Source organism: Chaetodon trifascialis, chromosome 20 (assembly GCF_039877785.1).
Source record: "Chaetodon trifascialis isolate fChaTrf1 chromosome 20, fChaTrf1.hap1, whole genome shotgun sequence".
Lineage (NCBI taxonomy): Eukaryota > Metazoa > Chordata > Actinopteri > Chaetodontiformes > Chaetodontidae > Chaetodon > Chaetodon trifascialis.
In genome coordinates, this window is record NC_092075.1 from 4,755,958 (window position 1) to 5,044,315 (window position 288,358).

At 43.7% G+C, this 288,358-nt stretch overlaps 7 protein-coding genes and 1 non-coding gene across 17 annotated transcripts in view; 4 read left to right on the plus strand and 4 right to left on the minus strand.

Annotated features, from left to right (window-relative positions):
- The first annotated feature begins 1,752 nt into the window (after positions 1-1,752).
- ppp1r26 (protein phosphatase 1, regulatory subunit 26) lies at positions 1,753-12,169 on the plus strand. Its single transcript, XM_070989353.1, has 5 exons — positions 1,753-2,153; positions 5,818-9,154; positions 11,114-11,228; positions 11,406-11,476; positions 11,571-12,169. The coding sequence occupies exons 2-5, from the start codon at positions 5,889-5,891 to the stop codon at positions 11,611-11,613; spliced, it is 3,495 nt and encodes a 1,164-aa protein (XP_070845454.1). The 5' UTR covers positions 1,753-2,153; positions 5,818-5,888; the 3' UTR covers positions 11,614-12,169.
- Positions 12,170-12,242: 73 nt separating this feature from the next.
- mrps2 (mitochondrial ribosomal protein S2) lies at positions 12,243-15,330 on the plus strand. The gene is made up of 4 exons (XM_070989022.1): positions 12,243-12,301; positions 12,558-12,674; positions 12,781-12,901; positions 13,262-15,330. Exons 1-4 carry the CDS (start codon positions 12,250-12,252, stop codon positions 13,812-13,814), a joined length of 843 nt encoding a protein of 280 aa, XP_070845123.1. The 5' UTR covers positions 12,243-12,249; the 3' UTR covers positions 13,815-15,330.
- A 5,160-nt stretch (positions 15,331-20,490) lies between these two features.
- dipk1b (divergent protein kinase domain 1B) lies at positions 20,491-27,724 on the minus strand. The gene is made up of 5 exons (XM_070989641.1): positions 27,156-27,724; positions 26,089-26,223; positions 24,491-24,598; positions 23,697-23,873; positions 20,491-23,579 (listed from the first exon to the last, which is right to left on the minus strand). Exons 1-5 carry the CDS (start codon positions 27,222-27,224, stop codon positions 22,767-22,769), a joined length of 1,302 nt encoding a protein of 433 aa, XP_070845742.1. The 5' UTR covers positions 27,225-27,724; the 3' UTR covers positions 20,491-22,766.
- On the plus strand, positions 21,664-21,806 carry LOC139349233 (small nucleolar RNA SNORA17). Its single transcript, XR_011603440.1, has one exon. It is a non-coding gene; the product is annotated as a small nucleolar RNA SNORA17 (small nucleolar RNA).
- Positions 27,725-29,725: 2,001 nt separating the features above from the next.
- ttll11 (tubulin tyrosine ligase-like family, member 11) lies at positions 29,726-51,286 on the plus strand. 2 transcript variants are annotated; one of them, XM_070989599.1, is made up of 10 exons: positions 29,726-30,904; positions 34,755-34,854; positions 35,344-35,477; positions 36,973-37,263; positions 37,370-37,654; positions 37,783-37,878; positions 37,964-38,076; positions 45,516-45,755; positions 46,935-47,041; positions 48,788-51,286. In XM_070989599.1, exons 1-10 carry the CDS (start codon positions 30,356-30,358, stop codon positions 49,099-49,101), a joined length of 2,229 nt encoding a protein of 742 aa, XP_070845700.1. In that variant the 5' UTR covers positions 29,726-30,355; the 3' UTR covers positions 49,102-51,286. The 2 variants fall into 2 exon arrangements, with proteins under 2 accessions (XP_070845700.1, XP_070845699.1); XM_070989598.1 differs by having other exon boundaries at positions 29,783-30,904; positions 45,522-45,755; positions 48,788-50,380.
- A 2,314-nt stretch (positions 51,287-53,600) lies between these two features.
- On the minus strand, positions 53,601-199,478 carry LOC139348509 (disabled homolog 2-interacting protein-like). Of its 8 annotated transcripts, XM_070988689.1 has the most exons (18): positions 199,367-199,478; positions 184,873-184,997; positions 180,139-180,244; positions 127,875-127,987; positions 120,778-120,896; positions 91,707-91,860; positions 89,927-90,025; positions 86,544-87,098; positions 74,013-74,157; positions 72,659-72,803; positions 71,805-72,041; positions 71,475-71,676; positions 70,436-70,623; positions 67,303-68,191; positions 63,598-63,735; positions 58,347-58,549; positions 58,171-58,258; positions 53,601-57,088 (listed from the first exon to the last, which is right to left on the minus strand). In XM_070988689.1, exons 1-18 carry the CDS (start codon positions 199,404-199,406, stop codon positions 56,921-56,923), a joined length of 3,714 nt encoding a protein of 1,237 aa, XP_070844790.1. In that variant the 5' UTR covers positions 199,407-199,478; the 3' UTR covers positions 53,601-56,920. The 8 variants fall into 8 exon arrangements, with proteins under 8 accessions (XP_070844790.1, XP_070844793.1, XP_070844792.1 ...); XM_070988692.1 differs by lacking the exons at positions 180,139-180,244; positions 184,873-184,997; positions 199,367-199,478 and adding an exon at positions 174,406-174,679; XM_070988691.1 differs by lacking the exons at positions 180,139-180,244; positions 184,873-184,997; positions 199,367-199,478 and adding an exon at positions 174,406-174,679 and having other exon boundaries at positions 127,866-127,987.
- Positions 199,479-202,662: 3,184 nt separating this feature from the next.
- Positions 202,663-210,794, minus strand: LOC139348773 (protein CutA homolog). Its single transcript, XM_070989106.1, has 7 exons — positions 210,723-210,794; positions 210,446-210,569; positions 209,790-209,938; positions 208,865-208,924; positions 208,011-208,056; positions 207,861-207,910; positions 202,663-204,882 (listed from the first exon to the last, which is right to left on the minus strand). Exons 2-7 carry the CDS (start codon positions 210,548-210,550, stop codon positions 204,780-204,782), a joined length of 513 nt encoding a protein of 170 aa, XP_070845207.1. The 5' UTR covers positions 210,551-210,569; positions 210,723-210,794; the 3' UTR covers positions 202,663-204,779.
- A 49,348-nt stretch (positions 210,795-260,142) lies between these two features.
- Positions 260,143-288,358, minus strand: part of fibcd1b (fibrinogen C domain containing 1b) — a 95,768-nt gene continuing 67,552 nt past the window's right edge. For both annotated transcript variants that reach the window (XM_070988529.1, XM_070988530.1), the window contains 2 exons: positions 266,081-266,260; positions 260,143-263,876 (listed from right to left, as the gene is read on the minus strand). In XM_070988529.1, the coding sequence (XP_070844630.1) occupies positions 263,611-263,876; positions 266,081-266,260 (446 nt within the window). In that variant the 3' untranslated portion in view covers positions 260,143-263,610. The remainder of the gene's footprint in view (positions 263,877-266,080; positions 266,261-288,358) is intronic.

Here is a 288,358-nt window from a genome sequence, read left to right on the forward strand (position 1 = left end):
GACTGACCAACCAGGGCCAAACAGATCAGGGTGCTTACATGCAGAAGGTAAATGGTCTGACACTTTGATGGATTAATTGCCTCTCGATAAGCGGTGCTGCTTTTTGGGATGAGAAGAACAACGCTGGAAAGAAACCCATCAAACTGCGACACACACTGCCTGAGACAACAGAGCGTGGCTCGGTGCTGCTGGTGTGTTCTGTGAACGTTGTGGGCTCGTTTCAGGTGTGACACTTGAAGTAGTCCAAGATTGTGACGACAGTCGTATGTCACGGATACGTCATGACAGTATAAAGTGAAGCCAGAGTTTGCATATCTGCTCTGTATACCTCCAGATCTATTGAAAAATGTAAGAATACTTAAGAGTGCCAAATTATAAAACTTATAAGGACTTTCATGTTGACATTTTGCTTTATACAAGTTTACAAACTATGTACAAGAAATGATTTAATCAGAAATGCATCCCAGACTGTATTTCCATATCCCAATGTAACATATTTCATCAGGACAAGGTAACTTCCAATTTAAAATAATCTGTTATGGGATGAAAATAAAAAATAAAAGAGCTATAACATCTTTGTGCTTGTTGCCGCCTGTTTTAGAAGTCCAAAAATGGCCATTCAGGCATATTTTTACACTAGATATTGCACCCAAAGCAAGACTTTAACCTGTAGAGGACTCAGCCCTCAGCCGTGCACGACATATGCTTCCATTAGCCACATTCAGGGTTAATGAGACAGAGAGAGTGAGAGTCTCAGTCAATGATCCATTAGGATGCACAGTGAGTCAGTTCAGGTCGGCTGGTGTCTGGAGACAAACTAAGACCCCTAAACTTGTGACAGTTTGGGAAATACCTCTTTGCAATAAGGTGCCTGACCCCCAAAATGTAGAGCCTCCTTTCCTCAAGAGTTGCCTTGATTTAATGTGACAGTCCTGCATCCTATCAGAGACCTTTCTTGTGGATTAATATTTTAGAAAGTGAAAGTGGTGAATCTCCCATCCTGCAGACTACAAAGACTTTTAAATTCTGCTTCTTAATCAAACGGATTTACTGGAGAGACAGTCTGTCACTTCTATCAGTTACTGTAAACCTCACAGAGAGTCGCAATATCCTTTTAGATATTCATTTAGATTAAGATAAAACTTTATTGATTGAAATTTACCTGTGACAGACAGCAAGAATAAAAAGGAGAGGTAGCAAAAGAACAAACAGACAATGAAAGGGATGCAAAATAAAATCAACCATATATATGTACAAAAGAGTATAAAATAATATTTCCCTGTATAAGAAACATAAAAATATGTAATATTGCACAAGATAGTTGCACAAACGCAATGGATATTAGTACATGTTATCATAACCAATGGAGTAAGTCACAGGGGGGTGAAGTCTCAGTGAGAATATGAACTGAATGTTACTGAATGTTTACACAACAAGTAAAGAGCAATTATACTCAGTTTCTGTGTAAATAAATAAATAAATAAATAAAGTGTATTTTTAACATAACCAATAATTTCTCTTCATTCAAAGCAGACATGATTGATATAAAAATGAGCTAAATATCACTGGGATTTGTATAATGGTGCAATAATGTCTAACATGTCATTCTAGTTGCTAAAAAGCCTTGTTGATATCAGTGTGAAACACACAGGGAGTTGTCTAATTAATCAAACTGGTCTGACATACGGGAGATAAAACTTTCTCACAACAAGGCGTGTGATAGTTAACTTACACTGGCGCTAAGTCCTCTGGGATACTATTATAAAAAGTGCTTTTAAGGGGTCATTGTACGGTTAATTGTTACCGGAAAACCCTGTTTTTATTTGTTAATACGGCATTTAAGATCTACATTGGACATATCACTGTGTTTTGGGTTGTAATAATGTAAACTATAGTTATTTAAAAGCAGCCGTTGATCTTTAACTGCCGATGCCGTGTGTATTTGAAAGGGATCCATGCTTGGCTGGACTCTGGCTTTGAGGAAGCTTGTCCGCCCGGCAGTCGGAGCGGAGGGGGACTCGACGGCGAGAGCTTCAGGCGGCGTGTGAGCTGCTGACGGACACCGAAATATCTCCACGACGGCTTTTCCCGATATCTACCAACCGGGCCATGAACACAGTTTTGTCGTAGCGGTCGTTTTGGGTCATATCCAGGTGAGTTAAACTTGTGCACTGTGTCTTGTGGGCTGTAGCTGTGTGAAAATAGCCGAGGCTAGGAGGGTAAGCTGTGGCTCAATACAAAGGCTTTCTTTGCCGGAGAAAATGCCGGGGCTGCAGCAGCCGGGAGGCCCGCCTGTGTCTTTCAAGTCGCCGACCAGCCGCGGTTATATCCCTCCAATGTTTCACCCCATCTCGTCCATTTCTCCCCCAAAAAACAACTATTCTGCTTCACATGTAAGCGTTAACTGATATTACACACGTTTACCGGTGTTCTTGACCGAATACGGCGGGTTTTGACAACCACGGCCGTTACCAGTAAACATGGTTGCTCTGCGGAGTCTCCTAACGCTGCACGCCGGGCATCAGTGCTGCCCGTGCCGCTAGACGCTTACGGGGACAGCCGTGGTTGCTGTGCTGCATCCACGAAAGCTTATGGGAGGGAATATGCACGCAACAACACATTTGGTTATGTAATACGGAAAATGCTAGCCACTAATGTTGGCGTGAGTGGTGAAACTTTCTTTGTACACATGATATGTCAAACAAAGTTGGCGTACGACTACGTTATGCTACGTTTTTTTTTTTCTAGCTCGGTTTATGTGCTTCTCGGCTGTTTTTCAGCGGGGCGTCTTTGGTGACCCATCCTGGTTTCCTGGAGTTTATTGGCGCTTTTCTGTCAGGTTCTGCGGGTTGTAATCACAGAGGATGATGGGTAAGAGTTGGGTATATTGTCTTCTGGTGTTAGGCTGTAGCCGGGTAGCTCATTCCCCCCTGCAGGCTGCGTACTGAGCCGGAGGATTCACATTTGGCGGACGTCCTGTAGGCTAACTGGCTTCTGCACAGCGACTCCTCGGCTGGGTTCATGTCCGAAAACATGCTTGTTCATGGAGACACAACACTGGCTGTTGCAGGGTTCGACTCTGACCATCAGTTTACTCAGGACAGTCGCATAGTCGTACATAGTTCAGGTGCCACATTACCATCCGGTATCTACGGAGTCCGGCAGGTACCAGGATGCGATGCGCGTGCAAGAAACAAACGAGCTGCAGTCTTGTAAAAATATTTTTTGAATATTTTGAGTTTAAAAGGCAAAACTCGAAACTTAGTCACTTATCAGTCCCAGATATATTAAACCCAATGGTGGAAAGTAGCAAATAACATTTAATGAAGTACCAGAAGTACAGTTTAAGTTACTTGTACATATATATTTCCAATGCAAAGATTTAAAAAAAAAAAAATCTATAAGCACATGAGAAATTATGCTCTGTTTTCCAGCCACAAATGTGTAGTTTAAATTAGCTCCACCCTCAGCAGCTACAACATTACAACTGGGTGTACACATTGATGCATTAGTAATAATACTCCAATAATATAATAATAGGGTGCCAGTCTTTCTGCACAAGGTGTACTTGTAAGTATTTTTAGCTAATAATACTTCTGTACTGTTACTGTAGTAAGAACTTGAACACAGGTCTTTTACTTAGAATAGAATATATTTAAATTCTGATAATGCAGCTCCACTTAAATAAAAGGTACTAATACTGATACTAGTTCAAATACTTTTTCCTGGCTGGACCCCAGCGGCCCAGCCTGCTCATGCCATGACAACTTTAAGTATGTAGTCTGTATTGCATTACTCAGCGGGACGCGTGCACAGTCAAAGCTGTCCGTCAAAGAGACCTTAAACGACATCCAGTGGAGCAGTGAAACTGAATGACACAAAGATTGTTGAGGGGACAAGGCCCAATTGGATAAACACGATGATTTAACACTATTAATTTGAGGTAATTGATACAGTAATTAGAGGGCACTTTTGTATTAAAACACAGCTGCCGGCCTCCCACTGATGCTCTGGGTGCAGCTTTATAAATGGATGGACTAGAAACAAATACCTGGAACCACAGTTCCTGCCCCGACAATATCTTAATAATTTGGAGGTCTAAGTGAAGTAACCAAAGGGTGTGATTTACTTATTTGCACACACTGATAATGCAATATGAGAGGTTTCTCTTGATACCTGCCACGCTCGGTAAATTCATATCTGCTGTTCTCCAGTTAATACAATGAGGTCTTGGGACCTATGGGGAAAAACTGTATTGTATTGCCTATATGTATATATTGTGATAAGAGTGTGTGTGTCATCACATGTCAGGGTGGAGTGGAATATTGTTTTATTTTCTATTATTTGTGCTGCAATACATGTAAAACTCAATCAGAGCTTCAGGGCAGCCTCAAGGCTGGATTACTACCTGGGCAAATTGGACAACTCCCAAGGCGCCCCAGAACCTCAGGGGCCCTGAAGGCCCCAGGTTCACTGTGTGGCACTTTCTTTAAGGTAATTTGGTTAATTGCACATTTGTTCTGGACTATGTTAAATAGTAAATTGACCTCTTCCCTTTTCCCTAATCTAAAGCCTTGTTTGTAGAGGGGTGCCAAAATCAACTTTTAATACTTTTAAATATTTTATTTGCCATTTTGCCTACTTACTGTATCATTAAAAGTAATAGATTTTCTTTCAATCAACTTGAAGGGACTGTAGAATAGGATCCCACAGATTATTTTAACCAGCGGGCTAATCTGGCCATGAGCAGCCCACCTTGCTTCAAAGGTTTGTCCCCAGCTGAAAGACCTGAAGTTATTTGCCATAATTTGGCAGAGCTGTAATGACGTCCATTCTTCTCCACAGAATGTACCTGAACGCTTCCTTCCTGAACACTTTCACAGTAAAAGCCTTCCAGCATCACCACCTCCTTTCACTTTCGTCAGATTCCCTGCAGTGTTGTGGTCCTTTTCGGTTTCTTTGTACAACTTTTATGCACTTGACTCACAATGACTGACGATTAAGTGGGTTATTTTTATTTTTATTGTTTTTTGTAAATGGGACCAAAGCATGGCTAGGTGACTGACTAAAGCTGGTCGATAGAAGGCTTTTACTGTGAAGAAGCTGTAGGCATTTGACATACTGTACAAACGGTCATCTAAAGTCCCCCAGAAGTTCACAAATTCTCCCATAAATAAGCTCTAACTTCTGCAGTCCTGAGGGGGCAAAGAAAATCTCCCAGAACCATGCAGCCCTATTTCATTTTACATGATAACATACAGCCTACAATCAGTACTGCAGAGTGGTCACATGGAGTTCCTCCACAGGATGGTAGCAGAGCACCGATGAAGCTTAATCTGCAGCATATTCAGGATGTGTTGGTGTGTGCAAGGATACGTTCTGCATTCGGACCGGAAAGTCTCTGTCAGTATTGGCCGTTCTGAATAGAGTTTAGGGTAAGACGTACATTAAGGGGAAATATTATTTCTTCATCTATATGGTTAAATTATAGGCAACTGGCAAAATTAAATGTTCAATAACAACAGAGGTACTTTTGTTATACATACTTACTTTTACTCTGTACACAGTTAAACACATTGTAAATGTTCAGACGAATCTTTTTGGATGGATCAGTTTGCAATGATCCAGTGACACAATGGATTACATTGACGGCTCTTACAAAAGGATCCAGTATGTGGAAATGGAATGAATAATAATGAATGCAGTCGGGATAATTTGAGAGATGAGTCCCATAGAAGTTCTACACCGTAGGAGCTTCAATTGTCAGTGCAGTTTGACTTGTCTGTCACTGTTTCTCTGTTTCTGTTTCCTCCTCAGATTGAACAATGTGATTGTCATCGGAGGCAGCTGCACTCCAATGGTCGAGGACCTCCCCTTACTTCACTAGAATGTACTTGATGAATGTACCTCCTGTCGCAGCGACGCAAACAGAATGGAGAACGTGTGGCCCACCTGGAGGCTATAGCCTTCCTATCTGCTTCAATGACTCGGACACTGAGTTGTCCACCAGAGGTGCACCTATCTCAGACAAGGTCCAGATGATCATAGAGAGCCTTAGGAGCACCCAGTCCTCACTCGAGATGGGCGACGAGATCGAGGGAAATGTGCTGTCAGGACAGGAAGGCCATCCCCAAGTCTGCAAGGTGGCGATGGGTTCTTACGTGGGAGCCAAGTCCAAAGCTAAAGGTCCCACTGAAAACCAGCAGGTGGATGTTTCCTCCCCAGTCAACCACAAGAGCAGTGACTCTGACAGCGATGATTCAGTGGACAGAGGAATTGAGGAGGCAATACTGGAATACCTGAAGGAAAAGGATGATCACAAACGCAAAGCAGAGCCGTGCTTCACTTTTCTCCCGTCAACCAAAATTCCTAGGAAAAACCCGCCTATTCCAGAGGTGTCCAAGCAGAACGCTGACAGCGGTACATTCTTGATTGCCAGTAACCAGTTTCAGAAAAGTGTGAAAGCTGAGACTCTCACAGGACCAGCTGTCGTACCCATAAAAAAGTATATCAAAAACAAGGCGTCCCTAAATGACAACACATTTAAAAAATTGGATTCAAGTACGACAACCAAGAGTTTAGTCTTGCCTAAAGAGCAGACAAAGAGCCCCTCTAAGACAATCAGCCTCGTCAACAGAGTTAAGTGCCCGGTCACGGTAAAGGTGGAGGAAGACTCTAATGATTCCAGTAGTGATGACGGCATAGAGGAGGCCATTCAGAGATACCAGTTAGAGAAAAAGGAGCAGCAGAACAAAAGGGAAGCTTCCAATCCCCATGCATTCAAAGAGGAGTCTGACTCCACGAGCGATGACGGGATCGAAGAAGCTATACGCTGCTACCAGCTCGAGCAGCTCAAGGAGAAGAGCGTCCTGAAGCCGTTGCTGCATAAACAAAAAGCCTTTAGTAAGTCATTAATACAAGCTGCTGGGAGTACAAGCACGGAAACCATGAAGAAACACAAACTGAGAAAGAAAAAGGCCAGAAGAGAGAAGGAAGCGAAGTCTGTTCAACCTCCTTCATCTGTTTTCATACCCAAGAATACGCTTCCAGAGAGCTCCAAGTGTAAAGGAAATGGACTGCTTTTGTTTAAAGTCGAGAGTTTGAAGGAGCAACCTGTCCCGACCCCTGCCCCGCCAAAGGTGAACACAACAGCAGAGCTCATGTGTGCTGAGGCGATACTGGACATCTCAAAAACTGTTATGCCCGGGGCCTTCCATCACAGCGTTGGCCTGAGCAGTTGTGCCCCCACCGAATCTTCCTTGCAACCTTCGCTTCCCGACAACTGTCCGGGTGAAGAGAGTGACGGCAGCTCCATCGATAGTGAAGATGGAATAGAGCAAGAAATCAGGAAATTCCTCGAGCAGAAGGCCCAAATGCACAAGCAGCCGCCCGGCTCTGCTGCGACTCAAGAGCCTCGTTGTGCAAATGAACCAGAGGAAGTGAAAGCAAAACAAGTTGCAATCCAGAAGAAGCCTCCGAGATTGTCTTTGACACACAGAAGAAAACACAGAGCGGAAAATTGTAGCATTTCCAACATGTCGGGGGCAGATAACAATGCTAAAGAAGCAGCCCCTAAACCTTTAGCCGAGCATGGAAAAGATTCAGACCCACTGGTGCTTTCCCAGAAAAGTCAAACACAACCGCTACACAAGACAGAGCAAAGTGGAGATAAAAGCAGCTCACTCGACAGTGACGAGGACCTAGACACGGCGATAAAAGACCTGCTCAAGACAAAGAAGAGGTCGAAGAAAAAAACAAGAGACTTAAAGCGAAAATCAAGGAAGTGCCTCAAAGATGAAGAACCAGTGCTGGGAAACGCTTTACAGACCAAAAAGTTCAAACCCGATCCTGTGAAAAAGCAGAGCGCTTTGAAGAAGGTACACAAGAGTAAGAATGACGTGAAAGACAAGTCTGGGTTGAGCAAAATGGGCGTTTCACAGCATAAACAAGCCAATAACAGAGAAGAGCATGATATGCATGAAGGGGAAGCAGAGGAATTGAAAGCAGCTGAGGGCCAAGACGCCCCGCTGCTGCACAATACTGCGAGTGCTCTGCAGGTAAAGGAAGATAGCAGTTCAGTTGACAGCGACGATAGCATCGAGCAAGAGATCCGAAGGTTTCTGGCTGAAAAGGCCAAAGTTTCAACAGCAGAAAAAAGTAAAGATGGAGATCTATCAAGGAACGGGACTGCTGCGGTTTGTACCCCACCTCAAAATCAAGACATTAAGCAGGAAAATCAGCTGGCTGATATTCAAAGAAAAAGTATCAGTCATCTCTCTGGACGATCTCCTCTGAGTAGTCAGCCTCGTCAAACGCCACAGGGCTCGCTTGCAGACATCTCTACTGTCGGTGCACAATCACATCTGACCTCAGTCCAGTCCTGCAGCCCCGGCCTTTTAGAGCCAGCAGATGGCGCGGGGGCCGCCAGAACCGAGCAGCAGAGGCCCAGTGCTGGGAAAGGCGACGTCCAGGACGTCACCCCACAGGTGGAGCGAGTTCGGTCAGTTTTGAGTCCTAACATTGCTCATTCCCGCTCTGAGTCACTCAAGTGGCGCCAGAGCCTTGGACTCCTCACTACTGACACCAGGACTCTCAGTCGAACTCCATTCCATATCACCTCATCGAAAATCAACGAGACTGCATCAGCAGCTCCAGCATATCAAAGTGGGTTTATCACCTCCAAATCACAGACTCCAGCCGCTGTTTGGTCCTCTGCAAGGACCAGCAGAACACATTTCCCCTGCTCTGGAGAGACAGCTGTACATACCCCATTCAGATCCCCCGGTTTAAACCTTTTATCTACTGCCACACAGCATCCCAGGATGTCCTTCACACGGAGCCTTGTGCCTGCCCACAGGTCACAGTGCCCCGTGGACGGAGAGACAAAGAGTATGGTGCATATGCCTAAGGACAAGAGTCTATTTGTTGAGCTGGAATCTAATAGGACCAACCATGTCCAGGTTCGAAGCAGAGAGAGGAGTGAGGGAAAGGAGAGACAAGACCTGCTAAGCGAGAGAAAAAGAGAAGGCGAGAGCGGGAAGATAGATGATAAAGAAATACACCTAGATAAAACAGAGGAGGAATTTATAGATGAGGCAGATTGTGAATCAGGCAACAGGAGAAATCCAGAGAAGAAGCAGGGCTTTTCCACATTGTAAGTATTTTCTTTGGTCACTATGTTCCATAGTAACATAATCCAATTTTACGTGAGCTCATTTCTTGATTGTGCCCTGCTGATATAATGTAGGTTATGATCAAGCTCATTCATTTATAGGCTCTGAGGGAATGTTTGTTGAAACAATAAAACAAAACAGGCATTTTTTAAAAATGTGTTTGTACATTTATATGGCGATGTAACCCAATGGCACCATCATGAAAACTTTTTTTGTGCGCTGAGGTTAATTCATATCATGAAACCTTTTGAAAAGCAATACAGTGACATATTCGTACACCAGGCAGAGTGCACGAGTAGAGTAATTTTCTTGCAAAAAATGACATTTCCTAATTATCTTTCATATTTGATGTAAAAAGAAGTGACCAAGAAAAATCACCAGTCAATACAATAAAATAAAGATTTCCGGTTAAGTCCAGATGCTTAAAATTTGGGTTGTATCTTCTTAATGTACCTGTGGGACAACACAAACCTTCATCAGAAAACTACTTGCTGTTCTTATGTAATCTTACACAATTTACATGTGAGATGTCGGTTTACTTTAAGAAGTCAAAGACCTTTTATGTGCAAAAGTTAAAAAGTTATTGTCGTAGGTTTCCATCACTGTCAAGCAGGAAGATTAACACATATTGTGTGCAGTCAGTCAAAGTGACACGTACACAGCTTGGAATCATTACTGGTGTGGATGTGCATGAAAACACCATAAGACCTGAACTGATTGATTAGCCTGAGATCAATTAACTGTTTCAGTCAAACTTCACTGGCTCCAGCTTCGAATGGGAGGCTTTTCTTTGTCATATCTTGTCATAAATATCTGGGATGTGAGCTGGAGGTCAAACAAAAGAAGACGCATGAAGACGTTCGCCTTGGGCTCGGAGAATAAACGCTGTTATTGGGGAAATCTCATGCCAAGTGCATCGATGCGACTTAAATTTATTTTCTGTGACGTGATGGAGCATGATACAGTTTACTATGACTTTATCTGCCCAAATTCTACCATATCAATCATTGCTTGTATGTTCACTGTGGCTGCTCGTTTCAACACGCGACTCCTTCACATCATTCACCTTCTCGCCCCGTCTCTCTCTACCTTCCCTCTGTATGTCTCTAACATCACGCTGCTGAGGCTCTCCACCTGGACGCTTCTCATGATTGTAATTCCAGAAAACTGCCTTCTCACCTCAGCCACAGATTGAGCGTAGCCTTTCTAACTTTTGCACATAAAGAGAATCAGCCAGGGTCAGTGTAAAATGGATTATACTCTTGACCCTGAGTAGGCACCTGATTTAGAGCAGTCTTAGAAGGTTGGTGGCTACTGGAACAATCTTGTATCCTTTCTCAACTACCATGGAGATATTTCATCCTCTCAACATTGTTTTTTCCAACACAGTGCGCTTAAGGTTTCAATCTAAAGGTCATTTGTTGATGAAAGCCACTATAACAGTCTTGGACTTATTACCTCTACGACTCAAGTGTTGTTCCAGATTCCACAGGCGCCACATAGTTGCTCCTCTCTGTCTTGCTAAACTTGATATTTAGTGTCTTCATTTCTTCGTCATGTTGAAGTTTTCTTGAATTTCATATGTGGAAAAAAAGGCTATTTATTTTTGTTTATCAAAAAAAAAAAAGTTACTGAACATGCTGTGCATTGCCAGGTTTTGTAAATATTTTGTAAGAAGTGTTTCTTTTTTTCTTTCACTCTTTCAGAAAAAAACACAAATTTTTGCTGTCTCTTTTAACTGCATCTGTGTAATAAAGAGTGGAATCCGAGTAACAGTGGGTCTTCACTAATTCACTAATGTACAATGCTTTACATTGTGGTTACATTTGTCATGGATGATGGATTAATTCACAGGTTCACTGGCTTGAGGATAGACTCTCAGATGAAATATTAGTATTAAGTAATTAATGGCGATGTGTGTCCTGTTCTGCCTTGTCCAGGTCGTTGTCCAGTGCCATTGACCCTGGCATCACCTTCAGACCTTGCATAGCACTTAACACAGAGGAGAGAAGCAGGATGTTCAACAGGGGGTACCTTGCTAGAAAATACAAGAAGGTACAATTATGTAGAAACGTGACAGTTTTTGGTGCATTGTGTTTTGCTTCAGTATATGTATTGCATGTTAGCTAAACCCACTAGCTCCATCAATGGCTTTTTTCCTCAACTTTGGCTGTGTGTAAAAAGTTGTCCAGATCCAGAGAGTGTGAAACATGTATGAAACGGTGCTTGCAGGGGGTGCCTTCCCTCAGTAGCGTTCCTGTGCAACGCGTCAAAAGAAAGCTGCAGTTCATCCCAGTCAACAGGTACGTGGTTGGATGCAAATGTTGTTTTTTCAGCTGTGAGTGAACACAGTCAAATAAAAAACGCTTCATCTCGGATGATTTTGCTGTTTTTCAGGAAAAATGAGGCAGCCAGGCACCACCACAACATAACAGAATAAAACTTCTTTCTGCATGTGAAACATGTACGTAGATGATGTTTGATGTTCCAGTATATGGGTTGTCAAATCATTATTTTGCACTCAATTGTTTATGCTAGGTGTGCCGTTAGCTAGCACAAATTTTATATTTTTGGCTTTTTTTATATGAAGTTTTCTTCGTTGGCCTTTGAAAAAAAGTTTTGTAATGTAAATTATATATCAAGGAGATTCTACCAAATATATAACAATACGCAGAACAGAGTTTATGTTTGCTAGTTTATGTAGCCAATTCTGGGCATTTCTTCTTTTTGCAGCTTTTGAATAAAAAGTTAGTCCTTTCGGGCATTTGCCCGAAGTACTTTTTCCTAATTGATTGAAGTCTACTGGGCAAGGTTTTTGCTAGCTGCAATTCTTTCAAATTCATATTGGGCTTTCCCGTTTGTTCTATAGCAGTATTTAGTCCCTAACTTTAATACTGGCTTGAATTCTGCCATAGTTTTTTCCAGATAAATAACATGAGGGTGGAAATGTCATTAGTGTTCTATATGTTTTTTCAATAAAGATATGAAAAATGGCGCCATGGGTATTGTAGTCTATTACAGAACAATGTTACGACAGCACTTTACGGCATTCTCACAAACACGCAGCCGCTGTTTGATGACCTTCCATGGTGCTCAAGCAAGCATGGCGGCCCGGGCACTGACGAAAGGTACTTGTACTAAAGTATTTTTTACATGTGAGGCAGAATAATGTTGTCTGAAAATTTTAAGTGTGTGACATAAGTTTTCAGGCCCGTAGAACAGTTGTGACATTGCTTGTTTTATGCTTGTAATCCTAAACGACAAATTAGCAATTTAGCCAACAGCTAACGTCAGTAGCTAGCTAGGTAGCTAGCAAGCAAGCAGCACTCGCTTGTAAGGAGTCAATGTCTGATGTTTTTACCGACGTGTGTGCCCTGTATTTAGGCCTTTTGTGGCTACGACAGTCACGAGCTGTTACAGTCGGATACTCCAGTGTCGGACATCAATACACCACTGCAGCGTCCATCGAATCACCTCAACAACAAACTAGCGATGTTACAGGTGAGCAAACTGGCGAACGCGAAGCTAGCGGTGGTATGTATAAGCTAACGTTAGCCAGTGCTGTTTTTCTTCAGACTTTCAGTGTTATGATTTCTCTTTCATACAGAACAAATAATAAACCGGCCACTTGAGAACCCGGATTTTTTCCGTGTGTCAGAGTTGTTCTCGTTAAAAGACCTGTTCAACGCCAGAGTGCATCTTGGCCATAAAAAAGGTTGCAGACACAGGTTGGTATTAATTCCCACATCTCACCAACTGTTTAATGTCGTGCGTAACACAATCCAAAATGTTGCTGCTATAATTCATAACCCCAGGTACTCTGGTTGCCATAAAAGTGACCCACTGTTTATGATTTAAGATTAGTTGTCTTTTTCTGAGCGCCTCTGTATAATTATGCTTTGCAAGTTTGAAATACCTAATTACCCCTAACAAACATTTAAACCATTTAAACCAACTACCTTTGCATGAAAACACCTGCAGGAAATGTTGAGGTAGCAACACAAGCTTTATGCATTGAGATTAGCTTATCCCATCCCACTCACAATGATGTACCATCAATTTTAATTAATGCCTTTTTTTAAACCTAGGCTTATGGAACCTTACCTCTATGGTTGCCGTTTGGACCATGACATAATTGATCTCGACCAGACTGTGGAGCACCTTCAGCTAGCCCTGAACTTCACTGCCCATGTGGCGTATCGTGGTGGCATCATACTGTTTGTCAGCCGCCGCCGTCAGTTTTGCCACCTGGTGGAGAGCACTGCTAAGGATTGTGGGGAGTACGCCCACACGCGGTACTGGCGGGGCGGCCTCCTTACCAACGGTCCCATCCAATACGGACCAGGAGTCCGCTTACCAGACCTCATCATTTTCCTTTCCACTCTCAACAATGTGTTTCAGCAGCATGTAGGTATCAGAGACGCAGCAAAGATGAACATTCCCACAGTGGGTGTGGTGGACTCAAACTGCAACCCCAGCCTGGTGACATACCCTGTGCCTGGGAATGATGACACTCCAGTTGCCATGGAGCTGTACTGTCGCTTATTCAAGATGACTATCAAACGTGCCAAGGACAGAAGGAAACAAATGGAGCTACTGTACAGCCTGTCAGCACCCTCCACACATGTAATAGATTCTTAAACAAGAGACATTAGAAATGCGTTTATATAAAGTCCATCCAGTCTGCTGCTCCTCACCATCACGCATCTGCATTTGGAAAAGATCTGATGCTAGTGAAATATGCCGCAGTGTTGTTAAGGCTGAACTTGTGTGTATGTCTATACTCCTCAATGAATCTTGTTTCTGTGAATCGTGTTGCAGAATGTTTGTCCAGATTCAACCATTGTGCACCACTGATGTAACAATGATGTGTGTTTACATGGACCTCCATAATCTTGACAAATATAACCCAAATAACTGAACCTCTTCAAATGATACCACAGATTTATTCATTTATTTAGATCATCTATGTACCCTTAAGGCCATGTAGATTGTATTGTAGTGTCTGGTGTAACTTAATTTGAAGCCATCTCTTGGTGAGAAACTAAAATATTATCTGAGCCCACTCACTAAATTGTTTTTGTGTCACCATTACTTTATTAGCGAATATTTAAGGTATTCACTAGATGACGAAAGCAGCAAAGAGAAAAAAAAAAACACAAAAAACCCTGTCATATTTAGTGCGGTAAGTAAAGCTTTCCCTTCGCGACGGTAGATGAATCTTGGCCACTCCCAGGTTCCGTAGTGGTTCTGCAGTTTTTCCCATAGACTGTGGGTGCCTTTCATTCCATAAACTGGTCTCCTCGTCTCCTCCAGTCGCTTCCTCTCCTCGCGTCTTAGCTCCGCCCAGCGAGGACATGAAAGAGGGATGCGAGGAAGGGACGTGAGGACGGAGGAGACGAAACTCCGAAATGAAAAATCCTCGCTCCACAGCGTCAGTCCAAAGCGACGTCAATTACTGATGACGTTTGCACAGCTGTAAAAGCTGTAAAACGTGATATTATGGTCAGATCTGCAGTCAGACTGTTCTACTCCTGATTGCTATTGATGAGGTTTCAATTATATGCCGTTAGAGGCATAACAGAGGACGGGTGTGTGGTAGATTAAACCAACAGCCTTGTAGCTTTGCTTTAAAAAAACGTAATATACCAAGAATTTTCATTCATTTCTTGGTGACAGATACAATTGTTAAAAGGACACAGTTGAAACAAGAATCAAGATTACATTTGTGAAGACCTGCTCCCGCCATGATTCAAACGTGTGCCACATACGACACGCCCCTTAAATAATAAAAGACTTCCGCGTAGGATACGTCAAAAAAATCAGTGTATATCACAAACATCAGCAGTTTCAGTCCAGGCTGTGTGTGTGTGTGTGTGTGTGTGTGTGTGTGTGTGTGTGTGTGTGTGTGTGTGTGTGTGTGTGTGTGTGTGTGTGTGTGTGTGTGTGTGTGTGTGTGTGTGTGTGTGTGTGTGTGTGTGTTTGTTTGAAAGCAGCAGTGGACTGTGGGCCGACACACATGATGAGTTGGCCAAAAAGAAAAAACCCTCCTCGTTTCGACAGTTTGTTTAATACGCATGTCAACAGGTTATGCGAGATGTCTGGTTTTTGTGCGTGTGTTGTGTGCTTAACTTTACATTAAATAAACTCAGCGCACAAAAACAGAAATGAAGAAATTCTTGTATTATTGGTGTGTACAGAAGGGTCATGATTTTGTGTGTGTGTGTGTGTGTGTGTGTGTGTGTGTGTGTGTGAGAGAGAGAGAGAGAGAGAGAGAGAGAGAGAGAGAGAGAGAGAGAGAGAGAGAGAGAGAGAGAGAGAGAGAGAGAAATCAAATGAACAATCAAACTTTCCCTCACGACAGTTTTGCTGGCCCTAGTATTTCCTGTGTTTTAGTTTGTTTATTATTGTTAGATTTAGTGTTGATGTGTGTGTGAGACAAACATGTGTATTGGACATTTGTGAAAATACGGAACAAATCGCGTCCCAACATTTAATTGTCAATTAAAGGACGATTCCGTATTTTACGGGACGGGTGGCAACCCTACCTATAATTGACCTTGAACAGCCAATTATGTGGAGAGATTGCTGCCCCATACAAACTAAAACAAATATAGAACAGAAATATGTCAGCTAAGACGCGACATTAATGATCCGTTAATGTCAGGAAGCACCCAACAAGTATAGCTTCGATGAGCCACAGACGAACGCAGTTCAATTCGCCTGATCTAATAAGCAATTGATGAAGCACTGAAAAAACACTTTAAAAACCTTTTCATGGTCAATTTTTTAAGCCGAATTACTCAGCAGAGCCTACTGATTACTTTCCTAGATAAAAAACACGCGGACCGACGCAGATTTTGGAGAAAAGCGAGATAACTTTAAATTTGTGGATTTTTGACTGGGGTTCGGCGAGCCCCGCAGCGTCCCGTTAGAGTCCTCACTTCGGGACGAAAGCGACTGCCACACTGTCAAAAACAGTTATATTTCTCCGTAGATTTTCCAAATAGATCATAAACTATCGCTGAGTTTTAGGCGTGTTATTCAAATGTGTACTTTTTGCATAGTGAGTCTTACCTGGCCACAGTTTCATGCAAACGATGTCCTCGTGCGCCTGAAGTGAACGGCAGAGTCCCGTGATCTTGCTGGGCAGGTGGAGGTCTGCTATCCTGCACGTTCACATACAACCAGATTGACTGTTCGTGTGCATGTGTGAAAGAAGATTCACCGACCGGTATCGAGGAACACTTTTAGGTCAAATTTCAGGTTTCTGCGTGAGCTCAGAGCGGGACACAGTGGAACTACACTGTTAAAAGGGATTTGGGCTTTTAGTCAGAAGGACTATTGCTGTCAAGCTGAGAGAACTCTACCCATTACAACAAAGCAAGAAGAGTTCAAACAACTTCAACTTGAAAAAAGCGCGGAAATTCATTAAAAACCCATGATAATCCATTCAGTTAACTTCAGAAAAAACCAACACGCATGCGCCCGCAATGTGACGTCACGCGCAGTGTTGAACTTTAAATCCGAGCCGACCGCCATCTTTTTTACCTCGGAGCCGAGCCGTCCAGTAAGTACATTTAAAATCATTTTAGCTTAGTTAGTTCATCTGTTGGTAATGTGCATTGGTCGTCTAATGTCTCTCCATCTCAAATGATCCGTCAAGATATTAAACCTGTGATGAATATTTCATGTTCGTTCTTTTTCGGAAATACTTTAGCATGTAGCGCTAGCTAGCTAGCTAGCGCCGCCAGAGTGAAACAGCAAGTTAATGTAGGGTTGAGCCTCATATTCGACTGTAACAAGTATTCGGCACCGATAGTGTACTCTTACAGGAGTGAAACAGTGCGAGACTTGTCTTTATTATTACGGAAAAATGTGTCAACTGTGGGAATATTATACCTGGATCAACCCGCTAATATACGTGACGTTGCGACTTGTACAAGAGGCTTTGCTCGCACTCAAACAACCTGGCACAGGATTGACAAGGCAGCGAAATAACAGAGCAACTTATGTTGCACCAGGAAGAAGAGTGGAAAAACACTGACCACCGCCGTAGTGTGTGGATATTTTTTTATGTAGATGTTAGATGCTGTATAAACATGTAGTGATTGTTTTCAGGTGTGCCGTTACACTCTGTATCCATGGCAACGCGTAGCAGTGGGGGTGAACGGCCACGGGTTTTTTGGCCAGTGGGAAAGGAGCCCTATGCCGTTTGAAAGCTGGTCGACCGCGTTTAAATAAAAAAAAAACCGTATCAGCCCGGTAACCATGAGCCGCTTCCCCAATGAAATAAGCGGGTCGATGCGGGTTTTTTAATGCTAGTCGACCCGCTAACGATCGGCATATAGCTCCATTCCTATTGACCAAAAAAACCCGGGTCTGATCTCTAGCTGGCAGCTGGCACCATAGACATAATATACGTAGACACCTCATTGACTGACGCTTCCTATTGGAACTGACGATAAGCGCGGCCGCCATCTTGGATGGGTCTCCCATGCGCCCCCAGTGCATTTATTTCTGCGGAGGAAGGTGTATGTCCAACTACAATAATCATAACTTTTTACCCGATTTTCACACGGTTTGGTTTGTTACAAACGTCAGAGATGTAGTTATGACACAGGACGCTGTCACACATTAAAAACACGTGCTTGATGCTGAAATACTTTGTTAAAGAGCAGAATACAGACATATGGTATGTCATATTAATAAATGTATAAATTAATTAATTTTATATTTTAATAAAGAAACATTTTGATTGTTCATTTGAATTTATTTCACTCTCTCTCTCTCTCTCTCTCTCTCTCTCTCTCTCTCTCTCTCTCTCTCTCTCTCTCTCTCACTCACACACACACACACACACACACACACACACACACACACACACACACACACACACACACACACACACAAAATCATGACCCTTCAGTACACACCAATAACACAAGAATTTCTTCATTTTTGTTTTTGCACGCTGAGTATATTTAATGTAAAGTTAGGCACAGGCACATGCACGCGTGCACGCACACACAACACACACACAAAAACCAGACATCTCACATAACCTGTTGACATGAGTATAGTGAATAAAACCTCACCAAAAGAAACTGTCGAAACGAGGAAGGTTTTTTCTTTTTGGCCAACTCATCATGTGTGTCGGCCCACAGTCCACTGCTGCTTTCAAACACACACACGTACACAAACACACACCTTCTGGCCTGACATGTCTAAATTTAAACAACTGTTCACAGCTTTAGGATGACAAAGATTCCACAATAGCCTGAACTGAAACTGCTGATGTTTGTGATATACTCTGATTTTAACATACATACATACAAAGCTCCCATATATACCTGCTCAGTTTTTTTTTTTTTTTTTAAGGCCTGGAAAAGTAAGCTTTAAAATTCCAGGTCAATCCAGCGTCTTACACTACCCTTTTAAGCTTGCAACTGGGGCTGGGAAGCTAAATAAAATAAAATAAATAAATAAAATATGTTAGGATACATTAAAATCTGGAAGCTTTAAAATGTGAACTGTGCACTTTTTCAGAGACTTGTGGTGATGCACAGTATTTTGCACATCTAAAAATACACATACACAATAAGGAAACTGAACTTAGTGTGTTTTGTGCTGATAATGGTTGTATATCTTTCTTTCTTTCTTTCTTTCTTTCTTTCTTTCTTTCTTTCTTTCTTTCTTTCTTCTGTACAGGGTTACTTTACTTAAGTGTAGGCTGTGCTGTTTGGGGCAACTGCCCCTCAATGAGGTGGTCCTGCAAGTGTTTCTCCTCGCAGAACCAACGCACACTAATTGTCCATTGTATGTCCACCTTGTTTTCATTTTCTTACTTATTTCTATTGCTCTGTTTGGAGGAACACTAATCCATGTGGTGTTATAGAGAAATTGTCAAGAGAGTGGACATTTCAGTAATGTTTGAATGTTTTCATTTTCAACATTTTGAGCAAGTTTCTCAGATACATTTTTTTGTTTGTTTTTATGAATCTTTGCAATTTACTGCAGCAACTCTGAACATTCACTCAGAAAGGACTCTGTTGAACTCAGAGAGTTATTGTTTTTTCCCTAAAGGAAGGCTCTTCTTTTTATGTATTATATTATTATTATTATTATTATTTATGTGTGGGACAGTGTAATTTCAGTCTGTGAGCAGTCCCAAGCAAAAGTGTGTTAGAGGGTGTAAGGGCTATTTTTTAACATGTCCCAAGGAAGGTCTTTTTTGATGTCTCGACATCCATTGACACTTATTTTGAAGCAAGGCTGGTTGAAGTTGGATTTGTTGGGGGTTAAATAAAGGTCCTTATTGAATTGTCTGTTCAGCTATTTTTTCTTGTGTTAATATTTAGTTTGTCTAATTCTCATGGAGATTCTTTGTAGATATTATTTTGCTTAAAATTTTGAAATCTAGCAATTTCTGTAAACTCAAGTAACTTGGCAATAAAGCATGAGAAAAAATAATAATGTTGCCCTAACTTGATAAAATAAGTTAAACCAACATCTTTTTTAGTTCTCTTAAGTAATGGTTTCCAGTCCACATTACTTGATACAGAAAGTTGAGTCAACAAATCGCAAGTTGTATCAATTACGTATTCCATGTTGAGCCAACTTGATCCACAGTTGTTGGAACTTGATAAAATAAATTCAACCAACATCTCTTAAAGTTATCTTGACATAGTTAAGTCGGGTCACCTAGTCTTTTTTTTTTTTTTTTTTTTTTTTAACAGTGCATGCTTCCCGTGAAATTATTTTCTCCGCATTTATCCCATCCTCGGTCTGTCGATCCTCCGCGGCAGACCAGGAGTGATGGGCTGCCAGCCGCCAGCCGACGCCGGCGCCCGGGGACCAGTTCTCCTTCGGTGCTTCGGTTCTCTTTCCTTTGGTGATCTTCTTGCATGTTTTTAGTGGGAGTTATTTAAGGAGGAAACCTTAGGTTCATGCAAACTCCACACAGAAAGCCCCCCTTTTTTCCTCGAGCAGCAGGCACCGAAGGCGTGGTGGAGGACACGCCACCAGCGCCCACAGCGGGATTCCGGGGGCCTTCTAGCTGTGAGGCGACAAGTGTGACCACTTGTGCAACCGTGCTACCCTACAAATAAGTGTCTGACATTATTATGGAAAGAATCCATACAGAGATACTTCTTTGTTGATGAGTAAGATCTGTTTTGCTTAAGCAGAAACAGCTGTTGTAGCGCTGTTGCCAAAGCCACCAGACTCCATTCAAAAAAACAGTCATTTTAGCATTTTTTTAAAAAACTTCTTCAAATGCATCAAAAACAAAATAAAACTCGACAAAAACCTTCTTGGGTCACATTTTTAATGTTTCGGCAACAATTACTAACTCTGGATTGGTTGAAATAAACTTTCAATTCACGGAATGGGGAGAGGAGCGAGAGAGCTGGTGACGTCAGAGAAGCAGCGGGGAAACAGCACATTGAGTCGGAATGTTTAATATTTTTACACTTAGACTGACACTACTACGTAGACATAAACATGTCGGACTTGGTTCTTGGTAAAAATAAATAAATAATAGTAACGTACAGCACAACGGAAACTCTGATTGTGTGGCTCCTGTCCATCATGAAGTTCGCGGCCAAACGGCTGCGAGAAGAAAATGGTGAGTGGGAGTGAGTCCAAGTTAGAGTTCATGACGCTTGTATTGCATAACGTGATGTTCCATATTATTGAGATAAACAATTTTACGTATCTCATAATTTCAGTGTTCGCATAAACTTAAAACTCGAACACCGCTTCCTCTTAAACGACCACTAACGTCTGTAACATTAGCAATCACAGGCAAGCTGTTTTCAGATAAACGCTGCTAACACCGAGTCTTGTGTCTCCAGTTTAGTTAACAACTTTCTGCATTGTTTAGGGTATCCCAAGTTCACGTTCAGGGTGGCATCACAATTTTCACTTTATTTTAATGTTGTAGTTAAAACAATTTAAATTTGCCCACTTTCCGACATTTTTAAATAGCAAATGTGAGCCGCATGTACGTTAACGGGCGTCAGTCTTTACTTCGAAGTGACTATGCATTTGATTTTTTTATTATTATTAATTTACTGCTGCATTTCTTGTATGAAAGGTGCTATACAAATAACGTTTTATTAACAATATTATTATAGTTTATTAGTAGCACAAACGTCAACCCTATCAGTTGCAGCGGATTGCCGGTGTCCCGCCCACTGTTTGAGTGACGCTTGCATGAAGCAATCGGTCTATCTCAAATCAAATGATTCTTGAATGCAGTACATCCACATTCAAAGCTAACGAGAGACTTTAACTTAAACTTTACATTTTGCCTTAATTGTTTCGTACTAGTGAAGATCTTCATCATATAGACACCCAGAGGTTCACCTTTGATGGACCACATGAACCTGAGGAGCAGCAGCAGAGTTTTCTGGGAAGGTGAGAATCTGTGCTGACTTGACACTTAAACATTATTTCCTCCTGCATTTTCTCTGCACTCGCCCAACATGCCCCATGAGGCGTTGCACTCTGTCATTGTGTCGAGCAGTGCCACAAGGCGGCAGAGAATAGAAAGTCTACATCATTCGCATTCGGCTCCACCAGCATCACTCCACATCCCCTCCATTTGGAGCAATGTAGTTTACCAACAGATCAGTGAATTGAAAGATGATGAAAGATTAAATGATTGAATTTGAGGACTTATAACCAAATGTCATAATTCTGATGTGTCTCCACAGTGTAGAGCCCCAGGCTCGGGACAAGCCATTTGAAGCCATCTGTAGATCCTCTGTGAGCCTTGAAGACATGGTGGAAAGTGAGTATTTTACACTCAAAAGAAAAGCTTCAAGATGCTTAAAAGAGACTGTAGATGAAAATTAGCTCCAAGCCAACGATTGAAAATCAAATGCTTAACATTGTTCATGGTCCCTTTACAGATAAAATGAAATGCATAAAGCTGATCAGGTTATGGGAACATCTGGCTGACTTCTCCATTTCTTGACATCTTCGGATCTGGCACCTGGTACCCAGTTCAGATGAACGCAATTTTAGTCACACTGTGTTGAAAATCAGTTGTCTGAACAAACTTGTATGGATTCATTCAAGTTTAATTATGTCTGATTGTCCTTTACAACTCTGGTCTGTTCAGGTCAATTTGAATACATTAATATCTGATCAATACCAGGAAGGACATTTAATATCTACTAACAATCAAACCATGTCATAATTAAACTTTGTCTCTACTAGGGACAAACAAAAGAATATTCTAAGAAACCATTTTGAAAATGATTTACTTACATGTTATTTTACAAATAAAGTCATAGGCATTGACCTGAGAATAGTATGTCTAAACTGATGAATGTACTTCTCAGAATAATGCATTGGAAAACAAATGCATGTTGGGGCTTCAGTGAGTCTCCATCGTGTGCTGTTTCATATTGTATATTCATTATTTGACAGTTTCCTGTTATCCACAGTCAATGCAGAGTGAGAATACATTGATCACCACCACCCTCTAAAATATTTGGCAATGCTTCATGAGCAAAACCTACTCATGTTCATGTAATAATTCACTTGTAGAGGTACAGGTTGGATAATCTCAACCTGTTTTCAAGAGTACTGAGTGTTAGAAATTTTCTTCCACAGTAAAGTCTTCAGGTTGTTAAGGACTAGTGAGTGATGCACCTCCATCTGGCTTGCCAGACCGCTGAGTGTCACACAGGTGCGTAGCTGCTTTTCCAGATCCCCCCGGAGGTCTGAAGGTGCTCCAAACAGCAGGAAATCCTGCAAAAGCACACACACCTTTGCAAGATTGGGCTGCACAACCTCAGTATTACACTGCTTCACTAGTCGGTCACAGGTGGCCGTGCAGTCCCGGCCATAGGTACAGTCTGCGTTAGTCTCACAGCGCCGGCCCCTCAAGAATCCCCGCACAACGGCCTCAGATGCCACACTGCGCAGGTTGGCCATCTTGCAGTCATATTTTGCATTATAGCCCACATGGCGAGGACTGGCGTCACATATTAGGAAACTCCCATAGGACCCGTGGAAGACCTCCTCCACAAACTCCAGCAGGCCAATGGTGATGCGAGCCCTGCGGGGCCAGGCTGGTGCGAGCCAGTGGTTCAGGCTGGAGCTCAAAGCCTCTGGGACCAGAGCCTGCAGGTAATGAGGCACTTCTAGCCTGTAGAGGGAGCTGTGGCCCACGCGTTCTGTCACATACAAGTCTCCACAGAAGCCCAGCAGCTTGGGGGTGTGCTCCTTCTCCTGCAGCGCCACCATCAGGAGGAACTCATTGATCTGGAGAAGAGCCCAGATAGACTTGGCTTCTGCAAGAGACACTTTGCCATCCTGATTGACATCGGCCAGAGTTATGACCCGGTCCACCAAGGTACTCAAAGATGACTGCTCACCAAGGTTAGCCTGCAAGAAAGAGGTTAGCAGAGTAAAAAAAGGTTGCACAAGGGAGACTCATATCATGTTCCAATACAGATTCGATAGATTGGTACATATATGGTGTAACTGCTGAGAAAAAAAGACCTTGAGGAAACTATGCAGCATCTCTTTAAATTCATCCATAGAGGTTCCACGAGTGGGTTTGTCAAACAGGCTCATCTCTTGTCTCAGCATCGAGTCTGGAGCCCCGTCAGTCTTCACTGGATCCTCAATACCACACTTGATCACAACAGGTCTCTCCTTCCACAATCCACTGTACACCTGCAAGTATAGAAATGCGATGACGGTAAGAGATGAGAATGAATGCTTGTGTTACACATCAGGCCAGTGGGTTTATGTTATTTTTTTTAATACAGGCATCAATTTAATACAAGCTGAAAAGAAGCTCAGAACTGTATAAAGGTCAAACCCTCGCCGGCTGATTTAGCATTAGCTGGCATACAAATGATCTCTGCTTGAAACTACCCTTTTCAGATAGAAGACAATAGTTTCCAATGCCGTCCCGACATTTTCCCAGCACACTCCCACATTTGATCTCATGTTTCCTAATATTTTTGTTCTGTTTAGTTTTGTTTTCCTCCAAAACAAGAAGGAAAATCTGTGTTTCAGACTCAAAATTGTTTTTAGAATTAAATGAGAATATTACACAGATAACATTATGTTTTTTATCATATTATATATTTGTCATTTTTTAAATGTGTGTGTGGGGATGATGTCACATTGGCTATTCGAAGGATTAAAGTATAGTGTATATTTTAAAAACATAATAAAACCTGCGCCGCGTCATTCAGTATTTCAAATGTAAGAAATGCTTGCATTTCTGGTCACATTCAAACCTTTCACTGTGTGAAGAAAAGGTTTGGATGTATTTATTTCACCTGGTGTATGGAGGAGGTGGACATGCAGCGCTGCAGGGTTAGAGTCCTTTGATCACACAACGCCTTGCAGGACGAGCCTGATATTATGCCCCTTCTATAGTGATCACACTGCAAAAGAAACAGGAAATTCCCTTTATTAACCATGGGGAACAGATTCTTTAAGTGCCTCATCTTCTAGCAAATCCAATATTTATACATTAAGCATTTCAGCATTTCAGCTTTTTACACCTCCAGGCTCTGTAAATATTCACTCAAACCTTTCAGTGTGCTCCATCCAACACATTTTTCTTCTATGGTGTATTTTACATGGTCAAAAACAAGAACAAGACCACGCTGTGCCCGCTGTAATCAAACTAATTCTAACCAAAATACAAAGCAGCAACAGGCAGATCAATAACCTGTGTATCCAACAAACATCCCACCTCTTCAGCACTTATTCTATTGGCGTGAAATGTGTCCATGTAATGGTGTTGACCTTTTATTTAACACAGTGTCAAAAACTGAGGCACACTCAAACTTTTGCAATCTGTACATCCGTCTGCATGCAGGAACACACACAGTGGTGTGCAGATCAGAGCTAACGTCATTGATCTTCCATTACAAATCAATTACTCTGAGTGACTATGTCCTTCATTAAATGTCAGTGCCTGTTCTGTTGTCAACAACTGAAAGCTCTGGAAACAGCTGGGCGTAGCAGGAGCGTAGTTAAGTTATAGGCTGTATCTTTATCCGGTCAAAGGCCCAGCACGAAGGAGGAGGCCAGCTGTCCCTCCTCTTCCTTCTCCTGCCACATTTCCCTTTGTCTTGCACATTATTTAGGTTTCTGTCTGAGTCTATGTTGACCACAAACATGGTTAAAAACATTGTGGTTTTTTTTTACTATTTTGCAATTTGGCAATTTGGAGCTATCTTTCACCCATTAACTCATGAAACACATGATACTGCACCCTGTTTTTGTTGGTTAAACAAAATCCATTCCGTGTTGATTTGTATGTGTACTTTTCTGCCTATGCTGGCATGTAATGCACTTGTTATGTGGGTCTTGAAGCTGGAGCTCTGGACTTACAAACAAATGAACGTCTGTTACATCCGGGCCCTTGCCAGATGAGTTCATGCAAAGCTGATTGACCCAATCACTTCCATGCAAATTTCTCTGTATTTCCCCATATACCAGAGGTTTAAAAACGGGTGTCTGTGGTGACATTCCCAGGCTGGTGCACCAGTTGTGATGCATCTAATGTCAGCCGGCAGTGATTGATTTTTCCAGAGCTGAAGGCTAGAGCAACTGTAGGGACAGAGTAGGATACAGTAAGTATGAGCACGGGGGAGCCGATGCTGTTATAAGCAAGTGAGCAGTGTTTTTGTAACTACTCTGGATGCCAGGAGGTCCGACGGGAACACAAATCTGATCATAATATGAATTTAGTTCACACAAATGAAATATTATGTCACTGAGCTAAATGGTTAATCAATAAGGAGGCATGCCAGAGATGGTTGTACAGCAGAATGTGAAGACAATGATTGAGTTGACTCCTGAACACCATCACACTGATGAAGTTATGAAACTGGCTGTCATAGTATTCAGAGATGATACTTACAATGACCATATGGCACACATGCCCGCGGCACAGCTCTGAGTAAGAGGCATACTGCATATAGATGACCCAGCTGGCAATGAGGATGCCCAGCCATGCCAGGAGAAGGTACTTCACCTTAATGGCTGGGAGACGACTCTTTAAGAGGGTGGGAGAAAAAGGTTGGATGGGATGGAGAAGAGAAGTCACAGTAAGCCAAGAAGACATAGCAACTGATCATAAAAATAGATCTAAATCACAGTGAAAGAACAGCTGGTCACTCCAGATCAGGGTAAAACCGAACGAGCTGATATTCCAAGCCCTTTCAAAATCCTGCTGTAGTAAAGCTACCTGAGAACTGACAGTGAAATGTGCTTAGAAGTATCAAAATTGTGGTACTCCTACAAAAATCCAATGGCACCTGTGTCTGATATAAAGTTGCTACAAATAACATCAATAGATGGCTGTTACCAGCATGAAGTCAGGCCCCTATAAGGACTAACCACAGCACTGAAGCACATCTCATGAAAATAATCTCCACCAAAGTAACCACTTGTTTCCAGCACACAATATCTTGCCATTTATATGCTGATGATACACAACTGTGTATTTCAGTTTCACACGATAACCTCAGCCCTATAAATGACAGTGACATTAGACACCGGATGACCTAAAGCTGCAGTTAAACAATGACAAGACTGACTGACGCTGGCTTCTGATAAAATATGGAATTGATTCAGAAAAATATTGCTCTGAATGGGAACTAATAACATATCCCTCTGAAAATGAACGAGTGGAATTATTATATATGGAAACAGGCTGTTCAAATAACGTCAAAGCAGCTTTAAATTATACCAAAGTACAGTATGTCAGTAAATGCACTGAGTTTCTTTCCATCAGGCCTGTACCCAACAATAAATCAATGCCGGCACCCTGCCTCATTTTTAAGATTCACGATATTTTGTGATGTACGCACTGCGCTCCACGCAGACATCGGCCTGGTTTGACGCGCATGCAGGTAATTCACCGTGTGGACCCTGTCATTGCAACAAAGGGCAGCAGGCTGACATCATCATGCTGTCCGCGCATACCTGCAGCCCTTTGGACAGCGGGCAGAAGAGCACCAGATGAACCAGTCTCCGCAAAGCTCTGGGCATCATGAGCGACTCTGTTGGGATGCAGCGGAGCGAGAAAGCAGGGAATCCTGACTGATCACATCCTTCCAGCAAACCTACGCCATGCGTCGCAAATAACCAAAACCCGCGGAGTTATTCGGCGCAGCGTGTGCATCATATTTCCCTCGGCTTCTTCTTTTACTGCATCACGGGGCCGACACAACGCGGGGTCTTTACAGTGCGGTTTCGTAATCCAATTGTTCAACTCAAATCATTGGCCTGGAGGAAAAAAACAAACAAGAGCGCGTCCTTGAAATTAAGCGATTTCAGATTTACGCTCCATATGGGCCAGAAAATCTCCGCAACAGCCCAGAATTAAAGACCTGCTCCGGCCGCGATCACCAGCAAATCCGATTAACGTAAACGCAGGTTCTTCGTTATCTCATCAGATGAAGCTGGACCAAAGTGTGACACAGAAATAGCCAGCGGATCACCCGATGAGCATCCAACCTCTGTTACCCAGCGACTCATCACTGCGCTCCTTTAAAGGGGAAGGTGCGTGCGGCGTCTCAGCTGTGATGTTTTCGTGCCGCCGACATAAATCGGATGTCCTTATTTCCCAATGAGGAAAAAAACGCCAAGAGCACTTCCATATATCATTAACCTCCCGAACAGAAGTCAAAAACGAGTTACTGGAATATTTTGCGTCCGCTAAACATTTAAGTAGCAGAACTATTTATGCTTACTTTCACAATATTTTCATATTGTCGTTAAATTTGTTAATGGATTTGCAGAACTGAGTAAAAATCTACCAAAAGGTCATCAGACAATTCAAAATATTAGTGAATATAATATATATAATGTATAATATTCAAGCTGATAAACTTCCTGGTTTCTTGCACACATGCACTCATTGTGAGTTTGATGTCTGCAGCACGGTCCCAAAGAGTTGGACAGGGACATGTTTAACCCTGTGCTTTTTCTTTTAATGCATTTTCACTCTGCATTGACTGTGGATGACAGGAAAGTGTCAAATAATGAATATACAATATGAAACAGCAGATGATACAGACTCATTTAAAACTCATAGAAGCCCCATCATGCATAGTTTTCCACTACATTATTTTCAGAAGTACATTCATCAGTTTAGACACTGAATTTTATATCACTGAAAACTTGTCTACTTTTCAGTTTTTCCCTGGTTGAACTCCAAAACACATAAAAAGGGAGACAGACGAGGAGATTATCCATCTCTTCTTTAATTTCAGACTCATGAAGCCAAAAAGGAGGCGTCTCATTTGAAGTCGGCCTTTTTGTGTCCAGAATGACAACTGTCGCTGGATATTTCATGCTAGAGTTTCCTAATATGTGATGCCAGTCCTCTCCATGTGGGCTGCAATGTAAAGTATGACTGCAAGACAGCCAACGCGCACCAGATGGAGGTGCATCACTCATTCATATTCTATATGTTTGCAGAGGAACCCTATCATAACACGTCTATATCAAATTTTGAACTACAGTTGTATTTAGAATGTATAAATAGCCTATCTGACATGAAAAAAAATAAATTCATCTTTTTGTAGCCTAAAATTACAATTTGTATAACTGTATGGAACTCATTGGGGTTATTTTTTGTGATGTTATTTTATGGCAGAGCTATAAAGTAGTCTGGGCTGCTGTGGATGGATGACAGTAACTGACAGTGGACACACTGTCAGGTGCACCCCCTAGTGGACAGTTCTGTGCACTTTCTCAGGTTCTTGTAAGCCTGTATGAACAGAAGCAGCTCTGACCCAGACCTGCATTGCATCGCACACATATACAAGAATACAGCCATGTTAAAGAAGTCTGAGGCACTCAAGCAGGAAGAGAATTTAAAAAACCTTAAATAACACACTGCCATTGATTGAATACAGGTACGCACATGCCAGATGTAGGGCAGTTGAAACACTGCTATTTCAAGTTGGTTGAATAAATGTTCCCAAACACATCAAACACAGGTTTACCTAAGTAACGAAAAATCCTCATTTTCATCATATGCACAGAACAGTACTAACTATAGCTGTCACGGAGGTGAATGATAATATTTGCCGGAGCATGTTGAATCATTCTTTGCTCTAATAGGGGGACACTTAAACATGGCATCCCCGTATTGCCTTCAGGTACTGTCGGAAATTGTACACTTGTAGGCAATTGAAAAGGTAAATAGTACGGATTCACAAGTTTTCAGTGCCGACCATCCACTTCTAAAACTAACAGAAGACTAAACCAAAGTACACGCTGCTGGATTCGGTTGTATGTGGCATCTGCGTGGTTATTTCAATTTCTAACGAGGCTACTGCCGTTTTTGCTTTCTGTAATGAAAGCATGCGGTTGAAAAACACAGATTGGTCTACAAAAATCAAACACGGATTTAAATTTGCATCCGTAAATGATACTAGAAACCTGTTTCTACCCAAGGTAAATGGGCGATAAGTCGTAGAGCCACGGTGCCTTCTGAGAGCCGGCCGTTACGAGTAGCTCAGAATGCAGCATCAGATGGGATCAAACCAGATGGAGGCTGGGCGACGGGCTGCTCTGCCTTCTGCTGTTGCCGAGCTACCGCTCCCTCACAACACAGGCGGTGACACACAGAGTAGATGACCGTGGACATCTTTGCAGAGCTGGTCACTGCTGGAAAAGTACATAACGGTACCCGGAAGGTAAAGCCTGTCATGAGTTAAAGGGCAGTGTAGCTAACGGCACAGGAGCATATGTTAGCTAAATGAAGTTTGACAGGCTAACGTCAGGTTTAGCTTATCTGGAGTTAGCTAGCTCTGGTGTTGCCTACAAGTGCTGCCACCTTTAGCAGCTAGCATAGGTTAAGTCAGCGCCTTTTGAAGTTGCTCATGGATTTATCGTGGCTAGCTGGCAGACGGCGTTAGCTAGCGTTATCTGCTTAGCCGGCAACCAGCAAGATAGCGCTGAAGGCTGTGAGCATATTTCCATGGTGTGCTCACTCTGTTTGGAAAATAACCGGACAGAAGCATAATGGCTTTTACTGTTTAATTAGCCATTTAAGCTAGCAATGCGTACTACAGTATTTCAGAATAACGTCAGTTTGCCGGCGTCGGATTATTGCACTCCGTGGTACAACTGTGCCCTGCCAAGCAGCGTCGCTCGTAGCATTTCGCATAATGAGTGATCATTATGTAAAAGTTAAGGTTCAACTCGAGCAAATGAAATCTCTTGGCGAGGATGCAGAAAAGGAGCATGTGGACGCCGAGGAGCAGGTTCCAGTGTCCTCTCTCCGCGCTTCCGTCTCACCAGACCCTTCCAGCATCACCATAGCTAGCAGAGATGCATCCAACACCTCCATCACCTGTAAACAAAGGGGTAAAAGTCGTAGTAAGTTGGGAAAAGATGACAACAGCTCTAGTGGCAAACACATCTCAGATCTGTCATCGCATGGGTCTGTAGTGTCTGCTCATGTTGGAAAAAACTTGAATAGACCAGGGCATGATAGTACACTACACATCAAAGGAACTGGAGAGATACTGCAGAGCAAGTCAGAGACCAATGGGAACTATGCAACCATCCATCCATCCAAAAACATTCAAGAAGCACGCCACGAGGACGGATTCAAACTTGCAAGGAAGAGACGACCCGTGACGGTGGACACCGCAAAAGCCAAAACCTCGCTGGAGGCACTGAAGTTAAGCATCAAGCAGCTGAAGTGGAAAGAGGTGTGCAACATGATGCTTTGTTTCTTGCTCTTGTGCTGTTCACCCATTTGCTTTGCAGGTTTCATTCCCACGAAACACCAGGGAGCTGGTTTACCTGAGCAGCTTGATCCAGTGAGGATCCCTGACATCAGCTGCTCGGAGCATCAGGGTTTCATTCAAATGACAACAAGCTTAGCATCTGTCACGAATGTGCATAGATGACAACCTCTGTTTTGCTGTTCTTCTTGTGCTATTATGAATCATATCTTTACCGTTTTTACTTTTAGCTAAAGACAGCATCAAGCCCCTTCAGTGATATAGTTTGTCCTCGCAGGTTCAAGGTGTTTAAATGGCAGCTTTATTCATCCACTGGTCAAACTGGAATGAAAACCCATGTATGTATGGCTCCTGATGGCATGGCTCTGCTTACGATATGACCATAAGCTTCATGTATGGGGGATATGGGATAGTGTTACATTATTGCCCTTTACATACGTGTCTTCTTTTCAGCTGGATTTGCAGTTGTGGAGGTCACACATACAGTAAGCAAAGGCTGTCTGGAGTGTATCTGTGCTCAGAACTAGGAGAAAAGGCGAACAATGCACAGTTTTCAGAGATATCAATCTGCACTGCGTTACTATAATCTGAGATGACTTTTCTGGTGTTTAACAGCCAGTGAAAGACAAGTGTTGCATCCTAGAAACCTCTCTGTAGTGGAGCATTAAGACAGGGCTAAAATCAACCTGGCAGTGATCACATTAACCAGCCTCTCCCTGGAAACCCATTCTTTCTGCATTCGGCTTTAGACAGGATGATGTAATAGTTTGCCTGTGTGTTTCTTCTCTCAGTTATCCAAAGCTGAAACTTTACGAGAGGCAGTATCTCTGCACAATGTGAATCACAAAGCTAGCTTTTCAGAAGAGTCTGAGTCTGAGTGGGTGTCTTAAGAAATGTTTCCATACTTCAGCTTCAATTTTGTCTTTATTTAATGCAAAGTTTGCACTTGTGAATATGACTGTGCTTGAGTTCTGACTTTTATTAATCTAATCTATGGAAACAGGTTCTAAACACAAAATGCTTTATATGTTTGAAGCAGCAGCACATTTCTGGCAGTTAGACAACCATTTCAGTTGATTTATTTGTAGTACAGCGCATGGCGAAAATGAGCTTTCAGAAAATGGACAGGAGGCTTGATAGTGAAGTGTGGGGTTGTCTCTTAAACGTAATATGTTGATGAATCTGTCCGCCCATAACGTTAACTTCTAATCTATATGAAAAATGGATCAGTGTGGTCACCTTTCTGTTCGTACTACTGTGTATTTTAGGCAGATTCTGACAAGGACAAGTCTTTGTTGTCACAATATTGCTTTGTAATTTCTGTGAAGGCCCTGGGTCAAGGGAGGTTGTAGCTAAAAGTTGAGCTAATCATTAGCACATTAAGGCTTCAGCTTTATAAAGTGTTTTAAGTTCATGTGCAATCAGTGTTCTCCTTAATATGGACTTAACTCATTAATCATTGTTTCAGGCAAGAATAAAATGTTAAACATTTGATGGTTACAGCTTCACATATGGGAGAAATGGCTGCTTTCCTTTCTGACATGCTAGTACATTTTTGGGTTTGTACTGTTACTTGGACAAACATTTAATGATGTCGCCTGTTCAGCTTTAGAAAAATCTCCAATGGTGGTTTCACTCAAGTTTCATAGACCAAACCCATTTCTTTCCAGTACCCCTATCAAAGTTTGAAGACGTCATTGATTGAACACTTGGCGCATTGCTAACAGGATTCCCTTTAACCCAGCCACAACCTGCCAATGTCAGTTTCTTTGCCTCTAATGTATAAAATTACAGAGGAAGGACGTGGGTGAAAGTTTTTCTAAACGAGAGGCAACAACTTTAAAAGATTCATGAGAGAGCTAATTGATCCAGTCTTCTTCCCCCGAGCCACAAACACCAGCTGGTCAATTTTGAATGCAATGTAATTAATACCTGCTATCAGCCATTATTAACATGGTCTCCATTATGCATGAGGAGTAAAGAAGGGCAGTGCTGTGAGCCAGGCATATCACCAGCGACCATGCAGTGACACTTAAACCTTTCCAGGTCTGGTGTCAGTAGACAGAAGGCCTATACATTACAACGCTTTGTCCTCACGGTCAACCCCCAACAAAGTCGAGGGCGCCACAGATACTGTAAAAAAATCCCCATCAACACCTTGAAGGAGCTGAAGCTCCAGTAGCTTTGCTCTGTTGGTTTGTCAGTTACAAAATGGACATTGATTGGTGAAAATGCCTTCATTAGTGCCTTTGGAGGTTTTAATTTTAGTGACCGATGAGTTGTACATTTGGCCTCAGGGTCTATTTACATCCAAACTGCTGCATCTCTACATCTGCAGTACTTCCTGGCCTGAAAGACAGCTGTCAGCTGACTTTCAGCACATGGCATTCTCCTAAACAGTGGGAAATGATTAGCCTTAAGCTCCTCTAATCCAATAGACTGTTAGTCCTCTCTGAGGCAGAGCGAGAGGATGACAAGCCTGAGGGTTTGAGTGACAGTTTCAGAAAATGAGCTGAATAACCGTGCGTTTAATCACAGGCTCGGTAGTTTGATCAGGATCCCATAGACCAAGCCGGCATTTTAAAACGAAGCATTTTAACAGTCCTGCCACATGATCGCAGCCTTGTTGCATGATTAGAAAAATCATAGTCTGGATAAATGAAAATATAAATGCTGTTTATTGAATTTGAAATTGAAATACTGTGGAATACGTCGTCCTTTGACTGGGCTTCAGTGAGCACTGTCGTTCACAAAGTGGCTCTGAACATGAACTTGGCCTTCTCCCGATTAGGTCTCAAGACTTACAGCATACACAAGATGGCTATTTTTGGTCTTGATCCCTAGAAGCTACTCAAATTAATTTGACGTCCTTCCCTCATGCGATTACACAGTTATACGCTGGTATTTCTGTGGCAGTATTTATAGCAGGTCTTGGCTGTCAGGCAGGGTTTCCCTGTTTCACACGCTCACATGCTAACTCATTAATGAGATGCGGCTCTGTCACAGATCTTATCCGATAGCCGGGCAGCGAGGTGGCTCATATGAGGGTAGAATTTAAGAGGGGTGACGATATGCTGCTGACCTTTCAATGCAGGTCGATGCAGAGTCCTGTAATGAAGTTAAAGACAGACTCAAGTCTGCGTTACCGCAAACACAACCCCGTTCAAAAGCTGAAACTTCTCGAATTGAGATTGGACATGGCACAGGGAGAAAGCGTCCAATAATAGACCTCAGCTGTCGGTTAAGCTTGTGCACTGTTTTTCCATTAATGAAAAGTGGACCAAGCATTGATGCAGAGAGGTGAGATGCAGCAGTGTGTGGGAGAAGTGGAAGCAGAAGCCGTCTCAATAGATTTGACGCAGTCGTCAGGGGTCCAAATAGTTCCAATAGAAAGAAAAACAGCTAAAGTTGGGATACAGCTGCACGAGATGGAAAGTAAAATGGAAATGCTGTCCTGTGAATCCCGTCCTTTCGACATCATTGCAGCAGCTCAGTATGTGAGTGTGGGCAGCAGTAGAGGTGTAGAGGACAAAAGCTGTGCTTTGTGCCAGTAGGATTTCCTACCTCTGTAAATCCTTTTCTAGTGTCACTTCCTCTCCTGTTTCCCAGCTCATCACAACCAAACACGCCACCTACCATCTTTAGGGAAGCTTATCCCTGCATGCCGGGGTCACCATAAGGTGACCAAAGTCCTGAGTCATGCTAACAGATTAAGCCTTCCTTTGCATTTCCAGATGTTTTTTGTGTTTTGTTACAGATGTTTTTGTTGATCATCTTTTATTTCCCACTTTCACCGCTCTGTCCCTTTCTTCAGTTTCCTCTGGGAAGACGAGCAGCGTGCGATATCTACTGGCACGGCGTGTCCTTCCATGACAATGAAAATATCGTCTCAGGGCAGGTGAACAAATTCCCAGGTATTTCACCGCTTCTGCTTCTCTCCCCTTTCTGTCTGCTCATGTAAAGCGCTCTACACTAAAAGTACTGCACTAACTGCAAATGGAGTGCTAGCTTTATATCAATTCGCAGTACTTTGTGTATTACTCAGTATTCTGTAACCACAACAGGAGGACAGATTTAGTTAAAGCCTTACTGATCCTCATAGCTCCAACGCTGACCTTTTCACGTCATGGCAATGATCATAACTTTAGAGACTCTAGAGATTATTGCATTGGTAAGACATGCACACCAAATCTACGTCACTGGAGTGGTCTTGCTTGCATTTATCTCACATTATATGACACTTGTGTCATATTGATCTTCATCTCCTCAGAATGCCATGACTGTTTATTGGGAAATCCTCATAGATGCTCCAAAGACTTGCTTTCCCAGAGCAATATAATTTTCTTTGAAATCTGCTTTCATTTCGTCTTCTTCTTGCATTTATTGTATTTTGTGAATTGCAGGGATGATTGAAATGCTGAGGAAGATTAACATGAGCCGGGCAGTGCGGACTATGCAGGAGTTGTTCCCAGAAGAGTACGACTTCTATCCCCGCTCCTGGATCCTGCCTGAAGAGTACCAGCAGTTTTCCACTCAGGTATCGCTGCATGACTTCAGAATAAAAGCATCATGATGCTGGACATCTTTGCACTGACTGACTGACTGATGTACGTCTCTAACCCAGAAAAAAATTCAAAAATCATGCAACACATAAAACAATAGTTAACAATAAATAAATACTAAGATAGCTGGAAGCAGCTCGTGCATTTCCGATAATGTTGAATTCAGCTGGCCTTCGTTTTAATAAACCTTTTTGGCAGCAGACATTTTGACACGACCCCTTCAGCATAAGTGCTGCTAATGAAATTAACGATGGCCACATTACATTTACGCTTCTGCAATCGATGATTGCCTGTAAGTCAACAAGCATACCAGCATGGCCTTGGACCTGGAGGCACTGAAATGGAATGTGGCCATCGTTAATGTGATTAATCACAGGTGTGCTTTCCCTGCTATCACCGGTCAAAACATCTTTTGCTTTGCAGACTGCTCTAAGTGGCTGCAGCTGAAAGCATGAAGTTGAAGCTGAAGTTGAGGAGTCTGCTGGTGTCTTTACACAAGGCACTCCACCGCTGCGCTTTTCTGTCTGTGCACCGTTAAAACCAAGCTACTTCACAGCAGCAGCGCTCTGAATAATGTGACCTGTTTAATTCTCGTCATGCACTCGCTTCATAGCTCACTTTCCTTCAGGTGGAAATACAGACTGTAACACATTTATGAAAATGACCCTTTATGGTCATCTGGAACTCCTTAACACATGGTTGAATCGAGCAGGATTATGTTGTAAAGGAAATTCAGAGCCGAGTGAGTGTACTCACTTATGACAGGGAGAACGAGGGTTCCTTGCCTGGCTGACTGCAGTGTTTATGCACATCACAATCACGTGAGCCATTCACCAACCAGCTGTGAATGAAGTGACACTGAAGGCGCTTATCCAGATATGCATATTTATGTGCGTCAATTTAAAAGGAAAGGCGACGAGACAAGGAAGGAACCATTTCAAATAGCAGCTTTTTCTCCACGCCTGCAAGTAGATTAGGAGTTTTTATGCCCTTATTTTACAACGTTATGATTTGTGATTGTATATAAATACAGAAATTCAGTGTTTCCACCACAGCAAGCAGTTTAATTGATTTTGTCTATGGCTGGTTAGATCTCACTTCCTGTTGTCAGGGAGGGAGTTTCAGTTTTGATCTGAATTGGTGATGTACTTGCATGGGCGGATCAATAATTCTGATTTAAGGATTTCAAGTACAGTAACAGTAATGCATTATATCCAGCAGGGGGCAGCAGAACATCACTATTTTCATTGCATTGTGGATTACAGCAGACAAAACTTCAAAAGCTTCCCCTGCAAAGACTTTTTTTTTTTTTTTTTTTTTACAAGTCTTTTTTTTCCCAAATGCTTTGTATCACTCAAAGTCAGGGACTGTGGTTTTGGAGGTTGCACAGCGTATGAAACCCGTGTGAATCAAGTGTTATGAGTAACTTTGGGGCATTTGAGAACCTTACCTTCTCTCACTCTGCTGCAGATTCGCATGGTGAAGGAGAATGATGCCACGGTGAATCCCACCTTCATTGTCAAGCCAGACGGGGGCTCTCAGGGGGACGGCATCTACCTCATCCGTGACCCCAGTGACCTGAAGCTCATGGCGGGTTCACAGGCCAAACAGGCTGTTGTCCAGGAGTACATCCATAAGCCGTTGCTCATTGACAAGCTCAAGTTCGACATCCGCCTCTATGTGTTGGTAAAGTCCATGGAGCCGTTGGAGATTTACATCGCCAAGGAAGGCCTGACACGCTTTTGCACCGAGCCCTACCAGGTAGCCATGACGGTGCTAATGATGCTAACTGTGAAGCTGTTCATTTGGTTGATTCTATGAAACATGCATATAAAGCTAATCCCTCACTCATTCTCTGACTGTGCAGGAACCAAGCCAGAAGAATCTCAGCCATGTCTTCATGCATCTGACAAACTACTCCCTCAACGTCCACAGCGGCAACTTTGTCCACTCAGACAGCCATAGCACGGGCAGCAAGCGCACCCTCTCCAGCGTGTTGTACAGGCTGGCAGCTAAAGGCGTAGACATCAAGAAGGTGTGGTCGGACATCATCGCACTTGTCATCAAGACCGTCATCGCCGTGGTGCCTGAACTTAAAGTGTACTATCAGGCTGATATACCGCCTGGCAAACCAGGACCCACGTGCTTCCAGGTTGGTAGTGTGCAATGTTGATTTAGGAGTTTCCTCATGGAGTCATGATTCGCTATGATTAATTTTTTGCCAGGAGCTTTCTAATTCTTCATAGTAGACGCTTCAAACCAGATATGTTTGTGTCTCAGATATTAGGTTTCGACATCCTGATGATGAAGAACCTGAAGCCAGTATTGCTCGAGGTCAACTCCAACCCTAGTATGAGAATAGAACATGAGCAGGAGGTGCGGCTGAATATCAAGATCACTCATCTAGTATCATTATCACTGTTATTCACTTTGCTGTAACAGATATTTGGATGTGTTTCAGGTGGCACCAGGAGTTTTTGAATATGTTCCCAGTCCAGTTGACAAAGAGGTCAAAGTGGGCGTGATCAGGGACACTCTGCGCCTTATGGACCCTGGCCACAAGAAACCTTCAATGTAAACACACACACTTACACACACACACGCACAGTAAGCGCACAGTCTGAAGAACATCCTCTGTCCTTTGTCTGCCGGTCTTAAGCGTCCACTTTTAAGGGCATGATATCTCACTCTGCCCGTCCCTCCTCGGAGCCCGGCTCTGCAGCGCTCACCAGCTCCCCATAAGCCTGTTAAATGGAAAAATTAAATTCAGCTGAGCCGCGGTGGAAATTCACACATTACTGTACAAGTGTGGTGGCTCAGACTCTGTGGCTGGCTGGCCCTGTGTGGTGCCTGGCAGTAAATCTCCTCGACCATTAGGGTTTGTGTTTTTTTCCCCTCTCAATCTGTTTTCCTTCTATGACAAGAAGATTTACTGTTTCTATTCTACCACCATCTCCATTTCTTGCCTCTCTCCCCTCCCTCCCCCTCCTTCCCTCACTTATTGTTTGCTTTCCCTCCAGATTATCTTCTATATCAGATATTCGCTCTGCTTTGTTCTGCAAGTGTGCATGCTTGCATGCCTTCTCTGGGATAATACCCGCTATTATGATCATAACCAGTAGCATATTGACATAATGCGCCCATAATGTGTTTAATCCTCGTTCCTCTTGGTTTGCTGTGTTTTCATCTGGCTGGAATCTGTCAAACCACATTTTGTCTGCAGCATATACATTTACAGCTCTGTTCCTCTCATTGAATTCCTATCGACAGTACGCACTTTTCGAGAACCTTAATCCTTTATTCCAATGTCCCTCATACTTTTTATGTTGACTGAGAACTCAGGCCCTGAGTCAGTGGGGATTACTCAAAATCTTTCTTTCTGGGTCTTTGCACAGTTGAACAACAAATACTCGATTCCCCAATCACAGAATTACTCTACAACTCTTAGTTTTTTAGAATCAGTTAACCATTTTTCAGCAGAAATGTCAAACATTCTTCTTAACTGTGAGAATTTGCTCCTCCTCTTCATCAATGTGATAATAAATGTGTCATGTTTGGGTTTTAGACCGCTGATCAGACAAAATAAGCAGTTTTTAAGATGTCACTCTGAGCTCTAAGAAACTCATGATCAGCATTTTTCTGACATTTTTTCAACCAAATGATCAATTGTTTAGTCGGGAAAATGCTTGCAGATCATCAGTAAGGAAAATTACAGCAAGACCGATAAATTGGTGTGACTAATACTGATTTATATATCAAATATATCTGTATCAATGTTTGTGCATAAGACAGATAAACAAAATCAAGGTGTCCGTATAGGAAACGTTTGTTCCTGTTATGTCAGTATCACCCACAGCAATCCAGTCAGAGTCGAGCTATAATGAAAGTAACTGTTAGCTGCAGCCCTACACAGTTTACACTTTTTGACAAATGACCGTGATTGTTTTCTAAATCTGCCTCATTCCGCTGTGTGTACACACCTCTGTTTACTTCTGTGCTCTATTCTAGATCCACACGGGCCCTTACTCTCCAAATTTTAAGCCTCCTAAAGCCAATTAAGTAGCAGAAGAATATCTTTATAAAACATCTCGGTGTGAGAGAGTATTTACAGTCTGCAGTCGTGGTGAAAAGAGGCTTAAATCCAGACTGGGGCAAGGTGTGTCATGGTGGAAAGGAGCTCGCTGATCTTTAATATGATATAATTCAGCGTGTCTATAAAAGTGTAGCGCTGCTCATAGTGAGCTGTAGAAGAAACAGTGACACCGACGAGGACAGAGTTTATGATGTGAGGCCGGTTATAATGTCAAGCAGTATTTTTTTAGGGTCTTATGTATCTTTACGGCTGCAGACATATACCGTGACACTAAACAGGGTGGAAGTGGTGATAAAGCTCTGAACTGTACGTAGAGGGAAAAATATCATAGTAAGCAACAGCAGTCTAACAGGTAGTGGTATGGAAGTGTGTGAGATGTGGTTAGAGATCAAGATCTGAATTCTCAGCTATTAGATAAGAAAATCAGATTAACAATAACAAGACTGTTACTGCTAATCAATGGCTGCAGTTAGAAAATGGAACAAGATGAAGCGTGAAGCTGAGGCTTTTAGCGAAACCTCCTGGAGCACACATAAATTAAGACTGTAATATCAAAAAACCTCTGGCCAAAAGATCTCTGTGTGTCATCTCCTGCAGTAACCGTGCTGTTGTGGTTCAGCACAGTTGAAAATGTTTGCTTCCCAAACACAAAGATTTAGTATTCATGTCTGATTGTGATTGCAGGGAAGTGCGTCAGCTTTGCAGATAGCGACAGAGTTTTGTGGTTAGCGGGGAAATATGCTAATTATGTCCCAACTAGCAAGTGCTAATATTTATTAAATCAGCCATTAGATTGGATAGGCTCCAAAAATGTAATCATCGCTGCAGCCAACGACGTGGGTGGAAAATGAGAGCTCGCTCATCATCCAGTTCCACAGTGTGTTTCTTTGTGTGTTTACATTGGCACAGAGGCAACTGCATTCTGCATGTTTGTGTGATGGAAAACACACTTTTTGCATTGAATTTTACCTGCTATAATGGAGCCATTTGTGTGTGAGGATGTGGCACCAGCCAATAGTGGAGGAAGTCCTCAGTACTTATACCATAGTGTAGAAATCCTCCAGTTCAAGTCCTGCATTTCAAAATCCTTTCAAAGTAAAAGTACATTATTATCATCTGCAAATGCAAAAAGGATCAAAAAGCAAAATTCCTCATTCTGTACAAAGTACATCAATGTGTATGAAGCATTTTATTGTAGCTTTTTGAGCTGGAGCTAGTTTGAACTATTTGAAGTCTTTTTTTGTGAGATATTGGATATTCTACCTATTTTTTGGCCTCAAACAGATGAAACCATCTGAGAAGAATTCCCAAAATGACTTCACATTGTTGTTTGATATCCCGCCCGTGATGGCGGTGGCGTCTGCAAACTTCACAGCGGAGCTCTCTCCGTGTTGGGGATTGCAGCCCTGGGAGGGTCCGGTGTTGAGCACTTGACTAGAGGAAGTGTTACTGCTGTAATCTGAACCGTTTGGGGTCTGTTCGTGAGGAAGTCCAAGATCCAGCTGCAGAGTGTGGCACTCAAACGTTGAATGTTGAGCTGAAATCAACAAACGGCACTCTGATAGAGGTGGAAATGGCATCATCGATGGATCTGTTGGTTCTGAGTACAAACTGGTTGGGGTCCAGGTTGGCTTCACACATGATTAGAGCGCTTTGGTAGCCCGTGATGTTCTGGATTGTTCTGGATCTGTGCCGATGGCTCTACTTTGCCTCCTTGATGTCAGCTGTCAGTTTTGCTCTGCGGGTGTTGCTTGCTTCCTTGTCACCTGACCAAAAGGCAGCTTTTTTTTTTTTTCTTTTTGGCTCCGGATAGGGCCCTCGCTTCTCCATTCATCCAGGCTTTCTGGCTGGATGAACGATTTAATTGTGTTTGTGATCAAAACATCATCAACACATTTGCTGATGCACGATGTCAGTGTCGATGTTCACTGTGATGATCGATGTGGTCTGTCCTGCAGAGCTGCTGCAGCTTCATCCGGCCACACTTTAACACTGTTTTACTGATGGTTTGACCTTTTTTTATCAGATGGAAGTTAGCAGGAGAGGGACGTCAAATATGGTCTGAGGGGAGGGCTTTCTAGGTGGCAGGAATGTTGAAAGTACATTTCCCTGAAAATGCAATGGAGTAGAAGCATGAAATGAAAATGCTAAAGTACAAATATAAAAAAAAATGTACTTACGTATACTATTTGAGTTTTTACCTAAGATCCATGTAAATGCAGAATGTGAACATTAAATAAAGCTAACAAAGATAATGCAGGCTTTACCAACAATTTGATTTTTGATGACGAAGAGAAGCTAACTGCTGGTTATGCGAAATAAGAAAACCGCCTTGATTTTCACCAGTTGTTTAAAGCTTTTAATAAGAAGACATGATTGAAGCTGACATTCACACGCATAGATTTAGATTCAGTTGTACTTTAATGGGGAGAGACTTCTTTTTCTTCTGCAAACTTTCAAAATCATTGCCGTTTGACAGCGTGAACAAATGTTCCCGACATCATTGCAGGAGGTTAAGTCATTTGTTTACTGCAAAGCTGGTCTACCGGCAAGTAAACATACTTGTGTTGCGTTCGCTGACAGCTGTTCAGCAGTGGGATGGATGGGATTCAGTCATTCAGAGCGCAGAGTTTAGACTGAAGTCACCCCCGCATGAATTTAACTCGACAAGATGAAGTGAAAGAGAGGTGAGAACTGACCAGGCACACAATACAAAGGTACAGCTAAGTCAAAAAACGGCGCTGCTATTTAAAGGGACGAAGTGAGAGCTTATATAAGAGAGAAGGAAAATTTTCAAATTATGAAATGGCAGAAAAGGAGAGGACCAGGGGATGGCATTTGGGAGAAAAGCGGGAAGACATAAATGGGGAATTAGGAGGAGGAGGGTGTGATGGTATCAGTGACTCTCAGACATGTACTTCAGGCACCCAGCTCATTAGCCCTGTGTATGGTGTCTCTGAGGGTGATTTATGAGCCATTGTGAAAGGTGTGCGTGAGTGTAGGCGAGAACAAAAAGCTAAAATTCATAGGCGCACATGCCTTAAAATAGGGTAAAAGGGGCATGATTGCGAAAACACCCTCAGCATGAAAAGGAATAATAGGTGCAGAGGTGGATTTGAGTGCAGTCCAAAGAAACTAAGGCTGAACCGTGTGTCCAAAACGCAGTGTTTTAAAAGCTGAGACCTCACTGTGGCACTATGGACGCTTTGAATGACTGCTCACAACCACCACTTCAACACAACAGTGACACAACACCTTTAGGTTGATAGGGTGAACTTAAAGATGCTGATCGAACACGTCCAGCGGTCACAGAGTTTCATTACGTTGGCCTCTAACTGTGTCTGTCTGCCGTTTGATGCTGAGCAGGTAGTGCACAGTGGGCCTTTTGAGCTTTTTTGCCGTTGGCTTGCTGCATCTGAAAATAGCGCTGTGAGAGTGAACAGTAAAGATGCTGTAATGAGCTGAAACTGGCTATAAGGCTCTGTAAAGCCGGCTGGGAGCTGCAGATTCAGGCGGTTTGTCGCTACGAGGGACCATTTCACATCATCACAGGATACATGGCTTTATGCTGAGCCTAGCTGCTTTAAGCTTTCTGACTCTTATGTTTGTTTGAATAGAAACAAGTGAGCAAAGGAGAAACCGTTAAATCATTTACACAATAAAAGGTTTATTGTTACCTGTGGGAGGCCATTCCTAAAATGGACAAAAGTGTGCAAAAGCTGTGTAGATTCATTCACCAGGAGGCCAGACATGGCACTTCTACAGACAATGACAGCTGAATTAGTCCTCCTTGTATACACTCAGCTAACATTTGGCACCAGGCCCCTGCATGCCTTTTTAATAACCTGCCATTCTTCACCTTTTACCCTCTCGCTCCTCCTCCATCGTTTCCTCTCTCCGTCTGCTGGGAATGTGCGGAGACGTTCCCCTCACTGTCTGTCTGGCTGTCAGCTTCTGTTGAAGATGTGTCCGTTTTTAGCCGAGCCTGTCCTGTCTAAATAGATGTGGGTGGTGTCCCTCTGGCTGCTGAGGGATGATTGATTCTATTAAACATTCAGCAGTGCTCTCTCAGTGTCATTCACACTGCTTACTAATTCATGGAGAAAGAAACTGCCTCAGTACTGTATCCCCTCTTCGCGAATGTGCCGCGGTCTGCTTTCTCTCGGTTGCTTGTGTGTTAGCGTGGACGCGTGTTGACAATAGGAGTTGTCCTTAAAAGCCCGGCACACCAGCAAGATGTTTTCACTCATACTGGCTGATCCCTCTGCTCAGGTCGGTAAGATGACAATTATTTGAGGTCACCGGACTCCATGAACTAATAAAAATGATAAAGGTGTAGTTGGTGCTGGCCTTTAGCAACAGGTGCAGCATAGCTAACAGGGAGATGTCAATCAAACTCGGTGTGCACATATTATATGAGGGTATATGTGCGCCCATTCATTTTCTATGAGAGGTGGCAAATCCCTCAAGAAGAGCTCACTGGGATGGCTGGCGGCGAGCGTCAGGCGAGGAGTGAGGCGGCCCTGAGAAACGTGGCGCCACGCCAGAAAAATGCAGGGAAGAAACAGAGTGCAAGCTAGCAAACATGAAGGTAAAGCAGTGAGAGTTTCTTTTTTTTATTCAGATAGACTTTAGAGTGTTTGTGATGCTCAGACAGCTTTTCTTTTTCTTTTGTGAGGAGATAGAAAGACATTTTGGGCCAGAGGTCGCCCTTAAAGGTACCCTGCGGAATATTAATGGTAACACACAAAAAAGCCACTTTTGCTTACTTTCAGCTGTCACTCACAAGTTGTACCTCCTTATTTACTCTGAACTACCACCTTTGTGCCACAAAGCGATTGGCTCAATCTGTGGTCCGTGGACGACTTCTTGCCCGCTTAAGTAACTGACATAAGTGCTTTTAACGTCTGCCTGCTCAGCATTCAGAGCATCAGACCTGAGGTCGATAATTAGCTCTAAAAGCACAATTTGTCCACCAGCAGTAGTTGCTGTTGAACTGGCGGTACGGGTCATTGTCTGTGGGTCTGTCGTGGGCGCTTAAAGAGCCGCAGGTCTGCGTGTCCGTCTGACCGAAGGCGAGGTTGAACTCACGCAAACGCAGAGCGGAGAGGACGAAGCCTCCACTTCAGCTGCATTCACACAGAATCTGCCAATGCGGCACCTTCCCTCAAGGTCGCACGGAGGCGTGGGCGTGTTTGTTTGTGCTTTTGAGTGTAACCGCCGTGGAACAAGCAGAAAATAAAGTTGAATTCTTTGATTGACAGCTTTGTTCTTGCTAACACCACTACCTCTCTTCATTCACCCTTTAGCTCGCTCAACCTCCATTACTCTCTCTCTCTCTCCAGCTCTCTGGCTACTTGAGCCGGGGGAAGGTGGGCCAACTTTATTGACACACAGCCACGAACAAATCCTGCAGAGCATGCCTTTAAGTGTCTCTCCGTGAGAATTCAAAGCTGAGATTCTAAATGCGACATGTGTAGATGCATCTTGTTGCTGATGCAGTTAAATGTTGCTGATGTAAGCACAGATGGCAAAAAGGCTGTGCAGCGGCGGTGAGACGCGCGATTGAAAAGAGGGTTATTTACCCTTCATACAACATTACTCTTCCTGTTTGCCCTGCCAAGCCCGACTGTAAGTGCAGACTCAGGTGAAAAGCGTGGTGCGTTCGTCTAGCTCAGGTGGTTGGCTGTCTGCTACTCAGCTCTCTGTTGTTGGTCTTGTGCTTCAGTCCTGCAGAGTTTGAAGGCTGTTATTCAGCCCTAATGCTGGACAGCACACAGTAGAACCATAAATGTAGGAAATTTTGTCTAAAAATCTTCAGATCTTCTCTGTAAACATTCCATGAACTTGCTAAAACGTGTCACTGAAATACAACGCAGTAAAATGTATGATAATCTGTTGTTTTTGTCTCATTCCACAGCCAAAGCTCCCAGCCTAGAGCTGAACACGGCGAGGAGATTCGCATGGAGGCAGAAACACAAGAGAGGAGCCCGGATGAAGGAGCTCTGCCCTCGCTGTGCCTGAAGCAGGTTTACCCCAAGTACACCAAGCAGTTCAGCCACCTGCGGCTGGTGGAGCGGATCGCAGCGCTCTTCATACGCTTCCTCGGCGTCAAAGGCAACATGCGTCTGGGCCCCACTGCCTTCCGAACCTTCATCAGGTGCAGACTCCATTTATTTATGTTCTGGCATCCCTCTTGGCTTCTGCCATAGCTAATCTTCCTGGCATCCGCACATAAAGAAGAAGGCCAAATAAGATAAATCAAAGCTGATCCTCAGTACAACACAACCAAATCCATAACATCAGGAAGCATCAGGGATAAATGACCACAAATGATGTGAACACGTTGAAGGCAGAGAGCGCCAAACAAGCAGATACATGACAGCTGACGAGTGGAATAATACAGCTTCAAACACACAGGCATTCATATAACACATGAAAACTGGGTCAGCGTGAGAGAAAAACACGTGTTCGTTCAGACCGCGGCTGCAAATTTCCTGCATTTTCTTTAACCATCATTAATGATCAGTAAGATGTAAAACGCACATCTTTTTTTCATTCGAAGTCTTATTTAAACAATTCTCGCGGCACATTAGTTATGTGAAACATTAATTCTCAAAGCATGAAAACCAACAGAGTAATAAAAGAGTAAGGCCCTCGTTTGAGACGATCCCTCCTTATTCTGCCAAACAAAACAGAGCAAAGTGGGACGTAATTACTGCCGTTTCTACACCAAACCGAAGAAACAAAAAGTGCTGCAGAAAAGGAAACTAAAAAATACTCCAAACTGACGTGATAGCTTGTGGGAGGGGCGGTGTTTGGAGCTGGTGGTGCTTTGAACCTTCGAGTGGTAAAACACTGCCTGTATGTTAAGACACAATGTTTACGTTGAGCCTTTTCCTCTTTTCCGATGCTGGACTACGTAAAATCACTTCCTGCCCTCCATCTGCAGTTTGCACCACAACAGAAGAGTGACGTGACGTCATATGTAAACAACCAATCGAAGGTTATCATGTGTCCTCTTATGAGCAGCCGACCATGTGACTGAATAATACTCAAGCTGATGAATTACGATGATGAATTAATTACACTTTTCATGACGGCTGCATTGACTAGTAAAGTAAAGTAAGTAAAGTTTTCTTAACAGTAATGTTAACATGAGCAGGAACGTCAAGTGTTAAAGATATCAGGCGACTTCTCCTTCCTTTTAGTAATAAAAAACACTTTGCTGGTCCGCGTCAATGTGGCACACGCTGACTTGTCTGTGACTGCCAATAGAAAAGAGTAAATGTGACCTGGGAGGCGTGACTGACACGTGGGACGTCCTGCTTGTTTTCAGGACCTGTAAACTGAGCAACAGTAACTTCACCATGGCTTCAGTGGACATCCTCTACATAGACATCACACGCCGCTGGTCAGGAGCGACGCCCGACTCGAGGGAAGCAGGTAACACACACACACACACACACACACACCCTACACACAAGAAAACAACATGTAGAGGACAGAGAGCCGCGTATCCTTGAGACTCGGAGCAAATAACGCGCTGGGAGATAATTGCGTGTCATTCTTTGTCAGATTCCCTCTGACACTGTGTACCGTAATTGAAATGAGCCGAGATCACAATGTGACAGCAGAGAGAGTGGCCGGCATGAATTATTCAGACGCTGCACCTTGCGAGGAGTGTTTGCGAGGCGGAGCGGATGGATGGAGATCACATGGACCAGGATGGAAGGGCCCGCACAGAGGAGGCTGCGGGCTGAATTTAGAGCGAGCTCATACGCACTCAGGGAGACTGAAGTCGGTCTGTTGTTTCTGTGTGCGCAGCAGAGGATTGTGGGGAGCTCATATTTACGAAGTTTTCTTTGGGATGCGCCGCAAAGTTTTCAAAGGACACATGAAGGGATTTCTGTAAATGCTGAGTCTTCTCGTGATTTGGAGCAGTGTTAATAATTCCGCCCTGTTAGCCCGCTGTGAGCTGACATCTCATTCATGTTTGGATTTTAGTTTCTTTTCTTCCTCTCATTGGTATTCCGCTCATTCGTCTTCCTCTTGTAGGTGGAGAATAACAGGGGCTGCGGTATGAAATATTAGGGAGACCACCGGGTAAAAACCCAGCTCCCGCTCAGCTCCAGCTTGTTTTCCAGCACCACCTTGAGATCTGAAAGTTGCACCGGCCGGTCTCGTCATCTTTGCCCTGAAAAAGCAGCAGCAGTTCAATGGTTTGATGAGTGTGAGAGGAGGAAACTGCAAACATACAGTTCATGTGCGTTAAAATGATCTTAGATTATTCTTACTCTGAGCATCTCAAATGTGCTTTCAGGGGCGTTTTCACAAGAGACTGAAGTGCAAATTATTTTTGAAAGGACAACACCTAAAACCGGTTCCCATTATTCTGGTTACGTATGTTGACTGCATGTGTTTGGTAGCTCTTTATATGAAGGTGCACCTATTCATTTTCATCTAGTTACCTTTTAGCATGCATATGAGCACTGCAGTGGTTGGCTCTTTATTGGTCTTTAGAAAGAGCTTCTTAATGCTTTAATCTGCATGACCAGATTTTACGACCACTGAGCCTCTAAGTAATAGTTTTCCCTCAATAACCTCCTAATTACTGCTTACTGATAGTGCTAACTGGAATTTCTTGTACATAAATAACCATCTTAATAAGAAAACCCGAACCCTTAATAACTGGAACTCCCAGCATGAGGAATTAAGAACTTCTTTATGACGAAGAGCCGCTAAGCTGCTAACATGCGTGCTAGATGCAGCCAATTTCCCCAAATTTCAAACTGCTCTGGCACTTTCACATGTCATTTTTATATTCCCTCTACACACCCAGGGTTCCCCCATTTTCCAGTCATGGAAAACACAAAGGAAATGAGAGAAAAAGTCAGATGTGCTGGAAAATTTCAACACTATTTTCCTTTAGCTGAGCATGAACTATGAATGAAAGGCATGAAAACAAGGCAAGAAGTGAAAAAAACAGGAGACAGTAAAAGAAGTGACGGTAGAACATCTAAACGTTCTGCCTGTGTGCTCTTTTAAATCAGGCTTCGACAGAGGAACACGTTAGTGCAACGACTGTCTGTCACAGCAGCTAGATCATCATTAAACATGTCCTTGAAAAGTCCTGGAAAACCCTGGATTTTCTCCAGCCTCACCTCACCCCCCACACCTTCTGTTTTTCAGGTATGGGGCTACAAGCATTTGTGGAAGCCTTCTTCTACCTGGCAGGCCGCAGGTTCAAATCCCTGGCGCTGCGGGAGCAGGTAACGTCGCTGCTGGCGCTGTGCGAGGCTCAGCTCGATTCCCCGACCGCCGTCGAAGACAGGCGCTCCGTGAGCTGCAGCAGGGCGCTGCCGCGAGGCAACAGGGCCCAGACGCTGGGCCCCAGCAACCCTCAGCTCAACTCTCCGGCTCCCCTGCGAAGGGCCGCCAGCCAGGACTACCGGCTGCACCAGAGACTCAAGCCTCGCACACTCAGGGCCAACGTGGAGAACTGACGAGAGACGGCCTCAGCTCGTCCCCCCAAACACTGCCGTCAGCCTTCTCCACGGGAGCAGGAAAATTACGTATCCACCTCTCCTCCGCAGCTCCCGCGAGGGGGGTGTGTGATGGGAGCTGAGAGAAGGACTAGCCGGACCCCCGCTGGCTGACTCGCAGGAGGACTGTTCTACTGCCTGATTGCTTTTTTTTTTTCCTCTCAAAGGAGGAAGATGTCTGCAGGGGGGGGACAGGAGTGGATATAGAGCGAGGGAGGTGAGGAGCGTTTCTTCCTCCCCTCCTGATGTACGAACAGTGTGGTCCAGTCAGGAGGAGCATCAGGCTGCTTTTAATGTCCTTACTGATTCTACAGGGCAGCTATTCGCTCCCCTCCACCTTCGTCCGGCAACACGTGCACCGAAACATTCTTTTCAGGGAAACCGTTAGACTCTCCGGCTTTAGATTTTAACGCATTTACACACATAAATACAGTAAATGGGTGGAAGGGACGGTCCTCAGTGTGTGTATTATATTCTTGAATTTGCACAACAACTGTTTGAACTATTACATTTGCACAGAAATGGATGCGAGGGTGACAGAGCATTTGTGTGGGCCTGTTGTGTGTGTGTGTGCGTGTGTGTGTACACTGTACTGCATTTATTTGTGTTTAGCTCAATGGTGAGAGCCCATTCCCAGCCAGTGGCTCAGCTGTGCGTTCTAGCTCCGTGAGCCCATTAGTGATGAGTTAAGTGAATAAGTATTCAAAGGGAAAAGGCCGCGCCGCCACTTATCCTCTTTCAGTTCAGCAGCTATTCCAGTCAGGCAGCCTCAGACCTCCAGCAAACACGTTTTTAGGATGATTACTTAGTAGCCACACAACTGCCATTGGGAATTGATGATTTCAGAAGTAATTGCATGGCACAACATTTCACAATGCAGACAGCTGCAGTGTTTCCGTGATGTGATTCAGACGGCTTTTGTGATTGAAGGTCAACCAGTGTGTGATCGCACGTTTTTTTTTTTTCTTTTAGGATGAGTTTGTGACATGCAGACCAATAATGACGTGATGTGTTACACAAAGGACGCTGTAACGCATCACTTAAACACCTGCAGCGGGGCAGCTGTTGGGCACATGCAGTGAACTCACCGTGTTTTCTGCCATACATCCTGTAGGACTAATATATCCACCGCCGTGTGTATTTGATAAAGTAGGTTGATGATATTAACAGTGATCAGTCATATGAATGAAATGAACTGATAGCAAAAAATAGACAGAAAATAAAGTTAATTTTGCTCTTTGAACTGAAGATGTGTGTGTTGATGTGGCCACCGCGTGAAACCGATCAGAAACTTTAATTCACTTTTTCTTTTTTGATGATCATATCTGCTCTTATTACATAAATATGCAAATATGGTCGAGCAGAACCATGCAAAGTCTAGATGCGTGTTACTGCAGATATACTGTACAGCTCGTCTGTGCACCATTCTCGTCCTACCTCTGAGTGATTTCCCCGATGGCTTCATTAAAAAGGGCACCATTTGTCACATCATAAGGGGATGATATGCCGCGTAATGGCAGCGCTGTTGGCAGTTTGCACTATTTACATCTCTGTCTTAATAAGGCGGGTAGATGAGCCTGAAATAGCTCCTTTTTTGTATGTTTTAAGACCTTAGATATGTTTCCCAGTGCGACCGTCTGCCAATGTTTCCTTGACCTTCTGTCGCGGAGGCTGGCGATGCCAGTCGATGCTCCAGGTTTCGTGTTTTTAGTCTTCAGAGTTTGTTTTGTTCCCCTGGTTCGACGGCTGAGGTGTCCGTCACGAGCCAGAAAGAAGGATTTTATCTTTCAGCTTCCATTAACATTTTGTGCTACTTCAACGTGTCAAAACACCTCGTCTGTCCTTGGCTTTGGTCAGCGGTGCTCATGAAATAACAGTGATTACCCTTCAGCGGTGAAAGAAGTACGCGCTCAGATCCTAAAAATTAAAGTAGTAAAACTGCAATATTTGAACCCTGTAATCAAAATTTCATGTGGAAGCAGCATTTAAGTGAAATTGGTTGCAATTAAGCTTTTTCAGCTACTTACAAAAGGGCAGAACAATGAATAGAAAAATGTAATCTTTGGTACAAATCACAGCAAAAATGGCCTTTTTTTTTCATTTTTCCCCCTTTTTTGTGAAAAGGACTTATATCACATCATCTGTCAAAAAAAAATTATTATTACTTTATTTATTTATTTATTGCATATTGCTCAACCCTACATTACATAGGTTCAACATTTTGCCAGACTGGCAGGAACAATCCCCATAAATATCTTTATTATAACTTAGGCAATCTGTATTTAGGCTATATATCTTTATATTGAGGCCTTTTACCACGTTTAACATGTCAACCCTTTGTAATAATCTGTTTGCACTGAATCCTTGATACGACTCTTAAAGCTGCAGTAGGTAAGATGAAGAGAGCAGACTTAGCCTAAAAATTTGAGCCAACACCTCTCCGCTGCACTCGTGCCCTGCCTCCAAGCCCCTCCTCCTCTCCGTGGCTGCCGTGACAACCAGTAATGTTAGCCTTAGCATTGGAAACAAGCTAACTTTGCCCAGCCGCTACATCACAGTTGCTAACATACTTTACGTGCTGTGGAGTGTTACTGTAACAATCACCATATTAGCTTCATGGTTATTTGTTGTCTTAGCCGTATATGCTGCTGTTGGCAACGGTGGTATGGGCAGTTTCTGCTTTGTGATTGGCTGTTGCTCCGCCATAGCTTTCACTAGCCTCCTGACGCCGCTCACAGAGCTGTTTGACTGAGCGGCAGCCAGCAGCATGAGCTGAGGGAGGGGGCGGTTCGCAGCGTGTGTGAGTAGTGATTGACAGATGTCAGACACTCCCTCAGGCGCTCCTCTGGCTCTGATTGGTTGTTTTATGTCGGTCGCGGTGGAGCAGTAGGTGGGACCAATGGAGCCATTTTTTTCACAGATTACATGTTTCATGTACTGCTGTCTGGGCATAGGGACACTTTTAGCAAATATGACAAAAAATTACTTTTATACAAGTTACCTACTGCAGCTTTAATGACGCACTGAAGCGCCAGTCATTTACCTGATTGGTTGCATGGAAGATTAGCAGGTCCCTGGCTTATTTTAAATGATCGAGCACTTTTCCAAGGATTATTCTGATGTTTTGGACTCAGTATCATCTGGACCTTTGCCGGCGTAACGACACTGTTTTTGAGACATCATCGGTGAGTGACCTCAGTTTTCTAATCGTTTTGTTGTTGTTAGCTGTGTACCTGATGTTGTTATTGTGTCTTGAAATCGTTTGCATCAGTCGAATCACAACAGTCTAAGCTTTGTAGCAATCTATCGCACGAGTGCAAACTTATACTTAGCATTTGCGTACGTAGATGGGCTGGTAATTTAATGACATCTAGTGGTGAGGTAGCAGATTGCAACTAGCTGAACACCCCTTGTCTCTCCCCTACCTTTCCAAGCATGTGGCTGCTGACTACACAAACCATCTGAACTGCACTCTCCAGAGTCAGCGTTTGGTTTGTCCGTTCCGGGCTACTGTAGAAGCATGACGGCGCTACAGAGCGGACTCTGTGAAGAGGACCCTCTGAAGATTTAAGAGCTCATTGTAAGGTAACAAAAACTTTTCTTATTTTCTGGTGATTTAATGATAGCTTTTTAAAGCTGGGTTTGTCTCTATAAAACGTTAAGTTATGTATTTGGCGTTTGGAGATGTTTTGGAGTGGAATTAAAGAATGTAGTATCCAGCAACAAGTGGCTTAACACTTGGCTGTTTTCCAGCCTTTGATACTTTTTTGGAGTGATGGAGCGTGTTTAGAGCAGCGGCATTGTTTTCATCAGTCTCATGTCCTAAATGCAAGCCTTTGCCCCGGGGAGCCTGTTCCATTTGGCCAAAGAAGCGAGAGTGCCTGACAGAGAGCAATTATCAGCACAGGAGCTCTCCTTTAAAAAACTCATAACGACGATCTGCCGTCAGTGAGGTCCACTCCACCGTTCGATCACACACTGTATTAGAATAATAACAATCATATTGAACTTTCATGCTTCATCTCTCCTGCCCTCGAGCTATACTTCCAAACAAAACGCAAGGCATATTTATATGATAATCAGCTCAGTTTACAGCTATTCTGCAGAGACATTTTGCTACAAAATCCTCCATTTTTTGTTGTTAAGGCCATTTCAGGTTTCTGCTACCTACTGTGGGGAATAACAATCAGGCAGTATGTAGGTCAGGCTCGCTGAGGAGTGGGACTGCTCAAACCGGCCTGTCACATCCCTCCATCACACCCTCCGCTCTGCCTTTGGACCTCCAGTCTGAGCATATGTTCTCTCGAGCTGCTTGTCATCTATCTAGGACTCCTTGAGTATTTAATGAACATGTGATTCATCTCGCATGCGCTCAAATTAAGCTTCATTTACATTTCATCATAACAAAGCGTCGCAGAGGACAATGCAGGCAAGTCTACGGGAGACAGACACAAGAGGGTGAGATTTTAAAATAGCTAAATAAAACTTTAATAGGTCTAGTTGCAAATGTACATAAATTGCACAGCCACATTTTGTCAACACAAATTCCTCTGTACATTATTGTTTTGTCACTGTCGTCAAAGGAAGCAGAATCCAGCAAATACTTTATACTTTCAACATACTTACAAAAGTATTTTCTACAAGATAATAGAAAACATACAACATCTTTTACTTTATTTATAGCTTTATATTTTGATTAATCTTTTGTCGGACTGGCTGAAGTGTATGAAGAGTGAGCTCATGGTTTCCTGACTGATGCGGTAGAGCTGAGGTGGGAGCATGGATGGGAGGAATGAACCGAAAGCCCAACATTGGAGTGTTTTATTTACTTTTTTTAGGTGTGCTGATGCAACGTGCACGACGGCTTTACACCAGCTAGCTTTTATTATCGTACACTGCAGTTTAAAGCAAGACTGTGCAACTTCGGCTAAACTACTGTTAGACTAAACCCTAGTCAGTAATTTAGCAATTTAGTAATTAAGCTATTCTAACAGTGAACTGAATCCAAATGAGCCTTATACAGTAAAATCTAGCCAACCTTAGCCACCAAAAGCTACATGGTCATAACGACCAAGTCAGGCTGTAACGTTAGCATCAAAATTTGCGACTGTTAGGACTAGTGTTTAACTGTAGTTTAGCATTTAGCTGAAAAGCTATGCTATTGTCTCAATAATACAAGTGGAGAGGAGTCATAAAGTCAGTGAACTCAATCAGTGAACGTTAGCTACAGTTAGCCACCAGAAGCTTCTTAAAACAGGCCAAGTTAGCAGCAAAGTTTGTTAGCATGTTGAATTGAGCCACTGTGTGTTTTACTGTTTATGAATTCAACTATTTGTAAGAGCAAGAAGGCATTGTTTGCTCTGTCTGAAGTCACACAGTCTCGCTTTAATATCCGCAGCTGGAGGACTGAACATCTGGTGAGCCGTGATGAGGAGGGAAACCCCGTCTCTTGTTTTAAAAAGCTCTGCTCGAGTTACCAAAAATCCCTTTCTTCGGTTTTGAACTTTGCCACGTTTTTAAACACCCGGAGGAGGCGCTGTGCGAAAAAGAAGACAAAAAAGCTAATTATAAACACCAACCACCAAACGTAAAAGTGCATAGAGCCGGACTGGTGAGAAAGACAGGATTGTGCTTGTGGACCTTGTTGGGACTGGACCAGCGAGGCGTCCTCCGCGACTTCCCGAGAGTCGAACTCCTACTTAATCAGTTTTTTGGCTTGTGATATTACAGCCTAAATACAAAAACAATAGCTTTAACAGGGAGAACACTGACAGGTTAATTTAACTGTATATGAGGACAGATGACCGACTGAGCTATTTTGTATTTACAATATCCATAATGATACAGCAGAGTTTGAGCACGAGATACATTTACAAAAAGCTCCGTTAACATTAGGTAAAAATAGTGTGAGCATTTTATTTACACTTTCCCAGGCTGTCCTGCCTCTCAATACACTCAGTTATCATATATTCACTGTATATGTCTGCAGCAAGCCATTCATCATCATCATCACCTTCCAATTGGCAACAAAAAGAAAACAAGTGGTGATACCGAGGCTACGGTCGGCTCGAGGGCGAGGATGACGCATGCAGAGGCTCAGGCAGCCTGTTACAGGTCAGGGAGAAATGAATACAAAAATATACAAAATACAAATGCCATGGCGGGATGGAGCGATGAGAGCGATGCCAGGAAGAGATCGGAAGGACCGAAACCTCATGTTAAGACCGACTGCCAGTGAGCATCTTCACATTCAGAAGAACGAGGGATGAAGGAGGGTGGAGTAAGAAAAGAAGAGAGATGATGCCACTAGGATTAATAGAGTCACAGTTTGGATGCAGCATACTTCATTACCACTGACAAACAAAGCAGTTAGAGAGAAAACGTTGTAACTAAGGAGGCCATTACTGCGACGGCTCACCAGTCCAGTGTATAGTATGAGGGAGCGTCTGAACACGCCTCTCAATAGCTCTTGTGCGACTGGAGAGAGAAGACCACACACGTGACTCGAGACCAAACCAAGATCTGGGTTCAACCGATCTGTCTTTCAGAGCCGTGACGAGCACCAAGAAGAAGAAGAAGAAGCAGCGATGGCTTGACTGTGCAAGTTGTGCAAAGCTACGGCGCCGTTGCTCTCGAACGTGGCGCGCGCTGAACGTGAAGGGTGGAGCGTCATGGAGGTCTGAGGGATGACTGAGGCGGCGGTGCTCGTCACTGCTCCGTGTGGCCTCCTCCTCCTCCAGGGGCTCGAAAGCAAGCTACACACTACAGTCTTTCATCGTGAGAGAAGAAAAAATAAAACTCGATCTCACTCCTAAATAAAGGGCTGCTTTTATATTTGAGATTATCAAATATAGATATAGATATGTGTGTATACTCTATAGAAGAAAAAAGAAATGCTTACATCTATATTAAATTTCATTAATATAGTATCACATAGAATTCATTTACTTTAGTGTTCATAATACATTTAAGTGTGTACAATTTATTTTTGTAACCTTTACAAATCCACAGTATGAGTTGTGCCTTTTTTTGCAGAAATAGGGGAGCTGTGGGGTAAAATCGAGGTGTGTTCCTTCCTTAAGGCGTTTCATGTACCAATAGCTTTTCACAAAGTGCACTACATTAGGGATGGAGGGGTGGGGTAGGGGGGTGGGGGGTCCGCGGGACGCTCAGGAACACACCCGAGGAGTGAAAAGGGACATGAAGATTGTTTTTGGACTAAAAATATCTATTTTTTAGCTCCTATTTGGTAAGTGACTTTAAAGTAAAGCACGAGAAAGTAATCCTCTAAAGTGATAATCCTCCACGCCTGTTGGTGTTTTTAAGTGGACGTCAAGGGGGACGGGGACAAAAGAGAGACAGGAGGGCTGCTAGGGGGACCGTGTGTGGTTACGTAGTGGTTCGTCCCGGGCTGAGCAGGGTCTCGAATTGCCCCACCGCCGCGTACATCCACTGGCAGAGTTTTTGACTGATGGACAGCTTTGAGTCTCGTTATGTACACGCTCTTCCCCGCTTCCTGTGGCCGTCACCCTCCCGCCGAAGGCCGTCTGGTGACCTCTCTGTCTCTACCGGCTGGCCCCCTCAGAGCGGTGGCCTCGCTCCTACACCGGTGTCCAAAAAGTGGAAATGTCTTCCAGAAGCGTCCCCTTTTTAAAACACACGCACGCCCTCGCGCTCACTCAAACAGGCATGCATCCATGCACGCAGGTCGACGTCCTCTCGTTGAAAATCTGTACACAAGCAGGCACTCGGCGCTCGCCCTGGGCAGACGCCCGCCTGTCTAGCAGTTGCTGCTGTTCCTGAACTCTCCGTTTTCCGTAATCTGCAGCTTGGTGGGGTTGGTGGGGGAGATGCCGTTGCGAGTCTGCATGCTGTAGCGCTCCTTCAGCTGCGTCAGAGCGCTCATCAGGCGGGCGTTGGCTGCGTCCAGCGATGCTATGCGCTTCTCCTGCACACACACATGAATACAGTTAGAGGGTGAGTCTCACAAGCTGCCATTAAAAGCTGCTGCGGTAGCATTAACGTGTACTAATGTAGGGAAACAGGGAGAGTTTCATTTCTATTTTTGCTGTTTTCTGCAACATATTTAAACTTTAAATTGATTGAGATGATTATAATCCTGAGGCCAGACAAGCGTTGGACAGCAGACATCTGCATGTGACTCACACGACGGGCCTCTGCCACTCGTGTCGTTCGTACCGAGGAGAGAAATAAGCGCCGGCGAAGGTGACGCGTGATGCGCCTTCGTGTGGCTGAGGCTCGCTGTCAGCGTGGGAAGCAAACTTCCCTCCGTGTCTTCATAATGAGCTTTTTTGTTTTCATTTGCTCTGCCTGTTTACCGAGGGAGACAACTTATTGCCGTACGGTGGCACGTTTGTTTGCAGATGCAATGTCTCATTACTTTCGGCGTGGAGAAGATTAATCACCTCTGCATGTCCGCGTCCGGGTTTCTGTTAATGTCATGTTGCAGCATAGCGTTTTTTTTTGTTTTCCCCCGCATTCAGTTGCAAAATCACTTTGACATTAATCCCCAAAGATGCACGTTCGTATTGTGTGTGTCTGCATGTGTATGATGCACACTTACAGAAGAAACAGCATCCACAGACACACTGTCACACACACTCCAGCGGGGTTTAATCCTCTCTGGCAACAGTTACGCCATCATTCTCTGCTTAATTTGTGATTATATTCCAATCAACATTCTGAATTCTTTGCAGTCAAGCATTCTCCACTTTTCTGTTGTCTTTAAAGCAGTGTTATATGAATAAGAAGCACAGGGATTATGGAGGAGCTACATGCTGACAGCGAACGCGATAAGACATTTGTAAATGTGTGTTTTGTAAGAAACGAGTGGGAGGGAGCTGAGAGCTTCTGCTCAGCCAGTCAAGCTTGTCAATGCCAGAGCTGAGACGGCATGAATTAAACATCTCTTTGTGTTTCGGTGACCCTTTGTTTCTTCGAGCAGAGGACACAAGTGACGGCCCATACAAATGTGAGAGACGTGGACAGAGAGCATCCACAGACACTGACCTGAGCGTCGATGATCTTCTGCTTGGAGTCCACCACCGCCTGCATGTCTGAGTGATCCTTCTTCAGCTCCTCCTCCACCGACATTAACCTGCAAAAAGGACAAACTGGAGTAAAATCTCGAGAACCGAACAGACGCACAGAGCTGCCCTTCGACATCGTCTTCCTCTCCTCCCCACCTGCTGATGATGCCCTTCATCTGGAGGTCCTTGTCGTCCTGCTGTCTGCGCAGGCGCTCCTCCGACTCCTCCAGCCGGGCCTGGTACTCCATCAGCACCTTCTGGGCTTGTTCGTCCTGACCCTTCAGACGAGCCTCGTACTCCTCCAGCTTCTGCACCGACGCCCGCAGCTTCTCCTGCAGCACCGCGATCTCCTGCTGGTACTGAACAAAGAAGCCGAGGGATGAGGAGATTTTTCATCATTACCGCCACGATAACCACCGTCATCATCATCATCATCATCATCAACCCTAACAGCAGGGCCCCCTCCTTCATTAGCATAAATGACAAGAACTAAAAAGAAATCTCTCAATCAGGCCTGAGCTGAAGTCCTGTTGTCCCTGGGTAGGATTTCTGTCTCTGTCTCCTCTCGCAGGGAATCACACGCTTCATTTACAAGCTGTGTTCATTACTGCACGTTTGCACAACATCTGCATAACCACTCTGCAAAACTCTCCAAATCTTTTCGCCTTTTAATCAAATTATCATTTTTCTTTCCAATCAAGCACAGAGCGGCAAAGCTGTCGCTGCGAGAAAATAAGTGAACAACGGTGTCAAATTCAGCTTTTTCCTGAAACCGATGACCTGTTGAGAGGTTGAACTGACAAAAAGAAAAAACCAGAGAGAAAAGGAAAAGAAAGGAAGTTTAGGATGGATAAAGACAGAGAGGAGGTGACAGGGGAGGGATGAAAGCAGTGTAGTAGGAGTCTAGTCTGCCAAATAAGCCCAGAAAATCTCTCCCTGACCTCTCGCTGGACCTCAGAGAGGCTTTGGAGAGAGTTTTCTTCAGGCGAGGGGGGGAATCAAATCTCTTCTGGATAAAAAAAACACATTTCTTGTATCAGTGAGGGATGCTGTGGTCAGCCAGCGTGTCGCTGAAAGACCAGTGAGAGCGAGGCTACACACACGGATAAGAGAATAAGAGTCTACAGCCATGCTAGCTCTGTGAGCTACATGCTAACGACAGCATGCTCACAATAACAATGCAAACAAGCTGAAGTTTAGCAAGTATGTTTAGCGTGTTTACAGCTTCAGGTTAGATTGTTAGCATGCTAAAAAAAAAAGTGCAGCTTAAACTGGTGGGAATGTCATTAGCTTTGCATGTACGTGGCCATAAATGGAAGTACAAGACATTAAAATTCAGACCTGATGATGGCGCTGGAGGAAAAGTTAAAGGACTGCCACATTTACTGCAATTCATCCTTCATTCAAGGGCACATGAATGTCTGTAGTGCATTTCACGGCAATCCATCAAATCGCTGCGCAGAGCCGGGCTAGCATGACTAAAAGGCGTTAGCAGATCGTTCCACTTCGGTGGAATCAGTATGCTTTACTTTAAGTCCTTGTCTTTGCAGTTTTAAAGGAAAATGCTCGTCTTGTGAAGCTTCTGTCTGACTGATGTTTCTTTCCCGCTGATAATATCAATCTGTCAAAAGTCTCCTCTAACAGCTGGAAGTAAAACACTTCCAGGAACAATAAAACTACCATCTATTCAATCAAAAGTACTCATATGAACATTTTTTTAGCGTGTTATCTCTGAGCGTGATCCAGCGCATTATAACCAACCCTGCATCTGCCGATCAGGTTCAGTGACGCACAGCGAGGACGCTGCCGGGATCGTCCGTCGTTCCTCCTCGCCTTCCACTTACTGTCACACGTCACTCTGCTGCCCACCACTGGGACATTTTTCCCATCATCCCCCTCTGTCCCAGGAGGAAGCGTGACCTCAAAGAGCTTTATCTCATCGGCTCCTCTCCTCTTTCTCTAACATCCGTCGGCTCTGGATCCCCTGGCAGTCGCTGACATCCACTGTATCTGCAGCTGCCCCTCTGTTGCACGGTCTACTCTGTCCCATGACGTCTTTGGCTGCGTTAGTTCTAACCAAACAGTCTGACCCTCAAACAGAAATATTTGGCTCCTTGACAAAAGCTTCCTTTGATAGTTTACATTAAAACTTTTAAACATTTTTGAAGATGATTTTTAACTAAAAGACAGTGTCGATAATGTAAATGCCCGGCTAAAATATACCCCCTGTAAATATGACCTATAACATCTGATGCTGCAGTCGAGCATGGTGCTGAATGAATCCCTCAGATATGATCTTGAACACACTGATTTAAATTCAAACCTCCGGTTTATTCTTACGCGCAATGCGAGAAGCGAAACAAGCCGGCACATGCTTTAACCTTCTTCCTGACCCCGGTCCTGCGCTCCCTTTCTATCCATCTGAAACACGGGACGCAGGTCAAGTCGGAGGAAATCAAACCACCGTCGAAGCTGTCAGACCGTCTCTCTCAGAAACAAACCAAAGGCCCAGAATGACTCGGACGCTCTCGTCTTTGTTTAAGCGCTCCTAACCTCACGTCAATATGTTCAATCGCTAACTTTGACAGCTTCTGAATATTTAGCGGAGTAAAAGTTTTGCTGAAGTATAACCCCGTGCCTTTGTATCACTGACCTTTCAGAAATATTCCCATATCTTATGAATATTTATGTGCTTTGACACAAAAGAGAGAGGATTTCAATCCTGCACAGCTCTAACTGTCCTATTGATTAACTGATTGATACACGACGATCGTCTCTTTTCTCCGTCGCGTCTCCGCAGCTGAAATTCAATTCGCTCGAGAATATAATGAACACATCTGAATATTGATAACAGGACAAATGAGGAAAACAAAGGCGGTTTGCACAGATGCATCCCTGCAGCTGCTGCCTGATGTCACACCTGATGACATTCACGAGAGGCTATTTTTCCAACCACAGACACTGGACTCACATCTTTCTCAGGACGCTAGAAGGTGTCTGAAAAGTATATCCATAATCCACAGAACACCATAACTGAAGCCGACTGGCATTATTAAGTCATGCAGTTATAAATCACATCGTGCAAACAAGCAGTTCAACCAAAATGCATCTTTTCTGTGTTAACAGCACCTGAACGAAGTGTGGAATATAATATCTATACAGGAGAATAAGATGAAGAATTAAAAATCAGGAATCCAAATATAGCAGACGACGGAGTAACAAACTGATTATGAGGCTGACAAATATTGAAAAAGGCTCGACTGTTTTCAAACTTGGGCAAGCAGAGGGATGACATCATACAATGACATGGACGATCGATGACATCGTGTTACCTAATACAGCGGAAGAATGTAAAGAACGATTTCTTTGTCTCGTTTTGGTAACGGCTTTCAATGTGTTTTCTAAATATATAGAATTCTTCATATGATTATGCATCGTTTCCTCCTCTCTGCGTATGAGCTCATGCTATGAAAGCTCATATCTTTCCTGATGACAGTCACATTCATCAGTTACTAAAAATGCACGGCGCAGTGTTTCAGCCTTCCCGTTTCGCATGTGCTCCGCAACCCAGCCTTCCTCTTCCTCACGCTCGGCGGTGCTCAACTGGAAAATTAAATTTCGCATAGCGTTTGTTTTTAACGGCAAAAATGCTAATTGCATCACGCTCATCTGAACGAGCAAATTATCTGATTTATTGGAATTTCTCTTCTACGTCCTGATGTCTGCTCCTTCGACTGCATGCCCTGATTTGTTATAGATGACTGAAAGTAGTGTACGGTGCAGGCAAATGGCGACTGCAGGGCCTCGTATTGTTCAGGCTGCACGGGCCATTAGCTGCAGCCTGTGTCTCAGCTGCGGTGGAGGATGTACTGTTTTCCAACCCTCCTCTTGTTGCTGCTCTGCTATTTTAAGGTGGCTGCGGCTTCTTTGTTAGGACTCAAGTTATTGCCTTCTTTGGTTGCTCTCCCTGCCTGGGCTGCTGGCTTCCATAAAGTACGAGCTGTGTTAGGATGACAGGTTTGTATTCATTATGGATGAAAAAAAAAAAGAGGGAGAATGTGGCAGCCAATCAAAGCACGGAGCCGAAGCTGAGGGTGAACGGTTGTAAAGGTTGCTGAGAAGAGTGGCAGGAATGTAGGCAGAGGAATCAGCAGAGAAGCCTCTTTCTGTCTCTCACACACAGCGTTTGCAAGCGCACACAAACACCAGCACGTCTGTGTGGATGTACTGCATGTGCACGCACACACACATACACACACACCTGCTTTGGGCTATAAGGTTCATTCCAAAGATGGTAAGAAAGAGGGGGGAAGCTTGTGAGGGAGAGATTTTAGAGGTGGAGGGACGAAGAGGTTAAAACTACAAAATCCAACACTGCTGACGAGCCAGACTCACTGCAGACTAAAAGTTCAATTCTATATGATGCTTTCTATATTATTAGCTATTATTAACTGTTAAGAGCATTCTCAATATCACAGACCTGCAGAGCCACATTCATATTACAACCAGTTCTAGACAGTTTTTGAAAAATGAGCCAGAGCTACATTTTTAAAAATAACCATTAGTGTTGTTTCTGCTTCTTTGCTAAAAGACATTTACGAGGACACACTGCACACATGTATTTAAAATGTCAAAATACCCGATTAAAGCATCTGATTTAAGGCCAACGTTATCAGCATTCGCCGAGATGCTAAAAGAAAAGCCCTGCTTACATCATTACTACTGATAAAATTCAAGATTTCATGCTGAAGCTAGTCAGCAGTCAAAGAACAGGCTGAGGCATCTGAATGCATCACTTAAGGCTGCGGGAAACAGTGATGGGTACTTTTCATTATTTTCTGACATTTTATAGATTAATCAGGAAAGTAATCAGCAGATGAATTGATAATGAATATAAATCTGGTTGTTGTAATATTCAACTACAAACTGCCGTTACTGCTGTGACTTTCCTACGGTTGATGGCCACGAGCGAGCTCGCCGCTGGCTGCAGAAAAATGGCAAAATCCCAGAAAAAAAAAAAAACAGCCTGAACATCTCTGAAAAGCCAATTTTCAGGAAAAATGGGAGATAGAGGTATTATGGGGTCGCATGCAGAGCCAGACGGATGCACAGCACATCCTATTTACCTCAATTTCATGTTATAAATGCACATATTATGACTGTGAGAAGCGATCTGGGGATGTCTAAGGGACCGCAGGCTTGGGGGAAAGGTAAGGGCACAATGGGAATAAATAGAGCAGATCATTAAGTGTAGAGAGGGTGTCTTAAGAAGGGAGGTGAATGTGGGGACTAATGAGAGGTAAAGAAAGGAGGGATAGTTAAGCGGGAGTATCAGGGCTGAAGGTTGAGGTGGTTTGTGAAAGGAGGGGTTGGTAAAGGTCAAAGGTTGGATGCGGAGGCAGGTTACCTTCTCCACCTGAGTCAGATCCTCTCTGTTTCTCAGTGACTCGGGCTCCATCCCCTCATGGTCTAAATACTGCACATTCATATTCAAAAGCCAGGCTGCTGTGCGGTCCAGCGCACTGGGGTTCACTGGGGAGGGGGCCTAGTAAAACCAACACAACACACACACACACACAGACACACACACACACTCATGAGCTGAGTGCAAGTGACAGGGAGGGGAAGGGGGAGGCAGGTTGCAATAACAGCACAGAAACAACAGAAATAAGCTTGAAATGCACCAACTGATCGGATTGAAAGCAGCAGGTGGAATGGAGACACACTCCTGTCTTCACGCATACACCGGAGCACACACTTCGAGGCGCCGATTTGAGCGCGTGTGAGCGCGTACGCCCACGGCGTCACACGATGAAACTGAAATCAGACTGGAGGCAGATGCTAGCAGTTAAGGAGTGCGTGTGTGTCCCTATCTGCCAGTTACCTGATGGACAGATGGGGAGAGAGCGGCTGTGGGCTGTTACAGAGCATGAGAGCAAACGTAGGATGTTTTTATAGTCAAACACACTCGGTGGCATTGAGGGCTTTTGAAAAGGCTGAAATATCTGAATCTGAACATCTGCAAATGGACAAAATTGAATGAGAGGAGACGAGAATTCAAAGTTTTTGGCAGCCTGCGGAAAAAATATGCATTATAACTCTACTACACTGTTGGCTTTAGCAGCCTCATTAGAGGCCGACGACAATTCATTTACGATCCAGACGGACTGAATTAAGATAGAAACCTATTTAATGAATGTAATTCATTGATGACCAAGATCCAGCGGTTTTAATAGAACAGGGTTCTTGCACTATTTTTAAAGTCAAATTCAGGTCTTTTTGAGGCCTCTACAAATACAATTCAAGACCCAAAAAAAAATGATGCATGCATCAGCATCGCTCCACTTGTTGCTGCTGGCACAGTCTTTTGCATAACTTACACTTTGCTTAGTGTCCTGAGCTTGTCAGCTGGCTTGCAGTCACGCGTCTGCAGCTAAATAACATAACGTGAAGCTTCTGTCGATGCTGGAGTCTCTCATTGTCTAATACTAAGCTAACTGTTAGTTTTACAATTTTCCCATCAGCCTTAATCTGCTCATTTAATACCTACAGCAAATTTACAATAAATGAAAGACAATTCATGAGCTCACTTGACTTGATTTTAATACTTTTTATGGAGCTGCGGGATTCTATCTGTTGTGCTGTAGACTGTATGTCACCCACGACATTAAACTACTTGACCGCGGGTCACTGAAAGCAACACATACTGTGGGCTGCGGCTTCTTCTATGAACAAGACTAAAGTCACATCCAAAGTCTCTTAACTGCATCCAAGTTTCCCTCTCTTGCATCCTTTCCTTGCGTCCTCCCACCAAGGATGCATGGAGTGACAGGCAGGAGAAAAGAAAGGCAGAAATTTGTTTTTGGAGAAACGAGACGTCTTCTCCTCTGAAGTGTCACTTGAAGCGGCGCCTGTTTCTGATGACGACTGACAGCCGATCGCAGCTGTGATCAGCTGTCAGTCGGCTTTAGCAGCTGTGGAGACCTTTGATGAATTTGGGTCTGCACACGTGTGCGCTGTGTTTTCTGTTACCTGTTCAACAAACACCTGCACATGAATAACAACCTGCACTCTGTATTTATGCTGTGTGCTGTGTCCTGATCAGAGGCACAGGAAGCATTTCCATGATGTATTCATTATTTGCCTCTGTATTTATTGATATTCTAAATGTGAAATCTTTATCTAATAACCCAGAATATGATTATGGTGCATCTGAACAGTGGAAATCATCTATTAGGCTAACTGTTTCAGGAAATTGAAATGCTCATCAGCCTCATGTGACTGAATGGGAGGACGAATGATGTAAAAACGGTAGCTTGCTGTCTGACAGACTCTCCTACACTCTCTGACTTTAATTGCACCCATAATAAAAGTTAATGGGGGAAATAACAGATTGTGAAAAGAAAAATCTTTCTCATAAATGAAGAAGCTGTTTGCAGTTCTTTTGTTGTTCAGAGGTACAGCTGACACAGATTTGCAACTAGATGGCCAATCAGAAAACAAACGGGAGTGATATACTTGAATTTAATCTGTCATCTGTCAATCTGATCAGCTGCAGCGTCCAATCAGTGATTGAGATCCAATACGGGGGCATATTGGCCAGTAAAAGACTTCTGTGAAGGCTGCTCTCGTGTATCCTTGCTCATGACTCATCTTTGGGCCAGAAATAAGAGCTTTGGGTCAGGCTCAAAGATGGCAGACCAGAACGACTTTCGGTTCAAGTGAGGACTGAGGAAATATCAAATATGAGACTTTGGATGTGTCCTAGGAGTCTACAGCCAAGCTAGCGGCTCTTTATGGGTGTTCTCAGACACAGCTGTGCTTTGATCCACATGCTAACAGCAGCATGGGAACAATGACAATGCTAACATGCTGCTGTTTAACAGGTATACTACCGGCTGTGTTCGCCATCTTAGCTTAGCATGTAGCATGCTAACATTTGCTGATTAGCACTAAACATAAAGTGCAGCTGAGGCTGATGGGAATTTCATTAGCTTTGCAGCTATTTGATCAGAAATCAAAGTATTGGACAAATGAAAATCTTTCCAGTTCATCCTGATGAGAACACAAATGTCTGAATAAAATGTAATGGCAGTTCATTGAGCAGTGGTTAAGACATTTCGCTCAAAACCACAAATCAACCTCAAGGTGGCACTAGAAGAAGAGTCAGGGGGTCACTTCGATCCATGTGGAGCTATTTCACCGTACAAGTGACGACTTTGACCTGCTGGTGGTGCTAAAGAAGAGCTCGCTGGATCAGAAATGGAGTTCAGATTCATCCTCTGGGGACAATTCAGGTGTAACATTTCATAACAATACGTTCAGTAGTCGTTGACATATTTCAGTCTGGACCAAAGCGGTGAAGCAGCTGGCTGACATTATCATCTGAAGAGCCAAAGGATCATTTAAAAGAAACGATAATCACATAAAAAACCCAACAATAAATAAATATGTGTGCTGACTTCCTCTAACATGCTAATTTAATCAGGGTTTAGTGCTATCAGTAATCTAAAGGCAATCCTATAGACTACTCCACAGAGAGAAGAGCAAAGCATTGTGGTTAATATGTAGATGCTTTCCCCTTCAGTCACCAAAGGCACCCACTGAGCAGAGCTTTCAATTACAGCCTCCAGCCCTGACCTGCCAGTAATGAACGTACGCTTACCACCTCCCACTGTGACTACACGCACTGACACACTGAACCCAGCAACGTACTGGATCTGTTCGGATCCATGCGGCCCGTCGTGTGTTGCCTTGTTTGCGCGTGCGAGCACATGTATCGCTGGTTAATAAGATGCTAACTGTGCCTCCACCGCCCTCATTCTCAGCCCATTAATCTTGACCAGTAAAGCAGTGGTGAAGTGATGAGCTGCCTGTATGCAAATGACTGTTATTACACGCACAATGACTGTAGTTCATTAGGGCGCAATGTGCAGAGTATCTGTGCTGTGTCCACCCACCACAGCCTTTCTTAACATGCTACGAGACAAACTGGCGCTTTGTAACAGGAACCTGATCTATCTGTAATTTCATGTGAAAGCAATAGTTGGTCCTGGACATCGTCCTCAGTTATTATGTGTATGCTTGTCGAGGCCTCGTCTGAATCCCGTACCTGTTTGTGCTGGGCCCTCTGCTTGGTCTCCGGACTGTCACCTTTGGAGGAGGAGGACTGCTGTCGTAATCGGGCGCCGCTGCCGGGCCAGTCGGGGGATGATGTCATCATGTTGCCGGAGGAGGGACGGGGGTAGGGTCCGCTGTTCAGATTCGGCGGCGTGCGACCCCGGGTGATGCTCTGAGGGGGAGGCTGGTCTATTCTGCGCTGAGGGCCGGCGCTGTTCTGTCTGGGGACGGTGGGCTGGTGCTGCGTTTCTGTGAGGGACAGCTGTCGGCGGTTGAACTCCCCTGAACGCCTGGTGTACTCGTCCCCGCTGCTCCCCCCACCTCCTCCTCCTCCTCCTCCTCCACCGTGGTTCAAGAAGGCGTGCTTTCCTCCAGCTGGTCCGTCCTCATTGTTGCTGTGGGAGCTGACAGAGCTGTGGCACTCTGAGCCCGAGTCGGTCATTCCACGAGGGGACACGGGCAAGCAGGCCGCCATCTGGTAGACTGGGTTCTGGAAGGACAGGGGGGCTAAAAGCTGGGCGGGTCGGCCTGGGGTGCTCTCTGTGCCCAGGGTGGTGGGGGTCTGACCTTGCCTCCTCATGGTGGGACCTCCAGGGATGTTCCCCTGTGGGGTTCTGGCCGACCAGCCTCCACCACAGGCTGGACCTTCACCCAGGGCATCTGAGGAGCTGGGACCTGGGCCACCTTCCAGGCTGCGAGGGTCCTGGAGGTCCACCATGGACAGACTCTTGCTGCCATTCGACATGCCCAGGTCAGGTTCATTGGTCTCAGAGTAGCTTGAACTCCGTGCTGGGGAAGGCTGGATCCCTGAGCTCCTTGTCACAAAAAATAGGTCCTTATTTTCTGGGGTAGGGGAAGGTAACCTGGTGAAGTCAACCAATCTGAAAGAGATTAAAGGAAAAAAAAAATAATCTGGCATGAATTTAAAACCTCAGCCAATTAAGATCAGTCCCAAACCGACTGAAAACCTTGAGCGTGGATCCACAAAAAAAAGTAAATAATACATTTTATTCAACATTTATTTAACCAAGAAAGACTTTTTCAGGAGTGTCCTTGACAACATATGCAGCAATAACAGATACAATAATAGTAGAGTCATTTGGTAAATGCTATTATAACGGCAGCATAACTGGCCAAGAGTCATAAAGTCAATGAACTGATGAGACTTAAACACTAAAGCTATCATTAGCCACCATAAGACAGTGATCATAACAGAGCAAGTGAGACAAACCTTCAACCATTCAGCTAAAAGGTTGGAACTATTGCACAGTAGCACAAGTGAATAAGTCAGTATAAAGTCAATAAAGTGGATCAGTAACGTGCTTTATGCAGAGAAACGCACCCAGAAGATGCTAACATCAGCCACCATAAGGTAACCGTCATTCCAGAGCGAGTGAGGCTGAGGCAGCGATCTGACTTCTCATTTTTATGCTCTTCCGTCAAAAGCTGTATCATCTCAAAACCAATTTGAGATTTTGGTAATATAAAACCAAATACTGCAATAAATAATAATAATAATAATAAATACTGCTTTGTACCTCGTCTCCTCGCCTTCCCTTTCTTCCTTCCCTTCAGCCGGCAGATGGAGGCTTTATTGCCAGAAGACGATTACCTTGACAGACGTGATTTATCTTCCAATAATCTCTATCATTCACATCACGCTCGTCTCCTCCCTCTCCCTGTGTCCTTGTCCCCTTCTCTTCCATTACCCTTCCCTCCTAACTTCTTTCTCCTCATCATTCTGCTTGATTTCTTGCCTTCCTCAATCTTGCCACTGTCTCCTTTTCTTTCTCTGACTTTCCATGTCACTGGTTGGTGGATGAGAAGCAATTAGGTGAGCTCATTCGAATGCTGTTTCAGTCTCAGAGCTCACTAATGAGGATGCATCACACACAAACACACACACACACGATATCGATATATGAACAAACAGTTATTGTGATAAAGTAAAGAGGCCAGGCTCTGACATCAGGTCATATAGGGACATCATTTAATTAATTCTATTGATCCTGGGCCTCTGATTAGCATAATGATACCAGCTGTCTGACTCTCTTCCTGTTTCACCGGCCGTCTCATCTTCCTGTTATGTACAGTATGATCTCATCTGCCCGCCTGTGTTCTGGTGCTGTGTTTACTGGTATTTATGAGGCCCTGTTTGTCTGGCTAATAATCATATATCTCTCCTCTTGCTGGTCCTCCATGTTAATCTTCCTAAGCGTCACCTTGCCTCTGTTCTGCCTGAGAGTAAGAAGACGGGCGACGAGCGAGATAAGGTGCTGTCTGAGTGCGTATTCATCCAGAGGAGAGTAAACGAGGTTTCATCGGCTGATGTAAACAAGCGAGGGATGATACTCTCGCTGTGTCACGGCCTCAGCTGACAAACATTAACACTCAGCAGAACCGCTGGTTTGAGAACACACTCCGGCTGGCTGAATAATAACAGGTGTAAAGTACCAGTGTTGGCTTTACAACCGACCTGTTGTGCAATTAGCATATCTCTAAATCACTCCGGGAGCCGACGCGTCATCAAATACGCCAAGAGCTGGCTGCTGGTGCAGGCAGTAAAGCCTGGAGCACAAAGGTGCTGAAAGGCGGCATAATGGCCAGAGGATGAGCAAATGACAAAAATACTGTAAAGAAACACAGGTATGTGTGCAGACTGAAGAGGCACAAGATCTGGGATTTAATGGTGACTGTTCCAAAGGTGACAAAAAATGGCCTTTTTATGTTTGTTTAGCGATATAAGGACTATTTCAGACTTTTTATTCTTTCCATTAGATAAATAAGAAGTGATATTTGGTTCATGGAGTCAATTACTGCACTTCAAAGACTTAAAAGAGGCTTTTTAAATATGCAGGGGAGGATGGTGTATGTTATATTTATGGTTCGCACAGCTAGCAGTGTTGGCGCTGATATTCATGGAAGCAGCTGCAGCACCGACTTTCTGCCTGTTTGCTGTCAGTTAGCTTTTCTGTGCTGCTTTGATTCACATGCAAATACACTTTCCAATGCAGACAAAAAGAATACTGTATACTGCATATAATAATAATTCTTTGTTCAAGATTCATACAGAATCTGCATAAATGATTAAACTAGGTGCATTTGTACTAGAGGATATGTCTTACCCTGAAAGGTCATTGTCTATGACCATCTTCTGCAGGCCGGTGGAGATGCTGCAGCCTGCCTCGGCGGGAGGCGAGCCCATGTGCTCTGAGGACTGTCCGGATGTCATCTGGACGCTGGATGGGTTGGACAGAGCCGTGTTCACCTCCCGCAGGATCCTGGGCAGAGGACCCAGCTTGGAGGCTGCACTCTGGGAAGAGAACGACACAATTATTTCTTAAGCCAAATTAAATATTACTCTGGACCACTTCAGTCGAGGCTTTAATTGGATTTATTTTACGTGCTGTTTTGTTGAATTTGATATTAGCATATTTTTTAGACCGAGTCATTTTCCCTCTGCCACGCAATCAGCTCTCTTATTCAGGCAACATGCTAAATAATGAAACAGGCCGGCCAGTCTGATGGACTGGACTATCAACCAGGCTCACTGTGATTTCTGAATTATTGAACGATGAGGTTGCAGAGAGCTGGATGCTCTACAAAAAAAAGGAAGAAAAAAAAAGGAATTTGCCCTTTACCTAATTATTACCAGCTTCCCATCTGCTACCGGAGCTAATGTAAATGTCCTTGTAAATCCATTAATATGCCTCGCCCAGCCTCAGAGGCTTCACAGTGCTCTCCCCTTGTGCACTGTTTATGTAATGCAATAATAAATTATTGATTGATGTACCATAAACATCCTAATGCAGCCTAAGCATGATTCAAATCCTGCAACTTGTGATGATGCATTGAAGACCTTTGGACCTCCTCCTACAGAATCTATGTCTCTATATAACTTTGATAGAAACTACAGCATTGTAATTTTTGCTGAAGCATATGGAACAATGCAACCTGCAAAGAGAGGTGGTGGCTTTGCTGTGCTACGATATCATAGCTTATCATCAATTACCATCACTCTTGCTGCAAGTCTCAATATAATGTCAGCATCCTTATCATACCCACAATGCCCTTACATTATCCACAAATACATGGATTTGAGAGAGTGAAGTTCTTTATTGACTGAAGCTGAAGCCAGCTGATGCAGTGTGCCGTCTTCAGTACCTGGTCCATCTGGGACACCACCTCAGAAAGGAGGGAGTGCAGGGTGGAGAGTTCCCTGCCGAGGTCGATGTACCCCTCAAAGCCCGCCGTGTTGGAGATTGTCTCAGGGTTCGAGATTTCGAGCAGGAAGCGCTGCATATTGGTCCACTCGTGCTCCAGGAACTGGTTCATGAAGGACATGTACTCTTCCTTGTTGCCAAATCTGATGACAAATAGAGACAGGAAAGGGAAACAGGAATGAGAAGGAAAGCAGAAACCTCATTTTAAAGACATCCACAATTCCATAGGTAAGGGTAAGTGGAGCCTTCATCCAACAGTAAAGCCACTCACTTGGTGAAGTTTGCCAGGTTTTGGGTGACTTTGGCGATGAGCGTGAGGGTGCGTGCTGTGCGGTCATCGGGATACTCCTGCATCAAATTGAAAAGTGAGGGCGACATGATGGCTGGACAGAGAAAGCGCAGGAACAACGACGCGCTGATTAAACGCTCGCTGATGTCCGGCCGACCCCGGTTGCTGCATTCCTGCCGCCAAGACGCGAAGACCTCTTTCAGTTCTCGTGGAAAGACGCTGTCGAGAAGAAGCGATGGTGAATAATAACAAGTCAGCTGATGCAATATGCATAATTCAGAACAGGATACTTTGACAAAGTTATTTGCATTTGATTTGAACATTTGGCAGGATGTTACTGTACACTGCTTTTGCATTTGTCAGGGGCGCAAACAACAACTGATTGCAATCATTCTACATACGTCTTTATCGTCTGCACTTGCCAAAGCGCTTTGAAATTCTCATTATTCTTTGCAACTCCAGTTTTGGTTCTTTTCTTTCAATTTCAGTATTATTTTACATCTTATTTATGAATCCCTATCTACATATAAATGCATATATAGCTGCTCTTAAAGGTTATTCCTACCCTGCGCTGGAAGAAGGAGCAAGCTGCTTGATAAATGTGTCTTAATTTCCTTTGTGGAGGTCATTTAAAAACTCACATATCTGACTTCTGGACAACAGAGCTGGGGTGCAACCTAATTAAAAGCCCCTTCGATAGCATTGTTTTAATTGTAATTAAGGTCCTTGGGAATGAAAGTCTGTTTCCAGGAGACAAGATGTGAAATAAAGAGATTTTGGTGCTCTTCACTCTTCCTTCTCCTTTAATCATAGATGTGGTTTATACAGATCATTACCAGTATGAGTTGATGATTTTGCAGAAGGCCAGCTCGCAGCACATCTTCAGGTTACTCTGGTGTTCTGGCAGATCACCTGAGGAACACTTGGACGGATCCACCTCACAGTTCTCGTCTGACTCGTACAGAGCTTTGATGAACTCACCTGAAGGAAACAAACAGAACGATACGTAAGAAATTAAGGAACGAATGAGTTTTTGAAGATCTGTTTCCTCGTCTATCTGTGAGACAAAGGGAACTGTGGCAGCACTTTTTCTGTGTCTGTGATTTGAATTGCAAACTGCTGAGCTGAGCTAGGACAGAGGAAGAATGTGATGCCAAAGCTACAGGTGAGAGCTTGTCCTTGATCACTCTGGTTTGACCTGTGACAACAAACACAGTGACTGACAGATCCGGAAGGTTCTTGTCAGCTAAATAAGGTTAAACTCACAAAAATGGCGGCAGAAAAACAATGCCCTCTTTGTCATCTCCGTTTGGTTAAAGATGCCATCACTGCTATGATCTCAACGAGTAAACAGCCTGTAAAGGGAGGCCATCGCCAGAGCTGCAGTTTCAATGAATTTAACAGTTTAGCCAGATGTTATACAATAAAAACTCCACCAAAAACAGACATGCATAATTTATCGGCCCTCTGTATTTCTCTGCAACCGCCCTGAGAAACACATGCACGGACACGGGCGGCATCTCTCATTGCAAACGCAGCCAAAAAGAGACGCACGCACAGTACGACACCAGAGCGCAGGACGGGCATTAATATTAGCAGCATACAGAGAGAGATGTGACGAGTACCAGGAAGGATGTGTGCCGTTTGCAGATTAAACTGCCGCTGTGTACATTTCTGAATCAGGGAGGGGGAGAAGCACACGTCGCATACAGAGTGCTTATTGTTCGGGCTGCAGGCGGACAAACACACTTGATCTAACCTTGGACTAACATTGTAAAAGTGGGAGTACGGGGTCAAACGGTAACCTCATAAAAATCTGCTATGAAGCTGATCCTGCAAGTGGTTTAGAATTTCAACAACAGTCAGAGCCAAACTCATTTCCTGTCACAGTCTGAATTGTGTTGTCCACGGTGAGCCTCCAGAGCAAAAACCGGGATCACGGAGACGTTGCTTCAGTTGTCTCTTCAGTTGTTGGACCAATGCATTGGTGTTTTGCTTAATTGTGCTACAGCCAATGAATTTACTTCACTGATGCTGCAGTCAAATAAACATTTTCCATGAGTGAGTGAATGAGGGAGTTTAGAGGTGAATGTGAGGACAAAAGAGAGCAGAGAGATAGAAACAGAAAAAGAGGAAAGCTCTACATGTAGCAGAAGAAATGGACAAATACATGTCCAGAGGGACACTCACCGAGGGCGTCCTGCAGGTACTTCTGTCCCACCAGTTTGAGGTATTCCTCTATGGCCTTTGTGGCTAGTGTGTTCTCTCTGAAGATGAGGTGCTCGTTCTCTCCACAGCGGTCCACCTCGGACATCATCAAGTCTGTGAGGAAGTCCTGCAGAAAGAGAAACGAAACAAAACCAGGACAAGGTCAACAACTGCAAGCCATGCCATCCTATACGGAGGTGAGAATTTTGCTATTTGGAAAATAAACAGATGAAAGCATGAGACACAGGAATTCATTTGAGTGGCCATTAAATTAAATCTGTCCTCAGGAGAGAGCTGGTGGGGGCAGATAAAACAAGTTAGAATGGAAAACTGGATCAGTGCTCGTCAAGCTTTCATCTGATTCATCTTCATCCAGCTTAACCTGTGATATTTTACATCGCTATGCTCATTTCAGACACTGTTACTCTGCCTGTCCACCAGTGGACCTCTGCATGCCTCCTCTCTAAACCAGTCATTTGACTGATCTCCCTTTGGCACACCTGCCCCCCATCACTAATGCACCACAGTAGAAAAACAGCCACGATTCACCTGTTCGCCAGATTGTCTTTAGTTGCCAACACTCGGCCAGTCTTTCCTCTGTCTGTCTGCTTTACTTTTGATGAGCCCCTTACTTTAGTTTGCTGCTTCTGCTGACTTTTAGCCAGTTTGTAAAGAACTTTTATGGGTCACTGTGGGTAAAGGGTGGCAATTAAATAACAGTGCATCAAGGCTAATAACAGTTTGAACCAAAAGGCTGCACATGTGTATAACTTAGCCACACCCAAAAAAACACAAAACAAACAGCAGCGGAAACAAGCTGTAAACACAACACTGACATATTATCTATCACCTCTTAAGGCGATGCAGTAAACTTGCTAGCAAACAGCGCATTATTTACACATCCCGCAGATTTGGAGCCACATTATCACTCATTTGGAGTCACTTTTCTCACCACCTGATGAATGTAAATCCAATATTCTCTCCTTCTCGCTCTGTTTTTCTCTCCATCAAACCCTGAGGGAAATATCTGTCTTCTTAGCAGCTAAATTACCCACTGCGTTCACCAGCTAGCTGCAGACTTTGTCTGCCGTCTGGTGCAGGGCAGGTGGTGTTTTTTGAGGATGCTGCTGAGAGCAGTGAGAGTAAACCAGTGAAGCTGCAGGCTGGAAAACCAAAACAACGAGCTGAAAGACAGTAAATCGGGGAATGTCAGAGTCGAGATAATTCTCTGTTGGTCTGCCCCAAGAACGACGTTCACATACATGTTGTCATTTGACTCAATTATATAAAAATAATGATTATAGCAGCTTTAACAGCAACATTATCTACAAAATATTCTTTTCTTTTGCCTGTCTTGCCTGTGCCTTTGCAGAGATTTGTCTTTATCAGATTTGTCTCTCAGCTACATTGCGTGCAAAACGGAACACTCTGTCAATTTCCTACACTGCGAGTGCGACAGGTTTTCACATTTTTATGACCAGTGAATGTGAACACAGCGTAATTCTGCCATTACAGCAAATGGAGGGAAACAAAACAGCTCTATTCACGTCAACCTTTGAATTTGACATATCTAAGAGCCGAAACTCAGCATCTGGAGGGAAACATGTTTATCACCGAGAGGACAAAAAATAGTGACAGGACTCATTTTTCATATAATGGCGGAAAACGTTTTCTTCAAATGCTCAAAGAGGGATTTTGACACCTGTTTTGCTTTGCAGTGAGAGAATGAAAACAGGAAACGGCTCGTCTCTTTTTCCTACTCTTACGAATGGAGAGAAGCAAATAATGAAGGCAGATGACTAAAAGTGGAGTCAGCCAAGTTTCTGCTAAAAGTTCTGTTCTCCTTAAAACAACACGTCAAATCTTGAAATGCGTTTTATCTTTCTTCTTCTTTTCTTTTTTTAATTGGCAGTGTGAAATATTTTGATCGAATGCTCTTAATTACTTTGTTTAGAAAAAAAATAACCAGTCTTGTTTAAAAGTGATCTCCATAAGGATGAACTGGGACACATCAGGTGAAGAAAAATAACAGTTGGAGACAGAGACAGGCATTAAAGCTCCCAAAATTCAAAGTGTGAAAGGGAGATACGGAAATGGAGCCATCTGGGGATGAATCATCCCTTGTTTAGATCCCTTCAACAAATTTCTGGGTGTGCTCTCATGTAAGTCCCCTGGCAACTTGTTAAACTAGGGGAACCAGCGTAGCAGCGAGGGAGAAGAGAGGCAAGTGACAGATGTACAGAGGGATGTGGAGAAGGAGAGGAAGAAGAGACAGAGCGGTGGTCTTTCAAGAACAGAGGAGGAGGCGGAAAGAAAGCCACAGAGCCTCTCAGACGGTTTCTATAGCTGCTGCAGAAGCCTGTTATCCGGCTAATCAAAGATACACCGCAGGGAGCCAATCACCCACTGATGTGCAGCGAAAAGATCCTTTTTGGTTAACGCATTTGCACATTCCCCACATGCACCCGCCCCGTACACACACACACACAAACCTACAGAGGAGAAGATCTTGACTAAAGTTTAACAAATGTGCATATCAAACATTTAAATTAAACCCAGACTGGAGCATCGGAGACGTGCACGGCTGTTTGTGTGTGGCTTTGTAGCTTGTTTGCTCTTTAGACAGACAGGTAATGAGACAAACAATACAGTGATTTTAAGAAGCAGTATGTTCTCATGTTGTGTTCGTGCACCGAATCAAAGGGGGTTTAAAGTTTTTTTAATGTCTACGAAGCATTCACACCTAAACCCTCATTGGTGCAGCCGCTTGGTGTTTGACGTCACACTATTAGTCAAATTGTACAGTCACGGGGTTTCAATTGTTTTAGTATAAATACAAGTTCAAGGTTTGGTGAATCAGTGTTGTGGCAAAACCGACACCGCAGAGACTCCAAGTTACTCCACAAAGAAGTAAATGTCAGGACGCAAAGTCAGGGGACGGATGCCAGAAGAAGGCAGTCAACATTCCCTGGAGCGCAGGTGAATCAATCATTGAGAACTGGAAAGAGCGACGACCCCGAAGGAGCCGCGAGCTTCGGAGGGGAGATCATGCGTTCAATGCTTCAGCGCTTCACCGGCCACAGCTGTCTGGGTGAGTGGCCAACAGAAAGCTACGTCACGAGACATCTCGGCTACAGTTTGCCAGAAGCCACGAGGGAAGACTCCGGAGTCAGCTGGAAGAAGCTTCCAAGGTCTGATGAGGCTAAACTTGAGCCATGTTACGCTGCACGTTACAGCCCCGCGGAGGAGGCGACGGTGAAATGAATGCAGAAACATACAGAGAAGTAGAGTTGGCAAGAAACCCGCAAGAAACCTGGTTTCCCAAAGAGACAATGGCTTTAAAACAATGTTTGTTTGGAGTGGCTCAAGGTTGTAACTGCTGCCCAAGGTGCATTTACTAAAAACTGATTTAAAAAGGGTGAAAACTTACCCGAACAAGGATTTTGTATCTTATATTTCTCATTAATCTGGATCACTTAACAGAGATTTGAATCCGTGTGTGAAAAATCCACATTTAAAGATGCTTTGATTCAATGTTGTAAGACAAAACATGACTTTAATGCACTGAAAACTGTAAACTCTACACATGAGACTTTCTAGTCCATGAATATATAATGTGAGACAATGGAACTATATGTATATCATGTAGACCATTTTATTATATGCTGAGTGCATGTTTCATTGAAAATTCGCACAAAGGATTGAGATAAACAATCAAACACGAGTAAGAACCTTTTATCTGTTGATTATATAACTGAAAATGTAAAAAGAAATGGGCCTTTCCAAATGTTCTGAGCATTTATTCATTGAATTTACAGAAAACGTGCTGTTTCGTGATAGGAATCGTTATCTGGACGCGGAATGACGTGAGATTTTGGTCATATCGCACAGCCCAAATCCAAAGATGTTAAATGCTTTTTAAAGGACTATTCCCAACAATGTATTTTTATGTGTACTACAGATAAGGCTTGCAGCAGAGAGCAGCACAAACACACAGAAGCCTGAGGACACCTGACCTTTCCTGGTGTATGGACACCCATCCCATCATTAGACCAGGGTCTTGTTTTTCTATTTATTTATTTATTTGCTGTTTTTGGGGAGGGGGAGGGGAAGAATATGTCATCCAAATTATGAGCTTTCTTCTAACCTCGACCTCTCTGTGACTCTCCCTCTCCCTCCTCTGCACTCCTTAGCTGAGGAGAGATGAGATGGAGGAGGAGAGCGAGGCTGAGGGCGATACATCAAACGGCAGACAGAATAATGGCAGAATAATTTCTGCTGGCAGCCTAAAAAAAAACTGTTTCAGCTACCTCTGACAGTCTAACAATGGCGTGCTGCACGTGAGTAGACATTTGTTGAGCCTACTGACTTACACATGGAGGAAACAGTGCATGTGTCTGTGCACACACATGAATTTCACTTTGAGTATTTATGCAAGTAATCTTGGAATTATGGATATAAGGAAATTAGAGGGACCGTAACAGTGGATTTGCACACTGCATTTCATCTGTGCCCAAAACTGCAAATATTAGTAGCACAGCCTGTTGTTAAGATGGATTTCCGACCTTCCAGGTGGCAGCTGGTTCCCTGGTTTTCATTCAGTATGTCAATAAAGAAGGCAAACTGACCATTTTCTTGCCAAAAAGTTTGCATGCTGTGTCGTGATGTGATAATGTGCAATTTTGTTTTTGACACGCTCAACTGAGAACAGCACAAAGTCACCAATTTAATGCGTTTCCTCATCAGTTTTTGTAAATGTCTGCTTATTCTGAATTTGATGCAGCAACACATTTCAAACAAGTTGGGACAGAAGCAGCTAAAGACTGGAAAAGATGTGGAATGCTCCAAAAACACCTGTTTGGATCATTTCACAGGTAAACAGGGTTATTGGTAACAGGTGATTGGGTATGAAAGGGCCATCCTGGAAGGCTCAGTCATTCACAAGCGAGGATGGAGCGAGGTTTACCACTTTGTGAACACATGACTGTGCAAAAGATATTACTACTAGCTGCCCAACTGCCACAACTGTCAAATCTAAAGCCAAAACTTTACACAGTATGAAGGATCACCTCTTTCAAATAACTTTCAAAGCCTCTTCAAGTGGCATTTATAGCATAGTGAAGTCTAGGGGAAATGAATGACGGCCTGGAAGGTATGAAATCAAAGTAAAAATCTTCAGTATGCTTTGGAAAACGGTCGGCAGTCATGCAAAGTATATATGTAATTTGTTGCAATACGTTAAATGATGAGGAACCACCAGTATTATTAAAGTCTGAGCAATCATGTCCTAAAAAGTGACCGGCTCTTCTCTTCCCCTCCCGTCATCATCCCTCAGCCTTTTCTCTGACGCACTCAATCCTGCAGCCTGCCCCCCGCCCCCACCCCCGTCCTCCCCTCCCCATCAGTGCTAATAAGGAGAAGTAGAACACTCTCTGTATCGCTGCCACATCTCATCAGCCAAACCATGCCTCAAAAAGAAGAAGAAAAAACCCCAACGCACAGTGCGCAGAGAGAGGAGGGTGATATGAAGACAGGGTCTGAGCGGAGGGGAGATGGCGCAGCACGGCTGATCACATCTAATAAATAGTAGGGAACAGAGTCCTGTTGAAAAAGATGAGTGGCTCCCTGTGGATGGGGTTACTTGCTAGTAAAAACTCATAAAGTCTTGTCCATTGCACTGCAGTGCACACAACAATCTAATCACCACGAGGCACAGCCGCGTGCGTGCGCTCACATCTCTATTCTGCAATATTCCACTGCACGGTATGCAGCGACAAGTGCCGGAGCAGAAATATAAATACACTGGCCCCCGCTGAAAAGGCGACATAATCAAGATCAAGATCACGGACAGGACTGTAAGTTTGTGACGCACCGTCAGACGAACCTGAGCACAGAGCGGTGACTGATGTTTTAAATTACATGCTTTCCAAGTGCTGTGCCTTGAAAAGCTTGTGCAGCGAGTCCGGGAGAGAAAAGAAAGAATGAGCAAATGAGAGAAAGGATCGTTTTTATGCTCCGTACCCAATCAGATTTTTTTAAGTTTCTATGGTAATATGAAGCAGAGAAACAGAAGCGTGTGAGCAATAAACTGTCTTAAAAGGATAATGCTGGAGCAGGAGGAAGAAAGAGGTAAAAAACTAGAACATTTTCTTCAAAAGTCAGCCTCTTTAAAACTGTCTGTACCTGGAGAATATGTGGGCGAATCAAGTGGGTTCAAACATTACCGGTAAATCACTTTACCCAGGTCTGCTCAGCGATGCGCAACGTGCACGGGAATCAATGCGCTTTGTTTCATTGGCAGGTTAAAGGTGATGAAGCTGGTGAACTGCGAAAGCTCAGCGCTCAAAAACAAGAAGAGAAACAGAGCGGGAAAATATTACTTACCAAGATGTCTGAAAAAAGTAAAAACCACTAGTCTGACTTCGACGAAGCAGCGTTGATCAAACAGCTTCGCAATTCTGGAAATTCTAGTTACAAGCATGAACTAATAATGGAGTTAAATGTATGTTTTATTAAGACAATTAAGCAGCAATAACTAAACAAGTGAAACATGAAGAAGAGCTACACCTGGTAAGAAAAAAAACACGCATATGCTGCCTTGATTTAAGAGACTTCATCTTAAATTGAACGGCTCGACGATGATGATGAACAAAATATTGAAATATATTCATACCAGCGCTTACTTCTCTTTCAAGGTGTCCTGCTGTTGAACTCGCATATTAATGTGAGAAAATGTTTTTGTGTGTGCGCGTGCTGCATCCCAATGACGTCCAACAGAGCATGAATTTTTATTTTGGCATAAATGCTTCTTCTTTGCTCATAGATTGTTTTTTAGCTTGTGAACAGCCATAAAGCAGCATTACTGGAGAAGTTGTGAACTGGAGAGCTAATGGGATTCATCAGAAAATAAATAAAATGGAAAATACCTGTTGATGCTTCGAGTGCTGATGTATGGTTCACAGCAAATTTACAGTTTTTAGATGATTGAAAACAGCAAAGTTTGGGCTGGATTGAAACAGCTAATAAGAAAAAAGGACTGGGTGTGAGGGAGAGTAGAAACCTGATAATAATAACAATCTGACTGATCAATAAGCCTGGTTTTCCAGCCTGGGGCAAGGCTGAGGAAAGACTCAGGGGGGGAGAAAACAGGAAGCACTCCAGCCACTCCATCCTTCGCTCGACTCGTCTTTCCATCTCTTTCTGCCTCCCCTGGTCTCTCTCCCTGGAGACTGGTGGCTAGTATTACAGCGCTGTAGCCCACAGCTCTTCCTGTGAGGGTCACATTGGGTTGACGGAGAGGACCGGAGGCCGAATGGAAATGGAAGCGCTTCGTCCCGTAGGCGCACGGGCTTATCATTCAGCGCCAAAGCAGGGACGGCTGCAGCTCTCCTGATTTAGCTGCTGGTGCACGTGATCATGATGGATAGGACTGGAGGGGGTCTTACAGCAAGTGTCATCAGCATCCATGTTTGCTGTTCTTTATATTCCCTGTGTGTGTGTGTGTGTGTGTGTGTGTGTGTGACCATCTTGTATATCTATTAAGTGTTAAGCGCAGTCCTTGAGGCCCTATAATAAATGTTCGTTTTTGCCTACTTTAACGTGACACATGACTACATGAATTTAGCCCGATTTCGAAACGATACTGTCGTCAACCAATGAGCAGCGTTGTGGCTGATTATGACAACAATCCGGCGTCTGTATTTGTGTAGTGCGACAACATTATCCCCAGTCCTAACTGCAGGAACATGCTCATCATTACTCCAGCAGCAGATTGTTAGCTAGCTACTAATTCCAGATCTAATGTTGAAGTAGCAGCCAAGCCTGCTCCTTGTAGAATAAACAACTCTGGAAATAAAATTACTACATGTGGAACTCATTGTACTTGAAGTAATTGTTATCTGGATGCTACCCAGCAGATGTGTAAACATACGTGTAGTCTGGCCAGTCACATTACATCTTAGTTTAGTGCGTTAGCATGCTTACAATTTCTAATTAGCACAGAACATAAACAGCTGAGGCTGATGGGAATAGGTTTTGCAGGTATTTTGATCTCATAATGGCACTAAATATAAAATTAAGGCATCACCAAAGTCATTACAATTCATCCTGAGGGGGACATGGATGTGTGTGCACATGTATGTTAGGCATATAAAACTACATTCATGCAAATTAAGTTTGTGAAGCTGAGGCGATAAAAGAGTCCGACGGTGAGGGGGGTGATGGGGAAGGAGAGAGACAGAGTCTATGTGATCTGAGTGCAAACAGAGACGTCAAGAGACTTCCAGATCGATGTGCTGAGTATCATTGCAGAGCTGAATGTGTCTCTTTGCAGCCTGCTGATGTTTGACTCCGCAGCCAGAAACTGCAATGCTGCAAGCTCAATCCAGATTTCTCTGAAAGCTCTTTCTCCCCCTTCACTGTCAGCTTCAGCGCCTTTCTCTTTACCTTTCTCTGATTGGATGTTTTCACCTCTTCTCCATCGCTCGGCGGGGTGGTCGATAAAAATCAGGCTGGATTAACAGTCTGAGGATATGATGCACTTCCTTTGCAGTGCAGATTTTACAGGAGGGACTCTGAGGAGAGCAAGTGCATTAATGTGCTTGGTATTTATTTCCTGTTCTGGTTTGAGCCTGAACTGTAGACGAGCTAACATCTCTTTTCCTCAGTGTGCCTTCTTTCTTTCTCTCTCTAACACACACTTCACACACTCGCACAGTGGTCATCTGCCTCCTCCAACGTCCGTCTCAGTTCATCATAAGAGGGTTCACCTCTTATGTGGTAAATGATAAGATTACAGCTATTAAAGAGCCTTGAGACTGAGACATAGCCGAGCCATGTCTGGGATCAAACGCTGGAGAAGCAGCATGTGAAAACATTTACAGGATACAGACAAATCATACATGCTAATAATATTAACAACATCCGTGTTAATGGGGAGAGCATTGACTCGCTGGCCTTCTCGGGGGACAGCTGATTAATTCAAAGCAACATTTAAAAAAGCCCAGAGGAACACAGAACTACCACAGTCCTTCATGTCATATTAGCAAATCATTTGTCACACCATATTATGTACGTACGACAAACTGTGCCTGGGTGCCACAGCTGCGGCGGCGAGCATCGCTGCCCACTGAAGACGGCGGCGAATGCATTCATAAGATGCTTGAGTTCAACAGAACTGGAGCTGTGCTACAACACTTCGCCACAGACAATGTAGAGAGGAGAGGCTCACATATTTCGCCCTCTTAAGCGGGGCTGTTAGTTTACCTTGAGGAGCAGTAACATAAAAAGGCGATGGCATAATAACCAGAGCGCCACCCTCCTCTAGCCAGTTATCATAAGGATAAATCCTGCTTATCGTCCCTTCCAACAGTCGGCGCGGCTGAGAGGAGCAGCAGCAAAATTAGAACATAATCTTCCCAAGGGCCGAGGCGTCGACAAGACTAGATCAATAACGCGGAGGATTCGTGCCAGGAGTGGTTATTTTCAGATGAAAGGAAGGTGAGCGTCTTCAGGCAGTTCCAGCACAGTAGAGGACTGGTTGTTGTTGCTGTGGAGCTTCTAGTAGTGCAGTTGGAGCGTACAAACATGACGGTGCGTCCCACGGGGAGGAGACGGACTGCTGTTGTGACCTTACGACACTGAAACGCAGTGGAAATGTTGGATGGATTCATGGCTTCAAAATCAAATAAACTCGACTGACATAAAACCAGATCACTGATTCATTCATTCATACTTGAACCCACAGTGCACCTCTGACCTAATCCTGTATCTAAAGCGACATACATCTTAATACCACTGCAGGCTTGCTCATGCACATAACCGAATAAACTACCTGAAGCCACCTGCTAATATCCTGTGATTACACTGTAGGTGTGTGTGTATAAAGTTAGCATCTGTGCAGCGATGCAGGGCGTGGCCGCCGCGCTCGCCAGTGCACCCAGACATCAATACGGCATCAGTAATGACATCTCTCCAGAGAGCTTTGGCCTCAAGATGCAATGAAGCGTGAAAGAGAGATGAAGGAAGTCAAAGACAGAAAGTAGGGAGAGAACAAGAGAGAGGAGGCGAGTGTGCCACGGAGCGGACTATTCAGGGTGTAATTATTCGCTGATGGGTGATAAAGTGACACAGGAAGAAACACAAGTCTAGAGGTGTTGCATGCTAATGCCCTTCACAATTTGCAATCTGCATCTCTTAACAATAGCCAGATGCAATTAGAAGCTGTTTCCCACCTGCGCACAGCTGATTAAAAGTGATGCACATCAGCAGAACTTCAGAGCTACAAAGAGTTAGCGCTGCATCTCCGAAAAGCGCCGTTCACCCCCCGTTCACCTCTGCTGGGTGTGAGACGGGGCGCTCCTTCGTGACTGTCGAATGCAGCAGCAATGCAGAGTCTCCCCGTCTGAACTACAGAAACCCGCTGTGGCACTGACAGCATTAGACACTGACTCACGGATTTTGACTTGAGCCCGGATAGTTGAAAGACTGCACAACAATAGCAAGGAAAGGGGTAAATAACCAAAGGCTCTATTAAACATCTGCAGGAAAACAATAAAACCAGACTCGCAGGATTTTCCAGAGTTTATCTTTGCTCTGCTAAATTTCTCAATTGCTAAATAGAACTCGGCAATGTTAGCGAAGGCTGCACCCAAGTTGGCAGTGCATGAAAAAAGAGCTTCATCGTTGGCTTGTAAACGAACACACCAGGCAACACTGGCCAAGACATGTGTATATAAAACATCTACACAGCAGCGGAGGATATCCTAATTAGGTCTTGGGAATATTTCAGGGTAAGCGGTTTGTCGGCATCCTGTGTGCTGTGTTTGGCATGACATGACTGCTCCATCCATCAAGGCTACAGGAACATGGACTCATGTGTGTGTGTGCGTGTGCTGCCTAAATATGTCAGCCCACATCACGATATCTTGAATGATGAAAGTCTTTGCAGAAAAGGAGCTGCGGTAGTAAACAGCAGCGACACCCCCCATTTCCACAGCAGCTTTCATTAATTCGCCCATTTTACGTCAGTCCAAAGGCGTCAGACTATTCTTCAACAGGCAACAGAAGCTTTTCTTTACAGCCCCATGAAGATGAAATTAAAAGGAATTTTTCTTCTTGAATGCAGATGTAGTGCGGAAATAATTTCAGGGTCTCCTTCATGATGAGGAACCTTGAAAATAGCATCCCTGGTTGAGGTTAAGCACAAGCAGAAACCGGCCGGCAGGAAAGACCAGGAGGTGAGAAGGAAGCAAAACTTTCAGCGCTTTGCTCAGAAGGTGGGGATTAATTGAAAGTAATTAAGGATGTGACCGTCTCTCCGGGGACCAGTGGAGGCCTTCTCCCCCATCAATCAGCAGCTATCAGTGCCTAAACCAGCAGACTGACGGTACAGTGCGGATAGACATCACTTCTTAAGCGCCGATGATTCATCATTCGGCTGAGCCGCGATAAAGTCAAAGAAAGTTTCAAAGCTCTGCTGATGAGATACTGTCAAGAAAACTAAACTGAGGCAGAAGCTGTCGCTGGCAACTGACGAGGCGGAGAAGACGAAGACGTTCATGCTGCAGTGAGGAGAGCAGCCTGAAGCTGCATTCCAACAAGAGCAGACAGTTATTTCGGACACCGCAAGAACAAGATGTCAAAAAAAGGCTTTTGTTGGAATGATTATTTTCATTATTGGTGCATTTTCTCAATTAATCAGTCTAAAAAATAGCATAAAATAGTGAAAAATCCTTCCCAGAGCACAATTTGACATCGTTAAACATCTTGTTTTGATTGACCAAACCTAAATATATTCAATTTAAATGATATAAAACAGAGAAAAGCAGCAAATCTTTTACGTAATCGCACCTAAACGACTAACTCTGTTATGAAAATGTTCCCTTTGATTGCTCGACCACCCAGCGCAGCTCTAAGCTTCATCCACTTTTCATCGGCAGCCAGCAGGACGGCTTTCCCTCTCGTATCTCATACTCGGGTGTCAAGCTGGGTCAAAATGCCAACCTTTGTTTCGCTGCACTGAAAAGACAAACGCCGTGGTGTCAGAGTAAAGTAAAATACAGCTATTTTGGATGGATGGGAGATTATCTGAGTCCAAAGGCCTGCTGTCACGGGAGACTTAGCTCCTACTGTGGTAGACTAATCTCCGCACGCTCGTAGTGCTACAGACAGCAGTGGATGTATCGTGCTTCTGTCCTGCATCGGTATGCTGTGAGGCACTGCAGGGGATACATGTAAGGGATTAGCTTGAGTTAAAAATGTAATACAGGCTGGTGCAGCAAGAGGAAATCACCTGTCTGTCTGGTCTTTGTCTGCTCTGGATTACAGCTGTGGGAGGTCAGTAGTTCATGAGATGAGCAGGCAGCGGAGGAACAGTTAACCTCTGCGTGCTTCACGTCTTGTCAGTACCTCGTGGCAACATAACGGTCCGATATTCCGATTTCGTTATCCATTATTGCTCCGCAGAGAGCACAAACGTGAGGAAAATGGAGATAAATCACGACTGGTACTAACCTTGGCCTTGCCGGTGCTCTGCAGAATGTGGACCAGCGCACACGCCATCTCCTCCTTGTTCTTGACACTAATCCCGGGCTCAAGCACCGAGCACAGCAGCATGTAGTTATTGGTGGTGTACTCTGCAAACTCCTTGTACATCTCCATGGGAAGGATGTTCATGCTCTGATAGCGCGCTTTGATCCTGATCATGGGCCCAGACGTCTTGCCCTTGGGGGGGTTGGGCGTGCTCACTGGGTACCACTTCTCCACGAACTGTCGCCCGGTAACAGCACCGACGGGGATGTTGACAAGTCCAATGTAATTGTTTTTGTCTTTCTTTTTCTTCTTGTCTGTGTCTTTGTAGAGGTGGGCCGTGATGCTCTTGACAGGAGGCAGGTTGTTGAACTCAAAGTGCTCTCCCCAGAAGACATTGTCAGTCTTGAGTTTACAGGTGGTGCGGGCGTAGAGTGAGTCATCCAGGCAGAGCTCGCAGAAGTATTTCTTTTTGGCAGGCAGGTCCTTGGCCTCGATGATCCACAACTTCAGCATGTTCTCCACCCGGCGACTGTTGTCCTGCAGACAAGACAAGACGACAGGAAGCGGTTCAGTGAGGTCTTTTAGAACAATTTTCCCAACATCGCCACCGGTGGACAGATAAAACCAGCAAACCTATAAACTAAACAAATCAAACCTCACAAGCAAACTGATAAGATTCAAACTAGAATCCTGATTCTGAACTTTCTTCTCCCCGACAAAAACATTTCAGACAGCACTTCAATCATTTCACAGTGGCAATTTAAAATCCTTTCTCTCCTGCCATTGCAGTCTTTGAAAAAGCGAATAAATCTCACTCCTACATTATTTCACAGAGTGCTAACCCACTCTTATGTCATCAATTGATTTTGCCAAGAGCGGGGCATATTTTTTGGCCCATTATTCATATCGCTTGGAAACTACCTCTGAAGATGGAGAGAAGAAAAGAGGTGCTAATAGTTACATTATTAGAAAGAAATAATAGCCTCATAATGACGAGGATGTTTGAAATGCTGGTGGCTCTGTTTCAGAAAGTTCAACGCCATCTGGATGCTTTTCATACGCTCTGCAACAAAATATTTGGATTTTCTATTTCTGCGGCTCTCGTCGTTACATTCATCCCAGCATGAGGTGTTTCTGAACTCTGGAAAACACCGAAGCTTCTCTTTAATGCACCTGTGGCTCACTCAAGGTGTGTCTGCATTAGGCGGGAGCTGAAAGAAAGTACAGAGGCTAAGCTGGGAAGCATTAGGAGGTGCATCATCTCACACCATCACCTTCTTACACAAAGCAGAAAAGCCCCTTTCAGCTGTGAGAAAAATACTTCTACTACTGACTGCTGTACTGCATGTAGTCTTCACAGTATTGTTCCTCTGCTCTGTATCACTCCTGAAGACTGACAGCTAGATTTTAGTCTTGGTGTCACATGTGATCTTTGTTCAGTAACGCCTTGTCAGCGGTGTTCTCACTGATGGTGCTCTATACCATCAATTAGAAACATAAAAGCTTTGTGTCTTTTCATGCACACGGAAATGAATTTGAAATCCCAACACCGGCCTGTAGAGATGATATATCTGTAAATTGCCTATTTCTATAATTACCCCTAATTATCCTCTTATGTAGGAGATGAATTGTGCAGGATTGGCTTTCAGACCACCTTGTTTCATTTACATTGAATTCATCTGACTATTTATTTCTACTCCCTTTGTTATTCCCCATCTTTATTATCTAAGCGTCTCCTTCCTCTTACCCAACACGGGCCACGGAGACGAGATTTTAAGGCGAGGTCATGGTAACAAATACTGAGCTGCAAGCCACAAAGTCAAACAGGCTGAGTCTTGAATGTGCCCTGTCATCGCAGATCATTGTGGATTAAGATCTAATAAGATTAAGATTAAGTCCTTTTAGGAGCAAAATATGTTTTCAGTAAACACAATGACTAAAGATTTTACATACTTAAATGTTGATGCCTTTGCTTGATAATTGGTCTTAATATAAACGTTTCTGTACCCGACCTTAATCATGGGTCTAATCGTGAGTAGTAGTAGTACTACAGTAGTAGTGGTGGTAGATGTGCTAGCAGTTACAGTGAAATCTGTTGGATCGTTTGAATGCATCTCCAGAGACTTCCTTATCTAATTTCAAAGAATTTCTGTATCTGTTCCCAGTTTCATTGTCTGCCACACACCCCAGCCAAAATCGCTGAGAAGAGGGAAGACTCTGACACTATTGGGGAACTTTTTTCAAAGTTCTAATTAGAGAGTAATTTACTAAATAATGACAGCTGAAGGAACAAAGATGCTGTGAGATTAAGACTATTTTCTTGGCTTGGTGTGTTTGCTACACTCCCTCTGCCGCAGCTGTGTTTGTCAAGAGTGCAGATGGTATCGACACTCAACACAAGAGCACTTTGGGAGTTTTGGTGTTCGTCCCTGTGACCTTTGTATTTTCTGCTCTTGAGGTGTCCAATGCAGAGAGAGCACAGGTTTAGCTTAGTTTAGAAAAGCTTTATTGACCTTAGAGAGGAAAACTGCAGAACAGCACGCACCACCATGTGAAAATGATCAATAAATCAAATATCTGCCATATGCTATAAGCATCAATGCATGTATGTAGGTTAGTTCTTATTTTGAGGTTAGTGGCTGAAACTAGTGCGAGTGGATGAGGATGATGCCAGCAGACCGCGTCACTCAGCCGAGTTAGGAACAGGTGGTACAATCATGTCTGCAGCAACCAAGGACGTGTAGTAACACGTTACAGGTGATGCATGCGAGGAGAAATTTTAGCTTTAGAGAGCTTTTCCTGTTCCTTTTTTGTAAAAAGTGTATGTCTGCTGTTTACTCTAGTATGTTCCTGAGCCTGTAATTGAGCGCTGGGGTGAGAGCGTGCGAGGAGCGGCTCGACTGCAGCTGCCTGGAAGCGCCACCTGTCTTTTGACCACGATGTGATGATGATGGAAGCAAACCCAGAGCGGGATCCTCAGAGCTGTTCCCACCACTGGCTGCAGCCCTGTGCTTTTTCCACAGGTCTGAACAGTTTTCCCTAGCTTGCTCCTGTGGTTTGCTTTAGAGCTTCTATACCAGAAAACAATGCAAAAGAAAGGATGTGCTCAGTAAAAGAGAGTAATGGCGCTGTCAGCATTTCCACGAAAATCCATTCCTCGTTCTTCTAAACAGTTAGTGATCTATGATAGCTGACTGTCAACACACACTATCAGACTGTAGTGTTATGTATAGCGGGGACGTGATGTCAACACCATACAGCTCACTGTCTGTAGACTAACCAATGTTGCAAAGTGTGGTCTGAAACTGGGTGCGTTGATTGCGACACACAGTCTGGCCCCACCTGCTGCTTTTGTCCATGCTTACCTTGTTGGGCTGCACCGCTCTCCTCAGATTCTCCATCCATTTGTCTCTCTCGGCTGATGAACGGCAGGAAAAACATTTGCTTCCTGTGGAGGTGGTGACCTACCGCAGAGAGGGGGGGGGGAATGAATGCTTTAATGATCAAACCTCATGCATAACAATGACAGAGAATAAGTGGAACAGGCATTTTTACTAAACTTGGTTTATAAATACCACTGTGTCTCTGACGGCACAGAAGTTTATCAGCAATACACACACACAGACACCAGTGGGTATCTGAAGATGACATGGCAGTGTTGAGGGATGAATGAACGGTGTGATGACCGCTTGGCAGGCTGGGTGATAACTGGATGGTTAAAAAATGCTCGGTGGGACAGAAAGAGAACAGAGAGGGCAGAAAAAAGAATCTGAATGATGTAATGAGCAGGATAATAAAGATTAGTGGAGATTTCTGCTCTCAACAGTCGACGCTGTGGGATGGAAAGTATTCATTAATTTCTCTCGCCCTGAGGCGAGCTGACGCTCCAGCTGCAACATGTGCTTGTGCACACATATCGTGCACAGGTGAATCTTACGGTAATCATTACCCCAGTCCACCAATGATCGTAAGGATGTGACCTAAAGAACAGCCATCTACACCTGGACCTTGGGCTTTAATTGGCCATCAGCCGCTAATCAAGATGAGATGTGAAGTAAGAGTAGCTGCTGGTTCACATTTCAGCTTTCTTTCAATGATAGCAACGGCAAACAGAATTTAGACCGAACGACTAATCGAGAGAATAATCAGCAAAAAATCTGATCGTGAAAATGATCGTTAGATGCAGCCCGAGTTGCTGTGGAAAAGAAAAAACAGTCAGAGCCCCAAAAACAGCAAACTCATAATGGTGAGCAGAAACAACCCAAAACGTGAGAGCGTAATCCTCTGCTTGCCATTTGCAATGCGAGCAGAAGAATTTAACAGCAGCAGCAGAACAAGCTGTAAACAAACCACTGATACATTATCAGCGTCCAAAGTTGTTGTGGTTTACATGTTGGCAAAGAGTCTAATTACACATCCTGCAGACATGGAGCAACATTAGCATTCATTTGGAGTCCTTGGAGTTTTTGGCCACCTGATTAATGCAAGTGAAATATTCAGTCTCCTTTCAGCTCTGCTTTGGTCTCCTCTGATTTCTGGGGCTGCTTCATTAGCAGCTAAATGCTCCACTTTGTTCACTTGAAAGTCAGTAACTTTGTTTGTCTTTGTTGGGTGCTGGGCTTGTAGCGTTCAGTGGGTTTATGAGAGCTTTTTGGCCGAGAGTGAAAAGAGGTTGACGAGAGCAGTAAGGGCGAAGCAAAATAGCAAAATTGTGAAACCAAAACGTGAAGCTGAAAGACGCTAAATCGCTCTGTGGAGATCTTTGGTGATAACTCTGTGGGTTCATCATTATGAGCAACAACTGGCACATTAAACATATTAATTTTGCTCCATTGTAAATATAAAATTATTGATAAGAGCAGCTTTAAGCACCAAAATGCAGCTTGAACACTTCTGAGTTTTGCTCAAAGAACCAGGAATTTTCCTACGTAGTTGTTTTTTTGTCTGGAAAAATGCTCCAAATGCCACTCACCAAACACGTCTACGTAGAACACGACCTTTAGTTTTCGAGCCGAGGATACTTGAAATAACTCCTCCTGCTTTACAGCACCAGACGTTTGTCAGTCCACGGACGGTTTGATAAAGCAAGACCAGCAGCGAGAATGTTTGTGTGTTCGTGCTCTGCGTATGTGTGACCCCACTCACCTCAAAGCAGTAGTCCTGCCCGAGGATGCTGCTGTGAACGGGCTTGATGACAACCTCGTCCTCCATGCTTAGGTCCAAGGCTTCCACAGCACTACTGGGGCTGAGCAATGACTCATGGGAGCGAGACTCCTTCAGCCTTGGCATCAGATGAGATCTAAGAATGGAAAGAGGGAGAGAACTGAGTCACCGCGCAGAGCCTGAGTAGAGGAAGTGAGAGGGAGGGGAACATATGTACTGCACGTATTAGCGAGCGTTCATGGTGAGTGTGAAGCAAGAGAGTGTGAGGATGACGAAGAGAGGATGCTCCGCTCGCCTCAAAGTCAGCGAGTCCTCGGCATGACAAGCTCGCATACGGCATCAGACATGTTCACGCACCCACTCCTAAGTTCACTTGCTAATGAATGCCATCAATGAATGAATGAAGAAGCATGAAAGATTTGAGTCAAGCTGTGCGAAACGATGCAGTGGAACCACTATAAATAGGAAGCAATTCATATCATTGATTATCATTAATGGTGAGGCTTAGATAATTTCCATGATGCGATAATGCTCCGCAGTGATAAAGCGCTTGCTATCTGCTTTGTGGAGCTCCATTTAGTCGAGCCACACCACACACACTCATAACCCGGTCAACTCTTCCCCATTGAATTATGGCAGGAGCTCAGAGTGCACTTTAGAAAGTTCAATATTCCAACAAAGACAGCCCCGAAGCACTATTCATGGCCATTATTTAGTCAGAGAGGATCAGGAGGCAAAGTAAATGCCTTTCCACTGTTTGCCGCGTTTGATGTCACCAGGAAAGAGCAAATGCGGGCCAGTGGCATATAAGATCGACATTACTGAGATTGATATTCAACCCAATGTTTATCTATTCCAACATTTGATGACAACCGGTTATCTAAAATGTTTAAACGTGATGTTATTCTCTTCGGTTACAAACACCAGGGCCTGGTGCTTGCCGCCATAAGAGGATGAAAAGATAAACAGGCTAGCGAGGGCAGTAAGCGGCAGCGACAGGCGAGCAGCGCAAACATTTGACACTCAGACAATGGCAGGACGGGGACGACAGAGGGTCAATCGCTAGCGTAATGAGTGCGAGCATTCTGTTAATAGTGCCCTCCACGGCTGGCTTACATGCTAATCCCATGTATGTGAGCAGGCCTGTGCGCGTGTGTGTGCTGTAAATCTCCTCTGTGGACTGAAGGAAGAGCTTTCCAGGAAAAATGCAGCACCCATAATGACAGATTAGCAACCGAATGCAGCCTTTTGTACAGTCAACCAGCTTTGTTGTCAAATCCACTGTCCAATGTGAAGTGGATAATGATCTGGGCTCTCTCTCTCCTTTTTTATCTCTTACTCACACACACATGCTGCAGAGGCAAATTTCATCCTTTGAAATAAAAGGCAAAAAAACATGTGAGCGAACACGGCGAGCACTGCTTTGCATATGAGGATCCAGTTTTAGGGGCTTCTAGGCTTTTCCAAAGCACAGCTGCAGGGGAAGTGTGTTTGCACCTAGCTCTGCTTTGTGATTGGCTGCCTGGGTACCGGGCAGAACAGAGAGCGAGTCAAGGAAGCGGAGAGGAGGGGAAACAGGGGTTTTCTAGTGGGATGTGCCGTTAAAACACGGGAAGGGATGGAAACTTATTGTCCACAGTCCCAAAACCTGCATGACTGTGTTTTCATGTCTCACAAACACACTGACTGAAAGGAAAAACACTATCACACATTTTAATGAACTGGTAGCACACACATTTATAACATCAAACCGTGACTAATAAGGAGCATGCAAACATTTTCTCTGGGGATGGACCGGGACATGCAGCCAGTGCAGCTTGCCAAAAACGAGACCCTCTGGAGGAATATTCTGCACGTTGTGCATCTTCAAAAAGAAATATATAATATTCTTCCATTATGATTTCCCTTTTCTCTCAGCATATCATATTAGAACATTAGTGTCAGTGGAAATAGTGGGAGACTGTATGAATTGATGAATAATAATGCAGCCTGTCATCTGCGTGGCACTGTATTAAACGGCACTGTAACGTGTAGTTTACAGCCTATTGTAGGCCACTTTGTACTGACGACAATGACAGACTGTCTGCCGTGTGAAATCTGCTCATAACTTCTGTATCACCCAGTATGACACACTGTTCGTGTCAGCCTCTGCAAATAACAACTGGTATTAAAAGCAGGGCCTCCTGTCCTCGTCTCATTTCTCTCCTCTTTGGTCCCCTTCCCCCAACAGTTGTCTATTCTCAGCAAACGTCCTTCTTTGTCCTTGACAATCCTCCATGACTCTGCCTCCATTTCTCTGCCGTCCTGTCCTCCTCTCATGCAGTGTTTACCTGACAGTTTATGTTCGGAGGATTCTTCCAGACTCTCTAGTGGACATCTTTCCACCCCGCTCTCGTCTTCTTCCACTGTTCTGTTTATCTCTCTCGCCGTGTTTATCTCCCTTCTTGTCTCTTGGCCACAAATCAATCCAGCCCTCTTCGTCTTCTGGGCTTCATTCAGGCCATTTAAATATTCTAGACACTATGCAAGAGATATACAGGCAATAGTTCTGATAGTTCAGAAACTTCCAGTATCTCCTATAAACACAGATAGGACTATAAAAAGTTGCTGGAGTAAAATATATCGTTGAAAAGGTCAAGAAATAAAGAACAGCCTTTGTAAAGACATAGTCAGAATTACAGGAGATGTTGCAAAGAGCACTGCTCATACTGCGTCTATAACGCCTTATGTTTGGATATATAACTGGATGAAATGTTTGTATGAGAGCACACACACCTGAGGAGACCCACAGATTTGTATTTCTGCATAAATAATTCCATTAAAATGTTGCACAAGTTTTGAGGGGGATTTTTATAATCAAGCAGCAGTAGCTCTGCACATCCATTTATGTTTTCTTAATGAATTTGTCTCCTCTGATCATCGTGTACCCTGTGGTGTTTTTATCAGACGCGATAGTGGTTGTGAGGCGAGTGAGGGACACTGTGGTTCTGCACGCCCACGTTATTCTTTATTTTCTGGCCTTCTCTTCGAGTGGACGCAGGAAACAGCGAGTGGCAGCGTGGCATAAAAGCTTTTTCTGCAGTAGAAGAAGCAGAAGCAGGGACGAGAACATCAAAGTGCATTCAAAAACATCTGTTTCTGTCTGCCTTTAATGCGCCTTTGCTTTTTCTTTCCCTGCCGATGTGCCAACTTTTGCACCTCAGCTAAGTGTAGAAACTTCTTTGTGATATTTCCAGAAATGTTTCAGTTTTCTGGCAGTTAGCCTCAGGGTTTCTAAGCACAAGCTACACAGCACGGCAACATAGTTACACTAATTTTTTTCTGGTGCATCAGTTAGTGTTGCATCGGGCCAAAATCCTATCAGCACAGTCTGACATCTAGATGTACTGTGCAAGGTTAAGGTTCAATAGAAACCCGGTTAGCAGTTAGTACCGGGGAAAGGAGACCAGAGTAATGGATTCTGAGTGTGTCTGGGCTGCACTCACTGTGCTTTGTCTCCGCATCCTGTAGAAAGAGTTCATCTGATAGCCTGTCTGGGATCTGATATAGTCTGAAACCCCGGGCCCATATAGGCGTCAGAGCACTTAAGGCTTCTAACACACTCACTTGCTGGCTAGCTAGCTGCACCACAAGGGACTATGTTTATACTGATGGCTCAAGATAAGTGGAATTAACATATTGCAACTCCAAATAACAGCACATTGAAAGTCTACATCCTCGTGAATTGCTGGGAGATTATGCATTGTTTTACCATAATTACACCTACTACGACAGCACGTTATAGCACATGTGAAGTGGTGTTCTGTGTTAATCGTCACTTGGGAAATAACAACCTCTTTGTTTGTTGCTTCTTGTTACGTTACTGTAATAACCAACATGCAAAATGACCCTAATGACCAAAGCTCAGGGCTTCTGACATAACCTATAACAACAAATACTTTTCTCAAGAGAGGCCTCCAGTTAATGCTAGCGTTAAGCAGCCTGATGCTAAGCCTTCTTGCTAACAGTGTTTACTGTGGTTACCGCCCTGCACAGTGTTTACACAGCATTTTGCTTTGCTGTCAGACCAGCATTTACAACAATCAATACGCTTTCCACTTGCAGACTGGCACAGCAATTACTTGTTAATAATGCTCTGTACCAAACACATGAGACCCGGGTGCCAGTGGGAATGCATATCTACAAGCAGAGCCAGGCAACGACGTGCAGGGTGACCGATTATGGCAGCTTCAATTTTTGACCCCATCTAGCTGTCGTTGCGACTGTTGGAGAAAAGAGTCAGCTAAAGAAATGTTGTGCAATGTTGATGTAAAAAGATAAATATAATAAATGATGCTCCCTTACAGGCATGAGGGCTCACTGGTGGTCTGAGTATGAAAATGATGTGAATCATTAGCCCCAGTTTGCATCTCGTCACAGAGCGAAATATCATTTTTGCAAAAAATAAATAAATAAATAAATGGGTTGTTTTGAATGAAAAAATTAAATAATACAAAGATGCATGCAATATAACTGATAATCTTTTTTTTAATTTGGTTAATGTCTGACAAATTGAGCTAAGACATCAATTAGCTTGTGCTAACAGAGTGGGGTTGTACCTGACCCAGGACGGGTTATTGTGCAACAGACAGAATAATTTTTTCATCGAGGTGATTTAAAGAGTCTTTGAGGATTCTAGAAATACCTTCAGAACAGTGGTAAATGTTGACAAAGACCTTCTGGGCATTTGGACATTTATTTTTCAGAGGATGCTTAGTTCTGTTCTGAACCAACACCTCACTAAGACCCTTTATATCATCTTTTCCTCCAGTGTCACCTATCGCTTTATTACGACATTTTAATATGTTGTCCATGATGAAAGCCAAACCATAACCATAAATACAATCTGACAGTGTCGGGGACGAAGCAGGGCAACCTGTAGTTGCGAAACCAGATGCGATGGTTTGGTAAGAACTACAGCAAAGTGATTAGACGAGTGGTTTGTAGCCGAGTACTTAAGATGAGGTTGCAACACACACGCAGAGTTTTCATCATATTTACATCCCTGTACAGTCCCAAAATTCATCAACTGCTCTTTGCAGCTGGCTTGGTTTGTAGATGGGGCACAAACCAAAAAAGCTCAGGCCAGCCAACCACGCCAACCTCTCCACGAGCACCTGGGCCCTCACTCAGACATCAAAGCGGAAAAACACTGCGGTTAACGGAGAAGCATGTACTGCGCACACACAATCACACAGTAATCACTGAGGCTTGATTATGAAACACATGCACTGCAGAGAGAGGCAACCGGACAAATAAGCCATTATTCCTGCATCAAGCCTCGCACAATAAAGTGTCCATTATTCCCACTGCTTTGGCACTGACTCAGTGGAAAGGACCACAGGCCGTGATGAAACAATTACGTGTCTGTCACATTGCAGAGTTCTCTGTCACGGGCCTGATCGCTCATTTGATCCAAGCAGATGTGGTTAGTCTTTCTCAGTGCTCGGCAAAAAGGGGAAGTTATACTCCTGCCACAGTCAGTTTCTGAATTTTTGGATGATTCATGTCTCTGTTTCGCATGTTAATCAGCAGTAAAAAGCCTTTTATGTTTCAGGCAAACCTGTGAAGATGCATGCTTTTGTCCATCAACCCGCCATCTGTCGTCTGCACTGGAGTGCACAGTTAGGCGATGGGTAGCAGGAGAATATAAACAATACAAACATCTTGCCCACAGCCAGAGGCAGAAAGAAGAGTAGTCAAAAGGGGGCAAGGGAAAGAGGTGAGGGGGGCTCCTGTCAAATGCCGTTGGTGCAGAACGGTGGATGTGCGAGCTGAACCGCTGACAAGTAGCTACAGGCCTTGGAGCCCAAACACCAATCAAGGCAGCTAGAAGGGATCCAGTCAACAGAACGGCATAGCAAAGCTGGTTCGCTGTCGAAGTCGGACACGCCGCGGAGAAAGAATGATCTCTGGAGACGAAGACAGAGGTTGAGATGGTGAGTGAGTGAAGTGAGCTGGAAATGCAGCAGCTAATGTGACAGCCCCACTATAATTCCCTCTGCCAATAACCCTTAGAGGGAAATTTCCACACATCACATTCAGACTGACACTCGCAATCAAAAACACCCTTTCTGCTCATTCATCCGTGACCTCTTTGAGTCCTGATTGGCTGTGTCATGGATGGCTATGAATGCCATAATGACAGTGAAAGGGAAAACACGAAAATGTACATTCAAACAGATGGGTAACATAGATGAGTGGGCACAGTGAAGTCTGTGCCGGTCCATATCCGGTGCATTAGTGCTTTGCAGCACCTGTGCTGCTCGGCGGCGGCGGCTCTTTAGGCTCTTACAACGCCAGCGGTCTAATGCACACAAGACAAAAGAGAGATTATGCTGGGAAGAGGGAAGGGAGAGACACTGCCCCAGGCATCACTGCGCCAAACAAGAGGGGATAAAAACTAAAGCTAAAGTATGGTGTGACCACTTTTGTGAAGAAAAAGCAGTCAGAGCTATAGATGGGAGCACACATTATCTGAAAGTATAGAAGGAACAGCTCAGCACAAAGACGGCCTTTCATTTGCAGAGAGGAAGGAAGCTTTTAAAGGCAAGAATGAGACTCATGCAAACACACACACCCCTTCCCACCAAACACACACGCAGGAAAGGAGGGAGTTAGCTTTAGCATTTAGTATCTCCTAAGTGGTCGGCTCCTCGAGGCCCATTTTTAGGAGTCTGCGGGGATGCCTGACTCAGAGCGCTGGCAGACATGCTAAAGCTTGGCCGGTAACTGAGATCAGGTGGCTGGAGAACAACTGTTGGGAGAGCTAAGGCAGCCACCGAGCCAGGCTGTCTGGTAACACACACACACACACACACACACGCACACGCACACGCACACGCACACGCACACGCACACGCACACACACACACACACACACACACACACACACACACACACACACACACACACACACACACACACGCCTCCACAGCTTGATTACAGTGAGAGCGTAGCCTCCCTGCTAGGCTGGGAGGTAACTCAGGGTAACATCTGCTAGGACACTCACTGCAGGAGACCAATGCGGGCCGATGAAGAGCTGCTCTGGCTGGGGTCTGGCTCTGAGGTCACGCGCTGAGTGAAAGGGAACAGAACAGCTGGCTGCAAAGTACAACCACTGGACACGGTAGATCACACTAGCAGCTGCAGAACACAGCATGCCAATTACCTGTGATGATCTGTGAGGACTGTTTAGCTTTTTTTTTTTTTTAAAAACATTTGTGGTGATTTCGTGAGAGTATTAATTCGTGCCAAGCTCTGCAGGATGTGACACATGTGGTGAATTCTTCTTACTCATCCTATTTCTCTTCCCAGGCGAGCTTTAAGAGCCAAGAGTCAAAGGGTCATCGAAGCATATTATGTAGCTTCTACAACACAATGGACTACAATTCCTCCACTGACAGGAGCATCTATGTGCGGTTGGCGCTCAATTCACAGTAATTACAGCAGGGGCCGAGGCAAAAGTAGTACAGCCAAAACACTGCAAGGACAATTAATAATGAGGTCAAAGGTCACACTAATGAGTAACTCCTTAAGTAGCAGCTACAGTCACAGGGCAAAGGACAAATGTCATTATAATGACTAATGGTCTTCTGGGATCTCACCAATGCGATACGATTGGTATATTGATTTAAATCATGCACTTTACGGGACACAGCAGGGAAAATCATCATGATTGAGTACGCCTTCACTAGAATACATTACTTTTTTTTGTCACGCAGCCCAGTGGAATAATCTAATTCATGACATCATGCTTGTTGCCTTGCATGTCTTGTCATCCACATGCATGTTGCATGCCCCGATCCCTAGCAACACACGCGAAGACGCTGCCAGAAAAGGGAGGAAGAGGAGAATGAATATGACTGTGGGTGATCAAACTGTGCATCAATGTCTCAACACTCAACACTGTCCAACACGACTGCAGTTCACTATTAAGGGTTTCCTCAGCTGGACCAGAAGGCCAGTGGTCTACAATCTCAAAAAAACAAAATGCAATCATTTGCTGACAAGTAAAACTTTGATATCCAATCATGACACCTGTTGCTGCATCAAATTCTGAATAAGCATTTATTTCCAAAAATCAAAGAAGCTGATGAGGTCAAACATTAAATATATTGTTTCAGTTGCCAGAAGGGATTTGCAGATGGTCCCGCTCTGTCTTGTGTTTTAGACAGCGTCACATCTTCTCTGGAATCGGGGTTGTGTGTATTTATAGCATGACTTCACCGGTCCAACAGGGAAATGGACAGGCGGTGCCAGCGTTTGCAAAAACACTCAGCGTTATAAACATTTTTGTTTAACTTACACTATAAATAATAATTTGAGTGTTGGGACCAGTGAAGTCATGGGCCAAGAATTGATTATTTCATAAGCAGGCAAAATGAAATGAGCTAAAATCAATAGAATGTATTACCCTATTGATTTCTGCTTAATCTATATCTGTGTTATGTATTGTAAAAATGTGTGCCCCGAAATGCATTACAGACTGCACAGAAGCAAAATGTCTGCTCAACATTTGTGCTTATTGTGCTCGCAGCTAGCTGATTTCTTTAAATCAGCACTACAGTCCATCTCTGCGTTCATCCACCCAGTGAGGAAATGAATCAGTGCTAAATGAATCAGGTACCTGGTAGAATATGTGCCAGATGATGCTTCCTGTTGAGTATGTATTTGTAAGAATTATAGGTGCGTTTGGAAACCAGCCAACTCAACCCACTTTGAAACTGCCAACAAATAATCTTGACAGGCCGGGGCTGATTCATTATTTTAAACCTAGGAAAACAGCGTTCGCAACAAAAGAAGCAGCCTTTTTCTTTTTGCTTTGTAATTCAAAGTACATATGAGCACCATTTCCGCTTAACACACTCATTAATTCTGCTCTAAAATACCACAGCGGAGAGAGGAGTGGGGCAGCTGTGGAAGACGGAGGCAAAGATAATATAGTTATCACCGCTGTAAGACAGGGGATAGTGGAAACGCTTGCTTAATTGGGCCAATGTCTGCCCAATTAACTGACTTATTATGTGGCTTCGAGCCATCCAGTGATCCTTACTGTTAAACCCTGAAGGGCAGCGAGGTGTCGGAGCGGTTTGAGAGACTGTCCTTCAAAATTAGAGCCTGACCAGAGAAGAGCAGGAGAAAAGATGAGGTCCTGACATGAATCAGTGAAGTATTACACCATGAAATGCGATCATTGGTTATACAGTAATGTCATATCACTAATAAACCCCTCCGCTGGCAGAAACACACATGTGCAGAAAAATACACGTTTTCCACTTCAAGTTTAACATTTCCTATTTGTTATTCCGCATTAGCCATTATTGATTTGTCATTTAATGGTGGTAATATAAGTATTCTTTAACCACAATGCTCCACAGCGACGTTAATAGGCTATTAGTGGTCAGACACGCACATATCAGTGGGCATAACTCAGCCTTAGCCATGAGGCTGAGAATACTTAAGGCATGCCAAGGTCATGGAAATGGTCTGTGCATCTGTGCTGAAGGGTTTAGGTGCATGTGTGTTACAGGCTGTATTCATGCAAAGACAGACCAAACTCCATACAAAAAATATACAATTGTCCTTCTGTTTTTTGGCATGAGCTCAGGAAAATATAAATTAGCCACAACAAGGCTTTTCTCTCTCAAACTCTTGCATAACTGTCAAATGCTCGGGGAGCTGATAACACCATGTGCGAAAGGGAGCAGAGGAGATGGGGAAGTGCGTTTTTCACTTCTTGACCTGAATATTCAAACATCCCTGTGGCATTGGACAAAGAAACAGGCAAACGCTCAAGTTCACAATGAGAAAAAGAGGGCAGACTTTCTTCCCACGCAACATGGCAAAAAGAGTCTCGAGCCTATGATCTCTGCAAACACCACTTTTCCCACTTTCTTCTGCCTTTCATAGTTACATTTTTATTAATACTAGATTTAGACAGGTGAAGTAACTTTAGCACATAATTGGCTCTAAATTGTAAAGCGCTGTCAATACTGAGATCTTATTTGCACTTTAAAGCCACGATTTGCCTCTGGCACTGAATAGTTGTTGTGTTCATGTCTAAACGTGTCCTTGTTTTCTCTCAGCGCCTTCCTCTCCGACAATTCAGATGTACAGCACTTATCCTCTTTTTTTTAATTAATCATGTTCCTTTCATAATTCCAACAGACGGTACTTACTGGCATATGTGTAGCAAAAAATAGTTAGCTGAAGCCACAGTGTGCAGTCCTGAGTGAACCGTGGGTGGATGCAGAGACAGAGGTTTCCAAAAACCACAGCGTGCAGCTGTGCTGTAACCATCCACAGCAACAAGCACACCCGACAACAAGGCATTAAAACAAAAGGACACTTACGATCTACTGAATATGTGAAACATTGTCCAGCAGAAGCTCTCCGCACTGGATCCACAGAGCGTACAGCTTCAGTTTGGGTCGCATTCCTCACCAGCGGCTGGTCTCAGTGTTTTCCCGACTATTTTTGAGTCTCTGGGAACGTGGCGGGAGCCTCTGCCCTCTAAGTTACACCACACCGCTCCCAAAGGATGTCTGTTGCTACTAACACACCCCTCTCCACATCCCATTTAAAAAGACAGTGCTCTATTTAGGACAAGCCTTCCCATAGTCCAGTGAAACATTATATTCTCATGAAGTAATGCAGTAAACACCAGGCTCAGGATGACATGGGGCTATCAGCTTATCCTGTAGCAAACGAGTGCATTTGTAGCAACTTTGTTGAACTTTTTTGGTAGTTTTTTTTTTTTTAATCTCCCTTGACCTCACTGTAATTTTTCTTCCTGATTATTCTAGCTGTAGTATTTGCATGATAATAATCTAGAATTTCAGATGAAAACCTTGCCAAAATAAAGTCTCGCTATGCGTCTAAGGTACTGTGAAGGGCAGTGCTGACTCCCACTGTCTCTCTGCTTCGATAAAGCAAACCCAAAAAAGGGATGGAAAGGCTGACAGCCTGTTATGAATGATATTTAGGTGCTACTGTCTGAAAAATAGAGCAAAATCTATATTTTTCTAGCTGAAGTCAGTCCCTAGGATACACAGTTCCTCCGTCATCATCAGATCTGTCTCCCCTGCTTTTTCTCACACTGACATAGACCCCGAGCTGGCAGCCAGGAAGTCAGCCTGCCTCCTCCCTCCCTCCCTCCCTGTTTCCCTGTAGCAGGAAACAATGGCTCAGCCTTCAGCACCACACTCTGTGGGAAAATACCGGGTCCTTGGCCCGGAGAGGGGGACTCCAGGAAAAGGGAGAAAAAAGAAAAAAAAAGACGAGGGGAAGGCACAAAAAGGGAAAGATGGAGCAAGAGAGGGAAGGAGAAAATGAGGCCAGCCAGGTTTAGGGAGGAGACGCACTGCCAGATGTATTGTATGCTTGTTTTTACATAGCTGACGACCCAGCGAGGGAAGACTGATGTCACAGCTAAGACATGCTGTCAAGAGACGCTTCGATCCAAACTGATGTTTGAGCACCAAATAAAGCCAGAGCCCCAGATATGCCAGTCATCTCCTGTGGAATAATTACACAGAAGCAGGTCCAGTTTGACATGGAACAGTGTCAGTATTTCATATTAAAACGCTTTCTGAACAACAGGAGAACATTTCAGCTCAATCATTCAACAGTGTGCGGACGCCATTGTGCAAAAAGACTAAAGTGAAACTACAGGAGGCCGTAGCAGCTGTCTACATCCACAATGCAATTCACTGTGAACTGTGTAGCAGAAAAGGTCTTCAAAGGTGGACCAGTTCTCTGGCTCCAAAACAATTTAAGTATCATTTGGGAGGTGAAACTGGAGGTGGTTTCATGTGCTTGTTCCTCCCGATGCAGTGGATTAGAATTGCTTGCTCTTATCACAAGTAAACAGACCTGCATGCCTTGCTGTTTTGGAGAATGGTTGGGTAAAGGTTAACTACAAAGCCAAGGCAAAGCCTGGAGACTAAACACTCAGGGGATTTCCTCATTCTTCTGGTCTGGGTCATGATAATATCATACCTCATAGGGTTGTTTGGAGTGTGACTGCTCCCAAATATAATGTGGGACAGGGCAAGGCTATTCTATCTTTAGACATTTGTTTGTAATCACCGTAGCAGGAGAGAAATGCAGAAAGCTATCTCAAAACCTTCATTATTCATGGGAAAAAGTATACTGAACAATATCCTTCTGTGCTTATGTGGATGTACAACTTTTATAATATGCATGCACAGACAAGGTTTTGGTGAATGCCCACACTCGGAAACAAACAAACAGGGAATGTATTTGTATTCTGAGTGATTCAGCAAGAAAAAAATCCATGTCAAATCATGCCAAGGAGCGTGTGGGTGGGTACAGGCGAGGTCATGAGCCAAGTGCACAGAAGTAGACGGCAACAGGAAGGGGTCATGAGAGATGGTGGGAGGGACGGGGCTCTCTCAAATAACTGTCTGTCTGTAGGCAGTCCCTGAGAGGCCTCGCCTCTGAGAAGTTATTCCCCTGCTAACCGCTAACCTGTTTAGTAGAGCACCACCTGCCTGCACAAAGGTAAAGAGAGGAAGGGAGGGAGGTGGAGCAGAAAGAAACTCATCGGTGGATACAGTACGTTCCAGGCAAGCTTCCACAAGTCGGCATCGCAGAGAGGTGGGTGGTGGATGGAGAGAGGGTGAGACATGTTGGACAAGTATGTGCTGATAGAGGGCAGGGACAGGGAGAAAAAGATGAAGACCAAGAGAAGAGCGAACTCGCATCAGCATTACAGGGACTCAAGTGGGGAGAAGATGAAAATTACTGCAATAAGGAGGATGGTAAGACCGAGAATAATACCGCTTAATGCCACGGCACTGAATCTGGGCTGCAAGTGGAGTTTAATTAGACGCTTTTGCTGTTAAATTTGGAAGGCAATCTCTCCCGTGTAGGAACTGGGTAATATGATGACATATATAGACAATATGTATGCTAAGAGTTAACTAGCAGAGATTTGTTATAGCATTTATACTGAGGTGACTGTCTCTTTAATATGACTGGCTGCATGAGACCATTGTTGGCAGTGTTGCCAAGTTTTGTTAAAAGATCAGCCTCATCCAACCACAGCGTCTTTCCGTCTTCTTCCCCAGAAGTTGGTACAGGAAGAGAAGTGAGAGGAAATGGTAAGCAGTCGAGGCATTACAGCTCCCTCCCTCCATTCATCCCTCTGTAGCCTGGCCTCCGCTTCATTTTTGTAAAGCAGCTTACTGTGGAGAGACAGGCGCACTGATGAACCGGAGACTGGGGCAGTGACATCAGCTCTCCTGTGTGTTTGTTTGTGGAAGAGACAGAGATAAATAGCATGAGGGCGGAAGGACGGACAGAGGCCGGTACTGTAGGACTGATGCTCGAGAGCTCTCCTCTCACGTTGTTCCTATTGACTCTGCACTTCGGCCTTCAGGGCAGCAGAGAGCGAATGAGTGATTCAATTATTGACAGCGCACAATGCTGCCCCATCATGAGCATATGCTCCTCTTTCATCCTCTCTCAGGCAGGGTCGAGGAGATCCAGAATAATGTTTCTGAATGTCTTTGGCTCAGCCTGCTCCGGCCGTCTTTCATTCACGACGGCTAGACTGAAGATGATATTCTAACCTCCAATTTGCTGACGCGCATCGCACCTTTTAAAGCCAGCGAATGCAAGCACATGGACATTCTGACATTTTTGTGCAAGGCCTGCCATTCTCTCTTCCTTTCATGCTCTAAACCCTTTTCAGATTGATCATTTTGACTAAAACAAGTCTAAATGCTATCCATGCTGTGTTTGTGTGTGTGTGTGTGTGTGTGTGTGTGTGGAATGTTTATAATCTCCTCTAAATGTCTGAATCTTGTACACTTGAATGCAGTCGGTGCATTCACTCATTTTATATGCTTCATTTGAATAAAGCATAGAAAAAGAGCAACACAATCTTGATGCCAGCTCTAAAAACAGGAAGTAGGGGCACTTCCAATGCAAAACAACAACAAGGAAACTACAAACGTCTGATCTCATTTTACTATTACTGTCGCAAAAATGAACCGTTGGGATGCTAAAAAAACAACATGCAATTATTGTGCATTAAAACTACACGTCGTTCCTGCCCTGTAAAAACCACGTACCTCCCAAAATGTCAGCTTTCAATGAAAACAGCCCTGTTTTCAGCTTTGTGCCAGAAACACTCCTTCAATTTTCCTGAAAAATCACCACATTTCCATTCAATAGTCGGTGTTCCGGACAGTGACGTGCATTGGAAAATGGACAATTGCGTGAATTAGATAACTATTATCGACGATACACACAAACCAGCCTGAAGCAATGCCCTGCGCCTTCTTGGATGTTCATGTTTGTGTGGTCGCGATTAAGTGTTGTTGATTGAGTGCTGAACTGTGGCTGCGTCTCCCTCCCCCTCCCTGAACCGCCAGCGGCTCAGACCTCTTGACCCCCAGTCGAGTGGCCCCCGGGCGCGGCGCTGACCCACTCCTCCCTCCCTGTAAATGTGTCTGATCAAATGCTCTGCCCCACTTCATCAGCGCTCAGTAAATCAATGGACATCACAGAGACGGTCTATGACAGAGTAATTACACAGAGACAGAACACTCAGAATGACACGAAGAGACAGGAAGGAGTGGCAGAGAGATGCTGTGTGAAGCTAAGCTCTGCGTTTATTCCCTTTAACTTATCTCCCTGCAACGCAGACAAATCAAGGAAGTGATATCCTGGAAGGTTCATAACAGGTTATAGAATAAACTAGCACTAGTACAACTAGCACATAAAATACTGGAACATAAACATCAGCAGAGCGTCCTCCCTCTCTGTCTTCATTTCAGTCCTCTTCTATGATGCAATATTCTTGGACTGTTTGTCTTATCTTCATCTCTCTCTGACCATCTCTCCCTCTTGCTCCGACTGCATGTTTAAGGCTGTGAAAATGACTAACAGCTCTATTTCTCGCTCTGCTGTCCCTTGTTACTGGCTAGCCAGCTCTGACCTAAAATAGGACGGCTGGAACATACGAAGACGGACAGCCGAAGCTGAAGACACATGCATATGTGCGCCCGGTATGAGCGCATAAATAAATGTGCGCGCAAACATTTGCTCATGCATGCAAACAGATAGAGCGCTCCAGGCTGGGAGGAGGAAAGAAAAACAGGAATCACACTGTTACTGCATACAAACACAGACTGACACAAGTGCTTGTAGCCTAATACGTAGAAGTCAAACTTGGTTTGGTTCTGGAGGGCTCAACGGCAGGCTACAGTCAAGAGGACCACCAGCTGAGCTCTCACACTGAAACATATCTGAACGCTGCAGCACGCAAGCGACAGAACCATCAAATTGTCATTTATGTGTTTACTAAACCAAAGATGGCTTCCTCCCGTGAAGCCACCTCAGAGGAAGACAAATGTTTGCTTGAGCGCTGTTCTCCAGGAACTTCTCTACTCTTCCTGCGTAACGTGGCGGGGAAGTTTGGCCGTGTTGAACAGCCGCTGATGGCCTCTGTGTTTTAGCCGTCTTCTTAATGAGACAAATTAAAATGCAATAAGTCTAACTGGAATAATTAATGAAAGTTAATTACACTTGATGTGCGGCTGCTGACTAACTCCACGCATATAAGTGGCGTGTACCGTGTGTTTCACGCCCATGTGATTCCCGCTGTGTACGGTGCATTAATTGAGCTGTGGATTTGAGGGAAAAATCTGATCATTATCAGGAAATATATTTAAATTATCCATCCATAAAATGTAAATATATCTGGGGGGGGGCTGATATGATCATTGCTAATTGACTTAATTCCATCTTGTAAAATCACTTTGAATCTAATATATGAATATGAGAGTGTAACAGATTTAAAACTGCCCAAAGCTCGACTTACCACCAAGAAGAGCTGTTCCACTCGTCTTGTGCAGACATTACACTGCTTCGACGATGAAATGAGCTGTTGCTCTCTGAGACTCCCAAACTCTCTATCCTTAGGACACACGGCTCCCTTTAAACTGCTAATTGCCTCCAATGTACGACTTGGACTGAGAGCGCTGGCGAAAACCAGCAGCTGACCTCACAGCGTGGCCCAGTCATCTGATTTGTGTTAGCTGGCTGCCCTCCTTCACACAGGCCACCTCTGTGTGATGCTGCTACATTTAGGATGTGGTCACCACTCACAAGCCGAAGCCCATCTCTGCATTATCATCTCTGGTGTTACGGCGCTAATAAATGCACTGTTCTGAATGAAAACCCTTTGGGACCTAAAAGCAATTATATAATTATGACTGAGTATCCTGGATGTACGCAGGATGTAGTAGAGAGTGTGTGTGTGTGTGTGTGTGTGTGTGTGCTCAGGAGAGCAGCCTCCCTTGCATTGTCACAGAGAGAGAGAGAGAGAAGCTAAGGAAGAAGAGGACAGCACAGCTGGAGTATAACCAGCACACAGAGGCAGAGGAGCGTAAACAGTCTCTATGAAGCATCCTCTACACGCAAAGTGTACATTTGTATTCGTGGCCACGCATTCGCACACAGAAAACAACCTCCCGCTGCACGAAGCGAGCAAACCAGCACACAAAGGACGGCGAGTGACATGTGAAAAGCAGGATAACACTCACCAGGCATTGTCAGAATTCCACAGAACAATCAGAGGCAGGCGGAGAGAGAAACCGAGGCTGAGCCGGAACGAGAGGGGAGGAAAGAAAAAAAAGAAAAAAGAAAAAGAAATGCAGGGATGGATGAGGGCAGAGGCGATTTCAAAGCTCCATTCTTCCCCCCTGCCACCGATGCAGGCTGCTACTCGCCTCTTCGCTTCCTTACTTGTGGTTCTCTTCCTCCTTCTCTCCCTGACTCCTTCTCTTTCCTCCTCCTGCTGCTTTAAGACAAGGGGTGGGGAGTAAGCGCTACAATGCTCTCCCTCTCTCGCTGCTCCCTCTCCTCCTTTCTTTCTCCCACCCTCTCTTGCTCACCCTGTACAGAGCATGCCCTACTTCCTGTGTTGTCTCTGAAATGGGACACACTCTCTTCTGTTTGTTTTCTTTTCCTCCGCATGAATGAATATAAGGATGCCCAGGTCCTTGACTATGATTCGGCACTGATGATTTGTGCCCTTTTCCCCTCTGCTGTCTCTCCCCCCTCTCTCTAACTCCAGCTAAACCCTCTCCCTTTCACTGTCAGTGATTGACTGCACCTCCCATTTCTGTCTCCTTGCGCAGGGAGGAGCCTGCATATGGTGGTGTTGGGGGGGTGGCTGTCACATGCATGTGTGTGTGGTGCAGCCTAGATTGGCCCTGCCCCCCTTGTGTGGCTCCAGAGGGAGTGTGTGTGTGTGTGTGCTCTTTGTCCTGTCAACTCTGCTGCGAGGTGTGCTGCCTCCTCTGTCAGCCACTACTGCTGCTGCTGCCGCCGCCACCGCTGTTGCTGGGACCGGGGGTGGTGGTGGTGGTGTTGTGGGGGGGAGGGTTTGCCGCCAACCTGCCCTGAGCATGGACTCGGCTCAGCTGGGAGACCAGAGCTCATGCTGGGGCTCAGACAGAAAAAACACTGTACATATGAGGCTGGAGCTCAGCTTTGGCAAAGTGACTTGGCCGATGGGGCCAGCCAAAGGGTTCGTAGTAGTGAGGCTGGAATGTGGGTGGGATGGTTTTGCCATGCTCAATTTGAGCAGGGATTGGTAGACTGGCAGAGGAGATAAGGCAGAGGCTATTTCTAGAGCTTACACACTGGCAGAGCCGGCACAGGGGGATAAAGGGCTGGGGCGGGACGCAGCGATAAGGCTGGACAGCTGTGGGGAGCTGGTTCAGAAGAGCGGTGGACAGTCATCTGCACTCCCTGCACGTCTGCAATGATGTCATCAAACATGACATCACCCTCGCCCCTTGCACACACGCACACACAAACATGAGTGCACGTGTAAACCAAGTGACCACACAATAGGGTGTGGAGGAGGGTACAAATACTGAGCTCTGAGTTCACACCCATTCTAAACAAAAGCACCGGTAGCAGGCGCATTGTTGGGTGGAAAATGACCAAATCGAGGAGAGTCTCTCAGGCGCTCACTCTGCTGACCACCTGTTTCCTCCTGAAGCTGACAAAGAGTTCTGCCTTGATCCTTCTGAGTCACAACTGATTCTTACTTCACTGTATTTCAATCAAAATCTGTGAGGTTACAGTCCATTCTAAAGCACTGAGGATATGTATACAGTACACAGCACATATGTGACGAATAGAGCTTTGCACAGTTGATAAATAGAAACAAAGATTACAGGTTCATTAAAACCTGTCTCAGGAGACTTCTTACACATAAAAATGCTTCACTGTAACAGCATTTGTACTGGCCAAAACTGATTTTGATCTAATCTCAGCATGGCCTGGATTATAGATTTATTGCTCTTTATTGTAGTGGGAGTGAGGTCAGTTGCAATCCAGTGCAATGAAAGGAGGACACAGTTTGCTGTGCTGTTGTATTGTATTCAATGCAAAATTATTGCAAGATCTTTGATAAGTTTACTCCAGAAATAAAAATAAAGTGGAAACAGATTCGTCGTTTGTTCATTTGTTACTGTTTATAAAAGGTCAAACCTGTCAGCTCCGTTCGCTCAGGCTAGCTGCGGCTAATACTTTTTCCAACAAAACGCAGTTGTATCATTATTATTATTTCATATTTTCTGTACGCTTTCTTGTCTAGACATGTTATCTAAGTCTTGCGTGCTGCCTTCAAATCATATATAAAGATTCCGGCCTTATTATGGAGCGCTCTAATTATTATGTATTACTATTTTCCAGACACCTCTGAAGGTAATATTACCTTCCGCAGCCACTCTAACAACGCTCTAATTTAGCACAACTGCAATCATGAGCATAAAAGAGAAACTTCTACAGTTAAACTTACAAAACTTGAAATGTTTCGTGTGCAATGCTGCAAAGTGCAACACATTTGCAAACAATGACAAAATTCTGTGAAGGTGTCATTTGAAAAATATGCAGCATTTTCAGACAAAAGTGCAGTCTGAGTGCACAAAGCTATTTCAGAGGGTTTGCAAATGCACAATGGCAAGCTGACTGTCTGACAAAGAGATAATCCAGCTAACAATGACAGCACTCAGAGAACTTAGCCTTTTTTAAAGTGATACTGCTATCTGTCTGGCGCCATCTCATCTCTCCTGCACTTCAGTTTTTGTGCGCCCGTATTTACCATTCCCCATGCAGCACGCATGCAATGCAGCATGCATGCAATGCAGCGCAACGACAGCCATCAGCAAAGATTTGCAACAGAGGGAATCAGATTCCAGCAACGAGCCTAGTAGATGGTGACTCATTCCAGAGCGTACTGTGAAATGTGATGCACCTTTGATTTTAGCGGTAGCCCATCCATGTGCTCAGAGGAGGCGCTGCGAGCAGCAGAGAGGTAAACAGGCAGCGCCGACACCTTAAATGTTTGTTTCTAACTAGGTCAGACTGCACCAGTGGAGCTGTGCTGCTGTTTCGCCACATTTACGTCTCTCTCTTGAGTTTGATTCAGCTAGAGCATTGTGATATAAACATTACAGCAACAGTATTTTATCAATAGAGCACAAAAATGGGTGTTTCTCAAAAAGAATGATAAATAACAAGAATAGTTCCCATATTATTGAACGTTAGCTAAGTGTGATCTACCAGACGTGTGATCTTCATATTGATGCATTCAGAAGAAGTTGAGGCTGAAAAATTCATTTAAGAATTTAGACTAAAACACTAAAACAAGGCAGAAACATCCATGTCATAAAGAATATAAAACGCCAACATGGAGTAGAGTGAATATAGAGCCAAGGAGGAGTGCTAGTGGAGCTTAACCCAGCCTGTGCTTCTTCTCCATCAATGCATTCACTTCATAAAGACGTGGGTTGCAGTGGTCGAGGCTTAACGCAGACACATCCGTATACCACGCCAGTCTGGCCTTGATGAGGCAGCGTCTGGAGCAGGCACGGCGAGTAGTAGATAGAGAGGCACACCGCGAGGCCTTTGAGCTTCATCACCGCTGAATCGAAGTTTGAAGTGCTCTATCGCGCCAAGGATTCTCGACGCTCAGACACTTCATTTACAAAAAATGTAAAGTGGAAATAACAGCAGCCATGTGCAATTTGATAAAGTGAAAAACTGAAAACTGTTGATGTGGTCAAAGAGATTGATGTAAGAAGGGAGGTCAGAAGAAAGCAGGAGGACACTGATTTTACGCCTTGAGGTTTTCCAGTGATGCAGCATTGTTAGCACACAGGAAAGCAAATTGAAAAGAGTGAAACATTTGAGTGTTTTGATAAGTAACTGGAGGCTTGAGAGCAAAGACTGTGTGCTGGCTTTCATTAGGTGGCACAGTATGACCGGTGGACAGGTGATTCCTTCACCTTTGCAGGCCAGTTTGCACACACAGCTGAGAGCTATGTATAGCATTTTGAAAGGCTCACCTGCCAGTGAACAAAGCTGCATTGCACCACACTTGAAGAAGAAAGTGAACCCATCATTGATGCTGCAAAACGTACTGCATGTCTGTCGCACTGAGAGGCGTGAACGAGTGAACGAGGGAGTCATTTTCGGACACAGCCTGAGTTTAGTTGCCGGAGACGTGAGCCACCTGTGACTTGAATCAATCCATGCAAAGTCAGACGGACCAATCAAAAATCTGGATGGAGGGCCAGCTTGCCAGATTACTGCTGGCTTGCATTACAAACAGGAACAGAAGTGAGGAAGGATGATGCTCATCAGACTGCTGAAACTTGAAAAGAGGTTCGCCTTTTGCAAATTATCTGAACATACTGTCTAGACAGATGGCAGCTGACATGGTAAAAGAAAACAACTTCACTCCTGCAAGAGCTGGAACTTCAGTAAGTCAGGAAGCAATGCGTATTTTCACCTTGCTCTCTCCTCATATCACCCTTTACCACATGCATAGTCATCACAGTGCAACCACACCTATAGGCTGAAGTATGTCTGAGAAGTGCCTGACATCACCACCTCTGCACTGAATCATATCTGCTCTCCCACACTGTGAGTCTTCATCAGCAGCTTCGTTTTTGTCCGTATGAATACTGCCGCGGCACTAAGGTTCATTACATCACTTAACTGTAATGATAAGCCAGTTTGGATAAAGTTCATCCCACAGTACGCTAACCTTAACCCGAGTCTAACTGCCCTAAAATTTAATGATTTACATTATGGGGACTTGCGTTTTGTTCCCATAAAGAAGACAAGTCCCCATAATGTGACTGTGTTATGTAACACATGTCCACACGCACGCACACACACACACGCACATACTACAAAAATGAGTGAAAGGCGCAGTGAGCAGTAAAGTGGCAGAGAGGCCTGTTAGTGAAGTGAAAGTGGTGAAAAACCATCCAGCGTCATCACTATGATAATTCAGTGGGTCTATAAGAGCCGCTGAGCACCATCTGGACTGACAGTGCCACTGAACTCTTTTATGTGTCTGCCTGCGTGTGTGTGGTTAGTCAATATATAGAACTTACTGGACGTCCTATCAAAAAAGAGTTTTCTCTGGCCAAAAAGTTTTTTGGGGGGATTTTTCAATTTGTGCACGAATTACTTCAGCTGAAAAGTGGAGGTTGCAATGTGTAAACCCTAAATTTAGACATGATGCATCAAGTAGGGAACAAAGTTATATGTGTGATATTGGTGCATGATAAATAACTGAAAACTCCACCACAGGAGTAGATGAAGAGAGGAATGAATGAGTAAATGAGTGTTTGCATGCGTGCCAAGCAGTCGTTTAAAGGGATGCGCCGGGCACTGCTTTGATGGGGCCCTCAGTATTCCTGTCACGCCCGAGGCCCTATCCATTACAGCTCATTACCCGGGGAGAGAATGAAAGAGAGGAGACCCTTGGCCATGCTCGCCCGGCCTCACAGAAGACCCAGCAGGGTTAAACATCAACCGACCCACCAAAAACCTACCAGCTGGGCAGGTGTCAACACCGCTAGGATCGCTCTGGGGATGATTCTGCAACAAATTATGCAGATGGTGAAGTGATCAGAGAAGAAATATACAGCACAGTTCCCGGGAATACACTGAACTAAGACCACACTCATTTGGTTCAATGTAAATCTCACACATTCTGTGCCTTAGCTATAGGGATGAGGGACGCAGACTTCGCTTCAAAGAAGTCAATCACATGAAACAGTGCCGAGCTGAGAAGTGGAACCAAGGTAATATGAGATCTAATTGTTCATGAGCTTATCATAATGGGACCTTTACTTGAAAAGCTTTCTTGAATCCGTTTGAGGAACTGAGCTTACAGCTGACTGTGAAAAGGTTTGTACAAAGGAGGGTACAACTTGCGCTTAATGTTCAGTTTTCTGTACAAACAAGACTTTATTTCAGCACATAATCGCATAAATAAGCTGCTCTCTGCTGTGGTAGGTGTCCACTTTAAAGTCACTGATTTGAATCTTTTAGACAGATTGAGAACACTCATCAAGTTTCTGGACTTATACAGAGGTTTTCATCTGAAAAACGCTCACAAGCGTCTCCTTCCTGGGTGTTTGAGGGGATGATTTTCAGCAAGTTGGTGCTGATGGTCTTCGTCTAAGAGAGCATGAGCAGAAATCGAAGCCAGTCTCATTCAGAAGAGTTCACCTTAGTTTATGTAATTAAGCTACTTTGGGTAACAGAGGGTCTTCCCTTGGTATCAAATTACAAAACTGCTTCTGTTTGACTCTGAAAGAACACTGAAACAGAAAAACAGGCACATTTAGCCTGGCTACTAAAGCTAGAGCTTCATAACTGAAAAGCCATCTCTATCCTTGAACCAACTGAAGAGCACTCGGTTTATGAAAACAGGACAAATCAACCTTTTCAAAAACACCCACCTCCACCTCAGCACCAAAACAACACAGCATTACTCGTACATTAATAAAATCCTCATTATAATCTCAAATGGAAAGAGATAATGCCACGAAGCCTGCTAAGCATCACCAAATTAGAGGCATTAAAGTTTCGAGATGCTATTGATGGGTTCATTGAATCCATCCTACTCTGCACGGGATAGAGCTTAATCATGCACAGTGGTAGGTGAAACCTGTTCTGTATAACACATTATTACCCTGAGAGCTCTGTTTCATCTCCACCAAATCATGCTGATGCATCGCAAATGAGGTGGCGAGAGGGGTAGGACGCCAAAGAGAGGAGGAGAGGGATGCACTCCTCCTCTGGCTAATTAAGCTGCTGCAATGAACATAATGAGAGCACTGCTGTTGTTTTTCTTCAGATTGGCAAAAAATCTGTAACTGGGCATTTGATTATTGTCACTACTAAGGGAAGTACTTCTCTGGGCAGCGCGCAGGCCCGCAGCCTCACTGTGAGCGCAGTAATCACCAGCAATAAAATCAACATTTGAGAAGATCATGCAGCGAATGAATTATATGAACGAGTTAAGCCAGAACGAATCGATGCACAATGCATCACTTCTGTCACTGAAATATGAAAGAAAAAGAGAGTGTGTGTGTGTGTGTGTGTGTGTGTGTGTGTGTGTGTGTGTGTGTGTGTGTGTGTGTGTGTGTGTGTGTGTGTGTGACTGTGTTGTATGCACATGTGCTCAACAAGCATGTGATCTTCAGCATGAGAGGAGTGGGACTGATGGAATGACTGAAGTGATGAGTTGGCAAAGGAGAGATTTTATTCCCAAAAATGAGAAGAGATAAGAGGGCTGGGAGTAAGCAAATGATGACAAACATGAACAAGAGGAAAGACGAGGAGGAGGAGGGTGTTGGTGCAGTGGCTCGAAAAGAAGAAGAGCAGAGAAGGGGATCCAGGGACAGGTCTGTGAGCGCCGGTTTGGGTTTAATGAAGCTGAAATCCACCAGTGAACCGCAGCTCCAAACAACAGCCGATAGGAGAGGACCGAAGCGACAAACGATGGGAGGGGAAGGGGAAATGGATGCAAGAGCGAGGGGAGGAAGTCAAATGGGAAAAGAGGCTGGGGTGTAAAACATGAAGGCTTAGTAGATGCTGGAAGAGCAAAAAGTGAATGTCAGTCAGTAAGAGAGTGAGATGTGGAGGGAGGTGGGATGTTGGGAAGGAGGGAGGGAGCAATAGAAAAAGGTTGGATATTACAGTGGAACCACCTGGGGAATGTTTACAGAATTTAATAACTCTAAATGGCATCACTTTATTGGATTTATGGGTGGATGTCTCTCACTCCCTCACCACGCTGCTCTCTTTCTACCTTCCCCACACACACACGCACCGTCCGATACCCCCACCTGCAACTATTACCATGGTGCCCACTGGTGCGTCTTTATGCAAAACGACAGGGAGGGGGGTTGTATGAAGGGCTCTTGAATCCTGTTACAGGCAGCCATTCGGGGTTACAGGCTAAAGCTTCTTAAAACACGCACACTGACACCGCTGCTTCACTACCTTATATGGTCACTGAAATTCTGTCAATCAAAGCAACATAAACACCCAACCTTCAAATCAATACTATCCCTAATAATGAGTTTATGTATGTATTTTTATAAGACAGCAATGGTTGCAGGAAGAGGCTCCCATCATCTCAGAATGCCATCTCGCCATGGACATCATTTACACTATCATGTACAGTAAGGAGGTAAAATTTATAGTTAATAAATAAAAGGTGAGATGAAATAAGTGGTAACACTGACACTGTGTTACAGTCTAACAAGTCTTCTTTATCCACTTCCCCTGTGCTTTATGCTGGTGTTATGTCTTTGTTGCGTCTTCTGTACGTTTAATTGCATCCATCCACTTTCTATACCTCTCTCCCAGCATGCATCTATAACACCGCTCTGCATACAGTGTGCCATTCTATAACGTAATTAAACCATATGCTGAGCGAGACAGGCGACAGAAGCAGGAGGAGGAATACGGATGTAATAAATCACTTCAGCCATTTTATCCATCTGCTGATATTCAGAGCTGTGAGTGACGGCAAGAAAAGCCTTCCTGCTGTGTTATAGAAGCAGTCTTTCCATAAAAACTCATGAGTCACTGGTGCCCACAGTGCTGAGAGCTGCAATTACCCAAACACACACGCGCAGATACGCGATTACAGACAGAGGATCACAAACACATAACTACAATTAGTCAGGGGAGCTGCGGAGAGACACGGGAGCACTTAAATGTGGGTGTGTGCATGCAAACATGTGTTTATGAAGAGGGCGAGGTGTGGCAGAGCCTGGCAGCAGAACAGCGCTGCCAATGAAGATCCAACACACACACACACACACACACACACACACACACACACACACACACACACACACACACACACACACACACACACACACACACACACACACACACACACACACACACACACACACTAAAGCACTGCTCGCATGTGTGCTTATTGAGTCAAACAGTACGTAAGTGACCATGACCAGCAACATCTGGCATGATGCAACGGGGAGGAAAGCAGCAGCATGGAGAGGAAGGAGGGAAGGAAACCTGGATAGTGTTCATGTTTTTCAGGGAGGTCTTTTTGCCTTTATTAGATCTGTAGAGAAGATCATTCAGTTCAGTGTGCATCAACAAAACACTATTGCGTTTATTTAATAAAGGTGTGACTGAGCGTCCTTGCACCTTAGACTTTTTCAAGTGTTTTTTAAAACATTTTAAATCCTGAATTGTTAATGCTTCTATTGGTATGCTGCAACACTTAAAGTGCAGCTAGTGCGGCACCAAAACTATGTCCTCTATACAAATCTAATCCTAAAATAATATCCTTTATGTCCTTATTGAGAGAACAGGGTGAAATAAACCCCGCCATATGCTGCGCTGTCTAACCGAGGCGCTCTGCTGTCGCTAAAGAATCTCAAAGCCGGCACGCTGCAACAGCTATGATACTCATCAGTGTGTGTACAGGGTTCAAGCAAGGTCAGTGTCGATCAGATCAGGGGACAGAGGCGGGCAGGGTCAGATGGTCTCTGAGATACAAATGAAACAGATCAGAGCAGCGAAGAACAACACATGACATACTGTTTCAGTAAGAGGAAGTAACTGCGTGATGCAGAGTCTGTGACCTAAAATCAGCAAATAGAAAAATGAAACATGACTTACTGTGATTTGCCACAGTGAAAGCGACAATGTCATGATCTCTACATGACACAACACATCTGAACACGCTGCGGAAAAATAACCTGATTACATTTTAAAGATGGGTTCAGTGTAATTACGTGTAAATATGAGCACAATGATCCAATCGCTTGTTTGTGTGCGCGGCGTCGCTGTGCGCGCCCACACGTTGTTGCGCTTCTGCTCGGCTAAAGATAGGACTGTTCAGCGAGTGTCCTGCCTCTGATTAACACAGATGAATATTTCATTTTAGAAGTCCAGCTGCTCCTCATCTGCAGGTCACTCTCCTGAGACCGCCTCAGGCTACAAGGCCTAACAATGTCATCACGGCTTGCGCACACACACACACACACACACACACACACGAAACTGTGTGTGTGTTTGTGGCTGTACGATCCTGTGTGCTCGCTCTCAAATATTCATAATAAAAACATGTGCAAATACACATCTGTGAAATGTTATAGAATATACTATGTTTACTGTGAAAATAATGAGGGGAATACAGCACATAGTATAACGGCCAGTGTATGCTAAATAAAGCGTTAGAGATGTACAGTGAATATTAAATGTTCCCTGCATGCGCTGCATCTCTCACATTTAACCCTGCACATCTGCACACCAGGGAGTTTTCGGGGAATAGGATTCCCCCTCCCACCTCCTCCCCCCTCGCGTCTCATCATCTCCCTTCCCTCTTCTGCCAGTCCCCGAGCCTGTCGTCTTCTGCAGTGTTTTCTGCCCTGTGGGGAGGCTGCTCCCAGGCTGACGGGGAGTGTCACTGACTCCTCTCACAGCACATTACTCTTTTTCATGCTTTCTCCCTTTTTCTCACAAAAACGCCAAAGCACACACGCATACAAGTGCTACTCAATCCACCCCTTGCCTGTGTAACATCCTTGAAGGGTGAAAGACTTCTGTCCTTTCCTGCTACATGAGGGTAAGCATATGGAGCTTTGTCATTATAAAAGAGTAAATGTGTGCATTTGCATGTGAGGTGTATGTAGTGTGTGTGTGTTTCCGTGTTAAAACGGGTGAGATAAGACACCTCCTGGCCATTCCAATTTCCTGTCTGATATTTGCCTTCTTCACCGAGCGCTTTATCAGAGGGAAACACATAAATGCTGATAGGTTAGGAAACGTCGCTACTGTTTGAGAAATAGAGAAAAAGGGGGTGCGACAAGGATGAAATTGGAGAGTGATGAGTTTGAAATGGATAAAAGGGAGCGAGGTTAGAAAGATAGACGCTAAAAAGGAATGGGTGGAAGTAGCAGAGAGAATGAGAAAAGACAGCGGGACAAAGAATAGGAGGTATGAGCTCAATTTGTCTGGCTGCACCAGAGGAATAGTTCACCATGTTCCACACTGAACAATCGCTAGTGTTCCCTTGTGATAGTTTGACAGTGATGTTAATGCCTCATTAAAAGTATGAAGAGTGGCAGGAATTCGGCTCCAAGTTTTGAAACCCAAAGCCGTAGAACATTGCTTCAAAAGCAGCACCCCCGTTAATTAAACTCCACAGATGGACACCTTGGCTTTTTTCCAGACGCAGCAGAGATAGGTGCTGGGAATTATAGCTGTTACTCATGCATGCGTGGAAGGACCATCAAAAAATCCAGAGTGAGAAGGGAGTGCAACGGCAGGTCAACACGGCCTGGTCTGGAATCCTAATTGACATCGTTAGGTGAGGTCAAACGCTTGCAAAGTGGCTGCGATCCCAAGGAAATTGGGAGGAAAGTTATGAGAAACTGGCAATTATCACAGCCTGGAGCGAAACGCTATCACATGGGTAGTGCTCTTAAAATAGAACTGTACGATTTATTCCGTGAGGCCATTTTTTCATCAGTTTCCATCAATACATCATGATTTAAACTAAGTCACTGTTTCTCCCCTCAAAGACTCTCTGAGGCTTAAAATCCCTCTGCAGTATGTTCAGAACCTGCAAAATGAACAATAGCTGTATGAGCTGCAAACAGGAAACCCACTGATCCCATAAATAAATGATACAAAACTCTTAAAACTTGCATCGTAAAGCGTGAAAGGTTGGCTCACGTGAGCTCATATCTTCGGTCAGTTACATTCATCGGCGGTACTTACTGTCTTTTGCTATTAAAAAACCAGCAGCGTGTGTAATGTGTCTAAGGTGGAAAGCACAGTAGGGGCAGTATAATGGTTTGTTGCTGTGTCTGCACTCTGCACGCTTTATTAGCTGGTGATGCTCCAGGTGATGAACTTTCCAGGCACAGGTTTTGCACCCGGCTAACAGCTTACGTCACCTGTCTGTTGGAGGTTGTACTTTATGTAGCCTTGTGCCGTCTCGGCTCCTGAGGAGTCAAAGTATCTGCGTGCACTGATGTCTTCTTTCTTTGTTGAGCTGCAGCAACTCTTCTTGGTTGGTGGTGCTTTCTGTGCCAAGACCAGCACGATAGCATGTGGTGCGTTTAGCTAACTCAACCAACCCCACTGTGCCTGTTTCTTAAAGACCATCCATGTGGTTGGTTAGAAATAGCTTGGTTTCTGTGATGTGATAGGCTGTTAATACTCTTCAACACACTAAAATGAAACTTCTAATTTTCAAGAAAATGTTCTATTGCAATCACAGTCCACATGGTTTCTACTGCACAGCCATAATGGCGAGAAAAGGCGAAATAAATCAAATTTCAGTGCAAGTGCAACCTTTTGCGAAGACATGAGATGAAAACTAAACGTGCCGTGGCATGACACAACAGTGGACAGCGGATTCATCAGCACGCATTACAGTGACAAAGAGCGGGACGTATTCGAAGTGACAGATTGAAGACTCGGGATTCACTGGCTTTCACAACACTCTGACAACCCAACACAAAAACGTCAACAGTGACCTGAACACCCAGCCATCAGGCTGAGCGAGACGCCAGGACAGAACAGCCGTATGAACAAATCCAGCATACACAAACACACGCCAGCATCGCCGCCATGAACAAACACCTACCTGTCATTGTCGACGCTCCTGAAGCCGGGCAGGATGTGTCTGAAGCTGGAGTTGCGGTCGAGTTTGGGTTGACTCTTGGTGCGTTTTATCGAGCCCTTCAGCCGTCGACTCAGGAAGCCCTGACAGAGAGACATGGATGGTCAATAAAGCAGTATCACTGCTCGTTTGTGAGGCGAGTCTCTGGGATGTCAATCATTAAGCTCAACCTGGCGCCGGGACAGAATATATATATGTCGACATTTATGATCCATGTCTTAAACTCTGTGGCGGTAAATGAGTATATATCCTCCTTATAAGAGTCTGAGGCGGGAAAATGAGGACAAGGTCAAACATAAGAAACATTCCCTGAACACAAAGAGGCACAAAACTACCAACACGTTCACAGACAGTCTGAAAGAGCACAGACGTGATTAGCCGGCTGGTAATATGTGTGCAAAGATCACAGATTGTTTGTCACAGCAGCAATTATGTCAGCGCTTGCAACGAATTCGGCGCCGCATGCTAATTCAGTGGATGCACCCCTTTATTAGTTTTCCCGTTCTTCTCTTTGTCTGAGTCTGTGTGTTTACTTCTTCTAACATCTGCAATCACACTCCCCCAAGCACCTCGCCGTCTCCATGGCAACTGCTGGCTGGCATTAAGAGCGAGAGGATGTGAACGGATGAGATGTGGCGCAGGAACGGCAGGCTGTTGCAAGTTTTGCGAGACAAAATTAAAAAAAAAATCATCTTTTTTTCCCTGCTTTTTTTTATTTCACTGCAGGGAAGGAGATCAAGAAGGAGAGGATGAAGACGAGGATGAAGACGAGGGACTTTGAATACAAAGGGAGTATGGGAGACTTGATGGAGCGACTTCAGAGGGCAGCACGAAGAAGACTTAAGCGAGCCAGCGTGCAGGAAAAGGCACTAAACCTGTTCAGGCTGAGCTGTAGCTTTTTAGTCCAATCATACAAACAGCTGATTCATAGGCTACATAAGAGACAATTATATAAAACTCATTTAACCTCAGAGAAACAGCCCACAGCGCCTGGACCTCACATACGTGCACAAATGTGACAGAAGACACGCAGCAAAATTCCCTCCCTCCGTCCCAGTCAGGCCATTAACACACCTGTGTAATTACCACCTACTGTGTGAATAGGTGGCCCCTGGCAACAACGGAATCGGGGTAATTAGAGAGTGACTTCCAGACAGCTGATCACAGAGGAGCCACAGCATCAGGATGAACAACACCTGTCATCGGTAAAACACTTTGGGGTTAGGAACAAAGACTCGCTAATGTCGGTATGTTTCAGGCCATGCCGATCATGGGAGTGTCCCTGCTTCATTAGTGTGTGCATACATGTCCAAAAACAGTCCAAATTCCTCGCTACACTTATTTTAAGCAGAAGCAGTTAGTGTGTTCATGCCACAAACCTGACAAAATTGAATACACTCCACGTTAAGTTTCAGTTTGTTCCTTCAATGCTCAATATAGGTCCATGCATGAGCAGTCGATGAGGCACAATAAGCCTCATGTCTTCAATTTAAACACCAAGACAACATGGAAGGAACATCCTTCTTCACACAAACTTTCACGGTCCTAGGAATCAGTCCACGATGCCAGCTTGGCATCTCAAAATGGCAACAAATTACAACCTTGGCTGCCATTCATGCCATATCTCCCATTCTGATGAAATTTGGCACATGATCCATTAAACACTGTGTTTTTAGCAGGAAAATAGGTTATATTTCATATGTGTATACACTGGGGAGCTGCCTGGGGCCCACACATTTTGCTTTTTTTTTTTTTCATTTTCAAGGGTCAGTAATGAAAAATATGACATCTTCTCGTGCGTTTCAATCCTCTCGATCGGTTGCACATCATTCTGTCTGCGCCCCTGCCAAATTTCAGGGCTCTGGGCAACCCCAGAGTTGGGATGCAGTGTAGAGGCAAAAATTTGGTTGTTGGCTGCGTATTCTGAATCTGATGCAGCAACATGTTCCACAGACTGGGAAAGATGTGGGAGGCTCCAAAAACACCTGTTTGGATCATTCCACAGGTAAACAGGCTCATTGGTAACAGGTGATAGTATCATAATTGGGTATGAAAGGGGCATCCTGGAAAGGCTCAGTCGTTCACAAGCGAAGATGGAGCGAGGTTCACCACTTTGTGATTGTATGAAGGATGTGGAGGGTGCTTTTTAGAGCCAGTGTTTGATTTGTCCTTTCTGTTCTGCTGTAAAACATAGCGGTGCAATATGATCAACTCCGTGAAGAGGACCGCTCCTTCTGTAGATACAATTTCTTCCAAAAGATCTGTCTAATTGCCCCCTGTTGTCTGCGTACTCATCAGTGATCAGCCTTTGTGGTTATGTGTGTAATCTGACATGGTATACCTATAGGAAGTGGGCAGCAAATGGCTCACTGCTGTGACCTGCTACCAGCGAAATGCTCAGGGGCTATTAGCGAAATGAACAGGGCTGAGTCACCGCTGTCGCTAAGAGCGCGGCACTCGCGGCTCACAACAGTGTTGCTTTCTGAATCAAACTCCCCCTCTTAAGTACTTGCCGCGTAAATACGCCATCTCCTCCATATGTGTATGCGAGTGTGTGGGCATGCGGCTAGATGAACACAAGCACCATTCTACACAATGACAAACATGAGTCAGACTGCGCAGGGTGAATGCTGTTTTCTTCGACTGTATTCAGCGTCTAAGATCGGCTCCTTCAGAGACATGACGAGGCAAAGATGGCAGCGCGGGAGAAAATCGATGACGCCCACGCCACATGTGCCCAAACACTGAGACACCTTTCGTCATCTGGATATCATTCACAATCACCTCCAAATTCATAGTAAATCCATGCCTCTTCCCTGTATCCCCTCGGGAGCGTGCGTGCCCGCTGCTGTTGGCATATTCACAGCTGACAAATTAAAATGCTTCTTTTTCTCCCCAAGTCAGTGAATAGAAACCTATCCCTGTAGGCGGTGTGGATTGATCTCCAGCTGCTTGCTCTGTTTGCACTTTTCTTCCTTCCCCTGATGGACGGACTCTGAAGAACGCAGGGAGAAAGAGAATCGAGCGGGAAAGAAAGGAAAGCCAGACAGATACACAAACCTATAATTACTCTGATTATTTTGTTTCATCTCTTTCGTGTTCTGCCTTTCAGCCTCTCCGCAGCAGTCTGAAACTTTAAGAAACGCTGCAATTCAGTCAGCATCTCAAAGCTCGTGCAGAGAGGCTCCGCAGGTTAACAGTCAGAAGATATGAACGGCATATTTTCACACTTACAATCAGTCAGCGTGGATGACTGATGCCTATATTAACACCAGACAGCATTAAATTACCTTCAGCACCTGCTCGTATGAGATGACTGAGACAACGGTTATAAAAGAGAGAGGACAGAAATTGGTGGGACTGGTCAAAAAATGGAGAAAATGGCAGCGAGAGGCCAGCCAGCCAGGGATGAGCTGTAGGTGCAGGATAAATGGAAAAAGTGGAGCACAGTGTGGAGGTGGCAGAGCATGAGTTGACAGAAAAAGCAACAGAATGAAAGTAAATGAGGGGAAAAGTGAGGAGAGAAGTGCGGCGAAAGAGTGACAAGGTCGCCGGCGGATCAGGGCTCAGCAGAGCAGAGCATCGGATGCAGGGAGAATTAAGCGAAACAAGAGCTGGTCAAATATGGCAGAGTTAAGTTTGGTCCTCCCTGTGTTTTATTCTGATCGGCCCTCGTGTTTCCAGTCGTTCCACGTCGAGGAACTGATGCCTGATACCTCCTGATAACACTATGTACAAAGTTTGACCTCTACCCATTATGTCCTACTGTATGTAACCAGTTCTTAAAAGCAATGTGGACAGTAACAAACAATGAGAAAGGACACCTAATGACATGTCACACATCATGTCATTGTTCTAATGTGTGGTAAAGAAATGCATCAATTAACTCACTGGAATACAGCTTCCCCGTGAGCTCGGCTGTTTAATACCTTTAAGCATCAATGCATGAATGAAAAAAATGACTGAACGCACGACATTAATACCGCTGAGATCCCTCCATTAATTAATTTGTGCTTGGCTCTTCATAAATATTAGTGGCGTGGCTGTATTGTCTGGCCCTTCACGTTTCACTTTGCCAACACCTACTTATACACAGAAACATGATAAGGCTATTACAGCCAGTGCAACCTGACAGGGGGCACTACAGTGTCACATGTTAACGTGAATTTCAATGAGCTCTTTAATTATTCCGCATTTCCACGGTTGACAGCTAATTAGTGGAAGGAGGGGATGGAATAATCTGATTCAACATGCATCCTCGAAGGAGAGGAGCGCTGGTTTTCACCCCCCCTCTGGCCCTGCTTTCTGCACTCACTCCGTGGGGAACGTGGTGGAAAGAATGCATTTCTCCATATTCGCTATGTTACCTTGTTTACAGTGCAAATGTGTGTTAGCTTAGCTCTGCGCATGCTCAAAAGTGTGTGTGTGTGTGTGTGTGTGTGTGAGAGTGCATAACAGGCTCGCATACTTGATTGTAATCTCAGCCTGTCCAAGCCCATTAAATAAGCTCTAAGAGGACAGCTCAATTTTATTGCTGTGTTTTTTTGTTGTTGTTGTTTTTCATGAAATTAAAGCAAATGTTTGCAACAAGTTAATTCTATTCCCTTGGCTTGGCAATTCCAGGCTTCCCTAATGGGGGCTGATAGAATCAGTGCCTGGACAATCAGCAGGGTGTTCCCTGCTTCCACATCAACCTCTCTTGTCCCCCTCTAGCACAGCCTGGTGAAAACAAGAGACATACCTGTCCAATTAGACCCCCCGCTATTATCTGAGAGGAGAGGGGAGGCACGGAGGACGGAGTCAGAGAGAGATTGGATAAGGAGCTAAGTCACAATTGAGAATCAATCCAGTCAGCGAGTGCAATCAGCGGGGCATGGACGTGACAGACTTAGATAAGGTTTGTGTATCTGCTTTTTAAACAAGTGCTGACGAAGAAAAAAACGGCAGAGTTGTAACTTTTTATATTTAAGGTGGACAATCTTCTAGCATTTTGGAACTGGCTGTGGAAGATTAGGCTTTAGAGAGATTTTATTTTTCTCTCATGCCTACTGGTGAGAAATTGTTTCTGAGAAGTGCTCGGAGGATGGAGGACGTGCGTGCGTGTGTGTGTGTGTGTGTGTGTGTGTGTGTGTGTGTGTGTGTGTGTGTGTGTGTGCGTGTGTGCGCAGCATCCATTTGTGTGTGCAGACATTGAGAGAAAAACATTTTGACAGATTTAGCTCAAGGCCTAGGAGGGATACTTTAGATGTCACCACAACTCTTTTCACTGGAGGGAGAAAAGTAAGGGGTGGTTTGTCGTTGCTAAAAGTGGTGGAGATGAGAGAGAAGGAGGATAAGACCTCCTGCCTGCAAGTCTTCTCGTTTGTGTTCCTACGAGCGTGCGTCACCATGCCTGTATGCATCCATCCATGTATCTGCTTTGTCTTCCTCAACTGTATGTGTGCCCATTTCAATTAGCAATATGTGATCTATCTGCAAAATTATAGTCGAATCTCTTTCGTTTCCTGGTTTGCATCCATCAAAAGTTGAGCCAAAAGCAGGAATCTCAGTTGGCTGTGCTACCATTAAAGCCCAGAAGGGGGCAGTGTGAGGAAAAGTGCAGGAGAGGGTCAAACAATGTTTTGGGAAGCTTCCTTTGTGCGAGAAGACGCTGCTGCTTAGCAATAAGCCCACAGAAGTAAGTAAAGTGGTCACGTGACAGAGACAGGCCGACTTTGCTGCAGTGCTCGTCTTCTCCCTCTCCTCCCTGGAGAGTACAAGGAGCTTCTTAAGAGACACTTAATCAATATTTAGCCCCTCTATCTGACCTTATCTGTCTCCTGCAAGCTTTTTATTCTCCTTTTCTTTTTTATACCTCTCTATATCCACTCCCTGATTCAGTTGCCAGCGACTCAATTCAGATTCTGTCGTTTTAAAAAGGAGTCTAAAGAGGAAAAATCTGTCAGCAACACAGAAAAAAACATACAGCAGGTGACAACACTGAAAACACCATTTCCACTGTTTTATACGAACAGATGAGAGTTAGGCACTGTGGTAGTTTAACGTGCAGCTCCTAAAATAAAGTTTATGAAACAGCTAATTCTCGCTCTGCAGGTGGTCCAACACTAGTGGGTCTAGCCTATTTGTTTCTTTATTTACTGTGGGCTTTTACTAAGCCTCAGAGGCATCCCGGTTTGCTTTTTGTCAAGACTAAACACGACCTCCTGGCGAATCTGAGCGCTGACAAAGGCTAATGGTGATAAAAGGAAATCAAAAAAAGAGAGAATGAATGAAATGAATACATGTTTTCTATTTTCAGAGGGAATATATTGTGTTTTCGCCCTTATCTTAGCCCATTAGCGTGCCTGCTACGCCTTTACGGAGGCTGAAAGTCAACATGAAGTTGGAGGGTTGTTTATGAGAGTGCTGAGTGCTCGTGGCCCTGCTGTCCTAACATCTAGTGTTTACAGTTCACCTCCAGGTTGTCATCTCCCCACTCATTATTTATTAATGGAAATATGCGCCGCTAATTGCCAATTAGCTTTAAATTGATGACTCATAGCAGAATTTTTTGCTTCATTAACTGGCTGTTTATCTATTGAATTAAACATGATGGAAAGCATACTGGATTTGAATTAGAGCGACATGACAGACAAAGACTGCTCTGCCAGTATGTTTGACAGGCGGGAAGAGAGTTTGATTATGAGCGAGTGAGTGGCTGAGCCGTGCGTGCGCAGGTGTGGGAGCGCGCGTGTCGGCTTGCGTGAAGCGTGTTAAAATCATTCTGTGAAATGCAATGAAAAATCACACAGGATGTGAGAAGGCACCAGAGGATGGTGTGCTGAATGTAAACCCGACATGTAGATGTGTGATGTGTAGATGGCAAACATCAAAGGCCCTGTTCCAACATTTGAAGTAAATGAGTTTCAGACTGGCATGGGTCCATCTGGACACCAGACCAGCCCTCTGAAGACACTGATCCACCACTCAGAGCCCCCCAAGGCAAAAAACAATGAAGACAAAGGCGGAGAGTAACACAAATAGAGAAGACGATACATGAAAAACAAACTCACAGTACTCACGGTGACTCGGAAAGGCGTAGCAGCAGCGGACGTAGCCTCCATGGTGGGTGTGGTCTTGTCCGAGGAGCTGCCTGGCATGCTGCGTCGGCGTCCCGTCCTCTCTGGAGGAGACTCTGTAAGCAGAGACAGATCTTTAAAATGGGAAATTGGTCTGTAAATTGTGAATTGTGAAGTGAACCCATGTGTTGGAAATGAGGCTGTGGAGTTTGAGGTACCAAAAGGGCTTCAACTGCAGTTTAATGAAGTTTAATGAAGTTTAATTTAGTTTTCATGTGGGTAAAACATTAAACCATGACAAACCCAAACCTTGGCCTTGATTGTTTAAAGCATCCAACATGTGTTTGCGCACTACAGATCAAAGGCAAACGATTACGGGTGCATCATGCTAGCACCAGGCTGCATTATGTCACCCATCCTCCATGAATGTATCGATGAGTGTGTTCAGGCAGTACAAGCCTGCTGCTTTCCATCCCCGATCTCCTCATCCTTTCCCTGTTCACTGAGCTTATCTGTATCTGCTGTCTTTTGAGCGTCTATCTAATTCCTTAATCTATCTTGGACACACAGTGCAGCACACTCTCAGATCAGTATGAAAGAGTGGTGAAAGAGCTCTGGAGGCAAAGACTGTGCATGTGTGTGGAAGCGGCAGATCTGGACATGTCCGAGAGGAATGTGAGTGATGTTGAGCATGCGTGTCTCCACAGATGTCAGATATCCGTCCCTGGTAACTGCTAGCTCGTAGGTACAGAACAAACTCTCAGCATTTCCTCGACCGCTCTGTTCTGTGCAAAAGCTGTAGGACATTCTGACATTAAACAGAAAACATATATAACGAGGTCAGATATACTGATCTGATCTTTCGTAACACACAGGGTCGATGTGTCACTGAGACCGTGCTGGATTATTTAAATGAGAACCACGACTGTCTGCAACACTGGAAACTAATGAAATTAGTGTTAAGTGTGCGTGGCAGTGTGACTCTAATAAGGATGAAACTGCATTATGAAGCAAATCCTCCTCCTCCTCCTCCTCCCTCTCTCTCACATACATACACACACACACTACACTGCAGTTTATGTATATAAGTACATAATATGTCTTAGGAGTGTTTTCCATTTTATTGGGAACTCCCCGCTGACTGCTGATGTAATCGTCTTCAGATTTGGGATGCGACATCTCTTGACTCTCGGCACTTAAAGATATCAAACCTTGTGGGTAAGCCTTATTAATTAATACGGTGTCTCCTGGACAAAAAAATATGATTTGTGACCTGCGAGCACTTAGTACAGTCTTTACCAACCTTGACACAAATGGACATAATTCTTCATCAGACCTCTGCTTTTAGGTTTTTGTTTTTTTTTTGGGGGGGGGGGGGGGTCTAATGGTTATTCATATCTCCATCTGTTTTCTTAATGTAATACTTAAAACTAATTGTAACATCAAAATGTAATTAGAGTTGGTCAATAAATGACATAACAATACCTAAATTGACACCAAATGCAAATGCTTCACTCTAGAATATGCAGCTAAACAAAGAGAGGGGGGTGAATATGCAGTCATGGAATACTGTAATATGACCAGAAATTGGACGGACCAAATTTTGGGCCAAAAGTATTTGCGCCTAATATGATATTTACATATAGAGCATCTCTAATAAGACACACACATTAGTACACACACTTGGAGTTTGTCGCGTCTGTCAGCGCTATCCCTTCTATTAGCTTGTCAGGCTGAGCTGTGCTAAATTAGCTGTCTGCTGTTTAACAGGCCGGTTGACTGAATTAGCGCGCGGCATAATTGAAGAACGAATGGAGGAATAGAACTTCCCGCTGTGCGGAGCGCTGGCTCCCATCCCAACCCACATAATTCCCAGCCAAACATTAACATAAACGCAGTCGGCAACAACAAACAGCAGACAAACACAACACGCTCTGACACAGAGCAGACGTCCTCTGTTGCTAAATCAAATCTCCACGATTGAAAACCGGAACCGTCTGGATCCTCTGAGCAGCCGTTCATTGCCCCGCGGAGGTCAGGTGGATGTGATTTCAAACTAGATTGGTCCGTGTATTGCAGAGGTACGTCTAGACTGTCCTGCTTTTTGTATTCCAGAGGTGAGAAATGTGCAGTCAGAGAGAAGACACCTGCAGGAGCCTCATTTACCATCCCTTTATCAGCGCACTCAGGAGGTGGTCTGTCACACAAAGGCCTTGAGGGTCCGAGTCTTCATAAGCAAAGTACAGGTCAAGCCAAAATGCAACATTTCAGGTCTCTGAATGTGACGATTTATTTCAATGCAGAGGTCAAACAGCTGTTTCATGCAGGAAACGGGCTCATCACAACATCTTAGTCTGGACTTGGCAAACACTAAGACTGTCCAACACTAGGGATGCGCCGATCCAATATTGGTATCAGTATGGTCCCAATATTGAAGAAAATTCTAGATCGGGTATCGGTGACAATGGGCCCAATACGTAGGGGCTGATCTATTCAGTCTAACTATGCTGTAGGCGCTGTGAAAGGATCGGCTATCTGGAACTTTTTCAAACTACGTCAGCCTACGAACTCGATGGCTACTTGCAATACCTGCGCAGTAAATGTTCCGAGGGGCAGTGGCAAAACGTCAAGTTTTAAACAAACACAACCACACCGCGCATGCGTGCACACACACACACACACACACACACACACACACACACACACACACACACACACACACACACACACACACACACACACACACACCTGCACTAAGAAAAGCTGAATTAAACAAATATTTTATTTGTACGAATTTATGTGTCATTTATGAGATCAGACCCCCGTCCCCGTTTAAAAAATAGGAAAGAAATGTCAAGTCTGATGCACAAAAGAATGATCCCAGTCTTTTCCACACAATGAGAAATACCTTTTGTTAGGCAATTCAGCGCTGTTTTTCTGTATCGGTATCGGATCGGTATCAGCCGATTACTAAACCTCAGATATCGGTATCGGAGGGGATAAAAGCGGATCGGTGCATCTCTATCCAACAATTGGTCTGAGCAACTTGTCTGAGTGGCAGCTCTGGATAAAATGCCACAATGGACGTCTAGGAATACCAGAAATGAAATATGATATGAATGAATGTGTGGGGAGGTGGGCACATACAAACCTGCTCCAATCATGGTGCAACATTTAATTAAAACGGGTACACTACTAGATCATTGGAAAAAAAACTACTTATCTTTCTTCATGTTGCAAACAAAAATGGTGGCATTCAAATATCTGTTGCCAAGTGTATTTAATCCTTTTAAATCTGAAAATCATCCACGGGCAGAAAAGGCTAATAAAGTAATCATGAACGTAGAATTAAATTAGCGGTGTGAATTTCTGCTGCGCTCGACTTCGCTGGGTTTACCCCTCTAGTCCTCTTATTTTCTTCACGGAAATCTCCCCACATGTGCACAGCTGGCTGCCACACGCGCCCCTGCATACAAACACACATCATTTAGTTGTGAACTAATTGCCGTGTGTGCTTCCACATGTTTTCACTAACTGCGTGTAGTGTATCTCTACGAATGCATGGAAAATTCCCCTCGCTTCTGCGTCTGACTCCAAACCCCTAACCAACAGCGAACGGTAAACAGACATTTGCGCTCAATAAAACTTCAATTAAAACACAAATTCCCAGCTGAAGTGAATGATCAAAGAGCTGCTTTGTACTATATGTGGTGGCTGCTTTCAGATTGTCACCGCTTCCCGTCTGTCGAGCTGTTGTTGATAAAGATATTTTGATATATGAAGGTGTGTGTTTTGGGGACTATCTAGGGTCAGATGGCTCACAGATAACAGCTACCGTCTGAAGATCAGGTGCCTGTGAACCACCGAGTCTGCAGGCCTTAAAGCCAACTATTTATTACGCTGACCTTCTTTCCAATTTATCTGCTGAATATCATTTTCTTTTTTTCCTTAAGCCCCCCTTCTCTTCCTTATCATGATCATATAATTGCCATTTTGCCTTAACCGGTCCACTTTCTTCCCTCCGTGTGCTCTATTCAAACCTCCATCTCTGAATTTTTCACTGTATCATCACATCTTCATCTCTTACGTCAAATCAAATTGAAATCTCATCTGTCGTTACCTCCTCGTTGTGCCTATCTTCCTTTTATTCTCTATCCTTTCCAAAGCCACTTTCTCTCCCTCCTCCATCACCATTTTTCCTACAAACACTATCGAGCCATCTCTCTGACTTGATTCCACCCCCTCCGGGCCTCCTCACACTTGGTTAATGGGACCCTGAAAGTGCCGGTGAGAGCCCTGGGGTGCCAAAAGCTGCACAGACGAGATGATAGCCACCTGCATTTTGTGTGTGTGTGTGTGTGTGTGTGTGTGTGTGTGTGTGTGTGTGTGTGTGTGTGTATGTGTGTGTGTCAGTCTGGTTGACAGAGATACTGTAGGGGCAGTGCAGCCTTGGAGTGAAGGGATCACTTTCTGACCATTAAACAAAATGAGTGACTGACTCTTAGAGGGAAAATATTCACTTTCTTGTCAAGAATTACACAAGACGACTGATGCCACTCCAGTGTCTGTCAGCTGAGCATGAAGCGAAATACTGCAGATGGTTTAACAGCTAGCCTGAGTGACGAAGAGTCACATCACCAACACACACCACCTTGCACCTCTTATGCTCACTATTTAAGCTAGTTTATCTTATTAATCCACACAAATATAAAGGCACATGTAGTGACAATAGCCATCCATCCATCTAGTTATCATTCTATCTATCCATCTATGTTTCACTCATTCATACTTAATGCTACCTTCCTTCCTTACTTCCTTTCTCCCATTAACATCCAGTTATATAGGTCAGACTGCATATTTCCTTCGCGTTTCCCAACCAGGCGAGCTCCATCCAGTGACCAGCGCCAGCTAACCTTCCCTTCCGACCTCACAACACAGGATATCCCAGCTTGCAATCTCTCTGCAGATGAAGGTGGAGGAGGAAAAGCCTCTCCTGCTTTGGAAAACTAGCTTTGATTTTCAGCGTTCTTGAATGTCTTGGACGTTGCTGGTAAGGTGAGACAAACAGGATGAATGTTAGCGCGTTGAGGGTGCAGGGAACCAGCACGCTGGGCAGGCAGGTGGTAATGTGTCACAGAAACTGTTAGAAGACAGAACGGCAGCTGATAGCATCTAGTTAATCATTGCATGGGAAAAACAGGACTGAAAATATGACTTATTTTTGGTGTGCTTCCCCAAAGTGCTGATGTAATAATAATGACAGCTGACTTTGTGAGCACACATTGGTCTTTCGCCTGGAGTGACGTCCTTCATGATCTTTTATCATTCGAGGAGCTGTTCGTGCGGAGCGGCTCTGATGAAAGAGGGAACTCACAAAGGTTGTTGCAAGCAAGTTCAGACGATAGCAGCTGCGAGTGTCACGCATCACACATGCGATTACATTTACATGTACATTCTTGATGTTGTTTCTGTGCAGTAAATGCTGCGTTCAGTCTGGCTGCAACCTTATTTCAACACAAGCTAACTGACACAGGCACAAACATGCTTTACGACTTTTGTTTTGTCACTGCTTTGGTCGACTGGTGGCCGGTTAAAGATACTCAGCTGGAGTCATGATGCAAGAGTCATGTTTTTTTGCCACCGATGCATGGCCAATCGTCTACGAGCCACACATGATACACGGCCAAAACGCGGCTGATAACAGCTGATTTGTTATAGCAGTTGGTCAATTATACTGATTTGTGAGGTACTGGGATCCCCACCAAGAGGCAGCATTACTTTAGCCATAAAAATATGACATCTATTACTGTAAATTCTAAATATTTATATGAAAAAATTGAGGTGATCCATAACAGTGGTGTTACAGAGAGGAGCTTCTTCCCTCACACATGATCTTTAACTCGACTACAGCCAAGTTCAGCTTTGGTCTGTCACCAACTTGGACTCATGGAATCAACATTACCTGCAACCGCCAACATTTATTTCAGCCAACATTTATTTATTTCATATTTCGGTGCCTGCTAAAATGAAAAGCTACTTGCTGAATTAAAATAAAGCCAAAGCATTAAGACATGCCTGGTTTAACCCTGACACCTATATTTAGTGTTGGCTCACAGAGCAGAAGGGAACTGCAGGGTTGAGTGAAAATCATTGGTGGGTTCATCACCACCAGCGACAACTTCCACGAACGCTCTGCCATTTGATCCATTATTAATATCAAAATGTTTATTATAGCTACTTTAAAGTGCGTATTTGAACAAGGCAGAAATACAATCCGGACTGCTCTCGCCGAGCTAATAAAGAGGAGTTAGAGCGCGGGATCCTGTTATCAACAGCAGCACATGTCTCCATTTCAAGAAGTCTACACCCTCAGGGCTGAAAAATAGCCTCCAAAGAGAATGCAGAGTTCTTGTGTTATGACAGGAGGGGAAAGCAGAGGAGAATTCAAGCACACACACACATATGGATACACACATACATCCTCTGTGGGCTGGTGAAATGTGCAGCAAAATCACAGGCTGTCAAGCTGTGTTTACTGTGCTCTCTCTACCTGGGGAACTATCTTCTCTCGGTCCACCCTTACTCTCATCCGCCCTCCTTCACAAATACATCTCTTTTCTGCTTTTTCCCCTCAAACGCGAGAGAACTAGAAGATGTCTTGACTGGCTGAGAGTGCTGCAAAAAGGTTCTGTCTGTCTCTGGAATATAAACTCTTAGTTAATGTCAATCAAAGCCCAAAATGCCAGAACGAAGATTTTTTTTTATTATTATTTTGTCAGAAGGCGGCTCATTAGTGGTGTATCTGACTCCCAGTCGGACAGTGAATCATGTAATGGAGGTCACAGTGGAGGCCCACCCAGGCACTTACTTTTGAGGTTTTAGGGTTTAGTCTAAAAACATGTGTTGTTGTAAGAGAGAGATGAAGAGGGAGGGAGGGAGGGAGGGAGGGAGGGAGGGAGGGAGGGAGGGAGAGCGTTTCCTTGTGTGGGTACACAGAGATTAGAATGTGTTAACACTGAACTGAGAGGACAGCACTGGACTTTTGACCTCTGAGATGCAGTATTTACTCAGCGCAGGGATGATGGGGTGATAAAGAGGTGCTGCTCCGTCTCCTTGGAGCGACTCCGTGGACACGAGGGAGTCACGGAGAAACATTTCAGCCCACAACAGCCGCTAGTGCGGATACAGTCAACAGTCACTTAACTTTCTGCTAACACCAAGGCCCTATCTAACGCTGACTGTGGACTGATATTACAAAGATCACAGCGGCCTGGATTTACACCAGGATTCAGCATTAAATCTGTGAACCTTCGTCAGTAAAAGCACAGATATTGGGAACATCAAGCAGCGCTGCCCTCCATTTAAACTGGATTTTGTTTTCCCCACAAACACCTGAATTCTATTCGGCGAATTCGGCGTCATGTTTAGTTTGGCACATGCATGCCTTTGTCTGCAGTGTGTTACGAGAAGGCAGAGGAGAGAGAGGCGGAGGAGGAGGAGGAGGAGGAAGTTTGTGTTCGTGCGACACAGCAGCAGCATTCCTGCGACGGCAGACTCACTAACTTCAATAACATTCACGAGCAGACGCACAGATATGAAGTGTGCAAGCTTGATGTCAGGTGACGTACACCAGGCCACACATGACAGCTCTTTGGATAATATTAAAAAATGAAACAAAAAATGCACAGACCCAGATTGCAAAACTAGAACAATGACTGAGATCTGATGTTCCGGCAAGTTTCAAAAGACTACAGAAGCAGGATTTGTTTTGATCTCACTCCTTGTGTTTTATTGCATATTGTAGTTATATCACACCCAGAGCCTGAAATTCCAACCTCAATATGAACTGGACTGCTTTCAAATACTTCTGGAATCACAAGGGTAACAGCGGCTAAACAAACCAAATGCATGTTGGAGAAACATTACATCATAGTTCATTTTCTGACCTCCATTGTGCATGAGCAAGTGAGAACAACTGTCACCACACAGCCAGACACTGTGTCCAAAGGAGCAGACTGTTTTCAGGCTGAGCGATGGAAGCGACTTTCTATAGATCCACCGCCCTTTCCCCAAAAACGTTCCCTGGCTCTGGTTTGTAATCTGAGTTGATATGTGTGGATTAAGCGGGATTAGCCTGCACCTGTCCCCCTGTTATTGGACTCTTTTGGGTGTTGAGAAGCACTGCGTCATCTGTCCCATCTCCATGATTCACCAGGCTGACAGCAGACAAGGACACAGACTCCAGGGATGAGACTAAAACCAGAAAGCACTCGACATTGAGATGATGCGGAGAGGTCCAGCAGTTTCACCTCTCCGCTTCATCGCTATATTAGCTGTCCCTGCTGCTCGTCTCATGTTTCTGCTTCCCATTACAGTATCTCAGAGGCAAACTGATCACATTTTCATCTCATATTACTGACAAAAGTAGACGGGAAGCAGTTTTTCTTTGTGATGTTTTAGCTAATCTCACATATTCTCCTGGCCCTTGGCCTGATTGTATATGTGGAAAATGAAGGCAAAGTGATCAAAGAATGAGGCTGCCTGTGTTGATTAGTGAAGCCTTTGGTTTACTAAAACATGACCTTAATCTCTGTGAGGATGCTCAGGCACAAACAGATCAAAGAGCTCATCTGTTTTACAGAAAACAGGGAAAGTGATTCAATTGGCAGTGAAGTTAAGGGTCCAAACTTGGCACTGTTTAGCTCTAAATCTCTCTTTTTGTCTCCATCCTGTTAATATTTAAGTAGATTCACACTTTGAGTTGCAAATCATTAATACAGACTTGTTTCCAGCCTTCCCGTGTTTACGTGTAAATATGACTTAGGCATCGGAAACTGAGTCACTCTGCTCGTCTGTGTTGTTTTGGCCGTGTTTCCCGACCGCCAGCCTTATTCCTGTCCTCACTTCCCATCATCAGACACACACACGCATGCACGCGCGCACACTCATGCGAAGATCTGGCTACATCATTAACAACCTGACAAAATCTAAGCATGACGCGGCAGCACGGATCAAAAGTGTTTCTTGGTAATGACCCATTGAGAATATGATTATGTGCAATAACTGTCAGTGGTAATGCATTATTGAGCTGTTATTGAGTAGTTCAAACACTTTCTTGCAAGCTGCTTGCAGTAACTCTTTCTTTACTGTTGTGATATTTCATGGTTAGGCGTTACTTTGCCTGTGTGGCGTATAGTCGGTGGAACAGTCAGAGTAGTAAGAGCCAAAGTCTGTCAGCGAACATGCATTTAAAGGGCCGGAAAATCAAGGAAAGCATTTTTGTGCCTTTGGTGTCCAAAGCTTACGTCGTTGGGCAGATAGTGCCGGGCTTATTAGACAGTATTACTGTTGGACCGTGCTATTGTTTTCTGTAACTTCTCTGTCTCAGCACTAAACTTCCTCTGCTAAAGTTCCTTTCAATTTTTCCTTCCCCTCGCTGTAATTTTTCCTTCTGTTTGTTTTGTTTAGTTCTTCCTTGTTTTCAGAGACTGCAGCCGTTGTGGATGTGGATCTGTAAAGCCAATTTAGAGACTAAATGTGATATTGAGCTAACACAAAGTCTCGACCTGACTTGTGCTGCCGCTGCAGCTGCTGCTTCATTTTGATGTTTTATTCATGTAAGAGATGTTTCAGCAGCTAAGTCTTGCACTTTTAGAGGAATAGTAAGACATTTGGGGAAATATGCTTATTGACTGTCAGACAGTCTTTTTTTAAGAAGGTTGTTGATGTTCAGATTCTTCTCTTGGTCCACTAGCGGTCCGTTCTGTGTGTGCGCTAAAACAAAATCCAGTTTCAGTGCACAGCCCCAGCTCTGTTATGGAGAAACCAATGAAACTGTCTGGGACAAAGCTTCCTTAAATTCACTAACGTTTGTTTTCAGACTTTTAAAAACAGATTTGGTGCTGGTAAGTGGATTTTGCTGCCTTTGAACGTCCCCACGCTGTCTTCCAGCCTTTAAGCTAAGCTAACAGGCTGCAGGCTCTAGCTTCAGACTGAACAGGGAAAAGTTAGGAGAGGTGTTAATCTTCTCATCTGACTCAAAAAGCAAATAAGTTTAGGATTAAATTGCTGGAAATGCATATAACCTTTAGTTTAAGCTGATGGTTAAGATTACTTGATGGTTATGTTTAGGTGTTAGCAAGTGTTTAAGAACAAGAAGTGAGATGGAAGAAAGGGAATGAATGTGACCAATGGATGCCTTCAAAAGCACAGTAAGAAAAGTGTGCGTGTGCGTGTGTGTGTGTGTGTGTGTGTGTGTGTGTGTGTGTGTGTGTGTGTGTGTGTGTGTGTGTGTGTGTGTGGATGTTTACACATTTGTAACACAGTTGCCAGCTGGTGTTTATGTGAGCTCTTGCCAGCTTTTAAGTGAACACACGGGTCAGCAGGAATATAGTGAGATCAATGGAATGAAACGAAGAATGACAAGTTATTCCTGCAAGGGAACAAGCAGCGGGGTGGGGTGATGCACCTGGAGGCAACCCCCCCACACACAAACTTCACACACTCCCGACAGGAGCTCGACTGAATACACAATCTGCCCAACGTGAGGCAAGAAATGAGAGGCAGAAACTCAACTTTGATAAAACCGTCCACTTTTTCAGAGACCTCATTTTTCCTCCAAAATTTCTCCCTCTGAAGAGATAAAAAGTTTACTCGAGCCAAGACGACTTTCTATGGAGACTCCTTTATAATGACAGCTGTTATGTGTTACACAAAAGCGACAGCCGATGAATTCTGCTCTGAAATATATGATTCCATTCAATGGACAATTGCTAGCAACAAGAGTTTCAAAATACGCCGGCATAACGCGTCGGATCAGACAATGGCGCTCTCTCTTCCTCTGCCCGTCTCTCTCTGAGATAAGCACTAAGTTTCTATGTAAATGTCACCAACCCCGGTGAAAGAGGGGGAAACAGATCCAGAGCGATGTGAGTGTGAAGTGAACTGATATAAGATTTTCCATTCAGTGATGATGACGCACTGACATGCACACACACACATACACGCTGAGAAAACAATAACACATGAGCTCATGCGACTGCCACCTGGATGTGTCCCAGTGACAGGCGAGAGGGGCTACAGTAACTTCCTCGAGATAAAACTCACTGTTTACTGCTGCGACGTGGACAGAAACACCACTTTTACACTGCGCCGCGGAGCTCCTGGAATGAGACGCATTTCAGCGATATCACATCATCTCGCTCCAGGCGCACAGAAATGTTTACTGAGAAAAGTTTATTTTTCTCCTCACAAACTTTATTTCAACAAATTAGAGCAAAAATACACAGTTGAAGGGTGGGAAATGATCAAATCTTCTCAGTAACTCCATACTGCAGTGCTAATGTACAGTATATACAGTACACTTCTGGATATTAGAAATACCAGATGGCAATGTCTATTTTTGGTTAATCAAGTGAATCTAACAGCTGACAAATCAAAGTACTATATTGTAGCAAAAATCCTGTAAAATAACTACAGCTTTAAAGCAGTCCAGTCTGATTTGCAACATGAAGTGCAACTGAATGCACTTCAGCAACCAGTTACTGTTAACTGCCTGAATTCCCCTGAAAAAATAACATTTCTTGGCGATGATTATGTTTAAACATATTTTTATCTTCGCACATTTTTGCAAACATGTTCCCTGTTTGCACATCCAGCAGATCCAGAGCGACACCAGCATCATTCGGAGCCCTGTTTCTCCCCAGCTGGTGAATGTGAGGCTCTACCCTTTTCTCTGTTTTGGTCTCCACCAACTCAAGAAACCCATCTGTGGGTGAAGACAGGCGTTGCTGCTGGAAACCAGCCTGATCAGAACACAGAGAGTGAACCAAAACTGTAAAGTAAAACCCCTAAAACCGAAACAATGACGTCCAACGTGCTGCGGAGAGCTGCGTGACTGAGATAATGCTCTGTGGGTTCACAGCCATGAGCAGCTCCATTCACATCGAGCAGTCATGTGATCCGCTGCTCATTTAAAAATACTGCCCATGATGCAAATCCAAACACAGCTGCTCGAACTCTCTATTCAGCTTTCACAATCACTTTGCCTACAGACTCATCACGAGAGTCACGAGATTAGATCAAGTGACCAATTAATGACTTCTGCCAATGGAGCCACATTATAATCTACAGATTGAACTGATTTATGATGATTTCTGTAGTACAAATTCAAAAATCAAACCTTGCATTGCTCTCGAGAGCCCTGAGTGACCTTTTGCTTCATCTGGGAGTGACCTCAACCTCCGCCCTGTCTGTGCGTCACAGCGGTAATGTGTAGTGTGTAGAGGTTTTCTGGCGAGTGGAGCTTGCACTTAGCCACAGAGATCAAGGCAGAGTGTGTTTGCGTGTGTCTTTGTACATAAGCTGAACTGTGTGTGTGCGTGTGTGTGTGTGCGTGTGTGTGTGTGTGTGTGTGTGTGAACTGAATGATACAGAGGGGAGACTTCAAAGCACCGCTTTCATCAGCTGGAGAAGCAAAGTAAAGACGTACAAACCTACACACTCCGTCTCTCATGGCTGTGTCTCTAACTGTCTCTTACTATGGACGACTAACTACACTCACTCATGATGCCAGATATTTTTAAAAGAATACAAGTAAGGGTCAGTTTGAGCAGAAAGTGAGAGAAAGCGAGCCTGACGTCTGCCTCGCTGCGCTTTTGTCTTGAGAAAGTTTGCATCATATTCACGCCAGCAGAGCAACAGATACGCAACAGTTTTCAGCTTAATATCTCGGCTGGCAAGTTACAGCAGTTCACATGGAATAAAATCAATAGGTTGAAGATTTCAGAAATACTTCTTTTCTCTCGATTCGAGCTAAGCCTTGGAGGCAGACTTATCTCTATAACCTTGCAGTTCAAACACTGCCTCCAGCAGTAAGTGCATGAGCACTGAGAGGCAGAAAAGCACCAAAGTGAAGAAACAGTGCTCGAGGACACGAACCAACAGAGAGAGCGGTGCAAAAAACTCATTTAGGGTGCTTTCACACCTAACCTGTTCGGTTCAGCTGAAATGAATTCAGGTCCGTTTGCGCGGTTAGCACGGTTCATTTGGGCTGATGTGAAAGCTGTCAGGCGAACGCTGATGTGGGCCGAACAGTTGAACCGTTTGAAAAGGCGGGTCTGCGTCCGCTGTCAGGCGGGTTGGCAAACAAGCCGACCACGGGATTCTGTGATAGCAAATATGTGATTTTAGCATGATTTCAAAATCCTTCTGCGGATGATTAAATCTGTCCAGGAAGTGATTCTGTAATTGATCTGTACGAGCCATGCAAATCATTTGGAAACCACAGCAACATGCCTGCACGTCAGGTATTTTCCCTGATTAAAAGGCTCAAAAGCTGTTAAAATTACAGCGGTTTTATCTAATTTTGCACACTTTTTCAGTTCATTAGGTCCTTTAAAACGTGTCTGACAGTGAGCCCACGGTAATAACCTCTTTTTGTCCTGTCTCTACCTTGAAGTCATTTGTAAGATGCAGTCGATTTGCACTCTAACAATACCAACAATTCTCAAAATTATTTCTTGGTGAGCTGTCCAAAGAGCATGAATGTGCACATCAGAAGCACTAAAACGCTGCATAAACTTATCTCAGTCACTGGAATTTGATTTCCCTCGTGGCTACTGATGAAGCAGGATGATAATGGCCAAGCCTGCCCATCTCGTGTTCGCCTCTTTGCTTGCTAGTAAAAAGTCGGTGTGAACAGAAAGCAAACCAGAAGCAAACTCATTTCCCCCCTGGTCAAATGAACCAAAGGGCAGGTGTGAAAGCACCCTTGAACTGTTTCTTGGTTGCTAAGAACACAAATATTCGCAGGTCTGAACAGGATGGAGCTCAGCAAGCCGACACCGAGCTGTGAGCTGTCAGGTGTTCGTGGTGCCGTATGAGAGTAGCATTACCTCGTGAATAGTGACGCCAAACTGTCATCTCACTCATGAGCGCACACGAGCAAGAAGTGTTGGCACAGGTTCTAAAAATAATGTGTAAAAGTACTCTCACATGAACAGTAAAACAGAAAAACCTTAGAAAGGGGGAACTGCCTCTTCTCATGTTGCTTTCATAGGATGAAGCCTTCATGTGTAAACAGAAATGCTCTTTAAAAACCCAATCACCACCACAGATGTGCGCTCGCTAATGAGAATCTGAACCCCTGACCCTGTCCATGTGATTACTGGTCTGTTAGTGAGCTACAGAATCTGTCACTTTTAGCGAGCTGTAGAAATAAAGTTAGAAAACTGCTGCATGGTAAACTTTCTTAGCAGCTGCAGTAGCACAGTATTTATTACCCCTGCTGGCAGACGGCCTGGTGCGGCTGCGGGACCGGCTTCGCTGACGTTGCAGTCGGGATTTGCCCAAGAATCTGTAGTAGTACGAGGGTCTCCCAGACCCCTTCCTGGTGACCCCAGCCATGGTGCTAGTTTCCCTTCTGGAGCCCACCAAGAACAAAGATATCTCAGCACTGCAGGGCTGAACACAAGTCCTCCTGAATCTGGTATCAGTGCAGATAAACTCCCAGCAAACTTCTCATGGAGTGCAACTCCTTTTATCGCAAACTGCACTTCAGAGTCTCCTTGAACACATTCGCGTCCTCGTGGATTGCGTCGTTGATCAAATCCAATCCATTGTGAAACCACCCAGCATCCACTTCAGTTCTTCTGCTTGTGTCCTGTCCCACAAGCTCAGACTTCTGCTCCACCTTTGAACACTCCCCCTCAAAGTTTCCCACAGCGAGATCCCAGAGGCTTGATGTCCGGAATACTGTGTGAGTGTGTATCCTGAATGACAGGAAAGCTGCTCCTGCTCCCAGTGCCAGAGTGCACTAAAGGAATTTTATGGACGGCCAGAAAGCCAGTCCCTCTGTTTCATAACGCAGTAAAGGAGTCTCTTGTAACTCAGTTATATACATCCAAAACCCTATCTGCAACTCTTTGTGAGTGTGTGCAACAGACAGAGAGAGAGAGAGGGTATGCTTTGTGGTTGAGAACAACAGGAGAAAACTTTGGGCTACACAGAAAACAGGCCTAGACAAAGGCTTCAGTGGAATGGAGTAAACAAGACAGCTATCAGATTACAGACTGCTTTCCTTCTCTCCATCAACCAGGCTAATCTGTTGCAGACTCACAGATAAGACAACATCTGGTGCAGTAAACAAGTCTGACTTGCAAAAAATATCACCACCCCCAGCTGTGGGTGACTCCTGATCCAGACGCAGTCTCAGTCACGTTCCTGGTTTTACGACAGAGCCACTTTAATTTGCCTCCCTAGGCAAGAAAGGCATGGCAGGGAGTGACAGCCTATCAGAAGCAGATGTAAATAGGCTGTTAAGACCGTCAAAGAGCCAATCAGAGTGTGCCCTGCAGGAGAGGGTCAGGCAGATGGACCATAGTCCACAATTAGACATAATGACACACATGCACAATTGCAAGGATGCAAAAAGGTGTAACTTTAAGAACTGTGTGCGATTAGCATACCGCTGCTGATATCTGATGTTTTTTTAATGATATAATGTGACTTTCTAGGACACAAAATGTCTCAACAGAACATAAAATCAAAGGTAAAGGTTAAAGAAACAACTATACTGTGCTGTAAATGCTGATCCACGATCAAAAACATACAAAGTAGTCACAAATCCACGCGATAACAAACAGAATAAAAGCACAAATGTCAACTTCTTTGCAACCAATGTCTCCCACAGTCCCAAGTAATCAACCTAATCAAAGCCTTCCTCTCATACTCTCCCTCTGCAATACCTTTCCCTCCCTCTACAGCTGCTCAGTTGCTCACTGCGATGCTGCTTGTTACTAGTGAGAGCCATGAGGACCATAACGCTGCACGCTGTGTGGAGCTTTTGTCATTAGCTCAGCCCATAAACTCACAACCACAGAATGCAGCAGTGTGTATAGGGGTCTGTATGTCTCGAACATAGGTTTGACTGTTCCCCCGGTCCCACAGAGAGCATTTAACAGGACCATTAGTCGTATACATCACTCGAGAGTGAGCCAGGGCCTCGTGCTGTGCAGCGGAGGGAATGTAAAGGCCTTCAGGCTTCACATTACTGCCGCAGGGCTCATGAAACACCCCAAAGACATGGCTAGCATGCTCTCTCCTCATGGACAAACCAGTGATACACAAACAGCATGTCTAGGTTTTAAGACCTCGCCTGTCATGCCACATAATTACAGACAAATTAGGCTTACAACTGAACTCACATGGCTGACAGTAACTCCAATTCATGCTGACAAAGGAGACACGTGTGAGGCCAGGCTACTGCTTTTCATTACAAAGCTGACTGATTTGTCTTGCCTGCATAATAGTCACTGTGGGAATAGGTACCTACAATGAGTTCTTGTTCGACAGGCCAGGAGCCTACAGACAGGCGGCCCAGTGAACCAGGGTCATGCAGAGTTCGTGTGCTGCTGTTGGCTTCCTCTGGTTCGACCACAAAGACACCAGTGAGCAGTAAAAGGGTCAATAACAGGTCGGGAATAAAGGTGAAATAAACCACCAGCTTTTGTTCTAATGTGCATGCCAGCTGGCAACTCTTGCTGTTTGGCTTATGACCCAAATGTGCATCATCAGCAATTCCCCAAATTGGTCTGTCATGCTGAGTATCAGCTACATTAAAAGATGATTACAAATAGGACAGCGCTGAAAAGAGCAAAGCTTTAAATGTGAAACAAGTCCGAAATAAGGCTGGAAGTCAGATTTGGTTCTACAGAATAGTTGTATACATCGAGGTAAAATGCTAACAGTAAAATGCTAAAGCTTGTTAGCCTTTTGTCTCTTATCACATGAGTTTACAACTGGGGAAGAGGAGGTCTTGTGATGTTCTATATTTCTCTTTGAGTCAGCAAGTCTGACGAAAAGACCAAAACCAACCATCAGCTGATGAAATAACAAGTATTTTCTGTGGTGCCAAAGCCCAACAGAGATCAGTCCTCTGTGCCGCTATGGTTGTCCAAAAACTATAAAAAAAAAAACAAAACACATCAGTGAGCAACACTTTTACAGTTCCTCTGCACAGTTCCTTTATTACTATAAACAGGAGCATTGTAGTTTATTTTGAGCCAATCCCACAAACACTGGCCTGTCATTTATCCTCTCTCAAGTACCAATGCATATTCATCCGCCACTGAAAATAGGCCGTAACAAATGCACTTTTCCGTACACAAAAACATTGAATATCCTTTATGTCGCACATGGTGCTGTGTATTTTTACTTGAATGCACGTTCTACTTGCATACTTAAATGGGTTAGAAGTTTCTTTACATACTTGGATGGCATTACTTCACACCAGGCGTTTCTACAAGGTATTTAATAGTCCACTTTCCAGGTACTCCGCGAACTGAATTGTTTATTCGTGACAGCAGAGTGAAAACAAAGCCTTGAATACAACTTGAATATAAAATATATCAAGATGAATGCAGTAGACAAACACTGAGTGTGGCGTCTGCAAGTGTTTTTATGCCTGTGTCCTTACTCCCTGTCCTTCCTCCTGTATGACCAGAACACCCAGCATACAATAAAACAAAGGACAAGTGTTAAGGTGCGTTGCGGCATAAACGACTAAATGATTCTTTGTCAAACAAAAAATCCTTTGGAGAGAAAATATGTATGCTGTCAGCCTCTTGAGAGCAGAAAGGACCTGGCAGATGGAGAGTGTGAATAGAACCACCCATCACATCAGGAACCACAGGTTAAAATAAAAATGTCTTACCTGTTTAAGAGAACAATAAAAGGACGAGTCAAATCCACATGGCATCAAACGAAAAAGAAAAAGCAAAAATAAGTGTTAGACCAGCACTCTTAACTTCTCAATAGCCTGTGTCCAAGGTTGACTTGAAAGAGTTCAATGTGTGCCGCACAGAAGACTTAAACCAACTCTAAGTTTAAGATGGTTGTTTGAGAGCAGTGACATTAAATCTACTGTGTGCATGTGAGCACATTTTGATGAAGTTCAGAGAGTTCAGACATTATATACTTCTTTAACTCACACTCAGTGCTGTGCCACTTTTCTCCACAAACTTCAGTCAATTACACACAAACACACGCACAAATACTCAAATTAAAAGACGATGGAGACAACAAAAGGACATCAAATTCATTAACATGTTGCTGCGAATGAAAACGTCCCAAAGCCGAGAAAGTCACTGAACCTTTGAAGCTCGGAAACATTACCGAGGGATGCTGGAGAAGCATTCAGCTGATGGTTCAGAGCAAACAATAAGATGAATAAAGAAGCATCGATTGTTAACACAACTCACTCTACTGTCTCCACAGGGAGAGCGAGTCCCACACAAAAAGATGCACACATCGGCCATTACAACTGAAATATAGCCGGCCATTAGAGCAAAACACCTCGGAGGGAGTCACAGGGATTAGACAGCTCTGAAATAACAGAGCAGACCAGCGTGTGATCAGCAACCATAAAGACTCGAGGACTGAGAGTCTGGGCAAAACTTCACCTGGAAATGACAAAGCATATTAGTATGGATTACGAGCAGTGGACACGACAAAATTGATCACTGCTGCTGCTTGAATCTCCCTGGGCAGATGATAGTTCACCCTCTAAAAGACAACTTGACTTAATTATATATAATAAAGTCACCACTGCTTTGGTGTAAACAGCAGTAAAGTCTTTCAGATGGCAGACAGAAGAGAGAGAGCACTCTTTGGCTTTCCCTCTGCCTCTCAGATGGGTACTGAACTGGTGGTGCTGCTGAACTGTGCTGCATTATGTTATTCTGCCCATCATCCCTGATAGAAAACACCTGTTAGTGCATCACTGTAAAATTCAAGAGCACTTCAAACTGCAGCCTCCAAAATGACCATCAACACCTCAAACAGTATCAACAAAAACTGAACATTACAACCGTCATGACGGTAGGATTTAAGCAGGATTCTTGTTTTAGACTCACTTTAAGCTAGGCGTACCAAACAATCTGGCAGCTAAGTATATGTGGTGGATAGGGATATACTGAAGATAGATTATTTTCTTATTCTTATTATCTCAATCATTCACAAAAGTGATAAAAATGATCATTAAATGTTCCTTAAGTCATAAAATTGCTTGTTTTGTCCCACAAACTGTCCAAAATCATCACATACATTCAAATTAACGTCAAGCAAAACAAAGATAAACGGCACGTCCTCACAAATGACAAGCTTTTCTGTACGAAAAATGGCCAATTATCGTGCAAACTATTAACGTAATTCACCTGAGTCACTATCTTAAAACGCAAGGGCAGACTTTGATAATGGTGAACACATTTGCAGTACATGTGGGACATTCTGGAGAACGAGCCACGTCAGATCAAAGCTGTACCAACACTGACCCCTTCTGGAGAACACACCAATGCACAACTGATAGTAACAGCACTCGGTTATGACCCTTCAAAAGTGCCCTGGACGCCTTTGACAGATGCAGACGTGTGAAAAGCACAGTGGGAATGATCCTGGATTGTCATCAAACGGGCCATTAATCACTGAAACATGCTGCACACACACTGAAAGTCCTTTAGAAAACCAACATGGCTACGACTGCACTGCACCAGATCATTTTCTCCACTTAAAGTTCTTGTTGTGGTTGGTTATACAACAACGCAGTGAGCAAGACAGAGAGCAGATAGAGGTAATCACATGCTTTTATAGTGTATATATTGTTGTGGTCCACTTTGATATCTCATGCTGGCAGGCAGCCCACTCTGACATCTTCATAGTGCCGTCCAATCAACTCCTAATCTGAATTAATCCACAAAAAATTTGGCGGAGAAAGGACAAGCAGATGGACAGAGGAATCATCGACCCCTCTCTAATAACAGATAAAAGAGGAGCGCGTCTGTTCTCCAGCAAATGTTTTCAGCACAAAGAAAGTGGAGTGTTTGAGTGGATTAAAGGGATGTCCGTAAGAAGATCAAAGCCCATCTGAAATCTCCGGCCAGCTCGAGTGACATTTAACGAACACAAAGACGCTGCGCGCAGAAACGCACTTATTTCAAGAGTGTTTCTATGGAAAAAAAAGCACTAATCTGACTTTTAGACAAAAACACTGCAGTAAGATTAAACCCTTAAAGCATGAAAACAAGGCTTTGTTCCTCCCTCATCGCTCGTGTTTCTGCTGTCCTGTTTGTTTCTCTCTGCGTCTCTGGGTCTGTCTGTTTCGATCAGGGCACGGCGGCCTGGTTTCCTCTTCCTGCCTGCTCACCTGAGCACCTGCTGCCAATCATCAATTACACCTGTAGCCTGCAGTGTATCGACCACGGTCTGTCCCTTTGCTCTTCACCAGATCACTCCGTACATCACTGTGTACAACATTCGGCCAGTCCTCCGACTTCTTTGCAATTTCCTGGTGTTGTGTTTTAACCTAATCTTACCTGTGCTGCAGGTCCTCTGTCTCCACTGCTGTCCTGGTTTGTCTGCTATGCCCTGATCTTTGTCTCCCGTGTTTCCCTGAATATTCCGACCACTGCCTGCCCTGCTCTGCTGTTTGTCTCGTCTGCTTGGGTGCAGAGTTATTACCTTAAACTAAACAAAAAGCACACAATATTATTGCTCGCCACAATAGTAATATATCCTCGTTATAGCAGTGTCTGACTTCTGGAATGAATTAAGGAGAACAACTGCTGACATTTTGATTTGTAGTAAGATATTAATGTCATTAATGGTTATTATCAGTGTCTGTACCACACAACTCCCATATCTAGAGAGCCAGTCATTAAGGTTTGGCAGCACAACAATGAATTCTTCTCTGAACACAGATTTGACCAAACTAACTAACACTCCTGCTGCTATAGTGACAGACTGGTGCCATCTATCCATGCTGTCTTTTCATCCTCATCTTATTCATGCCTCCCACTCCCTCTTGGCCCCAGAGTAAAGGCCAAATTGCAGAATGTCCCGTCCCAAGCAGAACTCATTATACAAGAGCAGAGACAGACAGAGAACAGAGGAGTCTGTGTGACACTGCTGGCCGGAGACAAACAGATACGCAAGATGGAGGAGGAGGAGGAGGAGGAGGAGGGGTGAACTCTTTTCCACGATGATTAAAAGGAATAAAGAGCACAAATAAGGAGTGAGCGAGGGAGGAGGAGATGAGAGAGGTCTTGCTAATGAAGCAACCACTTGAGATGGGCGCAGACAGACCTCTGGCAATGTTGTTCTCAAATTTTATATCAAATGTGTCACAAAGGCGCACAGTGTCGTACGCGTTCACGCACCATCACACTCAGTCACAAGCAACAGAGCAGTAAAACACTTCAAATGACAGCAGGAAAACAAGTGGTTTGGGAGAATTACTGGCTACAGTAAGACCAATTTTGGTTATTCTAAAATTAAATTATGTTAATATGTTAATAACTATGGAATCTGTTTCTGCCATCCTGCTATGTACTGCATGAGACTATACAAGCAACAAGTGGACTCTTGTTCTGTGCTAAGTATTTAAAAACATTATCTTTATCATAAAATGTCCACGTTCATGTTAAGAAAGCACACAAAAAGCATTAACTGTATGAGTTTTGGATCAGCTGAAAAAGCTCTACTTCACAATATGCTACCAACCTGCTGAACACCTCTAAGCTGAGTATCACTTGCTATCTTATAGCTGCTACACTATTATTTCATGGCATGCCTTTGACAGTCCAGCTATGTGGATTTCAGCCTAGCTAGCGCTCTGTACTGCAGCTGTGTACCTCTGATCTTATCTCCCTGCTCCACTGATGGGCTTCAGATCTTTTAGGCCTCCACAGACTCCCCAAAACACAATAGCAAGGCTCACACCAGAAGGAGAATCCTATGAGCTGCTAAGGCCATTTCTGTTTACCAAGTATCTGCTAACATCATGTAGCACCAATGCTTAGCCTAAAGTTGTTGACCAGTGCTTGTAGATAGCGTACATGCATGTGCAAAAGCTTCTTTAAGACCAAAAGTCCAATCAATTTCAATATAATTATCTGTTATTTGCAAAAATAAATTATGCATGGATCCCCATTGATCAACTTATCGCTTTGGCACTATTTCTACCTATCATGTTTAATGCCTCTCTCACACGCACACACACTGAGTGACGCTCACACACATACGCAGTGAGGCCATGTGCACTGCACATCAAAGAGACAATGTCAGGATTACAGAGTGAATAGCCCACATTCTGTTGTTGACATTTAAGCGAATGCTTACACAGGGAAATCTGTTCCAATCGATTCTCTGCAGATAAAACAAATAAACGTCAGGAGAAAAGATTCCAGGCTGCACGACGACACCCGCTCTACAGTAGCTGCACACACGCTCACATCAGCACACTCAGCTCGCCTTAGATAGATTGAGACTTCATTGATCCCACTGGGGGGGCATGAGGCTTTGCACGTGCTCATACGCGCACGCACACACACACACACACGCATGCAGTGTAAGCTCTCCACAGGTTTTCACTGTCCATCTCCTTTTAGTAATCCCGTTCTTATTTAATCTACATGGCAACTCTCCTTTAAATCCCAGGTCAAACAACACGCTTTGGGAGAGGGAGGGAAGAATAAAAGCAGAGTGTTGTTCTGTGTTAGGAGGCTTTTTAGAAACTTTCCAATATGCCATATCCCCTGAACAGTCTCTTGTCACCAGGCTGAGGATGTTTTTTGGCTGCAAAACAGAACAAAACTGACATCTGTTATTCTGTGAGGTACCGTAATTTGGATTGTCTTTTGAACAAGATGTACTGAAAACTTGGTGCCACTGTCAGCTTTGGATTTCTCAGTGTCCCAGTTTTGTCAATATGTTTTTTTTTTGTTTGTTTGTTTTTTTGACTAAACCTGCTTCCTGACAGTTTACTGCAAGCAAAGCATTAGAGTTTACACAAGGTGCTGACATACTGCACCGATAATCAATCCAAATTCTTTCTTGTAAGGTAATTGTACGGTAAGGTAAATCTGTAATAGTCGTTGCTCTGACAGGACAGGCTGTAAAAGATGCAGAAAAAAAAATTAGAGGCCAGAAAGAGCCAGGAAGCTGGTTTTATAGGTAAGGAAACATGTCATTACTGAAGTGGGACTGCAGTGCTTCACTTATCCTCCTCTTAGTTCATTCCTAAGCTTTTTATTGCTGCTTTTTATAACAGTCTCTTCTCTTTGTACATGTAAGGAAAATCACCATTTCTCATTCTTCCCCTTAATTGCTTACTTTCTTTTCTTTGCTCACTCCCATTCACACTTGCAAACTACACAACTCTAGCATAACAAAGGAAACACAGGACAATACGCAGCACGTCGGTGGCGATACGCTGACGTGGCTCTGAATGGAGTGGATTACTTAAATGCCTACTTATCTCATAATGTCTGATCTTGTGTCCTGTTATATTTAGAAATACTTTGTGTTCTTTATGTTGGAATTTATGGAATTCAGTCACAGCCCACGTAAGGGTCGCCGCTTCCCATTCAGCCACAGAGACTCCATTGTCATATGAACAATAGGCATAATTTGTTAAATGGCCATGTGAAATTTAAGTGGCCAACCGAGTGAGGATAAGGGGGGGCGACCAGGGACTTGGCAGCAATGCAGGCTTGGAAATTAATGCTACTGTAAAACTTCTCTATCCATCAACCACTGACCTTTGATATGCACAGTGCACTGACTGCAAATTGAGCCCTCACCTGCATGTACACACTCTGGCATACAAGTACCCACTTCCATCCCTCTAATTGTTGTGCCGAATGTGAGTCAATGTACTGCAAAGATTACTATGCATGAATGCACAAATGAGCAAACACAGAGGCCGGACCTTATAGAGAGGGTGCTTGAAGCGAAGGCAAACATACTCTCGCGTTGTGTCATATTGATGAAGATGGCAACTAATTAAAATAGGATTTGTGAGGTGGAGGAGACCAATGAGGTTGGGTATGGATGGGGTGGTTTTCACAGGGACTATTTCTTCAGTAGACAGTGTAACAGTGGCACTGTTTCTGGAAAGAAGTTGCTTAATTCAAGAAGAGTTTTCTAAATATCTTTTTAATACAGCACCACAAACTAAATTCCATTCACCTCCATTGCATTGGTGAAAATTCAAACCGCTAAAGACAAGCAAAAACGCCTTTGATTTGTCTATTTACTGTGAATCTGAGGAGAAAAGTTTGCCACTATTATGCTCCAAAGCTAATTAATAGTAGAAACATCTGAACTATTGCTAAAAATAAAAAAATTTACAAACAGTTTTGATGGAGAGGGACTCACCCTGAGCACAGCTACTTTGTTCCCAGTAGTTTAGCTATAAACGTGGGATCTGTGTGCAGCAGCTTACCTGTCTTATGTGCAGAAAAGCATTTAGATTAATGAGGCTAATTAAGATCACAATGATAAATCAGCAGATTAAATCAGTGGGAGTTTTCCATTCAGCCTCTGCTGTGGTTTGTGTTTTGTGCTACTTTGCAAATGTTAACATGCTAAATTAAGCTAGTGAACATGATAAATGTTATACTGGTTTATCAGCATGTTAGCATTCAGTGTGAGAATGCTAGCATGCTGATTTTAGCATGTAGCTCTCAGCACTGCTAGCATGGCCGTAGACTTAGTCTTGTTCCTACATAAACGGTTGATAATCTGCCACACATGGTAAAGTAAATATAATATAAATTTAACTATGCTTGTTAATTGTTTGTTTCGCCATAGTTCCATCATTGATCTGTACTTTGCTAGCCTGGGATTGTTTGTGTTTAGCTACAGTCAACAAACAAACAAACAAACAAATAATTTCTGGTGACAGTAAAACACAGTAACAAAGTACTTTTAAGCGTGGTTGTGCTTATTAGTTCAGTTCTGTGTTCCACAACTTAATCTTTGCTACTTACCATGTCCACCATGTGTTCCAGGGGCAGTAGGAGGGCGGTGCCCAAACACTTCCTGTATTTATACACTGGGTGACATCATCAGTGATGTCACTGGGATAGACCAAGTGTGGGGGTGGGTGGATGGGTAAATTAGGTTAAGCATGTGTCATTTATCTTGACTGTGATCAGTGTATGTATGCTTGCAATTGTGTGGTATATATTAAACGATGTGAAGCGGTTCTACTTGGACGTCAGTGAGAATGAAGAACTTAATCACTTCTCTGTTGTGAGAACAGGTACTGTAGTCACCTGCATCGTGTACGGTACAGCCCAGATTGGCTCCTGCTGATTGAAGGGGCTATTTAAGCAGTTGCTTTTTGGTTATTATGTTGTTACTATGAGCTGAGGTTTGTTCAGTTAAGCCAAGTCAACTGTTCATTTGTTTCTTTTTGTTTTGTACTTATTTTTAGTTTCACATGTCTCATGGTGGCACTAATTTATACATTGTCACAACTAGATTCATACACCAATAAAAACACCAAAATCGTTTCGTTAGGCGAATGGATTAAATTCCCTGAAATGCAGGAAGGATTTTACTGTGAAGTAGAAGCAGGAAGTGTAGACTTTGTGATCCCCTTTGGCTACCAAGAGTTAATTAATTCCTTGAACCATAAAAGTTGGTCCCACTCTATTTTTGGTGCTTGTTTTGCATCAGTGTGAAAGGCAAATTTCTAAGAGGAACAAGTGAACTGCAAGACAAAGAGGGGTTTATTTTAGTTTGGGAAAACTTCTCAGTTTTAACAACAGATCGAGGTGAGCTACACCTGTTATGTCGACACAGAGTTGGCAACAAGCTTTCTGATTTCAGTTGCTCTCTGCATGGCACGCCCCAGCTATCTCAGCCAATGGGAATCTGCAAACAAGTCTACACACCCAGACATACTCAAACACAAAGCAAGGATAAACGTCAAAACAGGCACTTAGAGTGAGTCCTGTCTGAGACTGACGGTGGCCTGCAGTGCAGTCATCCCTTTGGTCAGAACGCTTTCTCTAGCGTGGGAATCCACCTTCGAGCTATAACCAGCGATCTCACTGTCTCTCTGCAACACGCGTGCACAGACACATTGTGGGTGTGTTTGTGTGCATGTCTGTGTCCTTCCGCAGATGAAATGCCAGTTCTTAGAGAGAGGAAACAGAAGCAGATTAGGACTTCTGTGTTTGAACTTCGTGCACTTCACTCAGGAACTCAAAGTGGTACAGCCACAATGACAAAAGGTACAGCCTCTGTCTGCATGTGCGTGCGTGCGTGCAGTGCTGCTGTGTGTGTGCGGTTATTCAGAGAGATCGAGGGCAGGACACAGGAGGAGCACAGCTATCTGGGACAGTGCAGTTGGTTCCACAAAGACAGTTACAGGCAACTCAACTGTGGCTAAATGCTACACTTAAAATCAGGTTCATTATAGCCGCAGCTTTGCTTTGTGGTCAGTGATGTGTCATAGTACAGACAGGATGAGTGTGTGTGTGACTGGCTGAAGTGGGGAGTTATGTGACAGGAAGTGAGGTCAGTTGGAGGGAAGGAGGAACCTTTGGGAGTGGAGTTCATTTCCCCCTCTTTCCTGTTTTGTCTCAGCATGTTTGGCCACCTTCTTACATCATTAACATTATTTTTTTCACTCCCACAGTGTGTGTGTGTGTATGCGCGTACGTGTGTGATAAACTGAGAGCTCATAAACAGAGAACTTGAATATTATCCAGTACTTCATGATATTCCAACACTAATGGTGTGTTCAGAAAGTGTCATGAACACACAGTATCTTACACAATCCTGCTGCTAACAAGACAACACGAGAGTCACGTGTATATAGAAAAAAAAGCATCCTTGTTGTCATGGACGACAGGTAAAATAATTTAGGACAATGTCACGGAAATAAACGTAATCAAATTAAACTGTCCGTTATGTGTTCAGTCTGCCTGTTAATCAGCCTCCGGGGAAGCAGCGTCTGTGTTCTGTTCACTGTACCGACGCTCTGAGTTAGGATTCATCTCCCCAACTTTATATAAAAGTCTGTATGTAGAATATAGATTGGAGTGCAACACTTTTTTCTTCCTTTAACAATTTATTGTTTTGCTGCTGTGAAAACGCTGCAGGCCTCAGATCCGTGCAGATGAACCCTCGCTGCCCCAACAGCCTCGGATGAATATTTATAAGTTGGATAGTTGTTTCGTGGCGTCTCTGAGAGCTCAGTGACATGAGACAAGTTAGCAAGACTTTAATCTCAAGTTCAAGGAGCTTTTCATCTGTGACGCCTCATAAATTACAAAACAGTCAAAGGTGCAGTTAGGCAGCAGTAGAGCTGAAGCTGCAGCCGAACAACTCTGTCAAGCCAAGTGTAAATATATCGTCCACGCTGGGAGTTTCAGCGGTCGACCTGAGTTTTCTCAGAGCGAGTAGCAGAAGGACGAGTGCAGGGTGCTCCTTTCTGCACTCCACTTTCATTTTATTTCGACAGTCACGGCGCCGGTTCAGTGACGGGCTTTTGTCTCCACACATTTTACTGGTTACCAGTCTGTCTGAACTCTGTGATGAAAGGCTGTTTGTTTGTGCATCGACGTCAAGGCTGATTTGGAACGGAGGAGGAGGAAAATATGAAAGACCAAGACATCAGTCATCATTGGAATCGCTGTGGGACATTTCCTCACAGAATATCGTAAGTTTACAACTGAAGAGTGACGACTGTGCGACGGTTAAAATGTGTCTATGTCTGAGATCAGGGCTGGATTCCCGCGTGATCTCATGATCGCGCAATTATTTCGTGATTGCGCGAAACCAGGTGCCTCACAAGGTAATGTGACTGAGGCAGCAGGACTGTCTATCGCATTTGCACGTGATGAGAGAGTGACAGGCGGCGGCACCTCTGAGCTGCTTTGCCAACTGCCGAAAACAGAGGAGTGACAAGGAAACACGGATGAGAATGAAAGTGTGAGTACAGAGCAGGAGGCATCCCAACCAACCCAGGACGGCGGGTTGTTCTTTCTACGAGGGCGGTAATGTTAAACCATTCCTTCATTGAATTTACAGACCAATTACTGTATCATGATATATCACCATAATGTAAAATGACATACACCGTGATGCGAGATTTTGGCTGTATTGCCCACCTCTACACTTAACTCATCAAACTCACTACAGAGATTGTGGATGCTGACAACATCTCTAAAAGGAAGTCGCACAAAGCAACGGACGGACAAACGGTAAAATTATCACACAAACTGTAAACAGCCAGACGGTTTACAGAACGTCTTCCTGACTCAACTTGGACTAACCTTACGTAGCTGTTAGCACACAACGTTTTCTGTAAAATGAGAGGTTCCAAGTGCACTCGCCTTCTGTTTCACTTTCCAATAAAGTGATTTATATAACCTGGCTAAACCGGTGGCTTGTTTACAACCGTCTGGCTCGTGTTTCTTGCCCTGTCAGACTTTGCTACGATATGTTCCCAGATCAAAACAACGTGGTGAGCACACATTTGCCATAACTGACAGAAATGGTCTACAAAAATAAGATCCAAGTTCTAATAAACCACAATTATACTTTAAATGGTTGTGTGAGTGTCTTATTATACAGAATACAGTATAAACATGCATGTTCCTTCTGCTTAACGTGACTCCTTTATGAATATATGTTTGCTCTCATGTGTATCTGGATGTGTACACGCTGCAGTGTTGTTCTGCACCATGCTGTGAGTCACTCATAACAGGTCATATAAACACACACTTCTGTGTCGCTCTGTAATACTTTGAGTTGAAAAAAACAAAACAGGAAGAGGTGTGGGGGCAAACACAATAAGACGCACGTACCAGCACCTGAAGCAAATCCCTGAAAACTCACTCCAAAGTCTGTGACAGCTAAACCGCTGCTAAACTGCTAAACCAGGCAGACTGCCGGAGACCTGCAGACAGAGGCTTGATATATTTGCTCTGTTATCTCTTGCCTCATTGAAAACTCGATGGGTGGTCCAGCTCCTTGTGAATCAACACAGCAAGGCAAGATGGCACACACACAACATGAACACTAACATCACATATGCAAATCAGTGCACACAATCTCACTGAATCTCACTCCTTGTGAGACATTTACATCCTAGAATTGTCCATTCAATCATAACAGCACTGCACTAGGTAGAGAGGTAGAGCCCACATAATGTGAAAGTGGATGTGACTCATTGTCTTAGCACTTCATTTGCACATTGTTTTATTAAAATTCCACCTCATCACCATACCATCATTATGTTTTGTGACAACACTTAAAAGAGAGACACTTTATAGTAAGGGTACAAATCATGCACTTAAGTAATTCTTAACTAATCCACCACTCATAATGATTTCATGCATGAATCAATGCAGCGTGAAAGTCATTAGAACTTCATGTGATTACTTCACACTTATTAGACTCCCAGTTAAAGGACCTTAATTCACAGTTACCTCATTAATTAATGAATATGCGACCAAAATAGCTGGATTCAAGTTAGATAAAACCTTCTTTCAGACCCATGTAATTGCTCAGTCTCAGTGCCTGTTCTCATAGAGATGTGAAGGAATCAAAAGGTCATCAGATGCAGACATTTGCATGATGAACAGAAACAGATAAACACAGTTCGATGAATCCATTTTTATCCAGCTGAAATCCGGCGAACATGCTGATGTTTGAATTAACTGTGAACACAAAGTCAAAGTAACTTGACCATTTGTTGATGGTGAGCGAAAGGAATTCACGATGCATCCTGCATTAATTCACTCAGTCTTGAGTCATGTATTAAGTGTTACTTAAGTACATGATTTTTACCCCTACTATAAAGTGTAACCAGAGACAGAGAGTAGTGATGAAGTCATCCGGAGAGAAAATGCAAGAGCTGCTGAATAGACAGTGAATAATGGAACAATTCCTGGGACATTAATGAAAGCTGACATGCTAATTGTGCTGGGTTACGACAGCATTTCTCTATTTCACAGCTTGAAGAGCTACATTTAAATAAAACTAATCTAGATGAGGTACGTCAAACAAAGATTCTTTGATTCAATCATTAAACGTCAAACTCCAGGCAGACTAGTATCTGTTTGCAGATACTGATTTTTACTGACTTTCCTAGCAGGGCTCCAATATCACCATACATGTGGTGAGAACGTAGAAGCATCTACTGTAACTGCATCTGCGTGCATTGTGGTGGCATACATGCTGACGCTGCAATGTGTCAAATTCTAAGCCTACGTGAATACAACCAGACCCACAGTGAGCCCATACATCCGTTTATCTGGCAGCTTCAGCGGAGGGTGCGCGCATGTCAAAAAGCTCAGTCGGGGTTAAAGCTGTTGTTGAGGGCCACATCCGCTGAGAGGGGCCACAAAATTCAATTATTAACAACTACATATGGACCCCAGCTGGGTTAATAATGAGAGCCGATATATCAACATATTATTATGCCATTATCTTATTATGAGAAGTGCGCAACAGCCTTGAAGCCTCCACTCCGTGTACACACAGAGATGATACATGCACTGCAATACAGAGTGTTTACAACACAAAGGTCAAGAGGTACACTTGTGAAAGGATCCATTTTGGCGCAATGATGGAACCAGGGCCAACATCGGAAATTAATAGACTGTCTTCCCCTTGGGAGTGCAAATGTGCACAGCAGATCTCACACAAATCAGGGCATTTTAGGATGTTTTCATCACGGACAAACATGCAGATGGATTCAGTGATGTATGAAGGTGATTACAAGCCCCACTCCTTCGCATAAAATGTTATTTATTCAAATGTGTCATTAAACGCAATAACGACTTTACATACTGTTTGTCGTAATTGAACTTCCTGCCTGTAACTAAGAGTCAGCTGTGCATCTCTATGTGTGAGTGTATGTTCTCTCAGTAATGAGCAGTGGGAGTAGTTTATTTGTTAAGGAGTGTTTTGGGGAAGCAAAACAAGAAAATGACATCCACAAAAAGCCTTGTTTTTTTGGCCCTACATCCAGACGTTAAGCACTTCGCTGCTCCAACAAAGACGTAATAAATAATTATGCACGGTCTCCATTAGCGGCTGACAGGACAGAAAACACCGAAATGGCTAATTGATGCTGATTTTCATGAGGAATAAGTGCCAGCGCAGACACAAAAGCTGCAGCTGCAGCCGCATGCCCAAACATGCAATCTAAAAGACATTGAGACACGAACAGATCATTTATCTCACACACGATCACACACGGAGCGTGTGATCAGATGCACAGAATGTAACCTGCAAAGCACATGTACATAATTACAGGGTTTGCCGACAAACACTCTCTACCCACTTCGACTCCCCAAACCGAAAATCCACACACACACACACACACACACACACACACACACACACACACACACACACACACACACACACACACACACACACACACACACACACAGTGAAACCACCCCTGTACATTGCTGTCAAACATGTATCAAAATCTCGTCTGTTGTCTGTGATTTATGTCTCTAACTAATTACATAGCTGCTCTTCAGAGAGCTGGGGTGGGTGGGTGGGTGGGTGGGGTGGGGATGGGGGGGTGGGGGCTGGAAAGGGAGTGGGGGAAATGAGGGCAGGTCCTGTGCTACTAAAAATCTGTAAGCCACAGGAAGGTGTTTGTGAGGAGGAGGCTCTATGGACAGTATGTAAACTCAAAGACTTAAATACAGAGAACTATGTCACCACACACACAGTTAAATATCATTACTGAGTGGGCCAGTCTGAAAATCAGAAGGGTCCCAAGTGCTTTTCTCTTCACCACTTTTGCAATGTGGTGGAACAAACTTTGCTGTATATACTACAAAACAACAGTTTTAAGTCGAGTACTTAGGCGGTTGCTAATCTAGATTTAGTAAAAGGTAAACTCCTAATCAGATCACACTCTGTCGTCACTTTATGAGCTCTGATTTCACAATCTTTAAAAAATATCTAAACAAGTACGTTCAAGACGAGATGTTTATCTGGAATTGTTTCTCAATGGTGCTGCTCTTTTTTTTTTTTGTTGTTGTTGAGGCAACGGTTTCTCAACAGCTCTGTCGATTGTTTTTTTGCCAAAAAGGTCACTGTTCGTTAAATGCATCACGGCCTGCATTCGACAGGTGTGGAGGAAGCGACAGCTCTAAACACAGAAAACTCTGTAGCAGTCAGATGTGTGAAGATTCACTATGTTAAATAAGAAATGCAAAAAAAAGCCATCGCTGCCACTTTGATTTAACGGCACGGAGCGAGCATACATCACTGGAATACACAGCAGAGAATAGCAGGGGGGGAGAGGCACAGATCGCACAGATATGTGAGTAATACTGGGATGCTATTATCTCTTTAGCTGGTGTGGCAGCAGTTTATCACAGCAGTCAATCACCAAGTAATCACTATCTGTAAAGACTCCTTCCACTTTCACTGCCTAAGAACACTTGGTCAGCCCCCGCTGCCTGGGCCACCGGAGATAAAGATGCTCCTAAGAGTGAGTGAGCCGACTCAAAGACAGATTCTATTAGACTTATCACCCTTTGCTCAAACTAAAATTGCCAGCCATGGCAAATACACTGTCGAGTGATGGATGGCAATTAGCTGATTAGTTGTTGGACAGACTTTTCAGGTAACTGCCGAATCCCAAAATTAATCATTTATCAAGCAAAAGTCAAGACATCCACTGGTTTCCACCTCTCAGCTATGAAGATTTGCTGCTTATCTCTCTTTTATGTGATTGTAAACTGGACATTTTTTAGTTTTGGACTGTTCCCTGAACAAACATAAGCAACTTCAGGCCATCACCTTTGGCTTTGAGAAGTTCTCACAAGTATTTTTCACAACTTCCAGATATTTTAAAAACTGAAAGATTCATCGATTGAGCGAAACAACCAACAGATGAATCAAATAAAAAAAAACGTTATAATAGTTATTACTTCCTGAATAAATCCACGCCATAAATCAACAACCACGTTATCCAGCTGTACAACAGCTGTAATCTGCAATTACAGCAGAGTGTATTAGTGCAGATAACTGGTGACCTCCATCTCTGTGTCTTTTCTTATGATCCACGCTGATCCTTGTCTGGTGCTCTGGCTCACTTATCTTCCCCTCCAGTGACTCTGCCACCTTAGGAATGCCATTCCAGTCAGTCCATAATTCCCGCTCAGTGTTCCCAGTAATCCCTCTTCTCCGGCTGTTCTGAGCCTACTTCCTTCCCCACAGCTGCTGGTCGGCCCAGCTTGCTCTAATAATAGGACAACAATGCCCGCCCCACGCCCGGACACACTGCACTACTCCCGAAAAAAAAAATCTAAAAACTCTGTGCACTGAGTTGGAAATATTTTAAAAGGCTTCCCACACAAGGTCACTTCAGCAGATCTTTAACCAAAAAGGTCAAAAAATCCTGAATAATATAAATATTTAATATGACAACAATTATTGATGGCCAAACTCGAGCGGAGCAACTTTCTAAATTGTTGATGCTTAGTGCCTCTCTGTGCGGGTTACAGACTGCAGCATGTAAACACATGTTGGTGGAGGAATGATGATGAGGCTGCACACTCCAGTGAGTTACTGCACTATCTGTGGTAGAGTCAGAGAAGACACTGTAATCATGCAGGAGCTGATAAATGAAGGCTACACACTCCTAAAGTAGTTAAACACTGCCTTGTGCCTTTGCCACAGTGTTTTGGAACGGGATGACTCCTCCAGCACACACACACACAAACACACACACTGAATAGATTAGGAATAAATGTCACATATATGGTGCGTGGTCCTGTCAGCAAAGCAGCCCCGACCTGCACACACAGACGCCAAAGAAAGGGAGGCGTTAATCAGAAAAGAGTGTGACTGAGTGCCAGACTGAGCTTTCCTCTCTCATCTGCTGCTGTTCCACTTGCAGAAGCAGAGCTCTGAATCACATGTTACAGCCCTTTGTGTCTTTGAGCCTGACACTTCTTCAGCCAATCCTTAGTCGTTTCTTCCATTAAAGATGCTTCTTTCCACCCCTACTTTGCTTCTTTCCCTGACAGATCAGCGTGATAATGTTGCTCCCCTGGCACGTGAAAAGCTTACCTCCACACCTCCTCCCTCTCAACCCCCCTCCGCCATTCCACCAAGAGAGCAACCCACAGAAAAGCTCCCAAAATGTGTAACCTCTCACAGAATTACTGGCCGGTGAAAGGACACAAAAGGAAAAAAAAAAAAGCGAGGAATGCTCGCGCTCACCTCAGACAAGGTCCCGCTGCCGCAGGGAAAGCAGAAGGAAAATCATCCTCAATCCACACAGAAAACCGAGAGCAACAAGTAGTAACTCCAGAGATTTCTCCTCCCCTCTCTCGCACTCCTGCTTCCTTGCTCTGTTTCTCCTTCTGCACTCATTCAGGCTGCAGTAGCTGCAGTGGACTGAGCAAGTATGCGAGTGGTGTGTGTGTGTGTGTGTGTGTGTGTGTGTGAGAGGGTGTGAGTGTATGGTCCTGTGGACTCCTGCAGGGATATTGACTCTTAGCCGGGTTCAGGTCCTCCCCCTTCTCAGGCTCACATAGCGAGAGGGAAAAAAGCTCACCCACACACACAAACAGAGGGCAGGAGAGTACTCCCTTTGTCTTTTGTTGCTTTCTCTCACTTCCTTGCTCTGTGTCTTCAAATGTGTGTAACTCCCTGCTCCACAGCCCCCTTCATACAGAAAGAGAATGAGAGACAGAGTGAGGCTGCCTACATGTATGCATGTGTATGTGTGTGTGTGCGTGCACGCTCCGGCACAGGGAAAGCCGTCGTGCCTCAGCGCCCGGGGCAGGAGGAGGAGAAGGAGGCGGAGTCTAGACCTCGGAGAGCCGAATTCCTACCTCTCGTCCAACCAATGGGAAGCCTTGTTGCGGTTGACCAAAACCGCGGGGCCAGGCCGGGCCTCACTACCACACTCCAGCTTTAAAGCATTAGCTGAAGTTTGCTGCGTTCTTACATTGTGCAGCAGCGCTGGAGATGATGAGCGCTGTTTTCATCTTGTGAAACTACCTGCTAATATTTACATATTTAACATTCAATTAAAAATTTGCAAACACAGTTCATCAGTTACTTACAGTAAATGCCAGAAAGTAGCTGATGTACCGTATGCCTATAAATAGTAAGACTTTCAAAAGTCCCACTTGCTTTTCCTTCCTCAAGGAGATAAACTAGCTGATTTGCTAAATCAATCCAGGCAAGTTTCCAAATGTTGCTGAAGCGAAAGACTCAAGTCACCACACACAACTATGCCAAAACTACAGAGGTAATGTGACGCTTCCTCGTCTCTTCCCACGTCCCTCCCTCCTTCCTGCCAAAGAACAGTACTCTCGTGTTTCAGCTGCTGTCCTTGGCCACACATTTGTCAAGCGAGGCATTTGTCCACAGAAGTGACAGCAGCTCCCCCCCTCCTCCTGCTATTCACACCAGTTTACTTCTGGCAACTTCAACTTTTCCCTCTCCTCGTCTTCTCACCACATCTAGTCCCAGTCATACGAAGGCTCTAGGCCTGAGTAATAATATCATGTGATGGTCTTTCCTTGGAATAAACTGCTCAACGGATATTCAAATAAAGTCGGCTATTATTTATCACTACAAAGTTTTTACTATCACTGTAATGTGTAATGTTTTGTCATCAGTGAAGATGATATTATAACACGACAAAGGGTTTCTATGCAGATTGTCAGTCATCATTATTCAAGGAGGGTTGAATCTAGGGCAACTGGCCTGGACTGAAATCGCTTTCATACAAGGGGCTTCTTCAGTTCTAGCTGACTGGTGGGGAGTCCCAGGTATTTAGCCTCTGTTGGGCACCACCTGATGTGCTCCTGTTAGAGTCGCTGGAGTCACCTGAGGCCACGCGTTAACGACAGCGTAAAGACAAAGAGTTTACAGCCACACTAATGACTCTCTACGTCCTATCTAAAACTGAAATGCTCACAGTGACAATGCTAACATGCTAATGTTTATCAGGTACAGTAGTGCTGCATGCTAATTAGCGCTAAGCACAGAGTACAGCTGCAGCTGATGGGAATGTCATTAGTTTTTGCAGGTTTGGGTCATAAATTAAAGTACTGACATTAAAATGAACCAAACAAGCTGAAACTTTCACCTGATGCTGCTGGATGAAAAGCAAAGGGATGACCAGCGTTATTACACTTCATCTTGAGATGGACATGGGAATCGATGCCATATTTGTCATCATTTCACTAAAAAAGTCATTAGGATTCATTGTTTGGGTGCCATGGATGTTTGTACCAGATGTCAGGGTGATCCATCCAACAGTTGTTGAGATATTTCAGTCTGGACCAAAGAGGGGCGACCGACTGACAGATCAGCATCCCTCGAGCTGCCACTGTGACTAAAAGTGTAACATGAGCGCTTTAGGCAACAATCTACCAAACCAGGATGCACAAGACGCAAAGACGAAATCTGGGAAAGGAAACCATGTGAGTGGTTTGTGTATTTACATTTACTTAACATAGACCAAATTAAAAGACCATTCAGTTCTTTAATGAGTTCGTCGGCCTTTAAGGCAAACAGACTTCCACTGACTGATCTGACAGATACGGTGGTGACAAGACATTTCCTTTATTTAACATCTGTTACGTCTGTAGTTAAACTAATTACAATTACAGCAACGCAGCATTAAGAAAGCCAGCAGGTTAGTGCAAACTGATGACAGACAGCTCCATGTTTCCTCCACTCCACATTTAGTAAGTCCTGGCTTCCAAAACCAAAATGGAACCAGACCTGTTTCCACACACATCCAGTCAATGTGAAATGATACAAATTGTTGTGGTGCAGAGGCAGTCCGCGACAATGCTGCAGATTGGATAAATATGTCGATCTATTACCGTCATCTGTTTCTTGCCTCTGAGGCATCCAGCACCACTATAAAACTCTCCAGTTAAACATCATGTTGTGAGTTCGTCTTTGTTGTGTACCAAAACTTGATGATGAGAGTTATTTGACACATTCTGGCATGTGATTACTCTTTTTTTTTTTTTTGAAGACTGGCTTGATCACTTCCAAATTTCCAAAACACTCTATGACAATTAGTGAGGCTTTGTTCCTCTGATGTTTTTCGCTGAAAAACGCAGCCTTCCTTCTGCTTTACACTCCAGTTAAAAGTGCAAAGCACAAAACAAAGTATTCTTCTTATTTTGCATGACATCGTTCATTGCAGTATTAATGTAAACATAAGCTCAAACTAATTATCCATTTTGGAAAAGTTATTCATAAAATTGTGATTATGGGAAACAGAACTTAACTGTCCATACTGTACACCAGAATTTTCAAAATAAGAGCATACGGTTAATAGTTGCGGTCATGCTGTGTTCTAAGGCCAGAAATATTATATGAACCTTTCCTCATTCCAGTCCACAAAACCTGTAACATTAACAAAGACTTAAACTTGAATAAACACGCAGGTGTTTTCTCTACATGTGCACTGAGTTTTAAATCTCTTATTCACGCTGATTTAACATCGCACCTTGAGCTTATCTTTTGAGGTTTCGGATCTCTTAATGCTTAATACACCTTAAAGCCTACGCTGTCATGTGCTTCTGCTTCATTATGGTTACTGCTGATCCTAAAGTTCTGGCCTATCCTTACAGTTACATATTATTCATTACTCACACTGTAATTAGTAGTAGCACATACTGTTGACATTAGCGTGTGGTTGCCTGGTGGTTTCAGAGCCGACTGAGCTTAAACCGGTAAGACTACAATGCTTGTTTAAGCCTAATTCCACCTTCAACAGCCAATTAGCAGGAAAAACACAGAAAAGTGGCAGCAAGGGTTTAAAATGGGAAAGACAGAAACGGAAAGGCTGAAGTGACTTAAGGAGTGAGGATTGGTATGTGGGCTATAGAGTTACAGAGACACAAAGTGAAGCAGGGAAGTCTACTCCTATAGACGGCTCTGACACGCCTCTCCTTTTATCTTCCTCCCTGTTTGTTCGCCTTTCCGTCTCACTAATCCCTCAACCCCTGTCACTCTGTTTATTTTCCTGAGTGTCTTTATGTCCGAGAAAGTGTAAAAAATTGAGAACGTGCAGAGTGAAGGCCGTGCTAACCTTGTGTTTGTTTAGTCTGCGCTTGGGTTTGTGTGCATGAGCATGCAACAGTCGGCTTCTTGGGAGTAAAAGCCACAACAAAGGGCTGATTCCTTCCAACGGATCTGCCCTGAGAAACAGCACTTATGTGCAGCAAAAATAGAGAAGAACACAAGATCAAGGTATATGCGGGAATCCTGAAGTTAAATCTTACACCTTTTAAGGCATTTTAAGAGTTTGAGTTTTAACCATTTAACTGGTTTTAAGATCGTATAACTAAACAAACTTAACCTGCTATAACTTCTTGGACCTCTGGATCAATGTAACGTAATTCAGACAGGCAGGGTGGGAACAAAGCAATGACTAACCCAATCGAAACTCAAACTAGAAACACAATCTATAACACACACACTTTATATCTATACTCTTTATTTTACTGTCTTATATGTATATCATGGCACAAATAAAAGAGTAGGAGATCAAGAATTGTACTTGCGTAACCAGCATTTAACCAATAAACTTTGAACTCTGTGTTAGCATGGGGCTAAACCAAAATGGACTATGCACCCTGTTTTATCTTTTCCACAGGCGAACGTCTTGGCTATTTCTGTATCTGGGAACATCGCTTGAAAAAGATCTGAAATCCTGTCATTAGCACTGAGGGATTGGTGTTTTGCTGCTGTGTTGAGACACCGCAGAACCTCTGCGCACAGCGTTGGAGCGGTGCCCATCATCACTCGGAGGTCGGCAGTGGATGATGAAGTGGTGGCTGTTGTAGCAGCCTCAGCCGTGGTGGGTATGGGCTGTAGTTTAGCACAGAAATGCAAAACACAGACCTGCTGTCTGCGTTTCTCAGAGGCTTTGTGGCTGGAACTTAGCATGTGGGACTGGACGGCGTTGATCTCCATCAAGGCCGCATTTATCACCTTTCGACACACGGAGCAGTACACGTCACGGTTATTTCCAGAGACATCAGACCTGGTTCAAACTCTCGTTCTCCAACCACTTGCATCTCTCCATTAGCTAGGTGGCATTATCAAGCAGCAGTTAGTCAGCAGGTCAGTGACAGGTTGTCAAGCCACACAGAATCCCACTATGGGCCTGTGCAATGATTAAATTCATGCAAACTTTAGCATACAATCTCTTTGGACAAATATACAGTACACCGAAAACAAACTATGAAACTGAATACCTCAGAAAGAAGCATTTAGGACTTTTTAATTCGTCTTCAGGGCCTCAGTTGTCGCTAAATTGATTTATCTACTTTTTACACTTTTTAAGACCCCGGGACACCCTGGCGATGTACAGCAGACATGAGGAAAAGACAGAGCAGTATACCAGCGGCAAGCAGAGAGCAAAGGAACGGAAAGTGTAACGAGAGCCATCAATGGCAAACACAGGAAACAAACAGTCTGTCTAATGTGAATCTACAGTGTCCTAAGGATCTGCCTCCAGAAGTAACTCTGCCATTCCACACTCTGTTGAGTGCTTGTGTGCTGCAAAAACATCCCAAATGTCTGTGCTGAGGCACAACTTAATGCATAACAAAATGGCACAGCGCTCCTCAAAAAGCTGAGTCAGAGAAACATCGACACATTAAACAGTCAAACCACATCAAGTCAGCTTTTGATTCGTCTCTTGTTTCCCCTCGCCTGTAAAAATGGAGCAATAAAGGAATGTGTACTTCAGCAGTAGGAAGAGTTGGACATGGGACAGCCAGGAATGCCAACAACTGCCATTTTGGAGACAAAGGCACTTGTGTGCGGCACGTGGGGTCAGGCTGCTGCCATGCCGGCCATGCCAGTGAGTGCTTTTTGTGGAAGGATTCCAAAGGGAATTCGACTTATAAAAGGCTGGAACTGGGGCATCCTGGGGCCCGGCGGTCTAACGTGCACACCGCTTAGCCGCCACGTTTCTCTTGGTCTTTTATCACACATCATTTGCGCCTCCTTCCTCAGATGTTTTCATCTAAAGTCCCAAAACCTGCTCTTGCAGACTTAATGTACTGAGCTCTGTGTGCTTTGTAATAAACACAGCATTGATTTAGGAACTCCCCCCACCACCCAAAACCTCGCCCATATGGACTATTGTTGACTTTACATAGATCTGATCCTGTATTCTATGGTTATACTGGGAGGTTATACTGCAAGTAAAGTCTTTGATGGACGTGTTTCTGACCTAACTTAAAGTAACATACTGTACATATTGGGTCTAAAAGCTGCGCATTTAATCGAAAAAATGCCAACAGAGCAGCTTAATCTTAATACTTCTAAAAACACAAACAGTATATAATAGCAGCCTTCAGTTCTCAGTTCTTTTGATGAATTGTCGCATCATGTATTCTGCTGTCACATCAGAACTTTATAGACCTCATGTCCTGAAATGTATATGAATACACAAATCAGCTTATGTGACTTGATGGGAAGTTCTTGGCAGTTGACCTCCTGATCTTGATTTAACTGAATTGTGATGGTAAAAAAGAACAAAGCAGAATATCAAAGACGTCAAATCAAACTTGTAAATGCTTTATGTTGCTGCTTCTTCAATGCTCTCGTTTCAGGCTCAAATTCCAGCATTTTCCCACCAGAGCTTGCACTGAAATGTATGCTCTGGTAGATCATCGCGGATGTGTTACTGGGTAAATCACATAAACAATGAGGAAGGCTAAACAAACCACTGATTAAGATCAGTTTATCTCGACATTTAAGCATCCTCCTTTGATTAGAATCTCCCAGGAAAAGTCTGCTAACGCTCATGCTCTTTCTGACTCCCTCCTCTCACATAGCCGATGTTTTCCAGCCGTCTCTCCTCAGCTCATTCCACCACCGCTCACCCTCTCTGGCACCCTCTGCTCAGTGTGGGACCGGCACATTTACATAAGACTTACAGAGACATGAAAAGCACATTCCCAACATAAATTTGTTGTGAGCGTGTAACAAGCTCATGGCTGTGTTTGGCTCAGTTTCTGCCCCTCGCAGTCACTTCAACTTAGACACACATCGCACCCCTCAACAGCGAAACGCACCGTGCACGCACACTATCACGCTTATGCACAGGCTAGCACCCACACACACGCAAACCGCATTGACACGCTTAACATCTACGTAACATACAGCAAAGACACAATCTACATTTGTACACACATCCCAGTTTTCCTTCGCGCTCTATTGTCTCATATACTCTGCTATACGCTGCTTTTCTGCTTCCTGTCCCTCCCTCCGTCCCGCCCCTGCACCGCTCCGTTGACTGACAGTCTCTCATCAGGGAGGCTTTCTGACAAATGGGGCCAAATGGAGTCGTGCCACTGTTGCTGCTGGCCGCAAGTCAGCTCTCTGAGGTTATTGCTAAGCTCTGCTCCTGCAGTGTTATTTATATCCGCCATCACCAGACTAGTTTTGAGTGTTTGATGAACTTTTCATGTGCCATCTCCCGCGTGGATCTCACTGCTTTTGGTTCGCTGTGTTTTCTTACATTGCAAGAAATGCAGTTGGATTTTTCTCTGTCGTGACACACAGTTAGAAAATGCAGGATTTCTTGTATTTCTGAGTTTGTGAAAAGACATTTTCACCATAAAAATGGCCAAAGTGGATCCGATTGAGGAAAACAACATCTCGGATAGATCACTTTTATTACTTGTTTTTACTACTGTGTAAATCCAAAATAGACTTGGTCAGGAACTATGTGTGAGAGCACTGGAGTCAGAAGTGGTCTTTTTTGACCGCATGAGCATTTTTAGGATCTTTACCTCCATTTGAATCGGAGGAAGCCTGCTCAAGATTTAGTTTCTCCTTCTGAGGTATGTGGGGCTTTTTCAGTGGAGCGGTAACTAGTTTATCAAGTTAAAGTCTGTGTTATAATGGAAGTCACCAATTTGTCAAACACAAGCAATTATTCAGATTACAAGCATCGCTTTTAGGTCTGGGGACAGACTTTCAGTTTGACATTACTGACAGTTAAATAGCATCCTTATAAAAACAGTCTAAAGAAGAGCAAGATAAAAAGAGGTGGGGCTAACTAATTTGAATCCATTTGTCGATTGTTGTGCACCATAAACAGGCAAATTATGCACTAGAAGAGACAAAAGAAAGAGAACATCACACTCAGCAGATTGCTACTCTGGAGACAGACGTCTTGGTGCGTCGTCCTCTGACTGTCTCCATCACAAATCACGCAATCGTAAATTACAAAGAACAACAAGATGACTTCAAGCTCAAACCAAGCAGCCACTTGTAATCTGGGATTGGTTTGATTTGCTTTGGAGAAGAAAAACGCAACTGTGCCAAAGAAAAGTTTTGGTCTTGACTGAAGTTCTCCTCCTTAGTTTTTCAGCATAATTTAGCCAAAAGGCAACGGTGTAGGAGACACAGACCCGATTGTTCCAGCTACATTTGTACACACGGATGCATTTACTCAAATATGTGGTGTAGTGTCAACACACATGCGTCCTTGACCTCCTTGAAGGACCACCTAGTCGAGTTTGTAGTAAATATATATAACTCCACAAAGCTACCAAACATAGACCACCGAGGTCATCTCTCTGTGTCCTTCTGCATTTTCATGCCTCCTTTGCTTCCAGCTTGTTCTTTCTCATTTTTAGCCTTTTGCTGCTGTACTATCATTACGCAAACAGCCACCGCGATCCTCCCATGCGGCTGCAAGGCTGAGCGCGAGTGTGTGGGATCTGTGTTTTTTTTTGTCTTCAGAAACATGGTTTCACAGTTTTCCCCACAGATAGTAAAGTAAAATAAAAGAACGGAGCCAAAATCCCACCACAAGCAGCCACTTGAGATGCATTTGAGGGGAGTTTCAAAGCCAAGTGTGAAATGCAATCAGTTGCAACTGGATTTAGATGCAAGATATCAGGTCTTAAGAGTGATTCTCAAATAAGCTTGCAGTTCAGTACTGATGAGAGGTGGAAAACCAGTTGATTTAAAGATGTAAAGGTAATGTTTGGTGTTCATCTTAAAACAACACCTAACCCTCAGATTAAAAGTCCATCAGAGCTAATCTAGTTGAGTCTGTGCCTTCACACGCAGTCTGTTATTATCACATTATTCCTGATCTTTGTTTCCAGCTGAACTAATCCAGCGCCTCACGCCTTGACTTCTGCACGAGGATGACAAGCGGCATGCCTTTTCCTTTTCACGCATTCATATACTCTAAATGCTGATAATGCCAGAGCAGTAGGGCCAGAAGCCTTTAGGAAAGAATGATGGTGGAACATTAACTTAAATCTGCCCTGATCAGACGACAGAGTGAGGCAGTGTACTTAAATTTCCAGATGCATTAATATCCAGAAATCAAAACTGACATTAGTACACAATCAATAGACAATCTGACTTATAAGCTTAGCTCTTACCGGCCACTGGCCAGGAGGGCATCATAAAGAAACAGAATGATGATTGTTTATGCAAAACTTCTGTGACTGAGTTACTATAGATGGGATGTTTCCTCCACCACAGCCCTTTTTGATTTCAGCTGTTGAAATGTAAATGGTACGGCTCAATATTTCTATGATAACAGTGTATGACGTGACAATGTGAAAACAACGTGACCGTGTGAAAGGCTGTCCGGCCGACAACTTCACGGTTTAGGTTCATTGTCACCACTCTCATAGTGTTGTTTTCGTCCACAAAAACCTACAATACACTACCTGCTCAGCACCAAAGAGCAGACAGACAAAAGTTAGTGACTATCTGATGAACATCATGTTGCATTTAACTGCTAATGAGACAGATATTTCCCTCAGGAGTTGGTAGAGACCAAATTCAGAGCTATATGAAAGTGAAAACCTCCGTTATTGCAGGTTTAGAGCAGTGACTTTTAATATCAACCCTGAGTCTAATGACTACAGTTGATGAGAAAGGGGACACAGCACACTACCCACACAGCAACGAACACATAAACTAAGCTAGTAACCAGCTAGCAAAGAAAGTCGAACATTAGCACGTTTAAATGCCAGATACTTTTCTCAGGAGTTTGTGGCCAGCCCTCAAACCCAAGTCCCCAAAACCCTGAAACAGCCATTAAAAGAAATGGGACGTGCTAGAATCGCCTTACTTTGCCAAAATGTCTTTCCACCCGTGGTTTAAATCCAGACTTTTTTTTACAAAACATGCAAGTATGGAAACACATGCACACACCACACAGACCTACAGGCCCAAACATGCTTACAGCTGCAGAACAGGACAGAGTAAACATGTTTTTTATCTGTCTCCAAAGCCTTTAAACAATACTCATCTGCCGAGGCCACATCCTCACACAGTTAACAAAGTCCCTTGCACACCAGAATGAGCTTGACTGAACCATGAGGCCCGGTGCAAGATAGTGCTTCCTCTTAAAACTAAATTAAAACTTATAAGCTGACAGCCCAGTTGCTAAATTTACACACCACCCCGATGTCTGCTTAGATTTTAGCACATGACAACACAAGCAAGAATAAATCTGTTATTAAAAGCTGAACATTCTTCAAGACAAAGCCCTGCGGCGCTTTCACCCACAAGACCGCACTTTCATCTGGATGAAATCTGGGAATTTTAGGAGTGCAGTCAGAAACCCTAATTCACCTCAAAATGGAAAATGAGAGAAAAGCCCCTTGTTTTTCACAAAAATAGCTTACAGCAACAGAGAAGCAATTTCAACTGGTTTAAGCTCCCTGTCTAATAAAAGTTCTGTATAAACACACACACAAAAACACGGTGCTGGTGTTTTCTCCTCCGGTACACGAGCAGCCATTCAACCTTTCTCAACCAGGACAAAAACACGCAGACCTATTTACATGTCAATGAAGGCCACGGATAAGGACTTTTCTCTGCTCTCCCTTTTTACTTTCCTCCCTCGAACTTCCTCTCATCTGTGTGTTCTTATATGCTCATTTTGAGGCCTGACAAAGGAGCGGCTCCTTTAAAGAGAAACCCTTGTCGTGGGATTCCCATCTTATTCCTGAGAGAACTGTTATGTGCACTACAGCTCTGGATGTGTGTAATACAGCTCAAGATGCAGATTGAGGTCATATATGAGACTATTGTTTGAATTATTCCAGTGACATCTTTTACATGAGCTTGTCTGGCAGCAATACCATTCGGACTATTATCTATAGTAGGAAGAACGTCAAGCATCAGCAATCATTTGCTTTCAGCCCATATAGACAGGAAGTAGCTGCCTGTGCTATAATAGTCAGCCAGATGCAGACCAGAGCAGATCAGCATTTACTTTTATGTAAAATACCCATAGCAATGTGTAATATATGAAAAAAAAAAAGCATGCAAATAAAAATTCACAGTGAGGATCTGCTCTTCCAGTGATGTCTGTGCGCATGCATGCGTTGGTGCGAGAGCGAGTGTAAATTGATGCCTACGAGCCTCAGGAAGAGTTCACGCTTCCTGAGGCTTGCAAGCCCGAGGTGAGAATGTAATCGGATGATATCAGATTATTGCCCTTTCTACTCTCACTTTTCTATTTATATTCCCTCTTGTATGTGCGCTGAGGGAGGCCGGCTGACTGGCTGAGAGGAGACAGCAGTCGATCAGTGCACAAAAGCCGCCGTTTAACGCTGGGAAACGGCGCTGTGAAGGTGAGAAGGAGCTCGGCCGTTCTCACATATTTGGGTTAGATTGTTAACAGAAGTTTCACGTCTCAAGAGATGGATGAAGGTGGTGAGGTTTGTCTGCGCAGCTTTCTTTCCCTTTTCTTTGTCTCTCCGTCTCTGTCGTGGCAGGCGGCCCAGCGCATAAAGCGATGTGGCTTAGACGCTGGCGAAGAGAAACTCTTGGAAATATGTTCTCTGTTGACTCATTCTGTTAACCACATTCTTCATCAGCAGCACAGCGGAGTCCTTCCCATCGGCCATGAAGACAAAACATCGTCTTTTCTGGCCCAGTTAATAACACACCACTTTTTCTGCCTTTTAACTATCTAGTTTAGGCTCTAACATTTGGAGCAGTGCAGAGAACAAGAGGCAGCGGAAAATGAGGGGGAAGAGAAGAGAGAGCACTCTCGCTGCCTACAGTGCAGTCCAGATCCCCCTGGATTTATTTGTGTACATAACTCTCTTTCTGTCTGTCTCCCCTTCTCTCTCACTCTCCCACTTTCATTCTTTCGTGCCGCGCTGTCTCTAACACAAACACCCACATGCTGCAGCCGCCACACGGCAGACACATACACAGATTCACGTAACCGTCAAATTATCCGTCAGTTAATCTCTCCATTCAGAGGACGAGAGCAGGAGGACAGAAGACGGACAGGAGACATGGCAGTTCCGGGCAGAGACATCACTCAACATATAATCTTGAACTTTCATGGCTATGGCAAATCCCAAAAAAAACACAGAATCCTGTTAAAGCAATCACAAAAATGTCATTAGAGCCAAATGTGATTAGCAGGCTGTTGATTTTATTACATTGCCATGTAACACCCCTCAGCCCTTAACCCCCTGCCCAAAGGAGCAGACTGAAGTCCTATTCATGTGACCACAGAGGCCCAAGTCAACAGTTCAAGAGCCAAATGGAGAGCCTAGTCATAGTAGCAAGCTAACGGGAAAACCGTGTAACCAACGAGCTCTTCAACTTTTTCCACAGTATCACTCCCGTCGTTTCTCATCCTTTCCTCCCACCCTGCCGCCTCAAACCTCACACTCACCATGCTGTGCCTCTGGATGGGTGCTGCTGTCGGGGTCCATGTTAAATTCACAGGGTGACGAGCGCCGAGATCAACACACCCATATCCCGAGGCAAAGTCGGCTCAGCAACTGAACTGCAACTACTGAAACTCTTACTACAAGTGCTGTTTTATGTCTGCTGCCGCTGCCGTCTGCTCTCTGCTGTTCTCCAGTCGGAGCTGCTGGCGCTGGTCTGGCCCCTGCAGCCTGCCAGCTCAGCTCAGGCTTCTACCGCTGTGTTACATCTGTCTGAATGAGCCCGTCTCTGGAGAGCAGAGAGAGAGAGAGAGAGAGAGAGAGAGAGAGAGAGAGAGAGCATAACAGAGCACAGAGGAGGAGAGAGAGAGAGAGAGAGAGAGAGAGGAGCACTTTCCATATTGTGGTGGTGGAGGGAGAGATATGGGTGGAGAGGGTTGTGGCAGTGCTGAATGTTTCCACTTTGATCAATTTCACACTCTCATCATATGTTTTTCTCATCATAAAGAGGAGTTTTGTAACACCAGTTTGGAAAACATTAACTTGCCAGAAGAATTAAGGAACTTCTATAGCAGTGAAGCCTGAGCGTTAACAATGGGTGAACTCAAAAACTAGACCAGGTTTCTACTCTCATTTCAATTTGGCACAAAGAGCAGCACATGCTGCTTAAGCCGACCTGAATTAACAGCTTGTGCGGCGAGAACATTAGGGCTGCCACTAACGATTATTTTCATTAAAAGTAGTTTAGTCTCTGAAATGTAAAACATAGCGTGAAAACACGCTCGTCACACTTTGTGATGTCTCAAACTTGTCTGTTTTGTCCGACGTGCCCCCAAAACCCGAAGGTATTCAATCTACAGTAATATAAAACCAACAATTAAAAGTTCTGTCAGAGGAAATTGAAGTTCGGCTGCAACCGTAGGTAGAACGGCTGCATACAGACAGTCATTTAAGACGTTATTTATAACTGCGTCCTTGCTTATATTCACCTGCTTCTCGTTCAGTAATTGCACAACTCGCTCACGTGCCACTCCTGTCGCTCTTGTCCTTTCAGCAGTGTAACATGGCAGAGTGGAGCCGAGGCGACCTTTACCTTGAAAACATTTTAATCTCAGCTACAACAATGCGCTCAATAGAATGCAGATCTCTGCCAGGTGAGTCTGGCCGAGACGGGAAGGTGAAACATGTGAGGCGACAGATTGTGAAGCACCTACTGCAATGCCACCACAACTGCCAGCTGCAACGAGTGTTTTGAACGAAGGTTTTTTTGTGTAGCGTTGCATTGTGTAAGTTGTCTTACGTAGATGTAGGAAAAGCTTTTATGGATAGTCTCAGTTTTCTGAGATGCATAGAATAGCGTAATGGTAGTGCAACCGAGCGTCCTGGATTTGCCAAACTGTATGAACTTAATAAGGAAACAACAAATATGAAGATGAGGCCAAACCTTTCAAATTTAAACATTTCTATTTATTTGCCACGACAAAGGCAAAAGTGTTGCCTGCAGACGAAGTGAGCTAGTTTTTAGTCTAGGTGACTACTGGAAATGTCTTTTGTCAATGGTGGTGGTCAGAGCAGTTAATAAAGAGGTGAATCACCACAACCATGCAAGGTCCTCAAGCATATAGTCAGAAATGTACATAACAAATGTAAGATGATTGGTCGGGTGGTGTGAGAGATTAGCTGCAGACAGACGGATACATGCACACATGTGACCAAACACATGATCCTCTCCTTAAGGCTTACGCCTGGTGGGGATGACTATGCCAGGCTCTTGATAAATAATCCCTTATTTGGGAGTGTATCTTTATTGAAACTATAAGACAAGACATTGACAAGGCAAACCAGTCTGGCAGGATGTATTGGAGTGACTGGCACAAAGAAAACAAATACCATTCTGAGAGCTAATTATAATTACAAACTCAGGGGAGAGAGGGTTTTGTCAAATTAAAAACATCACAGGGAATGTTAAGATACTTAAAATCCTTGGCTACGAGGCACATAAAAATCATTCCTCAGCCTTTGGTCAGTTATCCATTTGTATTTAATCCTATCGAAAGTGTTACAGCTTCAGTGAAAATATTTATAGAGAAAGTAAAAGCTGGAAAATAGGGCAGCGTATGCCCCGGCATCTTTAAAGCACCAAGATGAGAACTTTCCCAAAGCAGCATCCAGGAAGAGAAAACTTTCACCTCAGTAAAATTAAGCATAGTTGTTCTGGTGGGAGCGTAGCAGCGCTCTCCATCTCTGGCATGTTTGTGCCAAAACCTCGACGAGTTCAAAAGAACAGAGGAGGCAGCCGCTCACTATTCAGTCGGAGGATGAGACGAGATGAGAGCGCGCTCTGATTTGCTGTGGATTCCTATTCATCTAAGAGTAGTTTTTATTCATCTCCCTGCTTATTTAGAGCCTGTGTTACACAAGGACAAGCGCAGGTGGGGCCCACGCCGATGAATAATTTAGTAAAACATAGAACGTGTGAGTGTTTGTAATGCTGCGATGGAGAGCGTGATTTGAAAACCATACAGGTGCACGCACACACATACTGCACACATGCACGAACTTTAAAGGTTAGACGCTGAAGAGGGGGTTAGAACGTGGTTTTCAGGGATAAACCTGACAACAGCCCTTCTGTCAACATGCGATTCAAAGAGACAAACGCTTGTTTTGTGTTCCTGTGACACAGGGCTGTGCAGCACGCCCAAAATCTCCGATCCCGATGCAGATTTTTTCACATCCAGATAACGATGCAAACGACGATACAGCACATTTTCTGCAAATTCAATGAATAGCTTATACAAAACGACCGCATGAATATTTCTTATTACATTTTGAACCATACACTTGACAAGTGAAATGTATGTACTCATATCTGATTATTTTTCTCCTCTTCTTTTGAGCCTTTGTGCAAACTTTAAATCAAGCGCATAAGAAAATGTAAAGTGTCAATGTATAAAAGGTAAACAGAAAACACTTCCAGCTATAGCTGCAAAATAAATGCAGGCCTGTAATGTGAATATGGTCAAAAATATAAAAGCAAGTTCTCCTTAAAAGAAGAACTGTTTCAATTGCAGCAGCAAACAAACATAAATGCAGGCTACATAAATAGCGGCATATAAAATACCAAATGCAAGCTGCTCTCATCCATAGACTCTCTCTGTAATGTCTGATGTGATTCATTTCATATCCAAACCACGTCCATGCAGCAGAACAAGCCTCTCTTTTAGGTACAAGCTCCTGGTTTTGTCTTGGCATGAATGCGTGGCCTGCAGAAGAACAAAAAACATAGTCCGAATGGCAGAAAATATCGCCGTAAAGAGTGCGATTTGAGACACAATGAAACAAACGATAACATATACGGTATACCGTCACATCACGCAGCCCTAATGTGAAATATTAATTTGTCGACAAGCCCGCTAAGTGTGTTTTAATGAAGCTCTAACAATATCTCACCCAGCACTAATGCTAACAACAATGCACATATCTGCCTGATATTTCACTTCCACACTTCCACTGCATATCAGATGCTGCCTCTTAAAGATAACTGTGTTTTGGATCGTTTTCATCAAAAGAGATGATTCACAAACACATTTCAAACACTCATTTAAAGTCTGAGTCACAGTCCTCTTATTAACAAGTATCAGATTATTTTGGTCCACTGGCATTTCTGTCGCCATTTAATGCTGCTTCTGACCTGTAAATGTTAATTTTCATTGCTGGTGACGTCTCAATTCAAATCATCTGAGGTCTAGTTTCGTGCCTTGCGAGTGCTAATTTGTGAACTATTAATTTGGCTAAATACCTCAAAGGTGACAGAACAGCTTAAAGCTTGAAATTATGTCTAAATGGCTGACACAATAGCCAGCACAGTAAAATATTCATGTATTCTAGCTAACATGCAGAAAAGTCTAGCCTGACTATGGAAATCTGAATCAGCAATTCAGAAATGATCTTACATCATCATGGGAAAGTTTCGAACGCCACTGGCAGTGTTGCAAAGGTACCCTGTAATTAGTGAACAATCTGGCAGACTGTGTTTACTCTTTCAGCCTCTGTCTCTTCTCAGATAAACAAAATCAACCTAATCACAGATGCACTGTAATGATGCATTTTACGCTCTTTTCTCATCATCATGTCATCACAGGGATTACAGAACTGGATGCATAAAACTCTCTCTCTCTGCTTTTTAATAGAGTGTGTGTGTGTTCCTGATTCAGCACTGAATCACAGCAAAAAAAAAAAAAAAAAAAGTCTGTATTTTTAAAGCCAAATATGTGCTATGCAGAGAATGCTGAGCAGCAGCCACAGTTTTGAGGAGACATAAGCTGCTGCTCGTCTCAACGTCTAAGCCCTCATCGTACTCTCAGCAAGAATGTGACCTCAATTGGGAGATCCAGGGTGTGATGGAAAGAGAGAAGAGTCCAAAACAAAGTTGTATCACATAGCATGACTCGATGCTTCAAATCAAGGAAACTACTACCTGAAGAAAGAATATTCTTCTGAGTATGCTTAATCATGTCAGCTAAGTGATTAAGAGATACATTTGCAAATGCTTTTAAGTGCCCTAAAGTTAGATGTTTATTGCTGACACTGAAGTAAAAGGCTCCCTCTAGTGGCAAAGGGTAGAAAAGAGAAAAGAAGAAGAAGAGGGGTCTGTAGAAAGCATGATTCTGAGCCCAGCACAAAGCTTCATTAAATTCCCTCAAAGAGCCATGCAAATGTCTTTGTTAAACAGCGCTCACACAACATTAGGATGCAAGAAATTACACAATAACACCGTCCAGTAATAATCTGAGTTACAGAGGGCAACGACACCTCAGGGAATTACAACATTTTATGAAACTTATTATTCTGTACAACGCTGCAAGATAAAGTAATTACATCATGACAAAGCACTTCAGCTAAACAACCGCTGCACCCTCTGATTTAGCGGCGGGTCACATCAGGCTGCATGCCAGCTAACAGCCCAGCAGCGGTAACTGTGGGATACAAATGCTTAAATGTCAAACCTCAGTGCCACCTAGAGTCTCATTTTGACTGGTTCTAAGGATTCATCCTTAAAGACACATCCACAGGCTTCACCAGCCTTTCCCGAGCTGCTCCATCTTGTCCATTGACATAAGTGCATACAGCAGCACATCTAGGAAGTAAAGCTACTATATCACAGGGATTATGTTGTTGTAAAGGGCATCAAGGAACCTGCCGTTTGAAAGAGAGCGAAACGTTTTTCAGAGTCCGTCTTAGTGGTTAGGATGAAGCACTGTAGGTGCAGTGCAGGGCTAAGAAGCAGCAAGCTCTCCATCTAGTGGATATGAGGTAGAAGAGTATCAGCAATTTCACAAGCTCACCCAGGCGTGTGAGCAATGACAGGCTCACTCGCTGTGTAAGTGTTTGACTGGTTATGTCACTGAGAAGCAGAGAAGAAGAAGTGCTTCTCTTGAGTTACACAGCCCATTTGACCTGTGTTTAAAACAAGCATCTGCACACCAGCGTCTCTAAAAAAGCACCAACTTCTCCTCAGTCTCCCGAGTCTGAATATAAATGATATTTTTAAATGTCCATAACCATGTTGAACAAGTGTTAAATATATGATTTCTAGGCTATTAATCATTCTAATTTAATTAAGTGGTTTCAAAAAAGCAATTAAAGTATTCCCAGTGTGTGGATGGGTGGGTGTGTGTGTGTGCGCGTGTGTGTGAGGCGTCCCGATCACTGCAGAGGTATGTCCTCGGGCTACTCACCGCTCTCGGTGGACAGCTGGCTGTGAAATTCTGGGAACTGTGTTTCCACTGGAACGCTGATGGTGCGTCGCAGGAGATGGACCCTGCATGACGCGGAGCGCCTCTCCTGCAAAAACAAGGGACGGATCTGAGAGGGAGACGGAGACAGAGACACAGCGCAAGTATTTCAAGGCAGATAAAAGGCTGAGTAAATTCAACAAAAGTCGCAGATAACACGCAGGCACAAAGAGCAGATAGCACACAGAGGGAGAATGAAAGCTAACAAGAAGAAAAATGGTGTCTGCTGGAACTACAATAGTCACCCAGGCTCCTTATCTGTGTTGTTGTGCTTATTCTGATCACCATGTTTAATGCCGTGTTGGGCCAATGGCACACAATAGCTGCAGAGCTTCTGATAAATGACGAGTCGTTGGATAAAACAGAACAGGCATTAGCAGCGCATCAGTCTGTGTCAGCCCATATCTTCCTATAGCTCGCATACCAAATGCTTGGCTCCGAAAGATTAAACGGACAAAGGAGAAGGCATGGCCTTGGTGAGTGAAAGGAAAGAGGGAAAGGGCCCAGTGTCCTCTAAGACGGGCGATAATGGCTTATCGAGCATCCTCACACCTCTCAACTCAATGCGGTACCCTGTCTGTGTCGTTTTCTCTGACCCTCTGCTTCCACGTTTATCTCTCTGTGCCTCTTGATCGTCTCTGTGAGTCACCTCTTTACTCGGCCCGTGGGACTTCAGTTTAAGGACAGCTCCCTCTGACATAAAGACAGCGTCTAGTGGTCTGAGCCACAGTGACTGAGCAATGTGAGCTGTAATTAGAGTCCCATGAGACGGAGATATAAACAGTAGAGTCAGGGTCAGGGTATATGGCTTCCAGGAACACTGCTCTTAACTGTTCTGGTGCTTTATTACAGTATTTAACCATTTAATAATACATTCATTCACCCACTCATCCAATTATTCACTTGTGACTAAGTGACAGTGTGTTTGATGGGTGAGCGTCACCTGCATGCCTGAAACGTTAACAGAGAGGACACAAAATAAAACACTACAGTTTTAAACGTTAAACTGCAGCTGTTTTGATGCATGACTCCAATTTTTCTGTGAAACGGTTAACAGAAGAAAATATTACAAATATCTCAGTCTCTGCTAATTCAATCAGGGTAATCGCCTTCGCCATGGAAATAAGCACTGATTTGATTGAGAAGGAGCGGTGAAACAAATGGCAAAACCCACTTGAATTGAGGCTAAATTTAAACACTCGTACGGCCCCTTCAAGTACCCTCAATTCCACGGGAATCACCAGCATAAAAAAACGTATTGTCTTTAATCACGAGCCCCTTCTGCTGGCAGTCATGTGGAGAGTTAGAAATGCAGATGAGAGTAATGAGCTGAATTTGATGGCTTGTTTTTACAGCGTGCTGCACGGGCCTGAGGAACAGAGGAAGGCTTCGCATCATGAAGGTCAAAACGAGAGAAGCGCAAACTCTAGAAACTACCTTTCTTTCAGTTTTTTGACTTTCATTTTGCAGCGTCAGAAACACACCTTGTTTGCTGTTGAGGTCGTCATTCCGTCTCACAGTTTTGCATTCACTCTCTGAATTCCTCCTTTTTGGCTCTATTTGTGTTTGTGGAAGCATCATTTGTCTTCTGACTCGGGAAATGTCACGCTCGCTGTGCAAATGGCTAAGGACCTAATTACCCTCGGCAAATAAGACAATCATTTATTGCAACCCTGATCCCCAAAAAGCTGGTAAGCTGTTTGAAACAGAAATAAAAACAGAATACGATCATATGGAAGTGAACAGTGTTTTAGGAAATGCTCCTGAGCCCATGCAAACATGTGTTTATAAAGTGGTGAACCTCGCTCCATCCTTGCTTGTGAATGACTTAATCTTTCCAGGATGCCCCTCTCATACCCGATCATGATACTATCACCTGTTACCAATCAACCTGTTCACCTATTAGTTGCTCCTGTCCCAACTGGTTTGAAACGTGCTGCTGCATCAAATGCATTGCAAATCATGACATTCAAAAGACGATATCGGCATCAGCTAGCTGTTCATGCTGGTGACTGTGCATCAGTTCTATGGTTTTTTACAAGGAAAGCACGAGTGAGAGACAGAGACAGACATGGCTGAAAAGAAGGAGACAGAAAAGAGTCCAACAAAAATTAACAACACAAAATGGGCTAAAACAAAAAGGCAGAAAAACAAGTGACTGTTTACTAAAACCCCTGCAGCAGAAACTCCTTCACAGCCAACAATCAATCAAAACTTTTGAGCAGGGACTCAAAGTGTTTTTGCACAATGATTTTTCTTTCCTCTCACTTCTGAGCCTTACACATTTCTGCTCACTGTCGTGTTTGTTCGGTTTTAATTTGGGGCTAAATCTGAATTATTAAAGTGTATTTCAAACAGGCCCGACTCTCTTCTTGGACCTGTTGCATTATGTATTGTGTGTCTGGAGATGCGTTGCATCACATGCCTAACAGGAACAAATGGATGCTCTTCGCAGCATGCTGAAGGCTTCATCTGAATCATTTTCTCTGACTTCTGACTGTTGATGAATCCAGAAACATGGAGGAACATCTACAGGAACACAGGATGCACGAGGAGCCATAACAAACACGTCCTTCAGAAGTGTGTGCATTGTTACAGGTGACCTTTCGCTGCGGGTCTCTCGACGGATGCATTTAAAAGCTGTTGTTCTTTGCTGCCGCGAAACAAAAAGCAGCGTGGTGCAAAGGCTGCCAAGGGGTCGATTTAAATAATTCCTCCCTGCAATTATTGCTCTATTTCAGTGTGGCATACTTCAGTACTTACAGACAAAGAAAAACTGAAGACACAATTTTCTCCCCAGCTCCAGCAGTAATGTAAAAATGTTTGGCAAATCCAATAACTAAACCTTGTCCGGGTGCTTTTGTGATGTTGAAAAAGTGCATTCATGTCTGAGAACCAGTGTAATCAACTCTTGCGTTGCTGCACAGGATGCTGTATTCCCTAAGAGGGGCCGTGTTCTGTCCCAGTTGCTGTGCTGAAACCTTAAAAATTACAGAGGAGGGCTTGAGAATTTCCCTACGGCAGCTATAATTTAATTTGTTACTGATGTTTCCCAGATAGTGGCAAGAGTTGAAAATGCACGCCATGCCCTGGGACTTTAACTTTACACATCCGCTGCAAAAGAAATGGCTTCTGAAATGAAATGGAACATCAAATATTATTATTATTACAGGATTCATGTGCGCATGCAGCTGGCCAGGCTCAGACTAATGTGCGTGAGTTATTAGCACCCACGGCAGGAGGTGCACGCAGAAACGGGGGAAACTTGTGGGTGAAATGCTGGAAAGAATGGGCTCAGGTCGAAGTCGGGCTGAGGTGTGTGAGGGATGACATAAGGTGGCCGAGCCAGGTAAAGGTCTCTGCTCTTAATCAGCACAGTGGGGGGTAGGTCACTCAAGTTCAGGCTGTATGACAGAAGATATTTCAGCAATGACCTGATCATTAACCACATCAATTAATAATTGATTAGTCGCTATCTAAGCTGCACAGTGGCGCAGCAGGTAGTGCGCGTGCCTCACAGCAAGAAGGTCGCCGGTTCGATTCCCGGGTCGGGCCTTTCTGTGTGAAGTTTGCATGTTCTTCCCGTGCATGCGTGGGTTCTCTCCGGGCACTCTGGCTTCCTCCCACAGACCAAAAACATGCTCATTAGGTTGATTGGTGACTCTAAATTGCCCCTAGGTGCGAGTGTGAGTGTGAATGGTTGTGTGTATGTGCCCTGCGATCGGCTGGCGACCGGTCCAGGGTGTACCCCGCCTCCCGCCCGTTGACAGTCGAGATAGGCTCCAGCCCCCCTGCGACCCCGAAAGGGATAAGCGGCATAGAAAATGGATGGATGGATAGTCGCTATCTTGGAAGAGAGCAAGGCCACACAGTGGTGCAACCTGGAACTACAACAAACTACAACATGGTACATTTTCTTTTCCACTGCACATCCCTCATGGTCTGCACTGTGAGGTCAACTTATTTTTGATCACATAAGACCATTAAGGGAAACTGGCAGAGCCGGGAAATAATTCAACACTGCAGTTTATTAGCTGTATCATGTATATTGGCCAATCCTGGCACTTATCTACAGTCCTGAGAAGACACCCAGGAAGCCACAACAGGTTAAAGCACCCGTGTAGGTTCAGAGAATGAACAATGAGCTCACACAAAGCTGTTAAACAGACACAGGATGCTGCAGACTGAACAGTGTAATTCAGATTACCCTGCTGACTCCTGATTTGTTCTGAACGACAGCACCTCTAATCTCACAGAAACTTGCATAATCCGGTGTGACACTAATCAAAACAACGGAGGGAAAGAGCAACTTGCTCTGCATAACCTGACTACTCGTGGTCTCCGCTGTCTTGTGATTTTAAATGCAGAATGAATTCTCACACAACACAGGATTCACTCAGGAGCTTGTGTTTCTCCATGGGAGACTATTATTATTATTAAAGCCCAACTGATACTGTTATCTTTGAGGCTTTTATGGATATCTGATGATACGGCATTTATGTTCTGACACTGTTATCGTCAGGCATACCGTATAAAGACACCTATAGATGGATGGAGAAGACCAAAAAAGCCGAAGCAAATAAGACAAAACTGGCAACATAGTGAAGGAAACGAACAGAAAGACAACGGTGACACAGAAGGACATGACAGACAAGAGACGGGACGGTCTGCTCTCACCACCTCCTCCTCATTCAGAAGCAGCATCTGACGGTCAGCAACCACACAGTACTTTGGGTTCCACACAGTTTGCTCTTCATAGGAGTGACCACGTGACATCCAGTGCCTCGACGGACAACGCACATCTGGAGAGGAGGAAGAAGCATCACACAGAGAGAGTTAGCAGGGGAGAAGGGAGAGAAACAAAAGCAGTGGATTGTTCACATCATAGTGGAGCAGAATGTCCTTCTGTCCCTCTCCATCCGCACGCTCTCATGTCCTACCACGGCGTGTTACTAACTGAGCTCCTTCCCCGGAGTCTCTGTGCTTTGTCGTCTCGCAGGTTCCCATGGACAGTGGCTGAATCTGGATTGTGGATTTCAGCTGCATCTCCTGCCTTGGCCCTGCCTGACATCCACTGCAACTGCTACTGCTATTATTACATCCACTGTCACTGTTACTGTGACTGCATGTCTGTCTCTCTGTCTCTGTCTCTGTCTCTCTCTCTCTCTCTGACTGCATTTCTGTCTGTCTGTCTGTCTGTCTGTCTGTCTCACTCTCCCTCTCTTGCTCTTCCTCTCTCACCCAACCGGTCGAGGCAGATGGCCGCCCACCCAGAGTCTGGTTCTGCTCAAGGTTTCTGCCTGTTAAAAGGAAGTTTTTCCTCGCCACTGTCGCCAAGTGCTTGCTCATGGGGGAATTGTTGGTTTCTTTGTAGATAAAAGAGCTTGGTCTGTACCAGCTCTATATGGAAAGTGTCCTGAGACAACTTCTGTTGTGATTTGGCGCTATACAAATAAAATTGAATTGAATTGAATTGAATGAAGAGTAATAGCTTTTGGTAGTGATGGCCTTACAGAGAGGGATGGAGTGGACACTAAGGATTATTTAATGGGCCCTTCAACCATGTGAAAGAACTGCTTTTCATCTCCTGCAAATAGCAGTTTTGTTCAACGGATGCAAAGACTCTTGTCTTAATAAGATGTGCCACAGCAGACGTAATGACTACCGCATGCTTTCTTCACCTCAATCATTCTGTGGGTGTCAGGTGAAGAAAGGATAAATGTAAAGCAACAGAGACAGGCACAAATTGGATTCTCCCGCTTCTCCACTGATGACGTGACATAAATCTCAGAAAAGCAATACATATGCTTTTTCACAAGGGAAATGCAATCCATCAATCCTCGCACATGGGTTACTGTTACAGAGACACTGCGAGCGCATCCATCAACGCAGAGCGTGATCCAAGAGTTTCATTACAGATCTGCTTTGTGAAGCATAGCTCATTAGCATCTCGGGTATTTTTCTCTTCGCGCTGCACATGAAAAGAAAACACATTTCTGATGGGGAAACTCAAACACTTCGAACATCCACTGCAACATCTCTGTGGAGACCAAGATCACCTGTTGTGAGCTGTGCTGATGGTCTGGAGCTCAGCTAGAGGCCAATGAGGGAAGCAGTATGTGGGTATGAGTGTGCTGTTCTGATGGTAAAGTACATCACCACTCATGCTGCTAAGAGCAAGCAATGTGTCTCATCACATGACACACAGCATGCTAGTATATGTATATATCCATGCTTGATGAAAAGCAGCTAAGAAAGATATGATATACTTTAAAAAATGATGACAAATGAGACAAACTCCTGTCTATTTTATGCAGCTCGTTCTGAAGTGTTTGTGGTAGCAACTTTGAAACTGGAGGCTTTCATCTCGTGTCAGAAACAGAATATAAAACGATCAGTGTGCTTTCAGAGACTGATCAGTCATGCAGAGTTTCACAGCGAATATGAGATGTACAGTATATTATTCATACATTGCACTGAGAATTTTTGTCCTGTATCTGATCTCATTTACAATACTGTGGAAATAGCATGTATGTTGACTGGACATGAGCGTGTAAAATGTAATGTGCACATTAAGTTTGTCAGCTGTGCCTCTTTGATCATTTTGTCTTACTGCTTCCTTTCCCAGGTAGCCTCGTCATCTTCCCATTAGACTAAGTCACAAGTGCAAAGGCGCATTAATGCACAAACACACGGAGATACAGCTCGCGCATACGGCGTCTGTCTGATCAGCTTACAGTCACGGTGTGTGGACACGAGCAGGTCAAGCACACAGTGCTTTCCATCTAGCAAAGCTTCTTTAGCGACAGGTTTTTCATCCCGATGTTGATTTAATTAAGCAATTCAGGATCAGTTCCACACGCTTTAGAATTATGAGAGAGATCGGCACAAGAGACAAGAGACAGAGAGGCAAGAAAGTCTTTTGACTGCCGCAGTTTTGTTTGGTGTGTCTAGCTTCATTTCCTTCAGATGAGCTCTTTTACTGTCGTGGTGTTAATCTCTGAACCAACATAGCTGTTCAGCATCTACAACAATAGAAAGTAAGGAAAGAAATAACAGACACGCACACAAATCACTGGCAAGGCCAATGCCATAAAAAGACAACATTAGCCATGCACTACATTTCTCAAGCAGGTCTTTGACAGAACTCATTGAATCTGGTTGACAGACAGATCCAAGGACAACAAGCTGATGTGATATAAATTATATGGATTTTTTTTCATGGCCTTGCTGATTTATCAATCAGGGTTGTGACAAGTACATATTCTGATGTCAATCGATATTTTGCAGGCGCTGCTGTGTGGAGTAGCAGACAAGGTGAATATATACACAAACAGCCTTTTCCTTCACAACAACCTACTCACATTCCTGAGATGGTAGGCTCTACTGGGTAACGATCAGAGCTTAATACATTGTAAAGATAATGCCAATTTCATCAGCCTTTGGTATATTTTTCGTTTTTGAGTATTTATATGATGTAAATGTCAGAATTACATTTAGAGAGCATAGTTTAGCATGAACGTTATGACCCAAGAAATGTTTTCTGGAGCTTTATGGCGCATCTGTGACCATCGTGGACAACATCTGCAAAAGCAACAGAAAGTCAGATGTTCCAGAAAGCATTTCACTGGTTTGAACACTTTGGTGTTCAGTTGTCATACACAACCCTATGTAGAGAGGATACTTGTTTAATACAGCGAATTTAATTGGAAAGAGATGACAGGATTAACCTAATGTCCTCGCAAGGTAGTACGGACTTCTTTCTGATATGGAACATTTTTTATGCCAGTTTTTTTCACTGGCTGTGCACCTTAAGAGCTTTCTCTTTCAAAAACAGCTCTCCCATCTAAAGACATCTATGTGCCCGACACCATGTTTCAAATGCTGAATGATGATATGCTTCAGCTGTTATGTGCCCATTTGTATACTGGAACCAGACCAAATGGATAGTCCTCGAGATGAATTCAGACATAACACCTCTCCATTCTCCCAACTGTGCCGTGGTTTGCTCCAGAGCACGTATATAAACAGTAATTCATCACCATTATACACGGTCACCTCTGTGACCTGAATACAGTACATGAGAGGCACAAACTGGGCCAAACAGAAATGATATACAACGTACATGCAACCAAAAATATCACACTCTGAACTGAGAAATTACATAAAACTTGCAGCTTATTAAATAACAAAAGACCTACTACTTTTACAGAAAATTATCCAACAATTCTTTCAACAAATAAGGACTTTGCAACAAAGCTAAGGTGACAACTTTCCCAGAAAACTACGCGTTAGCTTAGCATGTTAGCTTAACTTAGCTAACTCGCTTTCCCACCGTCCTGTTGTGTACAAAATATGGAACTGTATCTTAACATAAAATACAATATTGGAAGGTTGTGTTAGAGACAAGACAAGAGTTATTACCTTCAAACTGAGCCAAAGTATGCTGAGGAATACTGGCAAAGCTGTTCTCCATCCTTGTAAAGGTGTAACGTTCAGACATGTTTTTCTCGTCTCTAAGCAGCGGCACCAGTTGGACGTTTGCCAGTGGCTACTGCCATCTAGTGGCGGTGAATAAGATTGCAGTAAAGCCGCTTAAGATGTAAGCAGGTGAGCTTTTCTGTTTAATAGCAGTGCCATTGTATTTAAAACAACACAAAACAAACTAAATTTAGTCAGGTTTATGGAAAGATTGAGGTTTGGGTTAAAATAGACCTATTCACAATGCTAACTGAATTTTAGAGAGGCTTTCTGGCAGAAGCCAGAAAAATTCTGACAGAAAACCCTAAAGGCAAACTTCTCCCATGTGCCATCGCTGCTGCCTCATATGGCCGTCTGCTTCTGTTACCTTGACTTGTGGCACCAGGCCAAGGCACCTGCATCGCACTCACTCAGGGATAATGGTGGCAGCCCTCTTCTGGATGCGGCTGGTGGTCCCCATTAAAGGTTGCCCAGGCGCAATACAAGCATCCTAGAACTGGATCATTTAAATGGAGCAGAGGGCCCATTTATGTCAGTTACACCTGTGCTTTCATCCTGCCACAAGCCAAAATGTCTCTGAAAAAGGTGCACCTGCAGCATAGCTCAAGTTATCTTCAATCTGAGCAGAGCTCTATTCAGAAAACTGGAAACACCTGTCAGGGTTTGCATGGCCTTGAAATACGGACCTGATTCTCTTTGTTAAGATGGCCGGACAGAAAAGGCTGGATGAGGCCTTGGTGGACATGACAGTGAAGAATGTTCAGACATTTTCTATCACTGAAGATGACGCCATCAGGAACTTTGTGAACATCTTGGACCCTAGCCACAATATCCCTGCTATCAAGGCACTTACGATTTGGCAAAATACAGCTAGAGAGGACACCATGAGATGAGGTGGGTCTCTGCTGGTAGCATAACTGCTGATATGTGGACCTCCATGAACATGGCTTTGGCACGCCATTTTGCATGCTGCAAATATTTAAAACATCTGCAAGAAGCTGACTTTTTGTAACGCTAAGACAGCTAAAGGCTGGTATGGGTGGTACGCAACAGCAAAAATGGTCCTGTCAGACAGCCTGTTTTACATGTTTCACATTTACTGCATTCATCTTAAAGACAACATGATCATTTAAAAAAAATGACAACATTCCCGGTGGGGAGAAATAATCTCTGTAACTCGGTATTAAAAAACGCACCTGAGAGGGTCAGGGAGCTGCATTACTGGGTCACCTGCAGTCTACCTGTGCCACTTTCGAGTAGCTGCTCAGCACCTCTGCACACAAACATCTTCAGTGTTGTGTAAGAGGATTTTTTCAGCAGCTCGCAAAAGCGTTTGCTGGAAGAGAACCTGCCTGAAACTCAGCGAGGCTGAGCAAATATTGTTTTGAAATTAAAACCTGAAAATGAAAGAGCCTGATTACAATGTTCTTTAAATCTAGCAGCTAGATGCTCTAATCCAATGACAATGACAAGCATGGCCACATCGTGTTTGCATATACTTATAGCCATGCTGTGCTGCTCCCTCATGTGTTTTACAAATTAGTGGCTGACTACAATCAATAGCTGCACAATATTAGCATTTCGCCCCCTGCATCAATAGCTGTGGTCCGCAATATGACAATAAACCTCACCTTTCTCCAGCTGCTACAGCGTCCTGCTGTCAGGTTTTGATAGAGCACTTATAAAAAGGCTAAAACCCAATGGTATTAGATCCATATTTCAAGGTAGGAGGCAATGCAACACAAACATTTAGCTTGAAATTTCTGCTTTCCTGTTCCAACAACAGAAGACAATGAAGTGAACAACAGGAAAAAAGGGGAGAGGATGTGATCCAACATGCGTTCTGGAGTGAAGCGCAAACACAGAAGATGTGAGCGTATGTAGGCTGCCTCGCTGATCTACCGAGCCGACTGCGTTTGGAGCCTAATCTGAAGAAAATGGATGCTGGCGAGTTTATAAATGTAACTTTTCTCAGAATATGTTAGGTTCTGTTCATGGGCATCACACGAGTGCTATGAAGTTAATATTGACTCGCCAGCACGTCTCTGCATCTGCGACTCCCACAGAATATGGATTCTAGCCTCCCAGCTCACCTATCCAGACTTTCGCAGGAGTCTGATTTAGAAGTTTGGAACATCGTTTTCTCACTGAAATACCCATCTGATTCAATTTCCATATTTCCATTTCAAGGAATTGCTTTTAAGTGGACCACATCCACATATTTCGTGCATATGACCTGCAGATGATCATTTTTGGATAAAAACACAAGCAGCGGGGGCTCGACAGCATGAGATTTCTTCCTTTCTGGTGACACTTCAGCCTTCTTTTATTTACTTCCACCTCGCACAAGCATTAAGTTGTTGAAAAGACCTTTCTCGTGGAGGACTTGCCAAACACAGGTGTAGCTAATCACATTAATTTTGGCTGTGTTACCCACACATCTAAATGATGTGAGTGCCAGGAACCTGCTATTGTGCATGCTGGCAAACTGGACTGGCTTCTGACAACAACAAAGGGATTGCAGCCTTGATTTATTTTATTAGCTCTGCCCTTTGCTTTTCCTACTAAACACAAAAAGTGTATTACAGTAGCTTGGCTGAACGATCTAGACTGAGCACTGATTGAGGCCAAGCTCAGGGTAATATGATGTGACAGTCAATGGATCAGAAACATGCCGCTCAATGCGCACCGTTTTCCAGATATCTAAATCTTAAAGCATCATTCTCACTCGCTCTTGTTCTAGCCAGTGCCGTTCTTCAGGAGCAGTCTTTCAATTTTTAGAGTAGATAACTTGATTTTTGGCTTAATATCCCTGAGAAATCACGGCTGCTTTAATATTTGCTCTTGATTCATGGGATACAAGCAATATTGCAGGACACATTTAAACTGTCAGAGACAGAAACTGAATTGGGAAAGGCAACAAAACAATGTGGTGCGCCCTCATCATAACCCACTGAAGGAGCACTCAGGAAGAGACGCGTCCATTTAAATAGCAAGTTATAAATCCTGCCTGTCTGCATGCCGCTGGCTACACTACAATGCTCTGATGCAGCTTTGACAGATTTAGAGCCCCCGGACTCGTTGCGCTGCTGATGGGGAGCTTCATCTTGTTTTCTGCTCGTACAAAGTAAAGCCGCAAAAGGCCACAAGGTAAGCCCACATGCAGAGTTGGTGGTTGAACTTCCTCTCAGAGCTTTCCGGAAATGCCATGCAAGCAAGTAAATGCCATGAGACTGCTTGGCAGTTTTAGTTGTCCAATTCAAATGCACAAATAAACGAGAGTTAATAAGTTAATTTAATATTAGTTGGGATGAGATCGCGCAAGCTGGACTTCACTGAAAGCTGTCACAAGCTCAAAGAGGCTGCAGTTTTAAATGCGCTGCAGCAGCACGGAGATACTACTGGAAATGCTGCGTCAACCAGTCTACAGCATAATGGAGAAAGCTGGAAAAAGAAGGAAATGGCTCTGTAGCTGCTGCTGCTTTCCACACCCACAGCGCAAATATGAAGCCTGAGCAGCTCTGTAGCTCCTGGCCATCAATTAAAATTTAATCTGCAGCCCTCAGTCAGGTGAGGAAACGATCAAGGATCAATGCTCTACGTATGAATGCATTCAAGCTCTTATGAATAGTACTAGATTGCCAAGCACACAGGAAGCGTGCAGACACAACCCGACTTTCACGCCTCCCTTACAACATTTATTTTCAATCGAAATAACATGGTATAAAATACTATTGTAGCTGTGGAGGGAAATGTTGTGACTCTCCATTATTCTGATAAAAGAATCGATCCAAGGTCACACAGATCAAGTGAGCAAAGCACCACTTGGGTTATAATAAGTAAAAGAAACTCAGCAGTCTTTCTATCGAGCAAGCTTTTGCTCTACATCTGTTTCTGGTTTTACTCTGGATTTTGAAATACAGGAACTTAAAATTTCAGGTAATTGTCACAGGCTTGACGAAACCATAAAGGAAAAGCACACAGTGTATTCTGTGTAGGACAGATTAGATCATGTTTTAGAGGTTAGATTTCAGCAAGAAATAGACTTTGCAGCGAATAGCAGAAATAGGATTTTATAAAATTTAAGATGCATCCAAAATGCAGTGCCTGAAATACAGACCAATGTGAATTTGTGCTCGACATTGGAATTGGGGAAAGATTTAAAATCATATAATGGCAATAAATGTGATCGCTGTGCTACCATATGTTGTGTTTGGAGGGCTGAGTTGGTTCCCTCCTGCTGTGTCAGCTGGCACACCTGCTTGCAGTCAGGTTGATTGGCTTGTTAGAAGTCCCACTCTCACACACACACACACACACACACACACACACACACACACACACACACACACACACACACGCTCAAAACCTACTCTCACACAGTCGCAGCAGAGCTCAGTACATGGGGCGGGATTGACTTTTGGGGACATTACATGGGCATTTTATTCCCTAACTAACCACTACACCAATGTTTACCCTAACCTTAACTACTGAGTCACAGTTGGACAAGCTGTCCCCACTTAGCTGGTCTCATGAAGTAGACACACAAACATAAGTTCAGACCCTCATTGGCATACTGCATTCCCTGGACCTTTACCACATCTAACCTTACCTTAACCATAACCTAAACCTAATTTTCTCCTAACTCCTAAAATCATGTCCTCACTCTGTTGGTTAAAAACATGTTCCTGTTCTCACTATGTAGCAAGTACGAGTACACACACACACACACTGAAAGACACACTTAGAGAGAGACAGCAGGTTGTGCCTCGGGACAAACCAGCTGCTGTTCTCTCCAATTACCAAATTTCCTTTAATCCGTGTGCTGCTAAATGTCGATGCGGGCCAACATATCAACTATTAGTTTGTTATGTTCTCAGAATAAGAGCTGGACTGTGAAAACTAAACGCGAAAAAGGACTGTCTGCAAGTAACACTGTGTCCCTGTGCTTCTGTGATGACATGGCCTGATTAAAAGAATCCTAAAAACAGAGCGGAAAACAAACTGAATGCCTGAAGCAAAATGAAAGGATTGTACCTGAAAGACAACAGAAAACAAGGGATTCAAGCAGGTCAGTAGAAGAAAGTCTTAATTTCCATTTTGTAGCCTGTTCACGGTGAACTCCAGTCACCTTTGACTTTCAAGCCTTGACTTAATAGTAGATTTTGAGTCATATTGCTGGTGAGTAGGAGTTGCGGAGGCAGTGCTACACTTGACTGCAATGGAGGATGCTTTTGTCACATGCAAACTGACCCAGACTTTGAACTCTCTTGATGTTGAGGAGCCGTGATGGTGTGTTAGTGCCGTCTAAAACAGCAATAAATACTGCTTAACAAGTTGTATTGAAGACTTTCCTTTTGATTCAATCAATGGACTTTTTTAAGTGCCCTTAATTTGTATCTAACCAGACACCAAATTGGTGTCTTGGACAGGTGTCTCCAATGCCCCTATAATTAAAAGGCACTCTCGCCCCTCTGCAGGCATTTGGTGGGCCAAAGCCATTTTGACAGGAGCACGAGCTGCATGTTTTAGTGGGAAGAAAGTTGCGTTCAAGGTTTTACTACTATTCTGTTGTCTCAGGATACCTGCAGCAGTTCTGTCCTCCTCGATCTTTCTCTTTTATTTAGCTGATTGTGATTCACCTAGATCCTTTCCAGCTTCACTATGGTAGCTTCAGTTATTTTAAAGGACGGTGTTGCACCCTTGGAAAACTGGATCAAACTCATCTTTACTCATTGGTATAAAATAACTTACGTTTGTGCATTCAAAAAAAAAAGCACCTGGTTTTACATGTCAGTTTCCTGGTGATTCACCTGGTGTAGTGTCTCACTGTCATTTCAATGAACAGTACTTGCATCCTTCACTGGATTAAAGGCTGTGTAAAGACTTGATTTTCTGTTACTGTGCAGGCTCCCATATTCCAATTTTTGAGCTGACCTTAAACTGTATTGCCCTGGTGTTTTAATGATGGCTCATGCTTGGCTCACCAGTGTTTATCACGGTTGACAAAGGATTAATATGGACAGACCTACGACTTTCTTCTCTCTGCCATTCCAGACATGTAGCCTTGATGTTTTCCATGCACAAAAGTTTCAAAATCAAAATTCAGAGAAAGGACTGTAAACCCAAGAGGTGATGTATTTAATGAAGTGTCTCTGGTTTCTTTCATGAAGCTGGGACTGCAGCACTTGAACTTGCAGCGTCACTGCATCAACAGTCCATAATTCTGGAACGGAAAAATATTCTTTTAAAAAGGTTTCCCCTTGAATCTGCCATCATTTTGAATTAGTTATTGGAGTAATGCTCACGTTTGTGTGACAATCATTGTCTTCAAAGAGCTTATGGTGAATTGAATGTTGGATGAAAGAATTCAAATTTCTATTGGATTAAATTGTTACACTCCTTCCTTGAATGATGACGGTCTGCATGAAAATAAGGGCAAATAGGATGCAAAAGCTTTTATGAAAGATGCTGTTTTTTATTCATTATTACAGAGCAATGAAAAGGATTAAGTGAGTCAGACTTTTTGCAAACTTCTTGTGAATATATGTCCTTTTGGAAATGTAAAACAGGCTAAAACAACTTTACATTTTCGTAAACGAGTCAGGAAGATGAGCATATATTCCAGTTACAATTCCTTGATTAAGAATTTCATAGTATGTTTTTAAATGCGTTATGATTTTGTATTGATGAGATGACTGATGAGAATCAGAAATTCAGCTTTAACATATTTTGGACATGCTTCATCAGATTTTCTCATGTATTTCAGTCGTTCGTTTGTTATGCAAGCTTTCACCAGAGCTGTGTGAGTGTCTTTTGTTTGCTGCTTACTGTATACTTTATGGAAAATGCATGCATATTTCAAGAAATGTTTGCCAGTTCTTTTCAGTGCAGTTTGGCTCTTTGATAAAGAGTTTTGCACATTCAAACTGTTGTAGAAACTGTGCCAAGGCAATCGAGAACGCATTGTCATCAGAAAGAAAGAAACCAGAGTAGCATGCAGCAGAAATGCATAGCAAAAAGTGGCTGGGATGCATGTTGTTTACCTCTCTGTTTGATGTTTTAAGTCATTTTATTGGTGGTTTACACTTTTTCTCGTTACCTTCCTGTGAACCTTCACATTTCTCTCTTGCACTTGCACACATTATGTAATCCTTGCTTGCCACCTGCTATTGTCGCTGCTGTAGGCCAACATAACACACTTAAGGATAAATTATGCCTTTCTTGTTCATGCTGAGATTGCACTCTTAATAACCCCCCATCTGTCTAAGAAGCCCACGAAGCAAACAGTGCATCTGTACCACAGTCCCCGAGAGCTGTGCTGCTGTGTTGTTCTGCTCACAGATTAAACGCAGCAGAGGTGACGTGAATCAACCAGAACTAGAAAATATACCGATAATGATTTCACCTGGGAGCTCGGATGGAACTGGTGATGGGTGACAGACGAGGTGTCAGAACAGAAGTGATGTTTTTGAAGTGTCTGGAAATCATGAATGGCACAGTGGCAGCCACAACAACATTAGGTTTTGGTTTCCTCCGAACACCACTGTGCAACTAGGAGTCGCAATTTAAAGCTCGGTATTTTTGTTAGTCATTTAAACAAACTTCAGCTGTGGAACTCAGCCACAAGGTTTCTGTTTTTAGAATCTAATCACCGACTGCTGCTTCAGTCTTTAACTGTGCCACTTTTGTTTCTGCTCTCATTTTTCACCAGCTGAAGTTAAAGATCTGAGACATTTTATATGTAAGCAAAAATCTTAATGCTCTCAAATCTTGTTCTGATCTGTGTTACTGAGTGCTTCTCCTTTGCCAAGATACTCCTTCCACCTGTCAGGAGTGGCATATCAAGATGCTGATTAAACAGCATGATTGCTGCACAGGTGTGCCTCGGGCTGGTCACAACAAAAGGCCACTCTAAAATGTGCAGTTTTATCTTTAAAAAGACATTTATTAGGCACTGAACTACAGATTTCACATGACAAAAGCTAAAGGGTCTGACCACCATTTGCCTCATGCAGTGCAACAGTCTCCTTCGTACAGAGTTGAGCAGGTTGTGGATTGTGGTCTGTGGAATGTTGGTCCACTCCTCAATGACTGACTGAAGTCGCTGGATATTGGCAGGGATAGAAACACGCTGTCACGCCGATCCAGAGCATCCCAAACATGCTCAGTGGATGACGTATCTGGTGAGAATCCAGGCCATGCAAGAGCTGGGATGTTTTCAGCTTCCAGGAATTGTGTACAGATTGTGTGCAGATCCTTGCCCCATGCTGCGAGGATCTGTACACACACATTGTCATGCTGCAACATGAGGTGATAGCAGTGAATGAATAGCACAGCAGTGTGCTTTAGGATCTCGTCATGGTGTCTCTGTGCATTCAAACTGCTGTCAAGAAAATGCACCTGTGTGTGTGTCTGTAAGCGATGCCTGCGTGTACCATAACCCCGCCTCCACCATGGGCCACTAACGTTTGTATTAGCAAACCGCTCACTCACACAACACCATACATGCTGGCTTCCATCTGCCGAGTACATTGGAAACTGTGATTCATCCGTGCCAGACAAAATGCCAGACACAATCAAAGGTGAGCATTTACCCCCTCAAGTCAGTCACGACAATTAACTGCAGTCAGGTCAACGCTCTGCTGAGGACGTGGATGAGCTTCTCAGACAGTTTCTGACAGTTTGTGCAGAAATTCCTTGGTTCTGCAAACCAACTGTTGCACCAGCTGGACAGTGGCTGGACACAGACAATTTTGCAGGTGAAGAAATCTGGAGTTCAGTGCCTAATAAATGCCTTTTTTTCAGATAAACTGCACATTTTTTGAGTAGTCTTTTATTGTGACCAGCCTGTGCAGTAATCATGCTGTTTAATCAGCGTCTTGATATGCCACACCTGTCAGGTGGATGGATTATCTTGGCCAGGGAGAAGTGCTCACTGGCACAGATTTTAAAACATGAGCCTTTTGTGTCCATAGAAAATGCCTTACATGGCTTAACTTCATGAAAAATGGGAGCAAAAACGAAAGTGCTGCATTTATATTTTTGCTCGGTGTAAAACAGAGACAGACAGTGAGAGATCAGGGTCTGTGTGCTGAAGCCAGCGTTTGTATCAGTGCCATCTTCATGTATCCTTTGATTTGAGGCAGTAAAAGATGCACTGTGCACCTTGCATCCCACTTTTGGGTCTCCTGTCAGTGTGACGTACATTTCAGTGTGGCATGGGCAGGACCCGTCAAAACATTTTTTATTTTGGTAATTATGGCAATTTGGCACAGGCTTTATTTTCCCCTCTTGCGTTCTGACTGGCACAATAAAATAACCTCACAACAAATAATTTGCAGTGTGGTCAGCTTGAAGGAAGACAGGTAACCTGGCCCAAATAAAGCAACGAACCCTTAAAAAACCAAAATAACAGGCAAAGTGTGGAGAGTTTTCTCCCACAATCCTAAACCATGCAAAAATGACAACTGTTTGTCTTTCTATTCATGTTGTAACGAACTAATTTCCATCTGCCCAAAGCATGCTGGGATATGACATGAATAAATGCACTTCTGCAGCAAATCAGGTGGTTCATTTCTTGTTAAATAATGAGAAAAAGTCTGTGAATGAGGAGCTAAAAACATCATTTGAACTGTTTTTGAGTCATTCAGAGTTAAAACTGAATCCAAATTAAATTTTTGCTGTCACCATACAAAGTCTCATTATTTGCTGAAGGGTTTGTAATTCTCAGGCTCGCAGCGAGTCGCCTTAATGAGTTTGATGCTGTGCAATGATGAAAAAAACCTCCAACTTCTTATTATAATTCTTCCTACTTTAAATCCTATAGCTCCACAGTGTGGTTTCACCAAACACCCAGTTACTGTAAATCAAAATAAACCTGACCGACAATTAATTTTTACCTCCAGGTGAACGTTTTACTCGCTCCGATCAGATGACTTACATAACAAATGAAAAGATGTGTGCACAATCAGTTCCCGGCTGAGTACCCAGCAGGATCATCCTCATCACCAAGGACAACTGTCAACCTCCACGGGGCAGACACAGCACATTTAAACACGCTCTTCCACTGTTAAGCAAACCAAGCCACTGTGACTTTGATCTCCCACTTTTTAAACCGCATGTATGAGCTGAATTTCCATAGCATTCGGAATGCAAATTGTGCCATCTCTCCATAGGAAGACACTAAAAACAACACTTTACTACACATGGTGTAAGTTAAAGGAAAGCACGGAAATCCCAAGTAGCACAAGCTTTGTCATTGTATCTAGGTCAGCAGAATGCAATATTCTCCCGTCCATATGTACTTTCACAGCTGTGCTTTGGATGGGAGGCAGCCGTAGTAGCAGGAGCTACTCCACCTTAATGTACTCCTTCCAGCACTGCCATATGGAAAAAGGTACACCTCCTGTTTTTCTATACTAACAATCATTATCACCTCTAATAGCACAACACATGCACTCACGGGCATACATAAGAGATAAAGAAACACAGAAGGGAAAATGGACAGATGGATACAGAGAGGGAGAATGGGAGAGAGGAGCCTGGGAAACAAGAGAGAGAAAATAAGAATGTGTCATTTAACAGTGAGAGGGGGGCGGGGGGGGGGGGGGGGGGGGGGGAGACGAGATGGATAATGATGCTGGAAAAGAGAGTGATGACAGAGATACACATCTAATTTTGCATTTACCTGACAGGGAATCTGAAGACAAGCTCTCTTGCTGCTGCATCTTGAATGTTGGCTCCAATGTGAGACTGTGTGTGTGTGAGTGTGTGTGTGTGTGTGTGTGTGTGTCTCTCCACAAGCCACAGAGAGTGAGCAAGCCAGCACGCCTCACTGTGTGTTTTGATGACGGAGTCGGCGTAGCAGCTCAGGGACTGAGCGAGCAGAGTGAGCGAGCGAGCGAGCGGAGCCAGGAGGAAGGTATGGGAGAAGAAACGAGCTTCTTTATTACCTCGCCAAGTGTCTCCAATTTAATTCTCAATTCCTCTCATTCTCGTTCTCTGCGAGTGTGGATGCCTGTGCAAAGAACACATGTAGTGCAGATGGTGATTTATGAGTTGCACAGAGGCAGGGAGATGGGAGGAGCATGGGAGGAGCAAGGGGAGGGAGGGATGAAGAAGAAGAGGAGGTGCTGAAGAAAGGAAGAAAGCAATCACCTTTAGTGAGGGATTACTCACTCTGGCACTGAGCCATTACCCTTCCCTCGCCTGCATGTAACCTTGCAATGCAGAACAATAAGCTCGCATTTAAGACAACATCTGTTTGGCTGTTTGAGATCTTATCTGTAATGAATTTGCAGGCAGTGAAGAATGCACAAGGACAATACTGTGTTAAAACTTGCAAGGCTTACTGCAGTCTGCAAGAAAAGTACGAGAATCAAACTGCAGGTTTCACTGTACTACTGTACTGTACACTACTACTACTGTTCTGCATGTCCGGAGCAAGAACTTTTTCCATGGATTTCACCAAAGCTCAATATATGCCCTCAAAAACAGCTAATATGACACTTGTCCTACTTGGCATCCCTTCAAAGTCCTCTGTCCGTTTTCAGATCTTGAGGTCACATCAGTGTTCCTCCACGTCATTGTTTCTTGCAGCCCTGTCGTGACAGTGATGTGTGCTCATTAAGCGTGACGTTCATCCTTCACACAGGCTTTTGTTTGTTAGCTTTCTACCATGTTGCATGGACCGCAGAAGCTTTAGCCAGTGAGCACAAAGCTCCTCTCCCTCTGCGCGTTAAGAACGGTTGCATTGTGACAAGTTGCTCCATGCTATGATGAATATAAAAGCTCACTCTGAATCTATTAAAAAATTCCATCTTGGTCTGCTATGAGTGCATATTATTCAATAAAGCGAGACTTATAAGAAAGCAGAAAAAAAAGCCATAATTTTATTCTAAAATATGCATTCAAATTAAAAAGTAGATCATCTGCCCTTGGAAGCAGAGCTGGGATGCTGTATAATAAGGTTGCACCTCCCCAGGAAGTTTTCGCTGGTCAGGACTCTCTTCCCGGCCCATTAGTAAACTGCCTGCTGCTAAAATATTCCTCCTACCTACAGCACAAGGGGCAGCTCCAGCCCCTTTCCCAGACCGCCCCACTCTGCCCCTGGTCACCAAAACTGCAGCCAAAAACCATCTGTGCTTGTGTGCTTACGTCCAGTAGTACAAAGACAAGGCTAAGAGTAAGAACACCAAATTAGCTTTCTGATCCAGATCAGGTGCAGTAGTCTACTTTACATTGTCACCCAAGAACTCTAAAATTAAGGAATGAATTTGTCCATTGGAGAAAACTCTAACTGTTGCAGCAATAGCAATGAGACCCTAGTGTTTTTTAATCTATTTCAGTGGGAGTAAAATCTTCTCACTCTCACTATCAGTTTGCAGATCTTGGTCATTTGCTGAGAATGCCCTTGAGTGCTTAACGATGTGGTACAGACCTCTGCTGGATCCAGGCATCTGTACTAAACTAAACAAAGGGAAATGGATCAAATCAATATCAGTGGTTTGTCAGACAATGATGCTAAATAGTGATAGTTGTTAAAGCACTTCAAACCGCCTCATTGTTAAAGTGCTGTTCAAATAAACGTGCCTGGCATGAATACATGAACACACAAAATTATGAAAGCAATATGTCTGAGTAGGTTTGGCAAGACTTGATGGCCAGACTTTCTTTAGCTGAGGTCATTTTTTATGACAGGAGCAGCCAGATTAGCTCTACGATGTTCCCTCCGTGCTGATGCCTTTGAGATGCATAAACAGTTATCTCGGCAAACTGCGCAGGCTAAATTAAAATCTGGCCTTCTGCTATTCATGCAAACTGTCATCTGGAAAAACACACCACCACTACTGTGTGTTTTGTTTTCATCGGCAGTTATTGCAGTTTATTGTTTCATGTGCAGAGTCATCTCGCGTATCTCCTTATCTTCATTATATTGCACTGTCTCTGTCTTATCGATGCCGTGACTTTAAATTGTTATTATTGTTGTTGCTTTTGTGCGGACCCCAGGAAGACCAGCGATCACTTTGTGGAAGCTAATGGGGATCCGAAAAATAGAAAATAAAGAGCAAAGAACAGGCTTTTGAAGTGCTCTGACGCCTTGCTGCTCCTCTTTCTCTCCCATATTGATCTCTCTCAGTTGCCACAACTGTTTTTCACCTATTTCAGAACTCCAGAAGCCTGTTTTTATCCACTCATGAGAACTGGGGGAACTGCTCGCTCAGTAGTTGGTGTCGGACGCCACATGAAGAGCAGGATTTCATGCACATGTGTGTGCATGTGGAGTTTGAGTTCCTAAGCTGCATTTGCCCGAGCGCTGCTGGACATCACTCCAGGTCAGCTTTTGTAAAAGCAGCAGCACAGTGTGCGGCGTGCTCACTGGATGTGATGCTAATAACAATGCAACACTGAGCCTGTGAAACAGAACAATTCTTTAATGGTTTGGCATGTCAAATTGTGACGTCAGCTGTGCTTTTTGGGAAAGCTGGAACAGAGAAAAGGTGCCCTTGAAAGCCATTGACCTCACTGCTGCTGCTAGCTACACATTCATATAAGCCAGACTTCCGCTCTTGTTTTCTTTCTTCTGTATATTCAATTCATAAACACACAAGTTTATTGAAAATCCCATGTTAGCTCCCCATCCTTGCCTTGCTGGATCAGATAGCCATGTGTGTGTGTGCGTGCACGTGTGTGTGCTTTATTATCCTCAGTTTATTGAATTGCTCAGTGGGAGCATGTTATCAGCGTCTGTTTCTTACAGCTTATTCTTAATTACCCTGTCCCTAACTTTGAATCCCACAGAGAATTTAATGACACGCAGGAAGAAAAAGAACCAGCCATATGTCTCTGTGTGTACTCAACTTGGATAATATTCATGTAGAAATCTATGATATTTCTTTAGCTGCCTCAACCAATTGGGCTTTGACTGAATGTAGAGAAGGTCGAGAGAGAGTCAGTCCAAAATAATTAATAGCAAGCGAGAAAGACTCTGTGACAAACTTTATTTATTATTCAGAGGAGTGAAAACTGTGGTTGATGTACAGCAACCAGTCATTATTGAGGTTGGTAGTACTTGAAAATAATGATGCAAATATACAGGAAAGACTTATTTATCTTCATATTAGCTCTTATATCAGGTTGGGAAATGAGTGGATTGTGTTTTTGTTACAATTTCTAACAAAGTACAAAACAACAGCCAACCATTCATTCCATATGGTACACATGAATATCTGGTTATCACTGCATGTGTGCTTTTATGTATATTGAAACACCACCATCTAGTGAACATTTAATCAAATTGCAGGATGCTTTTTCATTCTTTGCACTGATGAGTTGCAGCATTTATTTCACCCAGCGTCATTGCTCACAGCCACTCACAGTATGCATGCGTGGCGTATTCAAACATGGCTTGTGCACACATACTGTGAGCGGATGAATACGCATTGGGGTAAAATACACTCACAAACACAAAAAAACACATACACTGCCACCAAATGGCCTGATCCCCAGACCTGGTGGGCAGGATTATTTTGGCTCCACAGACACAAAACCCGACAAAACCATGTCTGCAGTTCTTTTGTTGGGGCCTCATGCCGGAAACGCTTTGTGCAGACTGAGGCTTAGTGTGTATTTTTGTATAATGAGGTAAGCATGCATGGCTGACCGGCATGCTTGCAAATATGGCATGGTACACCTGGCAGATGTGTTCATTTTGAAATACAGAAAATTTACAGGCACATAATAAAATTCAGTGGACCTTATGTCCCACCTCTGTGGTCATGCACCACATCTGCACATTTGTAAAAGCAAGAATCCAGATAACAAGACTGTGACCTGTGATGCTCTGCAGATGTGCAAGTGTATCCGGGAGCTGATCAGCAAATTAGTTTGTTCTGGTTATTCAATATGAGTTTTGTTTTTTGCAAGACGACTCCTGTGGAGATCAAGGATGTGTTATCCAAGGGAGACCTGCTCAGATCAGCATCAGCTCTTCCAGACACAAACAAAACAACGAAAGCATTTTATAATTAAGTCATTAGAAAAACAAGTGGGAGACGGGGTCAAGATGTACAATGCTGCCAAGTGCTGTCAGTCATATCTGTTTGTTAATTTCTCCTCAGCAGTTCTCAGCTTTGTCTGAGGTAACACAAGATGGCAGTAAATGTTTTATTAGTACAAGCTGAGCTTACCTGGAGCAGAGCAGCACTGAGATTCAGCAGTGCTGCTCTTCTCTCGTGCACAAGGCAAACGGTTGTGTGTCGCTTCGAGCATCTTTTGCATCAATGAGGGAAATCTTCTACAGCCTGACAGATCAATAATCTATTGAGCTACAGGTACATGTAGATTGCCATGTGCTTCTGAGTGTTGCTCTTTCTGGAAGTCAACAGCTTTAAAGCACCTTACAGGCAAACCTAAATGGTTACCTGAAAGATTGATATGATCGTAAATGAGTGCATTAAAAAAAGCAGAACTGCAGAGCATGTTTCATGAAATGCAAATGCTCAAAGGTCCCTGCTGTTAAAAGATAATGTCATCTGTTTAAGAGGTGCAACAGTTTAGAAGAAATAAAGCCTAATGAGGCGTAGGCAAAGAATGCATGATGCAGAGTGTAAATCAGGAACCTTATTATCTCACTCACTCACTCCATGATTACTTTCGACAGGCTGTTCAAGCTGTCATCCATTTTTAAAATTCCATTTGTAGTCAGTTTGCGCCATGTTTGGTCAAATGGTGCACAGCAGAAGGACAGTTATGGTTACATCCAGCCTAATATTTTGTGCACTGACTTCAAACTGACCGGTCGACCGGATCTATGTTTGAGGTGGTCTGTTATGCAGTGTTAATTCACACCTGCCTGTCAATCAGAAGAAGATACTTTCTATGGTTTTGGTAAAAACAGAAACTGGTGAATCTCCACAGCACGAAGTGAACTTTGCAGTGAAAATGTCAGAGCAACAGAATAGTAAAAATGTAAAGTATTGAACTTTTGTTCTTTCTGAACCCTTCGACCCAAAGCCTTCAAACACCAGCGTGTGCACAGGGCTCGGCTTGCTCGTTTGGCTGCAGTCCATGCAGAGATCAGCTTTGATTTTAATGATGCATCAGTCGTCTGGTATGGCTTCATCCATCCACTTCATGTAATCCAGGCTGCCGTCCTCCACCGGGAAGCTGAGGACTTCTGGGTTTGCATAGGGATGAGCAGACCTTGAAGGGACCCACGCAAACACAAACATGTCAGATGAGACATCAGATTTCTCCATGCAGATGAATTCTACAGCAGAAACCCATTTCTGTATGGGGCGAGGCTAATTTATTTGTCTAGCACCTTTTGACAACAGGCAATTCAGAGTACTTTACTTGAAACATAAATGCATTAAGATAAGGTATAAAACAAACACAAGGCAATATAAAAGACATAATAAAAATGACAGTGCTGTGTAAGATCTGAATAAATAATCCTAAATTAAACTTTTGAGCTCGCTCCAGATGTGCGGTCCATAAAAACTGAATGCTGCCTCTCCCTGTTTAGCTGCGACTCTGGGGACACCGAGCAGACTTGGCCCAGGCGATCCGAGAAGCCTTTCTTGTTCATAATGGAGCAGCAGATCAGAAGTGTATTTTGGCCCTATACCATTCAACAGTGTGAATCCATTTTTCACACACAGGAAGCCAGTGTGATCCACTCTCCTGCAGCTGCTTATAGACTTTTCAGAGAGAGACTTAAAGGCAGCATCACAGCAGTCAAGCCTACTGAAGACAAAAGTATTGACGAGCTTTCCTGAATCCTGCTGAGACACAAGTCATTTGCTTTACTCTTGATATATTATCACTCGATGTGACAGTTAACTTCATTAAAGCTCTTTTGTCAGTAATTTATATCAACTTTGATCCCTGCAGATTTAGCTGAGTACATTTTTTTCACTCTATGAGGAGCATTAAGTGCAGAAGAAGAGCCTGGTTTGGGCTTTGGCAACGGGCCACCGCACAGGCCAGTAGGTGCCCAGTGGAAAGAAGGAAGAAGAGGTGTACTGGGGGCACTAGAACTGGGGCAGGGACCCTCTATGTCCTCACATCTTCTCTCCTCTCTGTGCTGATGCCAGGCAAAATCCCTGGTGCTGATTTGTGAATTAAGACATGGCAGCGCAGTTTACTGGCATCCATTATCATCACTCTCCGTAAGGCTGGTGTTACAGAATGTGCTCGCTATGGGCAGAAACAGATGACGTGGCAGTAACAGGAGGCTTAAACGTATGAGTTCAGTGAATCCCACAAGGGGCGAGGCGGGGGAGAGGAAGGAGGAATTAGGAGAGAGATTCATGAGCTGCTTGTCAACAGGCTGACACTGAAGGCAGTGATGTTTTGTCTTTGCAGTCCCGAGGCTGCCGTGCGCCATCTTGGGCCTGACCGATGGGTATCGCAGGCTGAGCCACAAATGGTCCATCAGTACTTAAACTCCAGATCTGCTTGGATGAAAGCCACCTGCCCTGAAAAAACGCCTACGTCCCCGGAACAGATTGCAGCTATCAATACAGCTGATCCCCTTCAGACGGCAGGTTTTGCTGAGCCATGTATTCAGTGATAAGAGTCAGCTGAACCTGTTGATCGCTCTGTTGCCCATTGGCAGTGGTCCACTAATACCAAACTGGGCTCCAGTTAGTTAAACAGGTCATCTGACATCTCTCTGACAATATCAGCTGCCTTCACATGTAGAATAACATGATTTATTTGGGGTTGTTCCTCAATCAGTTGAGATACAGATGTTTTAACTGCACTATTAGAGTTCCACCTTTTCATCTTCACTTCTGTCTAATGGAGATTTATTCATGGTTCGAACCTGTTAGCCGGTTGTTCTGTCAGAGGTGAGTGTGGTCTGTGTTTATGCCCACCTTTGGCTTTCTGCCAGAAGTCCCAGGCTGAAGTTTGCTGAGCTGAATACATGAATTTTGCCCTCTGTGGGAGTACAGTCTTATCTTTAGGTTTTGCACCCAGCAGGCAGAATTCCCATTCATAGCAGATGCATTCACTGGTTTTGTTTCAGTGACTCTTGGTCTCATCTAGAGATTGCTGCTCATTTAAATCTTTTCGAGATGAGTTCTGATGAGCTAACTCACCAGCAGAGTTTAGAAGAGCTTCTCCAGTTCGAAGATCCTTGTCTGAATATGACAATCTTCTGCAACAATGTCTGTGCTCTTCATCGATTCTGATGAACAGGGAGGCGTTGTGCATTCAAGGGCACAATTGAGAATTTCAGAAGTCCACCAAGCTTCTGTTCAGGGTACCGGGTTTAGTTATTGTTAAGGTTTTGTAGTTTGAGACAAGAAAGAAAAAACGTGAAATAGGAGCAAAAATAGCAGCTAAGCAGAGAGCAAATGGGCGTCTGCACTGTGGTAAAGCAGGTAGCAGCAACAAATACCAATTACTTTCAACCTGGACTTTCTTTCCCAGTTTTTGCCATTATTGCATTTGACTTGAAGCGAGGCTTCCTGAGGAAAAGGAAGCTCTTAAAGCACTTAAGCGAGGTGCTTTAAAATTCATCTCTGCAACACAACAGAGGTCACACTGCAAGGAGGCCTGTCTCCGCTGGGTGTCCTGATAATCCATTACCCAGGGTCTGTAAGCGATGCAATTTCAACAACTTGGCACGTCAGGAAGTCTAATAGGCTGATGCTGCAATGACAAATGGCTAAATGAGAGGAAAGATGATTATCTCTTAATGGTTATTTGATGGTGTTGTACTGGTATGGTTATTTCAAGTCGTGCATATGTGGGATCTTGCATCTGGCACCCCACAGTTGTGAAAGTACAGGCTTAACAGTTGCATCAACCAGCTTCTGCTATTTGACAGTATAGTTAGCTGCATCTATGATAAAACAACAAAAATGGTAAGTGTCTGGTTTTGAATGTGGATGCTTTATTAAAACTCAGCTGAAGCAACTGTATCTTGTTCTACTTCCTCGAATTACTCTAACACACAGCAAAATTAAATTAGGAAGTGTGTGAGCAACACTAATATATTACAAAATATGCTTTTTTATGTACACAACAAGGCCCGAGGTGGAAATAAACACATTTAATCTTAAATGCATGGCTACTGTAGAAAGCATCGAGTTAATCTGAAACTTTAAGAGTACTTTTATGTTTTCAAACATCTGAAATGACCATAACATAAAGCAACGTCTCACCTCACGTAATCTATGACTTGCTGGATCCTGGAGGTCTTTGTTTTCACCAGCTGCAACAACAGTGACAACTCATCTTACAGTTCTGCTTTCTATTCCAACACGCCTGTTGAGTACATGTTGATCGCAAAAGGACTTTCTCAGGAAGTTTACCATCAGAATTTCACTTGCGTCCTGGATTTCACCTTTCCAATAGTACCTAAAGAGCCAGAAAACAGAAGATGTTAGAGCTGGATGTGCACTATGCATGCACATGAAGGACTTTAATTAGTAGGGACTGACAACGATGCAGAGCTTTTAAACTCAGTGTTGATGCTCTCATGAAAAACGGTATTTTCTGGAAGAACACAGCATTCAAGCCTTGCCCAACCATTTATTATGGCCACAGTGACTTACAGTGATACTGTCAAACTGCTCCTGACAGGCTTTTATGGTGTCAAGCGCAAAGCTGCATCTTTGCTCTAAGCATGGTGCTTTATTTGTGTGAGAGAGACAGCACAACACAAACTAAGAACCCATATTTAAGCGTGCGAAACGTCAAAATAAATGCTGAAAAACGTTCATGACACACCTGCACTCGCACATCAAACCCCGACCCCCTCCCTCTCCCTAAAATAATCCTCTATTTTTAGCCTAAACCTCTGTTTGGTTAACAGGTTTAACAGTGCCTTTTCTATCCTGCTACCCTCTGGCCTCTGCCCCCCGAGTTTCCTCGCTCCTGGCGTGGTTGTGCATTAACAGGAAAGCTAACCTGTGCACATAAACAAACACATGAGCGCTTTGAAGGCTAACTGCCACTTAGTTTCTAGTGATGGGAAAACCCATAAAAGCATTCAGATGCAGCCCATTCAGCTTGTGGTTTCTTAGGCAACCGGCTATGTAGAGCATATGATTTTACATATGTGTTCGAGTGAAAGACATTATGAGTAAGCTGGTTGCTGCTCAGCTTACTGGCTGCTTCAGCTGGGTACAATGTTGTGTCAAGGTGGGGGGCGAATATGATTTACATTGTGGAGGTCCTGGAGAGAATGTTAATGCTGGCTGCCAGCCGCCTCTCCATGATGGCCCTGGAAAAAGAGACAGAATGGTTGGGAGCGTGGATGGAAACAGAGGGGGCAGACATGGAAAGAGAGCAAAGAAAAATTAAACACGAGCCACCAGCTCTTTATCAATTACAGCACGAAACGGAGCCCTTTATTATGGCGCTTCTCAAGCAGGCTGCAGGAAAGGTCTTTTATGCACTAAATCCAGAAAAAGATAGCAAACTTTGCTCTCTGCTGCGGCTCAGCTGATGTTATAGTTTATCACCAGCTCAGCCGTGCCCCCCCTTCCTCTATCTGGTGCCTCAGAAGGAGATGATTTACATATCTGGCACCCGCACTTTGGCTTCTTTCTGTCTTGACACGTGGTAAATAGAGCTCATTTACATGCAGCTAAAATGCCAACAAAGGAGATGAGAGTGCAAACACAGCGCTCTTGCAGTGGTGGGCTTGACAATGCCGTATCTCTTCCCTCGACAGAAAAGTCAAACTCACGCCTGGCTGACTGACTTTGACTTTGTTTAAATCTCTTTTCAAATCCATACCAAAGGAGGGGAATTTAATTGGCGTCCAGACTGAAGGGATAGTTGGATTTTGCATTGGCCAGACTAGTTGTTATTAGTCTTTGTGCTAAGATAAGCTAACAAGTTGCTAGCTCGAGTTCCACATTAACTGCGCATCGATTTTCTCATTTAACCCTCGACAGTAAAGCAAATAAGATAACACTTTATCGATCCGCGGTGGGGAAATTCACAAATATGCATGTTTCCCAGGATGTGGAACTCTTTCTTTGACATATTTGAGCTGAATCATTTAATTACATGTGAAACCAGTTAAAAGGTTTACAGTAGCGTGACTGTCCGAAGTGACCTTGTCTGATTCTCGACTGTACCTGCCAATGTCCTTAGCCGCCTGTTCGTTGGGACTGTTGACGAGCAGGACTGAGTGGTGGCCTGGCACATAGCTCCCCGTGAAGGCCGAATGAAGGTGGACCCCGATGGACCACAACCCAGGGTACATGGACACGAACAGGACCAAGAGCTGGAGGGGTGCATCAGGGGACAAGAATGTCTCAAAGAGCTGAAATGTCAAACTGACCTTGCAGAGTTTAGGATCAGGTTTGTGGGTGATGTTCGTGCATGTCATCACTGATTTGGACATGTTTGATGTTATTTTAAGTTGTTATGAGGCAAAGATATAACTGAATGTAATTATCTGCTGCCCTCTCAGAGGATTGCCGTGTTTGGATTGGGTTCAGCATTTATCCTCTTATTATTTTGGTGCTGTCTGTCACAGATAAATGAGTATAGGCTTTGACTTGGACGCAGTGACCAATTTATAATCTGTCCTACTTCTCCGCACAGCACAGCATCACTGCCAGACACAGATGCACGGCAATCCGACGCCAATATGTTAGAAATAATACAATTAACAACAAGCATTTCTGACATCAAAGCCTTCCAGTCAGGCGTTTCTGGAGACTTTTCTGAAAGTTTTCAGATGAGAAATGACGAGAAAAGTCCGAGAAATAATCACAGGGGCTCTTACCAGACATGTCATGAGCAGCACCGGCCGGAAGACGGAGTAGAGGCCAGGCTCTCTGTGGCACCGCTGGAGCAGCCACTCCATCCTGTGAGCGACGGCGAATGTCATTCCCACAGTCCGCCCGGTGCTGATAATAAGAGGGACAAAGTGCGCACAACTTCGCTCATAAAAGCGCGCAGACTGTCACAGGGGACAATTGGTCTTCCGTTATTTTTACAACCTTTTCAGCAGCGGTTAAACAGCCGCTTTGCTGGAGAAAAACATTCAGAAAACTCATTACCTTTATTGAAGAAGTGCATTGTGTTGACAGGTACAGCAGGTCGGGCGGTCATAGGCAGAGATAAATCTCCGCGCCGTTCAATTGGTTGCTTCGCACTTCCTTGTTCGCCGGCGACCAATCAAATGTGCGGCTCACCTCTGCGGCCCTGCCTCCGGCCTGGGTTATAATCGGCTTTGGTGTCTTTACAGTATAAACACGAGCCTGAGGCCGTGTTTGTGATGGAATTACACAGCTGTGAATTCACGACATCAGAGGAGAGTAAAATGGATCGAAAGAGATGAGGTTGAGATAGAGATAGACCTCATAAACCATATATTTATCTTTAAGTAACGACAATTTCTTATATTAAATCTCCTATAATGATGCCATGTAACTGAATACATCTACTCACGTACTGCACTTTTGAAGCACTCTATTCCCATTTTATGCTTCCTGATTCATTTCAGAGCAGAATAATGCTTTTTTGTTTTTTTTGTTTTTTTTTAACTCAACCACATTCATTTGACAGCTGTATTAGTTACTTTGCAGATTAAAATCTTATAAATAAAACATAGAATCGGCTTATAAAAAATAATCCACTGTTACATGGTAAACTACTCAAGAGTAGGCCAGAAAGTCATTAAAATAGCTTCATCTCAACCTGCTGTAGCATTAAAATGTAGCAGCTGCAGCAATAATTATCAAATGATAGCAGGCTATGTACACAAAGGTGCCATTGTGTTGCAAAATACTTGTAGTACTGCTGTATCTCTATGGAGGTCATGCTACTTTTACTTAACCTTAATGCACTGTTTGGAGGCCTGGAGACCTTCCTTGGACATACATAACATAGTTTATCACCTTGAAACTTCTTGACTTTTCCCAATTTCTTGAAAAGTGATCATAAACAGAATTTTCTCAGTAATCTGCTGCAGGAAATGTTAGTTAAATGGAAGTGAAAGGACATTTTTACACAGCATTAGCTCTCTCTCTGTCACATCCAGCTGGGATTTAGACCTTTCTGGGGTCTTATTATGCCCAAACATACAGTAGGTACCTTCACTGTGAGATAACATGTGCAGACTTCTTTGTCTGTGAATGACTTTTTGGCAAATGAAAGGGATGTATATGTGTTATTTAATGGCCCAAATATAAAAGGCATTTTTTCTTATTCGATATAATAACAGCACGTTATGGTCTAAGTGTTCTAAACTGTAAAGACTTAAAGGCAATACCCACATGGTAACATTTTCAAAGACACCATATGTGGAAATGATATAAAATTTTAAGAAACACTTGTTGCAGAGTAATGAATCTGCTATTGGTATTCCAAGAGAGGCAGAAGCGGCTTTCAGTGGTATGCAATCATTAACTCCACACAGCACCTGGACCAGATGTGCTTGTTTTCAAATCTAAAGCACTGATTATTCTGTTAAATAACATGTGCAGATAAACAGAATCAAACACATGCGAACATACAGAGCCAAAGAAAAGGACTCTGTAACCTCCTGTTCAAGTCACTAAGACCAGATTCTCTGGTCAATCACATGCTAACACACAGATCAATGGGTACACACACATCGCCGCCACACACACTGACTGCAGCAACTCGTCCTTTCACATGAGCTGAACAGAAAAGCCGAGGACCCTTCAAGGCTGCATGTGAATGCAGAAGACAGACGAACAGAGATCTTACAGAAACATGAATAATTCAGAAGTGGATTGTTCAAGCAAGAGCAAACCAATCTGATACATTCTGCCCGGCGTTTCTTTGGCATACATGAAGCAGAAATGTGGTGGGAAACTGGACATAGGAAAACAGACTTGTAAAGAAAAGTTATGTCAGAGCTGCAGCTGTATTTGTTGGTTGTATTTGTTGGAATATTAGGGCTTCGCTGCTGACAGAAGTCGGTTCATAGAAATAGAAAAGTCAATTCATTGAAGCTTTTTAAAAAGCGGTTTTGTGCAGGATGTCCACATGGGGGAGTTGTGGGTCTATGCATGTTCCTCTATAGCCCCTCTCTCCATTGTGAATAAATTAAATGCAAAGAGTTCATTCTGCATGTATAAAACTCTCATCGACTGAAATGAAATGTAAATGCTCCGACAAAGCAAGTCGCATGACTCATCCCATTCAATTTTTTCTCTTGACCTCTTCCCTGCCAGCCTTGTGTACTTTGTTTTGCCTGCACCCCCCCACCACCCACTCAACCCCTTCATCGGGCACAGCACAGATCAGAGAGGGAACAGCAGGGGGCGCCACGGGCATCACAGTCCAAGAACAAACCAATTTATTTCCCAAGCTCACACAGGCTTCATTTGAGAGCCCATCAGAGAGCTCCAATAGAGCCACTTAAGCCACTGTTCCCCAACATGAAAGAAGCACACCAAAATAGAGATAGGAAGAAAGGCGAGGAGCCGGAGGAGAGGCGTTTGATCTGCTTGTTCTGGGGCATCACTCAGAGGGGTTCGCTTCCCCTAAGGACCGCTGAGGCCTGTTTGTCCCTTAGAAGTCTAATGTGAAAAATAGGATAATTTTTATTTCTGTCTGTGCTTCTTGTCGGTTTATATATAATGAGCAGGGGAGACTGGTCCGGAGAGGCAGAAGAGGATGCTCCTCCTCTGCTTTTGAGAGGCAAGACGGAGATCAAAATATAAAAAAGAGGCTGAAATACACCAAGCAAATGACCAAATTCTGTCTGAAATGCTTTAACAGTGACAGCAGCAGAGCAGGCAGGAGGGGAAAGGGCAGTCTGTGAGACGAGCAGGGGCTACTGCTGTCCTCCTTTGGGTAGGATTTCTTCATCAGTTTGATTTAGTTAATTTTTTTTCATGCTCATCTGGTACTGGCCAAAACCAAGTGGCAGCATCTGCGGCTGAAAAACGAAGCCAAAGCCGAGGTGCCAAAAACTGTAGTTCCCCGAATGGCCACTTGAGGCTGGCTCCAAAAGCAAGTCAGTCCCCATAGACCCCCATATTAAAATGGCCAACTTTAGTAGAAATAAGCATGTTTGCAGTGTGGTGTCACAGTTTTAATCTCTGTAGCTGATTTCTGGACAACTGTTCTCAGGGTGAATTTTTATATAACTCACTCAAATTACAATAAGGATTAAAGTTATGCATAATTACCTATGGTAAAATCACAACTACGCCCATGTTTTATACAGTCTGTGGCCAAAACACAGTTGTGAGCTACTTAGCCAGCAGTTAGCTTGTTGTAGCAGCCGTGATGGACTGTTGAGCTAAAGGCAGGAATGGATTTGGACAGCGGGGCGGTAGGATGCTGCTGGGGTGTGGATGGAGAGCCCCGCTCCGCTGGTGCAGCCTTGGGCCTCACTCCCTCAGCTGTCTGGGCTGGACTCACAGCAGGACTATGGAGTGGGGCCCGACCTGCTGCTGCGCTCCCTTCACCTGGGGCTGGATCTCAGTTTGAGCGACGGACTGCTGCACAGCTTGGGGGAGGTTCCCTTTAAAGCTTCAAGTTGTACATTTAAAACCAACTTCTGGATTTTGATAAAAAATGGATTTCAAAATTCCTGGATGATGACTTTGATCTGGAAGACTGGGGGTACCTTCAGAAGGAAGCACCTGGGAGCACACAGCCACACCGGGCATGAAACCGCAGCTGTTCATCCAGGAAGTTGACAGAGCCATCGAGGGTGCGTGGTGAACCAATGACAAACAGCTTGTGGGATGTTTTCTTTTGCCAGAACAAAAAGCATGTGTGTGTTTTGTCTTGCTCAGATGCCTCTTTATGATGTGCACAAGCTAAATCTTACGCAGCATAGCACAACAGCCGTGCTATAATTCCTAGCTATTGACTGCATGTATTTGCTATAGTGAGGGTTGATAATGCAGTGTGATTCAACAGCAACACAAACAGCCTCCAAAATGGCCATAAAGTTGATTCAACACCTCTCCAAAAACTTTATTTATAACCTTTATTGAAATGCTGTTGTATTAGACTGCATCGGCTCATAAATTGGCAACTCTAGTTTGTTATTATTTGCCTGATGGCCCTGTACATCCACACCCTTCATAAATACTCTCTTATACCTGTATGGTTAATCTGCAAACAAGGGAATAAAAAAAAAGTTTTTAAGAAATCTTGTGAGCCAACTAGTGTAAACTAACATGATGTGGTAGGTTGGTTTTCTTCCTGTCCTCCAATTTCTTGACTCACCAGCCGCCGCTGATAATGAGGCCACAAAATCCACAGAGCACAGAGGAGAAAATGAGAGATGAGGAGAAGAAGAAAGGTACAAAGGCGTCTGGCAAGAGGTGCCTTGCCTGCGATTGTCTCTCGGTGGGATCAATGGAGCTCACTGTGAAATAAACCAAAATCTAGCTGGGAGAATTAGGCAGATGAATAGAGACCAGAAAACAAAGACTTGAGGTGCGTGAACACAGAAACGGAGAGGTGACAGAGAATGAAAACGCCGTACATTTCTAAATCTCCCACAGCCTCTCACTGCTGTTGCCTCCCTCCCTGTGTGGCACTGTCATTACTGCATTGAATTAGAGGTAGAGGATGCAGGGGAGGAATCCGTACACACCAGTGGACATACAGAGGTCAGATAAGTCCTAATGAAGGGACTTTCCAGACTGTGATTACCTCTAAAGGAAGAGACTGGTCCTCCCAAAGAGGTTAATTAAAAAAGTCATGGGGGCTGAGCAGGGAAGTGTCTCCATCACTGCTGTGAACCCCGGTGACCCCTCCATCCTCTTGGACAGACAAAGTCATCCATCACAGCTGATTCCTGGGCTGTGTGGCTCCTGCTGGCGCCACTGAAATCCCTGAGTGACTAAAAACACACAAGTGTATGTAGCAGCACCACAACTCTGACAAGCAGTGAGAAAAAAATACACCACCGCCGAGACATCCCCTGCTGAAGTCCCTCAGGTAATGAAACCTCTCCCCTCTCAAGGATCAGACAAACACCATATCTTGTCATCTTCCCTCCATTCTCTTCCTCGATCTTCTTCTTTCTTTGTTTTTTTTTTACCCTCTATGTCACAGCAAGCGGAGCACACAAGGCCATTTATCAGAAAACCGAGCTGACTGTCATGTTGTTTATTTCGTCTGTGCTCTCCAGAAAAGATTGCAAAAATAGAGTATTTATGTTTGTTTAGCAGCATAAGCACACTGTTCATATCCAAAACCATGGGTAAGCGTTTAAGCTCAATGCTTGCCGCGGGGAGAAAGCAGAGTATGGGAGCATTACCTTCCTGGAACACAGCATGAAAGAATCAACATCATCAATGAAAAAAATCCCTCCAGCAATCCCTGCTGAGAAGTAAGATTTGTCATCCCTTTTTCCCTAGTTCTTGGAGGTGAGGACAAAGGTGTGATAGTGTCCAAAATGGAGAGACACAGTGAGGATAGGCTGACTGAAGGAGGATAAGAGGAGAAACAAAGAGAGAAAAATGGAGCGTTTTGGTTGATTGGGCTTGAGAGAGAACAGAGAGCCCGGAGCAATCTTACAGGAAAAAGTTAAACATTTTCATAAATCTGTTCTCATGGAGTTCACCTGCAGCGGCAGGAGGCTTAAATCACGTCATGCTTGATTGGTTGAGAGGGGAGAAGTCGATCCTGAACGCGGGGGGCCACCTCCACCTCAGGAAAACCTGAGCTTTCTCATTACACTTTCCTCACCGAGCCGTCTGCAGCATAACCATTCCTCGTGCTGACGCAGGTGGAATGAGCTCATTCCCTCTCTATTCACAAGCTGAGTGCACCAAAATGCAGAGAAGGGAGAAGCATAATAAGTTCAGACTCCAAGTTAGAGTGCCTGCAGGCAATGAAAGTGGAGGATGAACAGTGGAGACTTGATGGAAGACGAGTGTGCGTGGATGAGCTCGAAAGGGGGTTACAGCTGGAAAAAGAGAACAACGCTGCTCTCGGCTGCACCGTTTCTTCGCTTATATCCCTCAAATCATCTCAAAAGTGCTTGGTCCAAATGTTTTCTACAGGGGCGCCATGACTGACGACTCTTACACTTTAAATAATGAATCGAAATACACACTCAGGCACACATACTGACACATACAATCACACGAATCTCATACCTTAAAAACTGACACAAACAGGTGGGTGCTTGGTTTGGGTGTGTCGTGCTCTTACAGTATGCATGCACGGATGCACGCTCAATGCATAGACATGCATCCATTTTCAGATAATACATATAAATGAATGGAAGCAAAACAAACCTTGAAATGTTCAGCTCTGCAGATTCTGTTCACAAAGGCAAGGTCATTTGGAAAAACGTGGTGCTGGAAAACAACACATTCATGTGCCATCCAATGCAGATCAGACTTTGAGCTGGGTGTATGTAGATGTGTGTGTGTGTGTGTGTGTGTGTGTGTCAGCCTCAGACACTCAACCATCAGGCTGTGGCATTATGGAAATGCAGGAATCACCGCAAAAAGGGCAGCCAGAGGGATGCTCAGGGCAAAATGTTATGTACACCACCTAATCAGCCAACCAACCACCTCCGCTCCCATTTATCCTATCTGAGTCACCCATAAACCTGCAACCACTTCATCTAATCTCTTCTCCTCCATCTATAAGTCACAATGGTAGCCCATTCCTTATCTCACACACCGCTGCCACATCCTTTATGCACCTGCACGGCAGTAACCCCTGTATTCCTGCCATTCAACCAGGCTCTCCCTGCACACCTGTTGCCACCTCTGCAGACTGTGTGATGCAGTGGACTGAGCTTATGGGTCTGAAAATTGAAGCTAATGTGGACAGCAGAATGCCAGCAGGCGACTCTACTGGTGGAAGCCTATGAGAAAATGATTCCACTTCTCATTTGATTTATTATCTCAGCAAATGTTTTTTTTAATGAGTTCATGGTCTCAATCAGTAGTTTCAACTCTTCAATACAGCACAATGTTCATTTTTGATGGCTACGTACATGTAAGGTCTACGGCAGCAGCTCAGCAGCGTGCCAGCACACTTCCACTCACTCCCCACCACATTTTTTATTGTACTTTTGCCTTAGTGGTCCAATCATTTTCTTTGCCCGCCTAAGATTTCTCTCTTACGACCCCTGCCGCTCTTCTGGAGTCCTGTTCTCTAGCCTGATCCCCTGTTGGATAAGTTTGCCTCACCATCCTGCATACCCGGTTTTGACTTTTACCTGTTTTCAACCTTGAGTAAACTTGAACTTTTATTTTACCAGCCTGGGGCCAGATGTATAAATAATGGCTGTGCACAAAAAAAACATACATATGCCAGTTCCTACTCTCAAACTGGTATTTATAAAAGAATGTGCACACACATACCTCGGACCAGGTGCGCACAGTTTTACCTTGGATGCTGTAGCTGCGGGTGATATGATAAGATGGACATAAAATATGAGGTTTGTTTAGGTTGTTTGCCAGTTTCTTGAATAGCTATCATTCTTTCAGCCTGTTCAGTGATGAATTTCAGCATTCTTTTTATTTACATTTCATCCATCATGTTCCTCTTATTGATCTTTTTATTTGATCCCAAACTGTGAAGCACTTTAATTAAATATGAGCTCTATAAATGGATATTCCTTCTGACGTTTAACAGTGATGACCCTGTTAACCGAGACGATGCTCGTCTACAGATACACGTAATGACACGGATGCTATAAATAGCCACAGCTGTGCATGTGTAATGACAGCCGCTGCGGTGCGGTTGGAGAACTTTGCTGATCTGACACAATCAGTGAAATTTCACTGCTTCTCTGCCGTTGCTAACAGATGTAATGAGATAGAGTGAGCATAGGTTTCCATAGGTGACTGAAGGTCATATATGCCCATTTCTAATTAAGACTATTAAAACAGAACTATGCACATATGTGGCTTTATAAATGCATGCACGTACTTCTGTGCATACACAGAGTTGTCGTCATAAATGCAAACAGTTTCATGCATCCTTGCTGTAGGCTCAGACGTGTTTTTCTTGGGCCACTACTCTTCATCCTCTCTGCAGCAGCTTCTTTCCTGTGTTAATTGTTTTCCACCTGGGCCTTGTTCAGCTCAGCTTATTATTCAGAGCTTCACTGCCAGCCAGCTGATAACCTCCAACTGCTGTGAGCAATTAACAAGAGTTCACCTACTGTAGCGTCCAGAAGGAGGGGTCCCTTTAGAGCCAGAGGAGAGCCGGAGCAGGGAAGGTTAGGACAGAACAAGGAGGAAAAAGAGAATAAGAGATAGAGGCAAACGGTTGACAGAGGACCCCTTTTTGGGGCCATTCAAAGGGAAATCGATGCTAATGAACGAGTTGGTTCATGCAGCACAGTGATAAGGAAATTACCAGCTTAAGAGGATGCTGCATTCACACACGTGTGTCTGACCAGACACTGATAAGGATGTTTGGTATCAGCCATGAACAATCCAATCTGCAAAGTACAGCAAACACAGGTGTCCCGACCCATTAGGAAGTAGTCTAACCTAAAGACCTGGTCAATATGTTGAGTGTGTTATCGATTAGGCGACTATGACTGGTTTGCCGTGGTCCAGATGATGCAGCCAACACAGATGTGAAGTGTTAGACAGACCCTCTCAAAACAGGCTTTGTCAAAATATCATCTCCCTTTGCTGATAGGCCCTGCGGAGCGTCTTTGAAACTGTGGGTGTATCTATCAGAAAATGTGTGGTAACCTGGGCCGTGCTAAAATTAAACCAGCCAGACCAAACATGCAGCCAAAACTGGAATAGTCATAATATCATTTTCTGTTTCGTGTCACCATTCACACTTCTGAGTCAGTCTCAGCGAGGTGCAGCCAACACAGATTGATTAAAAAACAGGAAAAAGGATTATTTTGAAACTGGACAGCTCTAACTTATCAAAAACTGTTATTTATGTTTTGTGATGTGTGACAAAATGTGGATATCCCTCCAGCTGCAGCTCTCTTATAACATAACATCTGTAGATGCCATTGGACCAGTGATGGAGGATGTGCTTGGCTAAACAGGGCTCCTGATGAAAAGAATAAAGCGGCTACTGTCCGTTAAATGCTAAGAGAAACCAGGCAAACTCAGGTGTGTGACTGGGTGGTGGTGGTGGTGTTGATAGGAGGAGGCTGTTCTCCAAAAGTGCTAATTAAAGTGGGAAGGTGTATAAAAATGCTACAAATTAGCACTGTGTCCCTGGTGGTATAAAGTATTTTGCAGGTTGCGTGAGTAAACATATTTGCTCTGCCTATTTATCTGCACATATTTGTTGGCCTCTACAGTTTCACAGTGCTACAGTGAGCGTAGTCGGGAGGGTGGAGGCTTACAGCAGATAACAATAGAAGCAGGAGCGGCAGAGATCAAACGATTTTATTTCTGTTGTAACTGGGAGAAGGGGGCTCCTTCGGTGTCTCTTCTGGGACTGCTGCTCCAGATTCTGATATCCATTTTCCCTTTGTTTTCTCTCTTGGCCCTTTGAAATATTTAGTGAGGATCCCTGACTAACATACACACAAATTGAGCGTATGTGTTTGTGTGCATGCACATTTACAATCGCTCCGCTCCCTCCAGGCATCAATCATCAACTGTGCACTCAACATCTGGATGTGGACAGTCTTTCCCTCAGGATACGAACACTTCAGATCTCTCAATTTTAGCATAGAGCTCATCCAGAGGGATTGCTTCTCCCAGCTCAGCCCTGGCCATGCATTTTATTTTACCACTGCAGGCTGCTACGAGGAATCTCCGTCTACAACTACCCTCCTCCATCTCTTTATTTCTCTGTGTATCTCCCCTGCTGCTGGACCGGCCGTAACCTCCTCCCAAGGGTTGGACCGCCTCACCAACAGTTTGCTCGCTTGTATATTTTCAACTGCAGATGTTGACAGTAACAAAGAGCAGGTGACTTTACCTGTACCTATACCTGTTGATAAATGTACTGTTACAAAAAGCAGGTCAAACATGAACTATTTACGGACCAAAAGGCATGCCTTTAGGCTAGAGCATGTTATGTCTAACCTCCCACAAGACTGTATGATAAACCATGATTTCATGATGCTCGCTCTGCAGTCCTCAGCATGGTCCTAACCCTCAGCTCAGCACAACCTCTAAGAATCTCCCGGCAATCTGTACCACCTTGTTAGTGCACATACACCATATGAGGCCTGTTGTATTAGTTATTCTAATGCATGTCTTGTTATCCATATAGATGAGAGAGGGAATAGACCAACAGATGGCCAGTGAAAGAGGGAGTCACAAACACAAAATCATCCTCCAGGAATGTGTGGATCACATTCACAGCCTGTGCACACCTAGGCACTCACAGACAACAACACTCTCTGCCACCAAATATTTCACCGCTCTCCAATTCTCCCCAGTTCTCTGCGATGTCTTGGCGGTGGGCCAGTCGGCCGATTGTGTGTAAAAGTAGCACAGGGATTGCTAGCGGAGATTTAATCTCTGCTCCCTTTCCAGGAGTTTCCTGCCGCTGGATCTCTGTTATCTCCAGGTCCGAGGGGTATTGGAGAGTATCAATAATATGGTTATTTCACAGATATTCATCTTCAAAAGGTATTAATTGTGCAGGAGTATGCCCTGTTGTCAAGCAATGCTACATTTCATTAACTATTTGCAAACACAGCAAGCGATTAATTTGAGAGCATTTATCTTTTAGCAGAAAGCATTTGCTAAGCTAATTGGTGATATATTCGTAAATGGGACACCACCTGGTGATTTACTTCAGAGTAACAAGATATATAAATGCATGCAGAGACTCTTGTTAGATAATGAAACACAACTGGAAAGATATTGTAAAAATGAATAGGCATGCCTGTTTTTCTAAAATGAGCTTCCCATATGTATAGATGGGCATTTTTTTCATTAAAAAAGACGTTTCAGCATCCTGCCCACAGACCTGTCTATCAGTCCTTTTGAAGACTGATAGTCATAAATTGTTTATTAATCCTGTATAGGACATTAGGTAGGCCTAAGATATGCTCTTAGCTGGAAAATAGACCCATTAGTGTGTAACTGCATGTGAAGCGGAGAGGGAAAGAACCCTTAAAAGGTTTTCCTATTGCATCAGTTAGCTTATATTTGTCAGAGCAGTCTGGCATGAGAGAGACACAACAACAGCAGGAACAAACGAGGCAGCAGAGCAGGGATGAGAGGTTTTGGCTCTAACCTGATAAACCCAACCCTCACCGTAACCCTGCTGCCCGTACGTTAGCCAGAAAGATCATGGTTCGGCTATAAAGAGCTGCTTCCTTAAAGCACATTTGCATTTGATATATGTTTCAGACAGCAATCAAATCCTGGTCCGCTGCGTGAAAGTCGTGTGTGTGATGCATCTGGAAAAAGGGGCCTTTCTGTGTGGAGTTTGCATGTTCTCCTCATGAACACCTGGGGTATCCTCCTTAAAAAACCCCCACTAAAAACATGCAAGAAGATCACCATCTGACCAACGGTGACAGAAAGGAACTGGGTCCCCGGGCGCTGCCGTCGGCTGGCAGCTCACCGCTCCTGGTCTGCCGCAGAGGAAGGACTTACCAGGATGGGTTAAATGCGGAGAAAATAATTTCATGAAGCATGGCGTGTGTGCAGTCTCCTCCCTGTAGCATGCGTGTGCAGTGATCAATAAAGTTAATCTTAATTTTAATCACTCTATCCCGACCTCCAGCCGGCCTTTGCCGCCTTCGGTCCTTCGCGCCTGTCTTGATCGCCCCCTGCTGGTACTGCACCGCCATACACACATGCACTCACGACTTTGCATGACAGGGGCTATAGGGCATCACTTTTTTTTTTATTGAACCATCACATCTGCAGGTAAAATCCAGGCTGGGTAAGTGGTCTTCTTTAGATTTCTCCACTGTTGTCCACATGACCCTTTTTCCTGGCCTGCTTCTCCCATTGGACACAATGGAGACAGACGAGCTGCTCTTCATTGGTTTCTCTGCTGTTGCGTCTGATCCTTCTCTCTGAGGGTTTGGTATGACTGTCACACATCTGCCTGCACTACGTTTGAAATATGTCCGTTTCTGTACGCTCTTATATAACCACACATTCCTGCGTACAGTGGGATGTGAGGAAGTCTATATGCTGCATTCAGCACAGCCAACAGAAATCTGCATCCGCTTTAACGCTTCACCGGTATCCACGTTCGGCTTACGTCCATCCTCACCTTGTGTGAATCTGCTTGTGTGTGTCTAAAAAGCCCAATCATGGCGATGTGTCATTTTAATACATGTAAAGTGTGAGGAGGAAATCATGTGGAAAAACCGCTTTCCACTTGCTTGATCAATCATATTTAACTTAGCTCAAGCTCCATGTGTTATTAATGCCTCAGATAATCAACCTGTAATGTAGGCTACATAATGAATGAATGTAAGTCATTGGCTTTGAGTAATGAAGTGAGGATGTACTTCACACTCCAAGGAAATAGCTGGGCACCAAGTATAGCATTTGATTCATGTGTTTGGCCTACTCCAAATCCATTGGGACTTACTTCAGAGGCCCATTAGTTTTGTTGTCATTGCTAAGTGCATCACACAGGAGACTTTGGTACATAGAGCGAATATTGCTTTTCCCATTTCACTCTCTTTTAGATATATGGACTCCTAATATACAATGAGTTCATTGATTTTCACTCAAACCTTAAAATAAACCCGAAAACTGTGCTAGTAAGGACAAATTGCAAACAGACTGTATCAACAGTGTTTCATTTCCCCCTCAGCCCTTTCACGTCTGTCCATCAGTGGCTCATTCCACCCACTCGATCTCATCACTTGTCAAAACATTGTGCTGACTGCAGTGATCCAGGTAATAGCCACTGTGCCAGGACGCAGTTCATAATATCAAGTGGACCTGAGAATTCCTGCCTTCTCATCGGCACCACACATATTGAAAATCAATGGCTATAATAATGAAAAACCTATTGCTACTCCCAGTGCATTCTGTATACAAGAACAAATTAACTGACCCGGTATCAAACATATCATTGATTCTTTATGACACCTGACCGCTCACTACTTTTTTACCAAAGCTCTGACTGAAAAATAAGGACAGTCAGACATATTCTGCAGATCTGCTGGCAAGCCTTATTTCCTGTGATTTTATTTTGGAAACAGAAAAAAAGGAGCCTGATTAAAAGTTTGAGTGAAGTCTCATGTTAAAAAAAAAAACAAAAAACAGGAAACAAGCATGAATCCTTCACACAACCGTTCTTTATTTAACAAGAGCGTTGGAGATTTCAACTTCCCTGTCACGTAAAGCAGCAGGTTTCACAGGCTCTCGAACAGAAAAATCTTTGTAGCAAATATCATGACATAAAAGTGGAATAAAATCACTATCCAAGTGAAAATTAGAGATGGCAGTACTCCCTGACTGGCCTATAATAGGGTTTTTATGTGCAGCGGTATAAAAAGAAACGTAGTGATCTGTGAAAAAGGGAAAAAGGGAAGAAAAATTACAAAGCGCCTCCAAGGGCCTGTCTCGTTATTATTAGTTTTAGATGAAAAACACAAACGCTACCCAAGAGGCAGCGCCGTGCAGCAGGCAGGCGTTCGCTGACATTTGAAGGGGGTGGCGGATTGACAGTGGGAGAGCTGGAAAAGAGGCAAAACAGCTTAGCTACTCCATGAATGAAAGAAGTTGGCAAATCGTGGTCGAGACAACATTTTCTCCCCCACATCACTGAGTTATGCAAGAGAGTGACCCAATGAAAACAAAGCTTCCTGAAGTGCTTACATTTTAGAAACCAATACTGTAAACTGAGCACAACCCATGTATATGATTGTACATGGGATTTCCTTGAGGTTCCTAAAGTTACAGAAGGCATTCAAAAGTTTACAGTTGAAAAGTCTGCAGTCCTGAAAAACTGCATGGCATAAAGGGATGATGGAGGCTCCTGATATCTTGCCTGAAGACATACTTTGCCAGAGTCTGTGGAGAAAGCAGTTGCATCAGTCTCAACTCTACCTGGAATGGTGAAGACAGGAGTACAGGTGAGCAAGAACAGCCAGCGGGGTAGGAGAAGAGTGGGGGGATCTGTCGGGTTCAGCAGTCAAGCGCTAGAAATTCACAAACACACTTTAGATCGCTCAAAGTAGAGAAAAACTCTGCAACTTCAGTCAGGAATAACTCATCAAACTGGAGTTTGTTAGTGGGTGAGTGGAAGAGTGGAGGTCAGCGTATTTAACACGGTTTGTTTTGGTTTGTAGCTTTGTAAAGCAAATGAACATTACATAATCATTAGCATTCACAAGCACAAATGAACTTGTGTGCTTGGTTATTTAACAGAATATCCACAGCGCGTTGAGTAAAACAGCACACAGTCCACAGTCCCCGTTACTCACATCCCAGCTCGGTTGTTATGCTGAGCCCTGTGCAGCAGGACGGCTCCGTCTGTATGCTAAGCGGTCAGCAGACGTTTTCTAAGCAGATATTGTTTCGGCGGAATATCAGACAAACTTGAACGGTGAAGACATGCTAATTCATTCCTGCTTCACCTCTGCAAGACTGACAGCGCGGTGCTCGGAAATCATCGACTCGTCTGCGCTTCAGTCGTGTCTTAATGTGTTAAAACACAACGGGGTGGGTGGCGCTAACTGTCAGCTGTCAGTCATTTTAAACAGAGACAAAATACAGCAAAGACAAGTACATAACCCTTTCACCCACAGCAGGGAAAATGTGTGAACAAATTCAATGTTTATGTTAAACTTGCATTTTAACACCTGACTTCACACTAGTGTTTGTCATTAAAAATGCAGAACTGAAGTGGAAACGGAAGCATGAAAGAAACAAATGTGATGTTTAGGGTAAATTTGCTGATGGCGTTTTTTTTCCTATTGAGACAAATGGCATCAAAAGGAAAAGACGATTAAGTTTGAAAGGTCAAGAAAAGATCTCTGTAAAAGAGCAGTTGAAAAAGAAAAGAGGAGAAAAGAAGACAGAATCCTTGCTCCTTGACATTTGGGAGGGTATCGTCCTACTCGGCCCAAATCAACCCATGAGCGGGAGTTAAAGCTCCTCTTCAGGCATTGATTAAACCCCTGAAAACTCATCTCTGTCCATCAAAATGACACATTTAGAAGTTTTTGCATTCCCGTGGTGTGCGTGGATCTACTGTCTGACAAACAGTTTTGAGGAATGTTTGCTGTATTTTTCTTTGTCAACACTCCTCCGCCATGTAAAACGTCTTGTCAGCATTTGACGTGAATCATCATGTACTGTAGCTTGGCAGGTTAATGTTGGCTAACATTACCGAGCACGCCGCAGATTTGTTTGGCCTCAGTCAACAGTTAAAATGCAAGAAAACTGAACTCACCCTTTGACCGGCATGTTGGCTCGTACTCGCTGCGCCCCCAGGATAAAAGGATGGAACAGCGTCTGGCTTCCATATTTTCTCCGTCTTGGAAAACAGGCCACGTCTTTGCCTCACTTGTACATCATAAAACTTGGTTCGCAAGCCACCGATACGTAGCTGCACCTGGCTCTAATACACGCGTGTCACTGTCCACCCTGCAAGTTCATGGAGTTGGTTTCTTAAGTATGCTATGTATGAAAACCTGTCTGAATCCATGTTTTTTTTTTTTTTTTTGTCATTGGTCCACCATTGTTCCAAGATGGAGATGCTCAGGCGCTGACTGCTTGTTTCACACATAAAAAGCATCTTCCAGCATATATATATGTGTGTGTGTGTGTGTGTGTGTGTGTGTGTGTGTGTGTGTGTGTAAACACCATATGGACACATTAACAAGGCTAAAACCCTGATTTTCATCGAAGGGGGTTTTTAAAGTGACTGAGGCCCTATAGGCAAAGGTGATGCCAGTCCAGGAGCTGTTCTAACAGCGATTTTAAGTCCCTACATAAAGATCCGTTTCCATACAGGTTAATAGCAGCGGGGCTCATGGTTCAACGTGTAGCAGTTCTACTCCCGATTACTGACATCCTCCTGAGCAATTAAAGCATCTTTGTTCATCTGTAGTCTGACGCAGAACATAATGCAACACCACCCTCTACCCCAGTTCCCACTTAAAAGCCAGCAGTCCTGTTAGTAGCAGAGATAAAAGTTCATTCGATCTAATTATGTGCATCTGAAACACAGGCAATAATCAGCGGTGTGTCATTGTTCCCATGGAGAACACATATACTTATTTACAGTTTTAGCAAATGACATATGGACAGAGACCTCACATAAACACTTCTTATCTTGAATATCCATTTAATAATAGCACCTAATTAGATCAAACAGATGCCTGTCTTTCCAGTATTTTAATTCAGAGTAGAAAAAGGTGAATTATAAAAAGCTCTTGGGGTCCACACTGGACTTAAGCTATCTGAGTGAGGTCATAATGAGTGATGTCTCTGTTCATAAGGCCATGGCTTTTCAAGGTCCCATCCTCCTCCGACCACTAAGTTGAGTCTATGTCTAAGATCGTGTGCTCTGACCTTTTTCTGAAGACATTCGCATTTTGTTCTGGGATTTAAAAATATTCTTTTGCATCTTATAAAGCTATAAACCTCATGCTCATCCACTTGAAGCATCAAGATGCAGTCCAGGAAATTTGAAAATTGAAAGTTGATCCACCCTGTGACTTCTCCGCTTCCCCCTGTAGTTCTTTACTTTGCCATTTTGAACCAATCACTAAAGCTGCTCCAAAAATATACTCTTTCTTAACTATGGATCAGATGGCTGTATCATGAATAGGGTCACTTATGGTGTTGGTCTGCATCAGTCTATTTTCCAGCTGCAGGAGGCAACTGCATGTTACCTGCCCAGCGGTAAACAGCTGAAAGACGACCAGCTGGTGAACATTGTGGAACATTTAGAAGCTAAAGAGCTTGATGTTATACGTAGGAGCTGGTGGAGACCGAAAACAAGTCCCCAGAAACTCAGCCCCAAATCTAATGTTACTAATCCACAGGGTCCCTCTTGTTTTTGGTGCGACTAATGATGGAAACCAAAGTCAGAAATCTTCAAATCCAACCCACAGTGGCTTTAAATAAAATTCAAATACTGAGGACACGTTTTGGTCATCAGTGCTAAAGGGGAACAAACCTGTGTTCAACCAAGCACATTGTACTACTTCCTGGATTAGCCCTGACTGTCGTAATTACACAACCAAAGTTGTTAGTCTTCCTCTGGAGGCTCGGGTGGTCCTTCTGTAGCTGCTGACATTCTCAGATGCAGCAGTGGCTTTGTTACTGATGAGGGAAGCAAGCACCACCCACCACAGCCCCAACTCTGCTGTGACACTGTGGGGAATTGAGTTGTGCCAAAATAGGCACTGCGAGAAATTAGCACCGCTTCTCGTTTAATGGGGTAGCATCATAAAAGACGTGCCATGGCAGCTAGAATGGCTGCTGAGCCCCAAAAGACAGAAAGAGAAGCAGAGGACAGGAGAAGAGGAAGAGAGAGAATTGAAAATTATAACCATGGGGGCCTTCCCTGATCCATTTGACCATACGCATGTGTCCCCGCTAGTGCCACAAAACAAGCAATAGTCATGAATGGCACACAGGTCATTCAGTTACCTGTTGAGTCAATTCAGTCTTGTATAAACCCAACCGATTCAAAATGCCTTCATGTTTTCATGTCTTCAAATGAGGAGCAGAGAGAAAGTACTGCAGGATTTGATGTTAAGTCACGTTATAATGTCCTGTCACTCTCATGTTAACTGTGTATGATTAGATGTGTGGCGTATCAATTCACATCTGGGAGCTCACTCTCACTGTCTTTACGTCTTCCCCATCCTGCCGCATATAGGAAAAAACACACGTGGTGGGTTCCTTCATTCAGAGACTTTGATGGGATGACATCTCTTCATGAGAATGAATCACCAGCATCAAAGCATCATCCGGGGCTCATGTCTCTTCATTTACATGGCTGTCTACCACGAGCGTGGCGCACAGACACCTAGGGAAAGAGAGAGCGAGAGAAAGGGGGAGACATAGATAGATAGAAAGAGAGAGCCAATAAAGCGTTACCTTTGAACATTTTGCATCTCTGAGAGCAGACATGCAATGCTGCAAGTAAATGTGAATATCCAACAGCAGCTAAACACATAAATGAGAGAAGAGGAGAGACAGAAAATGGTGAGAGGAAAGCTTCAGCGTGACAGCAGGCACACAGTTGAGCACTTTTATTCATGCAGAACACACAAACATCAGCGGATGCAAATTTTCTTTTCAGTGGGTTTCATGTTTTTAACGTTATAAAACGAAAGGTATGCTGGGTCAATGTTAGTTAGATGATTCGATACAGCCGTGTGGAGCCAAAAGGCACAAATATTCAGTACGGGCTCCTGACATACAAAGATACGCTCACATTTGCGAGAGATAGATTAAAAAGCAGCATCCTGACTGTTAGTTAAAGCGGTTATAATCCATATTCTTGTGATAACCATGTGAAAACAGTTTAAAAAGGGCCGTTTGTGGCGATGAACCTGCAGTTCATTCCTCTGAATCAGCACGCCCCCCCTGCTTTACAGAGCCAGTTTCAGCTCATTGTTTAATTGCAGCTTGGTCAGAAAGGGCAGACAGGAAACACAGCTCTGAATAAATGCTAATACTGCTCCATAACTGCTGCATAAATAAGCAAATGCATGCAAAAGGCTTAAAAAACCCTGGATCCTACATTTCCCATAATGGTGGTTTGATTGACCTTGATGGCATAGCTCACAAAGCTCAGACATCATTATGTACAATCTGTTTCCAGTGCCTCTGTAAAGCCATCTTTCGTATGAGTAAAGAGAAACCCGGAGAACTCTGTGGAAAACTTTGTTGAATTTCTCATTGTTCCACCCATCCCTTGACTCCCGCCTGCCGTCAGACCTGATATTTGGATTACTACCATGGAACAATTTAGTTGTGTAAACTGGACAGATGAGACAGCGTTCACAATCTTTTTCAGCGTGGGTGAGCAAAACACTATTGATTTCTCCTCTGCAGGTGGATTAAGAAACACGTTTGCCTTTCTCAAGAGAACGGTCTTGGGATGACTTCAGTGTAAATATGAAATATGTGTGTGTGTGTGTGTGTGTGTGTGTGTGTGTGTGTGTGTGTGTGTGTGTGTGTGAGAGAGAGAGAGAGAGAGAGAAAGATGGATTGCTTGCTGGAAGTCTGGCAGTGACATTTGGCTGTTTTCTGTCTGACATTTCTCCAGTCAAACAAACAAGGTCCAATCTGTCAAGAGCAACAAGGCAGGATGTGGAGATACCAGACAAGATAAAACTAAGAAAAAAGGATCTATTCTAATCTATAGATTGTTTACGTTCATAAAAGTTTTAGTCAAAGTTTCTGCCAAAAGGCCAATTACGTTAGACGAGGCCTGACTGACTGTCGTGAGAGATTCTGTCAGCAGACGTTTGATGGAATGTTCTGCAAACATTTACAACATCAGATTCAAACCTCCTCTTATCTTTTTTCCTCTTGAACTTTTCCCGTTCCATTATTTCTTCCCTCGCTGTCTTTTATCATCTGATCTTCACGTTTTCTGCTTCACGGCGTTCACTTTCTCTTCCTTCCAAATTTCCCCTGCGCTCTGTTGTATTTTAATTATATTCTCGATTCTTGTAAATGCAATCCAAGGTCAGGATGTTATGTAAATCCGCGGGAGGCAGAATAGTTTGAGGTTATAATCTATACAGGACGCTGCTTCTGTGGCTTAAGCTACAGAAACATGTTTCTGTTACAAAACATCTCCTCTCTTTCATGTCATATACTCTACGTAGTGAGGGAGTGACAGTGCAGATAAGTTCTGCTTGTCGGCCTGTATTTTCCCACCTCTCTGATGCTGTCTTATTACCTTCTCCCCATCCCAGAGGAAAAGACCCCTCTCTACCTGTGATCTCCCAGCACTGACACTATCTGCTCAGTTGCTCTGCTGATGCCATGCAAAATGACAGCCCCAAGTCCTCTGTTCCACTGCCAGATAACAGTGCAGGGGGCCCATAAAGCAGAAAATACCAAATCACATTCTGCTAATACCCTTAGCGGTGACAGCCTCCATCTTAGTTCACTTGAAATCCACTACAGCAGAAATACCAGGGGTTGTCCTTCTCTAGTGGTTCTGCAAGTTTTGCAAGAAAAACTCTTTTATGGAGTTTGCATCGGGGTGAACAAATAAAACACACAAAAAAAGCGTCAAAGCTGAAATGACATGGGAGAGAGTTCTATAAGAGGTTAGAGTCATATCGGAGCAGCAGCTTTGGTATGGTTTCTCTTATTAACTGATGCAGGTTTGCTATAAATCTGCATTTATGGGTAAAAATTCAACACTACAGCCCGAGTGGCTCAGGCACCCAAAGGGAACTCAGAGCAGAAATACATCTCCTTCATGTTGGAAGGAGCCAGTTGAGGCAGTCTGGGCAGATCTGGATGTCTACCAAATACCTCCCCGTGGAGGCATTCTGGGATCGTTCAACCAGGTGGAGACTCTTCGGGGCGGACTCATAACATGCTGGAGCGATTACAAATCCTCTCTGGCCTTGGAATGTGTCAGGATCTCCCAGGAAAAGGTGGAGATTATAGGTGGAGGGAAGTGCTTTGAGAATCCTTTACTTTTCATACAGAGAGAGCAAAAACAGTTGAAAACTGGTGGATGGGCATTGGAGGCTTTGCCAATCTTTCTTGCATATCTGTCAGCTGGTAATTTCCCATCTGCACGCTGAGCCAATCAGAATAATCTTGTGCTCTTCCTGCCCTGGCTCGATCAGCAAGGTTGACCTACCCTGGCAGCGTTTCATCTCACTCATCAACAACAACACCAGCCGTCTGGCAGTGGCAGGATGCCAGCAGTGGTGGGATGACTTCCAGCAATCTCATGCAGTGTGATGGGCTGTGATGACAGTGAGGCCATGTGGTGGCCGTCCCACCAAGAGCTGCCCCCCTGCCCTTGTGAAAGTCCCACCAGTCCAACTCCCCTGGCTGGAGGATAGCAAAGATGCCACTCAGTGGCCTTGTGTTTGTTCGCCAACAGGATAATGCAATGCTTCTCGGCTGACCTGAACTACCTTCCACCTCTTGAGGAAGGCTGTCTACACAAGTGGTTGGCTTGGATACAACACCACTGTCTTTCAATACTTGTTGCTCTTTGGGACTTTCCTGAAAACAGAGATGATCCACTGTCAAAACAATTGGTAGAACCAGCTCCATCTCTGGCTTTCTCAGTAGAGGGGAGGACCGCAGTGCTCGAACACATGCTCAGCCCTCAGTCTAAACATAGGCTTTCCTGCTGTTTTTGCAATGGCATATCAAGCTTACATTTTGGCAGGCGATGGCCATCCCTGTTGGCATCACCGGGCTTGATCAGTGGTATGTGAGGAGGACATATGTGCAGCATTGACTAGACCTGACGTTGTTGGCTTACTATCCTCCCACATTCTGCTTTGCAGGAAATGGGTGGGGAGTGGAAATTTATTCCTGACTGTCTGGTGTTATGCTCAGGTCTCTCTCCAGGTTCATGTTTAGAACTCAGAGGAGACCAGTGGGCGTGAGAGATTTATTGTACTGGAGGCATACGGAGCTGATGCTTTCGGATCTGCATGTGCTGGGTGTGCTGTCTCTCACCCTCTGTTTAGTAGGTGGATTTGTTGGATGTGCCAAACATGCCCCTGTTGTGTCGTCGTGCCACAATCTGTGGCTGCCCATGCATTCAGCTTCGATGGGTTGGTCAGTAGAGTTTTTGAATCATATGCCTTAAAAGACAAGCTCAGAGTTCCCATGTAGGTAGGACAAACCTTCATCTACGTACTAGGTATGCAGACTGCTGAAGCATTGCAGTGTCCTTGGTTCAACATCAGAACACATTTTTGCATGTGACAAAGACAGATGATTGTGTTCCTCATTTCTTACAGCGCTGTCATGTAAGAAAAGCATGAAAGGCCGTTATGACTGCAGCATTCTCTAACTCTTTCAACATGTGAGCATTGTTATTAAGTCCATCATTTAACTTTATGCATGTCAGTGTCACAGCGTCATCAGCATCAGCTGTTATTTGTGTTTAGTGCAAATTAGCAAATGTTAGCATGTTAATAATGCTAAACAAAGATAGCTACTAAGGCAAACATTTTAGCTGCATGCCAGCATTGTCATTGTGAACATATTAGCATACTGATGTTACAATCTAGTTTAAAGTGTAGCCTCTCAGAGCTACTAGCTACCAAATGCAGTTCCAACATTCCTCTTCACCAATGACCAATTTACTCTGCAGCTGCTCACAGAGAGCAGGCAATTGTTTTGTATATAACTGTGAAAAAAAATGACTTTATTTTATTCTAACTTAACTGAATATTGCCAGTCCAACAGCAGTTGTATGACTCATTACTGTTGAGTTAATCCATATGATATATGATATAGAATACACTCACATTTTGTGACATTGTCATGCTTTTTCACAGACTTTCCTTTCATCACAATTTCATTAGTAACAAACCACTGAATATGTATGAATAGCTGCACTGGAAAGAATGACTCACTCACCAACAGCAGAGTGTAGATTACAGTCAGTTCCTCCGATGAGTATGTACAATGTGGATGTCAAAACGAACAAAGGGTTGAAAAAAAAAAAAACACATGGCAAAAGCAAACACACGAACATGCAAACAAACAAACAAATGTGCACACACACACAAACAACAGCGCAAATGCTGTCATCTTCGTACACTCTGCGGCCTGTTTGGTATTTCTGGTGCAAACCTCTCAAGACATTAATGAGTAAAATGTAAGCTCATGTTGGGTGGATGGATTTTCACACTAGGCAAATTCTGCCAGAGAGGTTTCACACTGAGACATTGTTTTATGATTCACACATATAAAAGGAATACAACACACACACATAGACACACACACAGAAATAAACACAAATTTAAGGAACGCTTCACATTGTTGGAAGTGGCATACTGCAGGCACAGGGCTCTGTGTGACTTCTACTCTGTATTCAGTGGCTGCCTATGGTTTGGATATAACTCATTTCTGAAAGCAAAAGCCTGACACCCCACTGTGTCTCCTATTGGCTTACTTTTGTTTTTGTTTTTCTGCTGCTCTAATATTGCTTTCCCCGGCTTGCTCACTTGAGAACAATCTGCCTGAATTTACTGCAGCTGTAATGCCATTTTCCCCAGGAAAGGTGACCTCCACTCCAGGTGTGGTGAATCTGTCATAGCTTCTCTGCTGCCTCCATCCCTGCTGCTAATGACAGCAATACTTTTCTGTGTATCTTCATCCTTATTTATGGATTTTTGCAACTTGTTTGCTTACATTTGAAGCCAAAGTGTGTTAATGAGGGATATAAATAGCTATTTATCTGCTGTGGGTGAACTCATATTTATTTAGCTTATACGAAACTGAGCAAATACACCCCCATCTTCCTTTCTTGCTGTTAGCTTTTTCATATTGTGAGCACTATATGTACTGTAAGCACTTTGCACCTTTGTTTTGAAAGGTGTTATATAAATAACGATTATTATTCTTATTATATGCGGTAATAGAGGTAAAAAGAAATCTGCGCACATTATGTTTTTCTAATTAATGGGAAAATTGTTGAGAGCAAAACAGTAGCTTACGACCTGCAACACTTTTACAGCTGACAACGGTGTATGCATGAGCACGGAGATGTCTTGTTGATTGTTTCCTTTTAATATCCTACACAAATATATGTTCATGTAGCAGTATGCATGTGAACACTGTGTGACTGTCATATTGCAATCAGAGCACATGTGAAATTCATGTTTGTTACTGGTGATATGCTTACATATTATGCGCTATTACAATATTATATAATATGATATAACATGCCAAAATGAATATTTTTGCATGTGACGTGTATTTCAGTGTGGATAGATCCATGTGAAACGGTGTTCCACATGTAATAAATTCACGTGTCCTTTCCTGCAGAAGAACAACACAGTGAACAGTAGATAAAGGAAATTGCTATATATCAGAATGAGACAAAACTCACAATACATATTGCATTATAGATCAAGCAGCAGGGAGTCTTGACAAAGATGGGAGATTAAAGCCTCTGAAAAGGCAATTTGACGTCTTTACATCAGCTTTTAATTTTTTTTTTTCATTTTTCTCCCAAAGCAATCCACATTATGTGAGAGCATGTTGTACATTTTTAACGCCAGTCTCCTCAGCTAGACGAAGGCCCACTTATCACTGCAGTTAGAGCAGCATTTTGCTCTGTCTGTTGCTAAATTAAACACAGAGAGAGAGAGAGAGAGATGTTAAATGTAAGCTTGAATAAGATGGAACGGATGTGCTCTTTCTCATGCTCCAGAACAAAAGATGTTTTCGACTGCGACTTAAGCTACGTTGGAATCATGAAAAAGACATGCATAAACTGTGAGAAATTTAGCTGCAGAAGATCCGTGGAGGGAGCACCGTCTGTGGTAAGACCGTATTTAAAGAAAATTACCACAGCTCCCGACGTCACACCACCGGTGAACCGTGTTCTCATGAGAAGCTCTCAGCAGTGGTGAGAGAAACATCAGCAGCTTTTTTACACATTTTTTTTAGAGACACAGATTTGTGAGGCACACTACTATTAGATATAATTTATGTCTTGAGGCACTAGGTTAGCAGTCACATGTATAATTCAGGATGAGCACACTAAATAGTAACTCCAACACCCGTTCGGACCACAGGTTATGTGCTGACTAAGGTACAGAACACCAGTGGAAATACTCCTAACTTTGAGCGTGGAGATCTATAATGACCCCTGGTTACCATACATCTGATGTGAAAAGGGCTGCAGGGCCTTGCAATGTAAAACGGTCCACTCCATTAATATCACAGGAGCTGTAAAGCTGTCACTGCCACTCCATGCTCGTCCCACATAAAGCTGATTTGTGATGGCTCCAATCCGCCAGCCCTCAGTCTCCCTAATGATGGCAAGATCCATCACACTCATTTAATCAGAGCTGAAAGGAAAGCAAAGAAGATGGATGGGGCCATTGTGTGCCTCAATAGGTGCTTTAAAAAGTCACTCTCATACCCTGTCTCACACCGCCCCAAATCTAGATGATAATATAATCACTAATTTACTGCACTTGAAGTTGTTGTTGCCTTTTTTTTTTTAATGATCTGCTTGAACTAATGAGAGCGTAGCACAAACAACTTCTCCTGAAGTGATGCTTCACTGTGATAGAATGTTCATTTTTCCAAAAGCAGTTAAGGCCATGGAGGAGAAAATAGAGGATGTGACTGCTGAGCCAAACTCCAACTCCAAGTTGTTTGTCACTATGTTCCAAAATGACCCTGATGACCATTTCTTGAATGAATCATTGGACTGATTTTTGATCCGGTGCCTCCTATTGGCACTGCTGCATTGTTATAAGTGCCTTACATTGCATGAACAAATATTAAGAGTTTTTCCAGATCTGCCACCAACATGGTTAAGGTTCAGTCAGGTTCAGGTAAGTGCCCCCAAATATCCACCTGAGAAGATATCAAGCCACTCCTGTCTTCGGCTCTGACAGACACGTCGTTATTCGCGCGGCCATGAAAGGTTACCTCTCAAGAAAGCTTTTAAAAATAGCCAATTTGAAGTGTTTGAACAAGAGATTGGAAGAGAACAGTTTTGATGGACGGACAAAAACATATACAGGCAAACAGAGAGATGGAGAGTTGAAAGAAATCAAACACAAAGACCCTGTGACGAGCAGTCAGTCACTCCCAGCTGTTATATTACGTGCATGCTGTCACTACTTCTTCTTCTTCTTCTGTGTACATTAGCAAGAAAGTCCCTGTAAGCAACATACCTTTCCTTTCCTCATGTCAAGTAAGATATACTTTACAGGAAGTGTGCAAGGCACCTGAGTGCTGGAGTGGGCAGGCTGAGGTGTTGCACTGGTGCGCCTGGAGGAGCCGGGAGTTCACTGTGCAGTCAGCTGTGGAGGAGGTTTGTGGAGAGAGTGATGTAGACAAGTATGGAAATGAGGCTGTAATGCACCGTCTGTAGGAAAGTCTGTTCATGAGTGGACATGAATAATCTGTCGCAGGACCTGTCCTTGCACTCAGAGACTTTGTGGCAAAATGGCAACAGAAGGAAGAATGGAAATAAAGGCCTCCACCTCTCCACCCCTCCACCCAACCACCCACAAAAAAAAAAAAAAAAAACGAACTGACCAGAGAGAAATGGATATAATAAAATCCCAAATTAAAGTAACACGGCACAAAGTTATTTGGTTCCTTCAGTACTTACACTATTACAGAATAATAAATGAGAGTTTTGCTGTTGCTCTCCTCTCTCTTTTGTGCTCAGCCAGGGCCATTTCAGAGGCTTCGCTGCAACTGGCCTTTACCTGTTCATGAGTGCACCCAATTCCACATCATCAATGGTGACGGCTGTGCTCTGTATAGACATTACGTCTGCAATTCAGCAGAAAGTTGACAATGTTATTCCTTTGCCTAAAGCTATTGAACCATATCCGTCAGTGCACAGCAAGCCACTAAACCATCTGTGGACGTGTGTGTGCGTAAGCTCGGCGGTGGTTGGCGGGGTGATATATTGGGAAAACAAACGGGCGGACAGAGGTGGGGGTGGACAGTGGGAAAAGACAGAGAGGTGTAGGGCTGTTGGAAGTGTGCAAGCACCCAAACAAATAGCTGACTCTGTATTCCTCCAGGCAAAATGAAGTTAGTTCTCCGGTGAAGCTGCCCAATAAACTCTACAATGAGATTAAGGTCACGGCTAGACAGGACTCACAGCTTATCACTTTATGTATGTGTAACTGCTTTTGTGTGCGAGGGTGCATTAGTGAGTGTGTGAGCCCGATGTAAGGAAAAGAAGGGAGGAAGACGGAGAGGAAGGAGAGAGCTGAACGGCAGCATGTGAGGGAGGGAAAAGGAGGAGACGCAGAGAGAGAGAAAGAGAGAGAGACCCACCTTCTCTGTCTGACAGAGCTTAGCCCAGTGGGACAGCCCATGCCACCATATTAGATTTTCTGCCTTATTGCCTCAGCCAAACTCTCTCGCCTCAGGTCACTTTCCTGTATAAAGGGACGCGCATTACTCCAATCTCCTCCAAACCTCCCAGATATGTTGATCCAAGGCCAAAGCTTTAATATGAGCTGGCTAACCTCATACAATCCACCCCAGGTTAATTCAATTCAAACAACGTTAACAGCGAACATGTCAATATTGAAAATATTAACTTCAGGAATACATGTGGTTCTATCCTATTTCAACAGGCACGGGTCCTGAGAGACCAGGAGGCTCCATCGCAAAGGTGGGCTGAATCATCAGGCCTCATTTTGTTAATAAATGATGAGGGGCGTGTGGCGAGAAAACCCTCCTTTACTCTTTTTTATTTGGTCACGGGTTGGATGAAGGCTATGCAAATGATGAGGGAGGGAATCTGTAATCTGCAGCTGAGACTGATGAGAGCTCAGTTGTGGTAAAAAAAAAAAAAAAAGAGCAAGCTTTTAAAAATCAATATAAATACGATGAAAGAGCAACAGTTTATACAAAAAACACTTTATCTTCATCCTTGGCTACTTTTTTTCTTAACCTTGAATGACTAATGGAAAGTGATTAATCTGCAGACACACACACGCGTACACCCATGCTTAAAATATAAATATGACATCCCCAAACACTGATACCCCTCATGACTTTATTATAGATTAGCATTGTAGATAAAAATGACAAATTGAGGCCCGAAAGTGAAAAATATATGCGCTGCATCAGAATCTTCAAGAAAACATCCCTTCACAGAGAGACAATAAATGGTTGATGAAGCTCATCAAGCTTGTTATGCAGATAACCTTCAGCTTCACCGTCGCACTCGCTGAATGGTTCAGAGGAAATGATACGGATGAACTCCTGACATTCAGCAGCATGCTGCAGATGGAGAGGGCTCTCGGTGATTGTTAATGCCCGAAAACAAATGAGAAAATTATCAACACCATATGACCCATCCATCATATGTATCCCTGACATGGCTCAGCATGCGCCAGAGTCTTTAATCTTCCTCATGCAAATTCATACACTGAGCTGCACAGGCTCTTTTTTCATATCCAATGTGAGCTGATCCATGAATGAAGATTTGCAGCAGCCTCAGCCACATTAGCGGGACCAACACAACTTGTCAGATTTACTGTTGTGTGCCATCCTCCAAAAAAGGAATCATCTACGTTGTGTTTGTGCCGTTTGAAGTCCGCATGCTGGATATGTACCTGAACGGACTCAAAAGAAGACGAGGACGGGCGTACATAAAAATACATTACTGTTCTGTCATTTGCATTTCCTTTAAACGGAGAACAACACTGAGCTATTCCTGCAGCAGTGCAGACAGTAAAGAACTGGCTGAACTCCGCCTGGAATGATATGCAGAGAAGCTGAAAGGACAAAGGAGGAGTATGAAAGAGCGAAAGACGTTTCTGTGGCAAATTAAATAGAGATAAGTGCTCTCTCAAAACAGAGAAAAGAAAAGAGGTATTTTCCAGAAGTCATTCTGAGGTCATGCAGAAAGAAGAAAAACAAGATGGGACCGCTGTTGAAGCTGTATCAGTTCTATTATTATCAGTGCAGGAACCAGTCACAAGCTTCTCCCTCAGAAATGGACAAATGGTGATGTCAAAGTCTGAGTTCATGGATGACCTGAAGAATGGCAGCTCTAATGGCTTGAGATTCCTATTTTAATGGGAAAAGACTAAATTATGTAATTTAATTCTCTCTGCTACATTTAAAGTCTGCTGGCCTTAATCTTGGTGCAGTACAGAGAGCAGTCCAAGCACTGTGACAACAGTCAAGTCCCATCAGTCTAATGGTAGTAATAATGTCCACAAGTGAAATAGAAATGACTATGCATCATCATCAGAGGCAATAATAACATGCAGAGATTGTTTAATTGACTCTCTTGCATACTGCAGTGTTGCATCGGCTATCAGTTTCCCACTAAGGCTTAGTATATAGGCCAGAAACAATATCTTTTGTGATTCTGTATTTTTCATTTAATTACATCTTTCAGTAATCCAGAGGATGGAATCATCACGTTTCTGGCCCACATTCAGCACTGGCCCACATTCAGCACTGAGGTGATGTATGATGTGTGCTGATGAGCTTGCTTCATCGCTCCCATTGGTTCAGGTAGAGGATGTAGGATGTCCTCGTGCCTCTGAACAACACTGAGAGAGGTGAGATGATAATGATCACAGAGCTGGATCACATTCAGGGTCATGCATGGACGGGGAAATGTATGATGCAACCACATATCCTTCATGCACAGATGTTCAGTCTTCCTGATGAAGGTCACGAGCTGTCTTTATGAACACTGATTAATCCACATCTGCTCACCCTTTACAAGTGACGTAAAAAATCAATAACACATCAAACACCTCATGGAAGCCTAGTAATATTATCAAAAATCTTTTATCTAGTATCTTTTGCTCCCAAGCTAAAGAGGCCAATACAAATACTGATATCATCAAAAAGGTCACATGGCACAACAGGCAGTAATGGTTAGATTTTCTCTGAACTCCGCAGGCTGAACAGCAGCAACAGTCTGCGTGGCTCTGAAATGTCATGGACACTAAATGCAGAGTGGTTGACAATAAAGCTTTACAGATTTATGGAACCTTGAGAAAATGTGTTGGAGTTTAATCTTTAAAAGCTCTTTAAGTTTTTGTTATTTATTAAAAATGTGTCATACTGCATAAAAGAGACATGTATGCGAGTGCCACTCGCCTCTTGTTTAGATTCCAATGACTCTGGTATTATGCGACACCGCACAGGGTTTAGACCCCAGTGCAAAATGATTCCACTGTGAGTTAAAGTGAGAAGGTCATTAAATGCCTCTGGGCCTAAGAAAACTGACCAGTAAAAGGAGCTGTTTTAATCCCTTCCTGGCATTAATTAGCAAGTACCCGGCTAAAATATTCATTATTGGTTGATCGGGGATTACTGCAGACCACATCCTCTAAACTCTGTTACATATGAGACCTGAAGCGAAGGTGGATTGCTTGACCTGATGGCAGGACCTTAAAGACATGGAAAAAAAAGACCTGCATTCTGGGTAATGATATTCATTTGAAAAGCTCAGGATGAGAAGCACATGATGATGGCAGTTGTTTTATTTGATGCAATCCAGTATAACCTTTGAGAGGCCAACGGTTTAAATTTTTGTATCGGAGATGTTGATTCATAACTATCGTAAGTTTTAGGTGTTGCTTGATAAAATTGAATTATGTTGTCTTCAAATAACCCCAAACTTCCTGAATTCCCCACAGTTACATGTTACTTACAGGATGTATAAAACAATATCAATTTCCCATTTAATAGCTACCAGCGCCTCGCTCAGTTTGTATGTAATTTCACAAGGGGATACTGAGACCATCAATATTACTGAAAAGAAGCACAGGTGTGTAAATGTACCTAACTCGTGACTGGGTGAGATGCATGCGTGGCCAATCGGATGTAACATTGTTTGTAATAAAAATCAAATTGTCCCTTTGCCTTCATTCTCCTCCGACACGTCTAAACACTCAGTCCTCTCTGTGAAGTTGACCATGTTATATGCGTAGAGTCAGGTGGAATTTCAGAAGTCAAGCCATGCACGCTGCCGTATTCACAAGGGGAGATCACCATGCATGGCTTTTGATAGGACATGACAGAACCTAGATAGCACAAAAATGCACTCATGCAGATCCCTGCTTTGGAAAACAAGCTGGAGAATTTGAATTTTTTTTATCTCATATTCATTTTTTACCTTTCTGGACACCTCTCACAATTCCTCTGGTGAAAGATGGAAAAATCAGGAAATAGACAACACCCTGGACTCTCTGACATCTGCTCTAATGATGAGAGAAGAATGAGCCTTGACAGCCAGAATCAAGTGACAGCTTTTCAGGCTCCAATGTTGTCACTCAACATGCAGGGCTTAAAACGTGATGCCAAGCCTTGACCAGGCGTCCGTATGTGGCCAGTTGAGAATATGAACAGGTTGCACATGTATATATGATTGAAAGACTTGCACTCATGGGTCATTAAACTGTTTAAATCCATTTCTCACTCCTATGATTTGATTTTTTGTTATGTTCGGTTACCAGCTCATCAGCGGAATGATGCTTTTTACAAAGCTGATAGGAGTAAGGCAACAATATGGCGAGGTCACAGAGCACTTTGCCGTGTATTGGAGCTTGCTCGAAAAGACTAAGGCTGATTTTATCCTTATGCATCTGTCTCTTTCACCACTCATACACGCACACAGCACTGACAGCACAAAGCGGCCGTAGCTCTGAGTGGACTAAATGCTCGGTAATTACCTCTGAGAGGCGAGTTGTTTTTGGTTCTTTTGCCTATTAGCAGGATATTTCAACAACGATTTAACAAATTTGAATTTTGTAGATTACATTGCAAAAAATTGCATAATATTGAAAGCAATAAATAGGCAGTTACATAATTTTGAAAATAATAGCTTCAGAATGATGAATTTGTATTATGCAACAAGTGCAGGAAAGTAGTAAGGCTGTAGTAGAGTCTTGTGACAAATTCCTGAGATGTAGTCAAGTGGTCCCTCAAGCGATCGCCTGTTACTGCTGTAGGTCTATATGACACAAAATCTTTTAAATGTGAGGGAATTTCACATGTATGCTGCTTCAGCAACGGCCAGTCACTTACATTTTTTGTGCAATTTGTTGTTTTGCCAAGCTAGTATTTCCTGGATTCCTGTTTGGTGACTAAATGCATGTTCTTAATAAGTTTCAGGACAAAGAAAAAAAAAATCATCCATTCATCTATCTGCCCTCTTATCAGGGTACTGGCTGCAGCGGGAGTCAAACTAATAAAAGCAGCTGAGGCATCCTTTTCGTAAGCCAAGTCCTCCAAGCTCCTTCGAGGGGATCCTGAGGAATTCCCAGGCCACTTGGAATATATAATCCCTCCCAAGCCTTCTGGGCTTCCTCCAAGTCAGACGTGTCCAGAATACCTCCATGGGGAGGCTTCGGGGAGACATCCTAATCAGGTGTCCAAACACCTCAGCAGGCATGAATTCAACATAAAGCAGTAACCGCTGCAAGAAGAGGTCAGGAGCTTAGATAGGGTATCAGAAAATCTGAGCTCCCCAGCCTATCACTGCACAGAAAACAAATTTCAGCTGCCTTTATCTGCAATTTCATCCCTTTGGTCACAACCTAAAGCTTGTGACTAAAGGTGAGAGTTGGGGTGTAGATCAGCTGGTAAATCTCACACTTCACCTCCAGGTTCCAAACAAAGCCTGAAGGTAAAGCTAGTATAGCAAATTGAGTTGAATATAGAGAGAAAGTGACAAAGAATTCCTGAGGTAGATGAATGTGTACTGTAGAAATACAGAGAGCAGACAGAAGAGTAAACATTTGCATGAGCGAATAAGAGAGAGACAAAGGAGATGGCATTAATGTCCCATTTGCTACGAGCTGTAGCACAGTTAAATGTTACTCATAATCAATTTGGCATGAGGCTAATATGCAGTGCTAAATCTCTAATTCATTGTTTTATAAAGGACTGAACTTATTAACAGCGTGAGCATAAACGCGACCAGCCGCGCTGAGCGGGAGACATTTTACTTACCAAACAGTGATTTAATTGAAGTGAGGGTTGCCAAAGTCACACATTGGAAAAACTTGAAGTCATACTCACAAAGAGGAATTAGAATGAACTACAAAATCTGTCATTAGCTGTGGTAAATGTCAACAACAAGAGTGCACAATCTGTTTGATGACTCTTCATTTGAGAAAAACAAACTGAAAATCAGCAGTTGTGTAAGTAAAGAAAGGAACATTACTTTCACATCCGAGTTGTGTCAGATTTTAGCTGCAAAAATCCCGTCTTATTGTCCTATTTCTGTGAGGTACAGCAGCTAGAAACACGTGAAAATAACACTTACAAATAAAAACTGCAGTGATGCTTCTTGCTGTATCAAAAGTCCCACATTGGGTTCACAGCCGTGGTGCCAAGTGTTGCTGTGTTTGTTGATGGTGGATTTTGTTTCTGAATGTGTAAAAGTGAAGAAAGGCTGTGAATAAGACACAAAGTGAGCCAAAAGTAGACAAAAGGGCATTGTACACAGAAAATTATGAGCTTGGGGGGCACAGAAGGAAATGATAGTAGATCTAGTGAAATGGTCTAACTTTCCACTCAAACAACAGCAACCATGCCATATATCCCATATATTCCATGTATTAGGATGGAAAGAGGAAATAGTTTATTTATGAAACCTCTCCAGAATGAGTCAAGGGTTATAAGGTGCTGATGTACAGACTGTAACTTTTTGTGAGGCTTGTAAAGCTGCCTGGAGTTGTCCATGGTGAGTTCCCAGCACAGTTTCCTCTTTGTGTAATTCTGTCCAAACAAAAACTGTCAGTATCCCACCATCAAGCTGTATACCAAGGGAGTCCACACTGTTCAAGGAACCACATGTAGATAAAAAGTACAAGTCCTGGGCATTTAAATTTAATAGTGCTATGCACTTGAATCTGGAGTAGGGTGATTTTATCACTATTAAATTTCACTCACCACTAAATCATCCCCAATGGGAACAGTGATGCTGGGCCTTGGACTGAAGGATTGCTGTCAGCTCTTGTTCAGTGTCAGGAGAGAAAATGTTTGCTCACATATGGCTGTAGAAAGAAACTAAACATCATTTTGGCATGGCGTGTCATCAGAGGAGATCTGGACTTTTCAAAGAGGAAGCAGCTGGTGGCTACTTACACAGTATCATCACATTGCATTACAATAATCTCAACTGCATGCCCTCCTGTGACCCTTCCACATCAGCAGAGAAAGGGTTTGAGACCAGGTTAATGTCCTTCTTGCTAAAACTTGATCAGAGATGTGAACACAGTCATATATTTCTTAATTTTCTTTGCTGGTGAGTCAATGTGTTCAACAGTATTCCAGAGCTCAGTGGAGGTTTGGCAATACAGGACTAGTTCACTGCTTGTATCCCAAAGCGTAAGCAAGAACTCTTTGTGTAATTTCAATAAAAACATGATAGCCGTAACCTCACTTTCCTCCCGCCAACATCCTTCCATCAAAGGCTCTCATGGGGTCTGTTTAGTTATCTGTCTCTGCTCCATATTTGTGAGGTGTCACCAGCAATATGAAGGTTTCAGGTTACCTCTGCTGGTGTCTGACAGGCAGAATATTGGATCTACAGCTCCCACAAGGCCCCAGTGGGACCTTTTACCTGCCAGCACCATCAATTAGCCCAACAGACAACATCATATGCCTCAGGGAGATGGAGACTCCTGGGAGGTAGGAGACACGGCTTCCTGACCAATGATATTTTCACGTAGTTTGGCTTGTTAAAAACAACAGCTCACCAGCAGGGTGCATGCACAATTACAATTACAAGAAAAAATAATAGTTACCTGTATGTAACTCCAGTTCTATGAGTATGGGTGCAGTCCTCTTAAGGGCTTTGGCATTCGTTTACCCTATTGAGGTGGCGCTTCGACACCCTGAGACATATCTTTGCACTCACCTCTCAGTCAGGTGGTTGCATGCATGTCCTATATAACAGTGGGCACATCTGTCACTCAGCTCCTTTTTGAGCTCAGCGACTGATGACAAGTGCCATGGGCATGCAGTTAGAGGGCTAGGCATGTATACATAAAACTTGGATTGCATCCAGGTAACTATAAGCCTAACTCTATTTCATATATGCTTCACCTTCTAACAGACTTCTCTATTGGTAAACACCAGAGGCGAAGGCTGTTAGGGATGTGATGTACTCCCAGCTGGCTCAGGCCCAACTGCTGACTGGAAAGACAAGAAGTTAAGTGGGAAGGCTACTGAGCACTGCCCACCTGGGACTACCACAGCCTAACCATATGCCTTCAAGCTTGAAGCAGAACATGACCTGAGTGTGTAAATCCAAAGTGGATGGTGCCTTAACAGAGGTTGCACCAAGCAGAGAGTTTGACATACAACCAGTCATCTTCTATGACTAACCCCAAGATATAACACCACAGAAGTAGAAATGGGAGATTGTGAAGCAGTCCCTGTAGAGTCCAGCTGATGAGGCAATGCTTCTGGTCCTTTGCTGTGAGCACAACTAATTACCTCATGACCTGTGCAAACCACACCATACCACAGAGAGCTAGCTGTTGAGCTGTCAGAGAAGCACCCGTAGCTCGTCCAAGATTTCCCATATAACCTGTTGTGTACCTATTCTAGCAGCTGAGTGCACATAGAAGACACAGAGCTAAGGCCCCTTGTGCAGTGTGACGGGGCAAATGGTTCCCAGATGAACAACCCTGAACCTGAAAGACCTTGGGTTGAAAGTCAGGAAATCCCATTTCACCCATGTCCCTACTGACATACAATTCAGGAAGAGAAGGAAAACATAGTTCAGAGATCTACCACCCTGTAGTTTTGGAATGGGCCTAGGAGGACAAATCACCCAGGCTAGCCTGCTCCAGCAACTCCAAGAGGTGGGCCTAAAACACACACACACACACACACACACACACACACACACACACACACACACACACACACACACACACACACACACACACACACACACACACACACACACACACACACAAAACAAACATCCACAGAAGTAGAAAGTCTCAGTCTGAAAACTTTATGTAAAATCGCATCACAAGTACGGGTTAGAATTCTCACCTGTCTCTGAGAGTGTTTGCTGCATGGGCCAGAGAAAAGCTAAAGAGGGAGGTGGCAGTGCTGAAGAGCTCCCTGGAGGCAAACTTAACATTTTCTCTGGCAAAGTGATGTGGGGATGTGGAGATATTCCTCTGTCACATCTGTCACATGTTAGATGCATCAGCAGATGCATTTGTTTCATGCAGTGGTCCAAAACATGGCAGGTCCATTAACACACATTCTCTGAGTTCTTGTGAACCAGAAAAATCAGATGAATAAATCTGTATGAGGAACCTAGTAAAGACTTTCCTCATGTCTTCCTATAGTGCCACTGTCCCAGGAGAGGAGTTATATAAGATGCCCTACAATGGAGGAAGTTGGCAGTAGACTAGGAGAGCGTAGCCTACTCCTCAGCATCCTGTTCAGCCATGGAGAGGGTGAACCACTGATTTGTATCCACATTGAATGGTATTGTGCATGGAATGACAGGTGAGTGAGGCAACTCATAGTTACTGTCCAGCAAAAAAAAAAAACTGTCATTGCGTGAGTAGAGAGGCCACATGAATGAGCGGGAGATTGGCATAGCTCATTTCCCACAATCAGCAAGATATCCATCTTATGCAAAGAGTAATTTCCACCAGAAGATGTGTCTTCACTATACTTCCAGCATCAGTGTTGTTAATCGTCATTCTAGGGGGGAGAAAGAGTGTTGCTGCAACAACTGAAGTGTTGGCAGTAACTCTCAATGGATGGCAGAGGCTGAAAGTGGAAAGTAGAAAAAAATACTTCTAAAAGCCACTTTCTCCCCAGTATGGGAGAAAAGTAACCTGAGGATGACACCACACCCCAGTGATGAAACCCTCTATGGACTTGGACCTGGACAGAATCATTATCGATTACCCATGTGGAAGCCTGGTTGTGTGCCCATGTGCACCTGGCACAGGTGAAGGCAGAGGGTGATAATGGAAATAAGAGGAGAAACAGTAACTTGGACTACATGCTCCACATCAGTGATAAACTCAGTCCATCATCAGGGATCAGAGCTGTCACAGAGTGGAGAAAAATGTGCCCAAGCTTTCCTCCCATTCTCCAGCTAACATGAGTTGAGGTGGAATGTCTCTCCAGAAAACACTTCACTGAGATGAATTGTTGAACATTCCTGTGCACTCAGATAACAGAAGAGAGAAGACGCAACCAGATCTAAGGAGGGGTGCCTGTAATCAAGAAATATGTTACTAAACACAGCCTATGCTTAAACCTGGGACAGTTGAGGAAGACAAAACCTTTAACCTGAATGCAGATTACCATGACTGCTGTTGAGCGAGCCAGCAAAGGATGTTGTGTTGCTAGCTAGTGCTAAATCAGACTAACAAGACATGATGTAGCTAGAGCCAGCTAACACTGGCTATTGAAACAGCCTGGGTGGCACTCATGTAACAGGTAGCAGAAGTGTGCAATGCCATCAAGGTACTGGCAATGCAAGGCCAAAACAAAGCCAGCAATGATATCAACCAATGTAAATTAACGTGACCATGATTGAGCAAGAAGTATTGCTAGCTAGTGTTAAAACTATGCTTGTGAGTCATGATGTAGCTAGTGCGAGCCAGCTTGCGTGGCTCATGACGCAGCCTGAGCAGCACTAGCCCAGCTGTTAGCAAAAGTGTGCCGCATATTGTTGAGGAGGCAGCAGCAACGCAGGAACGCTGCTTCCCTCTCCAGCAAACGGCCAAGCGTAGGGAGCATCCAGGCTTGAAGAGGCAACGGGAAACTTTGACAGGACTTAGAGGAACATCTCAGTGACACCAGGGGGGGTGCAAAGATCTGTCCCAGTGTGCCCTGTAAACCAATACAGAAGATCATTAAAGGGTGAAGGACTCTGAGTTTTTGTGAGGCATGTAAAGCTGCCTGTGTTTGTGTGAGTCCCTGCACAGTTTTCCCCTTGACTAATTCATTCCAAATTTAAGCTGCGCCAGTATCCCACCATCAAGCTGTATGGGAATCCAATCTGTTCATGCCAGGGGCCACATGGAGGGGAGAAAAAGTATACCGTCTGGGACCATGAGCTGTTTAATTTAATGGAAAGTCTTAATAAGTGAGTTTTAAGCAGTTTGTGCAGTGTACTTGAATCTGGTGAAGGATGATTTTATCACTATTACATTTCACTCACCACTGAGTTTCACTCTCTCCTGTCAAGAGAGAAAATGTTTGCTCACATATAGAAGCAGAGCCAAATAAACTAAACATCATCTTGGCATGGCGCCTCATCTGGGGAAATCTGGACTTCTCCAAACCCAGTGGAAGCTGCTGGTGGAAACCTTTGCAAGTCACATCAAATTGCTTTTCAGTAAATGGTTACGACATGCAAACAGGAAGAGACGGTGATGGAACATCGAACCCCGTGATCAGCCACCAGTGAATCTCGACTGCACGTCCTCCTGCATTGCTCACACACCAACAGAGGAAAAACAGGTTTGTGTCCTTCTCATGTGCATTTATATTATCCAACATAAATTCTAGTTTACAATAGCTGTAAACGTGATGAATCTCCTGCTCATGTAAGAATTTAGGTTATAGAAAACTAATTATGTTTTTTATTACCATTATTACAGATGGAAATGACCCTTAACACCTGAACACTGTGCAAAAATAAGACTAATAAAGCATTTGTGTGTGTTTTTTAGTTTTTAGTTTTAGCTTCCATTACATTTCTGTCAATCCCCACAGACACTGAAAGGTGCTCTTATGAGGCTCATATGACTCGTGTCAATATGTACCCTCCTTTGTCCTGTGCTGGAACAGGACAAATACATAGGTCTGGCAATACAGAACTAGTTCATTCCTGTATCCCAAAGCGTAAGGGAGAACCCTTTGTGTAATTTCAATAAAAGCCTGTTAGCTATAACCTCACTTTCCTTCCTCCAACATCCTTCCATCAAAGGCTCTCATGGGGTCTGTTTAGTTATTAGCCACTGCTCCATATTTGTGAGGTGTCACCAGTAATAAGAAGGTTCCAGGTTACCTCTGCTGGTGTGTGTCAGGTAGAATATTGGATCTACAGCTCCCACAAGGCCCCATTGAGACCTTCTAGCTGCCAGCATCATCAATTAGCCTATCACACGACATCACATGCCACAGAGAGATGGGGACTCCTGGGAGCGAGAAGACATGGAAACCTGGCCAATGATATTTCCACATATCCTGTGCCTCCATAAAAAGTGAGCAGCATAATGCACAGTAATTTGTGCTCACAGGGGCGGATAAAGCGGAGCATGGATGGACACATGCAGGCATATAGGGACAGTTATATCCTACAGAATGAATCAAAACATTTTGAAATATCTGGTTTGAAAAGGGAGGTCTGCCAAAGATAGAAATGGATTGTCCTACTGACTCTTTTTTTATTGCAACTTCATGCATTGAATTGCAACTTCTAAAATCTTTGAGTCAACACCACAGTAAGTATAAAACAAGACCAAGGTCTGATGACAGCTGATCAGTTTTGGGAGTTTTTGAGCATTCTCTCAACAGTTATTTTAAATCATTATTTAATGTTATAGAAAAATACTTTGAAACCAAATTTTCTCTCCTCCTGCATTGCTCTGCTCTTCTGCATTGCTCCTCATGTCTGAGAGCTCATTTGAAATGAATGACTACTGCTCAGTTTGTCTCTCTATCGCTGCTGGCCTGAGTGTTGGGTTCTAGGGGCCGTCAGTGTCGCTGCCAAAGCTGGACCCTCGAAAAGGTTCCCAATCGTGGTTGCGTGCCTGATATCTGTTGGAAACAGCAAGTGTCAGAGACGGGCTGTCCTCTTGTTCAGAAGGTTCAGTTGGATGTGCAGTGACTGGGTCAGGACGGCTGGCCCTCTCAGCTCAGAACATTGCACTGACATAGGTGGCATTGTTTGCTGAAAAAGCAATCTCAGAAAGACACAGGCAGACAAAGAAGTTTAATTTCTTGTCTATTTACTACCTTTCACCATATAATCGACACATAGCCAATAGATACAGTGACCAACAACATATAGTACAAGGTCTCTATACATGGTTCTTCAGCTTCTTGTATGCAGATTGAAAGTAATCTCCTGAATGAGGCTGATGACCACTGTGTCACCTGCAGACTTCAGGAGTTCATATTAGGAAGCCTCTCCCTCCTCATCACCTTCCCTGTGTTGTCGCCTTCCCTTTGTGTCTCATGTGTCCTCCCCTTGTGTTTATCCCTGTTTGAGTGTGTGTGTGTGCATGCCATGATTCATCTTCACCTGATCCTTGTGCCAATCAGCCACGGCTGCAGCCAATCCATGAATCACCGGCCACAGAATAAATGCCTGGTCCTCCTCAACAGTGTTTGCCAGATTGTTGCACTCAACAACCTGGTAACATGTCTCGGCCATTTAGCTCTCAGTGTCTTGGTTCTTTGCTCTAGTTATTGCGTTGCCTTTCCCAGTGACTGAACTGTCCTCCCCTTGTGTCTCAGGATCACCACCCTCATGTGTCTTCCTGCCAAGTCTGCCCAGCTCCAGTCCACCACCCGTAATCCTGCTGACTCACCTCACCTGCCTGCCTGCTCCTTCCTGGATCTGCATGAATTGCCTCCCCAGTGATCTATTTACCTTTTTGTGCCAATAAATCCTCTTTTTAATCTAATCCATCTGAATCTGTGTCTTGTATTTGGTCCAGTGGTTCACTCAGGCCTTAAGAGTTTGACAGATTACTGAAGTGCAGTCATTGATGTAGAGGGAAAAGAAAGAGGACACATCCTTTTTAATGTCAACACTGATTGTCTGGGTCCTGGGTGTGATTTTCCCCAGTCGCACTGCTGCCCCCTGTCTGTCAGGAAGTCCAGACAAGACAAGACAATTCAACATTAAACAAAGATTTTTGGAATTTCTTGAACTTCCAATTTCCTAGGCAAAAATTCAAAGCACTGCCTTAAAGTTGTCAGGAGATAAAATACAGCCAGTAATCAGAAAAATTCAGGGGTCATGCTTTCATGACTCTGATTTATAAAGAAAGATGTCTGTCAGGGGAGCCAAGTAAAACAGCCACTCAAACTATTGCCTCAGTATTTCCTCACCCGTTCTCTCCTTGGATTATTACTCTAATTAAGGTGCTGACATCTCAAGAGCTGGCAACAGTCACAGTGTAGCACTATACATGGTGTAATAAAATCTGTGTGGTTTCTCCCTGACATTTCCAGTTTGATGTGACACCGCTGCAGACCTTGTGAAGAAAGGAGTCTTCTTTCCAAGAGCAAATTTACGGAAATAAAAGCCATTCCAACACTCAAGGTGAATCACCCCTTATTTACATACCCGAACACCTGAAAGCTCACCAGAGTCAACCATGGTAACACTGAGGCTACATGAGGGGCCCGAGGATCGACCGCTGCTCTCAAGCTAATTAGTGCAATGAGTCCCTGATGTTGTTCTATCATGCCCAGCCCTGAAAACTCCTCATGTGATAATAGGCTCAAAGGAACCGGCTGTGACAGGGTAAGACTCTCCTGCTGCAGCCTCGCTGGCAGAGTTAATTCATTGTGTTTTTGAGCTGTGTGGGAATTTGAGGAAACAGTGTGAAGAATATGCTGACGGCTGGTTCTATTCTTCCACCCAGATTCATGAATGTACACGGATGAAATAACTTAAACTGTCCAATTTGATTTACACATGCCCTGAGCTGTGCATTTTTGCCAAGATACACAAAACATGATGGGAAGTTAAATTTTTGATGCGTCGGAAATGAGCCCATAAAATGTTTTAAGTTGCTTCATAAATAAAGCCATTTGAGTGGAAATGAGATGAGTGTTGCAGACTTGACATTCTTAAACAGACAGCATCTCTGCGCCATAATTGCTAAGCTCTTTGAAAGCATCACAAATCCCTTTGTATGAGCTCACGACAGCTCCCATTCTCTCCTAACACCATCAGCTGTCCAGGCAACGCGGGTGACATGGAACGAAGGTGACACTTACACCAAGGAATACTAAATGGAGTCGTAGACGTAGTCACTGCAACTTTAATTCCATATAAAGATGCAATATTGAAAGATATAAAGGAAGGCTTAAGTCTGGTTGACAGCTTTGCATATGCAATAATTCAGTGTTTTATCTGAATACCACTGAATATCTGCCAGGTGTAATAATGTGCTGTTGAAAGCAGAGATCAACACAATTGCTTTACGTTATTAATTAATTAAAGCATATGGTGTTAATTAGCTGTGCTTGGGTTCTCTCTGAATACTGGAGTACTGTAAACTTATTCTCATACAGACAGGAAGGTGTATAGTAGGACAAGAAGTGCAGAAGGTGTCGGTGCATGGATCAGCACGTGGAGAAGAGAGGAATGGAAGATTAGAGATCTGAACGTTTGCAGTGCTTCTGTAATCACAGGTGAAGTCACAGATAAAACCCTGATCATTATACAAGAGATTTATTCAGCTGCCAGTTCAGCACAGTGTAATGCGTAAAGTAATTAAAGGGATAAGTTTTTGGGTTTTTTTTGCGAGCTGATCATCCACTGTAGGCTTGAAAGATGGCCGTAAAGATGTTGTATTGACTGCAATTACTTTCATGATTGATTCAATCGACCAGTATTAATCAGTTAGAAAAGTGCATTTAAGTTTCTGTCATATGTCACAATGGTTGTTCTGGTTACCTTGTTGATTTGACTTTATTCTATAGGTATATCAGAAACATTATAGAGAGTCTGAAATCGCCTTTTCTATAAATCTTGCTCTGATAAAAATGTCCTCACGTATCACCTTCAGACAAGTAAAACAAATCATGGTTCTTCAGCTGAATTTTCCCAAACGGATGATTCATCCTCAGCACAGACAACACATAAACAAATACCTTTGTATCTGCCAACCTCAGCTGCAAAGCATGTTAAACTGCTCACAGTGACGGTCACTTGCAATTGTGTTTGCCATCTTTTGTCGTCAGGAAAGAAAAGAAAGCAGGGTGGGCAAGCAGGGTCAGTTGCTCAAAAAAGGAAGAGTGTCAATGGCTCAGTAATACAGTAAAACTTAACTTTGCTTAACTACTTTAAAGGGAAGGAAAAGCAGCCGCTATCTCTACTTGAATCTGGCTGTACTACTGCTGGCTGATCTGTCACCAACTTCAAGGAGACACTGATTCAGGTCGAAATGACTTCCTTTCATGCGCAAAGGGAAGTGCGATTATATGGGGTAATTTAATTAATGTCACCTCAAAGTTACATGAAAGAACAAAAAAAATAATTGAGATTGCCGTGCAGACTTGCACGGCTCAGACTGCTGCTTTCAGATCCACACAAAAACACACAAAAACACACACAGAGCGTCCTCTGGAATCTGAAGTGTTCTATAGACTATTAATTGTCATTTGTCAGAAAATCAGCATGCTCTCTTTGCAAGGTCTCGTTGCAAACTAAGCTAGCAATTGCGTGGTCATTACTCATTGTGTTGGCAGTTCAGTTACTGATCGCACAGGAAGAAAAAAAAGGGTTTGTATAATAATTTCCCGACACGACATTATGTTGAGAGTGTTCTGCAGTATAATCATAATTGCAACTTACTGTGAGAAAGATAAAAGCATTCGGTCACCAGACAGCGTAACAGGAACCACACATCTAATCCTAACAGCTAAAACACCCAAGCAAAATAATATGAAATAATTCTTTTCCATTCTGCTTGCAAATCTGCACAGACCTGCTGCAGAGTAGGAGTACACACTTAGTCATGTCAAGTTTATTTTTCAGAAATGCCAGCATGTGTGTGTATGCGTGTGTGTGCGTCTGCATCCTCTTCATGTGCATTTCCCCTCATACATGCCTCCAAGTCCGCCAGATGAAGAAATTTGAGAATCATGTGGTGAGAAAACGTGACTAAAAATAACATAAACAGGGAAGAAACATATCTGTTTATTGTACCAGAGTACAGACCTGAGTTTGTAAGCTGCAACCAATCATATGGCATTTTTTGAGTCGCAGGCAAGACTTTGGAAGCAATGAACAAGCCTGTTGAAAAATGATGACAAGTGTGGCAGACTGGCCGTCACATACTTCAGTGATCGAAACCAAAGCCTGCGATTTGTTCTGGTCTTCACCCTTTTGCCTATACAGGCGTCTTATTAAATTGAATGAACTGACGGCCCTACACATTTTTCATGTGATTGGAAGTGTGCAGCTCTTCAATGTCACCTCCTGGTACACACACTAACACCAAATGCAAAAGATCTCTGATCTTTTTTCAAACCAATGTTGTACTTTTTAACATGCATGCCAGTGGATGGGTCATTTGCAGACTGCAGGATTATTTATTTTGGTGGTGAATAAATCAAAGTGCATCGTACATTATAATGCACTGACTGTGACTAAAGACACAAAGGAACATGCATTTCATTTGCACAACACCAGTCAAAGATAAAACCTTCTATAATAATGGTAACACAGTTCTGTGTGATGCTCACGTGTCTGCAGCAAGCTGTCCCCCGCCTTCCCAGCAAGCATGGGAAGATATCACTGGGCTGTAATGAAAATCCCCCCATGGGTGTTCACCATGAGTGAAGCCAGGGCAGCATCAGTGTTGTGTTACTGGTGTGCAGAACCAGTGGATAGACTGTATCAGATAAAGGGTCGGGGAGGTAGGACGGAAGCTTTACCTTGCAGCAAAACGGGGTGCAGCAGTCTTCATGGGAACGATCAGTGTATAGCATGCAAATTGAACAGACTGCTTCCTTTTAACAATGGCTGGAGACTGGTGGGTGTGTAGTGATTACCTGGTAGATTAGCAAAGCATGACATTTGTGCTCTGCCTGAACTAATACAATGCCCCCTTTCAGTCAGGTGTTCATGTATTTAGTGGGTTTTCATGGCTCTGCAGTAATCTGTATGCTTACCCTGCTGGCATGCGGAAAAGAGGTGAAGGGAGGGAATGCTAATGCCCCCCAACCCAGAGGTATGTGGTCAAGGTGCAGCAGATGATTCGTCTTAGCGACCAACGAGATTTCGTGCCTAATGAGAAAATAAACGACCAATGTTGACGCAAACCTACCATCTCTTTGCCAACCATTATTTTATCTTGTATTAAGGTTGGGGATGTACACTTTTATTGATTTAGACTTCTTGAACACAATAGCGCTGCCATGCTCGGTGCTCACTGTGGATTCACTCATGCTAGAAAACTGTTTCTCTGAGCTATTTCCTTTATCTCCCAGTTTCACTCCACACATGTTTTTGCAAATTGAATACAGAATTATTTGCTTTCTTGCTGGCAGTCACACGAGGAGATCCATACTCTCTTGTCTGTACTAGAGCTGAAAGTCGATTAGCTTAGCATCTTGCGCCGTTAGGAGTTATCAAAGATGAGTTAAGAGGAACTGGTGTTCCAAGATGGTGCCCCATTCATTCCCATGAACATTGGTCACTGGGTTTTTTAGGCTTCTGTGCTTTTGGGCCCATAAAGCTGAGGCATTAGAGTCAACCTCTGGTCGAGCTGTCTGACGTCCTGTTCAATCAATCAAATAATCAGTAAATCAATCAACTATAATTAAAGTGTGGAATCACCATCCAGCATGGTCCCAATACACTTTACGACGTAATGGAATTAAAATGTGTTTAAAACAAAAATAACAAAACTTTAAATAAAGCAACCCCATTAAAAACATCAGTGTTAAAGGAGATGGTTGAAAAAAAGAAGCTGAAGTAAACACATTGAAACATGTTTGAAAAGGTGATGGACCCATCTGAGATGAAGTGTACCAAAATGGATTTCAGTATTGATTTAAAGAACTGACAAATGAATGGTAAATGGACTGTATTTAAAAAGTGCTTTTCTTGTCTGACGACGACTCTAACGAGAGCGCTTTTATAACACAAGTCTGCATTCACCCTTTCACACACACGGTCATACAAAGGGAAGGCCAGCAGCTCATTATAAGCTTTTAACCATTCACACACACTCACACTTTGGTAGCACAGCATCGGGGGCAATTTGGGGTTCAGTATCTTGCCGAGGGATACTTCGATATGTAGACTGCAGAGACCAGGGATGGAACCACCGACCTTCTGATAGGACCTGAGCCAAAGCCTCCCCCAGCTGACGACTGCTAGCTCCCTGAATACATGCACGGCATAAACGATACTGCTCCTGTAGACTTTCCAAATCTTTTGGCGCAGAATGGATCAAAGTCTGATTCCAAAGAATCATTTGGGGAGTGATTGAGCATTTTATAAGTGCTCCTTTTCGAATAACTGTGTGTGGGATAATTTGCTTTTCTGGCTGGTGTGCCACAAACTCGTCCAGCACCGTTCCTGGAGGTTTGGGTTTACGACACAAAGTGCTTAACGTAAAATCAAATAATAATAACACACAATGAAACAAGGGAAAGAAAAATGAAATGAAACGAAGAGGGATTAAAACAACAGGATGAGACAAAACAAAACAGCTGTTAGGTAGAAAGAAAAGACACTTCAGGAGAGACAGCAACGTGAATCTGGCCCCAGGAACAATCAAGAAGTTTGAGTCAGAGCATCTAAGCGACCTGGCAGACACATGTGTCTTAACCAGATAAGACGGAACGAAACCAGTCGTGACCGACAGCTAACCAGTGTAAAGATTTTAAGCCTGGAGTAATGTGGGCTCTCCGTCTTGTTTTCGTCAGAAATGGAGGACGGTCTGCAGGTATTTGTTTTATTTTGGAAAGGTGTAATTGTTCTTTCATGTGCAAAAATGCAAAACTGTTTCCATCTCCTGTTAAGCGCGTTAGCACTTTTTTGGACGAATGAAAAAAACACCTTGCGTGTAAAAACATTTTTGCGAAATTGAAGATGTTTTTTGTGGAATTTTGCCTTTTCCATCAAGCTTTTCAAATGCAGTATTTTAAAAAAACCCCATATTGATGGAAACACAGCTAGTGTGTGAAATTATTCCGTCAAGGCTGACGCAAAAACACAGACGCAGGTAACCCCGTTAAGATGAATCCCTCAGTAAGACTAAAGCTAGACACACTGGTTACCTCATTGTATAGACATGTTATACAACAAGAGGCAGATGTAAAGTCGAAAGCAGTCAAAAGTCTGAAATTACACATTAAAATATGTAAAGAAAATAGCACACTGACGTTGAATCATCCATCCTTGACGATCATCATATGAGCATTCTGAATGTCATTTAAAACAACTTGACTCCGCTCCACAAATCGACAAACATGTTTGCTGCCAATTCTGCACTTTGAAGGGGCTGAGTAGACGGCACAGCCAGCACACACAAAGTGTCAAGACCAGACTTGAATGCCTCGCTCGTCTAGTGGTTTTACAGAGATAGGAACTCAGTCAGTAACACTATTTGCTGTCTTTTGAACTGTCAGTTGAAGAGCTAGATCACACGGCTGGCAGCCCTACTCAGTGTTACTCCTTCGACAAGCACCCTTCCTATCATGACTCACACTCCTTCAAGGCAATTAGTAGATGCACCATACTGGCCTGGCTTTTGGCCACGCACAGAGACCTAAAATTTGTGCAGTGATAGATTACATTGTGTTGCAGGATTTCAAAACACCAGGGGATCCAGGGAGGATGTTCAACCTTTGGAATGATGTGAGTTAACTTGCTGGACTAGACCTAAACACTGGCGATCACTCTCATAAAGCTACAGTTATTATCAGCATGCTCTGAGGTCTCACGCTGTAGCTGGGTTTTCCAACAAAGAGGCCGACAGAATATATACGATAATATATATTAAACTGCTCACCCATGGGGACTGTTGGGATAATATGCTTTGATAAAATAAAGGATACAGAATCTACTACACAACTGAAATATAAAAAGCAATGGAAATAGTAAACAGAGAGCAATACGGTAATAAAATCACTCAAGCAAGCCTTAAAGACTAAATAGCTGTGGAATTATAGCATTTCATACGAGTACAAAGTCAGCATTTCAGCAGCCTGTATGTGGACGTGGCATGCTAACGTTTTACAGAACAAACTAATGGATAAATATAAGTGCTGTGTTTGCATTGCAGCAGTTAAAAGTAATGTTATTTATGCTCCCGAGACTCCAGAGCATTAATGCAGAAAAGCTAATTCCATGAAAAAAGGCTTGACGACGCGCACACCTGACAGAGGTGTCTGTGAAACACACAAATTACAGAGAACTGCTCGTAATTATCACAGTGTGAATATTTCCTCTTATCTCCTCCTGTTTCTACGGCACAAGCGGCATACAGTGCTATTTATTTACACGATAACATGACATCTTATTGAGACTATTTGCACACATCACGCTCCCTGTAGGGCTGCAGTGGTGGGGTGTGAATGCAGTTGGCTTCACTGAAGCAACTGCTGCTGGGAATCCAGAAGTAATAGTCAGAGCAATTAATATCCAACAGTTCATTTAACGTTGTAGCCATTGTTATGTTCAACTGGCTTGCTGCTATGTGTTTGGATCCCTCTTTTGAGCCAGAGCAGAACCTCTCAGCTCTATCATGGAATAAAAATAACTTCTATTACTCTCAGTTCAGCCTCTCAACACACCTTCTTACTGTGATTTGAGTTGTAGATCATTAAATATATACCATGGTCACTACGAATCCTTCATTCTGTGGCCATTCTCAATTATAGCTCAAGTATTAAAGCTGCTCTAATTCCAGTTCTTTTTAAACACTGATGGAATGACAGTGTTGGATGTAAGAGGGTTTGTGGTGAAGAACCCATGAATTATCATCTACTGTAGTGTTTCAGCATCTTTTCAGCTCATGTTGGAGGTCCACAACCTTACTGCTTTGGTTCAGATTCTCTGCGCTCAGCAACCTTGATAAAACGAAAGACAAAGTTTAGCAATGAGCTACAGAGTCAGATATGTGATAGTGCGATGTTACTCTGCATCTCCTCTTTGTGGAGCTAACAAAACTCAATACAATGATAAGATATCAAACAAAGCTTAAAGTGAGCTGAGGCCCTGAGAGCTGAGCCTGAAGTCCTCTGGCTCACCCCTTTATCATGGAACTGGTGCAGCCATTCATTTCACTGACAGCTTCTTTGGATAGGCCAGCATCAGCAGCTTTCACAAGTATCACTTCCTCACTTGCTGCTGTCATTCTACCAATGACTCAGTGTTTAAATCCATCTCCTTAGACTTCATAAGCAGACATTGCGGGCTACTTTTGACACAAATATAAATATCGTTAGCAGACTTTCTTGTGGTACCTTCGACTGCCTTGGCAGGACCAAAGCAACCCCACCCACGTCGCTATACATAAGTACAGCCAAGGCAAGTTAAGATAGAGCATGATTTTAGAGAAAGCTTATTAAAAGCTAATTAATTTTCTCTGCTCTCCAGAGAAAATTAATTCTCCACTTGACTTAATATTTTGTTTTAAATTCAAAAATCTTGCCACTTTCTAGGTATGCAATGGCGCCCTATAACCTTGCTCTTGGTGATAACAGATATATGCATAGATAATGCAAAATGGGCTTTTATTGGGATTTTTCTTTCTTTTTAAATAGTTATATAGAATACTCATATACTATGGAAGATGCTTAGTGCATTTCTTTGAGGATGACATTTTTTGAAAATCTTTGGGCTCCACAAACAAAATTCGATCTATTTAGTGGGTCTGCAGAAGAAATCTTAGACACATTACCCGAAAACCGTGGTAAATAAAGCCTAAACTCCCTGCAAGACCCCTGAGGCTTGTTTATATTCTGGTTAAGCCAGCTTTCACACCGAGCTGCACGTTCTGCACTAAATTGTGGTTGATGTTCCAAAAAATTAACATAGTTTTCATTTGACAGGTAAAAGGTTGCTAAATGTTTTACCTGTTTTGATTAAATCAGCATTTTCAGATTGGAAAACAAACTCGCAAATTCCAACCACGCTGCTATGAGCATGAACGGGTGCACTGAGGAGGAAAAAAACAAAAAGCCCACTCACTTCAGGGTGTTCCCCATTTATAAAATGTGAATGTTTATTAAATGTTGACAAGAACATTAAAACACAGTATCAAGATTCAGCAAAACAATCTATAGTACTTCACCAAAAAGAAAAGAAAAAGAAAACAGAGTTAGTTCTGCGCTGGGACTGAAGGAATGGGAGGACCGAGGGCCTGGGAGGGGAGAGCGGGGACAGGAGTGGCAGGAGAAGAGAGCAATAAAGAGGCTGGGAGCTGGAGAGGGAGGAGAGGAGAATTTAGGAGCAATGGAGTGAAGGGGAATTGGCAGCAGAGGCTAAGGCAATTAAGGAGGTACACAGTAAGAAAGATAGGAGGTTTGGGGACCTGCGGGATCGATCAGGAGGGTGCTGATGCACTGTAATGAGCAGGATAACTGGGAATGATCAGAGCCTCTGATTTCACTCTTTTATCATCTGTTCCGTTGGAGACTTAGCAAGCTGCAGCAGAGAGTGACTATAAAGGCATTCACTCAACCAAAACACACAAAGGGCATGGCAAATAATGCTCATCTTTACACTGAAATAACAAGGGGAAACATAGCAGTAACATATACAGTGAGCACGACGTCGTGTTGAGGTGATTAAAGATTTTGGGAGTGGGTTCTTGGGGGTTTTAGGGTACGAGCGCAGTTCAACACAGTACCAGAAGGTGGCGTCCACTCTTATGGGTTCACAATCACAATAAGTAATAGTTCATTATAATTATGTAAATCTCTCTGTTATCAACACAAATAGCAGGGGAGGCGAGTTGTACATAAGCAACACATTACTTCAAAATTTTCCACAGAGAGACGCACTCAGCCTCCCGCTCGCTCGTCTGGCTCATGCACACGCGCATGTACAAACCAAAGCATGTGCATATATGTGTACACACAGAGACACTGCAGACGCACACATGTGCACACGCGCACGCACATTCACACCCTCTGTCCCGCACACACACACACACACACACACACACACACACACACACACACACACACGCACAATCACACATTTCCAACGCAAACCATTTCCTCTGACGTTATCAGACGTCATGTGCCTTAATAACATCAGCGCGTGTTTGTAGCGTGTCTGTGCTTTGATGCTGAGGAGAAGTGGCGGCAGGCTGGACGCGCGCAGCGATAGGAGATCCTTCTAAGCACCGGTGATGACAGAAAAACTCACAGCTGTTCCAGTGTCAGAGGTATCCAGTGCAACGCCGCTCGGTGCTACACGTTAACTCGCTGTCAGCTGGGGCGACACCTTTTCAGCGCACATTCAAAACTGCCTCCCAGTGCCAAAGCCAGAATGTCAGAGAGATCGCATATGTCCAGCAAGGCAGCCGATGCGCCAAGAGGGCTGAAGTCTCTCTCGTGTTGTGCCTCCGTAAAAGATTTATGTTTGTGCTGCAGATCTGAATGGGCCTGTGCTTCAGGGGTAATCACATTCCTCCTTGACCTGCGGAGCCGCGTCAGCCGCGCCCGCCTGTCCTTCAGGTGGAGGAAAAGTTCTGTAAATACATCACTTCTTTATTATTTTTTTTTCTTTTTAAACCAGTGGATTTCGTTTAGTCCATGTGCTTGAGTACTCTTTGTGTTTTAGCATAGTAAGAAAACGGCGTCACATGCTCTAAAAGTCATACACACTGTACAATAAAATCTACAGATATATTTTTTTAAAGCTTTTAGTACATCCAAAGAAACTCGATGAAACTGAAAAAAGTTGATTCACCGACCTCAAAAAAAAGAGAGAAAAATCAGAATTGCACTATTTTCTTCCCACAGGTTGCCTTTGTGTTTTTTCTTCATATCATTTTTTTTCTGTCTTTTTTTTTTTTGTTTGTTTGTTTGCTTTAGGCAGTTTTGTTTTTGCCATAACACACTGCAGAAATCCTACTCAGAAGAAAAACGACTGCGGTTGAGGGCGTCAAATCTTATGGTACATCTCTCCGTTTGCATGGAAAACTGTCACACGAACAAATCCCATAATAATCACCAGGAAGGGTGAGAAGAATTACAAAACAGAGGACAAACCGGAGAGGCGGGAATGGGCGTTTGTGGCCGAAATGCGACATTTCCTCAACCGGTCCGAGAAAATAAGATCCACGGGGGAGGTGTGATGGTCTTTGACTCCTCTTTCATTCCTTTAATCTCCTCCAAATTGATGTCATTTCCTCCCTATAGCATGTACACACATTACAGCCTTTGTTATTTCATGTTAACCACTTAGATGGAGAGAGTGAAGGTTTGCCAGCCATGCATCATGTTTAGTCTGTCTGCGCTAAACATTGTAGTCAGTCGAGACGCTCCACTGAACTCATGACAGGAAATTGATAGTGTTACAGAACTCTGTCTGTCTCTCTTTCTGTCGTAGACACACACACACACGTGTACACACACACGTACACACACACACACACACACACACACACACACACACACACACACACACACACACACACACACACACACACACACACACTCACACACACACACAAAGTGCTGGGTTACCATCTGTGAGTGCTGCATCAGTTGGCCAGTACTCAGCTGGCAGGCAGATCAGACAAAGTGCCCAATATGCTCCCTAATGGCCCAAGTCAGATGAATGAGATCCTCCGTTGTCTCTTTCTTTTTCTCATTTCTCTCTCTTCATCCTTTTTGCGCACCTCCTCTTCTCCCACTTCCTCACTCCCGTTTGATTCACTCTGCCCTCCTTCGCTTCAACTAATTTGGCTCTCGTCAAACTGTTTCCTCGTTCTCTCCGTCACTGTCTCCCTCTCGTTATCTTAGGGCCGGCGCTTCTCGCCACTGCCCTGCTGGGTCTCATTCACACAGATCCGGGATGTAAATATGACATACGTACCACTGCGCTGTCCCTTCTCACTGGGGGAACTACAGGGCTTCTGCTGCAGAGGGGGAAAGGGGAGGATTTGCGTCTCCCGCTCATGTTTTGTGAAGGGTTTTTCCTCTCTTCCGATGATATTTAGGGTGAGCCTCTCCATCCACAGATTATACAGCAACGAGCAGCGGGACTGAACCACAATCTGAGTGCCATGTCAGCACAGATGGGAGGTCAGAGTTACGTGCCAGGAGGAAATCACTGGTGTGTGATTCTGCAGGGGATGGCTGGACCACCATGTCAGACTGAGTAAAGCTAGCGCAGTGGACTGTGAGCTCTGGTACGCTGAACGATAAAAATAAAGGGATGATGGTTACATTATTTTTTCAAGAAAGGGACCGAGTGGGAGGATAATGGTAGCCAGCATGACACTAGTAGCTGAGTGATGGAGGAGGAGGAGCAAAAAGGGAGAGAGACATCAGGAGGAATCAGGAACAGCCGAGTCAACTGAACTTAAAGAGGTATGTTTTAGTGAATAAACAATATCAAGACAAGTAACTCCGCCTAGCTGTCAAAAGTTGTGGTTTGTAATGTTTCAAAAAATTTCTTCTTTTTTTTTTTCTTCTTCTTTCATTTGTTCTCTGGATCGCGGGTGGGTCGTATCTTCATCTCGGAGAACTTGAGGGAGTACTGCCAGCCGGTCCAGGAGGACCACTCGATGCCATCGGCGTAGGAGGTGTGCTGACCGCGCAGGTACTGGCCGTTAAGGTTGGAGGTGTGGCAATTGCGGTACCACCAGGCACCGTGGTAGAAGGAGGCGCAGTTGTTCTCCGAGTGGTCGTTATCCCTGTCTTTGGTGGTGAACTTCATCCCGTTGTGCTTCAGCAGCGAGTCACCTGCAGCGGGAAAAGTTGAGCTGTGTCAGCGCGTGTATCAAAAGAAGGATGTAAATGTGTGTTGCTATGAAAGACTTGGCGTGAGAGGAATGAAACAAGCGCTCGTAAACAAGAGCAGCTGGGAGACTGATAAGAAAAAACTTTTTTTGCAACATCTCCTCTGTGCCTTTCACCAACATGTTCTTGGATCTGATACCAGAAACAAGTAATTGAACATATCCACGAGTGATTAACTTCAAAAAGGCAAACGACTCTCCAGTTTATCGTTTCTATAAACGCGCGGAGATGACAGACTAAAAATAAAGCGCCACAGCTCTCCAGAGCATTGCCTCTCATTACTGAAAGCAGGAGGTCAGACGGCTGTGTAGCCAATTGATCAAAGGTTCTGCGGTGACCTTTTTATCTCCCTCTTTTTAATAACACCCCCACAGTGATTTCATCTGGATGCCTGTCAGTTAACGAACAAAAACGTTGAAAGAGGAGAGAAACGACACACTGATTGGACTTAATCAAGTCTTGAATTCCTTCTTTCTTGTCGGATCAATGATCATCTTTTGGGTATTTTTTTTTAACTGCTGCTGAAATCGTCCCTGCAAGCTGTGACTGTGAGCACGACAATGATGTAACGCCACTGCAGGGATGTGGCGCAGGCATGGCAAGTTTGATCCACGCAATCAAACGACCGAGCTCGAAATATCTACTCAGCATATAAAGATTTCTCAGTGGCAAATTCTCAACATCGATAACTGCTTTGCAAGCCGCCGCTCTAAGAGGCTTACGAGCAAAACGAGAGCAGTGTTCTCGCAGATGCTGCGGTAGACCGAAAGTTTGCAGCAAATGGATGTTCAAAGAGCAAATAATGTTCAATAAACTCCCCATACCTCCCCTTCACTCTCCATCCTTTCCTTTCTCTCCAAAGAAGGATTCACACTGAGACCATGAAGCGGATAGAAGGACGAAGCTGAGTGCAGAATGAAAGACCGCTCACCAGCCATCAGGTGCTGGCTAACAGCTCGTCAGGGCATCAAACAGCCCTTAATTGCACAGGATGTGGTCGCCCGGCTCCTTACCCTCTCCCTCCGTCCTACTCTGCTCTCCATTTGGCATTACCATGGCAACTAGTCAGCAGAAAAGATAATCTGACAGGCATGTCTGATGTTCATGTTGTGTGCTGCTCGACATTGGGAGAAAAGAGATGGTGGGGGAGAAAAAGAAGGAGAAGAAACAGCTCAGCGGTGTCGACAATGGGACGATATCCAGCAGCAAAAAGGAGAGAGGGAAGAAAAAAACAAAAACAAAAACAAAACAGAGGCACTTAAAGGCTCATTTGCAAGGCACTGGATGTCACCTTGGTGGCTGAGGGGCCGGCAGCCTCCTCTGATGCCCATTAAGATCCAGCTGCTCTGAGCCCAAATGAGTACCTGTCAGCTGATCAGAAAGCAGCCACAGCAGAGCAAAATACTACTGATAATAACAGCAGCAGCGCGGTCGCGGGAAAGCCGAGGTGAGAGCGCGAGCATCCAGAGAGGGTGCGAGTACCCTTAATTTGACTGGATCCAAATGTCCGGCAGGCACACGAGTTCAAGGTCAGGCCGCACTGAGGACAAGCCAGGAGCATTACAGGATCCATTGTGTCCTTCCCCCTGCCTCCTCCGTCGCTTCGGCGCATCCAAACTCATCTCCCTCTCTTCTGGTACTCTCTTCCTCTCTCGCACCTGTCCCCTTCGTTCCTCCACCCTAGTTCCTTCAAGCCCTTCCTCTCCCCCGCCCCATCTCTCATACCCGTCCCCATTCTCTCTGCACTCCCCAAAGGTTCTTTAAACTGCTTCTTCATTTCAACGGCAGGTTTTTGTTTGCGCCGGACGTGAAGCAGTGCGATTAATTGGCAGTAATTTAATATGACAAGTAGCTGGCTTAGACCTGATGTTGGGAGACAGAGACACTTGCAGGCCATCTCTCTGTGCAGCTGTCTGCACGGCTTGACAAGAGGACACACCTACTGTAAAAATAACAGACTATTATTTTACTGGAAGGCAGAGTGTGCAGGAGGTCGGCTGGAGCTTTCACCCACTGCTGTGACTTCTTCTTCACAATTAGGTTGAGTGAAAAAAAATGTGCAAAAACAAAAATAGTGTACATTTATCAGAGTGCAAGCACATGAAATCCTGCAAGCCAAGTCTAAGTAGTTCACTGAGTGTACATACCTGCATTGCCAGAATAGTCTCCCACAGTCAAAGGGTATCCATCATCATCAGGGTCCACGGAGAAGAGGCCCACTCCAAAGGTACCATACTGTGCATATGCGGTGCTATTTTCAAAGTCCTCCAAGTCGATCCGCAGCTCATAGTTCCCTTGGATGGACAGCGCATGGATCTGCTTCAGCCCTGCAGGGGAAAAGAGCGAGACACAGGCAAAAAACAATCCATTATAAAGTTCTGCCGATGTTCTCAGCAAACAATTTAAAGCCATTTCAGCGGCCTCTCAGCAGCGCACATTTTCTGGAAATAAGATATGACGTCTTTTTTTTCCTTCCCCATTTAGTCTCCTGCTGCATGTGCAGGATTTCTGTCCCAAATGAGATTAGAGCTTATTCTCGAGAGTGTGCGTAGCGCTCACAGAAAACTTTGAGGACGGCGGGATCAGCTGAAAAAAAATGGATGAGATTTTATACGAAGTAATGACACTAGCTTCTTCACACTGACATGCAGCTGCAGCATGAAGTTTAGAGCTGATTCACAAACTCAGCAGTCTTTTACAGCATCACACTCGTATGAGAACATCTGCATGTAACATGACTCGCAGGTATCAACAAAGATGTTCCAAAGGTGCATTTTCAGTTAAATCTCTCAGGAATAACCTAATTCTGAAAAATCCTCTCTCTCCCACCTCTGCAGGCCTGGAGTCCTTAGTTAGAGCTCATCCATTACCTGCCCTGACTGTTAAAGATTGTGAATTTGCCTGTAATAGCTTTCAGCTCTTGAGGAAGGGTGTCCCGAATAAAGGAGATGCAGTAAAATTGAAGCTGACCACGTAGTAGCACGAGTGGTGAGAGTAAAGTTATTTTAAAAAATGAAATTCAGAAGATTGTACATTTTGATCTTTGGTTTAGTTAAAAAAAATAATGACTTTTTAAAGCATCTCTTCAGCTAGAGAGGCTGAATTATGGATTGTCGTATTGACTAGCAGGGCTTCGTGTGCTTATCAAGGACATTGAGCTGCTTTTTGTACAAACTGATTCTCCTTTTTCCAAATGAGACGTTATTTAAACTCTGTAAGATCAGAGACAGTCCTCTAACACTTGATGCAAAAGTCATTCTTTAATATACCTTTAATCGGCAAAGTCAGCTCCATCTCTGGCCTCCTCATAAAGAAAATACACAGCAGTTTGAAGTCGAGCGTTCAACCCTGATTTAAAAAAAATTGGGATGCTGAGTAAAACATAAATAAAAACAGAATGCATTTGCAAATACACAAAGTGGTGAACTTCGCTCTGTCATTGCTTGTGAACAACTGAGACAAGAGACAAGTATTTAAGTAATTTCATGTGCTAATGCAGGCATTGCAGTTCCCTCCAGGTGAGCTCTAAGCAGAAAAACAGCTGTCACAGCTTATTCACTAAAACACCGAGGTGCTGCTGGAGGTGGCATCAGGGAAAAAAGAGGCGCAACATGTGGTTGGAGTCGTCATTAGCATAACTGCTCTTTAGCAGGAGCGGTTGGTGTATGGTCGTGCTAAAGAGGTTCCTGGTTTTTCAGGTAAAAATAATTGTTTTGTCACATGTTTAATACCCAGGTCATTAAAGCCGATAATCAGCCATGAATGGAAGCGCGCTTGATTAAAGTTACTTGCACATCGTGGTGGATGCAATTACATTGGCACGGTGTCTGAAACAGACGAATTCACCTCCCATGCATGCTCTTTGTGTAAAGATAATATCATTGTCATGTAAAAGTATGTTTCTTATAAAACATAAAGACTTCACAGAAATGAAAGAAGCACTCCTGATAAGTTCACATCCAACTGTTTCAGCTACTTCCAGCTTTCCATCGCTTCATCAGATCCCCTGAACCGATCTTTTAATTGTTTCTCAAGCCTTCCGAGTGTGTTAGACAGAAAGTGCCAGGAGGAAAAGGGGTTTCCATCCCCTCTTCCTCGCCCCCTCCTGCGTTGGAGTGATGGAGCTTCCCAGGGCAAGTCTTCCTCTCCTGGGCTGATCAAAGGTACTCGCAGAATAGTGTGTCAGGCAGAGAGGAGCAGAAGGAACTCGACCCGCGTTGGGCGAACGCGAAATTCAAGGCGGGAAGACAAACAAAAGTGAACTCAGCCTCAAGACTCTGTTAACAGCCCCCCCCCCCCCATGCTTTCAAATGCACCCTGTACAGTTTCAGTGTGTATTTGACAAAAAAGTAAATACCATTTGAAAGTGTGCATTGATGGAGAAGCTTCAAAGGCTGCATGGGTAAGGAAGCGGGTTGGATTTAGAGCATGTAGAGAAAGCTGTAGGCTGAAATTGCTGGTTCGAGGTTTGTTTTAGTTCCTCTCCTGTAACATGACTCAGACTCAGCATGAAAACACACGCAGCACAGGAAGGAAGGTGTTTTCATGAACTTGAACACTGTCATTTTACCTCCTATGGCAATCATCACCCCCCAAAATGAAACCCCGTTCTCTGTTTTAAAGCTTACAAACCTCAAACTGATTATGTCTAATTTGAATTCCGTCGCTGTCGAGAATCGCACTCTGAGAGCGCCTCATCTGAAGTAGAAGGCTAATTTGATGACAAACACAGCTGAAAGAACTCATTATTATTCAGAGACAGAAGCTCACAGTCTGGGCCCAGGCACTTAGTTTGGATTTAATCTAGCCCAATGGGAGGTTGATCCCGTTCTTTTCATTTTCACAGTGGATCAGCAAATCAGAGGAGGAGAATCGCTCATTAATACATTCGAGCAGGTAACTTCACGCACGTCAGTTTCCTCTAAATTCTTACACAAGGATAGAAACACTCATGCATATGCACTCAACATGCGACACATTTCCACACAGAGAAACAAAAACGGCTCATTTGTGTCGCAGCCCTTGGAGAAAAAGTATCAATCCACACAAACACCGAAGGGAAAAGTACCCCGGAGTGATTTGACAAACTTCAAAAGAAAGAATTAGGATGTTTTCTCTTTCAGGAAAGAAAAAAAGAAAATAAAATAGCAAATGCAACACAACTCTATTTAAAGACTCTGCGGCTTCCAACTGTATTTACATAACTTTAATTCAGTCCCTAATTAAAGCCCCAGAGAATCTCAGTGAGACTTTAATTCAGAATAATTAAAGCGGAAGACAAGTGAAATAACAACAGAGACTTCTTTGGTTAAAATCTAAATGCTCAGGTGTAACTTCCTGTTAATTAAATGCTATTGTTAGGTTATTCAAAATGGGTTCTAATACAAGGGAGAGTTTTGAGGTGTTTTGCTTCAGGATTAACATGCTGATTGCTCCAGCGGGGAGAGACTCGTCTCTCGTCTCTCTCACTGATTTGCGATTTAAGGGAAGCTTAGCAGAGAGTCAAAAAAACTTCTGTCCTCCCACACGTTTTAGATCGGCAATTAGGGTCTGCTTTCTTTATTCCCACTGGTTTTATGTGTTGGCCATACTGTTTTCATTGCTTGCTTGTTTTCGTCCATGTAGTGCTGGATAAAGAACCGGGCAAAGAAGGCAACTGCCCCAGGACCCTCAGACCCTCGGGGGCCCTGAAAGCATCAGGATGTCTGTGTGGCAATAACAGCAATATAAGGGCCAAGCTGGCTCCTGTTTTTCATCCCACTATTGAGGTCTTGTTGAAGGACCCTGTGCCAGAATGTGGTTTTAATGTCAGAAAGGACCCGTGGCTCTTTGTTGCCTTGGGGCCCCCTGGTGGACATGCAGCAGGCAGTGACTGCGGAGTCCTCTGCTGCTGACAAAGCTATCCAACACTTCAAATAACACATTATGAATGGATAGCTTCTTTGAACTTCTTTCCACAGATAAATCTCCATATTACACAAGCGGCACACAGGCATAATTACTCAATGTCATCTAAAACGAAGATAAATAATGCTGGCAAAATCAGCATCTCATTTTGAACAATCAATGTGTTTACTGATAAGGAATCTCATTTCGAGTTTGCCCGATTAACAACTGCATTGACGGGACAAGAAAAAATCTTTAAGCATTCTTTGCCATTAAATCATCCATGTCATTACAGCCTCCTTTACAACGTCTGCTGCTGCAGCAAAGGTGAGGGCCGAGAGGCTGAGAGGCAAACGCAGAGCGTCCGCTGAAAGCTGAACATCATCTTCATCGTGTCCGTTATTATGACTGTCAGCAGCTCAGGTGGCAAACGGTCAAAGGGCATCTCCTCTGCTCCGGAAAAGCAGCCCTATCCTAAATTCAGAACGCATTAATAAATGTGGGAGCCAACCATTGGTCCTTTCTGGTGGTAAATCTTTGAAAAATGACAGTAAAAATGATGTACAGTATATCTGCAATTACCTCATTAAACTAGGCCACGGTAATCCATAACTCATTTTCACAGTTGTGAAGTTTATGGGAAAGAGGACAAATTTAGCTTGTTTAGAACATGAAGACTGTAATTTGTCGTTTTTTATCTTTTATTCACTCTGAGAGGGCATGTTGTGTTCTCCAGAACTAAAGAGAAACAAAGCTCAACCCTTCGCGACATTGATTAAACTATTACCACCAGAGATTCCTGCTCCTTTAATGTGATTTTACAGCTAATGAGACTGACATCAATGACTTGATTAAAAATGTAGAGGACTTCTGTAAGATGTCTCCGTGATGCCGCTAAAAGGCCCAAATATTAATGATTTATTTGCTTTTATTTGAAAAGTATGTAGGGGAATGTATTGGATGCTTTTAGGGGACGGGTCGCAGCCCTCTGCTCGCAATCTCAGCGCAGTGCAGCACTACGGGGCAGGAAGGAAAAGAATAAAAAAACAGATCTCCAAACCCAACAGAGAAATGATTACACTTCTCTCTGCCGCTTGTGACATTTCTCCAACTTAATTATTCATCATGCTTTTCTCCCTCTGTTACTGGGGGGCAGCTCCTGAGACTGTTTCAGCCAAAAAGGAGAAAAAGAGCAGCACTCTTGCGTCTCCTCCTCCTCCACGCTTCCTCCCTCCATAACTCAAGCCCTCCCTCGTTTTGTCTTTCTTTTTTTTCTCTTTCCCGCTTAATCTTCTTGTCAAGATGCTCCACTCTGCGGGGATTGAGGGTGGGGTGGAGTTAAAGGGGACGGGCTCCTTCCCCAGCCACGGGGACGCTCGCCGCGCCCTTTGCCACCGGGGGGGCCGGGCTGCTTGACGGGGTCTTTGAGCACGCGTCTGCTGCGAGGCTCGCTGCCGCCCGCTCTTAGGGAATAGTAAAAGACTTGCTATCGTCGGCTCTCCCCTTGTCAACGAAAGGTAGGAGCGCAGGGAGGAAAACAGAGACAGGTGCGCGCTGAACTCTCCGGCTCGCTGCTCCCCCGGTGCCAACTGTGACATTTGGTGGGACAAAAAAGCGAAAGAATTTTAAGATTAACTGTCACACCTCTGACACGTCTGTGCCTGTCTGCAAGTCTCCTCTTGCAGATTCCCATTCAAGGCGGTTTTTCCAAGAAACTGTAAGTTATTTACCAAAAAGGATGCTTTTTTTTTAACCCTTACACACTGTCGGGTTCAAATTTGACATTTGACAGCAGCAAAAACATCCTAAATGTCATTCTTTAAGCCTGAAATTTGATGACTTTTCCTAAAGTGAGACAAATTGAGACGGTGGGGGCCTTCAGCAGCTCCTTCAGCAACAGACTGCAGCATCCAGCGTGTACGAAGGACACCGCAGGTCCTTCATCCCATCTATCTATCTATCTATCTATCTATCTATCTATCTATCTATCTATCTATCTATCTATCTATCTATCTATCTGTGCAATAACTGAAGGTTACTGTACTTTTGGCCATATTTTTATATCATATTCTCTTCGTATATAAAGTGTGCAGCCTTCTATAGCTGATTTTATTTTGTACCCTTTTTATTGTCCATTTGTTCTGTTTTCTACCTCCGTGGGATGGGAAGTCTTATCTTATCTTATCTTATCTTTATAGGTGCCACAAATTTTTGAACATTGAAACTGCTGCACGTCAAATTTGCCCCATACGTACTGAAATGGATTTTAGATCCACCAGCGAGGAAAATGGTTGGAAAGGAATCTTGAAACAGTGAAACTGTACCGGCCATGTCTGCAGGTGTTTTTTACGGGGGGCCTTGAACGCTGTCAGGAGAACCGCCTGCTCTGAATGCAAAGGCTAGTTTACAAATGGCAAACGCTTTTTTTGTTTTGCTTGTGACGTGAAATGTTAGTTAATGTTCAATAAGTATTGTGTTTTTCTGATGTAGCAGTGAGGACAGTGTTTGATGTTTGTATTGTTACAAATGTTATACGTCCCAAAATGTTCTTCCTATTTTCCATCCATCCATCCATTTTCTATGCCGCCTATCCCTTTCGGAGTCGCGGGAGGGCCGGAGCCTATCTCGGGAGGCGGGGTACAACCTGGACCGGTCACCAGCTGATCACAGGGCACATACACACAACCATTCACGCTCACACTCACACCTAGGGGCAATTTAGAGTCACCAATCAACCTAATGAGCATGTTTTTGGTCATGTTTTTGGTCCGGAGTGCCCGGAGAGAAGCCACACATGCACGGGAAGAACATGCAAACTTCACACAGAAAGGCCCGACCCGGGAATCGAACCCACGACCTTCTTGCTGTGAGGCACGCGCACTACCTTCTGCGCCACCATGCAGCCCTCTTCCTATTTTCATTTTTCAGAAAATATGTTTTTCATGTCTTAAGTCAAATATGGTGTCATAGTAGATGTTTTTTCTGCGTTTTTTCGGTGTAAAACCTAATAAAACCCCACATTCTTCCTGCTCCCTGAAACACTAATTAAGGATTAATCACCCATTTTTCCTGTCAGATAGGCTATTTATACATTTTAAATACATGTGTGATTCAAACTCTGGTATGGACACTTTGTATAGACTGACCCGGCCATATTAGATATGAACAGTATGTAAGGATTAAACCCTGGTGAGTGACTATAGGGAGGGCTAGTTTGAAAACATGTTTTTCTGCTATATGCTTTGAAGTATAAGCTGCTGATCCCCCACATACAAACATAAAGAACTTGGAAAGTGCAAATCCTTTAACCCTACCCACCCACTTTGCACTACAGAATGCTGAATGTTCAGACTGGCAGATCAAATGAGATATGGCCCGTTATGGCTCCTAAATGGTCCTGATTTCCCCGTGCATGTGGAGGAGGAGAAGAGGAGTGTGGGGGCTGCACTTTTTTGGCCGGCTTGGTTGCGCTCACGCACGCACAAGTACCCTGCGTTCGACTGATAGAACAAATGCATAAGGGGCTGATTCCACCATATTCAAAAGCATTTCAAGACTGAATACAGAATATCCTTTAGCGGCGGTACTATTTGTTCAGCAGCGAACACGCGGCGCCGCTCCCCAGGCTGAGTCTAACTTGGGAATAGTGATCTTGGGAGTGTTTGCTCACTTTGCCCACAGCGCCCTCATTACAGCTCTCAGGAGTCACTTGCTTCATCTTTGAAGATAGTTCCATTCTGCAATATATTATTAATACATATTGTTTCATTTGAATCTTATGGGTTTCTGAATAGACAAAAGCTCGCCGAGCCGCAGATTTCAGACCTGCAGCATCCTCGCTGAATTAAATCCAGCGACTTTAATGGGAGTTGTCGCACGGTGCCACAGATGGAGGTGGTTCAGCATGACTGCAGGTGTGAAAATGCGCCTCTGTAGATCTGATGAATGGTGTGTAGGATGACAGCATGAAGAGGGAATTATACGACTAATCTGTGACTCTTTCATTTTGCAACCCTACTAAACAGAGATGTTAATACCATAATCATAAAAGCAGTATGACATATCTAAATCAACTTCTAAGCTGGGGCTCCTGCTCATTATTATTTCACGGTCAAGGGTCTTATTTAAGTGACCAGTGTGGACACACAGAGCTGCACTGGATCTGAACTAAAGCTGTTGTTGTGGCAGTCCGTTGATGCTATTCAGTGACAAAGAGAGACCATCAGAGAGAGAAAGTTATTATGGTGGTGCTCTAATGCAAGGCATAATTAAATGTTAATCCATCCTGACACATGTGTGCTTTCAAATTCTCTTTCCCCATCAGCGACAGCTCTGACTGCAAAGAAATGATTTTTTAGTGGCGGCGAGTATTTTGCTGGTTTTTATCTGTTTAAAGCAACAAAAGACAATATTTTAGCCGCCTCACTGCATTACGTGAGCGATAATGTAAATCAGCAGGGGTTCGCAGGTAGTAATCAGCATCACTTGCTCCTCTGTTACCTCAATGATTTAAGTTTTCAATCCTCGACAATATGGTCTGTATTGGTGGGAATATGCTTCTGAGCCTCCAAACAATTAAACTGTCCATATGAAAGAAAAATGAGCGATGAACAGAAATGACTTTTTGTGACGCTCAGTTGTCTTCTAATTACACGGGTTTGTTTTCAGAATGTGTTTAATTGATTAGCCTTTGACGACAACCAGCAACTGACAACCACTGAGAGCCCACCGCACAAAAACACAAAGGGTGAGGGACTGCAGATAGCTCACAGGTTCAAACCCTTCTGAGGAATTTCAGAAGTCTCTGTAGGTTTTGTATATTGGATATTAATGTCTCACACTGACTGTTATCTTGTGAGGACATTGCTTATTTTATCACTAACTAGCAGCAGTTTGACGTCAGCCCATCTGTCCTCTTCTTCAGAGGAGATTTTATGCTGCAGTTTTATCAGATGAACTCAAGCACCTCTTCATTAACACTGCGTGTCATGTTTTAATGTGTTCAATTGAACTGGTTTTAAATTGGATGTTGTTTAATGCTATTACTTATGTCTTGATATAGTGATAATATCTCTTCATGCACTTGAACCCTCAGAGTTTAAATTAAACCACATAACCGAATAAGTACAGATGAAACTATTAGTTGATTCATCAGTTATCAGTTATTATTTACATTATTAAAACTCACTGTAATAATTTTGAGATTTGGACTGTTGGACCAAACAAGCATTGTGAAGGTGACACTTATTGTTATAAATGTTATTAATCAATCAATTAATGAAGAAAATAATCAAAACACTAATCCATGATGAAAATAATCATTAGTTACAGTCCGAACCAACTACAACAATAAAATCCTGATTTATTTTAATGCGTATATAATAATGTACAATAATATATAATTGCATAAAGGTTACATGGGCCTTTTTTCTGCATTGAGTACTTTTACTTTTAACATTTTCAATATGGTACTTTTACTTGTCATGGAATATTTTTAGAGTGCATTCTAAGTACTTCTACTTCTTCAGCAAAGCATCTGAATACTTCCTCTGGCAGTGACCATTTATCCTTTTAGCTGTTTCTCAATTACTTTAAGATATCTTTTTCGACCATTTATCCATCACTTTTAGCTAACCGCTTGCTAAATAGCTTCTGCACATGCTCAATTGAAATATATGGCATCCCTGTTCTTACAGCTGACTCTGTGTGTCCAGACATAGGCATACATTAATAGTTTTTGTGGTATGGAATCCTCCACTATGCAGCACTCAGTATACATTATACATAGAAAGTCCTGCGAGACGTGTAGTTATTCTCAGTCAGACGCTGGTCAACGTAAACCTTGATCCTGTGGACTAGATGGAGCTATGGACTGTGGTAACAAGGCACTTAGACCAGCTGTGACTTTGTAAGCGTGTATCACCAAGAAGCTGCTGGTCATTATGGCCCCTACAGTGTAGTATTGAGGAAGTACACAAACCAGGAAGTACTGCGAAACTGTTGAGAATGTATGGACTCGTTAATGGTATTTTCTACAGCCTTCACAGATGAAGCCGCCTCTGTGACTCCACCACATCTCTGCTCATTTAAACCTGAACTCCCCTCGACTTCCTCCTGTCGCCGAATCGCTGAAATCCCTCCACCAGCTGTCACTCCGCTCTGTCGCACCACATCTCCCTGTGCTCATGAATGAAATGAATGAGCACCGGTCGCTTTGTCTGTTGCCGCTGCTGCAAGTATGAGCTCACAGCAAGACACGGAGGAGGCGACAAGTTTGCTCATGTTGCTTATAATGTAGTTTGAACAATTTCATCTTATGTTTGAATGGTTCAACAACTGCTCGAGAGCTGGATTCAGAGCTGCTTCCACACCAGCATTCATCTGCTTTCTCATCCTCCCTCTTGCCTTTTTCTATCATGGCTATTATTAATGAGCCTGTATGTTATTTTAATAGATGGGGACAGGCAGAGGTTGGTGTAATGCGCGAGATGCAAAGCTAATTGGCAGGTCACAATGATCTATAGTCGTGATGAGTCTCAATTAAAACTAATGTCTACTTGCTTCACCTCAGAGCAACATTTGTGCCACAGTTTAACCAAGCAACCATGGCAAGAACACATCTAGAACACATGCGTCCTTATATACTGTCTCATACAGCGTTTTACTTTAACTGGAGATAAGTAATAATTATTTTATTTCATCACTGACTCCCTCCATGTTTATTTCCTTCTCATCATCTCAGCATTTCACCGGTAAGATCCACGTGGAATTTCCTCGCGTATTCAGGTCCTGTTATGATATATTATGCATAAAACATCGCCTTTGCTCTAAGAATAATTCATGCGGACATAATTGAGCACAGAAAAGGGAGTCAAAATGTCTGCTATGATTATGCAGTTGACAGTGATTACTGATGGTAATAATACAGCATATGCAGTTTGGGTTCACATGTTGACAAATGTCTGAAATTAAGAGTGAGTGCCTTTGTGTACAATAATGGGGTATTCATGGATAAAAAGTCACTTGAAAGCTTCCAGTTTGTCCACATTTTTAAGCGGGAGATATGTACTCGCCTCTTTTCTATTCAAAGTGGTGATTTTGAGAATTGTTGAGCTGTTTAAGGACATTTGTTTGCAATTCTCCCAGAGTCTGTTTAAATGTTTGCTATTAACTTTGATTTCTCAGAGCACTCTCCAGGCGCACCTCATCATTAGCGTCTTGTTTGAGAGTTTTTTAATGACGGCGTGTGCGTGTAAGTGGGCTCCATGTTAACCTATTGGTCCACTCCAGATGCTCTTCAAAAGCAGCAACACGCCGAAGCCAGAAATCCTCAGAATTGTGGCTCAAGTGCCAGCCAAGCCGGCGAGCTTGTTTATCCAACTCTAACTGGATTCCTTTGTTAGTGATAAGAAGGGCAGGTAAGACACGGGTGACACAACACATTTAATTCTCTGAAGTCAAGCTGATTTCAGTGTTGCCTAACATCACATAAGATTCATTTAACTGATGCGAGCTCGGATTGATGTCAGTATTAGATTCCTGGTTTGCTTTCAGCCTCATTCGTTTGTGAAACTAAATGCTTCCAAATGCCATCCACCGGTCAAAATAAAGGAGGGGATTTTGCTCAAGTGGCAGGATTAGAGTCATAAAAGCATGAGAGAGACGAATGAGAGCCAACAACCCATCACATCTGATATCATCAGAAATTAACCTTCGGGGTGGAAAGACTGAGCCAAGAGCAGTGAAGAGCGCTACGGAGGGAAAGTGGAGGAGAGAAAGAGAGGCGGCTGGAGAAATGCTGAGAGAGTTGGCAGGCCTGTAAGGCTGTAATTCAGAGAGAAGACCACATTAATATTTAGAGGTGCTCTCAGGTAAAACAAAATGAGCAGAGCAGCCCCAGCTTGACGGGAAAGACAGGAAGCAGGCAGGGCATGAAGATCCACTGGGTATGCAGCAGTCGCACCGACACAAAGCTTCAAGCAGCAGCAGAAGACACACAAAAAGGCAAGTAAATTGGCATCAAAAAGTGTCAATTTAATAATAACCGCAGCTCTCACACACGGCGCAAGACAGGCAGAGATCCATCCACAAGGGGTCCCTCATGGGTACAACATTTGATCTGAAACCAAACCTAAAAGGAACCAAAGAACAGAACAGAAATAGACGAATCCAAAATACGGTCGACCCAAACAGACCAAAACAGAGAGAACGCCAACACTGGTAGCAGCACAATGCACCATTAATTAACAAGCAGCCATATTTGAAAAAGGGAGCAGTAGATGTCTTTTTTTTAACCTATGCAGCTCAGCTCTGCGGATGATCCATCAGTCCACCACTGACTGAAATATCTCTGGATGCGCTGTCGTGAACTCTCATGCAGACATTAATGGTCCCAGTGGTCCCTGACTTTTCCTCTGCGAATCTGACATTTGTCGTTTTAAGTAAAACGCCTTGACAGCTATTGTATGGATTGCTGTGAGATTTGCACAAATTCACGTTCCCCTCTGGATGAATTGCAGCAGTCTGGGTGATCCCTTGACTTTTCATCTGGCGCCACCATCAAACTTTAGCCGATGACCAAATACTTGCAAAATGAAGTACTTTCTCAGCGGCCTCAGCTGTACGTCATGTTGTTGTGGTAATTAATAAATGCTAACATGCTAAGCTAAGATGACAATGGTAACACTACCTGCTGGGCACTCTGGTAATCAAGTAGTTTGATAAATAAAAATCAGTGGTAACATGCTGCTAATTAACAGCATGTTATTGATCTAAGGTTCACAATTACTGCCTCATGGTTGACTCCTGGTTGAGAACTTGGTACTGGGTCAAGTCTTGGTATGTATGTACCATACACTTCTTCATCTGCCCTCACACTGACAGAGAAGGATAACGGGGGAGAGATTCAACATGGAGCAGAGCATGATGAGCACGGAGCAGGGCACTGAAACACCATGAGGACTTTGATCGTGGGCTCATGACACCATTAAAGCTGGGCAATGGTCTTGCTAAGCCACCCTTTCGATTCCAGGATAATGAAGGGGTTGAGAGAGAGTGAGAGAAAGTGTCCAAAGGGGCCACACATCTTCATACCCTCCAGTGCAGTTCGCCTGTAATGAGGTTACCAGGAGTTCGGTGCTAATTGAGCACCAGGCATCGTTAGAATACTCAGATTTCTTAAAATGGCATGACGCTCTCCTTCAAATATTCATATAGTCAACAGAGGTTTTTTTTTCCTTCTTACCATTCAGTCAACTAGAAACACTCCCAAACGCCCTGACTGATGGAATAAAATGAGGCCCAAACTGCAGTATTTAAAACAAAGAAAAGCGTTCTCGAATAGAACGGCCTACAAACGCGCTTCGGGCGCACAAATGACTGAGCTCAAGACTTGAATAAGAGGACAATGTCGTAAGCTTCCAAAAGAGGTAGTAACCCTCACAAACAATGTAAAGTTAGCACTGGGGTGTCAGACGCATGTTTAATTCAGTGAGAGAAACAGGCTTTTCGCAGCTCCCCTCGCCTCACCCCTTATCCAGAGTCTTATTCACAATGCTGGAGAACACAGCAGAGACGCCGTCCTGGAGAGATGAGGGCTCGCTTCAGCTCAGAGGAGTCGAGGCAGCTTTAGAAGCGTTCTGTTGTTTGACGTCTGACCAGGCATGAACACTGTGGCACTGTCATGGACAGAAGTGTGCTGTCTATTCTTTAATTGAAAGCAGTTAAGGAAACCCATTTCGAAGGATGAAATGAATTATTGCATGAAACAAAATACAAAGGGAATCACGCAGTGAGAAGCTAGGCTTTCAGTTTAAAGACATCTGTCGCTATCATTGCGAGATCTGTTCAATCATTCCTAAATCAAATTTTCAATCACTCCATCTCTGCTTGTTCAACGTTTCCCACATGAGAAGATTCTGATCGGGAATTTTTACATCTTCTGGCTTTTACAGGCCGCTTTTCTGCAGCACGATCCAAATTCTTGGGTACTAGCACAAGTAGCGAGCTGGAGGAATATACCTGTAGGCTGGTGATGAGAGGCATCAAATAAAGTACCTGGGCCTTGTGGAGAGGGCTATGAATTGCTCTGGTCCTCATACATATCGAAATTACTGGCAGAATTGCTGCAAATTGCAGCTATCTCCACTCCGGCAGTGCAATCTAGTGCAGATGGAGTGTCTGCCAGGGTACAGCCACACCAATCAGAGACAGCATACCCTCCTGAAGGAAGCAGAGGCAGAGCTGGAGGTTGTGGCATCATTGTGTCAGCATCAGGCCTGATTGGCAAGACCGCAGCCGGGTGGCTGACTGGATCCCTGGACAGCCAGCATCAGCGTGTCGGACTGACTGAAGAGGAATCACGCTCTTGAATAATTGATTGGATATGAATGCAGTATTGGAGGGGCTTTAACTGAAAACACTTACATGTGCTCTAAATAATAGATTGCAGGGGATTCAAGTCCTGGGAGATATTGTAGTTTATATTTCTCTTTGTCATGCAGGATATGGTATCATATCATATCTTCCTTTATTTCCTGGCAGCTGCGTTCCACTCTCATCTTCATCAGATCCCCTGCATGTTTTGATTTACACGCCACTGCTTGTGCTGCCACTTTAATCAACAGACAGATAATGCACATGCACACATGTACTCACATTTGAAATACCATATACTGTAGTCGTTAGCAGTGTGTGATAGGGTGTCCTTGTAGATTAAGAGATTTCTAGAGCTTTTGCCCTAGAGATGCAGTTAAACTGGAAAAGAGCGCATACACTTGTGGTCACACGCAAGACACACTCATGCATATTTGAAGATGTGTATTAAATAACCATTTGCATTATTTGCACTAGGGTATGCAGACGGAGTATATCAATATGCATGTATGAAGTGATTTGTAAGCATGAATTGCAGAGACATACAATGCTTTCATATTGCTGGTCTGAAATGTAACTTACATTATTTCTAGAGTACTTTTCAAGCCTTGGTTATATTAAGTGCTTCACAAACAGCATGTGCAGTTACTGAATACTGGTCAAAGCAAAAACTAATAGGATAGAAATAGTACAATAAAATAAAATAGAATGAGATCCTCAGTATAGAGTTCAATAAATAAGGGGCTCTTTTGGGATGAGGTGGGCTTTGAAGGGTTCCGGCCGAGCATCTCAGGTTACATGCAGGCTCACGGGGGACAAGTACATTAGAAACATAGCTGAGTCCCAGACCCTGCAGCGCTTTAAAAGTCAGCAATAAAATCTTAAAACCAATTCTAAAACCTAAAGGCATCCACTGAAGAGAGGCAACGAGGGGTGTAATGTGGTCTCGTCTTTTGGAGTTAACTAAAAGCAAAGAAGCTGCAGTTTGAGGCCAGGGTCGGCTTTCTGAGTAAGAATCAAAATAAAGGGCAGGGCACTAATCTCAGCGTGATGAAATAAAAGCATGAATGATCTTTTCAAGGTCTGCTTGAGAGAGAAATGACTTAATTTTGAAATACTCCATCGATAGCAGAGTTGAAAATTAGTTACAATGTGAGGGGTTCAGTGAGCCCACAGAAGGCTACATGTGACAATGCGTTGCACCCACACACCGACACTGAAAGACACTCGTCAGCGACCTCAGAGACACATCATTTAGTATATGCATTTATATAGTGCATAGTATTTTACTTTTCCAAGGATTATGCTCGTCTTTCCAAGTAATAAGTGAATAGCCAGGGACCAATGTGATGCATAAGCTACATAAAGCCCTTTTCATGCAGAGCCAATTATTATACCAGCAATTGTATGAAATACTCTTGCTGAAACACTCTGTGCCACAGTGAGGAATTAAACATAATGTTAGCAAACTGCTGTGGTTGTACTACCCCATGAAATGGTTTTCTGGATTATAATTATCGGTGGGTACGGCTGGAGGGAGGAAATCTGCAGGGTGAAAAGCAAACAGGCAGCACGAGCCACATGGGTACAGTGTGTGGGCAGACATTGACTGTAAAGAGCTGCACAAGGCACTAAAAAACAATTGTTTTCCTGATGTTACGGTCATCTCTAGGTGACCACAACAAACATTGTTTTGCTTAGGTTCAATATGTTGAAATTTTGTTGTGAAAGGCTTCACATATATGGAATTATTGCATGACTAAAACATGCAGTATTCACAGTGACTGTGAGTCAGATTGTGGATTCAGTGGAATTGCGGACTGAGCGGGGAGAATACAATGAATACATTATGGTCTTACAGAAGTAAGTGGCTGAACCATGTCTCAGGTGTTCAATGTAATTCAAGATTAACATGCTCATCATTGTTTAACGCTTTTAGAAGAGCAAAGTGACCAAAATATGCTGAATAATCGTATACAAATAATGCATATGTGAAATGGCGCCGCACTAGTGGCAGCTTGTTACAGCAGCTCCCGCTTATTTCATTATTCCTTGTTTATATTGCTTGTTTGTTATTTAATGTCCTTTTTACTGATGCCCTCTGTGTTTGCTATCTCCTTTGCTGCTGTAATACCTGAAATTTCTCCACTGTGGGACTATTAAAAGTATATCTTATCTTAAATATATAAAAGGGAGAATAGACATTGGTTGCTTCATCTCATTTAGAAATCAGCTCACGAGATGCAGCTAACAACATTGTGTACATCTTGAGTAATTCTATCAATGTGAAAACTGTTCATTTTCTCATGTGGTCAGGTCAGGACATTGTCCGGAGATTGTCTGTGTCGGATGCGTTCTGGTCCTTTGGTTTAGGCGAGGGGTGGAGTGAATTCTCTTTGTGAATTCATGGGCTTGATGGACATTATGTGGACATTTGTGTCCTGACATAGAGCTCCTCCAGGTAATGTCTAGATAAGGTCTGTACTGCATATGAAAGATGCTTACTCCCCAATTCTGTTGAAAAAAGCATCCTGATATGTTGTAAGATATGCAAACTGACAACTTGTTTCTCTAGTGGAGTCTGGGGGATCCAATGTCACCTGCTGTAAACAGCTCACACTCTTTTAAATTTAATATTTGCTTCCTCGAACAGAAAAAAGCCCCACGAGGACTAGTCCTACACTGCACAATGGACAAAAAAACAGCAAATTATATTGTGAGAATAATTTAAAATGTCCAATAATTCTTACAATATGGTTATGGGGACGATCGTCAGAAGCAAACAGAGTGGAGGGATTTGACAGCGACGTGACAGCAGTTTTTTAGAAACTGTGGATGAAATGAAGCGACACATGGGATGATGGTGAGCACCTGGCGGAATAATGAGGCTATTTATTCCCTCTAACGGGAACAGAGAGAGTTCAGGGGGAGACTGTGTTGAGTCTTGGGGAGAGTTTCTCCAAGCTGTGACCTTCCTGCAAGGTAGCAGCCTTTATTGACTCCACACCAGTTTCAAATCAGCCCCTTGTGCACATTGTGGCCGTGCATGTGTATGAGCTTGTGCATGCTTAGGCTTGGTGTGTTTTACATTAATGCATGTGCATCCTCCTGGCTGGAAGATGCATGTGGTGAAATTGCAAAACGCAATTGATAAGGTACTAAAAACCATATATTAAAGTAGTTTACATCTGAAAGTAGTTCATTTTTTCGTAAATTTGTTGTGGAATAAAAATATCATTATAACTTTTCTTTTGCTGAATTTTTTAACTTTAGCCCCTTCTTCACTCTAGGCTTTAATTTATGCATCGCTTCCTCCTTAACAACCTATTGGATTTTTTATCCCTCCTGAACTGCTGCCTCTCCCCTTCTCTTCCTCCAGTGTGTGCCGGCTTAATCGCTAACAAATCCTTGCTAAAGTCGCTCATCTGTTTCCTTTTTGAGCTACCTCACCAATTTTCCTGCATTCGTCATCTCTCCAATTTTTTCACCTGTCCTGTCTGTCTAACTCTCTTAATGTCTCAGTATAATATATATTCACAAACTGCGCGGGCATGGACATTAGCAAACTGTGCAGCTGAAAGCCTTGCCTCTAAATGAGGCAGAAGCATCACTTATCTGTTAAAGACTGGGGTAATAAATCTCCCAGAGAACGATCGATCAACACTCCCTCCCCCCTCTCTTCACTAACCCGTGAGTGGTGAAAGGCTCTGACCCTTGACCTTGCTGCTGTCAGTGGTACCACAGCCAAGCTGAGAGAAGAAGCAGCAGCAGCAGCAGCAGCAGCACATGATTGGATTGTTTGGCAGATTTTCACAGATGAACCACTGACAGGGTCAAGGCCTGTCTACAGTGATTGTTTTAGCTGGGATTTTTACTCCTCTATAAGCAGTGTAATCAGTGCTGCTGTCTGCCGCAGACATTTCTGCATTTTTGTAATGCAATTCTGTCTTAGGGTTATGTAAAGGAGAAGAGGTGTATGTTTAAATCCTGGGTCCTTCCCTTCCTGGCCATGCCGACCTCCTCTGGCTTATTTCTATTGCACAAAACTGTCCACAGAAAAAGTAATTGAAAAAGAAAAAAGAAAAACACAGACAGAAAGGCAAAATGGGCCGTCATCCTCACAGGACTCGTGATGTTCTTTGATTTGTGCTCCCTTTTGTACATACAGTCCTCTTTAGATTTTCTACTGTGTGACAAGAATATAAACACGAGCCTCGGGATGCTGCATTGTGGTAGAGGCGAGCGGCGGAGGATAAATGTGTGTAGGGACGTATTTATGCATGGGTCCGTGGGAAAGAAAAAGATTAGGAGAAAGGAAATGATAAAAAAAAGAAAGAAAACGACAACAGAGAAATAGTTGCATAAGGTAAACATGTGGAGTGGCTCTGTGCAAAATGACTTCACTGCTACATGTTTTAAATACATGACATTCTTCAATGCTGGTGAGCAGCTTGTCTATAAATGCCTCATTCTGTTTAGGAGATGAATGCCCTTAAGAGCCCTTCATGAGAGTGAGAATGTGGTTGTGCATCATGCAGTGTGGTAGAAGTGAAACAACCTTGCAACTGTTGGATTATGCAGTTTCTACCAACGGCGGCGAAACCACGGCACTATTATGATCTTTTTGTCAGTGGTTCTTGTGGTTCGACAATACGAGGCTCTGACTCTTCATCGCCATGCCCCTCGTCTTCTCCCAGGACACCGACCGCTCAACAGAATAACGTCTCATCACATTTATTCTTTCAGTCCCATTGTATGTGCGTTCCGGCGATGTGCGTGGACAGTGTGTTCTCTCCAGAGTGAAGATGAATGGGCTCCCCCGCTGCGTGTGGCTCCTCTGCTCCTCTTCACTCTGAGTAGTTCTACAGGCCGGGAGTTAATTGCCAGAGACTCTGTGCTATTTCGCACTGATGTGAGAAACACGGGTAGGACTCCTGCCGCAGACATGAGATAAAGACACTCCAGATAGGGGAGGGATGAAAGGAATGAAAGAGCATGTGAAAGACAGCGGACATGTTTGGCAATTACACAGAATACCTACTGGTTTATCACGTGTGTGGGTGCAGATGAGCGAGGGTGCGCTGCATTTTTTAAGTGTCTCTTCCTTCTTTCTTACATAGTGAGCATCAGAGAAGTTGCAAAAAAGGTTGTTTGGGTTACATGTTTTTATTGAAAACTTGAATATTTCCCCGTTCCCTCTTCTCAGTCTCTCCAGGCTGCCGTTTTGATGTGAAGTGGCACTCACTTGCTAAAGACTGACACAGACATCCAAGCTTTCAAACGCCCATGTCCAAATTATAGTCATCCCCCTGCCTGGCTCCCATCTGCACCATCACTTCCACATAAACACACAAATGTCTTATTCTTTGTGGATGACCTCCCTATAATCACATGAGCTTACAATACTCATGGCGGGCTAAGAGCTCAATTATAGCGCACGCATATGCCCCGCTTGTTAAAGGTTAGCGGTATGTAAAGTGGTTAACGCTGCAATTTTCTGCAGAATTTTGAGCAATTTTTCTGACAGGCAAGGGAAAAGACTGTATAGGACAGGAAACAGGGTTTGCTTTTCTCTTTCTTCTCAGTGGCAGCTGTAAGTGTATCTTTAATGAGGCAGTCAGCCGAGGAATGTTAGATCACAACAAGGCACTAGTCAGATAGAGGACGACTTCCAGGCAGAACAGTCAAGACACATGGGTCTTATTACACTGTTCCCCCCCTCTTGCACTGCTGGGGACCATCACAGAAATATGATGATGTGACATGCTCTGGGCATCCTCAGTAAAAAGAGAATCACTAAATACTTGAAGGGGAGAAAAAATGAAGGGAAACCAATGTTATTTGGTGGTGGTGAAATGAATTAATAGAGCAATAATGTTAGTTGTTTTGCCTGTTGGGCTAACACCTTTCCTTTATTAAATCCATACGCTAACGAGCAAAACGATCAGATATGCCTTTATTGGTTAAGTAACCTTGCAAGCTTGGACATAACATAAATTTGACTTCCCGTCTTCATGTGGCAAAAACTAATGTACAGACAGACAGCCAAGAAATGTCATATATACAAGGCAGGTTTCTGGTTTGCTGGTAACTGTATATACAGCTAGAATGCAACAAAAGGGGTGTAAATAAATAATAATGCGTAATCAATATGTTGACCGTGCTGTGTATTGTGTGTAGCTGCAGGCTTATAACAGAGACTTAGAACTGTGCTGCAAGTAGAATGTTATGTGCAGGGTAGATGCTATTTCACAGCTATTGAACAGATATTGTTTAGAGGCGTCATGTGTTTGAGTTATCGTTTCATTACTGTAAAGTCACATGGAAAGATATTGTTTCTGTGCTTGCCTGATTCGGAGCACAGTGATGCGAATTAGAGGGCTGCAACAGGACAAAGAGCAGATCCGTTTACCCGGCAATCATCACAGGATGAGAGAAGGAGGAAAGTTTGGATATGAAAATATGGGAAGCTCCAACTATGGCACCAAATAAAGTTAAGTTTCACTTTAGTTTTCGCTCTCCCTCTCTCTGTTTGCAATTTTTGGCAAAATGTGACTGATGGTTAAACAAAATGTGCACATGAAACCGCACAACTAGCCTGCAATCTCTAAAACAAATCCAATCTGAAGCAATAATGGCTGCTCTGAAGTCTGACATCACAACATCTGGTCTGCACCTCTTGCTGCACTGAAAATAACACGAACTGTCAGAGAAACAAGGACACGATCCATAACATTTCCATCAACTTCTGCTTCCCACCGCCTCAGGCTGGAGCTGTTTTTTAAGGGAATTTAATAAAGCTTATTTTCAGTTCATGTCTTCTACAGCTGGCTTATTAAACAGTTGAGTAACCATATTAGCATTTTTGTTTTAGATTAAAACAATCCATAAGGGCTACAGTGTGTCTTGCCTTCCCCACGGGATGAGGCAGACAGATTTTATGGCATTTGGGTGAGACCGTCAGGAGTGGCCTGGCACATCTGGGGCAGTGGGCAGTAATAGTCGTGAGATTGTATAAACAGCCTTTTGCAGAGCTTTAACCTGAAGCACCTGCTGAAAGGGAGGAGTTAAACAGCTTGAGGCAAGACTTAAAGGGATCCTACAACCATGTTTGCTGTCTCAGGTGGTGTACAGGTCCTGGAGTGAAGGCAGGTTGGTGCCATTTTCATCAGTTTGGACTGTCTGATGCAGCTTCTGATGCTTTGCAGCCAACCAAGGAGTGTACAACAGCTCCTGTTACAACTTCCTCAGTTGGCACAGGAAGCACACGCTCTGCTGGGCCTTTTTACAAAGCTTCATCTAAACCTGAAAACTTCCATGGCGGCCGCAGTGTTGAATGTGGTGCAGGAGGTGCTGTGGGCAGCTGAGTCTCAGCTAAGACTGGTGGTGCAGCCATTTGTGTCGAAGGAAAAGAGCAGCAGGGAGAAAACGCTTCCCTGGGGGATGAAAGAGCAGGGGGTGAGCTTCCCCAGCATTCTCCTGTTGCTTTCTCTCTCCCAGGAAGTTGCTGATCCACTGGTAGAAGTGTACTGTTGAGTGAGTGAGTTTTGAGCAGGACAAGAACGAAGATCCTTGCACTGGGTAACTCTCCATTAAGGATAGATAGATAGAGTGCAGTGCCATGATGACTGCTTCATTAAGCAACGTGTGTGCCCGGAAGGCAAACAGCAGGGGATCCAGCAGGGGGCCTGTGATGTGCTTTCGGTTGGCCACCACTAGTTTTTCAAAGAATTTTGAGGCCACCGATGTGCAGGGAACAGGCCTGTAGTCATTGTTCCTGTCACGCAAGCTTTATGGGAAACAGTAGGATTGTGCAGCATTTGTAGCAGGATGAAACTTCACACAAACTGAGTGATCTGTTTAAGATCTGTGTGAGGACAGAAGCCAGTTGGTCACCACAGGCCTTCAGACAGAAGTGTGAGACGCCATCTGGGCCTGGGGCTGTCCTGGTCTTTTGTCTTTGACTTTGGAGTTACAAGGCGTTCTTCTTCATTGATGCAGCACGCAGGTTGAATGGCAGGAGCGGCTGGCAGAGGGAATCATCTGGCATTGCAGGTTTGTGGCTGTACGCCTTTATTGCTAAACAAGTCGTTTCTGGAACACATGTTCTCCATCTGCACTGCCGCCTCGAAGCGTTACAGTATCAGTGCGCTCCATCAGATAAT

What these genes read in the sequence shown, in the direction of transcription:
- ppp1r26 (XM_070989353.1), top strand. Translation starts at nt 5,889, where the DNA reads ATGTACTTGATGAATGTACCTCCTGTCGCAGCGACGCAAACAGAATGG. An exon ending in AAGCAGGGCTTTTCCACATT is followed by an intron (nt 9,155 to 11,113) that starts GTAAGTATTTTC and finishes TGCCTTGTCCAG; the next exon opens with GTCGTTGTCCAGTGCCATTG. An exon ending in CAGTTCATCCCAGTCAACAG is followed by an intron (nt 11,477 to 11,570) that starts GTACGTGGTTGG and finishes GCTGTTTTTCAG; the next exon opens with GAAAAATGAGGCAGCCAGGC.
- mrps2 (XM_070989022.1), top strand. Translation starts at nt 12,250, where the DNA reads ATGACCTTCCATGGTGCTCAAGCAAGCATGGCGGCCCGGGCACTGACG. An exon ending in ACAAACTAGCGATGTTACAG is followed by an intron (nt 12,675 to 12,780) that starts GTGAGCAAACTG and finishes TCTTTCATACAG; the next exon opens with AACAAATAATAAACCGGCCA. An exon ending in AAAAAAGGTTGCAGACACAG is followed by an intron (nt 12,902 to 13,261) that starts GTTGGTATTAAT and finishes TTTTAAACCTAG; the next exon opens with GCTTATGGAACCTTACCTCT.
- dipk1b (XM_070989641.1), bottom strand. Translation starts at nt 27,224, where the DNA reads ATGATGCCCAGAGCTTTGCGGAGACTGGTTCATCTGGTGCTCTTCTGC. An exon ending in ATGTGTGCCATATGGTCATT is followed by an intron (nt 24,599 to 26,088) that starts GTAAGTATCATC and finishes TTTCTTTTGCAG; the next exon opens with TGTGATCACTATAGAAGGGG. An exon ending in TGCTGCATAGTTTCCTCAAG is followed by an intron (nt 23,580 to 23,696) that starts GTCTTTTTTTCT and finishes TCTTTCTTGCAG; the next exon opens with GCTAACCTTGGTGAGCAGTC.
- ttll11 (XM_070989599.1), top strand. Translation starts at nt 30,356, where the DNA reads ATGAGTGATCATTATGTAAAAGTTAAGGTTCAACTCGAGCAAATGAAA. An exon ending in GGCCACAAGAAACCTTCAAT is followed by an intron (nt 38,077 to 45,515) that starts GTAAACACACAC and finishes CTCATTCCACAG; the next exon opens with CCAAAGCTCCCAGCCTAGAG. An exon ending in GCCCGACTCGAGGGAAGCAG is followed by an intron (nt 47,042 to 48,787) that starts GTAACACACACA and finishes TCTGTTTTTCAG; the next exon opens with GTATGGGGCTACAAGCATTT.
- LOC139348509 (XM_070988689.1), bottom strand. Translation starts at nt 199,406, where the DNA reads ATGCAGCAGCAAGAGAGCTTGTCTTCAGATTCCCTGTCAG. An exon ending in GGCAGGACTACTGCTTTGAG is followed by an intron (nt 90,026 to 91,706) that starts GTGAGTGGGGTC and finishes TCTCTGCGGTAG; the next exon opens with GTCACCACCTCCACAGGAAG. An exon ending in AGAGGGCCCAGCACAAACAG is followed by an intron (nt 63,736 to 67,302) that starts GTACGGGATTCA and finishes TGGTTTTACTAG; the next exon opens with GCCCCCTCCCCAGTGAACCC.
- LOC139348773 (XM_070989106.1), bottom strand. Translation starts at nt 210,550, where the DNA reads ATGACATTCGCCGTCGCTCACAGGATGGAGTGGCTGCTCCAGCGGTGC. An exon ending in GCGGCTAAGGACATTGGCAG is followed by an intron (nt 208,925 to 209,789) that starts GTACAGTCGAGA and finishes CTCTTTTTCCAG; the next exon opens with GGCCATCATGGAGAGGCGGC. An exon ending in CAAGTCATAGATTACGTGAG is followed by an intron (nt 204,883 to 207,860) that starts GTGAGACGTTGC and finishes GGTCCCTTCAAG; the next exon opens with GTCTGCTCATCCCTATGCAA.